General features: G+C 44.2%; 5 protein-coding genes across 6 annotated transcripts; 2 read left to right on the forward strand and 3 right to left on the reverse strand.

Annotated features, from left to right (window-relative positions):
* Positions 1-40,009: 40,009 nt before the first annotated feature.
* On the forward strand, positions 40,010-46,820 carry LOC310950351 (m-AAA protease-interacting protein 1, mitochondrial). The gene is made up of 5 exons (XM_083918097.1): positions 40,010-40,530; positions 41,044-41,115; positions 41,306-41,432; positions 43,466-43,610; positions 45,172-46,820. The coding sequence occupies exons 1-5, from the start codon at positions 40,120-40,122 to the stop codon at positions 45,254-45,256; spliced, it is 840 nt and encodes a 279-aa protein (XP_083774223.1). The 5' UTR covers positions 40,010-40,119; the 3' UTR covers positions 45,257-46,820.
* Positions 46,821-49,795: 2,975 nt separating this feature from the next.
* Positions 49,796-54,325, reverse strand: efhb (EF-hand domain family, member B; the record flags this gene model as incomplete). Its single annotated transcript, XM_083917756.1, has 12 exons — positions 49,796-49,942; positions 50,100-50,281; positions 51,101-51,325; positions 51,580-51,787; positions 52,156-52,310; positions 52,422-52,489; positions 52,590-52,670; positions 52,785-52,914; positions 53,437-53,547; positions 53,666-53,843; positions 54,087-54,230; positions 54,320-54,325. The coding sequence occupies 12 exons, from the start codon at positions 54,323-54,325 to the stop codon at positions 49,796-49,798; spliced, it is 1,635 nt and encodes a 544-aa protein (XP_083773882.1).
* A 3,396-nt stretch (positions 54,326-57,721) lies between these two features.
* On the forward strand, positions 57,722-68,038 carry rab5ab (RAB5A, member RAS oncogene family, b). Of its 2 annotated transcripts, none has more exons than XM_083918633.1 (6): positions 57,722-57,876; positions 60,124-60,351; positions 61,782-61,933; positions 63,060-63,182; positions 63,427-63,520; positions 66,130-68,038. In XM_083918633.1, exons 2-6 carry the CDS (start codon positions 60,186-60,188, stop codon positions 66,243-66,245), a joined length of 651 nt encoding a protein of 216 aa, XP_083774759.1. In that variant the 5' UTR covers positions 57,722-57,876; positions 60,124-60,185; the 3' UTR covers positions 66,246-68,038. The 2 variants fall into 2 exon arrangements, with proteins under 2 accessions (XP_083774759.1, XP_083774758.1); XM_083918632.1 differs by having other exon boundaries at positions 57,722-57,872.
* A 23,417-nt stretch (positions 68,039-91,455) lies between these two features.
* Positions 91,456-199,111, reverse strand: znf385d (zinc finger protein 385D). The gene is made up of 8 exons (XM_083918564.1): positions 198,881-199,111; positions 182,136-182,278; positions 142,859-142,966; positions 122,949-123,117; positions 102,982-103,326; positions 100,263-100,444; positions 95,070-95,171; positions 91,456-92,518 (listed from the first exon to the last, which is right to left on the reverse strand). The coding sequence occupies exons 1-8, from the start codon at positions 198,900-198,902 to the stop codon at positions 92,276-92,278; spliced, it is 1,314 nt and encodes a 437-aa protein (XP_083774690.1). The 5' UTR covers positions 198,903-199,111; the 3' UTR covers positions 91,456-92,275.
* On the reverse strand, positions 132,163-132,858 carry LOC310950027 (tetraspanin-8-like; the record flags this gene model as incomplete). The annotated part of the gene is made up of 1 exon (XM_083917691.1): positions 132,163-132,858. The coding sequence occupies one exon, from the start codon at positions 132,856-132,858 to the stop codon at positions 132,163-132,165; it is 696 nt and encodes a 231-aa protein (XP_083773817.1).
* Positions 199,112-287,500: the final 88,389 nt, after the last annotated feature.

Consider the following 287,500-nt stretch of genomic DNA (forward strand, 5'->3'; position numbering starts at 1 on the left):
GTGTGTTCCTTGCACATATTTATACTCATTTGTTGTGTGTGTGTGTGTATGTGTGTGTGCGTGTGTGTGTGTGTGTGTGTGTGCTTGCGCGTGTGTGTGTGTGTGAGTGTGAAAATGATTGACAGTTTGCATCTGCACACAGGCTAACTGCTCTGCACTAGCAGGTGTGCAGGAGCCCACAGGTAATGCAGCTGTTTACTTACCATGTGAACGTGTTTCTCTTACCGGGTTTAGCATAAATAACACACTGATCCATTTACATTTACACTTAATTTACACGTCCCGTTGAAAATAGAATTAGCGTGCAAAACAAAAGAGCTAAAAGAAGCAGCCAGGAGACGAGGGAAGGCGGCTGCGCAAGAGAAGGTTTTGGTCTGAAAGAGCATGAGAAATAACTGTGATTGTCCGCAGTTTATTTATCAGAGGCGACGCAGGAGGACTGGAGTCCTTATTGTAAGCTCATGCACACACATACTTCTCCGAAAAGTTCATTTGTTGTGGTTTTGGGACTCCAAAAAAGTTTCATTATGAAGCATCCGAGATCTGCATTTGAAAAAAAGAAATCACACACCCTCACACACACACACACACACACACACACACAATCTCTGCGTATGACTCACGCCGGCTCTCTCCTGGGGGACTGAATGGGAATTGAAAAGTTCCAGTAAAGAGATTCAAATTTGCTTTCTGCATAATTATAAATCCATGCTAAGTTAGGGCTGTTTTCATCATTACGGACAACAGCTGGTGATTTCAATGCAGCCTGTGTTTGCTCCCAAACACTCATGCTGCTGCCTGCGAAAGCCCACATGTGCTGCAGTCGTCGCTTGGGCCACAAGGGGGACCGGTGAGTCTCAGCCTTTAGAGAGCAGAGTGAGAGAAGAGGCGGGGACCTTAATGATGACCCCCCCCCCCCCCCCCCTATATAAGACACTCTCACCCCCTATGTTCTGACACGTCGTCATCCTGCTGCTTGTGCTAATATTTAGGGTTGCAGGTTGAAAAGCAGCCGCACAAGGGGGACCGGTGAGTCTTACCCTTAAGAGAGCAGAGTGAAAGAAGAGGCGGGGTCCTTAATGATGACCCCCCCCCCCCTCTCTATAGTGACAGTGTGAGTGCGCCCTTATACACTCTTTTACACCCTGGGTTCTGACACGTCGTCATCCTGCTGCTCGTGCTAATATTTAGGGTTGCAGGTTGAAAAGCAGCCGCACAAGGGGGACCGGTGAGTCTCCTCCTTAAGAGAGCAGAGTGAGAGAAGAGGCGGGGACCTTAATGATGACCCCCCCCCTCTCTGTAAGACAGTCTTTTATACCCTGGGTCCTGACACGTCGTCATCCTGCTGCTCGTGCTAATATTTAGGGTCGCAGGTTGAAAAAGCAGCCGCCCCTGACCTCTGCGTTCGAACACAGAGAGGGTTATTAGTGCGGCAGCGATGTGTGGGCGCCGTGGACGCGTTCCAAAAAATGTAAATGCAAATTGATAATGTGCATCCACGCTGCTGAGGCATAAAGAGGGCACGTGTACAGCACAGCTAAAAAGAGAGCCAAATGTGTGTGAAGTGTAAACAAATCAAAGCAGACCCCGAGCTGAGTCGTTTCAAATCGTCGACACTTTTTTTTTTCTCTTTTCCCTGAAAACAATAAACAGCACTTGGAAAATTACAAGGGTTACACACCCCAGAATTAATCTTTCCAACCCATAACTAAATAGAGAGACACTGTTGCCTCGCCATCAAGTGGGTATATTTTAATTACAGGCTATTGACTACTGAAAGTGATTTGTCTCAGAGAAATGCCCGAGAGCTAAAAGACAGGCGTCTCGTCTAAATCTGGAATGCTCCGCCACTTTTCTCTTTCTGCTCTGGTTTTTGTGGTTAGCCTTTGCAACTTTCTTCAGTAGCTCCTTTATAATTGCTCACCTTTTAAAGATTAACAAGGATTCCTGAGGAGACTAAGTCTTGTCTGGGGGCTTTATCCGGGGTAAGCACTGGATTTTTGGATTATTTTCTCCTCTGATCACCTCGGCACAAATTAAAACTGCAGCCTTTTATTTCCTCCTCGCCTCTTCTACTCCTGCACCTCTGTGAGTTTTGAAACAGAAGTACTCCACCTCTCGAATGACACACTATTAATCCTCATTTGCGTGCCGCCGAGTAGGACACAGTGGAGACGAGAGCCGATGAGAACAATAAAAGCTGACCCACGGCGGCGTCTCCGAAGCGCACACACGCCTCCAAATGTTAATGGGATGTCAGTCAGCTGGGTTGAAGGAAAAAACAAAACAAAACAACAGCCCAGAAGTGTAATTACTGTCTGCTGTGAACTCTAACATCAGCTGTTGCAGCTTAATGTCACTTAGTAGCTAGCGTACGTTAGTGCACGTGGCGAGCATCAGCTGGACACGATTGGCGGCTGCCAGGATGTTAGAAGACTTTTCAGGAGATGACCTGTCAGTCAAACTCTGAAGGAAACACTCAAACGGCTCGCCGGATTCGTCTTTAGTGGAGGAGTTTTTGTTTATGTGTTAACGTGTAAAAAAGTCCTGATAGCAAAGTTAGAACCAGCACTATTTTGAGCGCCATTGCACGAAATGTGGCCATTTTTGTGAGGCCGCAACAAAAGGAGATGAACGCATGTAACCTGAAGGTAGACGCCAAAAAGTCAACTCAAACGATCTTTGGCTGCACAATGCTACAAAAAAATCTTCACCCTGGAAGGAGTTTTACAAGGGATCAGTTTAGACGAATTCACACATTGATCTTCAACCGCTTGTCCCTGTCGGGGTCACGGGGGGGCTGGAGCCGATCCCAGCTGACATCGGGCGTGAGGCGGGGTCCACCCTGGACAGGACGGCAGTCTATCACAGGACACATAGAGACGAACAGAGACAGACAAACATTCACACCTACGGGTGATTTAGAGTCATCAATGAACCGAACACCTGCACGTCTTTGGACTGTGGGAGGAAACCGGAGAACCCGGAGAAAACCCACGCAGACACGGGGAGAACATGCAAACTCCACACAGAAGGTCCCCAGCTTCATTCAAACCAGGAACCCTCTCGCTGCGAGACGACAGTACTAACCACCACTCCACCGTGTCGCCCGAATTCACATTTTATATTTATATTTCTTGTGTTCTCTCACATAACGCAGAGTAATCTCCAACAGTATATAATGGTTCCTCAGGGCCTTCAGTTTGCTTTCTGGTGTTTATGGAGCTTCGTTAAGCTCGGGGGAAAAAGTACATTTTAAAAATGCCTCTTGAAAGCTTCTTATGAACTTGAAATTGATTTTTGTCCACTGAATATCTGCTGGCGGTTTGTCCGCAGCTGTTCCGAAGATAACAACACTGTAACAGAGGTGAGTGAGGATTCAATGGGTGCATGCTTCGGTCGCGCTCATGCGCCGCTGACGTCACGCCTCTGGTGTGAATTTGCAGTTAATTTCAAACAAACTGCTTCTGATGAAACATAAAATTTCCAAGTATGAACAGGAGCGACCAGACAACAGGTGTTAAGAAGCGCTAAGCTGAAGGGTTTCATGAAGTGGCAATATGTGGAATCATTAAAACAGACATTTCTTTTATGTAAACAAAGATTATTTACTTCACGAGCGACGCCACTTGCATGCAAAGGGCATTAAACTATCACGTTTTCTGTCATGGCAGTGTCAGGAGAGAGAAGCGTGTTTGATACGTTACAAGAATCAACTGCACATCACTGCCGCCGCGAAGGAAAGTTCTTGTTAGACACTGACATCCATCCACTCTACCATCTGTGACCTTGAGTATTTAACCTCCAGCTTGTTTGTGTCAGGCTTGCAAACGCGGTTGAATGTCGGGCACGTCAACCGCTACAGAGCCATGGGAGCTGCAGCGATACCAGGCCTCTGTGTTTGACATGCATCTCAATGCAGCGCCGCCGTCACAGCGAGACACCCTATCTCCTGGAGAGTCTATTAGCTGTGCTTAATTAAACAAATGTGATTAGACTGATCCAAACTCACACAACTGAATCCCCGGTAAGGAGTCAGCCATGAGAGGCGGCTGCAGAGAGAGAAAGTCGAGTCACGCATGGCTCGGCTTTATTAATAGCGCCTATTACACACTAACGTACACCTCGGCGGGCTGCAGAGGGAGAGTGCGAGTGCAATGCGTGCGGGCAGTGACATTTCAGGTCCACTCCTGAAGTTTGTCAATCATAGTTTAGCGCGGACTGTCAAGAGGACATGAAGCTCAAAGCGTCAGGATAAAAGCGATAACAAATAACAGACTGATTGGTGGTAATTTGGCGCGAGTTACGTGGGTGGGACTTAGCTACGGCTGTCAGTTGTAACCAGGTGGAGAGCAAGAGGGAAATTTTCACTAACTAGTAAAAGATGAATCACTGACAGAGACAGAGACAGAGAAGAGACGAGAGAGAAACCAAAGTAACTCTGCGTACTTATACTTCAGGGGGACTTTAACTCTGAGTCATTTCAATTCACCATCGAGTGTAAACTCTCTCTGTCAAAAAGATATTACTTGCTACTCAGAAGTGCTTAGTCGAGGATGTAAGACACGGAAAAGATGCAGAATCCCAGAAACTCAGTTAAAGTTTGAACTTCCTCTGCCCTCTGAATGTCCTGAATTTGATTGTGCACTCGTTACTCAATCACAGGCGACCTATGGTGGACATTCAGAGCAGTGCTATTAACAACAATGGTCTGTCTATATGTCTGAGCGCACTGAGGGGGTCTGATGAGCCCCTGCAGGTAATATGGCTCTACGTCATTGGGTCAATGCCAATTCAAACTAACAAGGCCTTAAATAGTTTCTTAAAAAAGTTGTGGTTCATTTAAATGATCCATTCAAACTTCCCCTTTTGAAAATAGCTGAGTCGTGTTATTATCCGCTGGATAAAAAGGATATTCCATGACCACAGTTACACACAGACATTACTGTTTCATCATCTCTGCATTTTATTGCATTTAGTCATGACATTGTTTGGTTGTGTGTCAGGCAGTCTCAACAGAGCGCTGCAGGGATGACGTCATTTTGTAGTCCAACCCAGAAGTTTGCATTGCTCTGGGAACCTCGACAAAAGACGACAGAATTGTTCCCATTTTTGGATTATTGTAGAAAATAAGCTCTGTGGTTAAACAAGAGTTACATGTTTTGTTCAGCGAGAGGATCTTGACAAACGAACACCACTTCAATGATTTTTGAAGCTTAAATGCGATCGGCAGAAGTCAAACTCTAACGTTGCGTGACTATGACAACCGAAGTCATGTGTTTAGCGTTTGTAGTCTCATTTAGCCACTTCATAAAGAACTGCCTTTTTAAAGACACGCTTCAAAAGTCACTAGTTTTCTGACGTATTCTATATCGTAGAAATAAACATGAAAACATTCCTGCAGCATAATAAAAGGGACGGAAAGAAAGACATGAAGAAAGACAGGAAGACAGAAAGACTGAAAGACTAAAAGACAGAGAGACTCAATGAAAGAAAGAAAGACATAGAGAGAGAGACATAATGAAAGACAGAAAGAAAGAAAGACAAAATGTTTTGGATTATTGTAGAAAATAAGCTCTGTGGTTAAACAAGAGTTACATGTTTTGTTCAGCGAGAGGATCTTGACAAACGAACACCACTTCAATGATTTTTGAAGCTTAAATGCAATCGGCAGAAGTAAAAATCCATAGTTACACGACAGATGAACGACACAACAGTCGCGTGACTATGACAACTGAAGTCATGTGTTTAGCGTTTGTAGTCTCATTAAGCCACTTGTTAGAAACCGCCTTTTTTAAGACATGCTTCAAAATTCACTAGTTTTCTGACACTGTAGAAATAAACATGAAAACATTCCTGCAGCGCTCTATTTAAAAGTGGCTATTAAATCACAGCTTACACCAAATTCCCAATACAAGTTGTTGCTTTGCTGTCATCTTCAAACTAGTCGTGTTGTGTCGGCAGTCATGAAGTTGTGGTGGTTTTCCCACTACTTGCACTGAACGGTGACAAAGAGTCACCAACTATCGTTCACCAGGAAGAATCCCCGATGTGTGGAACCTCCTACTAGCGAATTTGTGGGGGAACTACCTACCCCGACTTCGCTAGTAGGAGGCTCCACTTTGACAGACCTTCTAGTGCACATTGCCGAGTCGGAGGTCCGAAACTTCCCCTGGCACTTGAATGCAGCATGAGCAGCGCAAGGGAAACGGAGCGATTGTTGACAGGCAAGAACTTCAGACAGACCCAGCTCTGTGGAGGACGGACATCTGTCTGCACCGGTTGTGGAAGATCAAAGACAAATACAGACAGAGAGACACTTCCAGAGATGCTACACTATCAGAGTTTAAGCTACCGTTAGCACCTCTGTCCAGCTCTTTATGTCGTTCAAGGAAGTTTACACTCTGGTCACAGCCAAACTCATTATCAGTTATTACGCTTTAGCATGAAATCATGTACTTAGCCATCAAGAGGATATTTAAGATCTCTTTAAATGGTTCTTGCTTTAAAACAGGTCGGCCTGTATGTGACTATGGCGCAGAATCCATACTAAGAAAAAAACATGTATGAAAGGCACCAAAAACCTGATTCATTAAGGTCCTATCCCCTGACCAATGGACTATCTGGACCATAACCACTCGAGGTCAGTGCCAATTTGACCTTGAGTGGTCAGGTTGGGAGCAAAAATGCTACAATATCAGAGTTTAAGCTACCGTTAGCAACTCTGTCCTGCTCTTTATGTCGTTCAAGGAAGTTTATATCTAGTCACAGCCAAACGCATTATCAGTTATGACGCTTTAGCATGACATCATGTACACCAAAAACCTGATTCATTAAGGTCCTACCCCCTGACCAATGGACAATCTGGACCATAACCACTGGAGGTCAGTGTCCAACCTCAACCATCTGCCCGACCACTCGCAGGGTGTGGCGGTGCAGCTTTGTAGATCGGGTGTAGCCGTACCCTGCTGCGTACAGAACATCGACGCAGCACTAATAGCTCGCAGTGGAAAGGGTGGTGTCACGTGACGGTGCAGAAGCTGTTTCCGAGGCATGTGCACCCCGATGAGAATAAATCTGTGAAGGGAAACACAGATGTCTGGTAATATTTTGGTGTTAAAATTATAACAGTCAAAGATATTAATATCAGCTGAATGTGTCAGAGAGAGACAGGAAAAAGGACAGAGAGACTGAAAGAGAGACAGACTGAAAGACAGAAAGAACGAAGGACAGAAAGAGAGATAGAAAGAAAGACAGGAAAAAGGACAGAGAGACTGAAAGAGAGACAGACTGAAAGACAGAAAGAACGAAGGACAGAAAGAGAGATAGAAAGAAAGACAGGAAAAAGGACAGAAAGACTGAGAGAGAGAGAAAAAAAAGGACAGAGAGAACGAAGGACAGAAAGAGAGATAGAAAGAAAGACAGGAAGACCGAAAGAGATTTAGAAAAAACGACAGAAAGACCGAAAGAGAGATAGAAAGAAAGACAGGAAGAAAGACAGGAAGAAAGACAGAAAGAAAGACAGAAAGAAAGACTGAAAGAGAGACAGAAAGAAAGACAGAAAGAAAGAAAGAGAGATAGAAAGAAAGACAGGAAGAAAGACAGGAAGAAAGACAGAAAGAAAGACAGAAAGAAAGACTGAAAGAGAGACAGAAAGAAAGACAGGAAGATAGAAAGAAAGACAGAAAGAAAGAAAGACAGAAAGAAAGAAAGACAGAAAGAAAGACTGAAAGAGAGACAGAAAGAAAGACAGAAAGAAAGAAAGACAGAAAGACTAAAAGACAGAAAGACTGAAAGAGAGAAAGACAGGAAGAAGGGCAGAAAGACTGAAAGATAGAAAGAAAGACTGAAAGAAAGACTGAAAAACCCTAACCCCAGACCTTTAATGAAAGAAAGACGGAAAGAAAGAAAGGCAGAAAGAAGGACAGAAAGAAAGACAGGAAGAGAGACTGAAGGAGACTGAAAAAAACATAAAAAAGAAAGACAGAAAAAAGACAAAAAGAAGGACAGAAAGAAAGAGAGACAGTAAAAAGAAAGACTGAAAAACCATAAAAGAAAGAAAAACTGAAAGACAGAAAGAGAGAAAGACAAAAAGATAGAAAGAAAGACAGGAAGAAGGACAGAAAGAAGGACAGAAAGACTGAAAGACGGACTGAAAACCCCTAAAAGAAAGAAAGATAGAAAGAAAGACTGACAGACAGAAAGAGAGATAGAAAGAAAGAAAGACAGAAAGACAGAAAGGAGGTTTGTTTAAGTTTGACAGTAAAATCTAAAACACACAGTAGAGAAGTTAAAGTGCCGCTCTTTGATCAGTAAAGAGATAAACAGTCGAGTCTTTACTGATAAAGAGACAAGAAGGAGGGACGGAGGACGTACAGCGCTAACGTTACATTGTGAAGCTGAAGCACCACATCACGGTACCCCACATAATTATATAGGGCAGGTAGGCATGATGTAACCATAGCAACACCTGTAGGCACCAGGGCACACCTATGCTGGAAGTGTGCGCGTGCAGACCGCACTACTTTGAAACCACGGTGGAAGTTTAAGCTTAATTGGAGACGTCAAAACACCGAAGCGTAGCACGGAGACTCCGATTCAATTAATGTTTTGTCCAAGTAAGAGACAATTTAAAGGAACAGCCGCGTTGAGCTGCTGCGTGGGGAATGTTAAATACACAGATGTCGTTATAGGTGCATACTGTACGTTTGCTGAAACACTACCTGGGCCCTGGCGAATGCTTCTTGCTGCCTATACGTCATCACGCCGTAACACGTCACACGCATTGATTGACGTTATCGTGATGCGTTGCTTTGTTTACAAATCTTTCCGTAGACCTCTGAGTTTTTTTGCGTCTTGTCGACTGTTTTTGAATGTATCTGTCAGGATACAGTAACGGCAGTACAAGCCACACAGTTTGCCACAGGAACTGCACTCAGCAAATTGGACCTATTAGGTGGTTTGTGTTTCTTTTTATTTATGCAGTTTTACGGCTGGTTAGAATATATTTGGGCTGGTAATTTAGTTTTTTTTAGGTTCAGTCGGCAGATAAACCACAACACTTGGATCCCGGTTCCAAATATACTTCCTCACACTAACTGCATCTAAATGAACAGATTCAGTGAAACTCTTTCTCCACTTGTTTCCATTAATATGAAACAGAGGCTGCTTGAGTCTATATCTGAACCATTATTCAGGCCTGCGATGGCATTTTGTCCTGGTGCATCCATCACATCACCATTCAGAATTGAAATGCCTTTAAGTCTCTTATGCACATTTCCCTTTTAGCTACCATGACTTTTCTGATACCACTGAAACCAGATGAATTTCTAATTCTGCATATGTTTTTTAGCAAAGCTTGGCTAACCTAATTGTGTTCTTAATGTCTGCAGCTGCACAAGTAAAGACACAGCAGGTCTGGTGAGATTATTTCATTGTGTGGTGACTAAGTTGCAATGGCACCTGTGCGGGAATTTAATACACGCTGTTGCAACTGTTTTAATTCTGTTGCCGAAGTGCGAAACAAAGCGAGCTGTAGTCTTCTTCCACTGAATGTAACTGGATAAGGTGGAACAAATGTTAAGAATTTAACCACTGGACAAATTACCAGATTAAAAAACAACAATGTAAATCAATGCATCACAGTGTTAGTTGTGTGTTCAACCGATTCAGCGACGAGCAAACAGTTTAAGGGCGCACTCACACTGTCCTTCTGCACCAGGCCAAAACCGTTTTTTCAGCTAAAGCCTAGTGCGTTTGACCAGTGTGAGTGCAACCGCTCCACGCATAACTGCGACCAGAGGGCCGTCCAGGAGAGAGGTGGGCTTTTATAGAGCCCGTTTGTACATGTACGAGCACGAGAGCGCGCATGTGTACGAGCACGAGCACAAGGCCTACGGCGGATCTGACGTCATTTCTGTGCGCCTGTTTGGACATAGAAAAAGAAGGAGGGACCATGCGCAACAACAACAATGGCGGCGAAAGGTTCACGTTGGTGTGATGCGGAGGTGGAGTGTTTACTGCAGATTTGGTCGGTGAAAAGATTCAAAAACAGTCGACAAGACGCACAAAGACTCTGAGGTCTATGGAAAGATTTGTAAACAAAGCGACGCATCGCGATAACGTCAGGCAGTGTGAGTACAAACGGGCCTGGAGGGGGGGACAAGTACCCTAAAGCCCGGGGTGCGGTGCGGAAGGACAGTGTGAGTGCGCCATAAGGGTCAGTTTGGGCAATTTACACTAATTATCAGCCTCTGAGACTTCAGCTGTCACATCAGTACTACAGAGGTAAATTATATTTGTGGTTAGCAAAGCACTAAAAAGTTAGAAATGGAAATCAAAATGGAACAGCAACATCTAACGCTGAAACAGTGTCATTGGAAAATCCACACCTCAGCGTTTTCCTTCAAACTGCTTTACTCCACTTACCTCCGTTGGGTTGAGGTGGAGGCAGAAGTCTTAGAGGCAGATATCTCAAGACCTGGGCGGATAAAACCAACGCTGTCTGTGTGGCTAACACTAAAGTTAAAGGGATACTTAAGCAATTTATTAACGCCTTAAATCGAACCAGCAAAGGTTGAATATTCTAATTTCAAGGTCTAAAAATGCAGAATTGACAGCAAAGTACAGCAAAGCTACACGCCATTAAAAACATACAAATGTACAGTAAACAATATAAAGGAGTACAAATGGTCAGGTTGCAGGAAGTATGTTATATAAATCATAAAACAGAGCACATCTAATTACATAAAAAGGGTCCATTCTGTGTTCAAAGCCTGTATGACATTGGGAATGAAATGTCACCGCATAAATGCTCCGGCTGGCCCTTGGGACCCTGAATCTACAGCCAAACAGAAGAGGCTCAAACTCTGAGGGCAGTGCATGTGAGATACCTCTAATTAGATGTTTTGCTAAAAGGCCTTAAGTCAACTGATCTTTATGTGTAAAATCGATGCAACTGTGCAAAAGTATTGTCAAACTGATCCAGTAAAGGGCCGTGTGGCTGCAGGTTTTCATTCAAACCAAGCAAGAACACACCTGACCCGACTTACTCACTCACCTGAACTGTCTTCACACAGTTGATTTGTTGGACCAGGTGTGTTTTTGATTGGTTAGAATGAAAACCTGCAGCCACACGGCCCTTTACTGGATCAGTTTGACACCCAGAAGAAGAAGAAAAGTCATCTTAAAAAAAAAAACAGCACACAGCACAGCTTCATTGTACGTGTCACTGGATCATCCGTCAACCCAAAGACATCTCCACACTGCTGCGATGCATCACTTCATTTCTAACAATCACTTACACAGTAAACCTCTAATCCAGCTCGCACTCTCAAGTTGCCTTTGACAGCAGCTTAGCCACCCTGCCATCCAGCGTAACACAGCGGGTATGGAGAAGCCCTCAGGGGTGAGATATCCTCCACCCTCCCCTCCACCTCCCTCCCAATTGCCCCCGGTGACAGTGACAGAAGTCTGTAATTGCCACCTCGTCAGACGGCTTCATTAAGATGAGCATTGTCTTCGCAGCTGAACGGCGGCGGATGGGGAAGAGAGGAGCTCGAGCCGAGGAGAGGAGAGAGCCCACAATGCAATTACTGCTTCGCTGTGACAGGTGGGGCCTCCAATGCTCTGCGTCGGTGGGGCCCTGATGCATGTTGGGGAGCTGCTGCGGGCTTGCATCATTTTTCACCCCCCCCCTGTCATTAGTTGGTAATGATTGGATTATTTTGCAGATGAATCGCAGTATATGTCTTGCTCACAAACATTTCCTGGCCGTATTAATCAAAACCATCAAGGCAGAGCAGTCAGAGCGAATTAAAAAAACAACACGTCTAGATTAAAAATTACCGTAATCCTTCATCAGTGTGCCTTTAACCCTTTGATTGGGGGTGGGATTTACTGTGTGCCATCTTTTATAAATGTATTTGACATTATGACAGTCTTATTAAGGGTAAAACCCGAATTATTGATAATGAAACTTTAGAATTCATACAGTGAAAAATTATCTTTGTGCAGCATTTCACTTCTGTAGAAGACAGTTTACATCCAGTGGTAGTGATAACACTTAGTGGCAGTGGAGGAAGTAGCAAACCTTCATGTAGCAGCTAGATCTGCAAGGTGAGGCTCACATGCTCAACACAGGTCACCGAGCTGCTATTGGGTTAATATGGAAGCATGTTTACATCACTATTTGCCGTCTGAGCTCTTACAATGTTGTTTTATCCTCCCCTTCAGGATCTGATACCTCTGAAAAGTTTCTGGAAGTCAGACTCGGGTTAAAATAATTTGAGGGGAATTTCTGCACTGACAGAACTGTAACATAGACAGTAACTTATTATAAGGGATCCTCTAATGTGGTTTTCAAAATATGCTGAGCCAGAAGTTCCCCTATACTAACCATACTACTAGTACTCCCGTTGCATGGGCATTGCCGGAATAAATATAAAAAACAATGTCACTGAACACAGAGTTTTGCAGAATCAACATCAGTGTTGCTGTGTGAGCAGTGACACCTGATTCATTTGGCCTAATCTGTGTGAAGGGAACCTTTTACATCACCGATTCTCAACCAGGTTACTTTTACTTCTGCAGTTGCCAGGGAGCAGCTCAACTCATTTTTATATATATACATATATATGTGTAAATATATATATATAGTGGCTGCTGGGAGGAGGCCTCGGGAAAGACCCAGGACCAGGTGGAGAGATTATATCTCCACACTGGCCTGGGAACGCCTCGGGATCCCCCAGTTAGAGCTGGTTAATGTGGCCCGGGAAAGGGAAGTTTGGGGTCCCCTGCTAAAGCTGCTGCCCCGGGGACCCGACCCCAGATAAGAGGTTGAAGATGAGATGAGATATATATATATATATATATATATATATACAAAAAAATGCCCATGAACAGAGTCAACTTTAACACCTAAACACCATATGAAGCAATAGAAAGATACAAAAAGTATAGCTGACTGGTTGCGATAGCAAAAAGTAACAGGTAGATGGTTGAAATATCTAACATGATAGGCTGAAACAGCTAAAGGCAAAGGCTACATAGTTGAAATAAAAGTACTGGATAAATAGTCAAATATTAGATAGCTCAAAAGTAACAGCTAGCTAAACGTAGTAGTTAATGTCTGACATTGCAGACAAAGCTATATGTGATGGATAAATGGTGGTTCAAATACCTAAAGGTGATTTGTTGAAACAGCCTAAAGCAAAGAATAGATGGTTGAAATGGCTATGGATGGGCTAAATGGTTAAATATTGGATAGCTTTATAGTAATAGCTAGCTAGATGGCTAAAATCATTCCCACGAAGGCGATGGCTAAATGTCGGACATGGCTATAAGTGATGGATGAGAGATAAATCTGTGGTTGTTATATGAATGAGAGCTTGAGCAAACTCTTAACATTGACAGTTCGATTGAGTGAAAAAGTATTGCAACCATATTCTCTTTTATGTCATTAATAGTTAATATCCAGTTTAATTATTTAAATTAGCATTAACATGATGGATAGGGTTGATGATGGGGTACTTTACTGCATTAGATGATATGCAAATCTGATTTTGTTTTAGGTTTAATTTAATTAACACAATGTCAACAGCTTCTCAGGAACTACCTTCTACTTAAGTAATAAAGTAGGTGACATAGACGCTATTGAATTTTCGTGAATGCTACATTAAATTAATTATACATAAGCAAGAAAAAAACCCAATTTATTATAAAATAGGTGGATGGACCTTTAATGTCTTTTACATCAGATATTTGTGTTTTCAATATCCTGCTGTTTTAGGTCTACATTCACTCTCATTTAAATACATATACACTCTTATTTCTGCTATGAGACGGGTTAATGTGTGAAAGCAGCCGCCTGACTTGTTCCCGTTCGGTCCACCCCCAGCAGAACACATTCCTTTCATTCATCGAAATTCCACATGATTGAAATTGCCCTCGGTGGAAACATATCATAGCCATCCACGGCTCTTGGACTGCTCCCATTGGGCGGTTCGGTCCATGCCAGGCGTCTGGGTTGGCTGAGAGCCTCCAGGGAGGCCGGGGCTTATGTCTCCATGGGCCAGTAAGCCTAGAGGCCCCGTAGCCCAGGGAAATGTAGCAAATCAGGGGAGCACCTTGGCAATGGTGCACCCCCCTCCCCTTACCCTTAGGACTGTCATCGCTAAAAGAAGGCTAATGGTGGCCAACTGTGCAGCGAGTGGGTCTGGGGTGTTGGGGAAGCGTGTCTGTAGGTTCATCTGGATTGGCGTCGATAAGGATGTGCGCTCTTCGTCCTCTGCCTATCACTGCCATGCACAGGGTGGATGCTGAGTGTGACGCGTTTATGTTTTGTGTGTGTGTGTTTGTTGTGTGTGAGCCGTGGCACAGTGATGAGAGACTGGCAGACCATCTCCAGAATGCCAGCAGTGACTGATGCCACACCAGACATTCCTTTCAGAGGAAACGGCGGCGTGGTCAGCGCCATGCCAGCTTCCACAGGCCCTCAGGACACAGCAGCCCCCCCCTCCTTTAAGCAAAGACTACAGCAGTGATGGCACGAGCTTCAGATGGATGTGTGGAACTGTGCAAACAGGAAAACAAAGTGGCAGAATGGGTTCGCTCTCCACTTTTCTGTATACATTTTATATTTGCTGCAGTTTTGGTTTTATTTGACTTTGATTATGCAAATTATATTACATGCAGACTACAAACATAAAAAAACTTAAATTATTAGATTTTCATCCACTCTATAAACTATGATAATCTGTGTAGCGCCAATCTGTTATTTTCAGCGCAATCAAAGAAAACTTTTGTGATTCATTCTTATTGACTTTTTTTTTGGGTGTTCCCAGTTTCCCTAACTTGCCTTAAATGCTTCTGTTTGAACTACGTGGTGGACTCACACTAGAAGTGGAACAATTACAGTTAAGATTTGGTGACAGAGCTTCATTGTATAGCTGCACCAAAATTAGAAAAGTGTAGATATGGACAGGAAACAGGGAAAGGGAGAGAGCGAGAGAGAGAGAGACTGATATGCAACAAAAGGCCATGCTTGGAACTGGGGACATTACGGTGCTGTGGTATGCTTGATAACTTAAACACTATGACACACATGCAATGGCTTTTAACTGCATCACAGTTTGGGTTTTATGTAGCTGTAAATGCTGTCAGTGTGACTTCCTAACAGTACAGCCCAATCTGAAATGGACGTTGGGTGTTGGCATCTTTGTTTTCTCCTTTGTTTTTTCACTGATGATCATTACTAATCTGCTTTTTGGAACAACTGCGTTTGAAGTACAATGTAAGGGCTCACTCCCACTGTCCGTCCATACCGCGCCCCGTGCTTTAGTGTACTTGTCCCCCTCCTCCCTCTCCCCTTGCGGGCCAGGCCTGTTTGTACTCACACTACCTGGGCCTCGCGCGAATGCTTCTTGCTGCCTATACGTCATCACGCCGTAACACGTCACACGCATTGATGACGTCATTGCGATGCGTGGCTTTGTTTTCAAATCTTTCCATAGACCTCTGAGTTTTTGTGCGTCTTGTCGACTGTTTTTGAATCTTTTCATCGACCAAATCTGCAGTAAACACTCCACCTCCGCATCACACCAACGTGAACCTTTCGCCGCCATTGTTTTAAATGTCCGCGCATGGTCCCTCCTTCTTTTTTCTACGTCCCAACAGGCGCACAGGAAATGACCTCAGAACCGCCGTAGGCCTCATGCTCGTACACCTGCTCACGCTCGTGCTCGTACATGTGCAAACAGGCTTTACAAAAGCCCACCTCTCCCAAACGGACCGTGGTACGGTTGCACCCACACTGGTCAAACGAACTAGACTTTACCTGTAAAACCTGTTTGGGCATGGTACGGATGGACAGTGTGAGGGCGCCCTAAGACAAAACTTATGATGGGACCATGTCGGACAGAGGGTGTTTTACTCTGGACCAGTTACTGTTGACAGTCAGGAGATAAAACCATGAACCGCTGTTTGGGATATTTTTGCCCCCTGGACGGATTTATTTTTCAAACATGCAGAATTTTTATCACTGCGGTTGGGACTATCCACAGATGCCGTTACGACTTGCAGTTTGCTCACGGGGATATAGTCGGGTCTCTGTAGTTTAAAGAATGTGGTCTAGACCTGCTCTTTATGGAAAAGTGTCTGTTTTGTTGTAAACAGAGTGAATAACTCACACTGTCACTCATAAAGATATAACAAAAAGAAAAAAGGTTGAACTCTCCAGACTCTAATGTATGTTTTCCACCCCTTTACCTCTTTTCTTTGGTCTTTTCCATGAAAATTGTCACCTCTCCGCTGTAAACCCATGTGCAAAAATATTAAACACTCAAATGCTCAGGAGCGACAAAGTTCACGTAGGGAGGAGGTCGATGTGGTGGATGGGGCAAACAAACACGGGACTTCCACTCAGAAGACCGCAGTTTCTATCCTGTGCGTCACTGTAGTTACGTTAAAAACACACCACCCACAATCTTTTCCTAAACCGAACGAAGCAGATTTGTTTCACTTCACAATTTTAACCTCGTGTTCCCCGTGTCTAAAACAGCGACCATAATGGAGCGGCACAGTTTGACGCCAGTGACACCAACGGGTCCAAAGCACCCGTAAGTGACGAGTTGGGAGGAGAACGGGTCGAATGCAAGAATTTGCAGGTGTCCGAAAATTGTACTTTGTGCCAGAACTTTAATCACACTACACCTGTTGTTCAGTGCCGTCCACTGTCATGAGTTAGGGGTTCAAATGTGCTATTTTTATGACTCAATATTAAAAGAAAAATTGGGAAATCCATTGTTGTATTTGGGGTAAAATAAATAAACTTCAGCTCTGTTGCTGGCTTTAAAGAGTCACTGAAATACTCTAATGCACATTGAAACAAGTCATAGTTAGTGCAGCAGATCCAGGTAAACATCTGGATAGGACATCATATCTCTGTGTTTAGCCCATTAATCAGATATGAAAACTCACCCACTCACTCACTCATCTTCAACCGCTTGTCCCTGTCGGGGTCGCTGGGGGCTGGAGCCGATCCCAGCTGACATCGGACTTGAGGCGGGGTACACCCTGGACAGGACACCAGTCTATCACAGGACACATAGAGACAAACATTCACACCTACGGGCAATTTTAGAGTCATCAATGAACCGAACACCTGCACGTCTTTGGACTGTGGGAGGAAACCGGAGAACCCGGAGAAAACCCACGCAGACACAGGGACAACATGCAAACTCCACACAGAAGGGCCCAAACCTGGATCCGAACCAGGATTTCTCTTGCTGTGAGGCGACAGTGCTAACCACCAACACACCACCGTGCCGCCCTGATATGAAAACCAAACCATCCAAATAATACTAATTTAAAAAGCCTAAATAAAACACAGCCTTTTCACAAGGTAGATTGTTACTTTAATATATTTGCTGGGAAAGTAAAAAAATCCCCTTTAAGATAAGAAACATTAAAAATCCACCCGGCAGAAGCTATCATGAGCCGCCTCGCTCTCTTCCTGTCAGATAAGCCTCTTGTATCTCAAATTATTTCAGAGGTTAGGGGTGTATTCAATCGCCAGAGCCCTCATGCTCCACCAGGGCTTAAGTGATGACACAGAATGATTATAGCACAGTTAAATACCTGGTCTAATGAGCCAATTAGCCCTATTGACATCTATGGCTGTCTCAGAGGTGGAGTGAGTACCACGTACATGCTCCTTAATCAGAACCGATAACACCGTTTAGCCTTCAAACGCTAATCCTGACTCCCGGGCTCTCTCTGGAATCCACTGTGATTTCTCTGCACTCACGCTGAGAAACTTCACGCCTGATTCATTTCCAATTCCACTCTTCCTGCACAGTTGTAACTTTGCTGCGGTGTTACCACCATTATGACTGGTGAGTTCTGATATGATTTGGTTTTGTTTTTTTCACGCGGGATGTTTCCCTCGCTCGATTTATTCTAAAAACGATTTCTGCGGAGAAGATGCGTTTACGACGGCGTCTAAACAATGCAGTAAACTGTGTTTTTTTATTACTGTTAAAGATGTTTTGAAGATGTAGAAGCAGACAGTAGGAAACCTTTATTCGTGGTGGATTTCCGTTTGATGTCTACAAAAAACGAAACTGAAAAAACGGCGAAGAGCGCTTCAGGTAAATTTGGGGCATTTCATTAAAAACCTGCGCCACAACAAAGGGACCGAGAGACAAACTTTAAGCCGTGGGCACTCGTTGAGTCACACTGGTGTGACTGTTTTGATATTATTCAGGCAACTGTAGAAATTATGCATCCTCAGCCTTTCAGCACCGTGAGAATATCTCAACGTGCGCACATGAAACCGTCTTTTCTCAGTGTTGCATTGTGTAAAAAAAAAAGTGTGAAAGAGAATCCGTTTGACCAGAGGCTGAAAAAAAACCTGCACTGCCTCCAAGCTCTTCTACAAAAACTTTACCTTAAGAGATTTAAATGTCATATTCTAGGAAATGGGCTGGTGTTATATCGCGCACAGACAGGATGCACACGCTGAGTTTACGTCTGTTTAACAGGGAATAAACATCTTCTGTGTCTTTGTGGTTGAAGGGAGGCGAGAAAAGAACGACGGAGGTGAAAGTCTGCTGCCTATCTGCTCATCCTCACTTCTGGGTAACAGACATCAGGGTCAGTTACACACACACACACACACACACACACACACACACACACACATGCCAATGTCCCATCACACATGGGCACGCAAGCACACAGTCAACGCACAACCCTCACTCCTTTCTAATTAAAACTCACAGTCACACACACCTGCACGCACACACACTTATGACCTTTAAATCATTCAATATACGCCCACACTTTTCTCTCTGTTTCTCTCTCTCTCTCTCTCTCTCTCACACACACACACACATACACACACACACACACACACACATACACACACACACAAAGGCACACACACACACGCAAATGACGCTTCTCATATGGGACAGTTAAGTCACTTTTTGAACATTTTCAGCACTTTTCTAAAAAAATATTCTCACTTTTCCAAAATTACTTCAATATCCAAATATGACACTTTCAAAGAATGTTATTCTTATTCACAACTTTTCTAAAATGTCTTAAAACTTTTAAAAACACCCTCCCTTTCTGGTAATGTCCTCACTTTTCGAAAATCTCCTTGTTGAATAACGTCCTCACTTTCCAGAACGATCCTCCCTAAAGTCTTTAAAATACAACCTGGTCCCCATAAAGATAGAAGACAAAGACACACATGCACACACGCACGCGCGCACGCACACACACACACACACACACACACACACACACACACACCCAGTCTGAACACACAGAGGTGTTATGTTCTAAAAATCACGTCGAGTCTCTCAGGTCTGAATCGGTTCGTCAGTAAATCTGGTGTCCAGATGGTGAAGGAGGGAGACATCAGACTGGCGTCCCTAAAGCGGCGGATCCACAGAGCCGCGTGTTCGGTGTGAATCTCTTATCCGCCGTCGTCCCTGTGGAGCAGCAGAAGTGTCTACCGGGCCACGTCTGCCTGCGTCTCCAAGTGGCCACAGGGGAGGGCCAATTAGCAGTTCCCATGGAGAAGCACCGTGGCCTTAATAAGAGACGGAGGGAGAAGGAGAATCAATTAAACCTGCGCTGACCCCCTGAAACACGGGAGGATGCGTCTCCCCAGAAGCGTCCTCGGAAATGAGACGACGGTATGGTTCCTGGATTTTAACTTGTCTTCTTGTTGAATTTGACGACAACGCCGAGAAGTCGCTGTTAAAACAGTCAGTGTGGGGGAAACGACAGAGGAGGATTGTGTTTGTTTGAAAAGTGTCCTCACTTTTGGAAAATGTCCTCGTCTTTTACAAAAGGTTCTTAGTTTTTAAGAATGTCCTTAATCTTTATCAAAATGTCCACTTTTCTAAAACGTCCTCACTTTAAAAATGTCCTCACTTTAAAAATGTCCTCACTTTTATAAAATGTCCTCACTTTAAAAATATCCTCACTTTAAAAATGTCCTCACTTTTATAAAATGTCCTCACTTTTGAAAAAAAAAAGCACAAAGTAACAAAAACAGTCCTGAGAAAATAAAGTTGTTGTGATTTTGATGCAGGTTATGTTCCAACATGAACGCGTCCTTTCTTTCTTACGCTATTCCCCGCTCATAATATCTGAGGGATTTCACAGATCTCACTGATCGCAGCACTTTTCAGACCGTAATCGGCTCCAGACGCGGCTAAAAGTCGATCTTTTGTTTGTTAAAAACAAAAAACAAAAAAGTCCGACAGAAGGAAGTCGACGTATGAGAGAAAACATGTAGATATGCAATGCATTGTGGGTAGCTTCCTGTCATTTATGCCGTGGGAGTCGTAAATGGAAATGGACTCTGACCACTCGTCTTTTACAAAAGGTTCTTAGTTTTTAAAAATGTCCTCACTTTAAAAAAATGTCCTCACTTTTCTAAAAATGTCCTCACTTTTGAAAAAAAAATGCACAAAGTAACAAAAACAAACCTGAGAAAATAAAGTTGTTGACGTGTTTTTGATGCAGGTTATGTTCCAACATGAACGCGTCTTCTCAGTCTACGCTATTCCCCGCTCATAATATCTGAGGGATTTCACAGATCTCACTGATCGCAGCACTTTTCAGACCGTAATCGGCTCCAGACGAGGCTAAAAGTCGATCTTTTGTTTGTTAAAAACAAAAAACAAAAAAGTCAGACAGAAGGAAGTTGATGTATGAGAGAAAACATGTAGATATGCAATGCATTGTGGGTAGCTTCCTGTCATTTATGCCGCGGGAGTCGTAAATGGAAATGGACTCTGACCACTCGTCTTTTACAAAAGGTTCTTAGTTTTTAAAAATGTCCTTAATCTTTTAAAAAATGTCCTCACTTTTATAAAATGTCCTCACTTTATAAAATGTCCTCACTTTATAAAAATGTCCTCACTTTTGAAAAAAAAAGCACAAAGTAACAAAAACAAACCTGAGAAAATAAAGTTGTTGACGTGTTTTTGATGCAGGTTAAGTTCCAACATGAACGCGTCCTTTCTTTCTTACGCCATTCCCCGCTCTGCTGACCTCGGGCGTACTCTTATTATCCTCATTATCAGACACCAACACTTCTCTCTTCTGGTCACGCTGCTCATAATATCTGAGGGATTTCACTGATCTCACTGATCGCAGCACTTTTCAGACCGTTATCTGCTCCAGACGCGGCTGAAAGTCGATCTTTTGTTTGTTTGCTTCTGACAGAAGGAAGTTGACGTATGAGAGAAAACATGTAGATATGCAATGCATTGTGGGTAGCTTCCTGTCATTTATGCCGTGGGAGTCGTAAATGGTAAATGGACTTGTACTTATACAGCGCCTTTCTAGTCTTCTGACTACTCAAGGTGCTTTCACAGTGTTTGTCACATTCACCCGTTCACACTGACATTCACACTGATGACAGTGGACATCTACAGACCATCTAATCCATAGGTGTCAAAGTCAAGGCCCGCGGGCTGGATCCAGCCCCCCGAATGAATTATCTTGGCCCCCGGGATGATATGTGATTAGTATTAGAACCGGCCCGCACGCCACAGCCGCCTGCTGGTGTTATTCACGCACCAAAACTACATTACCCACAATGCAACAATAGGCCTCGAACTCACTGCAGAACCGCAAGTGGGCCGCCTCGGCCTCATTATTCATCAGCATTCAGGGCAGATGTCAACGTTCAGCCCCTAATTATGAAATAAACACGGTACACTGTGTTAGGTCTTGGTTCAATAGGTTATATGCATCATTTTAATATGTTTTAATAAACACTGAACCAGTCCGGCCCTCGGCTTGTAGCAAATTTGTTTTTTTGGCCCTCTGATGTTTTTGACTTTGACATCCCTGATGTAATCTAACCATTCACACCACATTTACACACCCATGCGCAGCACAGGGAGCAATTCAGGGTTCAGTGTCTTGCCCAAGGACACTTCGACATGTGGACCGGGGGAAGGTGGGGATCGAACTGCCAATCTCTCAAATGGAGGACGACCCACTCTTCCACTAAGCTACAGTTGCCCAGTCGTCAACAAAGAACCAGCGGAGGCTCCTCAGGAGGGAGGAGGGGATAATGAAAAGTTGGATTATTGGAGTTGCACTCAACAATAATTCACACCAGAAAATTAAATTCTGCATTCACTTCTCTTAATTTGACTTTAATTAAACAATACGCCATAAAATGGTTCTTTCAATGACCAAATGTTCCCATGCAGCCGGGCAGCGGGTCCCCAGCCACGGAGACTGATATAAAGTTGGTCTCGGGGGGGCGGGCGGGAGTCTGATTTGCGGGAATGACAGCTGATGACTTGGAAAAGTTAATTAACTTTTCAATTAGGACTGAATCTGACACGGCAGTCGAGTCTGCGATGGAGCAACTCCGCTGCTGCTGCTCGGAGGGAAACACACGTGTAAAAATGGATTGATGCACTTCAGCGTCTTTGAACACTTGAATAATGGTTTGTGCACGTGGCATTAGAGTGATTGCACCGTTTATTTGTTTTAATTTTGTTATACAGTCGTTGATATTGTGTTTGGGGAGGTCGCAGATAAACAGGAGCTTGTGTTGGACTCGTGGACGTAATGGATCTTTGAGTGTTTCTGCATTTTACGCTATTTATCGATTTGTAAATATTACTTTTGCTGTGGTAGCAAAGCCCCTTAAAGGTGCATTAAAGTGCACATTTCACACACTAGTCATTTGAAAAAGGTTTGAAATGAATCTCTATTATTGTCATTTATATTTTTTTTTATATAAATCACCAATTTAATCTTTTCTTTTATTGTAAAAAGTAGAATTTAATGATATAATCCTAATCACAGCAGTTAGATAGGTGTGTAAATGAACCCCTGCACACTTTAATTAATATAAAATAACTAGTATCATTCATTCATTATGTAAAAATCTAAAAACATTGTATTTTAACTTAATTTAAACCTCTATTTAACATTTGTAAGCCCTTAATATCGTCTTGAACACACTATAACGCTGTGAGCAGGTGTAAGGATGTCAATGTTTTGAATTAGTGACCTTTAATTCTACCTCAGATATTCTCGTACCCCTGAAAGTCACGATACCTCCCGTAAGAAATTGTCCAAATTTGCTCCACCTGCCTTTGTCCGCATCGCTGCTGCTGGCGCCGTAACGTGCAACATACTTGTTTCATCAATCAACCATTTGTGCGTCCTCCAGGACATTAGAAAAGAAATCCTCGCCGTTTGCTCGGGAGCCTCTCTTCTTGAATGCAATGTTTTCAATTAGAGCGTGATTCCTCAATTTTTCGGCTAATATTAAGGCGCGTGCCGGGCTCTAATTGAAGTGGCCCGTGTGCACTGACGTGGGGACAATGCGCTAGCGTGGAGCTACTCATTAGCCCGACGGTGCCTTACACCTGGGGTTCGTTCAGAGCACGGGTCAGAGGGTACGGGAATTTGTACGATAATTATTGACAAGCAGATGTTATAAAATCATTTATGGTAATGCAATCATAATAAATGGGCTTTTGTGTCGCCGGGCAGACGAGCGGAGGGGGAGAAAGTTTACGCGAGGAGGAGGAAAAAAGGAGGGAAATTTACACCGAGCTGCTGGAGTGATTGCATTAACGCCTGTGTAGATGATGGGAAAATGTATGGAGGGTAGAGCACCTGCGTGTAACACACAAACACACACACACACACACACACACAAACACACACACACACACACACACACACAGAAACACAAACACACACTTTGAGTTGTAAAGAAGAGAAAAGAAAGCTGCTCTAATGTTGTTTAATGGTGCCGTCTTGTCTCTAAATTCATCAAAATAAAAATGTTTGTGACTTTTTAATTGATCTGTTTTTTCCTGTACAGGATTCTGGTGTGAAAACACAATTTCCTTGACGTCTCAGACCCACGGGCCGACTTTAAATGTGCGTTTACGTGTCTCGCTGCGTGTCTAGCTGCTTTTGATCACAACGCCGCCATTTAATTATAAAAATAACCTCTATCCCCAGCGTAAGGAGGCTTGTCACAAATAAAATATTAGCAACGAAAAGGACGGGTGTGTGTGTGTGTGTGTGTGTGTCGGGGGGGAGACTAGGTGTCTTTACATATATTGTCATTTGCTATAAGACACCCTATCTGTCTCTCGAAATGTGTCAGGAATTACCGCCAATTCCAAAAACATGCATTAGCCCCCACCTTAGGTGCAGTAGTTCTTTTTACGGCGGGCAAATATCGCAGTGAAACACGGCTGTGCGAGGCAGCTAACCTGGCAGCTGGCGGAGAATAACCCTGCGCAGGAAGAAAGCAACCATGTTATCATGCACACACATGTGGCCTGGGTAAAGATTAAGCCGTATTCATCCCTGGCTGCTTCGCTCTCTCCTGCCTCAGTCCATCACAAGATATGGCAGCCGTTCAGCCAGGAAGCCAGGAGAGGTGCCACGGATTTCACGGCGTTCCCAAATCAGGCCGTCTGGAGACTCGGGCGAGGTGCTCCGCAAAACTCGCCTCGGCTTTCCCACAGATCATAAGCTCTGTACTGATGCTGGGGGTTTGGTATTTTGTTGGATGGGAACAGCTAACAGAGGCTCCCCTCCACCCACCCTAACACACACACACACACACACACACACGCACACACACACCTCAGTACAATCCCCTGTTGTGTGCATGGAATTGGGAATCATCTGCTGATTCATGCTTTCTGAGGACTATTGTTCGACAGCATGTTAATATTTTCGGAGAGTTTTTTTTTTAGGGGAGTGGATTTACTTGAATGAAAGACGGAGTGTAAGAAAGAAAATGATCATTTAGCATGGAGAAGTGAGGGATCATTGCATGTCCCCGCTGACATGTACATTATCACTGAATGGGGCCGGGGGCTCAGAGTGCGGTTGGCCTTGACTTGGGAGAGGGGCTTACACCCCGAGAGCTACTTAGGGGCCTCTCGGTGCTAAGCCGCTAATAATTCCTCCAGTTCCCTTAAAAAAGGAGCAACACAAAGGGGGAAACAAAGTGATGAATGTAGGGTGTATGGTAATACGTCGGGCTGTGTTCAGCAGGAACTGGAGGCTTTCACAGCGTAGGTGTGAGTGCTGGAGCGGCCAGACGGGTCAACATTAATATTAATGAAAACCAGATTCTGCAGCAAGGAAAATAAAACAATTAATAGTAATCTCCCATCAACAACTAATGATTATTTTCTTTATCGTTTAACCTGCTGATTATTGTCTCAATTCATTAATTCATCGAAAATACAGAAAAATGCACATTGCGTCATTTCCCGGAGCCTTATTTTTTGTCTTCAAATCACTTGTTTTGTCTGATCAATGCCCCCAACACCCAAAATGAATCAATCATGACGAACAATAGCATTAAATTAGTACATTTAAGAAGCTGGAACCCACTAAAATTTCTAATTTTTCGTTTAAAAAATGACTGAAACACAAATAATTGCTGATAAATTGCCTGTTTTTCAATCAATCACTTAATTATTCCAGCACTAATTAACATTATAGTATTAACTACTGTAAATGCCCTGTTGCTATAGTTTAATATTTAATAGATGTTATTTTTTGTTTAATTCTAAATATCATCTTAAGGAGGAGCTTCAACTACATCAATAAAAATATAAAATATGACAAAATGGCACCATGAAGATATGTAGATGTTGAATAAGAAGCGTGATGCGTTTCTGTGTTACGCAGGACCGACATCAACGAGCTGTGCTCTCATAGTAACGTGCGCAGAGTGACGGCGTTGGTGTAAAACTCAGTGTATTTTTGCTGATTTGCAGCAGCTGTTAGGTGGTAAAACCATCTTTCTCTGCTGTCATTCGAGACCCTCTCCTCATCCAGGGTGTGTGTCACAAACAACGGAGACCGGTTTGCACTCTGCACAGTAATCGCAGGTCGTTGAAGCGAACAGGAAATAACATTTATTAGTCTAAAAATCCAGGGTGTGAACTTCAGTGTTGGTCTCATCGTGTGGCCTAAACTTTTAAACGGAGCTAAATGAAAACAAAAGGCTCTCTCCGCGTCGCCTTGAGAGAGCTCAGGAAGGAGCCAGGTAATCACAACGGTGTATCCGGGCATAAACAATTAGCTTACCCATCTGAATATTCAAGGTGATGCCCGAGCCATTTGTGTTGTGCTTCCTACATCCTCGCTTCAGCACACACAGATGAAGGGGGGGGGGGGGGCGTACGGTGCTGCAGCGGGCGAATCCAAAGTGGTTTCCCTGTGTCAGTAATTTTTTATTTTCCAAAAAGCCACTGGTGCAGTGTATTAGTCATAATTTATGTTTATCATCGCTTGTACCCCGGCTGACTTCAACAAACCGTTTAACGCTCCGAGCATATGTGCATACGGCTGCTTTAATAGCTATTCTGCATGGAGGAGCACTTTAAAGACTCTGAATCATTTCTTTGGACAAACACTAATGAATTATGTCACCGCCAAGTGCAAATCAAAAGTGCACGGGAACCAGTGGTAATTATTGGGAGGCTTTGGAGATTTTAATTATGAGGAGTGGGCTCCTTTAAAGTGTAAGTAACGGGATTCAGAGGGTGGGCGATGATGGGACGCGTCAGTCATTAGATCCTCGGATGGGGAGGAAGAAGATGGACGACACGGAGTGTGCAGAGAGTCTCGATCCAAGCTAAGACATTATAAAGAGCTCTTTTCCAAAACGAGATAAAAGCCAAATTTAAAAAACATGAGTGTGTCATGCCACTTTGCTGTATACAGAACCTTTTCACTGCTTCATGAGGGTTTCATGCCAAATCGCTATATTTCCTTGTTTTAAATGCTCCTCAAGATGCAGTTCCTTTCCAAAATGACACTAAACAACCAAAACCAAACAAATACCGACTAAAAATTACCACAAATAAATGCAAATCAACTACAAATTGACGTAAAAACGCCACAATAGGTGCAAAATTACCAAAAGTGGATGCAAAACCATCACAAAGGTGTGCAAAATGACTACAAATAAATGCAAATCAACTAAAAATCGACGCAAAACCATCACAAAGGTGTGCAAAATGACCACAAATAAATGCAAATCAACTAAAAATCGACGTAAAAACTCAGATAAAAGTGCAAAATAACTCAAAGTGGATGCAAAACTCTCACAAAAGTATGCAAAATGACCACAAATTGACCAAGACCGAGACCAGCGCTAAACCTTTTTTCAGCCTAAACGCGATACGTCCTCTCGACCAATCAGAATTCAGCTAGCGTTCTATGCGATCCAACATGGCGGCGCTCTGAAGCGGGAGAGTTTTTTGTGTCGTCCGTTCGTTCAAAATGTTCAGACTGAGTGAAAGTGAAAAAAACGATTAAAAACAAATGAAAAACACCACAAAATTGTGACAAAATTACTAAAAACAGATGCAAAATACCACAAAAAGTGTAAAAAACAGATGAAAAAACACAAAAACGATTAAAAACAGGTGAAAACACAAAAAAAAAGTGAAAAAATGACTGTAGACTGATGAAAACTCTCGACCAATCAGAATTCAGAGAGCGTTCAATGCGACCCAACATGGCGGCGCTCTGAGTTTTTTGTGTCGTCCGTCCGTTCAACATGTTCAGACTGAGCCATAAAAACCATTTTGACGAGATAAACTGAATATTAACCAAATGTGTGGGTCTGGGTAAAAAAATGTAATTTTCCTGAAAACTACTAAAATGGATTTATAGCGTTTAAGTGAGATTTACTCTGGAAAAATCTAGTTAAAGAAGAGATTTCCTGATTTATTGTTTGACAAAACCTTTGTTATTTTAGATCATGGGTGTCAAAGTCAAGGCCCGAGGGCCAGATCCGGCCCGCAATTGAATGATCTTGGCCCCCGGGGTGATGTTTGATTAGTATAAGAACCGGCCGCACGCCACAGCCGCCTACTGGTGTTATTCACGCACCAAAACTACATTACCCACAATGCTACGGTAGCCCACGGACTCACTGCAGCACTGCAAGTGGGCCGCCTCGGCTTCATTATTCATACCGTACAAAAATATGTGATTATTCATTTAATTATTAGATAAAACACGGTACACTGTGTTCCGTCTTGGTTCAATAGGTTATATGCATCATTTTAATATGTTTTAATAAATAAATAAAAATAAATATGTAGCTAATTTGTTTTTTTTGGCCCTCTGATGTGTTTGACTTTGACATCCCTGCTTTAGATGCATCCGCTCGTTCATGATGGGGCGTGAAATATAATATATAATAATATATATCGTTCCTCCTCAGATATAAGTGAGATTTACTCTGGAAAAATCGAGATAAAGAAGAGATTTCTTGATTTATTGTTCGACAAAACCTTTGTTATTTTAGATCTACAGTCTGAGGGGTTGAATTTTAGACTGTGACATTTTGTAAATGAGCTTTTTAAATTTTGGATTTGAGGCAAAATAATAATAATAATAAGAAGAATTACTTTATTTATCCCGCACGGGGAAATTTAATTTTTTCACTCTTATTATTAATCATGTTACACACACAGGCCCAAAATACACACACATGCACACAGACAGGACCTATATACATGCAATTAATGAGAGATGTTAGAGCGAGGGGGCTGCCAGTGACCGGCGCCTAGAGCAGTTGGGGGTTCGGTGCCTTGCTCAACAGCACCTCAGCAGTGCCCAAGAGATGAACTGGCACCTCTCCAGCCACCAGTCCACGCTCCATACATGGCCCACACAGGGACTTGAACCAGCGACCCTACAGTTCCCAGCCAAGTCACCTATGGACTGAGCTACTGCCGCCCCAACAGAAGAAATAACGAAGAATACAGAGTTGAGGGTACATTGTTTGTTGTGTTTTTTTTACCATGAATTAAAGGAATTAAAGGTTGTGTTTGTTTCCTGCAAGGCCTCGTGTCTCGGGGTGAACAATGGTTCGAGCGTCTCCTTGTCTGTCGCGCTTTCACAAAACGTTACCTTTCCCTTACAGTGTACAGCTCTCTTGTTTCAATCTGTTACACAAACAAACAATACACTTTTTGGATCTACCTAAATGTGAGAAAACCTTCCCAGAGCAAACAATATGTGAATGAGGAGACTTCTGTTATTGCACGTTGGACACATTTGTGCTGATTTGAAGCGCCTTCTCTTGGCTGTCTGGAAATAGTCACTTGTTTGTCAGGAGCGGCGCCTGATTTTCCCTTAACGCAGTAAAATTCTGCGTTAATTTCACCCCCTAATTTTTTAAGAGTATTTACAGACGTTTTATGAAGTTCGTTGGTGACGGCGGTGACAGCTCTGAGGGCTCTTCTCGCCACATGATCCGTATTTATGTCTGAATACCAAAAGCAGGACCATTATGAACGTCCTGAAATCAGATTTATTCCAGTAAAAATATCCTCTTTCCAAATCATTAAAAAATGGCAACAAGCTGTCTGTTTTTTTTCCTTTTTCACACAAAAAATAGCTGAAATATGGCGTGTGAGAAATGTGCAAGGTGGCCGTCTTACAGAAGGTGTAGAGGTGGGATAAATTTAATTACAGCTTCAAATATTCATTTGGCAAATATATCAAGGTTGGAAACACGGGCCCAGAAATGGCAAGCTAGTCTGGCAGGCGCTCACAATAGCGGATGGCAAATGACAGTAATCCATGAAAAGAGACCAGACATTTATAGAATTTATAGAGAAGGACTCGCCATCCCAGATCTCTGATGTTTGTGGGATTTGCTCGTTGGCACGTTAAACGTAGGGAAATGTATATCCAACCTGATTTTCTTTCCAACGCTTTAGCCGCTTAATGTCCAAATTAATTTGGGTTAATTATTGAGCCACATGAGAGAACAACTTACCTTTTCTTTCTTACTCAAAATGAAGTTCTCCGCATGTTGAGGTGTTGTTTTAAGTACAGTTTAACTCTCACTACTGTGAGTGTTACTTTGGGGTAAAACACAGAACCATGCTGGTACTTTCAAAGAGCTGTTTGCAATTTCAGTTGAGACAGAAGTGAGCCGTCTTCTCCGCGTCTCTTTTGTTCTGACGGTCACTCGACACAGTCGCGGTAGCAGGAAACGCAACACGTGAGCCTTCGCTGCTCTCTGATCTAAAAACGCTCGCTGTCTCGTCTCCAGCTGTGCAAAGAGTTGTAGCGAGCGGCAGCGCCAGCGAGGCACCAGGCACAGGTGAAGCTATACCAGGGCACTTCCTCTTCCTGTGACAGCGAGTGAAGGCGGCCTACTTTGCCTCAGTTATCACGCTTTGCCCTGAGTGGGGTTGATCTAATCAGCAGGCTTGGGAGGGGGAGGGGGGGTTAAATGAAGGAGCGAGCCTGCCTCACCTTCCCGAGCCTGGAACTGGAGGAGAGCACGGGGGCGGTAAGTGGTTCTCCGAAGACCACACAGACACAGAGAGTCCCGGTACTGATGCCAAACACCTCCCCAGCATACCCTCCTCCCACCGACAACCAGATTAGAGAGTAGATCAAACCTCACCCACTTCGCTTCTACCTCCAGGGGGCTCCCTCCTCTCCGACGCAGCAGCGGCTCCGAGCAGGAATCACTCTCAGGAGAACACTGGGTGTCAGCTGGTGCTCAGGTGCTGGTTTGCATGAGCTCTAATAACAAACTGGAGCAAAACAGTTGTGTCAAAGGTGGAAGCTGACACTGACCTACATTACCAAAACCACAAGCCGTCTTCAGTTCACGTGCATGCATCATTGTAATGCCTCATATTTTGGGCACATGGTGACTGTAGAGCTCAGTGCTGTGACGTCTGTTTAAAGTCAGCTTTTAAAGTTACAAATAGACATTTTGGTGAAGATAACTGTACATTACACTAGGTAAAAAACTCAACATGTGTCCCCCACTGGTGTAACTGTCAAAGTGATGTGTTAATGTATTAACAGCAACCTGTAACTGTGTTATCACGACATTGCCAACAAGGACGACGTGCCCAAAAACGACTTGTGTTTGGGTTCAAGTGACGAAGCCCTCTAGAGGTCGTCGATGACGTACCAGAAGGTCAATGTAGTTGTGTTTTAAACATGACCACGATTGTTCCCTTACTTTAACCATGTTTTTTTTATTGCTACCATGATGATAAAGGTCCCCGAAACTTAACAAAGCGGCCATTTTAACCCCTAAACCACGATCTTTCCCTGAACCTAAGGTCTAAACAAACATTAACCATATCAATCATAGCACTGCCACATCGTTCAACTGATTTATTTTTGTATAGTGATGCGTAATAGTTTGGGAAGGTGCTGACAAATGATGGCGTCCTGCTGATAGGGGTGTCCGAACAGACACTGTGATGTTCAAGGGTTGTGTCTCGATGGTAACTCAAAAATTTGCAAAACTCTTGCAAGATGATTGAAGTTAGGCATCAACCTCAAGCAGCTAAGGAGATACTTTACCCATTTTAATACAGGTTTGCGTCATGGCAATGGGTTAATAAAATGGGGAAAGTATCTCTTTAAGCTTCGATGGTTGGAGGTAGGAATGAACCTTGAGTGGTTAAAGTTAGGATGTGTTGTAGGGCCGCTAGTCTCGGGCTACCATCCAGACACTACTTTGTCCTAGAGGGCATTGACACACAGTTGACTTTGTTGTTTAATTAGGAGGACTTATCTAGGCTGTGAGCCATCAACGGACACTCGAACATCATTGACGAAACACAACAACTCTGAAGAAATTGGCGCAAAATGAGGATGTGTACCCGTATGTCACATCTGCATACATATCTCCTCACCGCATGTCTCCAATCAAAGTCACGTAACAACTGAAGGAGGAAAAAAAAAACCTCTGTAAAAACGGAGCCAAATCATCAAACGGCCTTCCACCCTCCTGCTGCATGAGAGCGGTCCGTGTGGAGGTATGGGAGACGCTGGCAGCAGGAGCGAGACGGGCGGGGTAGAGGTGGTGGTGGGGTACTAATCGGGGAGGGAAGGAGGGATGGATGGATGGATGTAGGAGGAGGAGGAGGAGGAAGAAGGGAGGATTGATAAAGCCTGATCTGTGCCATGGGGCATTTATGGCTGCTGGGGAGGCAGGGGGACGGGGATGGGGGGGGAAACGGGTGGGAGGAGGCATTGTCTGCTGTGTCCGTGCGTTTATAGGATTGAGCTCAAGTTTCCTTTGTGTTTCCATTTTGTTGAGGGATTATGTTCTTTGAGAGAGTTGTGCAAGCAGGCAGGCGCACAGAGTGGAGGCGGAGAGAGAGAGAGAGAGAGAGAGAGAGAGAGGGAGGGAGAGAGAGAGAGAGAGAAGATGGGTGAGGGGGGGCACAAGGAGGGAGAGAGGATGTCTTTGTTCAGAGCGTTGATCATGAACAAGACAGATAGCAGAGGGTGTGTGTCTTCATGAGTATGTGTGTGTATCCGTGTGTGTGTTCTTAATGCCAGGCGGTGCGTTCGTGTGTCTGAGTGTGTGTGTGTGTGTCGGAGAGCAGAGCAAGGTGTCAGGACATGTAACCAGCCATGTAACAATTTAAAATCAATTTGCCTCCCAAGAAGGAATCGCTCTGCGAGACATTTTCCCCTCCGAGCGTTCACAGGACTTTCATTCTATCTAAATAGATATCAATTACATAATCGCTTTTCTCCTCCGCGCCCGGCCGCAGACGGCAGAGTTTGTCACGCGGAGCTCAGGCGTAATTGTCCCCTCGCACATAATGTTGCGTGATTGCTTGTGACATTTGCGGTGTCATTGATAAACAGGGCACGGGTGTAATGAAGACACAAAAAGCTCCGGCTGTGTCAGGGAGGAGGTGGAGGTGGAGGTGGAGGTGGCGGCCTCACGCGCTTCTTGTGAATTGTGTCGACTGAAGCAACAGTTTCATGTCGTTAACCGCGTCCTTTCCCTTCAAACACGAGTCCCAAGCCACCTCCAAAACCAGTGTTTCTCTCATTAATTGATTGGTGACGGATGGAAAAAGTAAATGGAAGTGTTGACTGGTGATAATCCGAGCGCTGAAAGTTTTCCAACTCCTCTCATTTAAAATAAAAACACACACCCCGGTGCCTTTACCTTGTTCCAACCCCGCTGGGTAACCGCGCGCCCATTGTGTTTTCCTCTTGCTAAAACGCCACATGGTCCATTTGCATAGGATAACCAACATATAGCGAATCATTTGCATGCCTGAAAGTGCACTTGAGTAACCGTAATTACACGTGACACCAATTACTCTGTTACTTTGTATTAAATTATAATGGGAAATTCCACTAGAGAATTGGAGCCTAATTGCATCTTAATTTGCATAATTTTGCATATTAATCACATCTCCGATGAATAATAAATTTCAGCAGATTTTTTAATTTATGCGCAGATCCAAAAAAACAAGTTGAGGAAATAATTTGTGAGTGAAAAAAAAAAAAATCAGGAACTATTACTTTAGAGCATTTGTGCTAATTTCTCTCATTACGCCGCGCTCGAGTCAAAGAAATCGCTACTCTTGATCAACAAGCGGCGCAATTTGAAGCGGAGAGTTAGTAAAAATAACTCAAAGACGTACATTTTGGAAACTTTGTGGCTCTATTTAAAGCTTCTCCCCACTGCGGAGATGCCAAACGCGCTCTACGGTGATAATTCAAATCACTTTCTGCCTTTTTTGGTCAACACCTGTGCCTGTTATTGTGCGTGGCGCCCTGCCAGCGCACACACACACACACACACACACACACACACACACACACACACACACACACACACACACACACACACACACACACACACACACACACAAAGCCAATACCTGTAGCCCAGATTCAACCCAAATGTACAAAAACAACATATTTTCCACATTTCACAGGCGACCCTCTCCAGTGGAAAGTTGAGCAAGTTCTTTTTTTTTTTTTTTTTTTAGAAACCTGATAATGAAGAACGACACAAACTAAAAACCTGCTCTTTTGAGTCCACTTCTGCTTCACGGTGGCAACATTTAAGAAAATATGTCGAGTTTGAATCACAACAAACAAGTTGTGGGAGAAAAAAAAAAGACATAAGATGCATGAGCGTGTTTTATATAATGCACATTTATCAAGATTTAGTGTGTTTGCAGAGGGTTTCCCAAGCGCCCGGGGGCTTCTGTTCTGACACTTACAACAAATAAAGCACTGTCTGCTCGTGACCCTGTGACGCAGCAGGGCGCTCTGGGTCCAGACCTTAGATCCTGCAACACGAAGCCTGATAACAAAGATTAGTGGCACAGTGGGTCGTCCTGCATTCGAAGTACAAGTCCAAACAAATAGTATTCTCTAGTTCAGGACATGATACACACTAAACTGTTTCCTTTACTAGATTGGTGACATTTGCTCATGATTGACAGGTGAAGGACAGTTATTATTGTGCTTCTGTTCTGACACTTACAACAAATAAAGCACTGTGTGCTCGTGACCCTGTGACGCAGCAGGTCGCTCTGGGTCCAGACCTTAGATCCTGCAACACGAAGCCTGGTACCAGACAGACGTGTCAGCTAGTTATACACAGACCTCACAATAACTGACACGGTAAAACAAAGATTAGTGGCAGAGTGGGTCGTCCTCCATTCGAGAGATTGGAGGTTTGATCCCCACCTCCCCCGGTCCACATGTAGAAGTGTCCTTGGGCGAGACACTGAACCCCGAATTGCTCCCCGTGCTGCGCATGGGTGTGTGAATGTGGTGGTAAAGTAGGGGATTTTTAAATAAGATAGTGGTCAAAGTCAGTGCAGAAGAGGCCCAGATAATCCCACTTTCAGGCTCAAACTTAAAAAACACTGCTTGCTTCAAACTCTCCATCCCCAGGTTGAGTGACAGCTCTTGGGGTGATGATTAAGCTGATATTTCAGTGGAAGAGCACCGTCACGCATGCACCAATGTAGGCGAGTGGGGCGGCTGTGGATCAGTGGGAAAGTGGTTCGATCCCCAGCTCCCCAATACACTGAACCCCGAATTGTGCCCCGTGCTGCACATGGGTGTGTGAATGTGGTGTGAATGGTTACATTAGATGGTCTGTAGATGTCCACTGCCGTCAGTGTGAATGTCTGTGTGAACGGGTGAATGTGACAAACACTGTGAAAGCACCTTGAGTAGTCAGAAACTAGAAAGGCGCTTTATGAGTACAAGTCCAAACAAATGTTATTCTCTAGTTCAGGACATGATTCACACTAAATAGTTTTATTATGGGCAGAAAATTGAGATTGTGGACACTTGCTCCTGACTGACAGGTGAAGAACAGTTGTTATTGTGCTCCCCAGTAAATGCTAAATATTTTAAATGTTATTATTATTTTATCCTGTCAATTTTCTCTGGACCCCTCACGTTTAGTTTGCGACCCCTTACGACATTGTGGCTTTGGTGTTCATGCGGGAACATCAGGTTTAACTTCACGCCTCTCTATGTCATTATTATTCATCCTAATGCTGTGTTTTCAGGCTTCTCTAAAGCTGTGATTTTATCCCGAACATATAACCTCAGATAATCCAGAGCGGCATCTCTTATTGATGAAGTTTGTCTCATCATTATTGATAAAGCCGTCTCCGTGTTTCACCTCCGCTCCGCCACCGGTGGCCTGCCTCTAAATCACTCTGGAGGTTTGTTCCACACGACATCTTCATCGCGTCACCCACAGGAGTTCAGCCGTGGACAACAGTGCCTTTCAGTGGCACAACAGAGGAAAGAGCTCAGTGACTGAACACACACACAGGCTGTGCGGCTCACACACACACACACACACACACACACACACACACACACACACACACACACACACACACACACACACACACACACACACACACACACACACACACACACACACACACACACACACACACACACACACACACACACAGGCTGTGCGGCTCACACACACACACACCATCTCCATGACGCTCAATCAATAAGACACTCAGAGCAGGAACAGCCCGTAGCACCGACATTAGTGCACAAAAGAGAGTGTAGAAATAAAGTTGTGGATCCATTTCCCCATCAGAACATTAACGTTTTTACACATCATTGATTCAATTCAGTTGTATTTTGTGTTAATTGTGTCCCTAGATCCCTTTTTCCCACTGCCAGGAAAATATTTTAGGGTAAAAACTGTTAAAATCTTGATTATATTTGAGGTCGCAGGTTAAAACGCGTCTTTCCACTGCAACTTGGCGAAGAAGAAGATGATGTATTTGAATTAATAAAGAAATAAAAAAGGATTGGGTCACATCCTGCACTCGGAGAAAGAGCAGAACACCGTCATATAGTGTCTCGAGATCGCAGTCGCAACAACAAAACATAATTCCAGCAGTCGGGTTGCCAGGTTTGTTGCCGAGTGTGTAAAGCAATCAGCCTGCTCCATGTCTGTGATGGATCACACAGGGAAACGATTAATTTTGACTAATCAACTAAGAAATCACCCGTAGGTGTGAATGGTTGTCTGTCTCTGTTCGTCTCTATGTGTCCTGTGATAGACTGGCGTCCTGTCCAGGGTGGACCCCGCCTCACGCCCGATGTCAGCTGGGATCGGCTCCAGTCCCCCGCGACCCCGACCCCGGGATAAGCGGTTGAAGATGAATGAATGAATTAATTAATTTTACAACAGAATTTAACGTTAGCCAGTCTTCACCTGGAAGTCTTTCTTTGAGTGGTGTGTAATCGATGAGCTCTCAACTCAAAATGAGTCCTTGTTTCTGTAGCAACAACAGACAAACCTGGCAACCCACAACACCACACGCTATTGGCTGCTCCAATGGAAACAGCACGGGACAGAAATTCATTGTCAAGCCCGTCAAAACAATTTTTAAATATTAATTCAGACTAAATATATTGTTTTATGGAAAAGCAACACTTTCATCCTGTACCCCTCGAAACGCCCCCTTGTGTGTATTTATTTTCTTTTTTTAAATAAAGCTTTGAATAATTATTCTTCCTTTAACCCTCCTGTTCTCCTAAGGGTCAATTTGACCCCATTTAATGTTTAACATCTCTAAATAATGACGTCTTTTTTTGTTTTTCTGCTTTATATTTATGACTTTTCCTCATTTTATGGGGAAAAGTCATAAAAAACCTAGAATTATCATGATTATATATATTTGTACTTGTGGCATCGGTGTTCCTTTGGGTCAGTTTGATCATCTGGATGATTTAATCATTATTATTATTGTTTATTTTACAATTCAAATATTATATGAGGTCAAATTCATGCTGCTGTCCTTGATAACGGACGTTACTTTCATTCCAGATGTTACAAATAACACAAAATAGCACTTAAAATAACAGACTTACTTTAAAACACACACACAGAAATCCCTCCATGCAGTTTAACATCAGTGATATTTTTCATTCTGTTAAATAAATACATAAAGTACCCGACTTCACTTGAGTCACACATTGATTCTGATCATTTTCCAGATGTTTAAACTGCTACGGTCGAATTGACCCCAAGAATAAATGGTGTTAGTCAAATTTGAGGGCAACAGGAGGGTTAAAGGTCTGACCCCAAATACAAACTTGTGGCGTAAACACGATAAAGAAACTTTAAAGACTGCAGGTTTATGTCTCTTGCTCCTTTTCTTCCTGAATGGCAGAAGTCCAGATGAATAAGCATCCACCCTGACAGCTGATCTGATTTCATGACACAGATCACGTGTTAATTACTCAAATCACGTGCTCATGTGGTCTGGCAGCCTTTCACATGTTAAAGCCCCATTTTATGACTTTTCTAGGTGCCTCACCATCTTCTTCCCTCCTTTAAAGTCTTCCCTTCCTCTTCCTCCTCACCCTGTCCTCCTCACATGTCTTGATTATCCTTAACTCTTCTCCACGTGTGCGCGTTTTTCCTCTTTCTGCAGATTCTCCAACAACTGATCTCATCCGGTGCGTAAGGGTCGTTACGCGTAATTACTGTGATACATCCCGGGGAAGGTTTACGCGTCTGAGCGCAATTTCCAAAAGTAACCAAGAGCCGCGCTGCTAATTATTGATAAATAAAATTAGTTGGGAGAAGTTCAGGTGGGCGGGGCCGCGCGCAGGTGTCTGCGAGCGAGCGTGCGTGCGCGCTGGGGAGGGAGAGAGGAAGCCACGGGGAGACGGCGCTGACCTGTAATCACCGGGAACAGCGGGGACTTAATGATGTTTTGGTCTGCTGATCAAATTCCACATTTACGCACAATCATTTTGGGCACCTGCGCAAAAACACAGACAAGGGAAAGTGCCTGTGTGTGTGTGTGTGTGTGTGTGTGTGTGTGTGTGGTGCAGACACTTTCACTTTTGTATACTCCTCTATTGTGTTAATAATAGGTTGCATGCACGCACAGACACACAGGAAGTTTGTTTTCTAGTTCCCTGATACTTTGTAACACACACACACACACATACACACACACACACACACACACACACATAGAGGACAGATAAATGGATATGTATCTCCCTCTGCTGGACTCTGTCAGTTAAGCCACTCTGCTGCCTTTAAGTGCTCCTTGTAAGTTTCGCCTCTCTCCCTCATGAAGAGACAGAAACACTGCATCAGTTTAAATGTTGTCATTTTTTTTAGCTTTTGTTTGGTTACATTTAGACCTCTGCAGCAGCACAATGAAGACATGAAGCGTGTAAGTGGTTTAAACTGCTGAAATGTCAAATCTGTGCACAAGAGTGAGCTTATAAAATAATATGTAAAGACAGTTTCAGGTGAAGCTCAGTGTCTGTATGGACATATATGACATTACTTTTCAAAATAAGATCACACAGAATCGCCTAAATGTGTGTGATGTGGTTAAAGAAGTGGTTCTACGTTTGATTTGGGGGGGTTTACGCTATTTCCAAAGGTCGGAAACTAATAAAAGCCAGAGGACAAGCCTTTGTTTTAAAGTATTTGGTGCAGAAATTATGTGAAACTGCAATATTAGGCTATCTTGGCACAATTGTTGAGTGTCTATGCAACCAGATAGCATAATCAGGATCTCATAGGTATTCAGGAATCGAGCAAAATGCAGATTGATTATACAAGGACTAAGAAAGCAGTGAGGGAGCGTCACTTGTCACTTTATACCATCACTACATCACTTCATTCAGTTGTACTGTAACTTAGATCAGTCAGAAATGCTGCTACACTTTAACACTGTTATCAATTATCGCTCCTTCTCACTTATTTAGTTTGTACTTATTTTATTCCAACATGCTGCTAAACTGCATATTGTTGTATATTGTATAGACCTATGCTCAACCACAATGTCCGTTGCACTCTGTCACATTTAGTTATGTTTGATTTATTTTACGTTAGCTTTATTTTGATTTGATTATGTTTTTATGCTTATTGTCACTCTGATCCTTTCACATCTTTGTATTGAAACTGTTGCACAATAATTTCCTCTGGATAAATAAATAAAGCTTCTTGAATCTTGAATTTTGAATTGAAGGGTGCCTTTTCGCATTAAGCGTTTTCTTCACCTTCGCCTGAACATTTCTACAGGTCAGTTTTCCTGTCTGCCTTTTCTGAAATCTACGCTTTAGAGTTCAAACACTGCGTCAAAGTCACCCGTCTTAAATTGCCTCCTATCCCTGAACTATGAACTATTTTATTTAAGTCATGTATTTATCGCTTAGGATTCAGAGGCTCCCATTTGCTTATTTTTCTGTCTTTGCTTTCCTTTTTACTGCTTATTTGCTTTATTTTGTTTGCATTATTATTATTTTTTAAAATAAAGGAAGTAATTGCTTTAAAAAATACACAAATGTGCCCCCCACTCTGAACATAATCTATGCTTTTACGTCAAATCGCACCCCTTAATTTCATCCACGTCAAATTGTGCAGCCTGGTGTCAAAGACATTAAAGTAGACTAATATTAAATTAATTTAAATTATGAAATATACCAATGAAGCAGCAGAAAAAGTCAAAGACACTGATCCCATCCTGAGAAGTGGGAAACAAAAATTATACAAAGTGCTGCATCTGATTGTTCCTGCATTTCCCACAGTCCCTGAACGCAGCAGTCATGTGTGTTTATGTCGTGGACACGATAAGGATTGTGGGTACAGCATGGGGTGAGTTGCGTAAGGTTACCAAAGGCAACAGTGACCATGGAGGTTGTTTCATCTCCGACCCGGGGTCCAAACGCCGCCGGTAACGCTGCGTCCTCCCCGCTCTGATGCTGCGGATCACCGGCCTCGCTGCATGCCGGGAGCTCGGCGGCCTCGCGTCGTGCTCACCCGGGATCTGCGCCTGGAAGACGGACCCGACCTGCAGCAGCAAGCGGTCGGCCGTGCACCGGCGGTGGGTGTGTGTGAGTCCGGCGCGTCCTTTCACCGGGCTGCCCGCGGCGCAGGCTCGGAGGCTGTGCCGGCGGAGGGTCGTGTTCGCCGGTCAGAAACACAGACTGTTCAGCTCAGAGCCTGGAGCCGGGGAGCCGCCGGGGAGCTCCAGCGGTCAGCCCGCCGTCTCTGTCGTCGGCATCCCGGATCCGATCACATGGCTCCGGTGCAAAGTTGTCATATATCTCATCGATCTGCACTTCGAGTTAGATTTAAGCTCCGTGGAGTTTGAAAGAGGAGTAAAGCAGGTAACCACCAATGAACAGCTGGGTGACTCACTCCACATGCTGGTTTATGTCATCAGGGGGTTGAAAGCTTCCTTTGAGTCTTCAGATTTAAATTAAACATTAATATATGAGGTTGTTTTAGCTCCAAGTTTTTCATATATTAATATAAAGAGGGTGAAAGCACCTTCAGATGAAAGGTCATACTCACAAAGCATCAGTTAAAGGTTAAATATGTGGAATCTGTATTAAAAGCTACGTATTGAGGGGTACAGCTGTCTGTGTGCAAACCTCAGTCTCTCCATCTGCCTTCAGCCTCACTGTCACTATGTGTATTTCCTCTATGGTCGACTACTCTGAATGAGGCGGGTCTATCTCGCCAAAAACGCCCCTAATATGCATGTGAGTCGCTCAGGAGGCCGTTTGACCAGGTAGACAGAGGCCCTATCGGAGAGCAGGGCCTCTTTGGGGTGACATCAGGAACTAACATCATGATGCAGGCGATTAAATCCCCTTGTTGTCCCTCATCCGTCCCAGGCTCTGGTCCACGTCTCCCACATGATGTCCGTTGGCAGATACCACCGGCTTGTGGGGCTTTTGTCCACTGAGGTAACAAATCATGAACACTGTACACGCACACACACAAAAACTGGAGATGTATTCACATGCAGTTACTGATAAACTGACTTTTTCCTCTTTGAATGACTGTCCTGTAGAAATAATAATTCATGTCTAAAGTAGTAGGTTTGTGGGGATAAGGATTAATTAACCACGTCATTTGTTTTTCTGTCATTTTTAGATGATAGAGTATGTTCAGATGAGGTGCAGGTCCCTGACCGATACTCAGAGACGGCATCTAGCTGTCACCATGGATGATATTATATTGGCGATGCCAGAGGACGTGTCTGTCGACTTTGATGAATGTGGTGAGTTCTGTGCGATCAGTCTTCACACATCACACGTACGGGCTGAGAACACTGAATGACAAAAGTGATTTGCAGTACGTATTCCATCAAGTGTCACTGCTGGTCCGTTAAAGTCTCTCACAACCGGAGCAAACGGCTCTGCTGCCCAGCTAGAGTCAAAGGTCATTAAACTGTCCGTGCTGTCCCGTCAAAGAAGACGTCGTGGGCTCATAACCTCATATTCAGAGCGCAGAGCTGGAACACCAATCTCTATTAATTTCAGGGGGTTTTCAAGCCTTTATTATACAGGACAGACAGGAAATGGGGTGAAAGAGAGGGGGAGATGAGCAGGAAATGGGGTGAAAGAAAGGGGGAGATGAGCAGGAAATGGGGTGAAATAGAGGGGGGGATGAGCAGGAAGTGGGGTGAAAGAGAGCGGGAGATGAGCAGGAAGTGGGGTGAAAGAGAGGGGGAGATGAGCAGGAAATGGGGTGAAATAGAGGGGGAGATGAGCAGGAAATGGGGTGAAATAGAGGGGGGGTGAGCAGGAAATGGGGTGAAATAGAGGGGGAGATGAGCAAGAAATGGGGTGAAAGAGGGGGAGATGAGCAGGAAATGGGGTGAAATAGAGGGGGAGATGAGCAGGAAATGGGGTGAAAGGAAGGGGGAGATGAGCAGGAAATGGGGTGAAAGCGGGGGAGATGAGCAGGAAATGGGGTGAAATGGAGGGGGAGATGAGCAGGAAATGGGGTGAAATAGAGGGGGAGATGAGCAGGAAATGGGGTGAAATAGAGGGGGAGATGAGCAGGAAATGGGGTGAAAGAGGGGGAGATGAGCAGGAAATGGGGTGAAAGAGAGGGGGAGATGAGCAGGAAATGGAGTGAGAGAGAGGGGGAGATGAGCAGGAAATGGGGTGAGAGAGGGGGAGATGAGCAGGACACAGGGTGAAATAGAGGGGGAGATGAGCAGGAAATGGGGTGAGAGAGAGGGGGAGATGAGCAGGAAATGGGGTGAAATAGAGGGGGAGATGAGCAGGAAATGGGGTGAAATAGAGGGGGAGATGAGCAGGAAATGGGGTGAAAGAGGGGGAGATGAGCAGGTAATGGGGTGAAAGAGAGGGGGAGATGAGCAGGAAATGGGGTGAAATAGAGGGGGAGACTAGGAGGAAATGGGGTGAAATGGAGGGGGAGATGAGCAGGAAATGGGGTGAGAGAGAGGGGGAGATGAGCAGGAAATGGGATGAAATGGAGGGGGAGATGAGCAGGAAATGGGGTGAAATAGAGGGGGAGACGAGCAGGAAATGGGGTGAAAGAGAGGGGGAGATGAGCAGGAAATGGGGTGAATTGGAGGGGGAGATGAGCAGGAAATGGGGTGAAATGGAGGGGGAGATGAGCAGGAAATGGGGTGAAATAGAGGGGGAGATGAGCAGGAAATGGGGTGAGAGAGAGGGGGAGATGAGCAGGAAATGGGGTGAGAGAGAGGGGGAGATGAGCAGGAAATGGGGTGAGAGGGGGAGATGAGCAGGAAATGGGGTGAGAGAGGGGGAGACGAGCAGGAAATGGGGTGAGAGAGGGGGAGACGAGCAGGAAATGGGGTGAGAGAGGGGGAGACGAGCAGGAAATGGGGTGAGAGAGGGGGAGATGAGCAGGAAATGGGGTGAGAGAGGGGGAGATGAGCAGGAAATGGGGTGAGAGAGAGGGGGAGATGAGCAGGAAATGGGGTGAGAGAGGGGGAGATGAGCAGGAAATGGGGTGAGAGAGAGGGGGAGATGAGCAGGAAATGGGGTGAAATAGAGGGTGAGACTAGGAGGAAATGGGGTGAAATGGAGGGGGAGATGAGCAGGAAATGGGGTGAGAGAGAGGGGGAGATGAGCAGGAAATGGGGTGAAATGGAGGGGGAGATGAGCAGCAAAGTCCCGCGGCCGCTGCCTCAAGGACCTTCAGCCTCTTTACCACTCAGCCACTGGCCGCCACTTGATTTTCTCCATATCTCCAGCCCTGACGATCTCTCGTAACTCGTACGCTGGACGCTCTGCGGTGTCTTTCTCCTCGCAGGTAGAAAGTTCTGCACCATCGCCATGAGATTTTGGCTCCTGTCCACATATGAAGGCCCCGATGACCCCGAGGGCACAAAGATCTTCAAAGTGGCCCCGAGTGAAGATGGCAGCCCACAGAAGAAAATAGTCACAGCGGTCTTCGAGTAAGCGTTGACATGTTCAAATCTATTGTGTGGATTATTTTCTGCTTCAAGCTCATTTTAGATCATTCATTTGCTCAGATCTCATTTGTCAAAATCTCTGTTAGCTCCACGGTTACAAAAGGCACAAATATTTACTTGGAGACTCAATTATAAGTTGGCAAAAGCTCAAAGCTACCTGCAGGATTTCCAACATATGGTCTGTTTTCATCGCGTGGGTAACAGAGCCACAAACATGTTTTTCATACATATGTGGAAACGATCATTAAGAAGAAATGTTCCAAAGTCTCGTGTGTGGGTGGATGAGAGTTCAACTTATATATAATGCCTCACTCAGGGAAACGGTGGAAGTAACGTTTAGTTCACTGGAGGACCGGCACCGATAAACTTAAGGGCGCACTCACACTGTCCTTCCGCACCGCGCCCCGTGCTTTAGGGTCCTTGTCCCCCCCTCCAGGCCCGGTTGTACTAACACCTACCCTAACACGTCACACGCATTGATGACGTCATGGCGATGAGTCACTTTGTTTCCAGATCTTTCCATAGACCTCTGAGTTTTTGTGCGTCTTGTCGACTGTTTTTTAATCTTTTCATCGACCAAATCTGCAGTAAACACTCCACCTCCGCATCACACCAACGTGAACCTTTCGCCGCCATTGTTTTAAATGTCCGCGCATGGTCCCTCCTTCTTTTTTCTACGTCCCAACAGGCGCACAGGAAATGACCTCAGAACCGCCGTAGCCCTTGTGCTCATGCTCGTAGACACGCTCGTGCTCGTACATGTGTAAACGTGCTTTAAAAAAGCCCACCTCTGCCAAACGGGAGGTCAAACTTAGACTTTAGCCGTGAAACGTTCTGGGGCACGGTACGGATGGACAGTGTGAGTGCGCCCTAAAGAAACAGTCATCTAGATGAAGCCAGCAATGTTCTTTATTTCACGTCTGATACAAACATGCTCGTCAGAAAAGCATTCAGCTACTGCTTCACTTCAGTTGTTCTGACGTGGGTCTAAAGAACCACTCTTGTGATTCACCGCTGTAACAGAAAAGGGAAATCACTTCACTCTCAGTGCATGTAACAGCCAAAGCCTCTTTCCATTCCCAATCAGTAATCCTGTTAGTTGCTGGACCACATGGAGACGCTATTCTACCTAATGCCCACCTATCTAGTTAGCCAGATTCTCTTCCCTATTGTCTCAGGTCTTGAAATCCCCTCTGAGAAAGCCTGTTACACTTGAAATGTTATCCTGGAGGCGAGCAAACAGACATGTTGGCAGGATAAGGAAGCTATTTCCAGAACCCTCACCTCATTGTTTTCAAGGTGAAACAGGAAGAACTTAGTTGAGTTGAAGCGTTTTCAGAACCGCGGTGCGTTCGCTTTACTTCAACTCAAGTTGTAAACAAATGGCATGTGTGAGCAAGCCGCTGTCTGCGAAGTCGTTAATATACCAGTGTTGTTGTCTGAATATTCATCAGATGATTGATATCAGTCTATGGAGCCGTTCGCATTAAGAGAATAAACCGTTTGTAGCTTTTGTTAAACATGTCCGCCCCTTTCCTTCCAGATTCCACCGCGAGCTGACGACCGGAGCCTCTGACGACTGGAAGGTCACTACGGTTTGGCACTGGCACTGGAAACAGTCCGAGTGATCTGACTCGATGCTGCAAGGCCATTGTTAAGTCGTACTTAAAAGTATTTAAAGATGACTGTAAACTGGAAATCTGCTGCAGCAGATTGAAGAACCGTGTATTAGGAAACGGGACCCAGAGCCATAAACACTGAAGCTGTGCTAACACCTGAAGACCTCAGGACTTTAAGGTTGACCTCTGACCCTCAGATGCCTTTAAAGCCCCACTCCAGTGATGGTACACAGATAAAAAACTGTCCTAGGCCTATTGTGCAACTCTTCTGAAACACCCGTCAGGTGTTTTTAGCTTTAGATACAGTATAAGAGCAGAGGGATGAGGTCACTGGACGAAGACTTTTAAAGTGTGTCTCGCCAAAACAAATAGAAATGTGTGTGTGTAAAATAAACATCTCCAAAAACCCTCACCCTGGGTCCGTGTACCAGCTTTTCCAGAGCTTTCAGTCACATCCCACAGCCTTGCTCTGCAAAGGGAATTGGCTCGGTTGTCTTCACTCGACCTACAGTAAGAACAGTGACAACAGATGCTTTTACACGGTCACTGTTGTCACATGACCAAAGCTTCATACTTACTGTACGCCATGTGACAACTGACAACTATTCACTGAGGAGGGCCATGAGATGCAGCTGGCTGAAAGTTCCAGAAAAAGCGGATAAGTGGACCTTGATTTTTGGTCAAACACATAGTGGTAGAATGAGAGTAGAACCGACAATGAACCGTGATCAAGACTAGTTCAATTGCATAAATCAATCAAGCCCCCACCACAGTGACTTCCTGGTTTATCAAAAAACGTCAAAAACTGCAGTTCTCCGAGTGTCCACTAGGAGGAGTTTGCACAATAGAGCAGTTTCTCATTGACCCCCATGTTAAACAGGCCGTTTACACAGCATCATTAAACCTGTTTAAGGCCTGGGACACAAAAAAAGTTTCTAGTCTATGTTTAGCTCATATCTCCATGACAACACTGAGAGGGGTAATTTTTTTGTCTTAGGCTAGTTTTTATTTTATTGGAGGTTAAAGTTTATGAATAATTAGGGGCGCGGCCTCTTGAGTGACAGCTAGCCCCTGGCCCTCACTTCTCCTCGGAGGTAAACGTCAGCCAGATGGACGTATCTCCCTCCCCCCAACATCACATACATGCCCTTTTTTGGTCAAAGGAAATGAGGCGGAGTCAAAGTCTGACAAGATGACGAGCACGTTTGGATCAAGTTAAGGGAACGGACCCCGACGGGTATGCTACGCCCATTTTATTATACAGACTATATCAATATATATATGCGGTGCCCTAGCTCTCCATGCTTCGTACCACTCCACTGCTCGTTTGTTGAAAAATTTCACCTTAAATAAGTCCGCGACTTGCTTCAAGTTGGTTTATATCGGGTTTTATGTGAAACTTAGCCTGCTACAGTCTTTGCAATGGCAACGATACACATAAGAATAGCAGCCGTTCTGCTCTCATTCTACTTCTATGGTCAAAACCTTATTTCCGAGGTGAAGAATGAACTCTGTTGAGTACTGAAACAATATGTTGTATCAATTAATTGCTTGATCATAGCACCAAACTGTACCCATGACTGTTTCATTAACACAGGAAAGTGTTACAATTAAATAAACAACACATTCAGGTGCCTCTTCCTTAATCATTTGTGTACAGTTCCTGACTTTTACACGTGTGTGACTCCATTAACAGGCTAATGTAACGACCAACTGCATTAGCATCAAAGGTGATGTCCTTGAATTCCTTAAATACATTCACCGCATGTGACACATGAAATGAAGAGGGGACCAAATGTATTAGTTATCACAAGCAGTGGGTAACAAGATAATCCATTTTTCATAGTAAGCAGGAGGGGGTGTATGTTCTCCTACATGGTTGTCAGCGATGCAGTTGACTGTTTGAGCAAGTACCTTATGTGCCGATGAGATCACCGCGTGCGTCTTATCCCAAGTGAAAATGACTGTATTGCATTGCTGCAAGCAAGAGTGACAAATTCTAGCAGAAAATTCTCCATCCGTTTAACTAACCCAAACGCAGCGTGCGTCTGAGCCCGTGGTCACTGCCAGAAACGTGTCACTTGTCAAAAGCATCACGTCTGACAGGCTGGTGAATGCTGCGTGTCATCCCATTTTGTTAAAGCTCGCTGCGATATTATTAATGTTGACATCGTATCTGACAAACAGAGCAGATTCTGTCATTAGCGGCCACTAATTCATGCATAATGAAATACGCGGAGGATTATTCTAATTCTCCTGCATGGTAATATGGGGTCCGTGGAAGTTTGCGTGGGGGTTTTTTGGTTATGGTGGAGCTTCTCGCGGAGTCATAATGGGATTAAATGAGTGCGGTTAGCTTAGCACATGTCAATATGCTCACGGATATGGTGAGAGCACATTAAATACATTTACCATGCCTGTGCATCACTCAGTTTAATGGAAATTAACAGGAAAACAAAAACAAGTGGTGAATATACAAAAAGCTAATGGTTTTTTTTATTAGGTTTTTTCCTGTTTTGTAATCTTCCGACGTGCATCAGTCGAGGCTGCGCGCCAACGTTTCATTAATCTGGTTAGCGAAACAGATTGCAAACAATTCCTGGCACCTCTTTTTAAAAAGTCTGCACGTGTCTGAGCTCCAAAGAGCCATAAATTAATTCTGCTATCTCTGTCAGACTTCAAGGTGGATTAATAGAATTACAAGATAAATATGCTTGGAAATCAAATCTAATACTTTGACAGAACACATGATAAAGGTGCGGAGAACGTAGCTCCCAGTATTTACTCAGGTCTTTAACCAGTATAGAAAAAGTCACAGCGGCTGTTATTAATTATTACGGGAAAATTAACGCAATCAATTAAAGGTTTAACACTGTTTCACAGCGGCTTAGGTGTACAAACAAAGATGACATGTTGCTTCCAACAAAAGACAGATGAGATGTTTCTGTGCATGGAGACATTGATTCTCTGTAAACACGGACATGTAATAGGAAAAACACTTAGCTTGTCATGTTTATCTTTGGCATTATTAATATTTTGCATGGTGACTAAAAAACACTTAGACTGGACATGAACACAGACGCCTTAGAGCTCATTGTTTTCAGTGCAGGTAGATAAAATCAATTAGCACTTTAGCTGCACTTTAAGGGCTAAAGATATTTTATTAGTACTTTTATCTCGGCTTTTATTCCTGTAATTATTATTTTTTAAGCGAATCAGGGTCATATGCAGCATATTCCCCTCTGTGTGTTTGTAATTATAGAATTTGGTTTGACAAGAAACTGGTATTAACCGTCCCGTTGCCCTCAAATCTGACTAACACCATTTATTCTAGGGGTCAATTTGACCGCAGCAGTTTAAACATCTGTAAAATGATCATCTGGAATGAAAGTAACGTCCGTTATCAAGGACAGCAGCATGAATCTGACCTCATATAATATTTGAATTGTAAAATAGACGATAATAATAATGATTAAATCATCCAGATTATCAAACTGACCCAAAGGAACACTGATGAGACAAGTACATGTACGATAAGAACAATAAAAAATATATATAATCATGACAATTTTAGGTTTTTAATGAGTCGTCCCCATAAAATGAGGAAAAGTCATAAATATAAAGCAAAATACAAAAAAAAAATGACATTATTTAGAGATGTTAAACATTAAATGGGGTCAAATTGACCCTTAGGAGAACAGGAGGGTTAAAATTCAGGCCAGAACAAAGACACTTCAAGACTGAGGCTACTGAAACACAGTCTGTGTTTTCCAAACCAAGAGCCGACTCCAACTTGAATCAACCAGGTAAAAATGAGTGATAATGACAAACACATCCTGCTTTGTTCCACCGACACGTGCTTTTGTCATCTCCCTGCCTGCTGATGGTCCCCACGGTTGGTATCAGAAGAGGGTTGGTTTGTATTTAAGATGACACCCACCCATAAAGGTGACAGTGTGTTTACTTATTAGCGTGTAATGTGCTCCATGACGTTATCGGCTACTTCAAACACTGCATGTGATACCACATCAAACGCGTTGTTTGTTAGCGCCTGAAGGAGCAGTCTGGGTCTTCAGCGTGTCATCGCAGGAGAGCAACTTGAAGCTCACTAAGAAATAAAGTTCATATATTGAAAAGTGTGTATCAGGTACAGTATGTCTCTTTACATAACGCTCTTGGGTCGTTGCTCTGCCAGGAACTGGTAACTTTCTTGCCGCTTATTCATGAAAGCCAGCTGGCCGCAGTTATGCGCGGCGCGGTTGCACTCACACTGGTCAAACGCACTAGGCTTTACCCGAAAAACCTGTTTTGGCGCGTGAGTGCGCCCTTAATGTACGAATGCTCGGCTGAATATTGTTTTTGTTCATTCAGAGCCCCGGCGGCTGACACCTACTGTATGTTCATATAAATAATGTAATAAGAAAGTGTTCCACTCGCAAATACCACAAACTCCAAACCGTACTCCCATCAAACTAAACGATTTGAGCGATATGAAACACGTTTTTAGAAAAGAAAAAAAGGTTGACTGTGGTGAGGCCACCTTGAGTATTACATTGCTTTTATTTCCTGGAGTACGTTACGGAAAACCTCAACACAAACCTCCCCGGCCGGATGCTTCATGGACGCCAGCTTCCAGGCCTCCTCGAACGTCTCCTCGGAAACATTTACACCCACGTTCCTGAAGATCTCTGCGATCTGTGAAGAGGGGGACGAGAGTGTCGGTGTCAAAAACCAATTCACTTAAACACAGTCAGTGAGAACGGTCTGCCTTTATATCCCTGTATTTACGAATAATAAATCTTATTCTGTTATCTCGGTAAACCGTACTGCTGGTCTTGTGTGCGGTGCGTACCTCCTTCTTGGTGCGAGGACAGAAGAAGTGTTGCTCATGAACACCCTGAAGGGCGTGAACGGATGGATGCAGAAGATCGGCAGCCGTGGACGTGTCGCCATAGTTGTTAGTGTCACTGACTCTCTTTATGCGTGGAGCTGGAAGGTCAGAGCGCACAGACGGGATCCCATAGGTGCGTCTGCCTGTAAAGAGCGAGACGCCATGATGATTAAGGGTTTTTAGAAGATGGAAGTGAATAAAGTAGCGCTTTTTAAACTATTGCATATCAAGATAAATGTCCTCAGACCAACCTTTAATGCAAATACAATGTACGAATGGTGCTCCAGAAGTAATTTAAGCTGTTTAAGTTAAAGTGCGGTCTTTTTTCAGCACTTACCTACATCAAATAAGTCATGGAGACAGTTTTTTTCATGTATAAACAATAAACTGAGAAATCCGGTGGAGTCGCTAACAGCTGGACGTGGCTAACACTGATTAGCTCGAACGCATTCAAACGTCTTTTTTAACCACTAATACCGCTCAAAATAACAGCAAACCTCTGCAGCAGCATGAGAAGAGTCCCTACACATTAACTGAAGCATCAGTGGGCTTTGTCCTTTTGGATTGTATTTGGTAATTGAGTGAATGGACTTTACTATGAGAGGAGCTGGTACAGGGGCCAGTTGGGAAGTCTTTGAAACACTCTTTTAATAAACTCCAGGTTCACTAACTACGTTGTTGGTGCTTTGTTTAATGTGTAGGGACTCTTCTCATGTTTTATTTGCAGTTTAGTTGGTTGTGTTTGTTGTTGTTACTCCTTCGTTAAAGGCCTGTTCAGTTTGTTAACTAAGCATAGCCTGACAAATACAAATCCCACCTGTTGGGTTTCAAACTGGCAAACCAAAAGTCCAACAGTGACACTACAATCCTTTTGTCTTATATTTCCTTCAATCTACAGCACACACATAGAACTGTGTAATAACGTGTGTTCTTGTCACCGTACATTTCTATTTCTGACTTACTTGATGTGGACGGATCGCTGACCGACCCGATAAGGGTGGAGGAGGTCACAAAGTGGTCTGGGGCTGCCCTGGGTCGCCTCAGGGTCCTGAGGGTCTTCAGTGAGCTGCCTGGTTTAATGGGCTCCAGGTCCTCAGGCTTAATCAAGGCCTGAGAGGCTGGAAGCTGGGCTGATTCTGAGGAATCCTTCCTCTCCGCGTCGGCTGGAGGGGGGCTGCTCTGATGCTCTGCGGGAGAGAATAAACAGACAACATCTTTTAAGTCTTTTATTGCCAAATTCTGATGTTAGTGTTGTTGTAGTCCGATATACCACGGACATTAACATTGCCTAACTGCATTTGTAATTCAGCACCTGAGACAGAAGCAGGGGAGGGAATGCATATAAATATGAATGTGAAGCAGAGTTGCTTTTAAGGAAAGGAAGCCCACTTTGTTACCATCTTTGTAAATAAACATATACATCACATTGTATTTAACTGACCATTTGTGATAATGCACTGCTCTCGACTGTTGATGGGCATCTTGTCCTTCCAGTTGAGGAAGTTCGCAAACTCCAGGAAGTTGATCAGTCCGTCATTGTCTGTATCACAGTAGTTCATCAGGTCGTCCAGAACCGACTTGCTCACGTCCAGCTGGAACTGGCAGCACACAGCCTGCAGGTCCTCTTTGTCAATCATCCCCTTGCCGGCCTAGGGATTTACATAAAACAGACATGCATGAAAAAGGCTCAATGAGCATCGTGTCTTTATCAAACACCTTAATACCAGGGTCACATCCTTGTTCTCATCTCAAACGTGCCAATGGCCTTCTCACAGCAAACACAGGTTTAACCAAGGACTTCACTAATGAGGTCAACGATGGCTGCCAGTGTTCATTAATGTTATTCATTACACCTGTGCTTAATATGACAAGTAAAAATGTCCATTGTGAGAAAGGACTGTGCTCCTTTTTCCTTGATTACTCTTCAATGTTAAAGAGACATTGACTTTGCTTTCTCAGATTACTTTTAACAGGGTTACCTGAATAGTCAGCAGAGAAGTATTCATTGCAAACGTACCTTGTCATAATGTCTGAACGCCTGCAGCAGAGAGGGGAAGTTGTGGAAGTTGACCTTCTTGAGGTGGTGTTGCACCGCGTTGACCAGGCTGTGCTGCCGGTCTCGGCCTCTCACATACTGTCCTGGCTCCGCGGGGTGGATTACACCTTCAACACCTGTGCAGGAAGCAGGCAAAATGTCATTTAATGACTTTAACATAATAAGGTCCAGTGTGTGACGCTGATGTTGCGATATGTAACACAGGAGAGTGTTTTTTCTCTCTCTACCAAACTCATCCGGTGGCATGAGAATCCCAAAGGTGTGATCTGGTGGAAGATTCAAGGTGTTTCCTCTCCTGAGGGAGGAAGATGGGATTAATGAGAGTTAAACAAGAGTTTGTAAAGTACAGTTAGAGGTCACAAAATGTGGACAAAAGACGTGTGACAGACACATACACATTGTTCCTCTTGACAAGTTGTGGCAACGTCTCCTCTCTGTTCCCAGATCTCTTCCAAAAAGGCTCTGGATTGTAAAACCTACAACACAATCATATGAACGCAAGGTCAGGTATGATTTATTTCCCTTCAAGTGAGAATGAATACACAGTGTTATAGAAACGAACATTTGTGCCCACCTATTTCTGCACTTACTTCTTAGTCTCCCCCAGCCAGTGGAGAGTTTTGCCGAGACTGCGTCCGTCGTTGAAGTGAGGTGTGAGGATCCCAAACCTGCCGTCTTCACTGTGCTGACTCCAGTCGTACTTCCTATCGATCCGCTCACCTGGAGTAGAGCAAAGGGATTTATTGTGATGAAAGGGCATCACACACATCACACTTCACGTTTATCAAATCAATGCAACACATAGGTTGTTGCTAGTAACAGTAAAGGCCTTCTGCATAAAACACAGGGTTCGTACACCTTCTCCGATGTCAAATCCAAGCACTTTTCGAGCACTTTCAAGGTCAATATTCAAGCTTTTCCAGCACTTTGCAGTTGTTGTTAATTACATATTTCTACGAATACGTATAGATATTGAAAATGATTATGTCACCTTTATTTTTTCCATTAAAATCACGTTAAAAGAGATGATTTTATGTTATAAACACCAAAAATGTTTGGTAATACCAGAGGGATAAGAAATGTAATGATATTTCTATTCTATCGCTATTTGTTGAGAAAGAAATGTGGATACAATTTAAAGCATTTTCAAGTACTTACTCTAAAATTCAAGCACTTTTTAAATTTTCAAGGGTTTCAAGCACCTGCACAAACCCTGACAATATATCTTCCCGTTCTTCTTACCAACAAAATAGGCGTTGTGGCTACGGATGTAAGTCTCGTGTCCCTCCTGAGCTTCCCTCTCCACCTCCTCTGCTGTTTTTGAAGGGTTAACAACCTCACGCACATCCAACCCTGGATAAAAAGGAATGTGTGTTTCATGTTACAGAATTTGTGTCATACCAGGCTTAACTCCATGTTCTTCTATCTTATAAATTGAATCAGCCATTACCTAATTAGATCAGACACAAACCTTTAACTGTTTTCACACCATACGTAGTTTTGTCGTTGCACCAGGTGGGAAGTCCAACGTGCTGGTCATGGGACCGACCCACTGGTGCCTTTTGACTGGAGGTGTAAACTGCTTCACTTAGCTCTTGTAACTTATGCTGGAACAAAGTCTTTTGGGGAGGATTCAGCAAACTTCCGCCCTGTGGGAACCATGCAGGGATGGAGAACTTACATCCGAATAAACTTCAACCTGAGCCAAGTCAAGTACTGAACACTACAGTAAAACTGATATTTCTCTTAAATCAACCCATTAACTACATCACCACCGAGCAGACATTAACCATTGGCATCTAAAAATGTAATAGTACAGAATAGTAGTAAAAACCCTCCTTGCTGCCCCGGTAACACACAAGGAAGTGTGTGTGCTTATGTGTGGTACTCACAGTGAGGGAAGATTTGGTGCTGATGCCATGAACAAGGGCACTGGCAACATCTGGATCATTTGCTTTCCCTTGGTGCACTCTGATGGATCCTGGTTCTGGTTGGTTGCTGTTGCGGAATTTCCTTACCCCCGGTGGGGTCGGGGGCTGGACATTAAAAATATAGATATGGCGTATTAGACAGAGGGAGCAGACACTTTTAAAAACGTACATTGCTATCTGCAACTTCATGTTACAGTCATACCTTAAACCAGGGAAGCAGGATAACATCGGTATCAGCCCATATTGACTTTAAAATAAACAGATATCTGATAACAAAACGATTTAATGAAGCGATAAATAAATAGTCTGCTGCTGCGTTGATTAAATGCAGATTAAATGCAGATGGCACGAGGATTATCTGCGCAGTGCAACGTGACACCAGTGTCAAAAAAGCAATCGTCGTTAATAAATATGGCGTTCTCATTTTGAACAAGGAATGCATTTTTCATTATTTTAAGCTTTGTATTTTATGTCTGCATTTGCCCGTGGGCCAACACGATAAGAGTATGCATTTGTGGGATTTCCTTACCAGCGGGGGGTGGAGGCCTGGTAAACGGATATCGGATAACAACGATCAAATAATGTTTGATATTTTTACCCCCCTCCCCCCCATTATCATCTGTTCTGTTGTGTCATTGGATCAGCTGGGCACTCGTTTTTTGCACAGTTATATATATATATATGTATGTATGTATGTGTGTGTGTGTGTGTGTGTGTGTGTGTGTGTGTGTATATATGTATGTATGTATGTGTGTGTGTGTGTGTGTGTGTGTATATATGTATGTGTGTGTGTGTGTGTGTGTGTGTGTGTGTGTGTATATATGTATGTATGTATGTGTGTGTGTATATATGTGTGTGTATATATATATATATATATATATATATACACACACACACATATATATATGTGTGTGTATATGTGTATATATATATATATATACACACACATATATATATATATGTATGTATTTGTGTGTGTGTGTATATATATATATACACACACACACACACATATATATATATATGTATGTGTGTGTATGTGTATATATATATATATAGATCTATATATATATATAGATACATATATATGTATGTGTGTGTATATATATATATATATATATAGATCTATATATATAGATACATATATATATACAGATATATCTATATATATATATCCATATATATCTATATATATCTATATATATATCGGTATCGATATCGGTTATTGTCCAGATGAGTTGTAAAATATCAGATATGTGTAAAAAAAACTAATATTGAGCATCCTTCCTTCAGCTGTGCTGTGATATAACACTGTGTATAGGAATGCACCGCATTGGCTAACGTCATTAGCGTTAACTTTAATGTTAGCTGCTAAAGCTAGGTGCCGAGTGTTACACACTGCGTTACACACTGTGTTACACACTAATACACACATAAAAATGCACTTACCGCCGCTTCTTGTAAACAGGATTTAGTAGTGTCTCCTACAGGTTTAACTTTCCCAGCCTGGAGTTAAAGAAAAAGTGTTTAAAGTTCATTAAAAGGCTCCACAGTGACGTTTAACGTCGTGTGAGTAAGCTAACGTTGACTTACCGTCGGTATGTTCGGACATATATCTCTAACTTTATATTTCAGTTGTTCAGTCATGTTCCACTTTCACTCACATTAAACAGCAACAGCAGAGGCAACCAGGATACTTTATACTTTAGTCTTAATATTAAATCATTCACGTTACCTGGGAAACGCTTTAAACCGTTTTAAACCTGCGCTACCGTTAGTTGTAGGCAGCGCACCTGTTTTGAGTTCCGTTGCCTAGCAACTAAGTTTAACCGTAGACTGAGCGTTCAACTCAAAATACTTTTACAGAATATTTTATTTATTTTTGTTTTTTATCGTCAATCACAAATATAACCATTAATAGTTTCGGTATTTTAAGATTACATTTTTTTCAAGTAAATTATAGTAGTTAAATATTATATAGCCTACCTTTCAATTCATTCATTCATTCATTCATTCATTCATTCATCTTCAACCGCTTATCCCCCCCCACGACCCCTTTCAATTCAATGTTTTTGTATTTATTTATTCATTCACTATGTAGTTTTTAATTTATTTGGTATATATATGTATTTATTTGTTTAGTTAGTATTATTAATTATTTAATTATTTAATTAATATTATTATTTTAATTATTATTATTATATTTTTTTTTTATCGTCAATCACAAATTTGATCAGTAATAGTTTCGGTATTTTAAGATTATATTTTTTCAAGTAAATTATAGTAGTTAATTATTATATAGCCTACCTTTCAATTCAATGTTTTTGTATTTATATATTATTATTATTATTATTTAATTATTATTATTTAACTATTTAATAATAATAATAATAATAATAATAATAATAATAATAATAATTATTATTATTATTATTATTATTTTTTTTTTTTATCGTCAATCACAAATATGACCAGTAATAGTTTCGGTATTTTAAGATTTAAGATATTTTTTTCAAGGAAATGTGATTATATAGCCTACCTTTCAATTCAATGCTTTTGTATTTATTTATTTATTTATTTATTTATTCACTTTGTATTTTTTATTTTATGATGTGTATGTATTTATTGATTTGTTTATAATTTATTATTATTATTATTATTATTATTAGTAGTAGTAGTAGAAGTAGTAGTAGTATTTTTATTAATAATAATAAAGTATGATTCTGAACTGTTTGTGAGAATTTGCAAATAAAGTTGTAAAAGAAAAACACTAGGGGTTCGCTTAAATTAATTAATCTTTCGGCCTAACCCTAACCCTCTGAAAGTCTTTTAATTTGCTGTTTTTTCTTGTCATTTTTTGTAAAATAAACACGCCAGTAAATTGTGAATAAAATCCTGACAGCTGATTGGTCCGTGGCGCAGGTGACGTAGGCGGATTGTCAGCTCCAGTCATACGATCTGTCATCATCCTTCCTACAATCAGGGCTGATGGAAGGAGGCTGGGACACAAAAAACACATTCTGATCGCTGTATGATGGTATTTACCCTTTACACCTGAACCTGCAGCACCCGCCCCAGCAGCCTTATCACGTTCAATGTTCCTCGAACCAACACTGTGTTTGGAGAAAGTGCTTTTTAAATATTTAACACCTTTATCTGTGAATAAACTCCAGGATCATTTCAAACTGGAATCCCTCATCAGCACGGATCATTTCAAAAGCAGGATTAAGGACTTTCTCAATACAATTTGCACATGGACTGTCTCTGAGCACTGATCTGCTTTTCTATGTTTAACGCTGTTTTATTTTGTTGATTTATCATGTTTAGTTGTGTGTTGTTTTGGTTTTAAATGTGAAACTTATGTGTTTACGCTGCTGTCTCAGCCAGGACACCCTTGGAAAAGAGATTTTAAATCCCAAGGGGAATATTCCTGGTTAAATAAAGGGTAATGAAAATGAAAATTAGATTCCTACAGCCTTTTATTAGCTCCTTCAATCCAATGCTAGCTATACATCTATATTCCAGGGGTTCGACATTTTTATTGTGTGTGTCCCAGCCTTCTTCCGTTAGCCTTGCGTACAATGCGAAAAGGGAAGTTGAAAGAAGTGAGAGAGAGAGGGACATCGCGGAGCCTTATGAAAAAGCTAGCGTTACGGTAGCTGGGCTGGGTAATCGAGACACCGGACAGACAATAAACATATTATCCTGAAGACACCATTCACGATAACTAAGCTTCCTCTTTCTTTGGTAGGTGAGTAGCCGCCGTATCTACCCAGAGGGCTCCTCCCGATGCTAACGTTAGCTAGCCGACACTGAAGGGCCAAGCTAGCTAGCATGGTAACTTAACGTTTGTACAGTACGGCTGGGGAATCCGGGTCCGTCGGCATATTTTTTAGATTACCTAGTTTAACTTTAATATAACTAACAAGTGCGACTCTATTCAGTCCACCGATTGATGAGACGGTTCACTAAATTAGCGTCATGTAGCTAAAGGTGAGCTAGCTGTCATTAGCCGTACACACCCAAAACTGCATCATCTGTGGTTTGTTATTCTCACACGTTACGTGGAGTTAGATGTCAGATCTAGTGTGTACGTTACACCACCCACATTGAAACTCATAGGAGGAATTATGCTTTCTTAAAAGGCAAAAGATTTGTTGTTTTGTTTTGGATAGACATTTTTAACTTAGGTGGCTAATGTTGCTAACGCTAGCAATCGTTGCTCTGCTAATTCGAGCCAGTCAACAACAACATAACAGGTTATTTGTGGTTAACTGTGTGTCGTAACCCGGTTTCGACAGCGGGTTCGTTGTTTTTGGAGCCGTGCTTTGTGTTTTATTGCTTGGTGGTGATGAGACATGGTCTAAGTTACACAGATGATGCGTTGTTGTCTTGTTAACGTGGTTGTTGATGTTGTTATTTAGCTCAAATCTACAGACAGGTGTTGTGCCGTATTCAGCACCCCTGCCGTGAAACGTACCCCCTCACATTAAAGGTGATATTCTGGATCAGAAGGCTGTTGTTTCCACCTGTAGGAGAAGTTTATATACAGGTAACCCACGGTAACAGTCAGAAAATTGGTTACGTACAGTCTTTAAACAGGTAATACACAGGTAAGCACATTAAAAACACACACTTTTAAACCTATGAACTGCAAGAAAAGCTGGGATTATATTCGGGAAACGCTGAGTCAAATACATTCAACTTACTCAAAAGATCCATTTAGTTCATTTTGTAATTATGGCTGCAGTTTATTTCCACAGAAACTACAAATAGGTGATTTTAAACTCTTTAAAATAGTTTAACGACTGTAAGTACCCAATGTTATGACTGTTACCGTGGGTTACCTGTATATAAACTACTCCTATAGGTGGAAACAACAGCCCTCTGATCCAGAACATCACCTTTAATGCCAGGGGGTGCATTTCACGGTAGGGGTGCTGAATACGGCACCGGTACAGGAAAAATATCTGTAACTCCACCTTGAAACATTTCCCCACGTACGTACAGTGTGTGTGCAGACCCGTGCGATACTAATCCCCTTTATGACAGCCTCAGTCTCGCATACCTTAAAGCCACAAGCAGGAGTTGCTGTCACACTAACAGCAGTTGGTCAACGTTTTGGCATTTCTAGTTGCCCATGTCGTTGGTACAGGTGAGAAACTTTGCAGAAGCAGAAGTCCAGATGTCAAAATGTTGGCAAAAATGGCCTCTCACTCCGGGCCAAACCCTAGCAGCCATACCTGTTACACCTATTTGCTCAGCTAGTTATGATGAGCAATTGTTTGGAGAGGGTAAAACGTGGTTCTGGTGATGTGAAACTCTTGTTGACGCTGTGAACTTCAGTAAGTTTCCGTCCATGTTGGTCATTTTGGTCATCTGGTACGTTTGGCCCCTTGGTTTGGACCGCTTGTTTCATGACAGCAGTGTGAAACTATGACATTTCCCCCACTCTACAAACAGAGTGTGTGGTTTCTAACGTACAGATTTGCTTTCTAGTCAACAGTTTCAAGTCTACAGTTGTTTTACATAAAATCTCGTTGTTAAATCTGATGTTCTTGTTCAGTTATTTTGTTGTTTTTTTTGCTTTGGCCACTGTTTTAGGGTCATTTACCTACAGAGAAAATACTTTTTCTTAAATATGCCCATTCCTGTATCCTACCAAAAGCTTCAAACATATAAAGGGATACTAAAGGGATTTTAATCCGGCTCTGTGTCACGACATTGTGAGCAGATTAACCGCGTCTTGCTTCCCTCCGATGGCAGAAATCACTGGAGAGGAGCATTGGCGGTCTGTCAAAATCACTTGAATCGACGCGTTTCGTTTCATCCACGAGACCCCCGGCAGATGTCGAAATATCCCTTTAGGAAGAATCGTCAAATAGGGCTTCGCTTGTTGTAACCAAGATTTACAGCTGCAGCAAATAAAATGTTTATTGTCTAAAAATAGACCCGATGTGACGGTGACATTTTGCTCCCTTTTCTCTCTCCTGCTCAGGTGTTTTCTGCAGTTTTTCCCCAGAACGTCAGTGTGCAGAGGAAGACACCAGGCAGCGTGACATGGCAAGTAGAGGCGGAGCCACTCGACCCAATGGGCCGAACGCAGGCAACAAGATCTGCCAGTTCAAACTCGTGCTTTTAGGAGAGTCAGCTGTCGGGAAGTCGAGTCTCGTACTTCGTTTCGTCAAGGGACAGTTTCATGAATTCCAAGAGAGCACGATCGGAGGTATGTATTTTCAGAAGGCAGCGGTGTGGTGTGTTTTCTTTCTGTGAACAGGCCGGCACATTTGTGTGCAAGGACCGATGTTGGTGAAGTACCTTTATTCACCTTCTTGTTACAGAGAAACGTGTCCGTGTCACACAGTGGAATGAGCATTGACTATCTAGCTCGTCTTCATGCGCTACAAACAAATAGGTGTCACACAGAGTCACAGTGATCGCCGGTCACTAAATGGATTCACACAAAATGTTGGGCTGGAGGATATGGCCAAACACTTCTATCCCGATTTACTTCATATCTGGATAATAATTTAGGTATAAAGTATGTTTTCTGGTAATTGAATGAACGTCCTATATGAAATAACCACATGGTAAAGCCTATTTTTGTGTCCTCCTGTGTGGATTAAATCCATGACGAATGAAAAGTACTGAGTATTTTCTGTATCACAATATCTTTATATATGATGTAATCATAATGTGATTCTATTGAAAGACAATAAATCATCATATTGAATTATTGCCCAGCCCTTGCATCGATAAAAGCAGCACTTGTGGTGTCGCAGAATCGGAAATCTTATTTAGAGCAGAGGACATTAAATGAAAATCGACTCTACGACACTTCACAGCAACGCTCAGGGAACACACTCGCATCATTCAAGTGACTTATTACTTAAATCCTACCGCTGTAATTAAAAATGCACCTTTCTCTCTTCATCTTGCAACTTAAAATCCACTTAGTATGTTGTAATATAGGGTTTAAAATTTGCGATACCGTACTATTATTGTAGTTTATATTTTTTGTATTTTCAAATTTTTTATTTCAGATTGCTCTGTACCGCTGCTACGATGACCTAATTTCCCCTCGGGGATAAATAAAGTTATCTATCTGTCCATCTATCTATCTATCTAAATTAGTAGAGGAGTTGAGAAGCACGGTGGTAGGAGAGTGTGAAAATGGCCGATAGGACGGAGGAACTGTGGGAATAATTAGGGGGATTTCTGGACCTCCGTGTCTAGTTCCTGGTACATCCAGCAGTTCATGCGAGATACTTATTTCCCTTTGGCAAACATTCTGCCTCCTGGAAATCACGGTTGAATCAAATTCTAGGTTTGTGAACAGAAGGCTCCTGGAACGATCCTCACAACGGCAAAGGTGAAGTTGTGCCGGCCAGTTTCCAGGTGTGAGAGTGTGTAACAGTGAATCCCACCCTGCTTAATGCTTCAGCGCCCATCCAGATTTGGGATTATCAGTGTAAAACATGTTTGATATCACTCGGGGCCCCATTTTCAAAATGTGGACTAAGTCAACCACATAATCCTCCTGTGTGTGTGTGTGTGTGTGCCTCCAGCGCCGGTCTTAAATGATTACCTTCACAGGGACACTCGGTAGCTCCATGCCCATTTGTCACTGGTTGCCTCTGCTTTGTGCCCCTGCAGCTGCCTTCCTGACTCAGACAGTATGTTTGGACGACACAACAGTCAAGTTTGAAATCTGGGACACAGCTGGTCAGGAGCGCTACCACAGTCTGGCTCCCATGTACTACAGAGGTGCCCAGGCAGCCATTGTGGTGTATGATATAACAAATGAGGTGAGTCGGGCGCCAGGTTTTCTGTCACGGACTTGGAATCGTTAACCTCCACATACATATAGTCTATATATTGAACAGAGAGAGTCCATTTTTCACTTTGAGCTGTAGAAATGTTGATTGTTGCGTTGAAAACAGCCTTAAAGAGATAGTTCTCATATTTAAGAGGGGTTATATGAGGTACTTTTCCATAGTCAGTGTGTTTCCTACAGATGATGTGGTCGACACACAGACAGCAGTACCAACACGGGGGGCTGGTACTACTGCGGGGGCTAAGCAACATTCTGCGTTCAGATTAAAATGAAGGCAGCCATGTTCAAGTGTCAAAGTCAAAGTCACCTGGCTACATTAATAAAAACAGTCATTTTCCTCAATCTGTTAGTGAATTTGCGTGACTTTGGTGTTATATAGAGTTAGGAACTATCAAACTAACCGATGGAGGCGGTGGTAAACCAGCAACTTCTGCGTTATTCTTTCATCCATTCATCTTCAACCGCTTGTCCCTGTCGGGGTCGCCAACTTCTGTGTTATGCAAGGGATAATCACTTTTTTTGTTAAGCGTCTGGTGCCATCTACTGCAGGTGATACACTGACTGTGGATCAGTGCCTCGTACAACACCGCCACCGAGGCCGCAGCTGATTTAGTTTCAGTCTATTTGTATATTTCACTTGAAAGACGGTCACAAAAATAGGACGAGGAGAGTTTAATGTGAACGCTCCTGACAGCGACGAGTGTTCCTGGAGAACAAAGCCAGCAGCAGTTCTGTTTGTCACTTCTACTCAACTTTCTGAGAGATTCATTGTTCGACAGCGTCTTAAAAAAAAGGAGTCTTTTCTCTTCAGATCTCAAAGTCAGGGCCGCGCTTTTGTCTTGTCTGTCACACTGCATAACTTATGTGTGGCAGTGTCGCATAAACATGCCTCCACTGTTCTATAAAATACTGCTTTTATTGCACCTGAGGACATTTGAATCATAGTTCATCAAAAGAGTATTTCTATCGTGTCTCTATCGTGGGCCTTGGTCGTGGCAGGGCTCCCTTTGTCCTCCTCTTTCCATCACGTGGGTCTCACTGTTATTTTCACTAACTGAGTCACCCTCCACCCCCCACCCCCATGTTTTGTTTGCCAGGAGTCATTTGTACGGGCGAAGAACTGGGTTAAAGAGCTCCAGAGACAAGCCAGTCCAAATATTGTAATAGCTCTGGCCGGGAACAAGGCGGACCTCGCAAACAAGAGAGCACTGGACTTCCAGGTTTGTGTTCTTTAAATCCTCATTAGTTGATCATACAAACAGAACTGGACGAATCATCACACACGTCTGTTGGAGCGAACATAAAAGAGCTTGGACTGATTATTATTTATGAAGCATGTTGACAGGAGCTCTGTCTGAGTCTGTCCTGTTCCTACTTTGCTCCCACAGCGTTCGTTCTTTTGACTATGCAAACCATGAGGTCACTTGTATTAATGATTTCCTCCTGTTGGTTTCACTTTCCTAGGACGCACAGTCATACGCAGATGACAACAGCTTGCTTTTTATGGAGACGTCAGCAAAGACTTCTATGAACGTGAACGAGATATTCATGGCCATTGGTAAGTGTCTCTTATATGGAAGATGAACATTTTTAACAGGTATAGTTACAGAACTACCGGCCACACCGAGCTCCCGACCAGCTGCGTGCAGACGGCGGTGCATTCAGGCGGTTCTCTGCAACCCATAAAGTCAGGAAATATCATGTGTCCACGTATTTGCATTCAGGTGATCTCTGTCACTGATGAAGTGGACCAATATGGATAACGGAGGGCTGGTTGAAACTGAAATTGAATGCTTGTAATGCTCGCTGAGGTGAACTGGTGCACTCTTTTTGGAGACCTCCGGGTCCGTGAGACCATCTCATTCTGGGGAAAAGATGCAAGGTTGTCAGGACACTGTGGCCTTTGAGGAATGCAGCCCTGAAGCTGGGATGCAGTGTCTGAAAGCTGCTCCATTAGCATTTGAAGAACACACCGTCACAATGAGTCCTGTCAGTGTACAAAGTAAAGAAGTTTTAGTTTATCTAGTACAGGGGTGTCAAACTGATCCAGTAAAGAGTCGCTGTGGCTGCAAGTTTTCATTCCAACCAAGCAAGAACACACCTGACTCGACTTAGGGCGTACTCACATTGTCCTTCCGTACCGCGACCCGGACTTTAGGGTACTTGTCCCCCCTCCCTCTCCCCCCCACGCCCCAGCCCCGTTTGTACTCACACTGCCAGGGCCGGCCAATGCTTCTTGCTGTCCATACGCCATCACGCCGTAACACGTCACACGCATTGATCGCTTGTGTGTGGCTTTGTTTACAAATCTTTCCACAGACCTCTGAGTTTTTGTGCGTCTTGTCGACTGTTTTTGAATATTTTCATCCGACCAAATCTGCAGTAAACACTCCACCTCCGCACCACACCAACGTGAACCTTTCATCGCCATTGTTGTTGTTGTTAAATGTCCGCGCATGGTCCGTCCTTCTATTTTCTATGTCTGAACAGGTGGACATAACGCTACTGCCGTAGGGCTCGTGCTCGTGCTTGCACACGTGCGCACGCTCGTGTTCGTAAATGTGCAAACGGCTCCGCTACAGCCCACCTCTTTCAAGGCCGCAGTTGTGCGCGGAGCGGGTGCACTCACACTGCTTAAAGGTACTAGGCTTTAGCTGAAAAACCGGTTTTGGCCCCGGCCAGAAGGACAGTGTGAGTAGGCTCTTACTCACTCACCTGAACTGTCTTCACACAGTTGATTTGTTGGACCAGGTGTGTTTTTGATTGGTTAGAATGAAAACCTGCAGCCACACGGCCCTTTGCTGGATCACTTTGACACCCATGATCTAGTAGAGAGTGGCCTCCACACACACAGGTGTTTCCACTTCTGTCGCCTGATTAGACTTCTTCTCAAGCAGACGGCTTGATTGACGGCTCCTCGCTCTCCTGTCAGGGCAGGACGAATGACACAGTTATTATTTTTGATACGTTGAGTTTGGTGGCATCATGTAATTCTAAAATACCTGTGTATGCGTGTGTGTGCGCAGGGCCTTTAAGTTACCTTATCTAAAATGCTCTATGTTGTGTGTTTGTCTAGTAGTAGTAGCAGTTTGATTTGATTCATTGTCATAAACTATATAATATATAAAAATGATGATCCACAAAGTATATTTCAAGAGCAACTTAACACCGTGCATGTTTAAGACATGCTCTCAAAGCCAGACCTCCATACCAAGCCCGAACAGGTCTCTAAGCTTAAAGAGACAATGGAGAGCGTCAGTCTTAACCGGTCTTTGCAAGTTACAGCTCCATATTGTTATTAAAATAACTTCTGTTGTAATGAATAAAGCAGACCTGGGACCAGGATCAGTTAAAAGTGTAATGACGTGACCGTACATGTCATTGACTCCCTGAAACAGGGCGGCATGTTTGAATCATCAGTCGGAGACCCCCCCACTCGACTGAGGGTCTTAGAGTTGAGCAGGGGTTTTTGTTAGTTTTGTCAGTCAGTGTGCAGCTACTTCAGGGGACGTTACAGTTGTCAGAAGTAGCTGAGGTGTGAGTGCTCCTCGCGTTCACACTTCTCTCTGTGGTTAAATCATTTCACTACGTCGAGCCGCCCCCTCTGCTCGGTGAAGATGTCCGACAGTGCAGCCAACCCGGAGCGAAGGAGGCTTCAATTGAATTTCCCCGTGTGGGATAAAAATAAAGTAATTCTTCTTCTTCAGGCACCAAGAGACCGTTACCTTCTGTCTTCTGCTGAAAAGTGGTGAATTTAGAGCTCACGGCAACTTAACATGTTATAATCTCTGGCTTTTATCTGATATCAAGTGTCGGAAACGTCGTCTCTGCAGTTGGTACGCATTAGCTCGGAAGGCTACCTTGGCTTTATAACTAAATTAATCGCCCTCAATGTCCCGTCACCTTAAGAAATCTGCCGGTTCAATAAGGAGTTCCTTGATATATGTAAATAAAGGCAAGAATCATTGAATATTGGTGTTGAACAGTCGAATCCAGAGTGGAGCACAGCCCCGAACTCATGAGGTTTTAGTGTGAAGCTGCTCTTAAGAAGTCATTTTTGGTGTCATCATAGGTGGGGTTATCTGAGACCAATCCCATTCTTCATGTTCATATGGCAATAACGTATTGAATCTTGATTCTTAACCATCTGCGGTGATGTCCTTGCAGCAAAGAAGCTACCCAAGAATGAGCCCCAAGCATCCGGCGCCAGCAGCGGGCGGAACCGAGGAGTGGACCTGACGGAGACGGCTCAGCCTACCAGCCGTTCCTGCTGCAGTAACTAACCCGGCTCTTCCTGCTCATCCTCCCAACACACACTCACACCCACCCCCCTCTCTCCGCTCCCCACCCCTCCCATCTGGACATCGGGCTCCTTGGCTTCTCGACGTCAGAACTGACGGTCCCACCTCACTCCCCTGGAATAGCTAAAAGACTCTGTATAGCTGCATTTCTAATACCTTTTTTTTTGTTGATGTTCTCTTTTTCTTTTTTTTAAAACTTTTTTTAAGAAGTGTATATCAGTATAATGGATGCATGTATCACTACAACGCCTAAAAACACATTTTTATCTCTTATTCAGTCAGAAGACGAACCCCCACTTAAGAAAAGACGAGCGAGCGAGGAACCCGTGAATGTGTGATTGTGTCGCGTGTGAGTTTCCAGATGTGATTTGCAGATGAGAAGGCGTAGCCTCATTTGTCACTTCACAGGGTCGACTGGACGCGAATGGTGTTGCCTGTGATACTCTTTTGTGTGCAGGGTTTAAGTTATGCTCACAATCAGAAGGAAACCAAACCGCCCCCGTCTCGAGGCGCCCGGCTTCTCTGTTGTGTGGCATCGACGTGTTGAGACAGTGCCAGGAAAGGACTGTTACCAGGATTCCCTCCCTCCTCACTTGTGTTACGCAAGAAGACACCGTCATCCAAGGCTCCTAACGGAAAGTGCGGAAAATAAATTTGGTCCAGTTTTTGACAAAGTTGGAAAACACACACTCTCTTTTGAGAGTATTGAAAAGCTTCAATACACATCTGGCTTCTTATTCTGTGCAGCCATCCGTAGAGCGATATGGGCCTGTCACATTGCCGTACATCATATTAAACAACAAAGTCCCGCGGTGTGGAGAACATGGAGTTCTGGGAAGCGCGGGAACATCAGGAACCGGCTCGTTCAGGCCCACACGAGGCCGGTATGACAGGATTTATTTAATTGCGGCTTTGCTATCTAACAAATGTTTTCACGTTTGTGGCATCGAGTCCATCGCAGAAGTCCCATTTCGACGCTCGTAAGGCTTCACGTGGGAAATCAAACCAACGGGACACTTGAAGACTGTTGAGCATCCCGCTCTGTGAGTTGCAAAGACTTGAACGTATGACTTGTTCCATGTTAAACTCATGTCTTCGTTAACCCGCTCTGTCTCTGTCCAGGCCAGATGTAGACAACTGGGTGATCTCAATCAAAAGGGGGGAGGGGGGGTTGTTTTTAGACTAGAGGTCAGACGGCACACAAACAGGAAATTGGACTGCTACCCGTTGTCACAAGTCTGTGGAAAAAAATATACTCTAATGTTGTTATAGGGTGCAATGTTGTCTTCTTTAGCACAGCTCGTGGAGCTCGTGAGCTCGCCAGGAAATGATCTAGAGACTCCGAACAACTGTACAGTTCAATAGGTCTGCTTTGTTTCTTTTTCTCCATCCTAGACCCGGTCACACAAACTGTTCCAATGTCAAGCAGTAGTGGTCTTTTTTAGATATACGTAGTGTTATTAACAAAGTCCCTCTCTGGTGTCTTGTTACTTTTCTCCGAATGGGTCCACGGTCATGTTTGAAAGGAACTGTTATTGCATTGCACAGTGTTGATGATGTTTTTAGTTAACGACTGCCCTTCGATTTTATACGACGGACTGTATTGGACTTTGCTAACCTACAGCTATAAGCAGGTAGCGTAATTAACCTCACCGGTGGTCTCTCTCTCTCTCTCTTACAGCTCAATGAATTTTAATGATGTAAAACAGCATTACTAGTGATGGGCTGATCAGTTTTGAGTGTCTGAATACAACTTAATAAATTCAATAAAGAGGTCTCTCGTGCGCCTTTTTCTTCTGGATGTGTCGGTGGCGTCACATGTAGGTCTCATCTCATCTTCAGCCTCTTATCCGGGGTCGGGTCGCGGGGGCAGCAGCTTTAGCAGGGGACCCCAAACTTCCCTTTCCCGGGCCACATTAACCAGCTCTAACTGGGGGATCCTGAGGCGTTCCCAGGCCAGTGTGGAGATCTAATCTCTCCACCTGGTCCTGGGTCTTCCCCGAGGCCTCCTCCCAGCTGGACGTGCCTGGAACACCTCCCTAGGGAGGCGCCCAGGGTTCATCCTTACCAGATGATCCTGAACCACCTCAACTGGCTCCTTTCAACGCAAAGGAGCAGCGGCTCTACTCCGAGTTCCTCACGGATGCTGAACTTCTCATAATGTGAAACTAAATTTCGTTTTGCTCATTGAAAGTCTTTGATTATGAAAAATACGTCACCACAGAGTCCGCACAGATCCGTAAGCCCTCGAGAGGATTGTGAGGATTTCTCTCTAGAGCTGCAGCGGTGAACAGATTAAAAGACAATTAATCAACATTGTCATGCATCACCTGGTTTACCGTCTCAGTTCATCACGTTAACGTGCTACATTTGTTGCTGTCGGGTGGAAACCTTGTATGTCCACAACAATACTTTTTCAGGACTGTGAGGTTTTGCTGACAGTCGATCCAATGATGTCACAAGATTCAGTCACAAGCTCTGTTTTTAAATACTACCACTACCACGCACAGATGTGAAGATCGACCAATAGCACTGATTTATGTATGAATATGAAAAAAGGTTTTAGAGGTTTCTGACGATTTACTCATTAAAATCCCCCAAAGCAATTTCAGTCAAGAGCAACGGGACTTGGTTATTTGTTAATTGACTGTGCAAAACACTGTGAAAGCACCTTGAGTAGTAAGAAGACCAGAAAGGCGCTTTATAAATACAAGTCCATTTACCAAGTCCAAGTGACCATCGCCTGCGGAGGTGATACTGGTGCTGGATGTGGGCAGTGCAGGACGTGATGTGGTTGGAGACGGGAAAATATTTACCGAAGAGCAGAGAAAGATAAGCAGGCAGCGTCTCTCTGTGGGTCAGTTTGTAAAATTTACGACCAACAATCAATGTCTGCTCCATCTCTCCACTCTCTAGGTTGAGCTCTGCTGTCAATGGCAGGTCGGGTGTTTCTCATGTACTGTATTTACACCATCTGCCTCCTTTCTCATCACTCAGCTTCGCTCCATCCCGACAACTCACCCACTCCACACCCTCAAAGTGGACCTCACTATCCTCTGAACCCTCCAACAGCCTGATCACATGTATGGCCAAGACTCAATTCCCTGTGCAGAAACGACCTCCTGCTCCTGTCAATTATAGTCCTTACAAGCTCATTAACAGCCTCTTCATCCAGCACCGCCCTCACACGGCGAAGAGAGGCAAGAGTCCGGAGATAGAGAGAGGAGTCGTGAGGCTACACGGCACAAGGATCAATAACCGATTAAACTCGTGGTCTCCCTCTCATAGCCTTGATGATGTCCCCCACAAACAGACAGACAGTGCTGTGTATCAAAGGGTCATCTCATCAGCATGATGGAGAGTGGGATTTTGCGTTAGGGGCCCGCAGCATTGACCCGTCGTTCTGAATAATTCAACAGAAATTCACAAGCACTTCACTATTGCTTCAGTAGAAGGGCTGACATTGAGGTTTATCTTGGGTAACAGGGACTCTGTTTCTGAAAGGAGATCATTGTCTTACATTTAAAAGAGAAAGTAATTTGATTTTAATCCCGTGAGCCCTTAAAGAAAACCTCATTCGCCTCCACTGAACTGTAATCTTGACCTGGAAAAATGGGACCAAAACTTCGGCAGCTTCCGATCGTATCACGGCGCCATCAGCAGACGGAAAGTGTCAGAAAAAGATGTAATTCAATACCATGAAACTCCATCTGCGGATCATTTTAAATGATCAAAATCCACAGAAAAGATACTAAATGGACACAAATTAACATTGAACCCTTAAAACCAAGACTGTCTGCATCGATAATACCACTATAGCAGTAATACGTTAGAAGATGTTAAAGCATTTAATCATTATTCATACACTTTATATTCTTTAAAAATACAATAACATACATATACATATATGTAAATAGTATTGTATTACAGGAAAATGGAAACATGGAAATGATTATTTTACAAATCTATAGGATGATAAATGAACAGATAAATGTATTTAATGACATAAACAGACATTTCTTTCTTCTTTTAAGTTTATTTCAAACATAAAATATCAGACAGCAAACAAAACAAAAGGCAGTCAAAATAAAACAACAATAATAATAATAATTTGCATGTTCTCCCCTTGTATGCGTGGGTTTTCTCCGACTTCCTCCCACAATCCAAAACACATGTTTGCGTGGTTAATCGATGACTCTAAGGGCGCACTCACACTGTCCTTCAGCACCGCGACCCGGGCTTTAGGGTACTTGTCCCCCCTCCCTCTCCCCGCGCCCCAGCCCCGTTTGTACTCACACTGCCTGGGCCTCGGCCAATACTTTTTGCTTGTCCGTACGTCATCACGTCATCACATATGCGTGTGATGTGTCACGTCGTAACACATCACACGCATTGATAGACGTCATCGCGATGCGTCGCTTTAAATCACCCCTAGGTGTGAATGTTTGTCTGTCTCTGTTTGTCTCTATGTGTCCTGTGATAGACTGGCGTCCTGTCCAGGGTGGACCCCGCCTCACACTCGATGTCAGCTGGGATCGGCTCCAGCCCCCCGCGACCCCGGCATGGATAAGAGGTTAAAGATGAATGAATGAGTGAATAACATACAACAACAAAACACAAAATAAACAATAAAATGAACTGGACAATAAACCTACACACAGATATTCTACAGTTCATAAATGATGTGGTACTCTGCCCTTTTCTACTTTCATAAACTGCGTGGTCGTTTCCCACGATGTGCCCTTTTCACGTCGACAACCACCGCAAACCACAAAGATGCACAAGGAAACCTTTCGCACGAGCTCGATGGCATTTTCTTTTCCTTCACAGAGGAGCTTTGTGTTGCCAGAGGCTTCAAACAAATGCTGGACCCTATGAGTCACTGTGTCGCGTGCTGCTTCACTGGAAGAGCTGGAGCATCCATCGACTCTGTCCAGAGAGTTAAATCACAACCCTTTGATGAACAGTTCAAACATTAACTGAGTACCAACCACAGAGTCTGATTACAATCTTTCCAGTAGGAAATCCTGACCCCTGATCTTTCCCCACTGTCACTAAGGCAGAGCGGCTCGGTACAACCACGCAGACAGATCCTGGAAATGTGATTTCTGCCCAAAGGAAGAACGTAGTTCATCCTGTGGCAGGCTTCAGAAAAGACTTCTCCCGCTATGAACTATCAAGAAACATTGTTTGGTATCTGTTCTTGTCCTTTGAAAGAGCCGATTAAGCAACAACAATCAATCATTTATATTAACAATGGATCAGATATTCATTCATTCATTCATCTTCAACCTCTTGTCCTGTCATGGTCGCGGGAGGGCTGGAGCCGATCCCAGCTGACATTGCGCGTGAGGCGGGGTACACCCTGGACAGGGCGCCAGTCTATCACAGGACACATAGAGACGAACAGACAGACAACCATTCACACCTACGGGTGATTTAGAGTCATCAATGAACCGAACACCTGCACGTCTTTGGACTGTGGGAGGAAACCGGAGAACCCGGAGAAAACCCACGCAGACACGGGGACAGGATGCAAACTCCACACAGAAGGGCCCCAGCCGGGATGCGAACCTGGAACCTTCTCGCTGTGAGGCGACAGCGCTAACCTATGAAGAAAGTATCTGAGCGATATAGCCAAAATCCTTTATCCTTATCTAGGTAATTTCGATAACGATAGATTAGATAGCCACTGTCCTGTAACCCTCCAGGACCTGGATTGCCCACCCCTGACATAGGCAGTTGTTTGCTATGTAAACAGCTTTCTTTCAATGCCTGCAACTCTTCTCCATCTTCCCCAGCACTGAGCTGTGGGTGTCGGGTGTGTTGTCAACACGTCTGACGGCAGATCAGACCCCGAAGAGACGTCGCAGGGTGCAGGTGCTTTTGGACCATCTGACTAACACTTCATGTGAATCATGCTGAAGTCATTTGCATCAAAGCCTTGCAGCGGTAAAGAATAAAGGTTCGCTGGCAGACAGATGGATTTTTCGGATAGACAGGCCCACTCCTCAGACTCTATCACGAAGCAGTGATGGTAGAGTCCGTCTCTGTTTGTCTGGAGATATCAACGTCTTTTAAACCAAATTCAGATGTTTGCCAGCCTTTTCAACAGTTTCCTTGGCATCAAAATCAATTTCTGAAAAGTGCAGGGTGTGACTGTGTGCCGCATGCCAGAGAAGAGAGTACAGTGGGAACAAAATGGGTTGTGGGTGTTTTGATATTTTGGCCAACAGCCTGTAAACAAGGTGTATCAAATCAGGAGGTTCCAGTCCAAGCCTGGTCCTGGTCCTGGTCCTAGTCCTGGTCCTGGTCCTGGTCCAGTCCCAGCCTGGCCAGATGCGTACATGAACTGATGAAGCCTCTTGGATGAGAGGTGAAACGTCTTCCTAGACAAAGGGTTCAGTGACATCATCGGCCTTGTGAGAGGTTAAATACCTGGATCTCACACCAGTTAGTTGGTCCAGTCCCAGCCTGGTCCTGGTCCAGGTCTTGGTCCAGTCCCAGCCTGGTCCTGGTCCTGGTCCAGCCTGGTCCTGGTCCTGGTCCAGTCCCAGCCTGGTCCTGGTCCAGCCTGGTCCTGGTCCTGGTCCAGTCCCAGCCTGGTCCTGGTCCAGTCCCAGGCTGGTCAGATGCGTACATGAACTGATGAAGCCTCTTGGATGAGAGGTGAAACGTCTTCCTGACAAATAACCAAGTCCAGTTGCTTTTGACGGAAATTGCTTTGAGGATCTGGACACATGAGAACATCCACAGGCTTAAGGTGTATCAGAGTTTCCACGTGTACAGTGTGAAAAGCTTTGATGCATTAAAGGATTTCATAATTCAAACTGGACTCTCTCTGTGGCGGAGGCTGATCGCATTCGTCCTCAGTGATGTCCGTCATAGCTAAAATTGATGGTGATTGTTTAAATTCTCAGTCTGGCTCTTTGGCAGAGCTCCTGACGTTGAGGTGGAAAATGCTGCGTTTTGAAATATGTGACAGCCACTGAAAATCCGTACAAACTTTTCCTTCAACAGTCTTTAAAATGCCTGAACAACACTGAATATCTGGTCTTAATTTGTCTTTTGTGGATTTGAAGCGTCTTAGCATTTAGCTGTCCAAATGGAAATCCAGAGTAAAACTGAATTTCTGAAGACAGCATTGCATTTGACAGTCACAGTGATTCATCACTACGATAAAACTTTGTTCAAATAAATGTCTGATCAGCACTTTAATTATTGTCACTGGATCAGCTCCACCTTACACTCGAGATAGTCTCCAGGGCAGTGACGTGCAGTCAGGGGAGGCAGGTGAGACTGTGCCCCCCCTGACATCATGAGAGGAAAGTATTGATGTTTGTCCTCTGGACTATGATTTTGGTGTGGTTCTTAATGTATTTTGACCGTTTTTATAGTAAAAATCGCAGAAAATTCTGTATTTCCTGCTTAAATTAACGGAGTCTCTTCGGAGAAACTAAGACATTTTCAAAGCTGGACTTTCAGTCAAAGCAAGAAGTCATTTACAAGTAAAGGTAAGATACACTGCAATATACAGTCATTTACAAGTAAAGGTGAGATATACTGCAATATACAGCTGCACTGGTGTTTTAAAATGGTTTTTAGAACCCTGTTCTCTCCTATTGGCATCCTACTGTATGTAACTGTTTGTAAATCTGACCTGTGAGTCAGTGCCTCCCCAACCCCAACCCCCACTGCACGTAACTGCTCCGTGCCCGCACACGTCAGAGAAACAGCGTGTTGAGGGACAGAGGCTTTTCAGAAGAAGCCTGTTTTTGGATCATATTTCAAAAAACACTGCAAAATTGTGGCAAATCTCAAGTTGGCGTTTGTTATCAAGTCCATCCGCTGTAAAATTGGTGTCAACTGTGACAAGAATTTCCAAATTGAGTATTTTTGGATGGATTTTTAAGTTTTCCTGCACAACTAAAATGTCCATAAATAAACCCAGCAGCAATAAATCCATTTAAATGTGTTTGGATTTTGATTATTTCATGTAAATCTCCTCCTTCTTCGTAGGCTCTAACAGCACTCTTTAAGTTAGTACTTTTATTCTCTTAGTCTGTGTTGCTCAAACTATGGACTGTAAATTAAATTAAGTTTTTAGGAATAATATTGCAAAATAAGCGAAGTTGGAAAAATCACAAATTATATCAAGGCAAAAATTTGAATGATCAAACATTAGATGTATTGTACTGTTCCTTGGTGCTCCGCTACATGACCTTTGGTCTGGAGGTGAGGGGGAAACACAAAACGAGTCAGTTTGATCCAATAAAGGGCGCATGGACTTAAATATAATTAATTAAATAAAGCTGGATATAGGGAACACACGAATACACTTTTCATCCCAAAAAAAGCCTTGAAGTTCAAGGACTTGGTTTACTTTCAAACGGCACAATTTATGTTTAAAATAAAGAATAACCAGTTCCCTGTTCTGATCCAGAACCTGTTTCAGGAAAGGGAAAGTACCTGTCTGCTGAGACGTGCTAAAAAAGCCCGCTGTTAGAACAAATGCAAACATGTGTTTCTGTTGTTGGAGTGAATGTTTGGATGATTTGGCCGTAGATTTAAAAGACTGCAGAACATTCATTTACCTTAAAACTGTTCTCAAGAGGAACATGATTCACACATATGTTGATTGTGTTTCGCTGATAGCAGCAATAAATTAATTATCAGACATTTTCTCTTTGACCTGTGAAGCAGCTACCTACGTTTATGTATTTTAAAGGGACGGCGTTATAACTTTAGCTTCTGCCAATTCCCTTTTTTCAGACCTTATAATCTTTTTGTGTTTGTCTGAAATGTCTGAAAATAAACTGAACTGAACTGGTGCATGCAGTATGCACACAGTTGACACGTACTACTTCTGCATAACATCGCGACCCACTGACTCATATGTGCACAAAGGATTGTGGGTCAGAATAGCCAGAAAAGCATGCTGGCTTACAAATTGCCAAATCTGACCATGTGCAGTAGTACATCCTAGTATTCTTGACATACTGCAGTTGAGATACTATGAATTGGGACGTACTAAATACTTTTCTGATATACTGTTAGTGTGCTTACTGGGACATAAAGAGGTTAATGTGGTCAAAGCTCCGGTGCTTTACCTCCTACGTTCTGCTCTGAGAAAAATAAAACATGCCAGGGTCAATCAACGGACAACTGAGACACTTGGGAGGAAATTTGCTTTTGTCATGTACTTAAAAACACTTCCATGTAGGTGCATGTTGACAGGCACGCTGCCATTCACTGCTGCATGTTCGGACTTGATTCATTCAGCCTGGTGCTCAAATATCACTTCATGTGACAGACTCCACCCGTGAGGTTAGACAAACACTTTTACCAAAATCTAAGTAAACTACATTTCCAGTCACTCTTTGAACCATGTGAGTGCTGTACTCCTCACACACTGGGCCCAATACTTTGAGATGCATTTCACCGCGGTTGCCATGTGGGGGCAGCAGTGCACTGTGCCTACACGGTACTCACATCAGTCCGACCGTTTCTGCTTGCAAGAAATACCAGCCCAGAAAATAACATCCCTCACTCACCCTCTTACAAAACTGATGCATTTGCACTGAAAATGTTGACCTGCTGGATTGATATTCACCTGTCACATCACATCAGTTTCATCACAGGCTGCATAAAATGTTGAGCAACATTAGAGAGTTAAGAGATAACTGCAAGATAATTATGCATTTGAATTAGCATTGCTCAATTGAAACAAAGAAATAATTGAGTTATGAAGTAATGAGTCATAGAGCATGTTAATATTAAGTCCTAGCACTAAAGATGACCACTGCATTGCACCAGTGCGTTCCCTGCACTGATGAAGCAACACTCGCACACACTGACAGGAAAAGGAAACACGGAGCGAGGTGAGTGCACTTGGTAGCACGTCACCAGGGATATCAGTCATTAAATGAGTCGCTGACCTGGCACAGGCAATAAAATGGTGCGTTTTCATTCATTTCTGCTACAACTTTGCTTCTAAGTGATCATTGCTGTGGTGTGTTGACACTGCACTTATCAAATATCACTTATCCCTAACGCAGGGCTGTTGGTGCTGCCAGGAATATAAAGACGCATGACATGGTTGTGTTTGGAAAGATCTGAGAACTATCTGAGTCTATATTTTCATTGTAGCGATCATTAAAGAGAACAGCACACTGTGGAAATGTTATAAATGAATAATTGAATGTAACCTTTTCCACTTTTAGTCGACCGGTTAAACAAAGTGCTGTTTGGCTGCCTGCATTTGATATGTGGAGGCAAAACCCAAGGTCAGACCTCCTGAAAGTCACGGCTGTTGCCCACTATGATCTCTGTAGCCGACGGCATGCGTCACCTGTCCTGGCTGTCATCGGTAACCCTGGGACGACACCATGGTGACAGCCTCATTACAGTCAAAATTCAACCTTCTGATCGTGATGTAATGATGTGCAGTGTTCCAGTGATGACCGGAGGGAGGGAGGGGGGAGACTTCTGCAATACTTTTAACTCCTGAGGTACGGGCCGTGAAATATTTCATCCACGTACCTGCGGGCTAAAGACGAGGGCAGAGGGAACGGTTACCACAGCGACAAACCACAGCAGCCCCGACTTCATAAGCTCCTGTGGTTTATCACTATGTGGCTGATGCTTATCTAATCCACCCAGCTCTCCGGTGGCGCACACCTTGACAGCAGACGGGTCATATGGCGTTGCATGTGCATATAAAAATAACATTTTAAAACAAGGCTTTGATATTGCACTTTAGAATATGTTCCTTTGATATTTGATACCATGATATTGCACAAGCACTGCCCCGGACCCCCACTGACACAGAGTGTGTCAGTGTCCCGCCCCATGAACACTACATGCAGGGATGTCAGACTGTGGGGCAAAGGGGGACGTGGTCTCGAATAACCAGGGTTGTGGAAGGGCCCATAGAGAACGCCTCCGTACAGAGTCAAGGATTCGGTGCTGTGCTCCTGACTGCATGTTTCAGGGTTACAACGTGTTACGGCCTCCAAACAAGTGAATAAATTGACTTGTGGCTCAAACTGGAGACCGAAACATAAAAGAAGGACACCGAAGAAGATAGAACTTTTAACGCTTTTTATCAAACAACTTTATCCCAACAGGAAACAAACATTCCTGAAGGAAAACTAGCGAAACACAAACGAGGATCTGACCAAAATAAGAAATCGGCAAACCCAAAAAGGGACCTGGAGATGCCGGCCAAACTCAGCAATCCAGTCCATCCATGATCGCGGTTCAAGCTCAGCGAGGTCTTTCTTACCTTTGTGAACGGTCTCCTGTGTGGATCGACAAACCTTGATTGACAGCCGAAGCGTCCTGCGGTGAAAGATCTGCGACAGGTTCAACTGAACCAATAAGAAGAGCCGTCCAAGAACGTGTGATTTGTGTATAACCGTGCTAAAAATAGTATAAATGATGATTGATGTTGACTTCTTTAATGTGAAAAGTTGACTCACTGTGTACGTTTATTTTTAAACAGATAAAAAATGGGGTTTCACAACTATAACGTTGCTGCCCTTTAGTCGAATAACACGGATGCATTCCCTCAAGTTCATCTAACGTACGCCGATATGTTCTATTTCCAGTCCATCCATGATCGCGGTTCGAGCTCAGCGAGGTGTTTCTTACCTTTGTGAACGGTCTCATGTGTTGATCGACAAACCTTGATTGACAGCCGAAGCGTCCTGCGATGAAACATCAGCGACAGGTTCAACTGAACCAATTAAAAAGAGCCGTCCAAAAATGTGAGATTTTCGTAAAACCGTTTTATCAATTGCTAAAAATAGTAAAATGATGATTCGTTAATGTGATAAGTTGACATACGCCGTTATGTTCTACTTCCAGTCCATCCATGATCGCGGTTCGAGCTCAGCGGTGTGTTTCTTACCTTTGTGAACAGTCTCCTGTGTTGATCGACAAACCTTGATTGACAGCCGACGCGTCCTGCGGTGAAGCATCAGCGACAGGTTCAACTGAACAAATTAGAAGAGCCGTCCAAGAATGTGTGATTTGCTAAAAAAATCGCAAAATGATGATTGATGTTGACTTCTTTAATGTGATAAGTTGAATCACTGTGTACGTTTTAAACAGATAAAAAATGGGGTTTCACAACTATAACGTTGCTGCCCTTTAGTTGAATAACAGGGATGCATTCGCTCCACTTTCTCTTCTGCTCAAGTGCCTACGGTAACATCCATTAATTGAGCATATCTACCTTACGTAAGTACTTTCATCCAAAGCACCACGAGTATGATAAATGAACCTACACAGGCAGCGTCGTTGCTCCTGGAGGGAATAAAAGCCTGAACTCTGAGAGCGTTAATGCATCTCTCGACCGACTGAACTGACTGAAATAAGTTCGATAAGCCCGAGCACAAGATAAAATCACTCCCTAAGCTGAGCTTTCCCTCTGAAGGGCTCCACGAAGGTTATATTAAGAGATTGGGATCTCCCAGCCACTACCTCGCATAGTACCCGTGAATCTTTCATCCATTATTTGAACTCTCTTACAGATTCTTTCCCGTCCCGGCCCAAATTATACGCGTTAATGTATCTTACTGGGATGTTTATTTGGTTCCTTGAAGTGAAATGGAGCAGTGTAAGTATTTACCCCGTCATGCAGGCTGATATATGAGCCGGTCGCTGTCGTGGAAGCTCTCCTTTTACTAGTTTCCTGTCCTTGAAAATTTATAGCACCTCTCAAATGTGTCCACACACGAGTGCTCACGGCCGGACTGTCGGACACACTGTCTGTGCGTTTATAGCTCCGTGTTATTCATCGGGGTCAAAGTGCCCGTCTCACTCGACTGACATCTGTTTGAACCAATAATTAATGGCTGGATAATTAACGCGCCCATCACACGGGCGAGGAGATCACGGAGAGGTTAGGTCAGTCTGTAACGCACGCTAATGGGAGGTCACCAAACGACCTCTGCGACACTGGCTACTGTTGATGGACTGGGGCTTCCACGAAGGGACTGTAATGGTAAATTTGAATATTCCTTTTTCCTTGAGAAGCCTCCTCACCCCCAAGATATCAGATCTCTATTTCTTTGCTACCCATTTGTGTATTTTAATGTCTAGACCTTGTAATTGTATTTCAAGTTTCGGAGACAGCCAACGGCTCACTGTCTCATGATGTATTCAAACCCTTTTGCATTGTGAACTGTGTTGATCAGACCTCTTACTTATACGGCAGGATGTCTGTGAAAAGACAAGAGTGTGAACTGTGTTGACTAGACCTGTTGATCATACTACAGGATGTCTGGGCTGATCAACCTCCACTTTTCCTTACCTGACCGGGGGGAGATGAATTTTACCACCATAATTATTATCATATTCATAATCTATCACCTTAGCTGTGCTTGTTTCTACTATTCTGCTGTTTTAACTGCCATAACATATGAGTCATATTCACATTACTATAGATATTATTATAGTTACTGTTACTCTTTGGGTGCTTGCATCTCTGGAAGTGTGTCCGTCTCTCTGTCCGTCTTTTCTCTCTTCCTCTCTCCGGTGCAGACAGATGTGCGTCCTCCACAGAGCTGGGTCTGTCTGACGTTCCTGTCTGTTATAGGGAAGGTTTTCAACGCCACCGTACTCTACGGGGGAATTGTTGGGTCTGTGTAAATCATAAATAAGTCATAGAGTGTGGTCTTTACCTACTCTGTAAAGTGTCCTGAGATAACTTCTGTTATGATTTGACACTATAAATAAAATTGAATTGAATTGACCTACCCCCTTTAAAATATTTTCTTTCAGCCAAGTAGCCCTGACCAACACAAGAACATGAGTCAAAACATGAGAATCTGTTTTTTTTCATCACTAAATTCATGGCAAACCCGATTTTTGTCATCATGCAACAACATTAAGACGACATAGTTACAAGTGATTTTTTTGAAAACGGAGCTTTTCATTATCTGGATTTTGTTGTTTTTACCTGTTAAATTGTACATAATTTGTTATATATGTTATAATATCTTTTGCATATTTTTGTGGATCCAATCCACGTTCTTAACTGCAACACTTTGCTTTATTGTTTATTTAATTTTTCATTTTTACCACAATGAATCGTGTCAAAGGCAAATGTATTTCAAGTTTCGGAGACAGCCAACCGCTCACTGTCTCATGATGTATTCAAACCCTTTTGCATTGTGAACTGTGTTGATCAGACCTCTTAGGGCGTACTCACACTGTCCTTCCGCACCGCGCCCCGGGCTTTAGGGTACATGTCCCCCCTCCCTCTCCCCCCGCGCCCAGCCCCATTTGTACTCACACTGCCTGGGCCTCACGCAAATGCTTCCTGCTGTCCATACGTCATCACGCCGTAACGCGTCACACGCATTGATCGCGTGTGTGTGTGGCTTTGTTTACAAATCTTTCCGTAGACCTCTGAGTTTTTGTGCGTCTTGTCGACTGTTTTTGAATCTTTTCATCGACCAAATCTGCAGTAAACACTCCACCTCCGCATCACACCAACGTGAACCTTTCACCGCCATTGTTGTTGTTAAAGGCATTCATTTTATTTTCAATGTTTTACTTCTAGTCACTGTGTAAACCACTTGGCTTTAATACCTTTAATTTGAGTTCTGACTGAGATGTTTTAATATTTTGTATTTCATTCATTTAAAATCTAAACCAATAATAACTTGCAGTCTTTGTCTAAGTTAGCGGACTACAAACCACATCAGAGTCTGAGGGAGAGGAACAGTTAAATAGTGAGAGTGAATTCCTGTGTCAGCTGCTTAGTGTGAGTCACAATAACAGGAGAAGGCAATGCTGTCTATATTCATGAGCACTGTGATAGCACAGCTGTCAGACGAGTCCTTGAAATGTTCAGGATTGCACTCATACTGTTCATGTAGCCCTGTTCTTAGCACAGTCCCAGGATTTCCAAGAGCCAGATGACAGTGAGACACTCCACAAGCGTGGTTATTAAACTCAATCACACTGAGGCAGAAAGAAATCAGCTCTGGTTCTTTGGTCTAGTTACAGAAAACAAAAAGGTTTGGATATAGCGACACATGGAGCATCCATTCAGTTTGCATTAAGAGGAAGTCTATGGAGTGAATGCTTGGTCTATACTGACTCTGGCTTTTGCCCGTCTCCGCTCACTCAGCTGCTGGGACAAATAACGCAGCTGCAGGATTGGCAAACTCCATTTCACCCAGTGCCAGCCTACAGTAGCTGCACCCAACAACAGGCAACCCTGTCAACCAGCAACGCCAGAAGATAGAGATAACTATCTTCAAATATATATATATATATATATATATATATATATATATATATTTCTATTATGGAAAAGCAATACTTTCATTCTGTACCCCTCAAAACGCCCAGTGGGTGTTTTATATTTAAAAATATTAAGCTTTTAATAAAGATTCTTCCTTTAAGGCTTAAAATGATGCATAATTAAGGGCTGGCTGCTTTGAGTGATAGGTGCGTTCAGTCACAGGTGGGGAACTGAGACTGTAGGCTTCATTCGGCTTTCCTCAGCTCCATCCATGCTCCGACTGGTCAGTCTCCAAGACAACGATGGCTGGAGCCGCTCACTTCAGTTTTGCTCTTAAGACACTTTTGTTAGCCTCGTGAGCCCCTCCCGATCTTGTGAGCGCCATTGTATTTTACTTACAGATCAGTCTGGTAACGTGCGATTGAGGAAATTTGGTTTCCCCAAGTTTGCCCAAGTGAACGAACCAATCAGCGTTGGTTTTGAGGCAGGTCGAAGTGTGACGCAATGAGAAGCAACTGTTCAGTGTAAACAACATGGCGGCTTCCACGGATGAGATGAGCGCAGCTATCGAGCCGCTCGCTAACGCTTCTTTCTCTGGATCCTTCTGTTGGATATAGACCGACCGATCACCTGAGATTGTCCCTTTGATCTGTAAATTTGCGTTACACACACAGGAAATATACTTTGCCTCAACGCTGTTATCACGTGATGCGCATCGTTGATCTGATTGGTTGATTTGGCCCGTGTGTTGGTGATAGACAGATGGGTTATCCAATCAGTAACCAGTGTTTTCGCCCATTCCCAAAAGATCTCCAAACGAGAGTTCCCAGATGGATCTGCTGAGCAAATGAGAATCAATCCATCTGACAGAGTCCAGTTACTCTTTTGCGTCTTCTGCCTTTAATTAGAAACTTTAAAAGTAACTTTGACATTTTTTGAAACATCAGCATATCTCATCTCATCTCATCTTCAGCCTCTTATCCGGGGTCGGGTCGTGGGGGCAGCAGCTTTAGCAGGGGACCCCAAACTTCCCTTTCCCGGGCCACATTTCTCTTTCAACTTTTGCAAATTTCCACTTAAAAAGTTGAGAAAATCCTCATTCTTACATTCAAATGGACTCTTCTTGTTAACATAGTTCGAGGCGCCGTCTGTCTCGCTTATTGTTTACTGGATATCGTATTAGAGATGTTTGTCGACAATTTTTTAAAGTGTTAACAGTTTTGTTTTTGTGATTTCGAGGCTTCAACAATGCTGCAGAGTTTGGTAAACCCCTGGTGTGTGTGTGTGTGTGTGTGTGAGGGGGGGGGGGGGGGGGGGGACTGTGTACGGCTTCAGATGCACGTTTTGAATTAGTGAAGGGGGCTGAGTTAAAACAGAGTTGATCTTTAAAGCAAACTTGATAAATCATGTGAAAGGAACAAAGTCCTGGAACTTGCTGCCGGATCACTTGACATTTGCTGCAAACGTCAGCACTTTTAAAAGAGCTGCCATGTGGTTAATTCAGAAGCAAATCAAAACATTTAAATGTAATGTATTCAGTGTGTTTTATTGCATTTTGCTGTACTCATTACTTTTCTAACCTTAGTTTCATAAAATACCTTATAGGTACAGGTGTTTGCAAACTAGCATCTGCCATTGGATAACTGCTTTTACTCTATGTATAATGTATTTGTCCCTATCGAATCAACCATAAAGGCATAAATTAAGTAAACACATTAAGCTTCTTGCTCTCCATCCCTCTTAATCCCCTCTGCAGCCTTTTGGCCCTAGCCCTGTATGTTCGACACCCCTGCACCCAAACACAGGTTCAGTAGATGACCTGCTCCTCTGATTTAGTGTTCATGGAACAACATGAAGAGTACATATATACATTGCACTGCACCGTTCATTCATTCATTCATCTTCAACCGCTTGTCCCTGTCGGGGTCGCGGGGGGGCTGGAGCCGCACATAGAGATGAACAGAGACAGACTACGGGCAATTTTAGAGTCATCAATGAACCTAACATGCGCATGTCGTTGGACTGTGGGAGGAAACCGGAGAACCCGGAGAAAACCCACGCAGACACGGGGAGAACATGCAAACTCCACACAGAAGGGCCCGTGCCAGGATTCGAACCCTCTTACTGTATGGCGACAGTGCTGTCCACCACACCACCGTGTAGCCTGCACTGCACCATGACTACTAAAAAAGATTCCTCTGTGTGTGTGTGTGTGTGTGTGTGTGTGTGTGTGTGTGTGTGTGTGTGTGTGTGTGTGTGTGTGTGTGTGTGTGTGTCACCTTTAAGTAAGTCTTCAACCTTTCGCTCTGAACCTATTTTGAGCTTCAGTGAGTCACTTGAAAAACATTGCCAAGGTGTTCAGAGAGCAACCGCTGAGCAAACATTTCAGTGACTCCTCTGCAAACCTCGCTCTCGTTAAACCTTCGTATTTGTGTTACTGAAGCTTAAAAGCGATCTGTGTAAAAACACACGGGGCACTAAAAGCCAGGGCCCCTTTTAATGCAGGTGTTCTGTCAAATTCACCAGCGGGACCATGTTTCAGAGAGATGCCCGCGAGCGAGGCTTTTCGTAAAGGTCCAGATAAAGTAAAAATGTCAAAGCCTTAATGGACTGGAATGTTAATTGAGGCATTTATCACAATGTTGAATCAAAGCTTTTACATAGAAAGGGTTGCCTGGACCTGCACGGTCCTGCCGGGAGTCCCGAGGGCACTGTCAGTGCAGCTCATGTTGAGTATCTGTTACAACATCCCGCTTGAGTGCTGCAGCCTTCAGGGCTTTCTCTTCTCCAGCGTCTGTAAATGAAAAATGGAAGACAACTCCAAATAACTAACGAAAAGCAATGAACTTCCTTCTTGTTACAGTGACGGAGAAGCAGGAAATGAAGGATCTAGCTGGTAGACTGCGTGTTAATCAACCCCAGTACAGTCAAATGAGCTTACACAATGAACTCCACATGGAGGTTTATCTTACGCAACGTGTAATCGTCTCTCAACTGATTCCAATAACAATCAATCTGAAGTTTTATTGCAAACTATTAATACCATTACTGTAATTGGTCCCTCAGGTGAAAGTCCCGCGTTTTGGGACCCATCCACCATCCCAACCCTCCTCCCTACGCGGAGCTTTACGGTCTTAAATCACCTCATTTCCTGCTTTGCGCTGGTCGTTTTACAGCGCATACAACGTGGATTAGAAGAAGAAGAATTCCTTTATTAGTCCCGCAATGGTGAAATTAGATTTTTTCACTCTATTATTATTTTTCACGTTACACACACACACACACACACACAGGCCCGAAATACACACACATGCACAAACAGGACCTATATACATGCAATCAATGGAGAGATGTTAGAGCGAGGGGGCTGACAGTGACCAGCGCCCCGAGCAGTTGGGGCAACTCGGCAGTGCCCAGGAGATGAACTGGCACCTCTCAAGCCACCAGTCCACGCTCCATTCATGGTCCACACAGGGACTCAAACCTGCGACCCTCCGGTTCCCAGCCAAGTCAACTATGGACTGAGCTACTGTCGCCCCAATTACATACATACAAGGGTCATATTACATACGTATTAAATACGGATTACATTACTTTTCTTTGTTATACGTACAAACCAGAAGTGAAGAAGAACAACCTGTAGTGCTTGCTGTGATTCAGTCAGATAATAAGTCGGCCGTGTGATGCTTTTGTTCTCTTTGTGCCTCTCTGTGTATAACGGGGAAAGTCAAAAGTATCTAAGACGGGACTTTTATTGATCACAGGAGCTGAAAATGTCCCGTAATTACGACCTGAGATCCATGACAGCAGACTCGCTGGCAAAGAATCCTTTTCATATTCTAGGCTCATAACGAGCTGGCGGCTGATAGCTTCATCAGGCCTGGTTATAATGACGCACAGGTTTAGCCTGTTAAAAACAAATGGAGTGATAAGAAACATGTTTTGAACCTCAGTTTTCCCAGGTTCTTAAACTATAAATGTCAAAGTAAAGATTTGTCCTCCTCCTCTCGACTGATTCTGTCAAAACCTACATCACAGCTGCTATTATCAAAGTGAGAATTAGATTTATCTCAACTCTCTGCCCATGTTGTGCTTTTAAAAACCCTATAATTTTAGCACAGTAAGACTGAATTGCCTTTTAATTCCCCGTCATCAATCAGACCCACATCATGTTCACGTTGGATGTGTGCTGCCTGGGAGAGGCTGCGTTGTTTGGCTCAAAGCAACATGACAAATTCAAACTTTTTATTTGTCAGTCAACTTGCCGCAGCCTGTACAGCTCCGTCGACCTCAGCTGAGCTTGTTGCCATTTCTGTGGCGTTTTCTTCGCCACTATTTTTCTGGCTCTGTTACAGGAAAACAGGAAGTCCACATTCTTAATCCCACAAACAAATCCGCGATAGGCGCAATTGTTTTTTTATGACTTTGGAAAACAGCCATCGACGAGCACAATAATACACCCGTGATTTGTGGGTTTTAGAAACATGAGCCGAGTTTACATTCCAACATGTGTCGGTTATTTTATTAACTGATGCTATGAACAGAATTTATTGAGTTTACTTTTAAGGCCAAATTAATACAGCATGTTATTCCTGGCCATGTGTTCAGCCCTTCATGTTAGGACATACAAACACAAACTATGATTTTTAATATTTGAATTACAGTGAGAGTGTTACTATTAGTCTCATCTCATCTTCATCCTCTTATCCGGGGTCGGGTCGCGGGGGCAGCAGCTTTAGCAGGGGACCCCAAACTTCCCTTTCCCGGGCCACATTAACCAGCTCTAACTGGGGGATCCCGAGGCGTTCCCAGGACAGTGTGGAGATCTAATCTCTCCACCTGGTCCTGGGTCTTCCCCGAGGCCTCCTCCCAGCTGGACGTGCCTGCAACACCTCCCTAGGGAGGTGCCCAGGGGGCATCCTTACTAGATGATCCTGAACCACCTCAACTGGCTCCTTTCAACGCAAAGGAGCAGCGGCTCTACTCCGAGTTCCTCACGGATGCTGAACTTCTCCCCCTCTCTCTAAGGGAGACTCCAGACCCCCTCCTGAGGAAACCCAGTTCAGCCACTTGTACCCGCGACCTGGTTCTTTGGGTCCTGACCCAGCTTTCATGATCACAGGTGAGGGTAGGAACAAAGATTGACCGGTAGATCCAGAGCTTTGTCTTCCTCAGCTCTCTTTTCGTCACAACGGTGCGGTAGAGCGACCGCAACACCGCCCCCGCTGCTCCGATTATCCGGCCAAACTCACGCTCCATCGTCCCCTCACTCGTGAACATGATCCTGAGGTACTTGAACTTGAACTACTTTGCAGATGATGTGGTCCTGATGGCATAGGTGGTCAGTGACCTTCAGCACTCACTGGATCGGTTTGCAGCCCAGTGTGAAACGACTGGGATGAGGATCAGCACCTCTAAATCTGAGGCCGTGGCTCTCAGCAGGAAACCCGTGGATTGCTTACTCCAGGTAGGGAATGAGTCCTTACCCCAAGAGAAGGAGTTCAAGTTACTATTGGTACCTTTTGTTCTCAATGTTATTGTGTGGGTCCTTAAACTATGAAAAAGTTTAATTTGACAAACTCACTTAATAAATAATATATGAAAAAACCATCATTTCAGAGCTGTGGTTGTTATGAACACAGAAGGAACAGGACACAGACAGGCTGGTAGTAGTGGTGGTGGTGAGAAAAGTGTTTGTACTGTTGAGGAGCATCTGGATGAGGGGCTGATGGCAGAAAATGGGAACCCAGTGGCAGCCGGGAAGAATAGAGATAATGGAGGACAGGGCTGGCGTGAGTGCCAGAGGGAGGAGACGCGAGGCAGCCAGGGTAACAGGCTCGGAGGTTGCTGGCAGTCTGGGAGGCGAGCATGCAGACAGGCATGCACAGAGATAATTAATTTACTCGAGCTATAACTAAGTTGGCCTGGAAGCGTTACTGCCTCTGTGGCTGAAACAACCATCTGCTGAAGAACGGTTGAAATACTGCAGGCTGACGAGCTGATGAGAGGCAGGTGAGCGCTGAGAGAGGTGATGAGCCGATGGCAGACAGGTGTGCATGATGAGCAGAGCAGGGAGCCGGCACAACGAGGAAGGGACACCACGGCAACCAAGGGGCAGATTTCCTTTTAACACCGGGGGGGGGGCATACATTTGAGAGTCAAACTTAACTTCCTGCATTCGGGTGGATCTTTATGTGTCAGTTTATGGTATAAATGTTTTTATTCATGCAAAGAAAAAACACAGGTAACAATTTAAAATCTAATAATATGACTGGAAGCAACCCACTCTGTTCTGACTTCATGCTCAAAATCTCAGATTATTTGATTTTGTTCTAACTCTGACCCTAAGGGCGCACTCACACTGTTCATTCGTCCCGTGCCCCCTGCTTTAGGGTCTTTGTCCCCCCCTCCAGGCCCGTTTGTACTCACACTACCTGGGCCTCGGTGAATGCTTCTTGCTGCCTATACGTCATCACGCCGTAACACGTCACACGCATTGATGACGTCATCGCGATGCGTGGCTTTGTTTCCAAATCTTTCCGTAGACCTCGGAGTTTTTGTGCGTCTTGTCGACTGTTTTTGAATCTTTTCATCGATCAAATCTGCAGTAAACACTCCACCTCCGCATCACACCAACGTGAACCTTTCACCGCCATTGTTTTAAATGTCTGCGCATGGTCCCTCCTTCTTTTTTCTATGTCCCAACAGGCGCACAGGAAATGACGTCAGAACCGCTGTAGGACTCGTGCTCATACATGTGCAAACGTACTTTACAAAAGCCCAACTCTCCCAAACAGGCCGTGGCCGGCAAGCATGCCACAGCTAGGCGCGGTACTGTTGCACTCACACTGGTCAAACGAAGTAGAATTTACCCGTGGAACCTGTTTGGCCAAGTTATTCGTCTTATCGAATAAAAAACAACAACTTTTCTTCTTTATTAGTATTATTTGATCTTGTTTTAGTTTTGTGGAATATATAATGCGTCCACTGTTACATTTCTTTACATTCAATATATCTCTAAGAACTAAAGTAATGTCTGTAATTGTTCATAATATCTGCTGCTGGAGTCACTTCCACAGCCTTATGATCATGAATATGAATTAATAGTATTTGTCTGTACATCATATACGTATTAATCGTCTTCAGCTAAGGTTCACTTGATTTCTGGTCGTCAGCTGAAGCTCGAAGCTGAGATTTTCTCTTCTCTGAGTCACTCTGAGGCGTAATCTACATTCCAGAGCTCGCTCGGTTTGACATCCAGCTGTTCACAGCATTTTCCCCGCTGACAGCAAAGGAGTTAGGCAGTGTTTTTCTGCTGATAGCTCTCCCGAACAGCAGATAGAGAGGCTCTGCATCCCACTTACAGATGTTTGTGATCATCGTTCCAGTGAGATTAAATGGGAGCGAGATGGTGGCCAGAGATCCTGTATTGGTTTTGGAGAGCGAGCAGGAGTTACGGGAGGAAAAGAAGCTCTCTCATCTGGCTGGACGGCCATCTTTCATGCGTCAGGGAGTTCGGGGGTAGATGTGCTACAAATGAGGGACGAGTGAATAAGCCTTAGGGTTCACAGAACAGTTCACAGACTGAACAACTGAGTTTAATATGCTCCATATGAGTTATGGTGTTGTGGTGAATTGGGGTCCCTCCAAAATGTCCAAGTTTAGGACCTCCTTTTGTTAGGGATGTTATTTCCTGGATGGAAGAAAGCCATCTGGGCTTTAGCATGTCAGACTTCATGGATGTATTTATGTTGCCTGCGTGTACATGCGTGCATCCGTGTGTGTGATTAATGTATGGGATGACGTTTGTCTGCCACGAGTACGTCTTTTATTCAAGCCTCTGCATGTAGTTACCACGATAAGGCTTCTGCGTTTGGATAGAAGCAGGTTTATGGCTGCAGAGAAATACATCCAGCATGTGTTAATCAGTGGTAGATGTGTTGCTCACTCTGTGTTTATTCTGTTTGTGCCAAAAGTATCAATGAAGTAGACGATGTTAGACACTTACAGTACAAAGATAAAGAGATGGGAGAGAGGACTGACTTCTGTTTGACTCACTGTACAGAAGTAAATACACAAACAAACAACACTGAAGTCTGTCTCTGCAGGATGTCGCCTTCACAGGGACTGTAGTTCCAGAGACTTGGATCAGTGAAGGATAAAAGTTCATGAAAAGACAAAAACAAAACCATTAATTTCCACCACAAACAAGTATTATCCTGCTGCAGAATGAGCCATTGCTGCATGTGTCCTCATTAACATGCACACACACATTTTCAATCCATCTCACATCCACAGTCCTGCCGATATAAATACTCACCAGAGCATCAAATGTGTAATAATGCACGGCTGACAGTGCCAAGCTGTTTAAGGAAATTACTTTTTTTTATGGGAAAATACATAATTGTGAGTCGGGATGTAAGAAAAAATGGGGCCAAAGAAGAAGTATGTATGTGTGGAAGTAAGGAATTTCTCCCGAAACACATCTGTCACTGCACTGATCTGAAAATGTTCAACAAATGACTTAAATCTGACATAATGTAATTGTGCCTTTAGTGTGTTTTTACTCATCTAGGATCCTTTAAGCTCTAAATATAGCCGCAATAAATAAAATGTATGAGTGGGATATAGAATAGTATGAGAGATGGGGTTCGTTGCAGGGTAATTATAGTGACGTAAAACGCAAATAAGTGCTGAAAAATATTTTTAGTAACCTGAAACCGACTGCGGACTGCATATAAAGATGTTGGAAAGATCTTCACTTCCTCCCACTGAATGAGTGGTAAGTTGATAACAATTGTAATTCATGACATTAGTTATTTGACCTTTTAAAAACATCTAATTAATTAAAATTAATGTTATCATAAAAAAAATGTACTTGAACAAACATCAGGGTGTTAAAAAACTACTTAATTGACAGAAACTAAAATGATTTAAGGTGGACTTTTTTAGTTTGGCCCAAGTCCCATTTGTTAACAAGGAGGGGGCGGGACTTATGACCTTTCCTGCAGCCAGCCACCAGGGGGCGATCAAGATGTTTTGGCTTCACTTTAGGGGAGCCGTCATGCCGTCCATCTTCATATACAGTCTGGGTTTGAGGCTAGGCGTTTACACGTTGCTGTCTATTTTCATAAACGGACATTTCGTCGTCTGTTTTCAAAAATGATATCACGCACACCTGTTCGTTTTCAGGAAACAAATTGTTCACAATAAACCGTGTATACATGCCGTCAAGAGCATGCCAAACCTGTAGGTGTTAGTGTCGAGCCCATGTAAGCCAATTGCAAGTAACATTACTACCAAAAAAACCCAGCTGTATGTTGGTGGAGCGCCACCTACTGCACCGGAGGTCGAGCTACTCCGTTATTTTCCCATTCAACCCTCTTTCATGTTTACGAGGGGAACTCAAACTATCCGATTAGTCCCTTAAACGGGCTAAGACTGATGAGCATGTAAACGCACTGAATCTGCTGCATTATTAGTCCAATAGACCATCCGTCATTCACTCACATGGCATGTTCTGTTGAATTTACTCGTGGAGACGTGACTTCTAACGTTATGATACGATATGAAACTGTGAATAATTGAACAGAATCCAACAGGAATGTTTACATCATGGTCATAGATTAGCCTCTGTATTATCATACAGTACACTGAGCCCCCACTGTGCACATCTTTTGTCAGTAGTAGTTGAACTGGAGTTGTGCTAGGAATCTTAATTATGCATTGTGAATGTATTACTCTGGATGTGTACGTGCATGAGTGAGTGTTGCTGTAAGTCTTGATACAAACACCAGGAGAGTGAACATCCTTCAGTTCATTCTGAATATTTTATGAACTGTATTTTTGGAGAACCATAAATTAAGTGTATATTTTCTTACCCAGATTCATTTGAAATATATACTGAACTACACAGAATCACCAGCATTAACAAATTAGGACTCTTTTTATTTGAAATTGTTCACCTTTTACACACTGACAGTTAATATACACAAGCGTTGGTGGTCCCTCTGGCCCGAGACATGGTCAGTGACAATGTGTGCTGGATATCAACTAGAAGGGTTTATGGTGGATGGGAAGCTCTCTCTCCCTGTCACACACACACATACACGCACACACACGCACACAGATATGCAAGGACAGATACAAAAAAACACACATCACGACACGTACTCTAACAAGCTAACACAGTCTAGCCATCTAATGTAGACATCAACAGAGGAGGGGCTTAAAGTGCGTACAGGAACAGAGGAGGGCCTCGCTCGCTCGTGATCAGTAACAGCTTTTTAAATAATGAGCGACAGTAATCCTCCACTAAAGCAATGATCTTAATGCCACGCTGTATCTTTACAAAAAGCATATCCCTACCGTATTTTTAGCTCAAACTGTGCCTTGCATCAAGACAATATCGACACTGCATAGTTCACGGGGTTAGTCTTATACATTATTGCGGTACGATGTAGGTCCAGGGTCCGGGTACGAGCCATGGGCTGCAGGGTGGCACACAAAGCATGTATACTGTAGCCCAGGTTTCAGTGGGATTAGAGAAGTAAATCCATCACGGGAAAGCGCCCAATGCTTCGCTGCAGTCCGGTTTAGCCTTAAATGTGGGAATAATCCATACAAGGAGGTGGGATGTTCCTGGATGCATAGAAGGAGTGCATGACGACCCCTTGGCCTGGTCTGGTTCAAGCACACGGTTTGGTCCTTGACAGGAGGCGCTCAAGAACCGCCCGTGTCAAACAGGTCAATAAGGGGCAAATAGGACTTGTGGGTGGGAGGTCCTGACAGGCCCGGGGGCCGGGTGGAGCAGGGAAGCGGAGAGGGTCTGTGTCTGGAAGAGGGCAGGGGTCGGGGCGTGGTTAGTGACGTGGTTCGTGCGGTGTGCGAATGTGTTGCTGAGGGCGGCTGCCACTGCGGCCAGGTGAGCAGGTATGATCTGAGCGTTCAGAGCGGGACACTGGCGCTCCTTAACCAGGGACAACTTTATCTGGTAGAGGGAGACAAAATACAGTCAGCGCAGTCTGTAAGTGCATCATCACGGTTGATTAATATGGTTTCCTAAGAGACACAGGATGGGTGGAATATAAGATGTTGAGTGAAATCATGTAAAGTTAACCTTAACCTTAAATGTCAAACAGCACCAAAGAGGAATGCGTTTTGTCACTTATTATGTTTTTATTTGTCCATGTACATGTCTATGTATGTATGCATGTATATACCTGTGTGTGTGTGTGTGTGTGTGTGTGTGTATATATATATATATTATCATGTACCCATCATGAAATAGAGCAGATCCAAATCATCATTGACAAATATACTCCAAAGCATCATATCTGATTTCCAAACAGTTCTCTGGATCGGTGGTGTCACAAACATCGGATTTATTAAAACAAACATGAACAAACAGAAAGCACGGCGACTGAGGACGCTGCTGCAGCCTGTAGGCACAGAGAGAGTTGGTGGCAGGGGATCAAACAGGTGCCGCTAAATCAGCATTTAATTGTTGAAAGTGTTCCAGGTGATTTGTGAGACGCCAGAGCTTCCACTGAAAACAGTGATTAACATGTCAGCCCTTTATAAAATGGCTTTAATTAGTTTTTCTTTTTGTCTAATTGTGTATTTTCTGATTTTTGACACTATAAGTTTATTATTATTTACATTATAAATAATTGTTCTATCAATTTACCAATATACCAGCAATTTAGACTTAAAGGCATTTAGAAAATAGGCTATTTTGTGGCAGTTTTTGCACATTAAACATGTAAGAATAGCTTTAAGAGAGTGTGGAGTGATATGGTTTTATATTGAGAAAGAATAAGAAAGAAGGAATGAAAGAAACAACAGTGACAGAAGACAAATGGGGGGAAGAAGTGCCCAACCTCCAAAAACAGCCTAATAGGGTGAAAAGGTCACCAAAGTTATCCGGCTTAATCTTCTGTATCAGTAATGGAAAATCTACGGTCTCACAGCACCGGGACGGCAGCCGTTGTCATGGGTTATCAATCACTGACTCAGGCGTCGTAACCCTATGGGAAGCATTCTTTACTCTCCGCTCATCAGAGAAGCTCCTCTCCGTTAACTCAGTCAATGATGGGTTTCAGAAAAAGTCATTTCCCCCACACTGGTAACCCCCGCGCATCGTCTCGGCAAACTGTGGGGGTGATTAATAAAGCCTTCTGAGAGCTTCTGTGAGACGGAAAGTCAGAATCTCCTTTATCTTTCCCCGCATTGAATCCTTTATGCATCCTACGGATCGACAAAACAACTTTTAAACACTTGTTTTAACTGGCCTGGAGTGCGAGAAGGCCCGAGGCTTGCCACGCAGGACGACGAGTACCAGAAAGTGAAACAATCACCTCGTGGAAAATATGTGAAAGCTCTTTAAGTTCACTTCTCCTATTCCGTCAACTTGCCTGACACTAATTCTACCTCGATGCAGAGGACCACACGCTGAGCTACTCCAAATAAGTTAAAACTGACATTTATGATTACTTTCAAACAGCGCTCGACCTCGGCCTCCATTCAGCCTCGAGCGCGTTGGCTCAGAGGAGCCTTGATATGTGCCATTTTTGTCAATAAAATATAACATTTTCAAATGAAATCCCGTTGTTCCCTGCCCGGGGTTCTGTAATAAAAGCCAGGTAACAGGTGAAGCAGTCATGAAAGTTGACATTTTATTGAATCACGTGGCGTCAAATGGGCCTTATTGAAGAGCAGACACTTTGGAAGAGAACGATCTCGCTGATAAAAAAGGGAAAATTAAACTGCCAAATTTCCACATGCAGCTTCATCCAACATCCAGAAGGGTATATATTGCTCTTGGGCGTAGACCTATGGTTTTTTCTTCGACTGCAAAGTGCGGAATAAGAAAGTGACTGGAACAGAAGAATGACAATGATCCCAGTCTCAGATACCAAACAATAACTGTCCGTCATGAGTTCATACGTCCGACCGCCATTGGGTTATTAGAACTGAGTCACCGGGAGTGTTGTGTCTCACATCAGTGAGATGTTAGTCAGGTATGAACCCAGCAGGTCTCTCAGATCTATGGATACAGGTGAGATAGTAGAGCCCAGAGTTCACAGTAAACGTGGTGATGCTGCGTTTAGTTATTATGCTGCAAAGAAGTGGAACGAACTGTGAATAGAGATGAAATCAGCATCTAATGTAAACATTTTTAAATCAAAGTTAAAGGCATTATTTTTCTCTACTGCGTTTGATTGACAGGTTGGTTTTTGTTCATGTTGATGGAGTTTAATTCAAAGGTTTCTACGGATGAATTTAAATGTTTTTATTTTTATTTTTGAATTTGAATGTTTTTATTTCTGAATCTAAATGTCTCTATTTCTGAATTTGAATGTTTTTATTCCTGAATTTTAATGTTTTGTAATGTTCTGCTGCACCTTTTGATCATGTAAAGCACATTGAGTTGCCCTGTGTATTCAATGCGCTATACAAATAAATTTGCCTTGCCTTGCCTTGTGTCGACACCAGGACTTTCGTCTCTGATAAGTGGACTGTGGTGTGCAGTGACTCACCGGCTGCTTGGTCTGGCCTTTCTGCGGTTTGCTGTAGGGGCTGTATTTAGGTTTGGCTGGTTTACCTGCTGCTCGGTCTTTATGACGCCGGCTGCTGATGTGCTGAAAGGGAGACAGAAAATACGTTTCACATGACGCAGACAGATCCTGAGTCACACGTACAGTTGGTTTCAACGTGTCACTCAAGCTGCAACGTGTTGATTTACATTGTGTTGACCATTTTCACCGATCTTCATCATTACGTTTAGAATTAATACAGTTTGCTGTCGGTATGGCCAAGGGTTACCAAGGTTGATTATGGTGTCGTTTAGGTTTTCGGCATCAGAACGGCTTTTCAGGCAAGCCAGGAAATTAAAGAAGGAAGGAAGAAACCAAACGTTTGCCATTGCTGCCTCCATTGTTTCCATTGCAAACACAAGTGTCAAGCAGAAAGAGGCCGACCGCCTACTCTCAAGAACATGCACAGGTATTTTTATTCATGACAGCTGAGATTTTTTAAATAGCCTCACCTATAATAACGCAGAACTGGCACCTGGGAGACCTACATTTTACACCTCTTCACCCAACCCGTCACCTAAACAATGACAGCACCATACACACCTATTTGAGTAGAATATTAACTGCAGTAATTTTGTGTTTTCCACGTATTTATTTTTTGTGTAATCCAGGTACTAAAAGCAGGGGATGTAGTATCACCACTTCAGGAGGCAGGTCAGGGTGATGGATGTGTCCCAACACACAGGACTTTCACCCGGGCGAGTGGGGTTTGTTTCCCATTGCCGTTCGTATCCCGGACGAAGTAAGCCGAACTGAGCCGTTTTGGTGCCGAAACCTTAACGACACCATAAGCAACCATATCGGTCCACTTCCGTTCGCCGTTTCGAAAGATGTCATGCTAATTTTTGTGCAGAACTTTTGATATGATATCCTACGATCTCATCTCTCATCTCATCTTCAGCCTCTTATCCGGGGTCAGGTCGGTTCTCGGGGGCAGCAGCTTTAGCAGGGGACCCGAAACTTCCCTTTCCCGGGCCACATTAACCAGCTCTAACTGGGGGATCCTGAGGCGTTCCCAGGCCAGTGTGGAGATCTAATCTCTCCACCTGGTCCTGGGTCTTCCCCGAGGCCTCCTCCCAGCTGTACGTCCCTTCAAACACCTCCCTAGGGAGGCGCCCAGGGTTAATCCTTACTAGATGCCCGAACCACCTCAACTAGCTCCTTTCAACGCAAAGGAGCAGCGGCTCTACTCCGAGTTCCTCACGGATGGCTGAACTTCTCAACCTATCTCTAAGGGAGACTCCAGCCCATGTCGGCCGCTTGTACCCGCGACCTCGTTCTTTTGGTCAAGATGAGAATATGTGTATGTAGCCTACATGATTTAGGTTTAAATGAATCAATGTTGACTTTTTGTTTTTCACACAACACAAGATGGGTGAAAGTCCCTGACATCCTCTCTATGTGGACAAACATAATCTGGGAGTAAATAAGGCAATTGAGAGTGCAACTAAGTTATAGGAACGTGTTTTTAGGAAGCAGTTATATTTGTTGTTATATGCTAGAGGAAAGGCCTTTGGGTCGGTTCATCCTCAGGGAAGCATCTTCTTTTGATATGTTTCATATGCAAGTGGGCTGATAGTGGGGCTGGAGGAAAGATCAGGGGGGTCGCATAACTTTAGGGTCCACCTTGTGGGGATCATGAATATCCACAGCAATCGAGCCATCAGATTTGGAGATAGCTTGTCAGACAAATGAGCTGATCGAGGGAAGGTTCGACCAGTTTCCTTGTCTGAACCTGCTGAAATACTGCTAAATGAGATATTGCATCTTTTTCTGGATATTCCACTGAAAACCTGTGAAAACTGTCCTCGTCTTTTTATTACAGAGTTGCTGTGGTGCTTCATGGATGCCTGTTACCTCAGGCTCAAAGCCATTTCAGGGTAGATAGCTTATCATGTGTTGAGGTGGGAACCTGACCAACAGAGGAGGAGGGGCCAGGACTAAAAATACATCTCAAAACGGAAAGTATTTCATCTCTAAAGAAGGCATTGTGACTGGAGCCAACCATGGGGAAAATGACTGCAGTTATGGTTATACTGTGCACAGAGAGTCTTTAACAAATTACACTTCATGCTCTCGTGTTAAATGCAAAGTTTGTGATGTTGAAAGACCAGAGACAACCAATGCATCTGAATAAACAAGTAAAATACAACTGGAACGACACGCACAGGAATCATCTGTAACCTGAAGTCGATAAATAATTCAACAGGCACACGTTGACAACATAAGACAGATTTCTGAGTGCCGCTACATGCCACAAGTCCATGCAGTGGATTTAACAATCCCACGTTTCCTCTGATTTCCAGCTGTAACTGAATTTGTCATGCTGGATTCTTTTCACTGAGAATCGTTGCTGTTTTGGAAGTGCTCGGTAAAAGCACCCTGCATGAAAAATTCATACAAAGCCTGTCTATTTTCAGTGAGAAACCTCAAGGTTAGCTCAGACAAAACTGAGTGGTTTTTCAAGTATTGTAGATGAAATTCCCTCCTGTGACAGAATGAGCAGGAGCTACAAGGAGGAAGTGCACAGAAGCAACCACCAACATCCAGATTCCTAAGAGTTTTAAGCCACAGTGCAGAAAATATCACATTATTCTCAGCTTTAGTAACCTGATTTCCAGAGCCTCATGTGAACTACAGACCCTTTTCATTATTTAAGGAGAGGAGAGATCATGTTCACGAGCGAGGGGACGATGGAGCGTGAGTTTGGCCGGAGAATCGGAGCAGCGGGGGCGGTGCTGCAGTCGCTCTACCGCACCGTTGTGACGAAAAGAGAGCTGAGCCGGAAGGCAAAGCTCTGGATCTCCCGGTCAATCTTCGTTCCTACCCTCACCTGTGGTCATGAAAGCTGGGTCAGGACCCAAAGAACCAGGTCGCGGGTACAAGCGTCTGAAATGTGTTTCCTCAGGAGGGGGGCTGGAGTCTCCCTTAGAGAGAGGGGGAGAAGTTCAGCATCCGTGAGGAACTCGGAGTAGAGCCGCTGCTCCTTTGCGTTGAAAGGAGCCAGTTGAGGTGGTGCAGGATCATCTAGTAAGGATGAACCCTGGGCGCCTCCCTAGGGAGGTGTTCCAGGCACGTCCAGCTGGGAGGAGGCCTCGAGAAGACCCAGGACTAGGTGGAGAGATTAGATCTCCACACTGGCCTGGGAATGCCTCGGGATCCCCCAGTTAGAGCTGGTTAGTGTGGCCCGGGAAAGGGAAGTTTGGGGTCCCCTGCTAAAGCTGATGCCCCCGCGACCCGACCCCAGATAAGAGGCTGAAGATGAGATGAGATGAGAGATTAGGAGAGACTCAGCTAGCTTTACTCCTACTGAAGTACCCTGATTTCCTGGCCATGTCCCGGATTTCTTGTGAGTTTTTGCAAGAGATTTCAAGCAAGGAGAGCTTTGCTGTGACAGCAGCGCAGCAGGATGAAAGGAAAGATCATTACAAGCAGCGGTGCATCTTTGTATCGCAGAAATAAATAAATAATGTTAAATCCACCAGAAAGTGAAATCTTACACTGAAGTTAATGAGTCCAAATAAGGAGGTTTTCACATTCAGACACATGCACACAGAAGACTGGGTGCTCCATGACACATAGAGGCTATGTAGTAATAAATCTAAGTGCTTCAAAAGAGCAAGAATGAGCAAATGGAAAAGGAGAATAAAAACCAAAATTTCAAGTTCTTGTGTCGATCTCTTTTTGCATGGGAAACAGTGAAACAGTGTGAAGAGAGAAAGAGGTGGAACGTATCGGCTGAAACGCAATCATGGAACCTATCTGCAATTCCCTGACGATTTCACTTTTCATTCTGAACATATATGTTTATAAAGATGCCATCTCTCAACTCAAACTCCATTCTTGCATCTCAAGTTGCTAATTGGACCGTTAACAATGGCCGCCGCTTGTGAGTGGAAGGCTTTTCCCTGAATATCCACTGGCTACACCGGAAAAGCTGGAAATATTAGCCTTTGCCCCCAGAGGCTGAGTTATCGTCAGACAGGTAGACAAAGGTTTCCAAGATCGTCTTAATGCTAGACATGCTGCAGGCTGCAGAAAGTGTGTGGCCCAACAAGCGACAGGCTTTTTTTTGTCAACATCATCCTGACGAGAAACTCAGTGGCAGTTAGGATTTTGGATTGGGCTGTAGGGGTTTTACTTATATTGGACCGTATGTGGCCCATGGACTAAGATGACTGCATTAGTCTGTACTTGCTAAGCCATGCCCATGTTTGAATGATGGCATTTTAAATGAACTTTGGCTATAATTTCTGTTTCACTCTAAAATCCGCCTGTTTTACTGTTGTTGTGGAAATAGATTCTTCAATAAAGATCAACAAACAGGATCAGCTTTTTCTCCGTGGTTTATTTTGCCAAAGCATTTTCTTCTGCAGACAAAAATACGTTCATCCCCACATCCTCACAAGTTAGAGTCTAGTAGGGAATGACCATTTGCCAAATCTCGCACAGTCTTTTAGTTAGAGGGACAGGACGCGAATAGCCTTGGTTGGGTGACGTCTTTAGACCAAACAAAAACATGCCTTAGACATTACAATCCTGAACACACTGAACCTCTCTCATCACAAGGTCTCTAACACAGGGTACAGATGCACAAATGTGCCAATATATCATCATGAGTTAGTTATTTGCATTATCCATTAAGAATGTGAGACAGAGGAGACATTGAACTGCGTCTGACCTGACAAAACTATGATTATGAATTACAAATATCCAAAATTCCCACAACACTGTGAATTTAAAGGAATATTAGGATCTTGTACTCTGGGTTATATGCTGGATGATTTCTTGACCAGCCAAAGTGACTTTAGAGGTGACAGAAGAGAATAGACTCTCTTGTAACTGCATGGCAGTCGTGCAGATAAGCTTATTTTGCCAAAGGACGGCTGTTTCTTCAAAGGCAAAATGATAAGCAGACAAAGGTGTTATGTCGTACAAGGATGAAATGTATTAAAATATTACGTTTGTACTGAAACACAATACATCTCCATGACCCTAAATACCAGTCTGTTCTGTATTTATGTATATTTCTTTCCGTCACTGACTCTCTGTTGCTTGAATTCATTTGTAAGAGCTTTAGGTGCAGGTTCAGACATGTTTTGTGTGCAAGAGGAAGAAGTTGTCCCGCTGTCTCACCTGTTTTAGCTGAGTCTCTGAGTTCACATGCACATCACACGTCTCACAGTAAAACGTTTTGTTCTGCAGGCCCGTTGATGATTTGGTGGTTGGAGCCAGTTTGCTCTTGACTCCCGGCCGGGGGAAAGACTTGATGGAGCCCACTCCAGTCCTAGCCTCGAGCATCGTCTTGTGCTTCGTTCCTGCAGGTTCAAACAGGAAGCAGCCCGGTCAGTACATTAACTTACCCTATGTATTCTGCCCTGAAGGAAAGGTGAAACCAGGGGTTAATGTCTTTTAACTCCCTGCTGCTGTGGGAAATATGAGGTTCAGGGTGAAAGGGTCGACTTGTAAATTCCCCTAAAACGTCTCTGATCAAAGCAGAGAACGCTGTTAAACGTGTTCATGCAAAATGTGACAGTTTTTGCACACATCTCTTTTCTTTGGATGTCACCGCAGGGCACTGTTTGCTTTCATGTGCAATTACCATTTTTTATCTCCGGTTCTATTCCCTGCCGATAAAGCTCGTGTCAGCGTACGCTCTTTAACAGCAGCAGCGGCGGCTGCCAGAACTCACGCATTTTCTTCAGGAAATGCAATTCAAGGTAATAATGATGATAAATGAAGATGACAGGAACAGGGCAATACAACAGCCACAATATTAGAAATAGTAATGACAAGAAAAGTCATTTTTCAACCTGGTGTGGAGTGAGCTAGCTTCCCCCCAGTACCCCAAAGAAAAACACTATTCTGGAAATTCAAGGCATTTTAAATTGATGGGTTTTTCTGTTTTGACATAATTGGCCCCCCCGTCCCCCTCTCATAATGGGAACTGTTCTATCCTGTTTATACTTTTGACATGTCCATAACTTTGGGATAGGTAGAGTAATAATCATAGACTCTATAAAATACGTACGTAATGAAGCTCAAAAATGGTGGCTCCAGCTGTCACCACCCTGGCAGTGCCTGATGTCGCCTGACTAACGGTCAATCCAAAAATGTAATTGCTGCAGGGTTGTCCGACCGTGGGAGAGACGCTCTCGGCCTATTGTGTTCTTTATGTTATCTTTATCTTTGAGCTACTGTGCTTGAGCTTGTTGAAGAAAACCATCAGCTGTTACACAAACTCCTGCGTTTTTACGCTCACTCCGCCTCAAACAGTCTGATTGCCTTTGCCACCGCAGCATGACGTCGAGTTGCGGTTTCTCCAAAAGACGAATCTGTTTCAGCTTCCCACTGCAGCCTGCTGTGTCTTTTTTTCAGCATCCCCCTACGGCTTCCACCCGCAGCAACCTAAACACACTACCCCCATTCAAAATGAATGGGAGGACTTTTGCGTTGTCACCAGGACACTTGATTTGGTCTGAATGCCTGCTAAGCTCAACAGCACACACCCGTCAGTCTAAACAGCACACCCTTCATAATGCAGAACTTTAAGCCTTAGTATAATTTACCCCCTGTACAGGAGTATTTTGCACTAGGCTGTAAACATGTAACGTTGGGAATTTTAACATGGAAGTCTTTGGAGACTGACTCGCATTTGGAGCCAGCCTCAAGCTGCCATTCGAGGAACTGCAGTTTTAGGCGTTGGCTTCATTTTGCGGCACTGGAGGTTGTCGTTTTGTGATAGCTGACATTTTATTTTCTATATACTGTATATAGTATGCTAAAGAAGCAGTTGGAAGTATCTGCAAAGCTACCTTTTGACTAAACCACTGTACCAAAAGACCTTTCCTTCATCACTGTTACAACAGCAAAAACGATACTTCAGAGAGATCGGAGGAAAAGCTGTCCACCCACCTATCAATGATGGCTTACGGAAATGGCTCCAGTTGGTTGGTTGTGAAATGGTCACATACATTCTGTTGAACAACCCTAATCGATTTTAGTTCATAGGAGCCTTTCACTGACTTTCTGTGAGTTTAGTTTCATTTGGGTAATTTAATGTTGACTACTGTGCGTCGTTGTGGAGACGATGTCAGTGTGTTGGCGCCCTCTGAAGAGACAGATGACCCAAAGAACTGTAATATCCTCACCGTGTGTGTAAATGGGCAATTAGAAATAAGCTTGACGAAGTGATTCAGGATACAATCTTTGTTTTCTAAAGCAGGGATGTCTCGCAATACCTTGACTTGGAAGTTGGATAATAGGTTTCTATGGAAACCACTGAAAAACCTCCAAAACATGTAGAAAGGTTTTGTTTGATTTAGACTTGACAATTATTGTTGAAGACAGTAACAATGACAATAACAATGACAAAGAACACTTCAACACTGACTCTGGGGGATTGTGTAGAAAAAAATGGCTGACTGACTGTCGCCAGATGAATTTCGTTCCGCCTAGCTCCACTCAACCATCTGGGATCGCTCCATAGGAAAGTGCTTTTTTAATTTCATGAACTTTGTGAATCTAAATAAAAAACATTAATGTGATTTAGGTTTAGGCAGAAAAAAACAACAGGGTTGGGTTCAGGAAAAGGTCATAGTTTGGGTTAAAATAAGTCTGTTGGACTGACCATCAACCACCTCTTTGAGCAGAGTTTGAGGCTCGTTATACTACGTCACCTGACTCCTGGAGCACTCTGAATGTAAGGTAAAGTGATTCCAGTGTGTTTTAGTGACATTTTAAGAGTTTTAAGTATATTTTGATTGTTATCGGGATAATATCTTGAATCATAATTATTTTGACCAGTCAATCCTTTCCATAAGATGTTGATACTGCCTACTTGCACGCCTCTTACCGCTGTTGTGAGCCTCCAGCTGCGACGCCGAGTTGACCGCCACTTTGCACAGCGAGCAGTACAGAAGACGTCTGGCTTTCTCTTCCTCTGTTTCCGCGTCTGTCTCGGCCTCGGGCTCGGCCTCTGCCTCGGGCTCTGGGTCTGGCTCTGAGGGTGAGTTGAGAGTAGACTCCCCTCCAGCACCCGAGGTAGTCTCTGGGGATGGGGCTGCCATGGTGTTCGGGACTATCGGTGAGGCCACAGGTGCCGGCAATGGCGTCGGGAGGGTCGTCGTCAAGGATGCCAAGGGTAGTGCTGGTCTGAGCACAGGGGATAGCGGTAGGGGCGCTGCTCCAGGAACGCCATCTGCAGAGAGAAAATAGATTATTTGTTTTGAATCATGTGGTTCCATTCCTCATTTAGAAACAACAATGTTTTATTCATGTAATGTTACACAAACAGGCTGAATGTGTTTTTTTTTCAGACTTTCAGAGAGTGAGACAGAGAAGACAGGAACCGTAACACCATGGGGTTTATTACGGAGTTGGGTTCAGATAAAGACAGGTATTGTTTTGAGATGCACACACACACACACAACCAAGTTCAAAGAGTTTGTGAAGAACACAAGATCTGGGCGATACAAGCAAAAAAAACTAAAGCAAACAAAGAAAGCATCTCCCAGATTTGACAACACCTGTGCGGCATTTAGAAAACACGTTGCATATAAAAATGCTGCAAGTCAAACAGACCACAGCGGGAGATTTGTTCCAAAACCACAAAAGTTTACAGGGAACAAAGTGTGAGCGATAACCGTCTGAAACAGCAGAGATTAGACCCGTCCAATGGAACAAGCAGCAAGACGCTGAAAAGCCCCCGCAACGCAATGTGACTACATCAGCTTGTTCCAGCGTTACAGACACATTAAACACATTAAACACCGGCTGCTGCAGAGTTTGAAACTTGGAGGTTTAACTGATGAAATGAACTCGATTCCAGCCGATCCCAGCTGACATCGGGCATGAGGTGGGGTCCACCCTGGACAGGACGCCAGTCTTTCACAGGACACATAGAGACAAACAGAGACAGACAACCATTCACACCTACGGGTGATTTTAGGAACTTTAGGAACACCTGTGCAATGGTTTATGTGCGACTGTGGCTCAGACAGGCGGTTCAATCCCCTGTCTTGGTCGTTGTGTCCTTGGACAAGACACTTCACCCACCTTGCCTCGTGTGAATGTGTGTGACTGCTGTATGTTTGAGGAGGTGGTCGGAGGGGCCGTAGGCGCTGCCACGCTTCCGTCAGTCTGCCCCAGGGCAGCTGTGACTAATGCGTAGTTAACAACCACCACGTACGTCTGTGTGAATGAATGGAACCTGGACTCTGTAAAGCGCCTTTAGCACTGAGAAAGGCGCTATATAAATATAAGCCATAATAATAATAATATATGTATTATCTGAGAAAAAGGAGAAGTGCTCACTAACATGTTTTAACAGGTTTGTGAACCGAATTTGAGGGGAAAAGGTCTTTTCCGTTAAAAGTCTTACATTTTTGTTTTTAGCTCATGAAAAACTGGAGCAAAACACAAAAGCGTTGCATTTCTATATTTCTGTGGAGTGTATGTACAGCACATATCAAACAAATACAATCTTTATTATTATAGAGAGACAGCTCTGCAACATAATCAACATTGGATCGACTGTCGTGCGTCAGGTCCCATTAACATGTTACACAGATCGCTGCTAAGTTGTGAAAGAAATGTCTGATATTTTTAGGCATGAAGACGGCAGCAGATCGATATATTTGACTCGTAACACAACACCACATGTCAGTACGGAGTACAGAGGACTCGCTCCCACATATATATGAAAATTAAATTTTGCCTTGGGAGCACCACCTGATCGATGCCAATGCCTCTCGGTTCTCTGCACTCCAGCGTCACAAAATGAAGATCAGCCATCCAGGAGAGCAAATCAATAGTGAATTATGTCACGCTATTTTTGTGAGCCATTATATATGGTTCGTTTTTATCCCAGCAGAGGCGTCTGCACTTCTGCCAAAGGTAAAAAAAATAGCATTGGAGGATTGCAGAAGCAGGTGTGTTTCTGTTATGACCTCGGGGAAAGAGGTACAGACATCCTTGTACATAAGAAGAATCGGAAAGAGCGTCGAGCGCTGAAGTTGTCTCTATTGAAAGGCATCCAAGGTCTGCAGCTTACCGCGACGACAATCTGGATAAAAGCTCCAGCTAAATGCCTTCAAATATATTTAAATGTATGCATTTTGGGGTTTTGCGTTGAGTATTTCAGTGTTTGTGAGCATCCAATCCATTAACCTTTGAAATGGGTTTCGGGCACATTTATACTTGTAATACTCTCCTCTTACAGTTGACTGACTCCCACTGTGAAATTTGCTGCGCTTTCATGAAACGTGCTTCTTTCTCTGAGTGCAGAGCTTTAAAGTAATGAACAGGAGCAGGTGGTGGATAAATGTAGTGAAATAGGACATCTGTATTGAAATGAAGGGCGGCACTATGAGAGGGGTAAAATATATAATAACAAATGCTTTCTTTTTTGCGAGGTGGGTGAACATTTTAGAGCCTAAGCAGTATGTGATGTATTGGTCCGACTCCACACTTACAATCACCAGCCACTTTATTAGGTACACCTGTCCAACTGCTCGTTAACGCAAATTAATCAGCCAATCACATGGCAGCAACCACATGCATTTAGGCATGCAGACATGGTGAAGAGGATGTGCTGCAATTCAAAGCGAGCATCAGAACGGGGAAGAAAGGTGATTTAAGTGACTTTGAATGTGGTGGGGTTGTTGGTGCCAGACGGGCTCTGAGTGTTTCACAAACTGCTGATCTACTGGGATTTTCACGCACAACCATCTCTAGGGTTTTTACAGAGAATGGTCCCAAAAAGAGGAAAGATCCAGTGAGCGGCAGTTCTGTGGGCGCAAATGTTGATGCCAGAGGTCAGAGGAGAATGGGCAGACTGGTGTGAGCTGATAGAAAGGCAACAGGAACTCAAACATCCACTGGTTCCAACAGAGGAATGCAGGAGAGCGTCTGTGAACACACAACACCACCAACTTTCTAGCAGAGAGGGAACAGCAACAGAAGACCACACTGACACTTAATTAAGCACCAGGTGCACCTAATAAAGTGGCCCATGAGTGTATTTTACTGGGGTGTTGGCAATATGTACGCAGCAGGCCTGCCAGCTCTAAATCAGCAACAATAATAAACCCAACAACCAAAACAGGCACCACCCTATGACTCTAAGTACATGTCTCTGCTGCCTAGACGTATAACTATGAGTGAATATCATTGTTATGATACAATTACGGCAAACAATATAACGCATTCGCCCTTCTCCCTCGATACGTCCTCCAGCTTCTCCTCAGAGATCCTGAGGTGTTCCCAGGGCAGATACACTATAATTCCCTTGGACTTCCTCCCACTTGGTCCTATCTGGAGTACCTCCACTGGGAGTTGTCCAGGAAGTATGCCTGAACCTTCTCAACTCCTCAGGCCTGGACTCTGCTTTCCACTTGCATCTCAAGGAGAAATCCCACTCCTTTGAGGACAATGTCCACATCCTGGACAGAGAGGACAGATGGTTTGAAAGAGGAGTAAAATAAGCCATTTATGTAAAAGTAGAGAAACCATCGCTAACAGAGGAGGAGGTCTGAGACACCACTTATCTCCAGTTTACAATGCTGCCCTTTCATCCCTCCATTCAACAATCTAACCTCAAAGAACAACTGTTCACAAATGTCCTCCTGTGACTCCAACGACTGTCGTTAAGACTCAATAGAGCACTAACAAAGTCCAAACTACTTCCCACCCATGACTGTCACTCCAACGACGGCCGTTAGCACTTGGAGCACAAAGGGTTCCAGTGACATCATCGGCCTTGTGCATGCCCTCACTAGAGGTTAGATACCTGGCTCTTGTCACAGACCGTTGGAGCAGTCCCAGCCTGGTCAGATGCATAAATGAACTTATGAAGGCTCTTGGATGAGAGGTGAAACGTCTTCCTAGACAAATAACCAAGTCCAGTTTCTTTTGACTTACATTTCCTTGGGAAGAACATTCACAGGCCTTCTCAACTGAGCTCTTTCAATGTGTGGGAGCAGCAGTTCTATTTCGAGCTCCTTAACTTAACTCTTTACATCATACATTAAAAACAAAAGTGCCAGAGCAAGGCCTTTACTTCCAATTGGCTCTCTCTTTTCTGGGGTTATCCTTATGAGCCCATTGTAAGGGATTGGTAAGAGCTATTTCCGCAGATGAAACTGCAAAAAGAAAGATGGGAGATAGACATTTAGGCTACGTTTACACGTGGCCAGCTATTTCCCTAAACGGACAGTTCGCTGTCTCCAATTTCAAAAATAATATTGTGCACACCTATCTGTTTTCAGAAAACCTTTCGTTTGCACTAATCCGTGTATATATGGTGTCAAGAGCATGCCAGACCTGTAGGTGGCCGTGAGCCAATGATCCATGATCACCACAGCCAATGAAAATGTAAACATAGGTCGCACCTATGATGCAGGTGCAAGTTATGGCGCATACTGTGATGTCGAACGCTGGAAACTCTAATTCTCTGTTTAAGTGTAAACAAAGGGCACAAACGCAGGGAAATGTCTCTGTTTTTTTAAATACCCATGTACGTATAAACAGGCCCTTAAATGCAGTTTGAATGGTACAAATCCATCAAGCCACTGTGGAGATATAAATGTGAAGTCAAGAAAGCTGCTGCAGATTTGAGGCCGTGGGGTTCAAGCACTATAACGTCAGTAGGCTGTAAACTGTGATTTCAACATATTGACCTAGGGGGAAAACATTGCTTAGAACATAAACCCTTCCTAATGGTATAGGTAATGTGTATATTGACCTGCACACATAGATTCTCTCCTGATTTTCCACCATGTTGAGAAGAAACATGCGTCCCATGGGGTTTAGGCATTGACAGAAGGAGGATGTTACGACAGTGGTCTCTCTGGACTGTCCGATCCTACTGGGACTGCTGCAGTAAATCTCAAGTTGGCTGAAAATAATAGAGTGGAGGCAGATACCAGGTTATCAAAGTGATGCTATGATGATTTTAATTCCACATGCAGCCGCTCGCAAACCTTCCTTCTCTTGCGTTTAGTCTGAAAGTATCATAAGGTGAGCCCATCCACTCATTTTGGTTCGCTTCCATTCTTTTCGTTTCTGAGGGCGCAATCCCACTGTCCTTCTGCACCGGGCCAAAACAGGTTTTTCAGCTAAAGCCTAGTGCGTTTGACCAGTGTGAGTGCAACCACTCCGCACATAACTGCGGCCAGCTGGCCGTCCACAGCCCGTCTGAGAGAGGTGGGATTTTGTCGAGCGCGTTTGCACATGTACGTCATTTATGTGCGACTGTTCAGACATAGAAAATAGAAGGACGGACCATGCGCGGATATTTAACAACAACAACAATGGCGGCGAAAGGTTCACGTTGGTGTGATGCGGAGGTGGAGTGTTTACTGCAGATTTGGTCGATGAAAATATTTAAAAACAGTCGACAAGACGCACAAAAACTCTGAGGTCTACGGAAAGATTTGTAAACAAAGCCACGCATCGCCATGACGTCAATCAATGCGTGTGACGTGTTACGGCGTGATGACGTATGGACAGGCAAGAAGCATTTGCGCGAGGCCCAGGTAGTGTGAGTACAAATGGGCCTGGGGCGCAGGGCGAGAGGGAGGGGGGGACAAGTACCCTAAAGCCGGGGGCACGGTGCAGAAGGACAGTGTGAGTGTGCCCTGAGTGTCACAGTGTCAGGATCCAGGTTCTGTCGGCCCCTCCTCTCTTCCTTTTGTATGAGTTTGTCTCCCTCTGTCTGTTTTTCCCTGCATGTGTCTCCCCTGTGTGTTTTGTTGGTCCAGAGCTGGTAGGCGTGGTTCCACCCCAGTTGTATCCAGTTAAGCTGATCACCTCCCTGAGTATAAGAAGTCGGAGGTGACACACATTCGGCGCTGGACCGCTGTTCTCGTTTACGTTGTAACTTCTCGTCAGTCGGCTCCCGTTTCTCGTCGTATTGCATTCTCGCTCTGTGTTATTTGTTATTAATTATTGTTTCTTTGTTCTTTCCCTCCGTAGTTTCCCAAGATCCCGTTCCCCTGTCCAGATCCCCGACTGTCCGTCTGTTACCCGCTTCTGTTAACCTCGACCGTGTTGTAATTGGTTCCCTTTGGTTTTTGTTATTAAATATTTGTTTAGTTCTTTATCCTGTGTCCTTGTCTGAATTTGGGTCCGGTTCCTTTGTGTTATTTCCCTGCACAGTTCATGACACAAAGGCCTTTATGGTACTTTTATGGCCTCCTGCTAAAATAAGATTCCCGGCCACACCAACGGTGTGATGAAAAACATCAAAATTGCGGTTTCCTGTCCACACATGACTGCTGAAACCAGACTTTTTGAAGAAGTTCACCCTGGACTCTGGTTTCAGGAGCCCAAGAGTGCTGTTAGGTGTGGATGAAAGGCCGAACCTTGCAGAGAGACACACGGTTTCCAAAATACCTGCGTTTGTATGGACGGCCCCACAGTCTGGCTCTGTGTCCAGATGCCATGAGACTGCTGCGAAGACTGGACTCATATTTTTATTTTTCTGTTTTTTCCTCTTGTGCTGCCTTTCCCTCCTTCGCCCATCCACACACCTGCTCTGAATCAGCCTCGTTAGGTCTTCCGGCTCTCTCTCTCTCTCTTCATCAGCTCTCTGCCTGTTTTCCAGCCTAATCACCTCATTCCCATCACCTGCGCTTATTTGCCTTATTATCTCTCCACCTGCACTTCATCCCCTCGTCAGATTAGTTTGTATTTAAGTCGTGTTTTTCACTTGAGTCTTTGTTGGCTCCTTGGTCGTGATTAATCTTGTCTTGCCTTCACAAACCTTGTGTTATTTCCTTAAGACTCCTGCGTTTGGGTCCACCTCCGCCACTCTTCTTGACAGTGGGGGGTTGAAAAAATAAATAAATCAAGAGCTTTACCACAATCTGACCTCCCTCTTCACCATAACGATCCAGTCCATGTTACTGCAGACAAAGCACCAACCCCCCTGTCGATCTCCCATCTTACCCTCACTCGTGAAAAAGACCCAGAGGTGCTGATATTCCTCCACTTGTTATACAAAACGCCACAAAGAAAGCCATGTAGACAATCGAGACTGAAGTTGCTGCTTTGGATGCACAAAGTAAATTAACTGGATTGCGTGGTGTGGTCGATGACGCTACATTCAGCACCGTCTCTTTTCACTCTGTCCTTGTTGCCGCAGAAGTTCTTTTATGCTATTTAGACGGCCCCTGACAGGATCTGTCCATCAGATGACCTTAAGCAAGGACATCTACAGATTACTGTTGCCAGCAGAGGATCAAGCGTCGGTGATGCAATTTGGTGCAGCAAGGAGTAATTGACCTCTGCCTGTATATCCGTGTGTTTTCAGGGTTAGTTTCAGTATAGATGCTGCCTGCGGATTGATCTGAACAACTGGCATGAAAAGGCCATTATTCCAGACTGTTACACGCAACGCCATGACTGCAACATTCATTTAAAGGCTCTAGAGTCTGAAAATGGGACCAGTGACTTCACTTATGAGTTGTGCACAATTTATGTTCTTTTTAATTTAATTTGAAGCTGAATACGCTAAAGGCAAGAGCCAAGTAATGTATGGAGTTCTTCCAGTCTACGTTATATTAAAAAACGGCCATGCTTACGTTAAACACGATCACAGTAATCTTATATAAGCACTTCAGCTAAAGCAATACACATTAACTATCCATGAGTTGTGATCAAACCCTAATGTGGAAAAGCCACGAACGACCTGAGTGTAACTTTACACGACAACGTCCCATCAAGCTCAAGCCATTACCACAAGAACAATGATTAATCTGTGAACTGTTTATGATGTGGCTGACCTTGTCACTCTTGATAAATAATGTTTATGCCACGAGCAGAGCGTCAGCGACCTCTGTGCCCTCCTGCAATTAGCAACCACCTACCACCAGTCAGCTCCGGTGTGCCAGGAATCAAAACAACCTGAAATCACAGCGATTAACTGACTGGATCTCACCAGCGAGCAAAATGCTGCCATCACACCTGCTTCTCTGGGCAGCTTTTCAATGGCACGGTCACCTCGCCGAGCGCGCTTCCAGAAAAGTGCAAGTAAAGTTTTGGGTGCGTCTGAGCCAGGGAGTTTTTGCCTGTGAGTCATCACTGAGCTGCTTTTGGCAGATATTCTTAACATGAACGAGGTTAAATAAATGCACCATCAGAATGATCTTAAAGTGGTAATGTGGTGATTGTTAGAAAGTATTTTTCTGTCACGTTTCACATGTTCACAGATTGCTTTCTTTATCTCTGGGGATGGCACTCATTTGTCCTACAGTTATCCGCAGTTGGGAGGTATAATTTACATTCTTTTCTCACCAAAAGAGTGTTTTCTGCCTCTAAATTGACGCAGTGTTTTGAAAAGCAAACACCAGTTGGGGAGAGAAAATCGTCCGAGTGCTATTATTAAGGAATACTCCAGCATTTTGGCATGTGTGCTTGTTTGCTGTGATACATGGAGTATGAAGATCAATATCAATTTCATTTTCATGAATTCTGCAGTGAGACCATGACTGGTTTAGCCAACTTGGCACAAAGACTGGAAGAGGGGGGAAAATATTCTCCAAAAATGGAAAAACGCACCTTCCAACACTTCTAATATTGAGCATGAATGTTTGTTCTTCACCCTGGAAACATAAGTTTGACTACTTATCATAATCTTACCTCAAGGTGAACTTGCAAGCTTTGTCCTGCACTTTTAAACTGCACCTCACAGCCTTTATCATTGGATGCTTGTTTAGTGTCAGTGATCAGCAGTTTGATCCCCGGCTCCTCCAGTTTGCATGTCGAAGTGTCCTTGAGCAAGATACTGAACCCCAAAGAGCTCCTAAAGGTGTGTGAATGTGCGTTGAGTGATTGGATTAGATCCTGATGAGCAGGTGGCTCATTGTGGCAAGTCGTGTAAAAGTCTTGAGTAGTCTGAAGCCGAGAAAGGTGCTATATAAGGGCGCACTCACACTGTCCTTCCTCACCGTGCCCCGGGCTTTAGGGTACTTGTCCCCCCCTCCCTCTCCCCCCGCGCCCGTTTGTACTCACACTGCCTGGGCCTCGCGCAAATGCTTCTTGCTGCCTATACGTCATCACGCCGTAACACGTCACACGCATTGATGACGTCATGGCGATGCGTGGCTTTGTTTCCAAATCTTTCCGTAGACCTCAGAGTTTTTGTGCGTCTTGTCGACTGTTTTTGAATCTTTTCATCGACCAAATCTGCAGTAAACACTCCACCTCCGCATCACACCAACGTGAACCTTTTGCCGCCATTGTTGATGTTGTTGTTAAATGTCCGCGCATGGTCCCTGCTTCTATTTTCTATGTCCGAACAGGCGCACAGGACATGACCTCAGAACCGCCGTAGGCCTCGTGCTCGTACACGTGCGCACGCTCGTACTCGTACATGTGCAAACACGCTTTACAAAAGCCCACCTCTCTCAGACGGACTGTGGACGGCCAGCTGGCCGCAGTTATGCGCGGAGCGGTTGCACTCACACTGGTCAAACGAACTAGGCTTGACCCGAAAAACCTGTTTTGGCCCGGCGGAAGGACAGTGTGAGTGCGCCCTAAGTACATTTACCATTTTTTTTTAAACCAGTCAATACATCAAAGAATCACCCATGGTTAAAAGTTTGCAAAGCCAGCAGCAATGAAGTCAGGACACGGTCACGAGAAAATGGACATATTTGCTGTGTCAGAAGTTTTGCAAAAGCTGTGTTTACATATTTTTTCAAAGGAATAGCTTTGTGACTCATTTTCTTGCTGAAAAGTAAAGTTGGGAAGATTGATATCATTGTCGTGCCAGTGTGGTGAGTCTGATGCTGGAGCCTGGGGGATATTAGCTTAGTTTAGCATAAAGACTGCAAGAGAGTGTCAAACGTCTCATCTAACTCTCAGCAATAAAGTGATTCATTGTATTTAAACTGCTCCTTTTTGAATAAAGCTTTTGAAACGGCAAAGATGGCAATTTTATAGTTGCTAAGCTGCTGTTGCTAAGGCGCTCCACTTATATCTTTTCTGCACTACAGTTCTGTTTATACCTGTTTCAACAGTCTACTGCATGTTTACATTGTTTACATCATACACACCCGTTCACATGTCTGCTTACATCTGATACACGCATGTCTCTCTACATCTCACGCCGACGATGTTCTCCGTATCTAACTCTGTGACTGGCTTCTAACCTGTACTAACACACTAACATCCTGACACTTATTCTTCTTTTATACTTTATTCCTGTTGAAAGTTAAAATGTTTTTGTATAGTTGCACTGACGTTATTTGCTGCACTGTGTGCCCTGAATTGCCCCCCGGGGACAAATAAAGTTTTTTGAATTTGAACATGACGGGGACCAGCCCCTGTAAAAGTGCCTTCATGTGCAAGCATATCGTCCAACATGGCAGAGGAGGACTATACGTGCAGAGGAAATTCTAGGGACAGTAATGACTTCACAAGTCACAGCTGTTTGCTCTGTTGTAAAGATAAGATAAGAAAAACTTTATTGTCAGTCGCAAGTGACAGAAATTCATCTTTGACAGGGCGGGTTCAATTTACACAAAATAAATAAAAACATACAAAAGAGACAGTCCCAAACAATGACAATACATTAATGCAAAAAGATGCAAGCAGTGCAAAGGGGCGACTGAGTGGAGTGAGCTATGTCGCCTATTTGTGACTGTTCAGTGTGGTGATGGCAGTGTTGGGACTGTTCAGTGTGGTGATGGCAGTGTTGTAACTGTTCAGTGTGGTGATGGCAGTGGCGATAAAATATGTTTTATAGATGTTTTTTCGTGCCAATGGGACCTTGTAGCGTCGACCTGATGGCAGTAAGTCTAAGGATTGGTTGAGGGGGTGGGGTGGGGTCCTGTGTGAGGGTACTGACGGGGGCACAGTTGTGCTAGGGGGGTTTGGGGAGAGCCAATCATTTTGCTGGCCTGATGAACGATACGTGCAGGTTTTGTTGTGTGCTTGATGGTGAGGGTCAGGGTGTTGTACCAGGCTGAGATGTTTAAAGTGAGTACGGATTCAATGAGTCCTTGCTAACATTTAAAGCTCTGAGCTGATACGGTGAAGAAAATGAATAATAATTACCAAGAATAAGAAATGTTGTGTTTTTCTGCCTACTTATTACAAGCCTGGTTGATGAAGCCATCCCATGGTAAGACCTGCATGTCTTTGCCTTTGTGTCGGGTGAACCCATCCACCACATTGTCATTAAAGAGCCATTTGCTTTTGGAGGGGCAGGTGATTAGAGTGTACTTTGGCCGGCATAGGACGCCGTGCTCTCTGGGAAGCCTCCAGCAATCCATATCCCTAGTCAGTGTGACCTAACTGGCCGTGCGAGGCCCAGTTAAGAACTCAATCCCCTCTCATTAATGGAGGTAATGACTGTGATCAATCTAAAGTTGGTATGGGCGAGCGAGGGCCTGACAGCGAAGTAGGAGGAGAATGAAAGAGATAAAGAGGGCCAGGTAAAAGAAAGGAGACGACGGGAAACAACAGAGGGTGGATTTGGGAGACAGAGAAAGATGGAGCTGGGAAAAGACAAAAGTTAAATGAAAGTGAAACTGTAAAAGTAAGCAAAGTTTGTGGCAAAGCAACAGCGGCACATCCAGCGTGTGAAATACGGAGAAAGAAAAGAGGAAAGGACGTTTGAAGGTGAGAGGAAAGAGATAGCATTGAGGGAGAGTAACGGAGTACGGGGCACAATTAAAGAGAGAGAAATGGAGAGGGGGGGAGTGGTGAAGACAACAAAGAGAGAATCAGGAGACGGGCAGACCAAGACAGGTGCTGCGACCCTTTCGAGACATGACACCCCCTCTTCTCTGTCCTCCGTCAGTACCTCAGCCTGTCCTGACTCGCCCCTGAGATTTGCTTTAGCGACAGACAAGAAGAAACGCCACTCTGAAATCCTTCCACTCCACTTAGGCTTTCAGGCAATCACAGGACTCCCCGGAGATCTGATTACCTTCCTCAATGAAGCTGGATTAAGCGCTTTAATTAAAACGATCGGGCCCTTTATGATATGCTGTCACAACTTAAAGGACAGAAATCCCTCATGGCTCTTGAGTTCTGTCAAATTTCATTAGACGACTGATTTTTTCCCCCCCTCTCGTCAGTATTCAAAGTGGGTAAATGAGAAAAGAGTCACGGTCGGATGTTTTCTGGCATAAAAGACTGATAAGGTGAAAAATTTGCATTCCCAAATAAGTGTGCATCGGCGCTTGCGCTCATTTTTCTTTTTATCGATGGAGGAACAAAGCGACGTTATCTCAGATATTTAACAGCGATGGGAGTTATTGAATTGAATTCGCACCCGTTTATCTCTTTCCAGTTTCATCGGAAAGCAAATGATCCGCGCCTAATTTCCGTTGTGAAGTTTCCGCGGTTTGCACGCGGGCATCCAAAAAATCCCCACAAATGAGAACATTTGCAGCACGGCGCAGGTACGGAGCCAATCTAATCACACACTCGTCGGGTTTGCTGCTGTCTCTGACATCTGCCTGTAAGCGCTTTTTCCAGCCCAGCGCGCATCTACGGAGACTTAGACACAAAGGCCGCTTTTTTTAAATTTTATGGGTGGGGTAGGGAGGGCGCCGTCGACTGATGGAGACTCGAGGAAGAGGGCTGTGGAGGGAAAAGAGCCTTAGCTAGCCTCCTACCTCGCTGCAGCCTGCTCCATTGTGCAGCTGCTGTCAGTGCTGGCATGGCTCCCCTGACAATCTGCTCTTTAATAGCTAATATCAGGGTACATTTCCTCAGGCACTGGACTGGAACTGAGAGATGGCGGGCTGTGCTGTGGGCATTTCTCTCTCTCTCTCTCTCTTTGCCTCTCTCGCTCTCTGTCTACTCTCTCTGGCGCTGGTCTCAGGACACACAAACACACACACACACACAAACTTGACAGGCGGCCGCTGAGTCACCGTGCTAATCTATACCGTCTCCCTGCGTCCAGCTGTCCGTCCACGTCAGAACACGCGTGTAACTTTAACGATGAATACGGACGCTCAGTGCATTTCACGAAATCTACTCTGTGATTACACCCTTTCACTCAGACTCATTATTCCTCGACGATGCGTTCACGTTCGCCGCACATTAACTCAGACGGGTGAGCAGATGGACTTCTCTGACATCTAAATGAACAGTTTCATCCCACAATGAACTTCTTCCATTACGTTGTGTTCGGAGTTTGTCTGTCTGCTTTCCATCATTTCACTCAAGCTTGTTTTTCTTTCTTGCATCTGTTGTTACATAGACTTTCCTAAGATAAAATATTGGGAAAAAACTGGAAAATATGATGATTACACTTCAAAACATCACATGGAGAGTTAGTGAAATAAAGCTTTACCCCCCAAAAAACAACTGTATTGTTCTATTTTACAAACAGCGTATTATTATTTATGTAGTAGTAATTATTAAAGGAGCAAATTATAAGAAAGATGACCAATGACAAGAGCCCCAAACTCTGCATTTAAGGATGGAAGGTGGATGGGTCAAACAAACACAGGACTTTCCACCCAGGGGACCAGAGTTTGCGTCCCTTGTGTTTTTGTAAACTGCTTGAAACTTAATTTCCTTGCGGGAGTTCATCCCAAAGGGAGCATAAAGAGAAGTCTAAGTCTACGCAACTGACCAGGCTTAGTACTTGAACTGATGAAGCCTCTTGGTTTAGAGGTGAAACGTCTTCCTAGACCAGGGATCTGCAACCCACGGCTCCTGGGCCTCATGTGGCTCTTCAGCCCCCTTTTCAGTGTCTCTCTGAAGCTTTGCCAGAAAATAACATTGAAATAAAAAACGTATTTTTTTGCACAGGGGAGAATCGAAGGGAAGGCCTGTTAACTTGGAGTTCAAGGTGATTTAAAAAAAAAATATTAAGTGAAACTAAAATATGGGGTTACGTTCTAGGTCTACGGCCCAGCGCCTTTCCCTGCAGCGGGCTAATCTTGTATGTCTGACCCGCTCTGTCGGTACGCTAACCTTGGACGACTACGCCCCAAAACACAGGTAATAATAGAAGAAGAAGAAGAAGAATTACTTTATTGATCCCACAACGGGGAAATTTAATTTTTCACTCATGTTACACACACAGGCCCGAAATAAACACACACACATGCACAAACAGGACCTATATACATGCAAATAATGGAGAGATGTCAGAGCGAAGGGGCTGCCAGTGACCGGCGCCCCGAGCAGTTGGGGGTTCGGTGCCTTGCTCAACAGCACCTCGGCAGTGCCCAGGAGATGAACTGGCACCTCTCCAGCCTCCAGTCCACGCTCCATACATGGTCCAAACAGTGACTTGATGGACTGAGCTACTGCCGCCAGCTACAATATTTTCTTTACTGTCGTTCTATAACTTAATAAATGCAACAAACTATAGTGTTTGTATATATTATATAACTATAGATAAAACTTTATAAGCTGTGACATCATATATGTTTTGTGGCTGCAGATACATGTTATTGGGTGGTAGAGGGGGCAAAATGGCTCTTTAGGTAGTAAAGGTTGCAGACCCCTGTCCCAGACAAATAACCAAGTCCAGTTGCTTTTGACTGAAGCTGCTTTGGGGAGACTGATTAATAAAGCAATTAGACCTCTTGTTACAAAACCGCTCTTGAATGCCACAAGAAATAAGCACTCCCCTACGCTGGTCTGGCATTGTGACGTGTTGTGCTTTAAAATAAAGCGATCACAAAGCAAATATGTTTCTCACTGGTCATTTAAAAGCAAAACAAACCCTTTGAAAGCCCACTCCGCGAAATCTAACAGAGCTCTGCCTCCCTGTTGTTTCTGCCTACTCTCACTACGCCCATTACTCTTCCCTGAACTCTGCTTTTCATTACAGCGAGTTTGGTGCCACTGATATACCGTCAAATATTTCAGCCTCGCAGATAATGCAGCATTTATCCGCCTCGACAATTAATTCATCTGACATCTGCGCACATTAATATTCATTACCCATCGCCACTCGTGACACACCGCCACCCCCGCGCTGTAGATATGATAGTGAGATGGTGCAGAAATGTGCCGTGAGTGTGTTTTTAAGGGCACTCCAGTGATTAATAACCATTTGTCTGTTTGGTTTTGCAGGCTTGTTGTTTAATGCCTCGACAGGTCTCTGCCTGTGTGTAATGGGCTGACAATTTGGTATGTTTTCCAAGTGTATGTTTCATGTCGGGGCCGTGAAGAGTTCAATACAGATGGATATCTCAGAGCAGGTCAGTGGGAGGAGGTGTACGAATCCCATCTTTACTGCTCAGCACTCATGCACGGCCATGAATAAAGAAGGCTGCACACACCAATGCTCACCCACTATGGATGCAAGCACCTAAATAGAAAGAAATAGGGTCATATGTCCCCTTTTAAAACAGCTTTAACATGAAAAACACATCATTCTAACATCATCTCACATCACACATTCTCTGTCGACATGTTCAGCCACATGTTTATGATGTTTACAGTCAAATATTCAAACTAAAGACTTTACACATCTTACTAAAGATCTATTTGAGATCTACTCTAGATTTTTAAACATATATGGGTTTGGTTTGTTGTTGTTTAGCTGTAAAGTGTGAGTCTGTGTCGAGTGAGACTGAAGATGTGTGCTGTGTGTCCAGTGTGCTGGAGTTCTCAGACAGAACTGTCAACTAGTCGCATGGTTGCTTTTTATCTTCAGTATGACATTCATCCATCCATTCATTCATTTATTGCAGGCAGCATTCATTACAGCAGCATTTGCACAGAAAACAGCAACATTTGAATGCAATTTGTGCCTGAAAAGGAGCGGGAAGAAGAAAAACTCTTATCTATCCCCCACCCCCTTTTTCTCATCAAGTGTCTTAAACAGAGTGTGTGTCGTCACTTCCTGAATTTATGCCAATAAATGTAAAAAAAACAACACCTTACATAAGGTTTAGGCAGCTGATCTACTTGAAGAAAATTAGAGTTATTATTATACTTTTATATTGGATCATAATGGTGTTTAGCAAAGCAAGAGAATGTCAGGACAAGTCTAAGATGGTAATGAATGCAATTATTGATTTAAGATAACCCTCCGTCTACATATTGTGACCAAATAAAACGACATTGGCTGCACTCAACTTATATACATATATATAACTTATACAGGGAAAAGGTAACTGAGTTGTGCAGCTTTTCTAGCCTTTTAAAAAGTGTCATCGGACCAAATCAATCTGACTCTGCACTTATGGACTCTGTGGTAGCAGCTACACATGGTTTTATGTCCCACTCAACTTATTTACATATATATATATAACTTATATAGTGATATAACTTATACAGGGAAAAGGTAACTGAGTTGTGCAGCTTTTCTAGCCTTTTAAAAAGTGTTAATGGACCAAATCAATCTGACTCTGCACCCATGGACTCTGTGGTAGCAGCTACACGTAGCGGCAGTTTTATGTCACGATGCCAGACGAAACAGTCAACTCTGTGGAGTTGGCGAATTCAGACTTCAACTTAACAACTAAGCAACTAAAGTACAGATGCAAGACAACAGATATGTGTCACTACACTACTTTATGGCGGCTGTGATTCATTCGAACCTTTACAATTGTAAGAAAAACTAAATTTCTTCAATATTTGCTGCACATGAATCACTACTATGCTTCTTTCATTGAAAACCTGAATGTTTAATTATCGAGTGGCTGCTCAACGTTCCCACGGCCCTTGAACACCCCACAGTTCACGTCCTTTATGTAGCGGTAAGAAGACGTGTGAAGAAGAGTCGCCAGTGAATAGAAGAGTGGATCCTTTTGAAAGCAGTGATACTTTTAGAAATGCATTCAAGACTACACAACCACTGTTACTTGAGACCTCCAATGTGGCAGCCAAAGGGTGCATTACAGTACAGTAGATGTCGGGGTTGCTCAAGAGCAAATTGCTCAACTTAACGGTCGGAGATTTGTAGCTAAGTAACTCTGGGGTGACGCACGGGATGTAAAGAAATCTTAAAATAACATAAAGACTAGCATGTATGTGAGATTAACTACGTAGAAGTCGTTGTTAATAATGTTTTTCACCTACGTTTGAACTCAGCAGAGGAGCATTATTAATATTTGTCGCACGTATGAGTCAGAAATCACCTGAACACTCCCTCTGAACGTGATATGAGCACGTGGTCGGCATCTCAACCGTTTTAATGGTTGTGTTTTCACCTCAAGCAACTTTTAAGACTCAAGTATGAATAGGTCACACTTGACACATGGGTCCTGGTACATGATGAGAACCATAATGTGCTCCTTAGGCAGAGGTCAACTTAATCACAGAGCGCACAACTCAATGTGTTTCCAATTCCTTTAAAAGCTTCTATCGTTGCAGCCATAGGGAAGATTTCATCGGGCCAATTTCATGACACACTGTTATAAGAGGCAGCTTAAAGACTATTACGGTGCAGGAGACGGAGAGAGCAAGGCTCCGCGGCAGCTAAAGACGTAATCCTCCACAGAACCGATATGAAACACAACAGATAGAATAATTAAAAATAATCCACATCTGGTTCCTGTCGGGTGCTGGAAGTTGCAGTTAGTGTTTGTTTACTTTTTCAACAGGTTTTGAAGCAGGAGCTCCCCGGAGAGAGTAGGAATGTTTTTCGGCAGACACCTGGCCGAGATAACCGGATTTAAGCGGCCACCTGGCTGCAACGTGATGAATATAAAGTCACACACAGTCAGCACACAACAATGTGCACCGGCCAAAATGTAATTAAAAAGGGGATAATAGGCAAACACAGAGTACAAATCCAATACAGCAGGCGTGAGTTCATGAGCACTCGGTTTTATAAGTTTGAACGTTCATGCCAACAAACCAAAGAATTCAGTAAGCTTAAGACAAACTATTTCATACAACAAGTTACCGTATTTTCCGCACTATAAGTTGCACCTAAAAACCTTCAAATGTCTCAAAACCCGACAGTGCGCCTTATAATCCGGTGCTCCTTATATATGGACCAATATTGAGCCACAACAGGTCTCCAACTACGGTGAGCAGCCGCCGACTCTATTTTCCCCCGTAGAAGAAGTAACGCGCGGTGCATGTTGAGATATACGACTGCGTGAAGCGTGCCGTTTCATTTCCATGTGTGTGTTTGTGTAAAGAGCCCAAAATGGCTCCTGTTAAGAGACACGCTTACGACGTAGAGTTTCAACTCAAGGCCATTAGTCACGCAGTAGAACACGGGAATAGAGCAGCAGCCAGAGAGTTGAACATGAACCAATCAATGGTGCCGAAGTGGAGGAAGCAACAAGACGACCTCCCCTGACTGTTTTGTTGACGTTCCCTTTAGCACAGCTTCATCTAATGGATGCATAACGTAACCCCAGCCTCCACTGTAGCGTCTGTTCTATGCACCTTATAATGTGGTGCGCCTTATTTATGAAAAAAGTTTCAAAATAAGACGTTCATTGAAGGTGCGCCTTATAATGTGGTGCGCCTTATAGTGCGGAAAATACGGTACATCTCAAGTAAACCTGTACTGGCCACACTTAAAGCCGACTGTCATAGCCTCCCCATGGCTCTCTCCAATAATTCTGTGGTTTTCTTTGTTGTGTCAATAAATCAATGTCCAAACGGTGATAATGACACACCCTCTCAGACAGTCTCTCCTCAAAGGCAGTCTTGGTTTTTACAAACAAAAAAGTGACAAAAGTAGTTGTGCAAAGAATGGAAACTGGTTTTGAGTAAGAGAGAAGTTGAATTCTCTCTCTCGCTCTCCAAGTCCTGTAACATTTGTGGTACAAAGAACAAGCTCAGTGTGAGACCAACACACTTCAGCTTGTGGCTTTCATCAGTGTTATGTATTGTGATGGCCCTGATGAAGACCACAACATTAAATCGATCACATTCAGAAGTTGTTCTTTATACTGCCAGTTGGAGTTTTTACCTCTCCATGAAAGTCAAAGACCCTTTACGTCTACTGTCAGAGAGAGAGAGTTGGGCCCTTCTGTGTGGAGTTTGCATGTTGTCCCCGTGTCTGCGTGGGTTTTCTCCGGGTTCTCCGGTTTCCTCCCACAGTCCAAAGACGTGCAGGTGTTCGGTTCATTGATGACTCTAAATCGCCCGTAGGTGTGAATGGTTGTCTGTCTATGTGTCCTGTGATAGACTGGCGTCCTGTCCAGGGCGTACCCCGCCTCACGCCCGATGTCAGCTGGGCTCGGCTCCAGCCCACCCACGACCCCGTTATGAACAAGCGGTTGAAGACGGAAGGACGGGCTTTCTATAATGCTGACTCAAACCATGCTGCTCTTAGCGGGTTGTGGCGACGTCTCGCCGACCGCAGCCAACCCGTGATGACCCCCTTTCTCCCCGTCAAACAAAAACATTTGTGCTAAAGGCCAGAAAGACGTTTTTTTTTAAAGTCTCTGTGTTCAGCTCTCAGTACCTTTGTAGCTGAATCTGCGTGGTATGAAGTTTAGTTTGTATTTTCAGATATCTGCTTAATTTTAACTGTTAGGTTACGCGTCTGCGCGTGCTCCGTAGGTCATAACTGCCCCTCCCCGCTCTGCGGCAGACTGAGGCCCTACCTCATTCTTCTTATGTCTGACTAGCCTGTGTGTCCTGCAGGGATCTCTGAACTATAAAAATTCAATATGTGAGCACCGAGTCCGTAGCCAACCATCGGCACACCGGCCAACTGGGGGTTGATTTAATCAACAGTGAGTCCATCCAACTCCTAAAGTGATTGCATGTTGTGCGCAGCGAATGTAAAATACCAGAGAGGTGGTGCTTCTGAGTCCAACATTCATTCTCGACAGAAGGGCAGCAGCTACAAAAAGAAAACAACAAAGAACCCGAGTTTGGGGAATGTGCAGCAAGCAGGAAAACACAAACCTTTCCTGTCGGTGCCGTTGGGAACCTGCGAGGTGTTGATGCCCTTGGCGATCTCCTGGTTGGTGGTTTCCTTGGTGACCGCTGAGCCTTTGAGCTTACTCTTCGGAGCATCCAGGGCTTTTAGCTTCTTGGCATGTTTGGTCCCCTTGTAGTGGGCCAGGGCTTGGCTCTGTGAGGGGAACAAATAACAGGCTCTATTTAACGCTGGGAAAGCAGCAAAACACAGAGCCAGGACGAAATGGAATATGAAAACTCGAGGAACCCCGAGTCAATGAAGCACACTAAACACAATTAACAGGGGACAGTTGATATGTCAGGCTGTCCAGCAACATGTGCAAAGTGGTCTGTCAAAGTCATTTTTTTGGTTTTAGTATTATGTGTTTTATTTTTTGGATGCATCGCAGGGAAAACAAGAGCACTCAAGAGCATTCAAGAGCATTTTTAGATTGAATTCAAAAGGCTTCAGGCTATATTAGTAAAAACAGCATTTTGCGATTGCAGTCAACTTCTTCTCTTGAACTTCCTCTTGATTTTTCCTGCCCCTGTGTAGCTGAATTCACATTGGTCCAGCCATTCAAACTATAAAAGGGTGTTAATGAAACGACCATTCAGTGTGAATATGACGCTAATTTCTTTATTCATAAAAATAACAGCGGGCTGTCACTGATGTCTGTCTGTGTGTGTGAGTGTGTGTGTGTGTGTGTGTGTGACCCATGATGTTTAATTTATGGAGTGGCTGTTTGCTTTTAAAGTCTAAACACGTAGCGCCACGGAGATTCACCTTCACAAAGTCTTCGCCCAGACACACAGAAGTGGGACACATGCAAAGACTTTGAGCTGTCCTTGTTTACCTCTGCACACATCCCTGCATCCTTGGCTGTGGCAGAAATGAAGGTATCCAGAGAGATGCTATTGCCTCTTGGAATAAATAAGTGTGCCAACCGTGCCCCACAGGACATTTGTAAGCATCTTTATTTACGGGCCACACGGGGGATATTAAGTAAAGACTGCTGGGACAAAGGCTCCGTTCCAGGGAGTATTCTCTGTATTATCATGTAAGCAAATCATTGCTTTTGTTCTTCTTCAGCAATTAGTGTCAAGTGTTGGTTACATCAACATCACTGAACTCAAAATGTTACTAAAGAAAAGTGTAGACCTGTATCAGCAAAATGTATTTAAAGACTCAAGTCAATCAGACCAATCAGAGCAGACTTAGCCTTTGGAGGAGGAGGGGCTTAAAGAGACAGTACAATTTGAAGGTAACAGGAGGGTTAAGTGCCTAACGATGTTTATCCTTGGGGTTAATTTGACCCCAGCAATTTAAACATCCAGAAAATGATCAGAATCAAAGTTGTTGCTCATGTTCTTATGTCAGGTACTCTGTGTGTATTTGTTGACGGCCTAAATAGCATTTTAAATTAAACACAGCACCCCAAACACCTTCTTATACATGTATTTGGAAATATACAAGGAAAAAAACCCAAATATCTCACTAATTTACCTAAAACTGTATTGAAGGATATTAATGTGGTTTTATAGTAAGTTTATTATGAATTTAAAAAGTACAATTTTGTGTTATTTATAATATTTGGAATGAAAGCAATTTCCATTATCAAGGACAGTAGCGTGTATTTATAAATATTTTTATTGTTAAATACATAATAATAATAATAATAATGATTATATCGTCCAAATGATCAACACGACCCAAAGGAACAACGATGCGACAAGTTTGTGTTCACGACATGAAAAGATATAATCATTCAATCAATTTGATCAATTTTCCCAGTTGTCCCTGTTAAATAAGGAAAAGTCATTGAATATAAAGCAAAAACAAATGATGTTAAGCATTTAGTTAGAGATGTTAAACATTGAATTGGGTCAAATTGACCCCAAGGATAACAGGAGGGTTGAACAGGACGAATACAGGTATAGTCAGACAGACTGAATGAGAGATATAATCTGTTTATTTTTAACATTAAAGTTGTTGTTTAAGTAGATTTTTTCATGTAGAAAATGACCAGTAACTATTGAAGGCTTTCAGAACATTAAAATAGCAGCAAACAGTTATCTGCTATGTCAGGATACAGTGGAGTAATGGCGTCCTGAGCAGAGAAAGAAGTCACTCTCCCTCTGTGTGTTTGTGTTGTAGTCAGAGTTCCTGTTGTTTGTTTTGATAAATGGTCTTGACATATGTGCAGCTTCACATATTCTCATCAACAGGTTGGTAGAATATCTTACGAAAGACTGTATGACTTTCTATTTAAGGCTGAAAACAGCGACCAGAAGTGGATTGCAGCAGTTTCCAATAAGGAAGTGCCAAAAATTGCAGTTCTCAAAGTGTCCACTAGGAGCCGGTTTCATTATAGAGCAGTTTCTCATTGACCCCCATGTTAAACAGGCTGTTTTCTTTTTTTTTTTTACAGCGTAATTAAACCTTTTTAAGGTCAAATTTTTTTTTTATTGGAGGTTAAATTTATATATATAATTAAGGCCTTAAGGCGTGGCCTCTTGAGTGACAGCTAGCCTCTGGCCCTCACTTCTCCTCGGAGGTAAACATCAGCCAGATGGGCGTATCTCCCTCCCCCCAACGTCACATACATGCCCTTTTTTGGTCTGACAAGATGGCGACTCCCAGAGGCGAGGACGACTGGATCAAGTTACGAAAAAAGACCCACGTCCCAATCTGCGGCGATAGATCAGCGATCTTATACTACGGTTACTCATTTTAACATGAGAAATTCACACAGAATAAATACCTGGAATACACACATTTTACGTGTGTATTGCTTTTTACACGATATCATGCACACCGTGAATGAGAACAGTCTGTCATGTTAGTGCGTGTAAAAAAACGTTGGTATTTCACGTATTGCGGTGAGAGCTGTGTGGAGGCATTCACAGCTGACTTTATTCCCCAGTATTTTGAGTACAGCCCCTTTTAAGTATATATTGTGGAATAAAAAGTACAATATTTCCCTCTGAAATGCAGTGGAGTGAGAGTATAAAGGTGCAAATATGTCAAAATTGTAGTACTTTTAATGTATCTAGTGTTATTTCACGGCTGGCAGTGGTCAGACTTTTTGACTTGTGAGAAAAAGAGCCCCGTTTGCCGAGGCTGTGAAATTACTGAGGTGTCTTAAATGTTTTCCCTCCGTTCTGGAAATCCTCTCTGGATCAGGCGTCCCTTTTTCAAACTAAGTGAAAGTCTTGTTCTGGCGTGAAACTATTCATTTCGACCCACATCCATCACTCTGCAGGTACGCGGAGACATAAGTTATTTTTCTTTGTCGTGAGACTCAGGTGATACCATGGATGAGTGTTTAACGTCACTGGGCCAATAATTCATCTTTCATTAGAGCGATGAAGCGGCAGAATCGCCTGAATTCCACGTCTGACACGTGCATGATTAAAACTGGGAAGGACATCATTTGTTTCCCTTCCAGGTGCTCTGCGAAGGGGAAAAGACATCAAACAAATCACAGTCTGTGGGTTGTTCTAGGAATTTAGAGAGGCTGTCTGGAAACCAAAAGGTCACGGTTTAAATCCTGTGTATCCATCAGCAGACGTGCGCCAATGAGCCCGTTTTGGCACTGTAAGAAAACTGAAGGTGACTGTCGGCTCAAATGTAGATTATACTTCGTCCTTCCTCAGTCCTGAAAGGCATGACTTTGGGCACACTCACACTGTCCTTCCGCACCGGGCCAAAACCGTTTTTTCAGCTAAAGCCTAGTGCGTTTGACCAGTGTGAGTGCACCCGCTCCGCGCATAACTGCGACCAGAGGGCCGTCCACGGCCCGTCTGAGAGAGGTGGGCTTTTGTAGAGCGTGTTTGCACATGTACGAGCATGAGCGTGCGCACGTGTACGAGCAGGAGCACGATGCCTATGGCGCTTCTGACGTAATTTATGTGCGCCTGTTCAGACATAGAAAATAGAAGGAGGGACCATACGCGGACATTTAACAACAACAACAATGGCAGCGAAAGGTTCACGTTGGTGTGATGCGGAGGTGGAGTGTTTACTGCAGATTTGGTCGATGAAAAGATTCAAAAACAGTCGACAAGACGCACAAAAACTCTGAGGTCTATGGAAAGATTTGGAAACAAAGCGACGCATCGCGATGACATCATCAACGCGTGTGACGTGTTACGGCGTGATGACGTATGGACAGCAGGAAGCATTTGCACGAGGCCCAGGCAGTGTGAGTACAAACGGGTCTGGGGCGCGGGGGGAGAGGGAGGGGGGGACAAGTACCCTAAAGCCCGGGGCGCGGTGCGGAAGGACAGTGTGAGTGCGCCCTTTGTGACGGGGTCCTACCTGAACACAATGTTCTGTGGAAATATAACTGTGTTTTCTTATTTGGTTCTAATATTTCGTGTTGCAGAGAGTGCAAAACAAATCAGCAGCTGACAAATTACTGGAAGTACACTTGAATGATTGCACAGTTGTGTCTGTTTATAGCCCTTTTCACACATGCACTTCAAACCTGAAATTATCCAGACATTACCCGCTGGAGCTGTGAAAGAAAGAAAGTGTAATCTGCGATTGAGCCCATGTGTGAATAAAGCGACTCAATGCCCAGAGTACTCAAGGCGAGGGTGATGAATAAGGGTGATTAACACTAAGATGGCACCAAAAAATGTGTAACCGCAGGGACGACGAGGTTTGAGAAGTTCTGTCTGTGAGGGCCGACGCTGAAACCATCAGTCCTGCCTCCTGCACGCTCCTCTCAGGCGCCACCGTCGCCTAAACCCAAGAGTATTTTCAGTATGTGAGAATCCCCTGCTACAGGTGACACAGTGGTGGTTAGCACTGTCGCCTCACAGCGAGAGGGTTTCTGGTTCGAATCCCGGCTGGGGCTCTTCTGTGTGGAGTTTGCATGTTCTCCCCGTGTCTGCGTGGGTTTTCTCCGGGTTCTCCGGTTTCCTCCCACAGTCCAAAGACGTGCAGGTGTTCGGTTCATTGATGACTCTAAATCACCCGTAGGTGTGAATGGTCGTCGGTCTCTGTTCGTCTCTATGTGTCCTGTGATAGACTGCCGTCCTGTCCAAGGTGGACCCCGCCTCACGCTCGATGTCAGCTGGGATCAGCTCAAGCGACCTTAACAGGGACAAGCGGTTGAAGATGAATGAATGAATGACAGACTCCTGCTGTGTACGACATATGTAAACGAGGAACTCTTGACATTGTCCAGAGTCCTTTAGTGCACATCAGTAACCCCAAATCGGCCTAACCCCGGTTAAGGGAATAACCAGATAATTGAAGTTCCCCACGTATACAAGAAAGGGGGTTGACTGGGAAAATTACGAGAGTAACTCGACCTCCGGTGCAGTAGGTGGCGCTACGCTAACACACAGCTGGTTGGAATGTGGCTTTTTTCCCGGTTCCCTTTTGTCAAAATAACAAACGTAATAAACTGATCTTTGGACAGAATTACGACAGAAACAGGTCTTTTTGGTACTGATCTTTCTTGCCATGGCGAAGTCCTCCCTCGGTTTAAAGGTAACGCTCTATTGTTGATGTTTCCTGGCTTCTTCTATATCAGGGTCAAAAGCCACTGCAGCAGAGTGAGGAGGGGGAGCAATAACCCACGGAGCATACGCAGAAGCGAAACCCGATAGTAGCACGGGAACGCTGTTTACATGCACGAATAATCTGCAGGAGTTATCTGAGTCTGTTAACTGGGGTTTGATGTTTACATGGTGTTTGAGAAACAAGAGTAAGCCCTTAACCCGAATATAATCAGGTTTTTAAACTGCATGTAAACGCACTGATTGTGTCTTTTGGATTTGGATTTCACTCTGTACTGGTTAAATGTTTGAATACACCCCAGTAAGCCTCTGCTGGATGTGCAAATAAGCAACCTCGCTCATTAACATCTTTATAAGGTGATAAAAGGTCAGTCGTTGTGTAAATAACCAGGCAACAAAAAAAGCTATGTACTGTAATTAATGCATCATTAAACTAACATTTCACACATAAGGAAATAAAACCTCCTTGTTTATTATATGCTGTGAATGTAGCAGTGTTGCTCTTCTCGTGTGGGGTAAGACACACACACACACACACACACACACACACACACACACTATCTAAACGTTCATTTGTGTTAGCTCTAACATAGATAGATACTTGAGGCGTGAAGCTTCAAATGCTTGCTGTTACATCACAGCAGCTCAGTTTATCAAATAGCGGATCCGTATTTATAGTTTCTTGATCTACATGTGTGCACAAGATGGTCCTCTTTTGTTTTGTTTAAAGTCGCGTGGTTCATCAAACATCCTCCCTTTTGTATTGAAGTGATTATATTTTCATTTCCTACCTCCTGATCAAAATGGATACGGTCTATTAAACAACACATTCAATTAAACTTTAAATAACTCTGTGGTTTGAGTCACGGCAGAAATCTGATTAAGAGCGTCGAGGCACGGAAGATAGACTCAAAATATTCAGTTCAAATGAAAGTAACATTCATCCAGATATATGGAAAAAATCCCGTTTGACAATTTAATTACAACATCAAAGTGTCTGGAACGTGTTGTTCTGGCTTCATAATTCAATTAACTCAATGTGATTTCAACAAGACGATTAAACATGTATATTCAGGACGCAACAGACAGACAGTACAAACAGAAACCTCCTATAACGAACAGTACCGGAGGTCGGCACAGAGGAAAGTTTACCATTGTTCCAGCTGTGTATGATTTCAGTTGACTCCCGCTCGCATAAAGAATCAATTGCCAATTTAATGTTCAAATAAAAGCATCTCCAAAGCTAACATCTATGTAATGGAGGGTAAACCCACTTCAATCATTTTTATTTGTGGAATAGTTTACTCCGGTTATTCTTCATCGTCATCGTTTAGACCATTTCTTATGGAGTTGGAGTTGTCTCCTACTATTTATGTGTGGTACAGAGTTTATGCACCGTTTTTAGCCAGTCGTAAATCTTTATGACCTAGATTCACAGAGAATGGGCCAAGTTGTGAAGCCAGTATACAGATGGAGGGACAGTGCGTTCAAGGGCGATAGGGGATGTAAATTAAAGCCTGTAGTGATGCAGATTTTGGGGGTTTTCTCCCTTGCATGTCCTCATCACTGTACTCTATCTACTGTGTTCTCTAGTCAACACATGCAGAACCCCCTTCAGCCACATTCATGCAAATCACTTAACACCCCAGCAAACGATCCCACAACAAACAGTGGTCACCTCCAGTGTGGGCCTCAGTCACTGTCACAGTGTGCGGGGGGTGGTCAGGTATCATGGGAGACGGACACACCTCAGGGCCGAGTCACACGAGAACGAGTTGTCCTATAAACGCACATTTTTAATACCGGTGAGGCCGACCATCCACGCGCAGCCGGCGTTATCGGAGCCTGAAAACAGTCTTTGCTGTAACCAGGTCCCAGAGTGGGAATATTTGAGTACGCCCCCCGTGGCGTTGTCATCTTGACAGCAAGACCACATACTTTGTTAACGATGCCGTCATCTCCACACCTCCGACCTCTAACCCCCACGGTGTCACATAACAACAACAACAGTGCTGCTGCCTCGGGAGACAGACACGGACCCACAGACTAACCTGGAATCTGAGGCACATGCATGGGAATGAATTAGACCGACCACTTATTCTCCCTTTTCCCTGATGCTCTGAATAAGACGCTAAATTGGTCGCTAGTGGCTGTTTATAAATAAAGTTGCCAAGAAGGTCGCAAAAAGTAGCGAGACAGTGCCCGCCTGTGAGTGCCTTGGGACGGGGAACGGCTCACAGCAGCACCCTCTAGGTGAGTCATTTGTGGTGTGACGGACGTCTAAACCCAACAGAAATGAAGTCATTTTTGAAATAGTTTAAACCAGGATGCAACCAGAACCTGGCTGTTGCTGCACATATATAATAAAATAAGGATTAATATACGTTTAATTCTTACTGTACTCTATCTACTGTGTTCTCTAGTCAACCTGCCAACATCATCCATGTGCAGAGTTTTGCACTCGTATAACTTAATTTACATTTGCATCCTCGGTCTGCAGCGCTCTTATTTACCCACTTACACGTCACATAAACAGTATTGCCGTATAGTCTATGCTCCCACGGATCCTTGACTCTCTCTGTCCCCTCAGACACAATTTAGGAACAAACTACAGCAGGAAATGAAGCTTTCCAGCATGATTCCTCGAGGGGATTTTAAACTTATATTTATGAAATCTAGAGAAAGCGTCCGTGGGGGTCTGCTCTTGTTTTTCTCGATCGCTATAAACCACTGCCTCGACACTTCACATTTATCAATTTAATGACTTGTCGTGTTCTATTGTGTCTTCATAAATGCCCTGTTCCTCTGCACCTTTGTGTTGTTTTGCTGTTGTGTGTTAAGACACGATGAGAAACCTTTATTGTTAATGTACCTGGATTACAAAGAAGTTGTCTCCCTTGAGAATGAGTGTTTCAATTAGATTACCTGTATGAATAAAGGTTAAACAAAGTTATTGTTTGATGATGTTTAGCACACGTATTCCATTAAATTGAAAAATACTCCATTACAAGTAAAAGTCCTGTGTTAAAAACCCTACTTCAATAAAAGGAGTATCAAATGTATTATGGAGAGTTTAAGTACTTTGAAAAATGGAAGCTGTGACTTTTATTAGGGTTCTGATGCATCAATGTGCAGGCAACATTTGGCTGTTTTAAGCTGGTTATAGAAGAGTTAGTTTGAATTTCTTTGGTTGACAGTTTAACCGCAGTGGTTTCCAACCTGGGAGACCAGCCCCCTCCAAAGGGTCACCTGAGGAGGTCATGAGATGATTAATGGAAGGGGAACAAACGATATATAATAGATAATTGTGTTAAAGCTGTCCGATAAATGCAGTGAAATAAACACTACGGTATTTTCCCTCCAGAATTGTAGTGGGCTAGAAGTAAAATGTGGTAAAGAAGGTAAATATCCACAGTACAGCAGTTGAGTAAATACTTTCCACCACTGATCAGGGGTCAGACTCAATAATTATCCATTTATTTCCCACAAAAGTACAACAGACTGAGCATTTCATTGTCAAAATGTCTAATGTGAAATTCAAAATATAAAAGCAAAGAGGTAAAAAGCGTATTTAAGAAAATCACAGTGAGGCAGAGCCCAGTAAAGATGCAATGAACGCTAACATGATGATGATCTGTCCTTCAATCACCTTCATGAACCTCAGGCTTCGCGGTAAAACACTTTAAAGGATGCTGCCCTTCCTCTTTCCTATCTTACAGCACAGGACCATCGACAGAATCATGCCCAGCATCATCAAGATGCCAAATCCAAATGCCGTCCCCATGAGTGTGTTTGATACATTGTCCAGCCACGTCATGATGTACGTCATACACGGTGTTGCATATATCTCACGCCCGTCCACAAAAGTGCAGTTTCTGGAGGTGTCTGTGCAGTTACAGGAGTCTGGCACCACTGTTGCGTTGCCCCAGTCAAGATGGCCGACGAAGAAACCACAACAGAACCCGGACCTTTCAACAGTCTGAAATGACACCTGAACTTTTCTGGGCTGTTCGCTCAGTGGAAGCAGCTGCTTCATGTTTTCCCTCACATGCTCCTGGGCAGCTGCAGTTCTTGATATCGCTCCCAGCAATCCAACAGCCAACAGCATGAGGAACATTACGAGCAGGCCCGTGAAGAACAGGACCAGCAGGCGGCGGTTCTCTCCGATCGCTCCGCAGAAGCCCAGGAAGCCAAAAATCAGAGTCACGCCACCGATGAATATCAGGATGTTAATGGCCGGGAGAAGCTCATCGGAGACCTGGTATTCCGCGTGGTTTCTCTTGATGTGCACGGAGAAAGCGAAAACGATGGTTCCAAACACAAAAAACAAGAAGTTGAAGGTGAAAAGCAGGTATTTCATGCCCTTGCAGACGGTCATTGTGCGACCTCAGGAGCAACTCCAGGGGCCAAATGAGAGTGTCTCTACCACAGGGTGCTCCTGCTTACATATGCTTAAATGTGGGCGGGAACTTTTTACCCATGTTTGGGGCATATTCAGTGGGGGAGGCAGGGAACAATGAAGACTAATGGGGGTGTTACAAAGGAGTATGTGTTTTTGTTGTGTGTGTGTGTGTGTGTGTGTGTGACTGCTCCCTGTCTTTCTCCAGGTTGCTGACATATGCACATGTGATTGATTGAGTGGGCACACCTGTGCTGTGTGAAGCCTGAGTAGCTTGGTAGGTTTTTACAGCCTTTTCCTCAAAAGCAGGGTGATGATCGTGGACTCGGAAGTGATTTGGACTTCGTCTTATCATCATCTAACACTGTTGTCTTCTCTCATGATAGATCGGCCTCTGCATGTTTGTGGCAAACTCGTTTTTTGTTCGAAATTGTGCAGAGCAGCGACTCGCCTTGTTTTTTTGTTGTTTTCTTTATTGATAAATTGTACAGATCATATTTTCAACAAGTGTCTCCCATCTTTCCTTCTGTCATTCAACATCAATTGTTACTCCCTAATAATGGGACTCAACAGGTGGTTAAAAAAACGTTTTGTCATTTGTTGGAGCAGGCGCCCTATATACAGAGGCTGAAAGTCTTCGCAACAGCACCCAGGTTCGACTCTGACCTGTGGCCCTTTTGCAGTATGTCGCCCCCCCCCCCTCTCTCCCCATTTTCTTTGAATCCTTCAGTCGCACTTTAATGAAGGCGAAAGAGCCATAAAAGTTGTTCAACCTATCAAATGGCAGCACCTCTGGATGCTGTCTCTCAGAGCATCTGGTGTTACTCCAATAAAGGGATGGCACGGAGGGGAAGACAGTAAACCACATTCATCAGAATATTTCAAATGATGTGTCTATTTTCAGGAATGAATCCACTACAACAAAAACTAGTGAGGGGTGCCATGGCTCAGGGGGTAGAGTGAGTGGGGCGTCCACTTGTGGGAAGAACGGCGGTTCGATCGGTCGTTGAAGTATCCGTGGGCTAGGTAGTGAACCCCAAATTGCTCTTGACGGGTGCGCCAGAGGTGTATGAGTGGTTCAATCAGATCCTGATGAGCAGATGGTACCTTGCATGGCAGTAATTGCAAGCCCATTTAACATTTACCGTACTAGGGAGCCACATCAGAAACTAAACGGAGCTTTTGCACATTGCATTTTCATCACATTTGAAGAACAGGGAAAATGAGGCAACTTAGTCTGATAACAGATTAACTTTGAGGGTTTAGGGGTCACACAAACCCTACTAATGTATAATTATGGTGTCAATCTGTTGTTTTCCTTTAAAAAGTATTTGATTTTCTTGTGTGAAATCCAATAAGTTTCTCTTATCGTTGCTACATGCATTTTTTTGCAATGTAATTAAACACAGAAATGACCATAAATCATTGACAGTAACCTACATTTTTAAATATTTTATATGTTACATGGGCTATGCATGAATAAAAATCTAATACTACCAAATGACAATACTTATGTTTGGAAGAACTCCCTGTCATGTAATGTTGCATAAAAAGTTCTGTCAACACCTATTAGAGGTGTAGAGCAGATAAACCTTATATATGCCTACCTTAGGAAATATTATAAGGAAGAACTCCGTACATTTTTATGCTGATGATACACAATTGTATTAGTCAAACCAGTAGAAACTGATCAGTTAGCCAAGTTATTGTACTTGGCCCCAAAGGCCACCGAAACTCAATAACTAAAGATATTGTTACTCTGGATGATGTTGTGTTGTCCTCCAGCACCACAGTAAGGAATCTGGGTGTTATTTTTGATCAGGATATGTCCTTCTACTCTCACATAAAACTAACAACAAGGACTGCATATTTTCACCTGCGTAATATCGCGTAAATTAGGAACATTGTGTCTCAGAAAGATGCAGAGAAACTTGTTCATGCATTTGTTATTTCTAGGCTGGACTACTGCAACTCCTTATTATCAGGCTGCTCCAATAAGTCTGTTAAGAGTCTCCAGTTGGTCCAAAATGCTGCAGCTCGTGTACTAACTAAAACAAATCGAAGAGAACATATTTCTCCTGTTTTAGCCTCTTTGCACTGGCTACCTGTAAAATCCAGGAGGCCGAGTCATTGTGTTTGTTGTGTTTATGTCTGCTATAGAAACTTCATGACCGTAAACAATGAAACAATGTAATCACCAGTGTGATCTGTGATTCACCGTGTGCATTTATTAGCATTTTAATCTGTTTTTAAATCCCTTATCTTAGATTGCGTCGCTGTTATTCTGTTGCTTTTAAACGTAGCCTGCTGATGTCTTGTTTGATCTTATTCCTGTGACGCTCTCTCCTGGTTAGATAAAGGTTTAAATTAACTTTCATTCACACACACACACACACACACACACACACACACACACACACACGTGCGCGCACACAAACACAAACTCTGTGTCTCTGTATCTTTTAAAGTGTTCTCGGGAAGTCAAACTCCATGTAACTTTGTTTCTAACGTCAGCAAACATTACAAGAAACGTCCTCTCCTGGTCCAATTATTGATACTAGTGTCACCCAGTGTTTGTTTAAACTGCCGGGACGGTTCCTCAGAGCTGCTTATCAGACGGTTGAATAGCTTTGAAAACCTCCTCCTCCCACACCTTTTCAAAGTCAGATTAGGAGGAGGGGGCCGTGTCAGATTGTTTTGTTTACTTCATGTAACAAAGGATCCAGCATTCATTCACACCCGAATCATGCCATGATCGAAAGCCAGGGTTTGAACGTTTCCCTTAAGCTCTTTTTAACAACAATTTATGTGACTTTTGCATCACTATAAATGCATTGTTCCGTTATCATTCATTCATTAATTCATCTTCAACCGCTTATCCGGGGGTCGGGGTCGTGGGGGGGTGGCTGGAGCCGAGCCCAGCTGACATCGGGCGTGAGGCGGGGTCCACCCTGGACAGGACGCCAGTCTATCGCAGGACACATTGAGATGAACAGAGACAGACAACCATTCACACCTACGGGCAATTCTTAGAGTCATCAATTAACCTAACATGCGCACGTCTTTGGACTGTGGGAGGAAACCGGAGAACCCGGAGAAAACCCACGCAGACACGGGGAGAACATGCAAACTCCACACAGAAGGGCCCCAGCTGGGATGCGAACCTGAGACCTTCTCGCTGTGTCAGGCGACAGTGTTAACCACTACACCACCGTGTAGCCGTGTCGTTCCGTTATCCCCATATTAAAATGATATTGCATCCCTCCCTCTCTATGATACCTTGCTTTTTAATCCGCCTTCCAGTGTGACTGAACAACTATACCTACTGTGAATGTTGTAGTTATTCCACCGTGATGTGTGCAGTTCATGTCTATTTCAAGAGAGAAATCCCCTCTAGATCATTAGCTTGTAAAAACTGCAGGTCTGCAAAGTAAACAAGTTACATTAACAGAAACCCATGAGTCAGGGTAGAAGAGAGAGAGCAATGTAAACAGGTAATTAAGCGTTCCCCGTTAAGGGAATACATCCGACTGTCTGGTGACTCACTTGCCGTCAACAAATTACAGACTTGAGTCCGGTTTATGACCTTGACTCATAAACATGACTGCATCTAAAGCAGCAACATCTTAAAATCTTTAAAAAACAACAACAGAGAAGCTCTTTTCTCTTTATGATCTCAGGTCATTAACTGGCTAACAAACAGATGGATCAGTATTTAGCAGAACACCACAGGCTTCCCGCTCTGCATCATCTCTCAGTCTGGGCTGCAGTTTTCACTTTATGATAAACTGTCACCGGAGAGATGCTCTTCTGCTGCTGCTGTGGTTTAAATACAAAACAAAAAACAACCTCAGGGTATTTACGCTCCCCCCAACAGCTCAACACAGCATTACCTGTTGATTGACAGGTAAACACAGAGTCTATTCGGCTGATGAACAGCTGACGGACGGTAAATATATACTGAGATAGATTCCCCCATGTACAACCTAATTACCTCATCCTGAGTAATCACAGACATGTTCAGTTAGAGATAGATTGATTACTCCTTTAATGAAAGAATGGTGACATTGCTATTTAGGGATGCTACGGAGTTAACAGCATGCAGCAGCAGCAGCAGCAGTGATTTTCCTTTAAAATATTTTGATTACTTTCGAAATGGTATGGAAATTAGATGCGAAGGAAATCGAAACCCATCTGCTGGTCCATCGGTTAGATTTAGCCAGCTTATATTAATGCAATGCATTTCATTATTGTATTTTAGAGTGCACATGTGAACTAATGACTGTGGAGTTTGTAATCCGAGCTCCTTCCTGTAATGTGTTTTGCTGATATGATGCGTCATGTCGACACCAAAGAGAGAGACAGGAGATCTAATGATAATCATGAGTCAGGGTTAGGAGAAATGCAAAGAGAGCAGGAAGTGCATACCTCTGAACACTCATGTGGTGCGCTGAGAAGAGGCTTTCACGTGAACATTAACCCTATGAATGTTCTCATTTGTCCAGGTCATCGCTGTCCCCAAAGCAATTTCAGTCAAAAGCAACTGGACTTGGTTATTTGTCTAGGAAGACGTTTCACCTCTCATCCAAGAGGCTTCATCAGTTCATGTACGCATCTGACCAGGCTGGGACTGGACCAGGACCAGGCTGGGACTGGACCAGGACCAGGCTGGGACTGGTCCAACTAACTGGTGTGAGATCCAGGTATTTAACCTCTCACGAGGCCGATGATGTCACTGGAACCCTTTGTGCTCCAAGTGCCAACGGCCGTTGTTAGAGTGACAGTCGTTGGTCCAGTCCCAGCCTGGTCCTGGTCCTGGTTCAGTCCCAGCCTGGTCAGATGCGTACATGAACTGATGAAGCGTCTTGGTGGTGTGGAGATCCAGGTATTTAACGGTGCATTATTTCAATGTGAATGGGTTTCTTCAGGCAGGTCACTGATGTTTTGTTAATAGAGCGAACGATCATTTAACGCATCCGTACGACTACAGACGGGTTTAACCGCTGGAAACTCAGGAATTCATTGCATTGGATCCAGGCCAATATATATCTGTTGATAACTTATTGCATATGGAGTATGGAAGCAGAAAAGTAACAGTAAATTGCAGAACAGAAATGTCAGAGGTGTGTTTGAGGTGTAATTCAAACATAGTCCCCGTTACTGAAGCCCCTTTCCCACAGCCTGTTCAAGGCGGCGTTATTCCGCCTCACTGCGTACAACGTACAAACCAAGCCCTGGTTGAGTAGTTTGTTTAAGGCCTGGTACAAAAAAAATACATTCTAGTCTGTAGTTTTAGGTCATATCTTCCTGAAAACACTGTGGGAATTATTTTGTACCAGGTTAGTTTGTATTTAATTGGAGGTTAAAGTTTGTGAATCATTAGGGGGCGCGGCCTCTTGAGTGACAGCTAGCTGCTGGCGCTCACTTCTCCTCGGAGGCTAGTTGTCAGGTTTAGCATGCTAACTCCGACGCCTCGACCTGGACTGCGGTCATTCATGTGGTGGTGTGGCAAGATGGTTTGCTCTTCGATCAACCGCACCAACAGATGGTTTAGGAACACACCGTGTTAGCTCTGTTATGCTAATTAAATAGCTGCACTTGCACAATGACTTACAGTACAGTCTACTATTGATGGCACATACACTAGATGCTAATCTGGAGCACCGGGAGGATTCGGGCCGTGAGGGTCGGTGTTTTACAGTCTCTTGGCATGGTACTGTGTTGAATATCAGTTTAAATCATAGATCATAAATTCTGGCTGCCTGCACTTGACTCCCAAAGCCGGTGTAGAGACACGTGGAAAAAAAAAAAAATACTCCCGTTCCCTCCCGGTCCCAGAAAAAAATCTCAACATTGACTCCCACACCTGTTTAACTAGTAATGGTTTCTGTTAGCCTAGCTCCCTGGTTGTGGTGCCAATGTTTCTAATTCAGTTTACCTCAACCAGGCAGACGTATCCCCCCCCCAGTGTCACATACATGCCCTTTTTTGGTAAGAGGAAATGAGGTGGAGTCAAATCTGACAAGATGGCCGCTCCCGGAGGCGAGGACGATTGGATCAAGTAGAGAGATCGGACCTCGACTGTTTTTATACGGTCTATGTTACAAACATGAATGGGTTGTTCTGTAATTAAGCCTGTTGCAGATGTAGTCAAAGAGCCAAATCAATGTCTGTGTGAAAGGGACAGTCGGTACGGCAGGACTACATGCACTTCTGTTTATACGTTACTCCTATTTTGCTTCCAGACTAGAGTGCTGAATCAACAGTACTTAAAACTGTAGTAATACCCTTTTTATTATAAATTATGTCGGATTTGTGCCTCATTAGATAATCGTGCACACTGGCCTGTCCATATTTCATGTTTCTTACGTGTTTGTAGGAACAAAATACAAAATAATGCATTATTATCTGATATTGCTAACAATGGCTGTCTAGACTAGACTAGACTAGACTAGAACGCACAGATGAACACCACTTTAATGAGCTTTGAGGCGACAATGCACTCTGCAAAAGTAAAAAGCTAACGTTAAACTATAAAACTAATAGAACTACACCACCCACCAGCTTCCAACTGCAGCATGATGAGGTTTGTAGTCTCCTTAGCCAGGTTTTTGAATCCTTGAAAATTCACAAGTGGGGTGCTGATTGACGTATTTTATGCCTTAGAAACGTTAGAATCTATTCATCTTGTGTTAACCACTGACCTTATTTCAGACAAAAACATTGACTTTGAGAGGCAGTGCAAAAATACTAATTCCAGGACTCATTCCTGCAGCACTGTATGAAGACATGCTATCTAAAACACAACATTATGCAGGCTTTGTTTTGTTCATTGGGAAAGAACAAAAGAACAAAAGCAACGCTGGATCCTCTTTACGGCTGTACATTTCCCGTATTTCCCCATATGGTTGACATCTAAACAGTTATGCAGCCAACTTCACGAACAGTGTGAAAAGAAAGAGGATGTGAGGCCAAACATGAAAACTGAATCTGAAGGTGAATGCAGAAAAATAACCACAATAAAACACGCCACAGATGTTTTTTTCCTCTTTTTCCACCTGCGCACCCGTTCTTTACAATTCAAGCATCACTCACTGCTGCTTTTCCATCACCTTATGTAGTGTAACACAAACTCAGGGACATTACATCTGAGGATCCATCTGACCAATCAAAGCCACACAGTAATGGCAAAATAGAAGCAAACAATGTGTGATTTTCTAAAAACCTTTTGTCTGTGTCAACACCTACAAAAGACCGGATCCAAGGACCGTATTTCAGCTCTTTACTGGAGTTTCATATTTCAGTGACTCACCTGTTTTCTGTCTCCTTTCAGCTACAGAACAAAGCAATGAAGAAAATCATTTCAAGACTCTTGTCATTAAACTTTATGTATCCTGTCATACATTGTACTTTCACAAAAGCTTATTTTAATGTTTTGTCACTCGTGTAGTTTTACTTTAATAATCTACAGCATGTCAATGACAGTTGGTCTGAAACAAAAACGTTGGAAATACTGGTGTCATGATCTGGTTCTGTCAGTCCCCTCCTCTCTTCCGTTATGTCTGAGTTTGTCTCCCCCTGTCTGTGTTTCCCTGCAAGTGTCTCTCCCTCGTCTCTGTGTAGGTCCGGTAGGCGTTCCCCCCAAAGCTGCAGCCTGTTATGCTGATTACCCCAACACCTTAAATAGCTGAAGCTGACAGGCATGCAGCGCCGGACCGTCGTCGACACTGTATTGGTAAAACTATTCACCCCGGACTGGCGTCCCCTTACTCGTAGTGATTTTCACGCTCCCCGTAGTAAGTTGATTAATCGTGTTTGTTTTCTGTTTTTCTCCGTAGTTTCCCTTGTTCCCATTTCCCGTCCGTCTCCCAGATCTTCCGTCGTCTTCCTGTTCCTGTAATTCCCGTGTTCGTTTAGTTAGTCTTGTGTTTGTATTCTCTGTAGTGTTTTTGCGTTTGTCCGTTTATTATATTAAACGTTTGTTTTGTTACTTTACTTTTTGTCTGTGTCTGCATCGGGTCCACTTTTTGTGTTATACCTGAACCGTTCATGACAACTGGTTTGGTATTTTTCATTCACTACTTGATGAATGGTGTTTGCTGCTGCCTACACATTGTTAGAAACTATTAAATTAACTGCAAACCATTTTGAAAAATGATTTATCTGTTTGAGTAATTTTCTTTGAGGGTCAGAATGCTTTAATTTCATCTTCTGAAATGGGAATATTTTCTGGTTTCTGTCTCTCTGACAGTAAAACCTAATCATCCAACTCATCGATTACTCGAGAAACTCATCGACAATGTAAATAGTTACAGCCCTATGTTATTCAAATGCTGTTCAGTGCTGCTTAAGTCCAAATACTATGTTGCTGGATGACAGCAGTTCGGACTAAAGCTGTGTCCACATGCATCTTAAGTGACCACTTGTGATCAAATCCAACTTTCCTGCTCTATATGCAAACAAACATGACTAATACAGCAGATGTTACGATGTGGGATTACAGGAATGTCTGCAGTGATATCCTTTATATTCCTGAATTTGGTACATTTTATGAACCCAAAAATATAATCTTATTGTCTACCAGCAGTCCCGAGGGACTTCCAAGCTTCAGAGAGCCGGGGATGAGAGCGGGCGTCAGATCTGTGCAGCGCACCGACCAACACTGTCAATATGATAATTACTTCCAAAACACAAGTTTGACAGAGATTTCTGTGACATGAGAAACACTTTCAAAATGCTAATCTCGGTCAAAATACACAGAGCTATAGGGCCCCATCTAGCGGAAAAGTCGCCTTTGCCACAAAACAAGACAGTGTTTATTCACTGACATGTTCAAGGAAACCAATCACCCAAGATGTTTGACACTGGTGTCCTTTCCAGGGGGTACCCCGCCTCACGCCCAATGTCAGCCGGGATCGGCTCCAGCCCCCCTGTGAGTTGATGCAGATGATGGATCTTTTTTGTGATGGGCCAAAACGAATCTGGGTGGAGGGCCATGGGCCAAAACGTTTGTCCACTCTTAGCAATCAACGCTGATATCTGTTAGCCTGCTCGTGTCGCATTCTCTTGAGCCAATTGCGGCTGAAAAAGCACAGTTTGCTGAGAATTTAGTTTTACTGGCTGGTCATTTGCCTTTAAGGGCGCACTCCCACTGTCCGTCCGTCCCGTGCCCCGTGCTTTAGGGTCCTTGTCCCCCCTCCAGGCCCGTTTGTACTCACACTACCTGGGCCTCGGTGAATGCTTCTTGCTGCCTATACGTCATCACGCCGTAACACGTCACACGCATTGATTGACGTCATCGCGATGCATGGCTTAGTTTACAAAAGATGATGGGAGAACAGATGGTCACGGATCTTTCCATAGACCTCGAAGTTTTTGTGCGTGGCCGGTAACTGTGGACAGTGTGAGTGCGCCCTTAATTTCCTTGCCGCTGTACTTTAAAAAGACGAGGGAATGTTTGGTGTCGTAGTGACGACAGATCTTATATTCCTTCAAAACAGCCACTCTCTGTCTGCAAATGAGCAAACTGCTGTGGAATTGAAAAAGTAGTTTTTCTTGATCACTACATCTTGACTTTCTGACTCGTGAGTCGTCGTGGAGTGTAAGTTGTTGTGTCCTGACAGAAACTCCACACTCCCCATTTCCCTGATGCCAGCTGTGGTCAGATAGGGAACTGCAGCCGGCCATAACAGACAGCCTTACGGACAAAAAATATCTGCCTTTCTTCCTATTAAAACCTAACTGGTTCCAACGGTTGGTGGGCAAAAACATAGGGAGCATGGGCCGAATGTGGCCCGTGGCTTTGCTCTCATCTTCTGTTAGTTTTTTACTAAAATGCTCATACTCTTGTTTATTATTATGCACCCACATCATCACCAGGTTCCTGTATTTGCAAACTGATGCTGATTTCTATATACCTCTGGCTGGGGTACTTGTGACTTTTGAACTTTCATTCATCTTCAGAAGAAAACTTACTCACCTGCGAGTTGAACCTCAGCTGGCAAACGCTGCAGGAGACGTGCTTCCTCTTTACGGTGGGAGGGAGGCCGAGGGTGTGATGGAGGACGGCTTTCTGCACGGGGTCCATCTGGAGGACGGAGGGAGACGCAGAGAGAGGCTAATTAAAACAGTGCTGCTGCTGATGTGTAAATCACCTTCAGTCCTCCATCACTCACTGCACTGGAAGAAGAAAACAGGCTGCCTGGAGCTTTTTTAGAAAGCTGGCCATTCATCTTCGGCTCCAACAGGTGCTTTCTGGCTCAGGCATTAACGCAGACACATCAAGAATTACTACCCCACTGGGTTACTCAAGACACACTATCAGTATTTGACTGGGGGGAACCTTACTGTAACAGCCATAGCCAAAACCTCTCTAGTGAACAAGGACTCCACTATCTCTTTGTTCTCATTTACGATTCCCCAGAAGAGCATACAACCAAGCTTAGACTTAAAATACTAACACGTATCGTCTGTGCACCCACAGTTTCTGTATGCCACAAAGTATTTGATTGTTGTCCTGAAATATGACAACCACATAAAAGACCTCTTTCTTTGGGGTGGTCTCTGTGGCGGTGGTCTCTGCTACCTTGGACTGGGATCTCTCCCGGTGTGGTTAGCCCCCCAAAGGTAGCTTCCTCTAGCCTCCTCTGTACCTCAGGTCTCGCTGCCCGGCCATGTCTCTGTAGTGAGTTTTTGCGTAGGTGTGAGTGTGTGTGTCTGTGTCAGCGTGGCTGTGTGTGTATGAATGTATACATATTTGTGTATGTCTCTGTGCATGACTGTGGGACATCTCTTTGAGGCACTTTGCGATACCTTTCTGTATGAAAAGCCATATGAATAAAGGTTGATCTGATTTGATTTGATTTGAGTGAAATATTCCTCCATTGTGATCCGCGTGGCCCGATGAGTTCCTTGCTTGCAGCTCATTAAAGCAGTGTAAAATCAGAGCCACTGGCACAAAGCTGACGTCTTTGTCTTTGTCTTTGGCAGAAGCTTTTCTCCAAAGCGACGTACAAATGAGGTACAATCCGAGCCGCAGTGGATCAAGAAGAAGCCGTCAAGAATAAGTGTCTCAACGCTCCAGTTCAAACTGACACAAGTGCCACGGAGCTTGAAGTAACATAAGTGTCTAAATGACGCTCAAGGGAGAAAGACCTCACATAACAAGCTGTAGTCGCTGAGTAGAATTCATTGCTTGGATTGCAGTGAAGGGATACTGAATGTTATTAGCTGATGCTGTTTTATCAATGGCGTGGAGGCACAAGCGATATCAAGCTGTGGCTTCAAAGATAATAACTGTTGTCAGGATGAATTCATTGGGCTTCATGCATGAAACAAATATGCATCTTTAATTTGAGAAGATCTCCAAACTGATGCTAAAAACAAATGCTTGATTGTGAATTTGTAGTCAGAGTTGTCCTTGCTTAAAACGTTAATGATACAGGTTAATAAGATGTTCATTTGTTAAATATAATCCGACTTAAGTGTTTGAATATTTAGTCAGGCATCTCTTAGTTAGCCCGTTATTGGGTCAGGCTGTATATGGGACAGCTATGTTTCGATGGTTGGGTCTTTACAGTGAGCGTGTTTACATGTGTGTACAAGACTAGCGCCTAAAGGTTTTCGCTCTATATAAAATAAGTGAAACTCCGACGGTGTCCCTCGTATTCTCTTACCGGAATAAGCACACGGGTGAAGAGTTCCCACTATAATAGTGTCAAACACTCAAAGATATTCAATATCAGGGATTTCTAAATTTGTAGGGGACACAAGTTTTCTATTATTCCTTTAAATCCAATCGAATTAGTCTTATTTCCATACATGTATTTTGTATATCCTCCGTGTTAACACTTTATTTTAAGGTGTGCGCTCCAACTTTAGCTAGTTTGACCACTGTCAAATATACTTGTAAGGGAAACACTGTCACGTGACCAATGCAATGCTTAGTTAGTATCTTCATTAATTTATCTTCAACCGCTTGTCCCTGTCGGGGTCGCGGGGGGCTGGAGCCGATCCCAGCTGACATCAGGCGTGAGGCGGGGTCCACCCTGGACAGGACGCCAGTCTGTCACAGGGCACATAGAGACGAACAGAGACAGACAACCATTCACACCTACGGGTGATTTAGAGTCATCAATGAACCGAACACCTGCACGTCTTTGGACTGTGGGAGGAAACCGGAGAACCCGGAGAAAACCCACGCAGACACGGGGAGAACATGCACACTCCACACAGAAGGGCCCCAGCCGGGATTCGAACCTGGAACCTTCTCGCTGTGAGGCGACAGTGCTACCCCCTAAGTTGGTTTCTTGGTCTATTTTTTTCCTACAGCAGGACAGCAAGCTCTATAGTTTCATTCTTCTTCTCACGCGTGGGTAACTTTTATGGGAATTAAACTTGCCCACAAATGAGGAAAACGCCATTTACGAGTTTGTTACTCTTCTAAAGTCGTATGCTGCACATTTACACATGCACACATCACACATTAACTAAATGGTTCTACATCTTTTAACATTTTTATCAAGATCTTCATCATGACTGTTGCATTTCATTTATGTCTCATTGCTTATTGCTGCTCTGCATGTTTGCATGTGTGAAATAAAAGGCTGCAATCAGTCTCGCTTGGCTGTGTTTAGCTGCTTCTGTTGTTTACTTGCATGGCTACATGTACTGAATGTGTTTCCTGTTCCTCTGGTCTCAAAACATATCGCCCAAAGGACTACGGCTGAAGATCAGCCAGCTGGCTGCACTGGCTAATTTACAGGAGTGTGGATTAATGTTGTCCTTATGAATAAAAGGAAATGAAGAATGTGAACACTTGTATGAACGAGCCTCTTGCTTGCGTGAGAAAATATGAAGAAAAAAAGGAATTCGATTATTGTAAATTTACCTGGGATGATTCACAAAGAACACACACACACACACATACACACATATTTTTATGTTTAGGATGAAGTGAGTGGGCATGCTGTTGAGTCGCTGCACGCTGCTTGTCTCATGTATCTGCCTCCCCCTGTGTGGTGACAGGGCTTTGGGGAATGAACAAACACATCTGCCTCACAGAGAAAACGTCTCAATAGGCACCACTTGGCTGCAGAAGGAGGAAAGGTGCCGGCAGTGTGTGGGAGGATTAATGCACCTTGACAATTGTGCTGCAGAAAGTAGGCACAATGATGTTATGCTGCCATTGTCTGTGGACGCTGTTTGGCTGAACTGAGGCTGTTTTCATTATTCGGGGGTTTCAAAAGAGTTTGCGTGCATGAGCAGAAAAAGTATCCTGAAGGATTCAACTTTGGAACAAAAGTAGAAAACTAACCGCAGAGTAATCATCTGTCACGGTTTCATATAAACAGATGTCTTTTCCTATTCTCCATTGATTCATGTCTAGTTGACGGAAATAACATGTTCATGATAATCCTGATGATTTGACTCTTTAAAATTGCTTAACATTCATGCTCGCTTTATATTTGTTCAACGAGGCAATTTAATAAACCTTTAAATCTATAAAAATCCATGTAATATACAGATTATACGTTCATTAGACACACCTGAACAGTTTAATGCAATGTGATGCAGCGGCTCAAACACTAGTTAGTGTTGACACTGTGTTGGAGAGGAAGTGATTCAACTCTTCAATTCAATTAAATTTTATTTATAGTGCCAAATTATAATAAAAGTTATCTCAGGACACTTTACAGAGTAGGTAAAGACCCAACAATTCCCCCGTAGAGTACGGTGGCAACGAAAACCTTCACTATAACAGACAGGAATGTCAGACAGACCCAGCTCTGTGGAGGACGCACATCTGTCTGCACCGGAGAGAGGAAGAGAAGGAGAGAGAGAGAGAGACATGACAAAGATAGACAGATGGACAGAGAGACAGACACACATCCTGAGATGCAAGCAGCCAGCAAGTAACAGTAACTATAACAATATCTATAGTAATGTGAACATGACCCACATGTTATGGCGGTCTACACAGCAGAACAGCAGGAAACCGCACATCCAAGGTGACAGGTCATTCTTAAGGTTGTATTTGGAGTCGTTGTTGGTACTTGTCTATACCACAGACTGTATATAAAGATGGACTGCTTGAAGGATCCTCAGTGGTGAAGCCAAAACATCTGGATCACTCCCTGGAGGCTGGCTGCGATATAAGTTATGAATCCTGCGTCCTCCATGTTAGCGGAGGGGAAATTGGCCAAAGAAGAAAGTCTAAACCTTAGAAACCATCTTTGGGTAAAATGTATTTGTCATTTCAATTCAAATGTTCATTTTTCTTGGTGTTAATTAGTTTATTGATGCAGGGTGAAATGTCATGACAGCTGTGATTGGCCTATTAATACAGTCTGTGGTCTATACTGAAATGTTTTGCAGATATTTTAACTGTCACCCACATTGGCAGAAACACAAACCGAACAACAAAGCAGGAAGGAGAGTAATCAGGTTCCGGTGGCAGCAGTGGCTGGAGAGCTACAGCAGCTCGGAAACAGACAATCTGGCATAGATTGGTCTTTGTATTTACACTGTGACGGACTGAACGAGGAGCAGCTGGGTAGGAAGGTGGGGGGGTTAGACGAAATCTAGAGATAAACTCGCTGGGGGCGACGAGAGGGCCCGTGACGCAAGAAAACATGGGATGGAAAATTCCAGAAACACAATTGGAGAAGGAGGAGAACAAGGCTGAATAGAGGGAAGTGGGAGGCAGTGCAGACAGGGACTGGACGGTGGAGGACTGGATCTAAAGGGGAGTGAAGAGTAACTGACTGAGACAGAAAGCAGGGACGAGCTGATTTGGGACGAGGCCTGATGGAGACAAACTGAACTGAAGCTCAGAGAAGGCAGACTGAACCGATACATTATTATTATTGCTTAGATTTCTATAGCGTCTTTCTCAGTGCTTAAGGTGCTTTACAGAGTCCAGGTTCCCTTCATTCACACAGATACACATGGTGGTGGTAAACTATGCAGTAGTCACAGCTGCCCTGGGGCAGACTGACGTAAGCGTGGCAGCCAATCAGCGCCTACGGCCCCTCCGACCACCTCCTCAAACATACAGCAGTCATACACATTCACACGAGGCAAGGTGGGTGAAGTGTCTTGCCCAAGGACACAACGACCATGACACAAGTCGGGCAGGGCGGGGATGGAACTGTCCGACCCATCGGACATTGGCCGACTCGCTCTACCAACTGAGCCACAGTCGCCCCTACAGACTCCTAGACTCCCAGAGTAATAGAAGCAGGTTCTGGTAAGAAACCATGACATGGGTGTGAAGAGGATGCAGACTCTGTATTTTCTCAAGAGTCCGAAACTGTCCCTCTTTCACAGACTGTGAAGCAGCTTTAAGCTCAGGCTGAGAGAAAGAAAGAGGCACTGAATGAAAAGCAAAAAGTGGTTCCAACTGAGGAGACACATTCAGGATCAGACAGAAGCAGTCTGTCCGAGACCAGCTGAGAAGCAAAAAACCTATTCAGGTTTAAAACAGACTCAAATACAGGCGTATAAAGAATGGACTCATCGACTGCCGCTGAGCGGGTGACGTCAGCGTTTGTAGTACTACCCGGCTTTTGTGTGTAGTTATCTGCACTTTGAGTTGCGAGATTGTGGACCTATGGTTTCATCGAGTGAGATGTGTGGTAAGCTAGCCATCATATAGAGGGACAGGGTGCATAATAGTTTAAATATGGGGACATCGGCATTCATAGTGTCTTCCAGAAAACATACAGCATTAGGTGATATACAGCACACTATCCCTCACTGCAATCCGGACCCTGAAAAGTGATGCATAAGGTTCATTTTTATAAATTATGGTCCCATTTAGAAATAGACGATAAAGCAGGTTGTGCTTTAGGGCGGGACCACAGGAGTTCATACCTGCACACAGCTGCTTAATTGCACACCCTTCTGTGTGGAGTTTGCATGTTCTCCCCGTGTCTGCGCGGGTTTTCTCCGGGTTCTCCGGTTTCCTCCCACAGTCCAAAGACGTGCACGTGTTCGGTTCATTGATGACTCTAAATCACCCGTAGGTGTGAATGGTTGTCTGTCTCTGTTCGTCTCTATGTGTCCTGTGATAGACTGGCGTCCTGTCCAGGGTGGACCCCGCCTCACGCCCGATGTCAGCTGGGATCGGCTCCAGCCCCCCTGACCCCGACAGGGACAAGCAGCTGTTTGATGAGTGAATGAATGAATGAATAAAAAATGTGTTCATTACTGATGCTCTTTAAATGAGCAGAGCAAATATTTCTCTTCCTGTTTTTAAATCCCTTGTACTTTCCCTTTCATGTACCATATCTCTCACATCAAGTTGTAACTTTTATATTTTTTGAGTGGCTCCACTTTCACAGATTGGATGCGGTCAATCATTTCTGGCATAATGAATGCATTCGATTTGATCAAAATCATGCAACAGTAAAAAAAAAAAAATGCTCCTCTCACAGCAAAACAATTACTGCAGTTGAGCTGTCAGGGAAGGGAGGGAGTCTCACATGAATCACTTACAGCGCTTATGTTCACAAACAATATTCAGTATCACAAAGTAGTCCTTGGTGGGTGTTTTCAGACACTTATGATCCACTGTGGCACTCAGCATAAAAGGTTTTCTGAGGAATGGTATTGTGTTTCGGCGCTGCAGCACATTTATATTCCTGATAGAAAAAGTCTCCATAGAATGTGCTGACACACAATAACAAGGTGTTATTCTACAGGGAGACTACGCTGTATGTGCTTTTCACCAGCAGTTGGCTGCGTGTCCCAGGATCAGACCCACAAATAACCAGAACCAGCACAGATGTGACATATTCATGCTTTGAGACCACAGACTGTATAAAAATGGACGTAGTCTCTACGTCAAGGTCCCTTCTCTCAACTTGATCCAATCGTACTTGCCTACGAGTTGACTGTTTTTTACCAAAAAAGGGCATGTATGTGACGTTGGGGGGAGGGAGATACGTCCATCTGATTGATGTTTACCTCCGAGACGAACTGAGGGTCATAGGCTAGCTGTCACTCAAGAGGCCACACACCTAATTATTCATAAACTTTAACCTCCAATAAAATTAAAACTAGCCTGGGACCAAAAAATTCACCCCCCTCAGTGTTGTCATGGAGATATGACCTAAACATACAGACTAGAATGGTTGTTTTTTTTGTACCAGGCCTTAAACAGGTTTAATGATGCTGTGAAAACGGCCTGTTCAACATGGGGGCCAATGAGAAACTGCTCTATTATGAAACCTTCACCTAGTGGCCACTTGGTAAACTGCAGTTTTTGGCGCTTCCTCATTGGATAAACCAGAAAAATTGCTGTGGTGGGGGTTTGTTTGAGAGAATCTATTCTTAAAGTAGTCGACAGCAAAACACACACATACAGGATGTCAGCATCAGTTTTCATCCAAAAAGCGAAATTTCAGGCTCCCAGAAAAAAAAGAGCGATTAAGGCAACAATGGGAGGAGGATGATGGTGGATGGATTAAACAAACATCCATCCAATGAACAGCCACTGTTCATTTCTCCATACATAACATCATTAACATATACGTACTTAAGTCAATTTAACCCAAACCATGATCTTTCCTACACCTAACCAATTAGTATCTTAATTCTATATTCTAAAGTAAGCTCTGATAAACTCATTGTACCTGACCTGCTCCTCAATAAACGGCAAAAAGACAAAGTTAGCGACTAGCTGGTGAACGTCGTTGAGCATTAAGCAGCTAAAGAGACGGATACTTCCCTCAGGAGTTGGTGGAGAAGAAGAAGAGGAAGAATTACTTTATTAATCCCGCAACAGGAAATACGATTTTTTCACTCACAGGCCCAACATACACACAAAGGGTCTATATACATGCAATTAATGTAGAGATGTCAGAGCAAAAGGGCTGACAGTGGACCGGCGCCCCAAGCAGTTGGGGGTTCTGTGCCTTGCTCGAGCCGGCGACCCTCTGGTTCCCAGCCGAGTCACCTATGGACTGAGCTACTGCCGCCGCAAAATAGTCGGGCATCACCAGACTACTTGCAGATACCACGGGACATTATCAACGGAAATGCTTCTCGATGCAACTGGAAAACCCTAACCCTACAACCAGAACCATGAAATGTGACCTATGACCAAACACAGCAATGAAACTACGGTGCTTGCTGAGTGGGAAGAAGAGAAAGAAAGAACATTTCTCAAATTTGAGCTAAAAGGTGCACTAAAATACATTCCTGAAAACATTAACACAATAACCCTCAAAGCAATTTCAGTCAAAAGCAACTGGACTTTGTTATTTGTGTAGGAAGACGTTTTCACCTCTCATCCAAGAGGCTTCATCAGTTCATGTACGCATCTGACCAGGCTGGGACTGGACCAGGACCAGGACCAGGCTGGGACTGGACCAGGACCACGACCAGGCTGGGACTGGTCCGAGCTAGTCCCAACCTGGTCAGAGGGTAACGATGACCTGGACAAGTGAGAATACTCACAGGCCGATTAACACAATAACAGCATATTGAGTCATGTTTGATCAGCGCTCTCTTGTTCGACAGTTTGATCCGAGTTTCGTGAGCCTGACAAAACTGCACTGAATGGACGCTGAATATTCCATTACTGACAGTACGCCCCCCTGGATCCTACACATTGGACCTTTAAACCTTCATCAGATCACTAGACACACAAGTCCAGATGAATGCTAATGTTACACCATGTCTGCTGGGTGTGTAAAACCAGCTATTGTTTGCCAACACATTCATCACATCAGCTTTATGAGGTGATAATGCGTCGAGTTTACAACATGTTCCACAGCCTGTAAGTGGCCAAAAACTCAATTAACGAAGCTTTAAGGCCTAAACAAGTCCTTGGTTTTGCTCCTCAGCAACATTCGGATACAACAGAAAAAGAAATAAATAATTCAGAGTCTGAAAAGACGCAGGCGGAGCGAACCTTGGCAAGGTCATGTCCTCTTATGACACTTTTGAAAATGTGCAGATATTCTGAATTTGCTATTGCTCAAGAATTCCCAGAAACAATAAAGGGATTTTTACAGCTTTAGCAGTATTCAAAAGTCGAATGAGCGTACACACCTACTTAACAGCTGCAAATAGAAAGTGGGGTACATCGTCAGCGTATAATTGAGAATACATTTACTGGAAATGTCCCAGAAAAATACATTAAAGTAGCTCATGTCAGGGAAGGAACCTCTATAATATCAGAGGTGCCCAGCTGCTATAAGACACCACAGATCATGTCATGTTCATATCAGTGACATGTGTTCTTTGGTTCAATTGATATGCTATGCACAAGTATTATGAAACATGCAGCAAAGTCAAAGAAGGAACCATAGGTAAAAAAAAGCTAATAACGCCCACTTCCTCAGTTGAAATGCATGTGATAATATAGAGTTAACTGTGCAGCTTTTCACCCTGAAAACACTGATAACTTAGTAACAAGAGCAGGGACTCTCCTCTGCGTATGCCCTGACACACTTTGTTGCTAAATTGGAGAGAAAGAAAGTGTGTCTTCTACCTTTGTACTGTAAATTTCACCCAAGTTTTTTGGTAAGGGAGAAGAGGATGACACATGGAGTTGGCGAAGCTCTCTGGCAAAGGGAGAACAGTACAGCAGAGAAGCGAACGCACTGCAGCCTGCTGGGAAACTGGGAAACCGGGGCCTGGAAAGCTGTGGAAAGCTAACGCCAGTTAAAAACATCTGGGCCACGAGAGAATGGATGACCTCTTACTAGAAACACGCACTGGGCTAGAAACATGTTATTTCTCCTTCACTCTGGTGCAGATGCTGTGAAATGAATCCGCGGTGATGAGGCCACAAGAAACGGCGCAATCCCGCAAAATGATCAGGAGAGATTTAAGTACGTGGCAATGCCGTTAATCACTGGGTATACAGCGGTGAAACAGGGATTAAGAGTTCTCTGTCTGAATTTATTCCACTCTGCTGTTCCTGGCAGCTAATTAACCCACAATTCAGCGCTGAAATTCCACCACCTCCTGCATTTCTTTATATCTTATAAAGAAAGATGTCATGTCGCTTTTCATTCCCTCCCTGCACCATAACATGATGCGTTCAGACCCTCATCTGCAGAGAGCAGCTGCGGTGCCAGGGACACGTTATTCCCAGAGCTCCTACTCCCATCAGCCACCCACTGAGCCACACACTCCACAGGGCCACGCCTGCCAGGGACGGAAATGTCACCGGAGCAAATGTACCGCGACACGCCTGTAACACAGTACAAAACACCCACACACGCCAAAGCATATCACACACGCCCGTTTTCAGGCCTGCGGCTCGCAGTGTACAGTGCACGGTAAATTCAGTGTCATCTTTCAGATCACTTCCCGAAGCTCTGATATGCAATTTTCAGTCAGTTGGTTGAGCTCCAGCACTAACACTTGTCAATCATCCTGATGAGCTGTCTGCCTTGAAACAGCCTCTCGCCTGAGGCTGAGGTAACCGTAAAGCCGCCGCAGACGATCAGAGAGCAGATGGCGAACGCAGCCAATCTGCAATTAAAGGAGGCAGAAATGTCTGCAGTGTCTGTGAACAGGTCTTGTTCTTACGAAAACATCCTTAACACTGTTGAAAGAGCTTTGTCAGGTAAACACAGAGGGTTTAGGATCTTACACACAAAGTCAAACAGAACTACGGATGTGTGGTTTACTTTATTTTACTGTAAAAATGTTGCATTATGCAGATTTGTAGAGCTGTTTTGTTTTTTGTATTTATTTTTGATCTTGTGCTTTTTAATCAACCAATTTCCTTTTTTACCATTTTTCTAATTTTATGTTTTCATTCATTCATCTTCAACCTCTTGTCCCTGTCGGGGTTCGCAGGGAGGCTGGAGCCGATCCCAGCTGACATCGGGCATTAGGCGGGGTCCACCCTGGACAGGACGCCAGTCTATCGCAGGGCACATAGAGACAAACAGAGACAGACAACCATTCACACTCACATTCACACCTACGGGCATTTAGAGTCATCAATGAACCCAATGCATGCACGTCTTTGGACTGTGGGAGGAAACCAGAGAGCCAGCAGAAAACCCACACAGACACAGGGAGAACATGCAAACTCCACACAGAAGGGGTTCGAACCAGGAACCCTCTTGCTGTGATGTGACAGTGCTGAACACCACCCCACCGTGTCGCCTTCACTTCTTGTTTTCCACATTTTAATTTACTAGCTTGCAGAGAAAATGTATCAAGGTTAGGGGGATAGTTTGTGTGTTGTATGATGTAATCAGTTTGTATCTGCCTGCTTCTCCAAACCGGGGCGTGCCTGAGTATGGATAAGTACCTCACACAACCCCACTTCAGTAAATCTGAACTGTCCCTTTAAGGTATTGTACCAATATGAGTAAATCTATTTTCTCTGTGAATGTCTCCTTTCATTCTTCCGTCTGTCTGATTCGCACTGACGTGTCTCCGTCAGAGGAGACGCCGTCATTGTGTCGACAGCGGGGGGAAATAAGCAGGTCCCTTGCTGAATGCTATCTGACAGCCCACAGAAGGCCTGTCCGTCTCAAAGTTCAGCACAGCGGCCGCCACTGCCGCTCCCCCGCCCTGCCGCTGCCGCCGCTGGATAATGTGACAGGACAAGACTGTGATGAGGCGAGATGGCGGTCGAGACGGGCTGACTTTTACGACTGACGACTGATAAAAGGGACGAAAACACACACTGAGTGCTATCTGTTTGGGTTGCACAAGACTTTGCACGCCAACCGCCTCTGATAACGGCTTGTGTGTGACAGAAGGAGTTAGTGTCACACAAACAAGGTGGCATTAAAATACACAGCGGAGGATCAAATAATCAATTATGTGGCATTTTGGTTTAATTCTGCTGTCTGAATGCTTTCGGAGGAGATTGTAATCACTGTAAAGGAGAACCAAGTCACATTTTTACTGCATGAACTAGCATCGTGCATGAGGTTTGTTTCTATTACGTAATGTGTTTTCAAAAGCATATTTGCCTTTTAGAGAAAGACCCAAGCCTCAGACCGAACATGAGTCTCTACTACCAAGAAGCCACATGTGATATGAGCCTGCTGTTCACGAGGCAATAACCATCACTTATTAATTATTGACGCTATTATGGTTTGTTTACATCTGTAAAGCAGCAAACCCTGGGTGTATTCAGTGACTCATCTAACACACAAAATAGCGGTTTTCCATCAACAGTAAAAGTCAGACATTTCCATAATGCATATGGATGTATACATAATTTATGTGCTCAAGCAGATTAGAAGATCTTGGAGGTGTAAAGCGGCCGGACTCATCTTTTGGATAGAAATAGAAAAGTTCTCACACTTTCACGTTCATCTCATCTCATCTCATCTTATCTTCATCCGCTTATCCGGGGTCGGGTCGCGGGGGCAGCAGCTCCAGCAGGGGACCCCAAACTTCCCTTTCCCGGGCCACATTAACCAGCTCTAACTGGGGGATCCTGAGGCATTCTCAGGCCAGCGTGGCCTCTCTCCACCTTGTCCTGGGTCTTCCCCGAGGCCTCCTCCCAGCTGGACGTGCCTCGAACACCTCCCTAGGGAGGCGCCCAGGGTTCATCCTTACTAGATGCCCGAACCACCTCAACTGGCTCCTTTCAACGCTAAGGAGCAGCGGCTCTACTCCGAGTTCCTCACGGATGCTGAACTTCTCCCCCTCTCTCTAATGGAGACTCCAGCCCCCCTCCTGAGGAAACACATGTCGGCCGCTTGTACCCGCGACCTGGTTCTTTGGGTCCTGACCCAGCTTTCATGACCACAGGTGAGGGTAGGAACCAAGATTGACCGGTAGATCGAGAGCTTTGCCTTCCGGCTCAGCTCACGGTGCTGTAGAGCAACTGCAACACCGCCCCCACTGCTCCGATTCTCCAGCCAAACTCACGCTCCATCCTCCCCTCACTCGTGAACATGATCCCGAGGTACTTGAACTCCTTCACTTGGGGTAAGGACTCATTCCCTACCTGGAGTAAGCAATCCACCGGTTTCCTGCTGAGAGCCACGGCCTCAGATTTAGAGGTTCATGTTATTTAGAAAATGACTTTACTTGTTTGTTGAATCTGTTGCCTCTCTCTTTAAATGGGCTTTGGTCGATATTCAGAACATGAATATAGCAGATAATATTTTCCATATGAAGATAAAGGGGAGTCATGACGTCCTGAGCAGAGAAAGAAGCCACTCCCCCTTTTGTGTGTTCCCCTGTTTGTTTGTTGATAGGTGGTGTGCATGTGTGTGCACGTGTGTGCCTTGTGTGTTGTATCAGAAGACGAGGGCTGTGAAAAATCTTTGGTATTTGATGAGTAAGGAACCATCTGTAAGAGGTTTTTTCTGGGTATTTCGAGCAGAGCACCTTAAAAAGTAAGATGCTTTCTCACCTAAAAAACAAACCCTGGTTTGGTTTGCCTGCTTAGTTTGGTCTGTTTGGGCTGGCTGTCGACTGAGCTCTGGTGTGGACCCATCACTGGATATTTTCTTATATTAGATTTGGGATTTTAGGCTAATTTCAGTACAGCTCAGTCTGTAAGGGACTTGGCTTGGCAACCGGGGCCAGTTCAAGTCTGGATTGGATCATGTTAAGCAGTGTGGACTGGTAGCTGAAGAGATGCCAGTTCACCTCCTGAGCACTGCTGAGATGCCCATGAGTGCCGTCTATGTGGCATCGCTGTCACTCTGGCATCTCTCCAATGCATGCACGGGCATTTCCTGTGTGTGTGTGTGTGTGTGTGTGTGTGTGTGTGTGTGTGATAAAATAAACAGTGAAAAAACACAGCTATTAATAAAGTACTACTTCAGTTCAGGAAGCAGCCTCATGAGCCATGTTTGTGTTTATGTAAATGATTTGGTAACTATGGTAACGGTGCAGAGATTTTTCCCAATCAATCGGTCAAAAGAAGTCAAAGCTGCATTCTGCTGTGCTTGTATCCTACTCTGTGTAATTCAGTTCATTAAGTCCATTAAAAGCTGTGCGACATAGCGATCCCTCAGTAATACCCTGCAGATTATCGCTCGACAAGACGCCTCTTTTTCATTATTCGCGACGTGCGCTCCATTTCCAGTCTAATAGGACTAATGTTCTCATAATAAGTTGTTTATTCATCAGCTCTTTGTGACACCAGAGAACAAAAGAAGAATTGAGGTGCTGCATGACTTTGCTGTCAGTCAACAGATGTTGAGTCCTGATGATGATTATGATGCAGGGTGACAGTTTCCAAAACCACCTGATCAATGAGAGTCGGTCCAACACGTCCTCAAACCTAAATGACAGAATATTCCAAAAATGAAATATAAGACTGTTTCTTTTTAAGCCTGTGAATGTTCTCATTTGTCCAGGTCATCGTTATCCCCACTGACCAGGCTGGGACTGGTCGGTTGTGTACATGAACTGATGACGCCTCTTGGGTGAGAGGTGAAACGTCTGCCTAGACCAGGGGTGGGCCATTCCGGTCCTGGAGGGCCACTGTCCTGTATGTTTTAGGTTTCTCTCTGCTCTAACACACCTGAGTCTAATGATTTGCTCGTTATCAAGCAGCTGATGCTAGTCACAGTTTGATTATTGTTAGACTCAGGTGTGTTAGGGCAGGGAGAAACCTAAAACATGCAGGGCAGTGGCTCTCCAGGACCGGAATTGCCCACCCCTGAACTAGACCATGGGTGTCAAACTGATCCAGTAAAGGGCCGTGTGGCTGCAGGTTTTCATTCCAACCAAGCAAGAACACACCTGACTCGACTTACTCAATCACCTGAACTGTCTTCACACAGTTGATGTGTTGGACCAGGTGTGTTTTTGATTGGTTGGAATGAAAACCTGCAGCCACACGGCTCTTTACTGGATCACTTTGACTCCCCTGACCAAGACAAATAACCAAGTCCACTTGCTTTTGATTTAGTTTAGCCAAAAAAAACACTTGGGTAGGGTAAGAAAAAGATCATGGACTGGCTTAAAATGAGTCATGGACAGTTGGTTAACTTTAAAAAAACACACGGGACACAAACTGCGGTCTGTAGAGGTCACGGCCTAACAACAAACTGATGGGTCGTTGTAATCTGCTTGCACAATGAACCCATACACCCGTGTTTTTATTGGGTGAGGATGATCTGGTCCACCTGTACGACTTCATGTGTGCTCCTTTGGGTTCACTTGTAAAAAAGTAGGTGTGAAAACGAACCATAGCAGACGTGAACGGCATCCTGTGGTGTCAAATTCTCATGCTTCACAGCCCGATTACCCACCCCGACCTCAGAAGAGACGACAGCCTGTGTTCATTCGACCACAAATTGAAATATAAACAGTTTTTTTGTGGGTACAGCGACATTGTTTTCTCACAACATCTGACGAATCAAGTCTGAAGTCAGAAATCTCTCCATCAATTGCATGTATAGGTCCTGTTTGTGCATGTATGTGTATTTCGGGCCTGTGTGTGTGTAACATGAATAATAACAGAGTGAAAAATTAAATTTCCCCGTTGCGGGATTAATAAAGTTATTCTCCTTCTTCTTCTTCCTATTACACATGTAGCGCACATCAGGTTGTCTGGCTCAGACGCGTTCACACTTACAGTAAATGCTGATGTTTAGTTGAGGCGATGGGTGGCGCCCGGGTAGAGCATGCAGGAAGCAGGACACGCTGCAGATTAAACCCTGGTCATGGAGACAAATGTGGCATTTGGTCATAAACAACAAAGTCTCTTGGCGCTTTTTTTAATTTCTCTGACAAAAGAATCTCGTCGTCTATCCAGTTTGACATTTCTGTTGGCCTCTTTATGTAAATTCATCGTTCTTGCTCATCCTGCTCGACGTGAATTCTCCAGGCAGTGACCAGCTCTATTCACACACTGGATAATGTCTAGATATTTTACGTTTACAGTGCATGTTTGGAAGGGACATATAGTATTTTGCAGAGAAACTGTGGTCAGCTTCAGCCTGTTTGAGAGGCCGGACTTTAGAGCAGATGGGGTTTAACTGACTCTTTACCTGGTTTTTGTCCACACGTCCAAAATATGTTGTTTTGAGTGCAATGTGAATGCAAAGTAGCTGCTGATTTATCATTAGAAATCTAAAATAAGCACTTGAGAAAATGAGACCAAACAAAAGCCAAACCAACTGCACCTCACACTCCATCTGAGTCTGTTTGTTCAGCCACTGGATACCTGTTCAACATGTGCCAGTGTTTTGATCTATTATATACAATATACTGTATATATTTTAAATATTTGCATGACATGCATGTCCTGTTTATACTGGGTGTTCCCTTCACATGCTCCAGAGGTTCAGAGGAATCTATTCTGTAATAGCAAAAAGGTATATAAAATATACATTCATATCTACTTGAATACAAATAGAAAGTAAGAATGATGGTCAACGAGGGCTCCACTGGTGGGGTCTTAATACTCTTTCCACAGCCGCCAGCCTAACTATTCACTAAAGTGGGATGAATGACCTGTCAAATTTAATCCTCTGCCCTATGTGTCTCCCAATTACCGCCGTCGCCTGACCCAGTCCGTTAGTTCATCATGAGCCGACGTCGTAGATTGTTGCCACACAGGACGGACTTTGGGAATTAGCAAGTCAAATCCGAGAGGGGGGGGATTTCATTGGCTTATAATGAGCAAGAACAGACTTCTAGGATAACACTGGACATTATGATACAGAGGAAAGTTGAGCAGGTACTGACCACTAAAATATTCAGCCAGTGAAATAATCCGTTTATCATCAGTAAAGCACTAAAGCCAGCGCCTAATATGTTTACATTATATTGACTTTACTGTCCATTTCAGTGGAAATGAGTCCCCCAAGCACAGCGAGGTACACAAACACAAGCATATACATATGCAACTGTGCAAATGGGCAGGGAGCAGCAAATAATTTATACAAATAATACAAATCTTATAAATAATACTTATTCCCCGTTGCATTCATTCTGTGTTCAATGCCTGTTTGGCATAGCGAATAAAATGTGGTAAAAGGAAGTCAAACATATGAATGAATAATACAATTATTAGAGAGTTACTACAGATCTATTTGATCCTCAAACTTTGGGGAGAAAGTGTGTTTCCACTTGCTAATTATACTTATTTATCTGTTTACTCCTACTGTTGTATCGAGACTCAAAGACCTGTCTTGTACATTACACTCAGAGGTATACGTGTACACAGTTTTTGTTCAAATGTATAATTTCTGTCCAATTAGTTATCACAGAATACTGAAGACAATGTAACATCAGTAGAACATGTCTCATTAGTTATTATACGGACAAGTAGAGATGGAAATTCAAGGAACAGAGATGCCAAATAAAGGTAAAGCGACCGTAATGAAAAGAAAAGGTGCTGCATGAAGCCAAATGGATGTTTTATTGTGAGAGAGGTTGAACGTTGCACTCTATCTGCTTTCACTAGCTTTCTTTCATCTTCATGAATGTGTGCAAACGCTCTCTTCCCACTCCAGACACCACTTCTTCCTCGCCTCCTCCTAACCCTGACCCTTTTTGTCTTCGCTCCCCTCCCTCCTTCCTTTTGCCTCTTTGCACTTCTATCTCTCACCCAGACACGATGTTTTTCACCAGGTATGCATGTTCCCTCTGGATCTTCCCATTGCTCTTCACTGCTGACCCCTCTCACACCAGTGGGCCCTATCAAGATGAAATATTGAACTTGTGGAGCTCCCTCAAGGCATTTGGCAGCCTCACAGTCTGTCCCCTGTCCAGCTGAGATGAAAGATAACACTGTAACACCAATGTGCTCCACGTCCTCCCATAACTTAAAAGCATCCTGCTCTATTCAGCACCAGCATTATGTTACAACGGTCAGCTGCACGGTGGTAGAACTGTCTGCAAAGCCACGTAGACTATTTAAAGTAATTAGTCATTATATTTAGATCTAATCAAAGGTCTAAAGGGACGCCCTCTGTGGCTAACTGATATAGAAAAATCTGTCTTGACTCCAGTGAATCAAAACCTTTGCATGTGGAACCAGGTAAAATTCGAGCACACAGGATGTGCACAGGATCAGCTGTGCTGTGTTTAGTAGATGCAAATGTCCAACACATGGTAAACACGTTAAACCTATACCTGTTAAACATCAGCGTGCAAGCAGATTGTCATTGTGAGCATATTAGCATGACTCTAAACTGTAGTCTATCCTCTACTTAGTTTTACGTTTCAGTCAGATGGTGACCTTCATGGTGAGGTAGCCAAACCCGTCATGCTGCAGTCGAGGAAAAATATGTCCATGTCCCCAGGGTCCTATGTTCCCAAGCTCAATATCTTCTTAATATGACACATTAAGGAGACCTTTTCAAATGGTTTTATGTTCTCAGCGATGCCTTTTCCCTATTAGCAAATGTTCAGTGTTGTCTACCCTTGGTATAAATGTTGAAAGTCACTCACCTACAGCTTATAGCCTACTGATGTTATACTCTATGTTATACTTAGAACATTGGAAAGACCTAGACTAAAATTAATACTACATATAGCCTGTACCGGCTCAGAGCACACTGGACCAAAACCCAACAATGCCTAAAAGTTTGCCCATCAGTCTCCATATCCAAAATGCATCAACATGCATGACTTCATGACTTCTAACTGTGACTTGTGTGTGTTTAACCTGTACTAACATCTAGACACTTTCCTCTCTGCTGTTCTTCGTTTCTAACTCTGTGACTGGATTCTAACCTGTACTAACACACTAACATCCTGACACTTATTCTTCTTTTACACTTTATTCTTGTTGATAGGTTAAAATGTTTTTGTATAGTTGCACTGTCGTTATTGCTGCTCTGTGTGCCCTGAATTGCCCCCCAGGGACAGATAAAGTTTTTTGAATTGAATTGAATTAATTTAAATAATGGGCTTTTAAATAAAACTCTTTCCACGGCCACAAGCAGCCTATTAAAAACAAACACACGTGCATCATCTGCAAATGTGGAGATTCAGTAGTGATGATGATGCAGAGAGCCAATTGGAGGATCCTTTGTAAATGTTTAGTACACAGACTCTGAGACTGTAGCTTTGCAAAAAAAGGAAAGAAACCCAAACATCAACAGTAAAAAGTTGTTACAGATATTAATATCTCAGACATCCACTGATAAAAAAATTAGTTCTCAGCAAAACAAACTTTATGGAGACAAAATTATAGAAAAATGGAAAACATTTTGGAAATATTGGCTTTTTGAAAAGACATGTGCTTAATACAAGCATGCATTCAGCTTTTAGCATCTACTGTAATAAGCTCTGGAATAGTGCACAGTCAGGCATGTTAAGTCTTTTTTGCATATAAACCGTGCAGTGAAACTCAAACGGATGGAGTTCGATCGTGCTTTTGCTAAATTCCCTCACAGGCTAATTTCTAATTCATCATTCTATCAAAGTTCTTCGGCTACACCCGCAGGATGGAGGAGAGTGTCTCTCTCATGACAGGGTTCAATAAAAACTTAGATTAAACGATTTATCTTCTCATAATATTCAACCATGAATATCAAACCAGGCTGATGCTGTGGTAATGAGAGAGGAGCCAGAGGAGTGTGGCCATCTATTGGATTTCCAAAATCAATGCCCTCTGATAGAAAAATGCATGAGCCACCTGCAAACACTGGATCTTAACCATGCAACGTACTCGCTGTGTTCCCTATTACTCTTCTCACAGGCGCTGCGAGGCATCAAGTATCTAATCCTGCTTTCACTGACGCTCGTATCCTTTAGCTTCACGTAGCGCAGGAAAAGTCTGCTGAGCAAGCATTCTCTATCTACTCGCCCTGCTTCTCATCCATTCAGTTATACATATGTACACATATCTGCAACAGTAAAGCCTTGCACTGTTAAATAACTGCATCATTGGGTGCATTTTAGGGGCTTCCATTTTGTTGCAACACAATGAAAGGTTTGCGTGGGTTTTCTCCGGGTTCTCCGGTTTCCTCCCACAGTGCAAAGACGTGCACGTCTTAGGTTAATTGATGACTCTAAAATTGCCCGTAGGTGTGAATGGTCGTCAGTCTCTGTCTGTCTCTATGTGTCCTTTGATAGACTGGCGTCCTGTCAAGGGTGTACCCCGCCTCACGCCCGATGTCAGCTGGGATCGGCTCCAGCCCCCCCGCGACCCCGACAGGGACAAGCGGTTGAAGATGGATGAATGATGATGACAATTATAGTTGCATTTTCTCTCCATAGATTTTCCCAAGGCAAAGATAGGAATTCAAACCATTGACTCTCAGCCAGGTTTCTGCAACTCCAGGGTGGCTGCCACCTTCTTATGGGGCTTTGCACCACGAATGATTTACGGTTGAACCTTGTTTGAGTTCTCGGAGCACTCAGGGGACATATTTATGTGAGCTCATGAAGAGAAAAATGCTGCTCATGAGAAAAAATACATATGAGAGAGCTTTACTGAGGGGGAAGTATCACTGGAGACAAACAGGGTGTGTCTGAAGACCTCATACGACTGTCAGCCCCAGACTGCCTCATCAAAACCATGATTTAGTCCCAAGAGACCGTCACTCTCGTAAATCACCCGGTTCAACCTCTGTGCAAAAAAAAACACCGTAGAGGTCTTCCTCAGAGACTGGTGTGCTTTTCATTATGGGAACAATGGCGTTGCAGGTGCAAATTGCTCGCACTCGCACCAGCTGGTTGCGTTTAGACGGTGAAACACAGTACAGTGCAAGGCCAAGTCTAACGCACGCACGCACAGTGGAGGAGATTACTGAGGGACGGATGTCAGAGACGGAGCATGTTAATTTCTGGGAAACAGAACAGCTGTCTTTAAGGATAATAGTACTTAGTTTTCAGTGGATATAAACACTTCTTGGAGGCAGAAACCATCTCTGGTTGAGTTAAACCTCAGAGATAAACCACAACTTCTCTGGCTAAGTAGTGTCAGACTTGTGAGAGAGAGAAGACAATACCATGAAGCCACAGCTCTTCTTGTAAACTTATGAAATTCAATCCGGATGCATGATTGAACACATTCAACCCATCCATGCTATCCCGTAGTGATGTATTGCAATAGTTTCCAACCTTTTTGGCTTGTGAAAGTAATACTGGTGTCATGATCTGGTTCTGTCAGTACCCTCCTCTCTTCCGTTATGTCTGAGTTTGTCTCCCCCTGTCTGTGTTTCCCTGCATGTTTCTCTCCCTCGTCTCTGTGTAGGTCCGGTAGGCGTTCCCCCAAGCTGCAGCCTGTTATGCTGATTAATCCACCACCTTAAATATCTGAAGCTGACAGGCATGCAGCACTAGACCGTAGTCGACCCTGTATTGGTAAAACTATTCCCCCCGGACTGGCGTCCCCTATCTCGTTGTGGTTTTCACGCTCCCCGTAGTAAGTTGATTAATCGTTTTCGTTTTCTGTTTTTCTCCGTAGTTTCCCGTGTTCCCGTCCGTCTCCTGATCTTCCGTCGTCTTCCTGTTCCTGTAATTCCCGTGTTAGTTTAGTTAGTCTTTGTGTTTGTACATCTGTAGTGTTTTTGCATTTGTCCGTTTATTATATTAAACGTTTATTTTGTAACATTACCTTTTTGTCTGTGTCTGCATTGGGTCCACCTGTTTGTGTTTTACCTGAACCGTTCATGACAGCTGACTCATGAGCCTTTCTCATAGGTTGTATCTAAAAGGGATGTAACCACTTCAGATCGTTTAGAATTTTAAGATGCCTGAAGAGGTCAAAATTATTCCATATTTCACTTTAAAGAGATTCTTCTGTAAAGGTCAACCACACATATTGATATGCTACAATTGGCCTCTGAACTGTGACCATCGCCGTCCCAACCAAGCGTTGTCAGCATCACGACGATGTGTTAAACATTAGTGGTCATACATGCAACAACTGGAAAGACAGTATTTCTAACTAACTTTTTCCGACACTTGTTTGCCAGCAGATGAGATTTAAATGACAGTTCTGATGAACGTCAAACTGTAGACTTTCTTGTAGATGTGCCAGCTCCACTGCTTTTACTTGTTGTTTACAAAAATCTAGTGAAGTCACTTCCTGCGACCGCAGTTCTCTCGCAAACCAACAACTTAAATCTAAAACTGCTGTTATTAACTGCTACATAGTTTTTTGAATTGTCAAATTGAGTAGTAATCCCTGTTTTAAGATGACCAGATGGGCATTTAAAGCTGACATATTTTTGTTATCGCCTCAAAGAACCCCGAGCGCATGGCAACGTCATCAAATAAGTGAAAACAGATTGCTTCTGTCTTCCATTCCTCTCGCACATCCAAGCCTCTGATGTGCAGAGAGTGTGCACTGACACACAGGAGGGAAACAAATATACATCACTATCATTTGATCCGAACCCCTGTGCTCATCAGTTATCACGCAGTGGTTGACATTTCACAGTATTTAAACACCCAGAGGAGCTTTGAGAGTTGTTAGTCTGACTGTGGCGTACAGGGCCAGTAGGTCACTGAGACAAGGAGAAGACACTGGACTACAGCGTCGGCTCGGCTTTGCCTGGGAAGCTGGCACTGAGCACCTCCGTAAAAAATCATCTTGAGCTCCCCGCTATTATCTCTGCATTCCACCGGAGAGGAGAGCGGCGAGCTGGCAGCTATCCAGAGAGAGTGAAATATATTATCGTGGGAGAACACATCAAGACGAGCTCCGCCAACATAAAGCTTCCACTCAGTTCAGGGGGTTAAAAAGCCCCCGAGCATGAGCTAAATGATAAGGACCGCTGCGCCGCACATTAGACAGATATGCACTCCACTCTACTCCAGCAGGTGTGACTCGCTGGAGGGAATGCGGCTGACACCGTGGTGGTCCCGCTCGCTCTACAACTTTGATCGTTTCCCGCCGTTTTGTTGGCTCGCATGCTACAATTTATAGAGTCCATTAGATGTTTATGGGACATGTGTAAATCAAATGAGAGTCTGCAAAACAGGCCAGACTCACCCTTTGTTCTTTTTATTTTATCATCAGGATTTGAGTGATTATTTGAAAGTCAGTGATAAAAAAAACAGAAAAGGACGGAGCTTAAGAGACGGAGGAGCTGCTGTTTTACCATCGTAAATCTTTTTTGGAAGATTTTTCTTTCACCGACATCCAAAATGTTACAAAAGTCTCCTCGATAATGTGACAATACGTAGCTTTAGGTTAGATTCTATCATCTGTCGCTGCTCCTGTGACAGAAATGTATAATTATGACTCTGTAACTCAAAACAAAGGACAAGTCACCCTTGTGTTCTGATATGTTGCTGTAAACGTCGTGCCAGCTGGGATGTTTGGGCTATCTGTATTTAAACTCTACACAACCTGACCTTTGGGGCACTCTTTCTGACAGGAGACGTTTGTGCAGGCGTCTCGCAGACAGCCTTCCTTATATGAACTCACATGGAGAAAGCCGATCGTCTTGTCTATTCATCTTTCTTCCTTTATCCTTATTAACTGATCTCCCACGAAACTCCTGCAATTGACATTTCATGGTTGTCCTGTAACGACAATTTATACCGGCCCATCATCATCATCTCTGTGCCTGCTCTTTATATCATGTTTAATAACCACTGAGGGCACTAAAAAGTCATTATTTATGTTCTCTACAGCACATATATCTATTTATATCTGTTACCTATCCGCTCTCAGTTCCATTGCGCCACTTTTCCACACTTATTATTCAACTATTGTCATTTTATAGGTTTATAATTCAGTTCATTCATTCATCTTCAACCGCTTGTCCCTATCTGGGTCGTGGCGGGCTGGAGCCAATCCCAGCTGACATCGGGCGTGAGGCGGGGTCCACCCTGGACAGGACGCCAGTCTATCACAGGACACATAGAGACGAACAGAGACAGACAACCATTCACACCTACGGGTGATTTAGTGTCATCAATGAACCGAACACCTGCACGTCTTTGGACTGTGGGAGGAAACCGGAGAACCCGGAGAAAACCCACGCAGACACGGGGACAACATGCAAACTCCAGGGGATTCAAACTAGGAACCCTCTTGCTGTTAGACGACAGTGCTAACCAACTCACCGTGCCACCTTATAACTCAGTTGTTTGATTGATACTGACATATATCCACAATAAAAGCTACACTGGTCATAGTGCTGACCGCCAACCCTCCTCCACATTGGGAGATAATGTCCCTGTTTACTCATATTTACGTATTTTCATGTCTATGATGTTTATCACCATCAGAAAACTGTCTAACTTTATTGTTCTAATGTCTCTGAATTGATATTATTGCCAGCAGTTTTAATTACTTCAACCCCAGGTGTTACGTCTAAAATGTCAGCAACAGCCTGTTGACACATCCAGCAGGAAAACAGAAACATTAGCCTCCATTTGGAGTGGGAATATCGGGCCCTTTAGCTGCTATTTGAATGAATTACGTGGATGAGAGCAGTGAGAGTGAAACCAAACGGTGAAGTTGAGGCCAAAACAATAACCTCTCAAATGCTTCAGAGAGCGGAGAGGAGCAGCAGAGTCGAGTGGTAATTCATCACGACAAGCGACAACTATCTCATTACATGTTGTCGTTTGATCTATTCTTGATTAGTGCATGTTAAATTTCACGAGAGACTGTTGTTGGGGGGTCAGTTTTGGTATTGAGTCATCTCTAACACAAAGGCTCAAATCACATTTCATCCTGGAAATACAGTTGTTTTTCTTCTGCTGTAAAACTCACCAGCACTCACACTGTCCATCCGTACCGTGCCCAAACAGGTTTCACGGGTAAAGCCTAGTTCTATTGACCAGTGTGAGTGCAACCGCACCACGCCTAGCTGCAGCCCGCTTGCGGCCACGGACTGTTTGGGAGAGGTGGGCTTTTGTAGAGCGAGCACATGTGCACAAGCGAGCACGACGCCTACGACGGTTCTGAGGTCATTTCCTGTGCGCCTGTTGGGACATAGAAAAAAGAAGGAGGGACCATGCGCAGACATTTCAAACAATGGCGGTGAAAGGTTCACGTTGGTGTGATGCGGAGGTGGAGTGTTTACTGCAGATTTGGTCGATGAAAAGATTCAAAAACAGTCGACAAGACGCACAAAAACTCTGAGGTCTACGGAAAGATCTGGAAACAAAGCCACGCATCGCCATGACGTCATCAATGCGTGTGACGTGTTACGGCGTGATGACGTATAGGCAGCAAGAAGCATTCTCCGAGGCCCAGGTAGTGTGAGTACAAACGGGCCTGGAGGGGGGGACAAGGACCCTAAAGCACGGGGCATGGTACGGACGGACAGTGGGAGTGCGCCCTAAGACAACAGGAGGGTTGATCTCTCCTACAAAAGCTCAACTCTTTCATCAATGAGCACGACACCAGACCTACATTATGTGAATCCGATTATTGGAAGTGCTCCAACTGTCACCTGACTTTCCCTGAGCAAAAAAAATTTAAAAAACAACAAATGGGCCTTTTACTTCCAGACCCCTGATCACACAAAAGAATCCCTCTGACTTCACTGTGTTATGTGCTTTGTCAAAGAGCACATTTCCATCCCAGCCATAGACGCTAACATTGACTTAGCGAGGGTGGGCACACATCGAAATGGACTGCTGGATGCTGTCGCGGGTGCACACGGAGGCTTGTGTGTCACTGCTGCTGCTGCAGGACTACAAAGCAATTTCCCAGCGTGCAGATCTTTGTGCAGAATCAATGAATCACATTCCCGATTACTCCGCAGGGGGAAATGGAGTTTGTATTGTTTCTCCAAGACAAATGTAGGCCCCGGGCAAGATGGATCTTATTTTCCGGGCCAAAGAAAGACAACCCAAACACACGTACACGCACCTCCTTCCTCCACCCAGCTCCCCACGCTGTTAGATTTCTCTTTCACTTAAAACTCACCTGTTCCCGTTGAGCTCTCCCTCCTCTTCCCCTGTTTTCTACCTGCCTCGCGCCATTTCTTTCAAGGTAGCAATTTCAATTTCTCTTCTACCACGACCGAATCAATTGAAAGTTTCAGAGCAATCCCGAAAGTTTCTCAAAGCTCACTTTGTGTGTCTTTTACTCTGAAAAAGTCAATGCTCCTCAACACAAACAGGTCGACAGCAACATACCCTGACACATTAGCGACCCCGTCTCCCCAAACAACAATTTGAACAATTTTTTAAAACAAGGATAATGATGTGAACCAAACTACTTGGTGAGATTTATGAAAAAAGATCAAGGTTTGGGTTTAAATAAGTATATTTGTAAGTTACATTTGAGGAGCTCTCTTCCAAAACGCTGTAAATCCATTTGAATAGTTTTCAGGAAAATTACGTTTTTTACCTTTTTACCCACACATTTGGTTAATATTCAATGTATCTTGTCAAAATGGTTTTTATGGCTCAGTCTGAACATGTTGAACGGACGGACGAAACAAAAAACTCTCCTGCTTCAGAGCGCCGCCATGTTGGATCGCATAGAACGCTCACTGGATTCTGATTGGTCGAGAGTTTTCATCAGTCTATAGTAATTTTTTCACTTTTTTGTGGTGTTTTCATCTGTTTTTAATCGTTTTTGTGTTTTTTCATCCGTTTTTAATCGTTTTTGTGTTTTTTCATCCGTTTTTAATCGTTTTTGGGATGTTTTCATCTGTTTTTAGTCGTTTTTTACACTTTTTGTGGTATTTTGCATCTGTTTTTAGTAATTTTGTCGGATTTTTGTGGTGTTTTTCATGTGTTTTTAGTCGTTTTTTTCACTTTCACTCAGTCTGAACATGTTGAACGAACGGATGAAACAAAAAACTCTCCCGCTTCAGAGCGCCGCCATGTTGGATCGCATAGAACGCTCACTGAATTCTGATTGGTCGAGACGACGTATCGCATTTAGGCTAAACATAGGTTTGGCGCTGGTCGCGGTTTGGAAAGGAACTGCATCTTGAGACCATTTTAAACAGGAACTCTCTCTACTGTTAACTTTTTGAGTCGCTCTGTTTCCTTTGTGGTCGTTTTGAGTCATTTGTAGTCGCTATTTGTTTGGTTTTGGTCGTTTGTAATGACTTTGGGCCAATTTGTGGTCATTTTGCATACGTTTGTGAGAGTTTTGCATCCACTTTGAGTTATTTTGCACTTTATCTGTGTTTTTACGTCAATTTTTGGATGATTTGCATTTATTTGTGGTCGTTTTGAATAATTTTTTAGTCGCTATTTGATTGGTTTTGGTTGTTTAGTGTCATTTTGTTTCTCTTTGTAATAGCTTTAGGTCAATTTGTGGTCATTTTGCACACCTTTGTGACGGTTTTTTGTCGATTTTTAGTTGATTTGCATTTATTTGTAGTCATTTTGCACACCTTTGTGATGGTTTTGCATCCACTTTTGGTAATTTTGCACCTTTTGTGGCGTTTTTACGTCAATTTTTAGTTGATTTGCATTTGTTTGTGTCTATTCAGTCTGAACATGTTGAACGGACGGACGACACAAAAAACTCTCCCGCTTCAGAGCGCCGCCATGTTGGATCGCATAGAACGCTCACTGGATTCTGATTGGTCGAGAGGTCGTATCACATTTAGGCTAAAAAAAGGTTTGGCGCTGGTCGCGGTTTGGAAAGGAACTGCATCTTGAGACCATTTTAAACAAGGAAATACAGAGATTTGGCAGAAACACTGATGACGCGGTGAAAAGGTTCTGTTACAGCAAAGTGGCTCAAACTCATTTTTTAAAAATTTGGCTTTTATCTTGTTTTGGAAAAGAGCTCTTCGTTTGGACCAAGTGATGCTAAAGATCTATATTCTAGAAACATTAAACCTGTGATTACGCATTCACAACCACCACAAAGCTAACCATTGTATCCGTCATATGGGAGGGGACAACACTGACACAGTGAAATATCACACTTTATATGTAGGTTAAAATACAGCAGCGTTTTGAGTTTGGTCGACTTTTGGTTTCATGCTGGACATGAACAATATGTGTCCGACCTCCTCACTATGCAGACTTGAAACCTGAAAATGCTTTTTTTCTGAAAACACCTTGATTAGAAACATATTTGTGATACGTAAAAAACTATTGAGAACGCAGTCTAGTTGCATGGGAACGCAATTTCTTAGAGAGGCTGCACATTCACAGTCACCTGTGTTTAACTCAACAGGTGTGTTCTTCTGATTTCAGTTCCACAATTTCACATCAGTTGGAGGATTCGATTCTTGAATTCCTTCCCCCGACAGCGATAAGAGGACGTAATACAACGTGATGAGTTGTAGTACGTTCTAAATCCTCTAAAGACAAAATCTGGCTGCAAAGTGAAACAGTGAATCTCTTCTGTGGTGAAATGGAAACAGATGGGGAATGTTTTACTGGACAAAGCCAGAATATCCTCAATGCAAAAGATACGGTTTTATTCATTTCGTCTAGGTTCTGCCACTGATATATATATATATATTTCTCTCTCTATATATCTACAGGACAAGCTGAGGTGCTGCTAAGAATTGACATCCACTAAATATGTCTTATTTAAAATCAAATATGATTTCATTCGTGCATGCCAGTTGTCATTTCTTTGCACACAAGTTAATAAGTCAAGAGCAAAATATGTCAGTTATGTGTATAATTTGTCATTGTGTATTCTTTTAGACACACACTTTGCAAATGTATAAAAAGGACAAATAAAACATAAATATCACATTGATATACGTATTCAGACGATATGCTATGACACTTGAAATGGAGCTCCGGCACCTCTCTCGTCTACACCTTGATTGGAGTCCACTTGTGGTGCATTCACTTGATTGTAAACGATTTGGTAAGGCAGACAGCAGACAATGCAAATCAGAGTAAAAAGCCACAAGGTCGGAGGAGCTGCCTGCAGAGTTCAGAGACAGAAGCATCACTGCAGCGCTCCTAAGATCTTGGCTTCAGGTGTCCAGGCAGTCGCCTCTCCTCTGTCAAAGACACATGAAGCACCTGTGAGAAACAAGCTCTGGTCTGATGAAACTAAGGGCGCACTCACACTGTCCATCCATACCGTGCCCCGTACTTTAGGGTCCTTGTCCCCCCCTCCAGGCCCGTTTGTACTCACACTACCTGGGCCTCGGAGAATGCTTCTTGCTGCCTATACGTCATCACGCCGTAACACGTCACACGCATTGATGACGTCATGGCGCTGCGTGGCTTTGTTTCCAAATCTTTCCGTAGACCTCTGAGTTTTTGTGCGTCTTGTCGACTGTTTTTGAATCTTTTCATCGACCAAATCTGCAGTAAACACTCCACCTCCGCATCACACCAACGTGAACCTTTCACCGCCATTGTTTTAAATGTCCGCGCATGGTCCCTCCTTCTTTTTTCTACGTCCCAACAGGCGCACAGGAAATGACCTCAGAACCGCCGTAGGCCTCGTGCTCGTACATGTGCAAACGTGCTTTACAAAGTCCCACCTCTCCCAAACGGACCGTCTCCGGCAAGCTCGCCGCAGCTAGGCGTGGTACGGTTGCACTCACACTGGTCAAATGAACTAGACTTTAGCCGTACGGCACGGTACGGATGGGCAGTGTGAGTGCGCCCTAAGTGCCTGGGGGAAAGCGCTGCTCATCATGCTGTGGGTGTTGTTTTTCAGCTGCAGGGATTTGGGGGGACTGTTCAGGGTTGAAGCCAAGAGCACAGAGCAAAGTACAGAGATAACCTTAATGAAAACCTGGTCCAGGGCACTCAGGACCTCAGACTGGACCGATCAAGACCCTAAATCCAGATGTGCAAAGCTGAACGCATCATACCCAAAAAGACCCAAGGGCTCAAATCATATAAAAACGAGTTTAAAGTAGGTTAGCGTTGATGTATCATAACTGAATGTGTCAGAGGTGCAGCAGCTTGAGTGCACGGTGTGTCTATACTTAATAAAACATGACAACAATACTAAAACACACTTTGCAGAAAGATGACAAACAGACTTAACCGAATCAGTCAGCAACCTTTGAGTCGTAAGGCCAAGTGGAAATAAAGTAGCTCATAAACTGCTCCAGACCTGGAAATAAAAACATGACCACTACAAGGCAACGTGTTCCCGATCTTCCTCTCCACTCGGCTCGGGTCTACATCACCATGTTTGACTGAAAGCTCCTTTCTAACTGGAGCCCCTGTGAGACCTTTTCTACCCCTGTGGGTATCTGAGCACATGTAATAACAAGCATGAAGTCTTTTTTATGACTTGAAGCCACATTTTTCTGTTACATTTGCTTGAATTAAGAGGCCCATCCGGGACGAGAGAGAGAGGGAGAGAGAGAGAGAGAGACAGAGAGAGAGAGAGAGAGAGAGAGAGAGAGAGAGAGAGAGAAAGAAACTGCAGCGGGATAACAAACATCCTTTTCTTTCCCTCCAGCTAAAGACTCTGATTGTGTCCGTCAGTCAGCAGAGAAGCAAGACTGTACAAAAACTCCACAAGAGACTTCTGCGTTAGTGCCATTTCCTGCAGGTGTGGACACGCGCACGCCTTCACTATTCTCTATTTTCTTTTGTAGCGCATATGAGAAATACATCCAATTATGTGAGTGTTCCCGGGATGAAGTGCGTTCCCACTGCGTTAATGAAAGAGCCGCAGCATCTATAGGAAGAGTTGTGTATGTGGTGGGGCTTTTTTAATAAGAGAGTGTAAATGTTTACTGAGCCCCGGAGGCACATCAACAAATCTGACCTCATCTAGATCTAAGGAGTGTGCCGTCAGCGGGGGCTCGGATGGAAACGGCTTCATCTGTAAATCCCCCAAAATCTGCTGCACTCGCTCGAACAGCTGTTTGGTTTCTGTGCACAATTACGAGCAGAGATCTGCATCTTCTAATAAACTGCTTGACTGGAGCCGTACTGCACATGTGTGGACGCAGAGTCTCAATTTAAAAAATAAAAGAAAGAAAAGAAACGTTTATTAAACTTTATTAAAAGGCGACACCAGCAACACAGAGCTGCCTGTGGACGAACGTCTGTAGATAATGCCGGGAAAACAATCGCAGCGGCCGATACGGTACGCGTAAATAACGCAAACATCAGCCGATAGTCTTGGTCTTACACCACTAAGACTGTACAGTTTTACTAAAGTCTGCTGCCATTAAGAGGGAAATATTGTACTTTTTAAATCATATTACAATTATTATTAAATTATATCATTTCCACAAATGAAGAGGAAGAGAAATAAATAAATAAAATAAGAACAGCAACAATGAACATCATAATAATTGCAAATGAACAATTATTATGATAATTGTTTTTAAAACGTTTTCTTTTATAACGATGTACTTTTTACTCCATAGTTTTATTTATTTATTTGGTTTTCAGTGCACGGTATAATTTAATGATCGACATATTACTGAGGGGAAAATAGAAAATAAAAATCCACAATAAAAATGTTACAATAGTCAGTCATAGCCAAGAGTTACTGTAGATAAGACTAACATGATCTCATGGGGAAGCAAATATAAATAAATGCTTTCCAAACCTCTTCAAGTCACTTTTACACACCACCGCATTTAAACTACGTGGTTAAGTTATTAAAAACATTGTGGTGTTCATGTAAGTACTGTACATTACATCTCCCCTCCTGTCCACACCTAACTAACTAACCTAACACACACACACACACACACACACACACACACACACACACACACACACACACACACACACACACACACACACACACACACACTTAATGGAGAGATGTCAGAGCGAGGGGGCTGCCAATGGCTCAGCGCCCCAGGCAGTTGGGGGCTCGGTGCCTTGCTCAACAGCACCTCGGCAGTGCCCAGGGGATGAACTGGCATCTCTGCAGCCACCAATCCATTCTCCATTCATGGTCCACACAGGGACTCAAACCGGCGACCCTCCTGTTCCCAGCGGAGTCACCTATGGACTGAGCTACTGACGCCCCCTTAAAGTCTAGTGTAGTGGGCTCGTCCGGGATTTGAACCCAGGACCTCTCGCACCCAAAGTGAGAATCATACTCCTACACCAACGAGCCAAAAAAGCAAGAAAGGCATCTTGATATAACGTGAGATCATTTTTAAAAATTGTTATTCAAACGCCGTTTCGTGAGCTCGGACTGTCAGAGCTGATTTCAACAGGCGATAAATACGATCACAGCCACTTCACCAAATCTGTGCTCAAAGGCGGCCATACTTTAGATAATCTGTCATCAGAGCCGTGAACAGCAAAAGTTCAAGAATCTGAGAGTGCGTTGGGGGAGTGAGGGAGTGAAGGCTCGCTGGAAGAGTGTCCATTTTGATTGGCTGTTGTGGTGGAGGCTTATCTTCACACTGTAACCCAAAAACAGAGCTGTGGGGGGGGGGGAGGGGGGGTTCAGTTCGGCTTACAAATATTTCCGTAAATACTGTAAACTGAATATGAAACGTCAGAACCCAGAGAGCTCTAATCAGGTTACAAACACACACACACACACACACACACACACACACACACACACACACACACACACACAGGCCCGAAATACACACACATGCACAAACAGGACCTATACACATGCAACTAATGGAGAGATGTTAGAGCGATGGAGCTGCCAGTGACCGGCGCCCCGAGCAGTTGGGGGTTCGGCCGTGAGGGGGCTGGGTTCAGTAGGTTTCCAAACATTTCCGTAAATACTTCAAACTGAATATGAAACGTCAGAACCCAGAGAGCTTGGGACCGAACTAGAATGTGTTAACATTAAATAAACCCCAAATACGTTCGTTTTTAAATCCTTTTTTCTCTCCTTTCCTTTCTCAACCTTCGTTCTGTCCCACTGTCTCCTTATTTATTGATTTATTTCCAGCCTTCTTTTCATTTTTTACCTTTTTGAACTCATCTGAAAGCAAAAAAAAAGAAAAATCACTGAAAATTCAAGGATTTCTCTTTCTTCACCGCGGGTTCTTTTACGCACTTTAACCTTCTGCCTGTCTGTTTACTTTAGCAACTCCAATGACCCCCGACCGCCCGAAGCGCCGACTACATGTCCGCTTTTCGCTCTGTCATCTCTCCATTAATGCGTGTGTATAAATCCTGTTTGTGCCTGTGTGTGTGTGTGTGTGTGTTGACCTTTGTGCGTCACAAAAAACGAATCCCCCCACTGAGGGATTAATAAAGTGCTTCATTCTTTTCATGTATTTCTGACTGACTGACTTTTCTCCGTGACACAGATTTGACATTTCGACTCTTCCGGCACTACGTATAAGTGAAAAACGTATTTTCTCACGTCTGTGTGACACATAAAGAAACCCCATCACACCTACAGGCTTCCTTTTTTTTGTTGCACCCTTGAAAAACCAAATCTACACCGGTGTTGAAAGCGCTGAAAACAGAACGTAGGACGGTGACTCGTGTGTGAACTCGAACTCCTGCTTTTAAGGAACTCGGGAGCTCGGTGGAAAGTTTGAGAAGAAGCGACGACAAAAGGGAATCAGAAAGAGGCAGAGAGAGAGAGAGAGAGAGAGAGAGAGAGAGAGAGAGAGAGAGAGAAGCGAAGGGTTCAAAGAGCAGGAATGGTGTGTGTGTGTGTGTGTGTGTGTGTGTGTGTGTGAGAGAGAGAGTGAGAGGTGATTACTTTGCGTTAATCTCGTATCAGCTTTCCAGCACTTGGAGGCTTCCCAGTGAATTACTCATTATCTGCAGACAAGTCTGTTGAATAGAGATTAGACAGGGCGAGCGAAGAGACGCCGTATTCCTGAACTTTCTCATGAAACGATCCGTCTTCTCGTGGGTTATCTGGGCTTTTCTCCACGACGTCCCCACGCTTTTTAATTCCTCCGTGCGTTTGTTTTTCTCACTCTCGTCCAGCTGTGCTCCATATTTCAACCACTCCTTCGAGAGCAGGTTTAAAACTGTGCTATCCTTGTTGTTCAAAAGCAGCCTTTTAGACTTTTATCCGTCCGGTTTTTCCTTTTTTTTTTTTACACGAGTCATCACGTTTTTTGATGACCTGGCTGATTTTGAGCTGCGCGAGGCCACATATTTCCTTATAACTACTTTCTGCTTTTAAATAGAGAATCAATAGATCCATACGGGTGTACACACGAGTCCTGGTACAGTGAGTGTACGTCGGTTGAGTGCTCCATTTAAAAGGTAGCGCCTCGACGATTGCAAATCCAATAAGGTCTATGCAGCCTCGTACTACCGTTGCATTTCAGCCAGCTGTTTACACCCGTTCTCCATATCAGAGAGATTAAAGAGCTCATCTCTGAAAAACGACCAGATCTAAAGGAATCACTTCAAATCATATACTTAGACTGCTGTTTTCCTGCCATGCACCACTATCACTTTATTATTCACTTTATTATTTAGCTTATAGTTATATATTATATTTATACTCTATTACTGCACTATAGTTCTGTTACATCTGCTCATTACACACATGTATCATGTCTGACCTCATCTGAATCCGATCACTGTCCACTTATATCTTCTCTGCACTACATTTCTGTCGATACCTGTTTCAACAGTCTACTGCATGTTTACATCATATACACCCGCTCACATGTCTGCTTACATCTGATACACGCATGTCTTTCTACATCTCACGCTGACGATGTTCTCCGTATCTAACCTGTACTAACACACTAACATCCTGACACTAACTCTTCTTTTACACTTTATTCTTGTGTTAGGTGTAAATGTTTTTGTATAGTTGCACTGTCGTTATTTGCTGCTCTGTGTGCCCTGAATTGCCCCCCGGGGACAAATAAAGTTTTTTGAATTGAATTGAATTGAATCTTAACACATGATGGGACCTTTTCCACATCTACATAACCGATAAATAGTATATTGTTATAATATACAGCCGACAGTCAACCGTCTCAAAAACTAATTGCAGCAAAGAGCAGGAAGGGATCATTATTGTGTTCATGGCTGCGGCTAATGACTATTTTCTTCAATGCTTAATCAATCATTTGGTCTAAAATGTCAAAAGAAATACAGAAGAATGGCCACCGTGACTCCCAAGAGTCCAGACACACCTCTTAAAATGGCGTCTTTTGTCCAACTAATCGTCCGAAACCCAAAGAGAATTGGTTTAAGACCGCACTGTGCAACGAAATGTAGCAAATCTTCAAGTTTGAGGGGCTGGAGCTCGGAAACATTTGTCATGTTTGCTCGAAAAACAACAATGAATCAATAATCAAAATATGTTCTGATTAATTTCTGCCACATTACTTCAGCTCTACTTGTTTTATGGATAGTGTAGGAGAACAATTAAAACACATTCAGCTTTTTGAAACTTGCCAGATTATACATTGTACATAATTATGTTATTAGATGAATAAATAAATGTTCCCTGTGATGCATTATAAGGGTTGATACAGTACCAGCGATCATCCTTGGACAGAAACCGGGATTAAGATCTATGACCTCCTATTATCACGTAACCAAATGTGGTTTTCGATCCCGTATCAAGTACCAGGTTTTTCTGTAATGTGGCTAACTCTTTGGAAAGTTGTCGCAAGTTTGTCGAGCACCGATCGAAGGATGTGACAGGCTTCAGAAAAGATGCAAATACAAAGAAAACGTAATCGCAGAGCTGAGAAGAAATGCAAAGCTGCAGTTTATTAAATGAAATAAAGACTCTAAAGACTTTACGAATATTGTTCAAGGATGTTTTTTCATCAAAAAATGACATAATTTGGTGCTAGATGTGAAGAAAATATGAATATCATGTCATGAATGTCAGCAGCTGAATGTAAAGTAAGTATTGAGGGGATTTTTAAACATGAAATGTTTATTTTTGTCATAATATAATTGAAGTTTTGTCATTATTCACTGTGCACGTATAGAAGTTAAATAAAAATTATTTAGCATGCATTCACATTATTATCAATTTAACACAAACGGATGTTGCAGATCAGCTTCAGGTCAAAACTGGGATCCGCCCCAGGAAGTGGAAGTTACAGAGTAAGGAAGTGTGACCAGGGGGTGGAGGATCCTGAACGAATGAGAGGCTGTCAGGGAGTGATCGACAGTCCAAAGCCTGAACCAGAAACCGCCTCAGCAACATTCACCAATCACAACAACCCAATGAACTTTATTGCTGTATAAATGATGTGTGAAGGGACGGCTATGCATTCTTTCTGGCTCATTGGTTGGAGCAACATCTTGGCTGAAAACCAGGATGACTGCGATTGCTGACCCCAGAGAGACCCCTGAGACCAAGCAGAATATTCTTTGCTATCCTTAAAGCAATTTCAGTCAAAAGCAACTGGACTTAGTTATTTGTCTAGGAAGACGTTTCACCTCTCATCCAAGAGGCTTCATCAGTTCATGTACGCATCTGACCAGGCTGGGACTGGACCAGGACCAGGACCAGGCTGGGACTGGACCAGGACCAGGACCAGGCTGGGACTGGTCCAACTAACTGGTGTGGAGATCCAGGTATTTAACCTCTCACAAGGCCGATGATGTCACTGAAACCCTTTGTGCTCCAAGTGCGACGACCGTCTTTAGAGTGACAGTTGTTGATGGGAAGTTGGTTTGGACTTGTTTAGTGCTCTATTGAGTCTGAACGACAGTCGTTGGAGTCACAGGAGGCCATTTGTGAACAGTTGTGGGGTTAGACTGTTGAATCTCCTGAAGGGATGAAAGGGCAGCATTGTTAACTGGAGATAAGTCGTGTCTCAGACCTCCTCCTCTGTTTAGCGATGGTTTCTCTACTTTTACATAGATGCGTACATGAACTGATGAAGCCTCTTGGATGAGAGGTGAAACGTCTTCCTAGACAAATAACCAAGTCCAGTTGCTTTTGACAGAAATTGCTTTGAGGATAACGACGACCTGGACGGATGAGAACATTCACAGGAATATTCTTTGCTGTTTTCATAAAACAAATTTTAAACTTTAAGAAGTAGTCTGGTTTTCCTTGAGTAAAGAACACGACAGTATTCACTTCAGAAACTCTATATATGTTGAATTGTCTGAGATACTGTTTACAGCCAGGCAATGTCAGAGGTAAACACTGTCGTTATTTGCCCGATTGCACCAAATTACAAAAAAACTTTCAAAACAACTTTGTTGCTTTGCCTCACTTATGCAGTATGATTCCTCCAGATGTTGCATAACATATTGCAGTCTCAGGAGGGAACACTTTAACTCTATAGGATCCAAAACAAGCAACGAGAATCAGTTTTTCTCACAAAAGATCCACTCAAAGCCATTCTTATCCGTTACTGTGAGGGATGGAGGTTTTCAAAAAGACATTAGACATGCAGGCTCTTATTACACACTTAATATAAACATTTGTCGTTCTTTGGATGCCTCAGATGCCATCTGGCCTTAAACATTTTCTATGGTAAAGTATGTTGCTCTGTTGGAATTTAAAATAAAAACAGATGTCAGTGTTAATAAGGAGATGAGTTGTACTCGGAAGCCAAATTCCTCAAAGAGAAATAAACCTGCTCTCAGTTAATGAGTTTATGTCTGAGAGCCTAAAGACAGAGCTGTCGATAAATCACAGAGATAGTTAAATATGCAAACCGTCTGGAGAGTAAGTGCACGGCAGAGTAATCTCACAGTTCCCACGAACACTTATCTGCTTTTCTGCATTAAACAAAAAGAAAAATGATATGGTTTTAAAAATAGAAATACAGCGAAAAGGTCAGAGACTTTCTACACGTTGGATAAATGTTTGCGTAACAAAGCATACGAAGATATGTGTCAGCACCGTAAACCATATTCCTGCGCTGTTTTCAAAGGCATTAAAGCTTCAAAAGCATCATTTCAATGAAGTGTTTCATGGGTAACTGAGAGAGAGAATTTTATATGTATCTAAAAAGAGACAGATGCTTGAACTTGACCAATGAGGTTGGGAAGATTGGACCTCAATGCCTCAAAGCTCCAAGCTGCTTACTGTCTCCAGCTCTGGGTCAGTGAGAACAGCTTTAAAGAAAGACATCTCCAAAAATGAATATTTTAAGGATATTAAAGATTAAATAGAATCACTGTTTGTAGTTTTTTTAGGTGGCCATTGTTCTAATTTTATTTTGCTAATTCAAAGGTCATCTTTGCACACCAAGTCCTATTTTTCATCTCATCTCATCTTCATCCTCTTATCCGGGGTCGGGTCTCGGGGGCAGCAGCTTTAGCAGGGGACCCCAAACTTCCCTTTCCCGGGCCACATTAACCAGCTCTAACTGGGGGATCCTGAGGCGTTCCCAGGCCAGTGTGGAGATCTAATCTCTCCACCTGGTCCTGGGTCTTCCCCGAGGCCTCCTCCCAGCTGGACGTGCCTGGAACACCTCCCTAGGGAGGCGCCCAGGGTTCATCCTTACCAGATGATCCTGAACCACCTCAACTGGCTCCTTTTAATGCAAAGGAGCAGCGGCTCTACTCCGAGTTCCTCACGGATGCTGAACTTCTCCCCCTCTCTCTAAGGGAGACTCCAGACCCCCTCCTGAGGAAACACATTTCGGCCGCGGTAAAGCGACTGCAGCACCGCCCCCGCTGCTTCGATTCTCCAGCCAAACTCATGCTCCATCATCCCCTCACTCGTGAACATGATCCCGAGGTACTTGAACTCCTTCACTTGGGGTCAGGACTCATTCTCTACCTGGAGTAAGCAATCCACCGGTTTCCTGCTGAGAGCCACGGCCTCAGATTTGAAAGTGCTAATACTACCTCTCATTTTGTCAGTCACATTTACATTAAGACTCTGAAACATTCATCCGTCGTTAACGTTTTCGTAGCAGGTTTGATGTTCTGTGTTTTGTCGGATCAAAAGCCCCTTTGACGACTCAGATCCACGGGATATGCAAATGTCATCATCCAAACATCTGATAAACTGATTGAATCACTTGTGTATCTCAGCACAAAGCACTTTACAACAAAGAGATGCAGAATTTAAACGATCGTACAGTAACTATAATCCTACATTCAACAGGTCAGACAGTAATACTCAGGTGGGTGATGAATAGAGGATGAGGACAGCGCACAGACAGACAGGGAAGGACAGCTCAACCCCTTCAGGAAGCCGCGGTGCAAAACGCAAGCCGCAGGCAGAGAGTGGAGACGGACAGGTTCCTCCAGCAGAGAGAGAGGAAGAGAAGGGGAAGGAGAATTTCCCCAACAAATGTGTTAATAAAACGCATCTATTGGATTAGAGAAAACAGACTTAATGTGCAAATACCTTTTCAATTCATCGGGTAAAGGCATTTTCACATTGAGTCAGATTTATTTCAACCAAACCAGAGTTGGTGTTTGTCGAAACAGTGGAAAGACTATTGATGCGTCTTCGGTGAAAGAGAGAAACTTGAATGCAGGTGTGCCACCGCTCACACACCTGGGTGAATATATCAGCACTCGCCACTTACTGGGCTGACAACAGAATCCATCACATCTCAAAACAACAGAACAACGTGAGCAGCCTGAAAACCTGCGAGCAGATCAAACACGAGACTCACCGCGTTGAATCCTGGGAAGAGGCTCACCGCTGTGGCCGTATCCAATGGAAACGGGAGAAACTGCTTCATGCCCAGTGAGGTCTGGACAGCAGGCAGGGCGGGACGCAGCAGGGTGGGCATGAGGCCATTTTGACATGTGTTACCTGTAGGAGACGGAGCAAAGGCAACATGTTGAACAGACAGCAGCAGGGACAGAAGCCTGAGCCAAAATCTTTAGGTTTAGATCCAAGTGAACCCTCTGCATGTTTGTTTAGTGTATAACAATGTGTCTGTGCAATGTGTAACATCTCATTTATTTAAGTATTTAGCACCTGCGCTAACAAGGCGGCCACTGTTCAAGTGCAGGATGATTTGTTTTAGATTAATGCCAGAAGTAAAAACAACTTTTCTAATCCTCCACAGTGGGTTGGACCTCAGCTGACAGCGTGGAAATCCCCCAAATCTCCAATTTGGATGGTTTCAGTGCTTCAACCCTTAAGGTCACTTTTAAACACTTTATAACAAGGTTTTTCATAACTTCATTTTCCATCTGAAATGTTGGGGATTTCCAGACTTTACGACCAGATTTACATTTGTGACAAAATCGTTTCAACTCGAGGTTCTTCTGAGCTTCAGAGGCTCCAAAGCTGCAAAGAGCTGCTTGGAAGCTGCATAATAACTAGTAAGTCGACCTTGAGTTGCGACCAGATGAGGTTGAGAGTAGAATTTTATACCTGAATAAATATATGAGAGATTCTTTATTCATGCAATTTTTTTCATTGTTTCATTACATAAATGTTGCAGTTGCATTACAAAACTCTCATAACTTCATCCTAAGTTCATCTCCAATTTTGAGGACTTCCATGCTTTCACACTGAATCTACAATTCATTCATTCATTCATTCATCTTCAACCGCTTGTCCATGTCGGGGTCGCGGGGGGGCTGGAGCCGATCATGACATGACATTCAACCACAGGGCACATAAAGACGAACAGAGACAGACAATCGGAGAACCCGGAGAAAACCCACGCAGACACGGGGAGAACATGCAAACTCCACACAGAAGGGCCCCAGCTGGGATTCAAACCAGGAATCCTCTCGCTGTAAGGCGACAGTGCTAACCACTATACAACCATGTCGACAAAATGACAACTCAACTAGTAAGTCGACCTTGAGTTGCGACCAGATGAGGTTGAGAGTAAATTCTTTAGACCAGAATAATTTTATTTTTTTTATTCGTGCAATTTTTGTCTCACGTCACTTGATTACAAATTTTTCATTGCTTCATTACATAAATGTTCCACTTTCATTACAAAACTCTCATAACTTCATTCTAAGTTCTTTCTTCTTCATGCTTTCACACTCAATCTACAATGCATTCATTCATTCATCTTCAACCGCTTGTCACTGTCAGGGTCGTGGGGGGCATTGACATGACATTGGGCGTGAGGCGGGGTACACCCTGGACAGGACGCCAGTCTATCACAGGACACATAGAGACGAACAGAGACAGACAACCATTCACACCTACGGGCAATTTAAGAGTCATCAATGAACCGAACACATGCATGTCTTTCGAACCAGGAACCCTCTCGCTGTGAGGCGCAAGTATCAACCACCACAGCACCATGTCAACAAAATTACAACTCAAGGTCCACCTGTACGCTTTTCAGCCTCATCTCATCTGATGAAGGCTGCAGATATTGATCAAAGAAACATTCATTCATTACCAAATGTTATTTACTGTATTTCATGATGAGTGTATCAAGTTTCTTTTTCAACATATCCAGTTTGAAGGATTTAAGTCTGCCCTTCACAGTAAGTCTCGAAGTATAAGTACAAGGGGTGTCGCAATTTTCCAAATCCACATTTCGATTTAACTTTTGATATTTAAGGTTCAGTTTTGATTTAAACTTTTGATTCAGCACTGAGCAGCTTTGTCATCGTTACACTATCGTGTCTGGATTCGTATTGATCAACAGATCGACAGTTGTTACTTAGGCCATATAGTCATGTTTAAATAATTTATTCAAAATGTAATAACAATAACTTTTTTAACCAGTCAATTAGGAACAAACTGTCTAACAACCAAAAGAAGGGTACTTTGCTACAACAGTTGGAGTTTCTCAGCGTTTAGGAGATGCACCTGCACGCACCACGACATCCTGTTGATGCTCAGAGGCTTTACTGTTTGTTGTTTGTTTACAAAACTCACATGGAAAGCAAAATGCTGCCATGCTGGTGATTTCAAGTACACGGGAGGACTTTCCAGTTCTGCTGTTTCTTCGTCATTTCCATCTCTCGTCATGAAAAGTGACGGTGAAGGGAAAAAAGGAAATACTGGGAAAATCGGTGATCATGCTTTTGATTCTGATGATCAAAAAGCAAAACCCGTTTTTGATTACGCCACCCCTGATGTGTTTATTTACTCTATTCCTGGATGGATTACTGAACGGGCCTACTGTGCACAGGCCCAGGGGCCGTGACTCATAAATGTTGCTGAAACAAACCCACAAAATAATCACAAAGAGACAAAAAGTGACTGTAGGGATGCAAAACAACCACACAGAGATGCTAAATGGCTGAAAATAGACATAAAACGACCACAGAGACGAATAATTATGACAAAGACACAGAAAATGATTAAAAATAGATAGAATCGAATTCACCAGAGAAACAAAACGACGACATAGAAAATGCAAAATGACTAAAAATAGATGTAAAACAATCACAGAAACGCAAAACAACTAAAAATGGACGTAAAATGACCAAAAAGAGAAACAAAATGACCACAAAGAAAACCATCAGAGAGACCGAAAATGACTAAAAAAATCGCTAAAGGTAGACTCTTTAAATGTCCTTGGATCTGTTTTAAGATTCAATATTTTAATTTTAATTCTAATTTAGCTTTATTTTTAGTCTGTTCATTATTTTTCTCAACATAAATTTTATTGTAGCCTTTTTAGAATTAGATTTCTGACACTGTTTAGTTAAATATGTATTCATTCATTTTCAACCGCTTATCCCGGGGGTGCTGGAGCCGATCCCAGCTGACATCAGGCGGGGTCCACCCTGGACAGGACGCCAGTCTATCACAGGACACATAGAGACGAACAGAGACAGACAACCATTCACACCTACGGGTGATTTAGAGTCATCAATGAACCGAACACCTGCACGTCTTTGGACTGTGGGAGGAAACCGGAGAACCCGGAGAAAACCCACGCAGACACGGGGAGAACATGCAAACTCCACACAGAAGGGCCCAGGCCGGGATGAGAACCTATAGCCTTCTTGCTGTGAGGCGACAGTGCTAACCACTACACCACCGTGTAATTTTTACGGGAAATGTGCAAAGTAAGAATTTCATTGTGCAGTCAGTCTTAATTGAACATATGACAATAAACATCTTGAATCTCTTGAATCTTGAATCTTGAGTTTGGGTGTCTTGTTCCAACGAGGCAGATTGGGGACCTCCTTCATGTCTGTTCCCAGGGGCCCGTGGTCTCATAATCCGCCCATGGCTCGATTCACTTACACTGACACATTTTGATTGCAGAGTTTTAACCTAATGGAGCATGTTTACATTCTGGGGGTTGCCAGTTGTACTAGAAAAGCCTTTCAACACTTCAACCACAGCCACGGTCGGTTCAAAGATCATATCTGGGAAAGATTTGGTGCAGGCTGACGACTTCTCTGAATTCACTTTCTTCATATAATCACAATCAGAAACCAAATCATGGACCGAGGAGAGAGTTGTACACGCAGATAACCGCTGCGTGATGCTGCAATGATGTTCATCTCTCCCAAACAGATGTTCTCATTCTCAACTGATCTCCATAAATAGCTGATGTGGAACAACTGCAACAGGCACAGTGTGTCTTCTGAGACGAGTCAATGGCAAGAGCGCCCTGGCCCTCACATCTCTAGGAAAAACAAAGAGTAAATACTTCACTTTTATTGTCATGTGAGAGCGCCACGCCAGCGGAGCTCTTTATAAACCACCAATTGGAAACAGCACTGGACTGATTTCAACACTACGGGATCAGGAAAGGCAGAGCGGACCGTCACAGCCCTGCAAAACATTAGGAATTAAAGAAGCCATTTCACAAAGCTGTAATGAGAACCAGAGGGATGATTTTTTTTTTTTTTTTTATCGCTGCACGTTTAACAACAGTAGAAGCCCGGGCTAGCGCGGCTCTAAAGTGCTGGCAGATACAGTATCAAACTGCTGTCTGGAGACAAATAAAAGCAAGGTTTGCCACGTTTCGGTCCCCAGGCAGCGGTAAGGGGTAAATAAAAAGCACAAGTCATAAAGCCGAGAGGAGAAAAGGGAAAAACCACAGACTGTCCCCCCTTCTCTCACTCTGTCTTCTCCCTCCAGTCGCCGGAGAGCTGCCATCTGTTGGAAAAAGAACACATGCCGTCTCATGTGGAGGCACGTCTTAGTCCCAACTTCAGCAAAGCATGTCCTTCTGTAGGGATCAACCAACCGTGCCATCTCTCGGCATGCCGCCCTGACGTCAGCCCGCAGGCACGTCTCACCTCGAGCCTGGCCAAATACACCACTCACAGCTCTCCGACAGTCAACACAGGCCGTTCAAACAAACCGGGGCTGATGTGTGGGATCAGTCTGCGCCGTCTGCAGCCAGACGAAGGCTGACAAAGTGAAATGTGAATTAGTTTGATAGGGTCGTGTTTGGTTTGCTGAGTGATAGGAGATGGACTCTGATGTGTCACCACGGATGAGGGCTGTGAGTTTTCTACTCTGTAACATCACACAGCGAGGATTAGCTCCACAGTCAAGTCTTAAAGGGGTTCACTAGTGGGAGAAGTATTCAGTCAAAAATAATAATTCAATAATCCAAAAACGCTCCATTTCAAGTATCCGCCATCCAAACGATTAAGTGCTGTAGTACAGTACATTTAGTGTTTTGGCTACACCCGTGGGCTACATCCATTACCAACTCCACTCACAGTCATGCTATGTTCTGGTTATTGAACCAAACTATAAAACAAAACATGGATAAAACAAAATAATATGAATTTTAGTAAAACGCACCAGGTGAGAATTTAAGAGTACCTCACCTGGTAATAGCCAATATAAATTAATAACAGATCAACAATGCAGAACTGACCTGAACTAGCCTTTAGAATAATAACATACATAAGCTCAAATAAAAAATGCAGCAGGAAATGGGACTTTTAAAAATGTATAATGTAAAAATAAATGATCTGTACTACAGTACTGTGCAACAGGTAAAAGCAGCAACTGAAGGACCAGAACAGGGGTGTCCAATCCTGCTCCTGGAGGGCTGCCGTCCTGCATGTTTTAGGTTTCTCCCTGCTCTAACACACCTGAATCTGAAGATTATTAAACCCCTGACAAGCTTCAGCTGCCTGATAACGAGCAGAGCATTAGACTCAGGTGTGTTAGAGCAGAGAGGAACCTAAAACATGCAGGACTGCGACCCTCCAGGAGCAGTGTTCCCCACCCCTGGACTAGAAGGCACCTTTAGGTTGTTGTCAGAAGCTCAATGTAGTCACTTGAACATTAATGGCAGATTGTTTTTTTTACAAACAGAAGCATCTCTGTCAAACTGACGGGCGGCTCTTATTCTCATCGACCTGATTCTGTTCATCGTTGTTGTGGAATACGCTCGTCGCAGGTCAAAAGGTGCACCTGAATGCACCATGAGGGCCCGTCAGCGCACTGCCGTTTCTTTGTTTGTAACCCGCGGAGAAGGAGAACATGTTTCCACACCGGTGACTTTAGAGCAGCACGAGGATTTCAAAGTTATGTTGTTTCTCCATCATCTCAGACCACGCCGGTGGCCATGGTGTCTACAAAAGCGCAGGTTCAGGCTAATGCTAAGCTAACGTTAGCCCCCACGTTTCCGCTACCCCTGGTAGGTGTGTACGGTTCCTCCGCAGCTTATTTCTTCCTCTCTGTCTTCCTCTTATTCAACTACTTCTCATATTGTGCGTAGTTTCTAACAATGCATCAGATTTTATTTGCTGATCATGTGTTTTAAATAAACAAGAGTGGACGCCAGTGATTCTCAAAGTCTGGCGCTCTTTCAAAGGGTGTGTGAAAGCTTTTTATACTCATTTTAATTATTATAATAAATCTTTTTTAGTTTTTTTTAACAAAAGGCTTCATAACTCAACAAACAGTTCATAGATCCCGTTGTAATCTAACAAGTCGTACATTATTTTAAATAACAACATGATCAGTGACACACGGACAACACGGACAACGCGGTTCGTGTTCGCAAATATTTGTCTATGTACAGTATTACTTGCATCTAACTGTAGATGAGTTGCATTTTTTAATTGTTATTCTGTGTTGTGATGTTCAAAAATACCTTTAATACATGTAATATCTTCGTAATACATTTCTCTTGTGTTGTTCTTTCACATAACTGAAACTGTCCCCGTTATAATCTCGACCTTGTAAGAGGGCGTTGGCTGAACAACTATTGAGAAGTGTGCCAGAAGTACTAAACCAGCCACAAAATGGTTTCTAACCCTAACGCTGAAAACACACCAGACATAGACTCTATTACTGACTTCACTGCTAAAACGCGGAGTGGCCACCGCAGCTTTTCATAGACACTGCATGGCAGCTTCACCACCGGCCGCGCTTTGCTGCTGCTTGGTGTGTTTTCAGCATAACCGTCACCTTACGCGGTCCACTTCTGGGCGCCGTTTCACAGCCTTAAATGATATCATAGGAACCTGTCGGTGAGAATATGTTGCACGCATAGACACAAATGTTCCGACACACCGAAGCTGCTGCATGCTAACATCTGCAAATCAGAAGTAAACACACACAAGTGCAGCTGAAGCTGATGGGAATGTCATTAGTTTTGCAGGTTTTTGGTCATAAACCAAAGAACTGGACGAATTAAAACCTGATGACGGCGCTAAATGAAACGTTAAGGGATGAAACACATTGTTAGAATTAATTAACTCTGTGTTAAAAAAGTTCTGATCAAAGAAGAACTTTTAAAAACTTTGTGTGCACCAAAAAAAACAAAAAGGCAGTCAGTGCCATCCAGAGAAGCATGTCTGTACTATGGCTCAAATCCCAAATTTCTAAAGGAAGATACAGTAGATGTCAAATGAAATGAGTACAAAGTACACGAATATGTTGAAGCAGAATAGTTGCGTAATTTCCAGAGAGAGAGAGAGACAATATCTAGTGGATTTGACCTCTTCTAACCTCACATACCTTCCTAATCCTAACCCCTTTAGAAGTTTAAATCAGGCAAATAGATTCTCTCCAGGCTCCTGTTGTGAAAGGTAACATGTAACAATCGCAATCCAGCAAACATGCCCGAACAGAAAGGCGCATTCCAGCCTCCAGCAGCAGATAGTGTTTCAACTCTCTTAAGCCTGATCGTCTGTCTGCACCAGTAAAAGTATAAAATATGTATGAGCGAGTGCTGCTAATCTGAACTTTAACCCCCCGGTCTTTGAGCGCCACTTTTGGCTCCGAGATGCTCCGGCACCAAAGCAGAAAAAGCCTGTCTCAACAGGAGCACACATCTCATCTCGTCTTATCTCATGTTCAAGATTAGATGAGATGCACAGAGAAGCACACATTCGTTCATTCATCTTCATACGCCTGTCCCTGTCGGGGTCGCGGGGGGCTGGAGCCAATCCCAGCTGACATCGGGCGTGAGGCGGTGTCCACCCTGGACAGGACGCCAGTCTATCACAGGACACATAGAGACGAACAGAGACGGACAACCATTCACACCTACGGGTGATTTAGAGTCATCAATGAACCGAACACCTGCACGTCTTTGGACTGTGGGAGGAAACCGGAGAACCCGGAGAGAACCCACGCAGACACGGGGAGAACATGCAAACTCCACACAGAAGGGCCCCAGACGGGATTCGAACTAGGTACCCTCTCGCTGTGAGGCAACAGTGCTAACCACCACACGCCCATGGCGCAGAGAAGCCAACATGGCCTCTTTAATTAACACTTTAGTTTGGCTACAAATGTTCATATTTTACTTTTGCGGGTAGCTTCTATATATTGACACCACCAGCAGAGTGCAGGGCCCAGGTGGGACGAGTCTGTCCGGCAGTCATCTACTTTGAATGGAGAGTCACTTGAGAGTTGCTCAAAACCGTGGAAGGTCAGAAGGTGACGGTCATTAAAATAACTAGAAGAAGACTGTCTCAGCAGCCTGGGAGTTAGGCAGCAATAAAACTGTGACAAAATAGAAGAATTCAGTTTAGTCAGCCTGCAGTCATTTGTTCTGTTTTTCTGTCCGGAGCATTTGTTACGATAATTAAAACAATTCAAAACCAAACAAATGAAAAGCCCAGTTCTATTTCAGCAGTGCCTCCTCTGTGTGATCTATCCCCAGCACCAGCGGGTAAGTTGGGATTTGTTATGTTGAAGGGCGATGGGTGCACATGTGTGTGTGTGTGTACTGTTTTTACAAATAACTAGGAAAAGTAATGCACTGTAATTTCTATGTATTCCACATTTTTGATCACAGTGTGGAGAGAAGAAGGAAGGTTCAGGTCACCTCTATTGTCCCAATAGGGGATATTTGTGATGCAGCCGCAATCACATAAGAGCAGAAGTGAAAGAGTGAAAGACAACATCGATGACACAAAAACGTGATAAATCAAAGAGCTCAGGCAGGGAAAAGGAATCCAGAATCTCTGACAAGCATGTACAAGAGTGCAAATGTGCAGATGTGTAAATAAGCAAGGAATGCAGCCAGTGTGCTCTTTGCTCTCGAGCGTATCAATGGCTTAAGCTCCTTTAGGAGGGGTTGGTCCTGGCGGTCTAACACAGCATGAGGCTCGCTAAGGACCTGCCTGTCCTAGATGTCCTGGAGCTTGCCCCCTTTTCACCCTGATATCGTACTGGCTGCTATAAAAGGACTTCACAGTCTATTCTTGTTGGACAGATTTAGATTTTCCAAACCAAACAATAATACAACCCATGAGGAGGCGGGTCAGGGCCAGGGCCGGAGCCGTGGATGTGTCCAAAACACAGGACTGTCACCCAGAGGGCCTGTGCCTGTGTCTTCGAAGTCCTGAGACAGACACCATTATAACCTTAACCAAGTTCTTTTGTTGCCCAGACTTAACCGTCACAGTTTGTTGCTTAAACTTAACTGTCACCTTTGATGCCTAAACTTAACCATCACCTTTGTTGCCTAAACTTAACCGTCACCTTTTGATGCTTAAACTTAACCGTCACCTTTTGTTGTCTACACTTAACTTAATTTACATTCCTTTATGATCTTTCTCTCTACCTTACCGTCCACCTATCACTCTCTGCCATCTGTGCTGTCACTGCATCTTTTTTTTTTCATTTTGCAGCGGGTGGCATCCAACGTAAGATTAGACTGAGGTCGCCTATCCGCTCGGTAGCTTTGAAGGAAACTATTGGACAGAAAACAAGGAACTACCGTATTTTCCGCACTATAGGCGCACCTAAAAACCTTCAAATGTCTCAAAAGCCGACGGTGCGCCTTATAATCCGGTGCTCCTTATATATTGACCAATATTGAGCCACAACAGGTCTCGCAACTACAGTGAGCAGCCGCCGACTCTATTTTCCCCCGTAGAAGAAGTAACGCGCGGTGCATGTTGAGATATACGACTGCGTGAAGCGTGCCGTTTCATTTCCATGTGTGTGTTTGTGTAAAGAGCCCAAAATGGCTCCTGTTAAGAGACACGCTTACGACGCAGAGTTTACACTCAAGGCCATTAGTCACGCAGTAGAACACGGGAATAGAGCAGCAGCCAGAGAGTTTAACATGAACCAATCAATGGTGCCGAAGTGGAGGAAGCAACCAGACGACCTGCGCCAAGTAAAGAAGACTAAACAGAGTTTAGAGGGAACAGAGCGAGACGGCTGCAGCTGGAGGACAAACTCCAACAGTGGGTTGTTGAACAGAGAGCAGCAAGTAGAAGAGTCCGTACAATCACTGTTCCACTGAAGGCAACAGCGCTAGCACGCCAACTTAACATCAATGAATTTAGAGGCGGTCCTTAACGTAACCCCAGCCTCGACTGTAGCGTCTGTTCTATGCGCCTTATAATGCGGTGCGCCTTATATATGACAAAAGTTTCAAAATAAGACATTCATTGGAGGTGCGCCTAATAATGCGAAAATTACGGTACTGTGAAAGTACTTACATCACCTCATTTAGGAAAATGTTTTCTACAGCTGTGAAGAAAACATGTTTTAGTCATTGTTGGAATTATTCAGAAAAAGAAAAGTGCAATAATATTTACATTGTTGAAGCTGTGCTAAGTTGAGCGTCCCCTGGTGACACAGAAGAGGCCTGTGTGGACGGCCTCGGCCCAATTTAACCTCTGCTGAACACTGAGTTGTTTACACGGTAAACGAAATCCTGTAGCAGCGTGAAGACGTCTCACTGTGAGCTTCTCACGCAGCCACCGACCAACAAGTATGTGACGCTTAAACATGAGATTTGAGGTCGTAAAGATGTTTGTCTATGTAAAATCGAGCCGCAGATGTTGCATTTAAGGCCACACAGAAAGCTGCGAAGAGACGACTTTCTGTCCGCGGCTGTCAAACAGCAATCCTGACACCAACAAACACCAGACACCCAAATAAAATATTAACCTAATAAAACGGGATGTGATCACGGCCTGATTTACCTGCAAGTAGGCCTCAGACAGAGTCAGCTGCTGGGTGCCTGTTAACCCCCCCCCCCCTTCACTCTCTGTGGGCTGTGTTTGTGCACCATTTCAATGATGGATTGCCGGATTTTCTGCACGATCATTTAATTACACATGAATTGATTTTAATATGCAACACATAAGCTCATTACTGAAATGATGAAAGTCTTGAAACTAGACTTTGAAAACAAAGCAGAGAAGTTGTGGGCACTCACTGCTCTCATCTGCATCATTTCCAGATGTAACAGGCAGCTGTTGACAGAGCTCTAAAAGCCCGCTCTCTGCCACCTGCCCGGCACCACATGTGAAAGTTAGCAAATATGTGGATATTTAGCAGCTAAAGAGCTAAAGATATATAGCGGACTCTCTCTCTACGTCATCCTCAGACGAGCCAACCATCGTGGTCTCCAGTCATCTCGGTTCTCCGTACATCTGGCTCGTTTGGGCTGTTTGCGCTAGCGTCTTTCTTTAGTACGTCCACAAAGGTCGGTGTGGGACGTCCTCTTGATCGACGCCCGTGTGTTGGTTCCCACAGAACAAGCTTTTTGGCTGGAAGATCTTGGTGTCTGTGGCAGTGGCCAGCAAGTCTCATTCTCCTCACTGCTATCTTTCCTGATACACTTGGGAACGCCCTGTACAGACACCCTCGTTGTTGGTGATATGTTCTGCTCCATCTCATCTCATCTTCAGCCTCTTATCTGGGGTCGGGTCGTTGGGGCAGCAGCTTTAGCAGGGGACCCCAAACTTCCCTTTCCCGGGCCACATTAACCAGCTCTAACTGGGGGATCCTGAGGCGTTCTCAGGCCAGTGTGGAGATCTAATCTCTCCACCTGGTCCTGGGTCTTCTCCGAGTCCTCCTCCCAGCTGGACGTGCCTGGAACACCTCCCTAGGGAGGCGCCCAGGGTTCATCCTTACTAGATGATCCCGAACCACCTCAACTGGCTCCTTTCAACGCAAAGGAGCAGCGGCTCTACTCCGAGTTCCTCGCAGATGCTGAACTTCTCCCCCTCTCTCTAAGGGAGACTCCAGACCCCCTCCTGAGGAAACACATTTTGGCCGCTTGCACCTGCGACCTGGTTCTTTGGGTCCTGACCTGGACCTGGTTCTTTGGGTCCTGACCCAGCTTTCATGACCACAGGTGAGGGTAGGAACCAAGATTGACCGGTAGATCCAGAGCTTTGCCTTCCTCAGCTCTCTTTTCGTCACAACGGTGCAGTAGAGCGACTGCAGCACCGCCCCCGCTGCTCCGATTCTCCAGCCAAACTCACGCTCCATCGTCCCCTCACTCGTGAACATGATCCCGAGGTACTTGAACTCCTTCTCTTAGGGTCAGGACTCATTCCCTACCTGGAGTAAGCAATCCACCGGTTTCGTTTTCAAATGCATGAAATACAGTCTATTTGAAATGTGTTGTGTTGATAACACCACAATAGAGGGAGTGCAACACTATCAGCGTAATTTAGAAGAGGTCTTTGACGTGTTGTTATCAATGCTGAGATTTATATTGGGGCTTTCTCTTTTAGAAAATAAATCTTGCTTTTCATTATTCGCGGGAAAAAAGGATTGTTGAAGAAGCAGTTTTCCTCTCTGTGTGTTGGACGACGGCGCTGTTGTTTACGGGCGGGCGGCCAGCTCCACTCTAAAACCTTTAGATCACTCAGCCTCGAGATTCATCACTGGAGAAAGTTATGGGACACATCATTGCCTGCTCTTTCAGTGAGGAGGGATCCACATGTGTTTCTTTTTATTTATAGGGCTATTTTACAAATGCTTTTTGTTACCGTGCCCACATACTTGGAATATGCTTCAACAGCACTTTAAGTTGGCTCCATTAATACCACGACTCCAGGGTTTGATTGCTGATATTGATTCCAACTGTCATTGCTTTTCATTTCTTTCTTTTTTGTTGTTTTTATTGACATAGCAATGATTTCATCTTTTATTGCTGTTATGATTTTAGTTGTGTCTGCATTAAATTCTCTCCATTGAATGTGTGTTATCAGCGGTAATCGGCCTCAAAGGAACAGGCTGATAAGAAGAAGAATTACTTTATTTATCCAGCAACAGGGAAATTACATTTTTTCACTCTTATTATTAATCATGTTACACACACAGGCCCGAAATACACACACATGCACAGACAGGACCTATATACATGCAATTGATGGAGAGATGTTAGAGCGAGGGGGCTGCCCGTGACCGGTGCCCCGAGCAGTTTGGGGGGCACCTCGACAGTGCACAGGAGATGAACTGGCACCTCTCCAGCCACCAGTCCACGCTCCATACATGGTCCACACAGGGACTTGAACCAGCAACCCTACGGTTCCCAGCCAAGTCACCGATGGACTGAGCTACTGCCGCCCCTTATAAGAGGGAACGCCTACCAGACGGTTCATTCATCCATTAGCTTAAGCAACAAAACAATGTGGTTAGGTTTTTTAATTTTTCTAAGTTTCCATATCTTTAAAACATTTAGATTTGCGTGTTGTGTATATAAAAGTCTCCATGGTCTCGCTCCACCACCACTGACTGACTGAACTCATACAGAAAAGGACTCTGGAGGGTCTGAGCACCAGGGCTCGTGTCAGAGGAGACTGTGAGATCCCCCACAGGCGCACTGCATTTGGGACTAATGTGTCGTCTGTTGTAGGGGTAACCTGGAATAGTCCATCCCTCCACAATAAGGGAACGCCCCACATATTCATCTTTTAAAGGTCGACTCAAAAAGTGGTTTAAATCAAATCAAAAGTGCGACCACATGACTTTTTATTTCATTGCTTTATCCTGTGTGGGTCTGGTGTCCTCCTGAGTGTGTCATGTGTTGTGCGGTGTGTCTTGTCTCTTCTATTTGTATTTTATTTATTTATTTAGTAGTGTTTGTATTTTTCTATTTTTCTTTATCAGGGACTACGGATGCAAATTAGCATCTTTGCTATAATCCGGCACTTTTACAGTGATATGTTGTTATCGTTGTTCATTAGCGTCTATTCTATGCGTCTTATAATGCGGTGCGCCTTATATATGACAATAGTTTAAAAATAAGACATTCATTGAAGGTGCGCCTTATAATGTGGTGCGCCTTATAGTGCGAAAATACAGTACATACAATACTGATGGTGTCTGCTGGATGTGTAAACAGCTTGCTAACATGTTACCCATTTCAAATGTATAATAATATATTAAACATGTGTTTTCTAGCTTCTGTCGGAGCGGCCAAACAAAACTAATTAACACAGCTTTCAGGGCCGTATCGTGTCAGTTGGTATTATGCTTCAGGGGTGCATAATCTTTAACATAATGTGAATGAAATCACCACAAACCAGTTGACACACACTGAACCTGGGGCTTTCGGCGATGCCTTTTTCGCCTGCTGCGCCCATTAGTGAAATGATCTTGAACTGAGATGAGATCTGACTTCTGGAAATATTTGAAACGGATCAGAATTGATGAAAGTTTTTTACCCACTGGCCTTTGTTTATCCAATCTTTTTGAGCCTGCGTCTAATGATGCAGCACATTCAGTACAGGACATTAAGATCAGCTCATTGGACAGGATGTGAATGGCTACTGTACTGTGGCGTGTTTCAGACTCTGGCTGTCCTCTGCACTGCCCTTCCTGAAAGATTCACTTATCTGGGCCGAAGCGTTTTTTACTCCTGCGGCAGTATGTCGAGAGAGGGAGAGAGTAAAAATGATGTCTGGAGAACGCCGACTGGCATTAATAATTAATCATCTTGTGCCGCTCTCCTCCACCGTGTGCCTTCTGTTAGTGTCCTGAACCTGCTCCTCTGATAAGATCTGTCCAGAGAGGCTGAGAGTCCACACCGCCGCCGAACCTCCAAAATAAAAAGGCTTCATCTTGCAAAACCTTCCTTTTTTCCACCTCAGCAAACACAAATCCAATTATTAGATAAATCTGAATTTCACTGAAACTCATTTGTATGCCGATGACGTTCCAGATGTGATTAACACCTGTGTGTTTTCATGGAGTGTGCAGATTGTATTCTGGGGCCCTTAACATGCTCTGGGATCAGTATTTCCCTTGAAGCGGGGAGGATAAAATCATTTCACCCCTATTAAATTGAACAAAGTGCGCGCAAGGGGTAGATTTAAAGCATTCTTTCTCTTTTTTTTAAAGCCACACGTTCACTGATTTTCCAATTAACCTTTACAGGATAAGCTCTGTATCCTTATGAAATGCCATAAGTCTCATAAAGGATGCATTTAGCTCCGAGCTACGAAACACACGGCCTCCATCCCCTTCAGATTAGCATACTGTAGCTCTTGCTGCTGTCATGAGTGCAGTTCACTAATAAACACAGCTGTCTCTGAATCGGATCCAACAATCACTTCCCGTGCGCTCTGTAATCTGAGGTTAACCAAAAATACGTTCATGTGCCGCTAAACGCCGACCGCAAAGCCAGACGCACCAGATAGATTTCCTCCGGGCCTCCGACTCAACAACACTAATCGCTCGTATGATTGCGGCGCACACTCAGGACCTATTAGCCTGCTGTTACGGTTATTTTACTGCCTGCTTTTGATGTATACGGACAGCTTTTAATGCACGAGGGACGTTTCCTTTTGATCTGTTTATTCCTTTTTGCATTTTGGCGTCTTGTTTCCAAAGGGGTCACGAGTCTCATGATGTGGCACCTGATATTAATCACTTCAACAGAAAACACGTTCCAGTTAAATAGCAGCAATGCACAGCTGCTGAACAAGCGGCGTTATCAATCTTTGAGGAGATACCATCTATTTTCTGTGCAGTGCGTTTGTGTACGGATTTTTAAGGATGCACATCGTGAGCACAACAGGTGACCTTTACTCCCTCTTGTTGTTCTGTTTTGCACTGAGCGCTGGACATAAGATGGTGCTTTGTCCAACTAACCAAAAACAAAAAAAAGGTAGTGAAAACACACACCACAAACCACAGCAACCTGCACGAGCCGTTCTCTCTGCCTTCACCTGTCATGGTTCCGGACCCATCCATCCAATCAGACCTGCGTCACCGCTTTGCTTTCCAAAAGCTGCACACCTGACCGACATCCACGGTGGATCTCGAAGAGCCGAGGCTGTCTCTGAACCTGACAGCTTATTCATTTATAAGCTCCCAGCACTACCCCACCAACCCACCATCCCACGTCTACCCCCACCCCCACCCCCCTTCCTCTGTGTATGGCATAACAAGAGAAAATCCTTCTCGCTCTTACGAGCCACGGTCTGTAACTTCAGATCGCTTTAATCCCCCGAATAAAAAAAAAGAAAGTCTTTTATTTAACAAATCACCCCCCTCAGAACTCAGTGTAATTATTCCTCCTATGTGACTGTAAGCCATCCGTGAGAAGAGCACTTGACGAGGACCCGCTCGTGCATTAAGTCTTCCTAAGCCTCGTCTACCCTCTTCCACAAAAAACTAATGGAAAGGACCTTTCCCTTTCGATCTCTCTAAATATCCTACACAGAATATAAAGTGGCTCCTGACACTGGCATCGGGGTTTCCTGCGGACAGTCAGCTGGTCAAACAACCACAGTGAAATCCAAAGCCTGTATCCTCCACAGCACAGCCACCTGGGATTTAGTCCCATAAAGCAGAACATGAGGAAAGGGGGCGGGGGGGTTATCTGGTGAGCAGGTTCATTCAACAGTTTTAGGAGCCCTCAGTGTGCTACTTCACGCTTTTTCTCTTTTTATTTTCTGCTGTAACAGCAACCGGCTCCCCTATCCATCTCTTTTAGTTTCCAGAACAAGTAACAGGCAGACTGGAACCCATTTATATTTAGGAGAGGGGGGAGTGTGCACTTATACGCTGAATTTGACTGTGATAAAGCACACACACTTAACGCGCATAAAAAAACACAACCCAGGTCTCCTAAGGTGTGTAACTTCACACTCTTTTTCCTTTAATAGAAACCAGCATGTCTTCTGTCCGTGCTCCCAGAACAAGTAAGAACACACACATTGAGATGATGAAATCTGCACCGACACACACACACACACACACACACACACACACACACACGAGGATGAAATTATGCATGTAAACATATGTTTATAAATACAAACTCACCAAAAAACATGCTGCTCTCCATAGCTCCTCACGCTCGGGGGTCTGATGTATTTCCTCTCTGGTGCCCTGCCAGTGTGTGTGTGTCCATGGACAGCAGCCTGTGCATGTCTCATACACTCCTCAGGGGTGTGTGTGTCTGTACATGTGTGTTCAATCCAACTGCAGCGTCAGTGACCGGTCTGCATGCTGCACTCTGCACGCCGCTGCTGTCTGTGGACCTCCGTATCTGCCTCTCTCTCTCTCTCTCTCTCTCTCTCCTCGCACTGGTCCTCCCTTGCTTGTCTCGTCCCCTCCCCTCCTCTTTAGCTCCCCTCCTCCTCCGTCTTCCTCCTCCTCCTCCTCCTTCTCCTCCTCCTCTCTGGCCCCTCCACACACTGGATCCCTTCGCTTCTTTCTTTTCTCTCTCCGAGGTGTCTATCTACATTTTCCAGCAACAGCCTCTTCTCCACCAGTGCCTCTGTCTGTCTCTATCTCTATCTCTCTCCCTCTCTCTCTAGGTGTCTCATCTTTGTTTTATGTGTCAACCGAGCCTCTCTCACTCTCACTCCTTTCTTCCCCCCACTTTCTCTCATTTATTTGATCGTATTCCCCTTTCCCTGCTTCCATCTGCAGCTCGCTCCCTTTCCTTTATGCTTTATTTTGACTGTTGCCTCGCTCTCCCCTGGTTCTTTCTCTTCCTTATCTATCGCTCTGTGTCCCACCTCAGTAAATATTTTGCAGTGTTTCGCTCTCGCTGGTTTTCTTTTTTGTCTTATCATTTTCTCTCTTTCACTCACACACACACACACACACACACAAACAAACAAAAACAGATTGCTGGGAGAAATCAGGTTATGTTGGAAACTGGAGGGGAATGATCACCTGACCCTACACCTCCACTGAGGGATTTAGCTTCTTTCAGCTCATTGTTTTGTTTTTTCAGACCCTCAACTTCATTGTTTGGGTTCAGGAGGTAGGAGCGGTGGTGGATGTGTCAAACAAACGCAGGACTTTGACTCAGAAGACCGAGGTGCATGCCCCCTTAAGTCCAGTGTTACTTTACAAACCCACTTATTTAATACCGACCCATTATCTGTGTTTCCCGTGTTTAAAACACAGGAGTACTGGGAGCATCATGCTTTTGATGCAAATGGCTACCCAGGGCACGGACAAGTGATGCCAAAGGATCCTGACCAAATGGCAGTACATGACGAGCTAGGATGAGAACAGATTGAATGTGCAGGAGGGAGGACATGATGCATATAACTGGTTCAGGAGCTGCTTTATAATTTGGCGTTCTTAGAATTTGTCTGATTATTTTTGCATCGGTTCTTACCGACTTATTGTGTCTCCAGAGAGACATTTAATGGCCGTCTTTGTGTTAATCACCCTTCTTCTTCACCCTCGAGCTTTGCTTTCTTTCGTGTTGCATGATAGAAACACCATGGACATGCCCGACTCGCTCGCTGTGAATTCCCCTGAGAATGAGTGGGATAAACACATGGGCTCACTCAGACATTAAGGGCGCACTCACACACTCCATCCGTCCCGTGCCCCGTGCTTTAGGGTCCTTGTCCCCCCCAGGCCTGTTTGTACTCACACTACCTGGGCCTCGCGCAAATGCTTCTTGCTGCCTTTACGTCATCACGCCGTAACACGTCACACGCATTGATGACGTCATGGCGATGCGTGGCTTTGTTTCCAGATCTTTCCGTAGACCTCAGAGTTTTTGTGCGTCTTGTCGACTGTTTTTGAATATTTTCATCGACCAAATCTGCAGTAAACACTCCACCTCCGCATCACACCAACGTGAACCTTTCACCGCCATTGTTTTAAATGTCCGCGCATGGTCCCTCCTTCTTTTTTCTATGTCCCAACAGGCGCACATAAAATGACGTCAGAACCACCGTAGGCCTCATGCTCGTACACGTGCGCACGCTCATGCTGGTACATGTGCAAACGTGCTTTACAAAAGCCCACCTCTCCCAAACGGGCTGTGACCGGCAAGTGTAGGGCTCCTAGGCGTGGTACAGTTGCACTCACACTGGTCAAACGAACTAGACATTAGCCGTAAAACGTGCTTGGGCACGGTACAGATGGACAGTGTGAGTGCGCCTTAAATGATCTTTGTACTAAAGAGCTGGGAGGTAGACAAGGAGCATTTTGCAGCTAAAGAGTCAGATATTTCTTCCTGCAGTTGGTGGAGACCAAAGACAGAGCTAAAGGGAGAGTGAATATCATATAATTAAGCCGGATTAAAGTGGAGGAAAACGTCCCGCAGGTGTATGTAAACAATTCAGACGGACAGAATTATCTTCCTTTAACATCAATTCAAACCTCTTCAAATCAAATATGGTCCCAGATTTCAATCTCGTTCACCAGCTGTGTGTTTAATGCTGCCACTGGTGGCTGAAATGGTTTAGTCTCTAACTGTAATGTATCTTCTGCACCGAGCACTGCTGCTCCAGTAAAAGCTCTGGCGCCACCTTTGATTTGAGCTGATCTGCATTGAGGTTAATGGGAGAGAGCTTTTTCTTTCTTTCGTGTCACTTTTTTGCACTTTGCGTTATCTTTTGGTAGCAGAACTAATTTAGAGTTCGGGTGATGCAAAGATATTGTTCTGTGATGTTTAATTCATTCTTTTCTTTGTGTGTGTGTCTGAACATTTGGACGGATGGTGCAGCGAGAGGAGAGGCTAAGTAGTGAGCGAGCACTCTGCTTTCCCTCTTTAACCTGGTTTATTTATACTGTGTTAGTTGGAATTTTTAGACTTTGAATTAAATTATTTTGAAACACTTTTCTACGCGTACAGACCGTCCTATTCATCTCCCGGCTCTGCTGTAGGACTGATACTTTCCCAGGCTGAAGCATCTTCTCCAGGAGACTCCTAGCGTAATCAGGTTTGCCTAATCGCCTGCCCCAATTATAGAACCCAGGTTTGTTGTTTACATGTGGTTAAGTAAATCTGATCACTGCAGAAGGCAGACAGTAATACAGTTACTTAAGTGCATGTAAGTGCACGGATTGATTCTGTTTTTTTGTCCTTCTCCCCTTCCTCTTTTACACCTCGCATTCACCCTTTGTTGGTGCCACACTCTTTTGTTTTCTCTCTGACGCTCGCACACTAATTCCCTCACTGTCTTCTTGTTGCATATCGCTCCCTTCTGTCTTGTTTTGCTCTCTCTCTGTCTCGTTCCTCTCTTTCCTTTCATGATTCGTTTTTTCCCTCTCTAGCTGGTTGTAATCAGACTCAACAGGAGCTGATATCAGACTGCTGCTGCTCTGCTTCTGTAGCCATGAGACACTGCTGCTGCTGCTGCTGCTGCTACTGCACTATCTGTGCTCTTCACATGCACACACACACACACACACACACACACACACACACACACACACACACACACACACACACACACACACACACACAGGCACAACACACTCCCAGATGCACACATGAAGACAAGCTCAGCAGCAGATATATCTACAGCCTGTTCTGGAGCACATTCACAGACTTACAAAAACGAATAAACAACCTCACTCTTGCATACTGATGACAGGCAGAAAACACATGTACACTGAACAAACTCCCAACCAAAAGATGCTCCAAACATTGGAAGATACACACACATAGACCAGGAAACATAAACAATATGCGAACAAACTCTCGCACAACCAGAAAGACATACTGTATATGCACCCACTCGTATGAAAACATATAAACAAGGCTACATGGGGAGACTGTGCTAAACAGTAACAGCTGCAGAGCAAATGTACACAATTGCATTCACACGTGCAGTAGGAGTTATATGAAAATAAAGAATAGTTCTGATGATTGCATATTCATTCATTTTCAACCGCTTGTCCCTGTCGGGGTCGCGGGAGGCTGGAGCCGATCCCAGCTGACATCGGGCGTGAGGCGGGGTCCACCCTGGACAGGACGCCAGTCACTGTCTTTTGGACTGTGGGAGGAAACCGGAGAACCCGGAGAAAACCCACGCAGACACGGGGAGAACATGCAAACTCATCTCATCTCATCTTCAGCCGCTTATCTGGGGTCGGGTCACGGGGGCAGCAGCTTTAGCAGGGGACCCCAAACTTCCCTTTCCCGGGCCACATTAACCAGCTCTAACTGGGGGATCCCGAGGCGTTCCCAGGCCAGTGTGGAGATCTAATCTCTCCACCTGGTCCTGGGTCTTCCCCGAGAACTCCTCCCAGCTGGACGTGCCTGGAAAACCTCCCTAGGGAGGCGCCCAGGGTTCATCCTTACCAGATGATCCTGAACCACCTCAACTGGCTCCTTTCAACGCAAAGGACACCTGACACATGCAACCTCCTGATAATAAATTATCATTATTAAAAATCTGTCAGTTTTGGTGATGATTCAAAGCAGCAAGATGAACATGACATGTCCAGATCCATTACCAGCTGCCATCTTTGTTTGGTTGAAAGAAAAAAAGCATGTGTGAACCTGCAAACCTCCTTAACTGTGACATGTTTTGTTTTCCCTACCAGCGGCACACAAAGGAGTCTTTTAGGTGATGAGAAATGTCTTCTAACAGCGCCGAGAAGTGCCATTTTTTCCCTCTCCCATTTGGCCTCGTATTTATCTTGTGGCTTATATTGTGACTCAAATGTAATCCTCGATGCAAAACAACGATTACACAACAGCCGAAAACTGAGGGCTGACATGTAATCACTGCTTCCCACCTGATGTGATGTTTACCGCACGAAATTGTAAAGAATTGATTTCTCTGCTTTGTCCACACAATCTGTGTGGAGGCGTTTTGTCAGCAGCCGTTCGCATTAGTCCTTTTTCGTTTGGTCTCTCTCCGGTGGAGCCGAGGCAGCACACTGGATCTCTCTGTTCACACGTACGGACGGTTACAGCTACTTTCAGCTGCTGATCTCAATGTGAAAATTAGTTTAATGTGGAAGACAGACCTGTCGACAAACATGGTCGACTCGGCTCAGGGGGGAAAATGACCTTTTGTGTGTGTGCCAATGCTAGGCCAGCTACTTTTGTTTTCTAGGTTTGTGTGAAGGCACTGTGCTCGATATTCAGACTTTAATGTAGCAGTAAACACATATTAGGAGCTGCACGGTGGTGTAGTGGTTAGCACTGTCGCCTCACAGCGAGCAGGTTCCTGGGGCCTTTCTGTGTGGAGTTTGCATGTTCTCCCCGTGTCTGCGTGGGTTTTCTCCGGTTTCCTCCCACGGTCCAAAGACATGCACTTGTTAGGTTAATTGATGACTCTAAATTGCCCGTAGGTGTGAATGGTTGTCTGTCTCTGTTCGTCTCTATGTGTCCTGTGATAGACTGGCGTCCTGTCCATGGTGTACCCCGCCTCACGCCCGATGTCAGCTGGGATCGGCTCCAGCCCCCCCGCGACCCTGACCCCGGGATAAGCGGTTGAAGATGAATGAAGATGAATGTAAACACATATTTGGTATGTGAAGCTATAGTGGAGTAATGCTGCCCTTGTGTGTTGTAGTGCATATCACTTATTAGGGTTGAGAGCCATGTGGAGGCAGTCACAGCCCACTTTTTCCCCGATTACTCAAGTAGAGCACCTTTAAACAGGCGGGAGTGATGTTAGGTGACCTTTGCACTTGTTGGACGAATGTCTGTCTGAAAGCAACGTTAATAAACTGTCATTTCATGTTGATTGTGGCGCCCCTGTGGACGACCGCACCATCACCTCATGTTGTAAAAATCTCGATCAGGCTAATGAATTTTTCTTTTTTAAACAGCTGTTTGCAGGATTCATAGCGATGAGGTGATGCATCTGTTTGTGTCCATGTAAGATGAATAACTCTGATATGACAATGTTCAAGCAAAATAAACTTTGTTTAAGCTTCCATCCTAAGACCTTATATTCAATCTATTTCATAAATAAAATGGAAATATTACAAACAGGAGGAAAAGGGCCAACTCAGGGTAGGTTTTAAATCATTTCAAATCCCTCATTTCTGCACTAGTATCATGTCAAAAGTTCAATTCTTTAGAGAAAAATGTCTTTCTACTCACTGCCAAACTTGAAAAGGCCTGTGAAGAGGTATACAATGTTTCCTCTGGTCTGTGTGCTGTAAATCAGAAAAACTAAGGCGACCAGATTCCTGAAAAACAGGAATATTCACAGTTCAATGGTCAATATATCATTAAAATATGGTAAATGGACTTGTACTTATATCGTGCCTTTCTAGTCTTCTGACTACTCAAGGCGCTTTCACAGTGTTTGTCACATTCACACTGATGGCAGTGGACATCTACAGACCATCTAATCCAACCAGTCACACCACATTTACACACCCATGAGCAGCACAAGGAGCAACTCGGGGTTCAGTGTCTTGCCCAAGGAAACTTCAGGCAAGACACTGTGGAAAGGGGAAGGTGGGGATCGAACTGCCGATCTCTCGAATGTAGGACGACCCACTCCCACACTTAGCCACAGTCGCCCCATATCCTAAAATATCCAATATTATGAAATAAAAAAGTGGATAATTCCCTTTTTCTTGTATTTCGATCATTAAAATGCCCAAAACAAGCAGAATGCAATTGGGACATCAACCAGTAGGCTCTGCTGCGCCGTCTGTCTTGTCTCCAGTAAGACGTTTTATGGCCGTCCCCCCACACACTGTGAGGGGGCAGGACACCAACAACGGGGAGTGCCTCAAGAAAACTGTGGAGAAACAGTCAGTCTTCTCACTTAAGGTCTCATTTGATTATGTGGGTCATGCAGAGACATCAGTGGAAGTAGTAACATCACAATGCATGCATTTACACCTTGCATTAACATGATTTTTATCCTTATTCAGAATTCAAAAATTATTATTGTTTCAGTTATAAGATCTGATCCATTTTGTTTTAATGAGTCTACTGAGCTGAGTCTGAGTAGGAAGCAGCTGCTTCTGTGCAGAGGGAACCGTCAAAATGGCTTGTCTCCCGATTGTGCGAGTCGCGCCGCGGGGCAACTTCTACATCAGGAAGCGCAGTAGATGCCAGGTTGTTATTTGAGGTTCAATTCACATGACGGCATTTTATCACACCTCTGGTGTTTGAGTCCTGGGTGTGAATGTGATGCTGAAGCGAGTCCTAAAATGTCATTACGTGTCCTTAAAAAAACATCTGACAGATGCATGAGTGTATGAGTGTTTGGTTCACGTGTTGAAACACGAGCGTAGACGGATCTTCACCCTGTTTCCCTACAGAGGTATTGTGTTTGTACAGCGCTGATAACAGAAGTTCAAATGATCCCGAGGGGCTCGGTCTGAGATGCTGCTCCCGCACGTGTTCAACCTCTGCCTGGGTTTTGGCTCGATCTCACACACACACACACACACACACACACACACACACACACACACACACACACACACACACACCTTCTGTCTGATTGGCCCACTGTTACACTGCTGCTGAAGGTCAGACAGAATTGACCGCTCCTAAGCTCTGGCCACTGATATCGACTGTGAATGAGACGCTTCTTGATCAAAGCGATGTCTGCCTGACACACACACACACACACACACACACACACACACACACACAGAGACACTCGCACACACACACTCACGCTGAGATATCCAGCCAGACAGCTGGTGACATCATCAGCTCCTCAAGAGTGAAAAAATAAATCCAGAATCAAATATAATAAACGTTCTCAAGTTGTGTGTGTGAGTCCTCTCTGCTTTAATCCCCTTCAGGCTCCTCTGCAGCCATTTTGCACAGATGTTTTCAATTAATCCTGAATTCCCATCCTCCCTGTCCACCCCCCACCATCTCCCTCGACTCCCCCAGCTCCAGTAAATAAGTTTATTCTATATCTGAAATAGCCCCTCTGCCTTTTCTCTCCTCTCTGTCCTCCCTCCTCCCTTCTTCCATCTTCCATTCCTTTATCCCCGTTCTCCCATCCTGCCGTCCTCCACCTTGCAGCGGCTGTGGTGAATATGTTTTTTAACCTTGACTCGCAGGTGTCGTGGCAGAACGGGGCATTATTTGTCACCATAAATAGCGGTTAACCAGCAGCAGCAGCCCTGTAAGAAAAAAGCCCCAGTGCGCTGCATGCGAGTGCAGCCCGGGATACTTCATTAATCTTGCTGTCACTTCCATGACGCTTTTCATTAGTTATAGGGCTATCTGATCAACAGGCAGACTCTCCACTTTTCAAAGCCGTTCAGCAGCAGCCGGGGAGAGAGAGAGTGAGAGAGAGAGAGAAGGAGCTGGAGGTTTGCAGAGAGACGGAGAAATGAGACTCCAAGAGAATCAAAGGAGGATTTCTGATTGTCTCGGCCTGTAACAAATCAAAGTCTTGTGTGAAGTGGACTCATGTGGCGCCACCGGGAAACCATCTGACCCTCTAACAGAAACATTGTGCGATACGCAGATTTAATAAATGTGTCTTTTATAACTCGCTTGTTGGGAACGTTCAATCTAAAGGTCTTTATTTAATCTGTCCCCAATCAGCTTCGTTTAAAAAGCTATTTAAGAAAAATGTCAGTGGATTGAAATAATTACTTTGAATGGAAATGACTTAGTGCTGTGCTCAGGACCAGGACGAGGCTGGGACTGGTCCAACTAACTGGTGTGATGATGTCACTGAAACCTTTCGTGCTCCTTTTGTGCTCCAAGTGCCAACGACCGTTGTTAGAGTGGCAGTCGTTGGTGGGAAGTTGGTTTGGACTTCGTTAGTGCTGGTCCTGGTCCTGGTCCAGTCGTTGGTGGGAAGTAGGTCTGGACTTCGTTAGTTCTCTATTGAGTCTTAACGACAGTCGTTGGAGTCACAGGAGGACATTTGTGAACAGTTCTTCTTTGAGGTTAGATTGTCGAATGAAGGGATGAAAGGGCAGCATTGTAAATTGGAGATAAGTGGTTTCTCAGACCTCCTCCTCTGTTTAGCGATGGTTTCTCTACTTTTAAAAGTAGTCCCAGTCCCAGCCTGGTCCAGTCCCAGCCTGGTCCTGGTCCTGGTCCTGGTCCAGCCCCAGCCTGGTCAGATGCGTACATGAACTGATGAAGCCTCTTGGATGAGAGGTGAAACGTCTTCCTAGACAAATAACCAAGTCCAGTTGCTTTTGACTGAAATTGCTTTGAGGGTAACGACGACCTGGACACATGAGAACATTCACAGGCTTATAGTCGAGTAATGGCGTCCTGAGACTGAAGTCATTCTCCCTCTGTGTGTGTCATAATCACACTTTCTTTTTGTCTTTTCGCGCACGTGGTCGTGAACCAAAACTGAGAAACAGTCTGTGAGAGCTGTGTGAAGGACACTATTTTGCAGTATTTAAAGTATAGTTCATAATAACAAGAACGTAATTCTAATTATATTATATCTATTCACATGCTGTGATTATTTATTCTCCTGGCCGATGGATTCAAAATTATACGATGATGATTCACAGGAAACAACACATGCTTGTAATTCTTCCTGTTTCACTTAATGAGTGTTTGCTGTAGTAGAAGAAGAAGAAGAAGAATTACTTTATTAATCGCGCAACGGGGAATTTTAATTTTTTCACTCTTATTATTAATAATGTTACACACACAGGCCTGAAATACACACATATGCACAGACAGGACCTATACGTGCAACTAATGGAGAGATGTCAGAGCGAGGGGGCTGCCAGTGACCGGCGCCCCGAGCAGTTGGGGGTTCGGTGCTTTGCTCAACAGCACCTCGGCAGTGCCCAGGAGATGAACTGGCATCTCTGCATCTACCAGTCCACGCTCCATACATGGTCCACACAGGGACTTGAACCAGCAACCTTACGATTCCCAACCAAGTCACCTTCGGACTGAGCAATTCTACTCTTCTTTTACTTCTTCTTCTTATACTGCAACGCCCCTTTTAGTATTACACCACAGTTGCTGTTACCAAGGAAACCACGGGCGTAACCAAATCTTTACTCCTCAGTAATTAGCTGCTTTATTTAGTTTTATTTTACCTGCCTTACTTAGTTTTATTGTAACTGCCTTACTTAGTTTTATTGTAACTGTCTTATTAAGTTTTATTTAACCTACCTTATTTAGCTTTATTGTACAAGTCTTATTTAATTTATTTTATTTGCCTTATTTATTTTTATTTTATTTCTTACTCGGCTAAAAAAAAGAAAGAAGTACTTTGAGAACAGGAGAAGAATCTGAAACTTTGTGCATTTGCATCCAGATGCAGCTCTTATTCTCATGCAGCAGTTGTTGACATGAATATTTAACATATTGAATATTTAACTCGTGCACACTGAGGAGTCGATGTAATGCGTGATGTTGTAATACCGTTGTAACATCTACCGCCACACCTCTCTGGAGTGCACAACTGAAATGTCACGACAACAAAGAGACGAGAGAAGAAAAAAAAAGGTAATAAGCCGAAGCGTTTCATTTTTATTTGCACAGGATGGAGGAGTGATGGTGAGTCATTCACGGGGAGAAATATCCTAACCTCGCTGGAGGAAACTCGACACCAGATGAGAACACTCCGGCCACACAGCTCGACCGCAAGCTTTTTCTAAGTAGACCGAGCATTACGCTGATGACTGATGACTGTGATGGAGGGTTTATGAACTGCACTGCTGCATAAAAACTGCGTAAAGTTGAATGTGGCTTGTGTGTAACCCACCTACATGTGTGCCGACGGCACTGCGGCCTGCTTCCCTCCCACTAAGCCTTCTGGGATTGAATCTGGTTTCCCACCATTTCCTCTCCATGTGTTTTACATCATTGGGCGAATAGCGAACAGAAGGGAGATAACCGCTCATACCTGTAGGGCAGAACACTGGCTAAACAAAGTAGTTGGAACAGCTTTTATTCTGAAATTCAATATACACCAAGTGAAACAAGTGGCAGTATTTCGAAACAAAGCTGGCATGCGAGTAGAGCTCATGACTGTTTCCAGTTACAGCGATGAGTCATCCAAAGACCCTGTGCCGAGCATAGTTTTATTTTTTAAGGATGTCATCAATGTTATGGAGAGAGAGAGAGATATTGACTGAAGGCTTGCTTCTCTGTGAGTTTGAGGTCAGGTTAGATTAGAAATAATATGACACGTAACACCACAGCAGGAACTTCCAGTTGCTGTTAGATTGAAAACGAAGTAGAAATGGGTTTGAAACTCTGCAACGCTCGACCGTCTCTCATCCTGGGTTTTTTCCTCAGAGTTTCTCGGCAGAGAGGATCAAAGCATCCTCGCAGCGCTTTTCAACATCCACCATCACCACAACCCCCCGTTTTTACCCAATGAGGTAATTGGAAACAGATAGCGCACAGCACCCTGGATGGTACTGTGATCGTTAGCAGGGAGGTTTCAGAGCTAGAACAAGAATCCAAAGGAACAATGATTTCAAAGCAGTTTAAAGGAGTTTGACTGCTGAATAGTTGGTCTGTGGGACTTGATTATAACATCCAAGTCAGAACAGAGAAGCAAAAGGTACGTTTACTTTACTAGTTCAGAAGGAACTGTTGTTTGTCTTCACTTCATTTGATCAGACAGTGGAAGATACAAGTTTTTAGATTAAGATTTGAACCTTAACATGAGATAAATATCAATGTCGCCTCCAAAATGTGGACTTTTTCAGTATCACTCGTTCATTAAAGATCCTTTTCTTCCCTTCCTCCTGGCTTGTTTACCTCCTCCTTCTCTCCTTTCCCCCCCGCGTTGCATCCTCTGCTTCGTCAACTAATCTAAAAACATGAAGAAATGTAAAAATGTAGGGGAAAATCACCAGATACATCAGCCCAAGCGGAGGGCTCGGACGCCTGAGACCAGGGGTGTGTATACCAAGAGTGGCGTGTCTACAAAAATACTGTGGTCACTGTTTGGGAACGATGGTGGTTTTAAAGTGAACGCTTCCTCTCTCGTGTCTCCATTGACTCTGAGCAACTCCCTTACCTTAAACATGTGCTTTGAGTTGCATTAAAATGTTACATTTTTGTCACAACTTCAGTCCGACTTTACTTTTTCAGCTCTTTGGCCTTCTGTTATTCTGACCTTGATTCTGCCTGTTCGTGTTTTAACCTGCCGTTTTTGGACTTTCCCTCTTGCCTGCCCTTAACTGGATTTGTTTGCCAGGCTGCTTGACCACCTGGCTTGCTTATTAAACTCAGTTTTTGCAACTAAACTGTCTTTTGTGTCATGTTTTTCCATTATGTGGAACCTGATACTTCAGTTGCCACAAGAAGATACTAATAAATTAAATATGTCAGTCGATGGTCGATGTCCAGAAATGCTGAAAGCTTTGGGTTTGGAGGGGCTGTCCTGGTTGACACGTCTCTTCAACATTGCGTGGAAGTCCTGGACAGTGCCAAGAGAGTTTTAAAATTTAAAAAGGGGGACCAGAGGGTGTGTGCCAATTACAGGGGTATCACAATACTCAGCCTCCCTGGTAAAGTCTACTCCAAGGTGCTGGAAAGGAGGTTCGTCCTAAAGTCGAACCTCAGATTGAAGAGGAACAATGCGGATTCCGTCCTGGACGTGGAACAACGGACCAGCTCTTCACTCTCGCAAGGATCCTGGAGGGGGCCTGGGAGTATGCCCATCCAGTCTACATGTGTTTTGTGGATCTGGAGAAGGCATATGACCGGGTTCCTCGGGAGATACTGTGGGAGGTGTTGTGGGAGTATCTTATGTGGGCCATCCAATGTGTGTACACCCAAGGCGAGAGCTGTGTCAGTAAGTCGGATTTGTTCCCGGTGGGGGTTGGCCTCCGCCAGGGGTGCGCTTTGTCACCAATCCTGTTTCTTATTTTCATGGACAGGATAGGCGTAGTCGTGGTGGGGAGGGGTTGCAGTTTGGTGGGCTGACGATCTCGTCTCTGCTTTTTGCAGATGATGTGGTCCTGATGGCATCGTCCGTCAGTGACCTTCAGCCCTCACTGGATCTCCACACTGGCCTGGGAACGCCTCGGGATCCCCCAGTTAGAGCTGGTTAATGTGGCCCGGGAAAAAGGGAAGGTGGGGTCCCCTGCTAGAGCTGCTGCCCCCGCGACCTGACCCAGGATAAGCGGTTGAAGATGAGATGAGATGAGTCGATGGTATGCAGATAACTCACTTAAAATAATACCTTCCTGTATGTTGATAAAAATTAACGAAAGATTTGTCTGGAGGTACAAGATGTTCAAGTAAACTTTACAAAAAGAAAGTGTGCTGGAAAATGAAGTCGAAGCCGAAGCAGAAGTGCCAAAAACTGCAGGTCCTTGAATGGCCACTTTAGCCTGTCTCCAAAACAGAGTCCTACCTCACAGACCCATGTTCAGCTTTACAGCACAAATAAACATGTTCACAGTCTGGTTCAAAAAACATTTTTGGTCTTTATAGCTAATTTTCCGGTTCATGAGAACTGTACGGTGGGTGCATCTTTATACAACTCATCCTTTTACATTATATGAAGGCTTAAAGTTCTGCATAATTAAGGCTGTGGCTGCTTTGACCAGACCAGGAGCTACCTTCATTGAGCTTTTTTTATTCTCCAGAAACCTATGGGTGACGTCACAGGCACTACGTCTACACTACACTACACTACACTACACTACACTACACTACATATTTTATAGTCTAGGGTCAGTTTCAGCCTTTTAATATGATGGAGGTGCCTGTAAATGTCCAATAAAATCACATTTTCTGCACACATTTCATTTGTTCGTGTAATTATTCTATTATATGGGGAAGAATGACGCGGCCACTGCAGCGATGAGACAGTTTAAAATGGAGTGGAAAAGAAGAAGCAGAAGATGCTCTGAATACATAAATGAAGAGGGAGGAACTGAGACACTCTTCAGTCTGTTGAACAGCTGAATGCCTTTTATCAGACTGTGGGAGAATTCAATTATACTGAATGTTTTGTAAGTGAATACTTAATTTAAAGGCACAATCACTCCTCACCATACAATATATGGGTCGCCCTGCCTTGACAAGCTGCTAAAGGAATTCAATTAGCCTGACTTTCAGTCGAGCTTCAGGGATGGTTTTGCCCTCTAACACTGAAGATTTCAGGTGCTTTGTAATCAAAGGGGTTCAATTCAAAGCAGCCATTAAGCTTTGGGAATCCCTACTAGTCGGAAACATTTGTTGGTAACATTTAATTTAACGATTTACAATAGTGCAAAAGGCCCCGTGACCTTGATCTGAAAACAAGCCACTGGCCGAGCAGGAAACATCAGGGAAGTCATGCTCGAGCAATAAAGCCAATTCCAGATTTACTCTGCAGCCTGGCTGTTGTGATTCCCTCCACCTTCACTTCCCTCTTTCTTTTTCAATCTCACTTTCCCCTCTTTCTCTCCACTTTATCTGTCTTTACAGCTTGTAAAGCTGAACAGGCAGAAAGAGACGAGCCGTGGTATTGATCTCAGGGGGAGGGAGAATTGCTGCAGTCTGACGAACACAAATTGGTGTCAAAAGCTCATCACTCGGCTAAGTTTGCTTCAGATAAAAGTTCACCGCCGCTCAAAAGGATCTGACGGAAAACAGAGACGAGATTAACCAAAGTGCTCAGACAAAAGAGGCATCAAAGATTAAAGATTATTAAAAGGGAAAAGCTTTGTGAGCGGAGTTCTAAATGTCAGCTCGGGTGTTTTGATCTTATCTTGCACCACTTTGCTCCTTCCCAATGTGTTTGGACATAATACAGACATGCAGGTCTGTAATAAAGCATCGACTCATTGCAGGCCTTTGGCGATGAAGTCACTCCGTGTCCAGCGAGGAAAGTCAAAACAAGAGTGCTGCGATTTCTGTAAAAACACGGGGAAGTCTGGTGGATGCTGGGATGATGTGATCTAAGAGAACAGGCGTCCAAAATGGATTTTGTTCATCTGCACTTTGACCGCCAGCGGCTGTCACTCCCCGATCTACGGCGGGAATTATTCACTCTCCACGCCCCCTTCTGACACGAGAGCAATGCTTCAACCTCTACCTCTGCCAAACTCTACACACAAAGGTTCCCATTTTAAGAGTGTCTAATTGGATACTTATGTGTTCCTGTCGACCTCCTCCTCCTCCTCCTCCATGCGGTCTCTTTTATAAACCATTGCCGGCACTAAATCAGTAGAAGCAGCAACGTGTGCAAGACGAGGCAAATATCTAAACATCTGTTTTTACAAGGAACCGAAAGAGTAAACTGTTGTTTTTGCAGCACGGCCTCTGCCGTCCGTAACCCCTGGAGACGCAAACGTAAAATTATAACAAACAACGGCAATGACACATACCGTTAACATTAATTAAGACAAAGCGCAGACGTAAAGATTTATCGAATTTGAGGTGATCTGTGCTGCGGCTGTACACGTTGAAATATAACTGGCCAGCTGCGTGACCAATCATCTGACTCTTGTTATCTTGAAAGCAGAGGAGGGATTAGCGCAGGAATGTCATTAGCTGCACACCGGAGACAGCTTTATGAGCGCCCGAGACAAACTCTGTAGTTGTGGTGACATTGTCAAGTCAAGTCTAATGACTAAAACTTCAAAGTAGTGTCCAAGAGGCTGCACTTTATCCTGCTTGATGTCTGAGTGGGGACTCTTTCCCCTGTTGTTATTGGCCGTCTCAGAGCTTAATTAAACCTGCCAGGAAAGGAGCGTTTCTCTGGGAATAAATCAGAGAGTACACTGAGTAAGACACAGACTCGTGGCCCTCAAGCCGATCCGGTGCGGTCGTATCGATTTCAGCTGGAGCGGCTCAACTGAGCCTGCAGGATGTCGGGTCAATGCGGATCTTATTTGCATCACCATCTCAGAAACTGAGTTGGAAGTTTCCCCCCGAAATCTGCAGAAGCACGCTCGGTGCGGCTGCCGAGTGTGTATCGAGGCCCATTATGGAGGCCAGAGCAAATGACAGCTGAGACAAAGCAAGACTTACCTTTACTGCACTTACTGTTTGATTGTGTTTCCACCCAGATCAAAACGCTTTGCCAAAGCAGCAGCAGCCAAAAAGCCTGAAATTCAGCAGTTTGTTTGGTTGCTTGGTGAGTGTGTTGTCAGCAGACGTGTGGAAAAGTGCTTCATAACGACCTACCCAATGAACTTGACATAATCTTTGACACTCACACTATAAACACACACTACAAACTTAATTATTATGTAAATACTAAATTAAGGTTCAAACCTCAAAGGAAATATGAGCCTGATGGTAAAACTATAATTAACAGCCAAGGAGTGAAAACTTCACATCACATCCCTCGCAGCGTGAGTCTGATTGACTTGAAATTTGGCCTGCACCTACAACTCAATGTGCTCTACGAAAAAGCCTCTTGGACAATAAACGCCAACATTATGGATTTTTGACGGCATTGGTGGACAAAGATACACGATTTAATTATACATATACAAGACAAAAAGGTCAAAATGGCCGACATCAAAGTGTCTTCACACTCGCTGACCGGCCATGGTTCTGCAGTGACAGCTAGTGTTTGTGTAGGTGTGAGTGTGTGTGTCTGTGTGTCAACGTGGCTGTGTGTGTGTGTGTGAATGTGTGAATGAGCGTATGGATGTGTGTAAGTCTGGGGGTTCTTTTAACTCTCTTCTCCTGATTTTATTTGATGTTTCTCTTCTTCTGTACATCTCTGTAACTTGGCACTTTGCGATACTTTTCTGTATGAAAGCGCCGTATAAATAAATAAAGGTTGATTTGATTTGATTTGATTCACACATGAAATGAACTGAACGTGCACGATGAATTTAGTTTGTATCCGAGTTTCTTCAGTTTTTTCTTAACAAAAGGGCACAAAAATAAATCTTAGCGCCGACTTTATCTGTAGAGTTTAAGTAGAAAAGGTTCTCGAGTTTGAGTGTGCAACTGTTGAATCATTTTAATGATAAAACAAGTGTGTGTTGGTGTCACTCCTTCTTTGGCGAGCTAAAATAGCTGATGTGACTTTGCTTGGTGAAACCTGCTCGCTGTTGCTTGTGGATTTGATTCGGCGACTGAGCTGCTTCCTTCTGTTGAACGAGAAAGGGTTTGAAGCAGGAAGGACAGCTGTATTTATTATTACATTGATGCTACTGTATTGTATTGATGGTACTTTGGTGGAAACTACCACAGAGGAGGTTTAGAGTTTGTCAATGTACAGAACGTTACAGGGGTTATTGCCCTACCGTTTTATCCCTCTGGCCTGATTTGGCGTTGCGGCTGCTGTGATCCTATCGCTAAACATACATACTGAAGAGACATAGCAGCTCATTATTGGCACAAATATCAGCAACGCAATGAGAACGTCCTTTATTCATAATAGGTGGTTGAAGCTCTTGTTATTCCTATAAATTAATGTTGGACAAAGACTTAATTTTTCTAAGTAAGTGTCCAATTTATCAAACTGAAATCTTCATAAACCTTTGGATGTTTTCCTCACAACTCACGCAGATCCAGGGCCTTAAAGGATCCATTTTCCTATCAAATCTGTCTTCATTAGCTATTTCCCCCCCGACATCAGGAATGCTCAGGCCTGAGTAAGCACTTCACTGCCTATACAAGCATGTCACACATCCACTTGCCGTGCTTAAAATGCATTTGTGATGCGATCCAAAATTTTCTTGGCTGGTCAACAAAGGCTGCCTTTGTAAACCATCAGAGAAAATGTTTGCTGTATTTTCCAGCATCAGTGGATTAGCGAGCTGAGAGAGGAGAGAAGAGAAGAGGAGCTGCAGGAAATGAATGCAGCAGGTCGGCACTACAGCTGACGGATCAACGAGGCCTCTGCTGAGTGACTCGTTCATTTCACGACACAAGGACTCGTGGAACAGATCTCATCAGTGCGTTGTCCTGAATGGACACGGATCTCATTGTCCAGGATGTGTCATACGTATATTTGGGATATTTTAGCACAGACATGAGCGGCTAATGTGCACAGATTAATCCCTGAAAGTACAAGTTATTAACCAATTATTTATACGAATTAGGATTTGGCCTGTGATAAGAGCATGTATCCTTTAACACATATGTTTCTGTTACGCCGATCTGTGCAAATATATTTACATTCAATCATTCATTCATCTTCATCTACTTGTCCGTGTCGGGGTCGCGGGGGGCCACAGCTGATCCCAGCTGACATTGGGCGTGAGGCGGGGTCCACCCTGGACAGGACGCCAGTCTATCACAGGGCTGTTTTTGACATGAGCGGCTAATGTGCACAGATTAATCCCTGAAAGTACAAGTTATTAACCAATTAGTCATCGATACGATTTAGGATTTGGCCTGTGATAAGTGTATGTACTCTAAGTTTTGGGAATATTTGACTTCCTTTAACACATATGTTTCTGTTACTCCAATCTGTGCTAATATATTTACATTCATTCATCTTCAACCTCTTGTCCCTGTCGGGGTTGCGGGGGGCTGGAGCCGATCCCAGCTAACATCGGGCGTGAGGTGGGGTACACCCTGGACAGGACGCCAGTTGATCCTAGGGCACATAGAGACAAACAGACACAGACAGCCATTCACACCTACGGGTGATTTAGAGTCATCAATGAACCGAACACCTGCACGTCTTTGGACTGTGGGAGGAAACCGGAGAACCCGGAGAAAACCCACGCAGACACGGGCAGAACATGCAAACTCCACACAAAAAGGCCCCAGCCATGATTCGAACCAGGAACCCACTCGCTGTGAGGCGACAGTTTTTGTGTATAGAATTATAAGAGGATCGTACAGGTCCGTACGTTTGTTTTGTTTTGTGTAGTTGTTGGTGACTTACATCTGCTGCAGCATCATTGTTTTCACATTATCACCCGTAAAGCTGGGCAAATTCATTTTCTCCATCTCCGTTCACGCTCCACTGGGAATTCTACTCGTATTCTTTTATGTTTTCCTCCACGGGCCTTCAATCATAAATCCAACACTATGTATAATTCAATAAAAGACATAACCTCGGGGTTATTTACAGGGAGCTTCCAACCACTATCATCCGGGCCCATAATGCACGGAAAGAATGTGCACCTTGTCACAGGACGACACACAAAGCTCAATAAATCCCCACGCTGCCATCGCATCCACAAGACGAATGGAAACCTCCTCCACCCGAACTACCTACACCCCCACCATCCACCAGCAGTCACTGTCAAGGTTACCAAGAGCGATGCACTTTTGGATGGATCAGCACTCTTTTATTTTCCATCATGGCAATCCTGAACCCCATACAGCTGGAGTGGAAGACGTCCCGCCTGCAGAAGTGGGGGATCAACACACGATGCCTGACTGACAGCTGAGCAAAAGGACTCGGTTGCCCTGCAGGAGTCGCAGATAAGGGAAAAGCATTTATTTTTTTGCATGTTTCGGTTTAATTAATATCATGCCAGAGGTGAAACAGTGAATTATTATTACTTTTTAGTTTGAATGCTTCCCATCTCCCGCTGCAGTCATGATGTGACCAAACTTCCATGGTCATTTCATCTCCGTCCGTTCCGTAGTTTCATTTCAATGTGAACTAATTAAAACCACGGGGGTTGACAATAAATCCCCATTCTTTCTTTCATTCATTTGTTTTTCATTTCCTCGTCACACACGATATCTCCGACACAGATTGGAGTTTTGGTTACACAAACACAGCTGCATTGGGAGCAGAAGTAATCATGTTGGTTGGTTAAACCTAAACAAATCATATTTTCTCTCAGAGCCAGAGAAAACTTAATCTTTAACTGATGGGAAAAGGAACTGATTCAACTTTAAATACAAATCTGAATAGTAAGCACTGTGTTTGGGCCAAATGACGATATTAGATGATAGACATCCAAATGTTTTTGAGGGAGCTAGATCCCTTTGTGCCTCTATGTCGGTGTATATGATTAATGTGTGCAGTCCGAAAGAACGAGGTCTCGGGTACAAGCGGCCGAAATGTGTTTCCTCAGGAGGGGGGCTGGAGTCTCCCTTAGAGAGAGGGTGAGAAGTTCAGCATCCGTGAGGAACTCGGAGTAGAGCCGCTGCTCCTTTGCGTTGAAAGGAGCCAGTTGAGGTGGTTCGGGCATCTAGTAAGGATGCCCCCTGGGCGCCTCCCTAGGGAGGTGTTCCAGGCACGTCCAGCTGGGAAGTGGTCTCAGGGAAGACCAAGGACCAGGTGAAGAGATTAGATCTCCACACTGGCCTGGGAACGCCTCAGGATCCCCCAGTTAGAGCTGGTTAATGTGGCCCGGGAAAGGGAAGTTTGGGGTCCCCTGCTAAAGCTGCTGCCCCCACGACCCAGATAAGCAGATGAAGATGAGATGAGACCCTCATGGCCACATGGATGCAGGAAGTATCATTTAATGTATTACAACCCATATTTACATCTGTTTAAAGGTGGCAAACTCTAACTCTTGTGGTCGTAGTAATTATGGCAGGAGGCGAGAATCACTGCACTAAAAATCCCCCTGTGGCCCAAAACGCATTTTCCCACAGGCCACCACTGTAAAGGAGATGTCTGTAAAACTGTTGACAGGACACTTCGAACTGCATAGGGGCTATTTTGGGACATTCAGGCTGTTATCATTCACTTTTCGATATAACAACGAAAAGAGACACATATTAAACGCAGGCGTCGTAGTACAGTATATGATGGCTGATCTCCGCCTAAGGAGGCAGGTTGGGGTGGTAGATAGTTCCCAAAACTAGACTCTGGCAACCGGGTTTCGTCTCCTGTTGGTGTTTAGGTCCTGTAAACTAAGCGTAACCACAACCTTTTTTCTAATATTTACAAAGTCGTTTCGATGCCTAACCTTAAACTGAACTGGTCACAAAATGGTTCTGGTGACTAAAGCCAACCGACAGCAAACGCTACCATCTAGTTGTAAGATATCATATACACCCGTTGATGAGAATACGTTGATATACAGGTGTATATATTTATATATGAGTGTGTGTGTGTGTGTGTGTGTGTGTGTGTACGTATAGCAATCTGCCATAAAACGGAAAGATGTACCCTTAAAGCAATTGAAGCATGAAGTACCATCACATTTCCACCGAAAGTTGATTTAAAAAGGCAGAAATTGGTTCATATAAATATCCAGAATGCATTAAAGGACGTGTTTGACGCTCACCCTTACATGTGCGTGATCTTATACTTCTGTGATCAATCGTGCCGGGCAAAAGTGACTGCGTGCAGGTAGGTTTTTCATCTCCCTCCCTTGTGGCCTGTAGCACTTCACCCACACAAATGCAAATGTTGTGTTGTTTCGCTGCGGCGCTTTCATCCCTTCAATGTGTCAAAAGATGTTTATGTATTTGTTTCTGCACGTCTGAGATGGTGGCTGCATCAGCCGTGGTCGAATACGTTTACATATTTTATTACGAGAGTTTTAATTAAAACATTAAAGCCAAGTATAATAAATTAGAATACAACAAAGGGCAGTGCTGACATGTGAGAGCACACAAAGGCTTCTTTACTTGTTACGTATGTATAGTGTGGATTTACATAAGAGAGAGAGAGAGAGAGAGAGAGAGAGAGAAAGAACTGGGGGGCTTGAGTCAGATTTTAGGAAAATGGCTGCCATGTGGATCTTATTAAGCGAACAAAATCAACCTTGTGTATTCAGCCGAGATCCTAAGCTCTGAATCGTACGATGGGAGGCTGGGAGATGAGAATAATAACATAATGATGATTGGATGTTTCATTATTGTTAACTTACAGAAATATTACAAAGCTCTCGCCACATTCGGCTTCAGTGGAGGGAAAGTTGTTTGCCGTTGGCTCCGTCAGCGCCGCAACCTGCCAAGGCTGACTCAGCACAATTCAGAAAACCACACCACACTCAACAGGCAAATTACCAACGAAACAACCTAATCAAGAAGAGAACGAATTAGCAGCGAGTTCATTAAAATGTTCAGTTGTTCAGTAAACACTGAAGTTTGTGGTTAGGAACAAACATGTCACACTGATCGGAGAAAGTATTCAACACTACATTTAAGAAAGTAAGTAATCCCTGTCAATCATAACTTATTATTATTTTCTTTTCACTTTGCTGTGTTCGAGACATTTATGAGGGTCAGTGTGAGGTCAGCACTTTATAATACAGTACCTGTACCATCCATAGCGACCGGGTGCCACATCATAAGCATGGATCCAAGAGGAAGATACGAAAATGGTCAACACAGCATTGGAAAAAAACATTAATATAGCAACGTATTCTCATAAACAGGTTCAAATGATATCTTACGAAAAGTTCCGCACAAATATTTGTATGATATCTCACAAAGCTGTGACTGGAAGTGGACCACAGCGGTTCTGTTTTGTGTTGGTTTGTTTTAGGCACCAAAAATACTCTTAGGTGACCAGTTGAGTTTAGGCAACAAAAGGTGACAGTTAGGGTTGGACATCAAAAAACTTGGCGCTCCTAGGCGCGGTACGGTTGCCGGCCACTGCCCGTTTGGGAGAGGTGGGCTTTTGTAGAGCACGTTTGCACATGTACAAGCACGAGGGCTACGCCGGTTCTGTCATTTCCTGTGCGCCTGTTGGGACATAGAAAAGAGAAGGAGGGACCATGAGCGGACATTTAAAACAATGGCGGTGAAAGGTTCACGTTGGTGTGATGTGGAGGTGGAGTGTTTACTGCAGATTTGGTCGATGAAAAGATTCAAAAACAGTCGACAAGACGCACAAAAACTCAGAGGTCTATGGAAAGATTTGTAAACAAAGCCACGCATCGCCATGACGTCATCAATGCGTGTGACGTGTTACGGCGTGATGACGTATAGGCAGCAAGAAGCATTCGCCGAGGCCCAGGTAGTGTGAGTACAAACGGGCCTGGAGGGGGGGACAAGGACCCTAAAGCACAGGGCACGGTACAGACGGACAGTGTGAGTGCGCCCTAAGTTGAATTGAACAGAGAGCCTGATCGAGCTGAGACAAAGCGAAGAGCTGACACGAGCACAGCAGCAACACTTTCTTTAACCACCTTTTTTTTTTTTGCAGTGATGAGATCTGCACTTGCCGGCAGGGCGACAGCGACACACCACCTTATTTCACTCCTCCTGTAAAGTGATGAAAACTGCCTTTCCCTGAAGCCTTATCTGCAGCAACACGGTTACATGCAGCGTGCCGCTCCACTTCCATATCTGCGAACACATAAGCAGAGAAATGTGACAGCCGGAGCCGACTGCGTCTCAGCCGTTATCACACAAACAGGAGCTAATGTGTTTAAACACTGCCGCAGCTTCTCCCTTGAATCCTTCCTGCTCCATCAGATGAGTATGTCATCAGACACCCAACAGAAGAGTTAAACTTCCGTATGAATCATGCAAATCGTGCACAAATGTGCTCCATTTTTACATACATGGGGCCTGGTAACCCCCTCACCTGACAAATAGGAGCTGACAACAGAGAGGGTTGTTCATTTATCAACTGAGGGGAAAAAAAGATATCCTTTTGCATACAGATTGCAAAGCCTTATGGGAAAGTCACTCAGCGAAGATGCACATCTGCGATAGTCTAAATCCAAACTGAGCGCTGCTGTCAACAACTTTGATTTATTTTTACATCACAGCGCGCAGATGTAGAACTTTCAGCTCTTAGCAGATTTGAAATACTTTTTATCTTTAAACGACAATCTGACGAACCGCCGTCGGGCATCGACCGAGAGGAGGAAAGATCTGTTTCACATCAGCAACGTTTTCGGTAGAACGGCACTCGACGCTATAGTAGACAGTACATGTTCCACTCTGGGAGCTGCATTACATTATCCTGATAGGTGTTACGTAATCTCAGAGAACATCTTAAGTTTGTTCGGAGCATTGATTTATCCGGGGGAGCGGTGGCTGAGCCCAGCGTCGCCCCCTCTCCACTCATTCAACCCACTTCCACTGTTTCCCAGCACGACCGCAGTCTGCCTTCTGCTGCTCACTGAACAGCCCTGATGGAGCTCTCAGATGAGCATGCTGCTTGTCGAGGGAGCAGGAAGCATTATTAATTTATTTTACCCTAACCACATTTTCCCAGTCAGTCCGGGAACTGGTGACTCCCCGAGCTCAAACGTGATCTCTAACCTCTGCAGACAGGCTGTTCGCTCTCATACGTGCACTGAATTCCCATTTAGCATAGAATAGCTTGTGAATGTTTTTAGCTCAGTGAATAATTTCCTTTGGTGCAACTTCAGCTTATATAACTATTCATTTTTGTAATAATATTTATTGTAGGTGAAATTTGCAAAAGCTGGGAAGCACTCGTCTCCATTTGCTCCAATATATTTAGCTGTTAGAGCGTTGTAGACTGTTGTTTCACATCAGCAGCACTGCGGAGAGATAAAGGTTTGATTAAGCAAAAGGAGATTCCTCTGTGCAGCTTCAGGGCACCGGAGCAGAGCGATGCCTTCCTGATCCAGATTTTAGGGAAGACCGAAGCGGTCAACAGCAGGCTTATTTCACTGCATCGCTTCTGCACCGGCTCTCTGCGTAGACGGGCTGTTTTTGCCCGCTGAGGTGGATATCGAATACAGAAAAGTAGACAGCCCAATCCATTACAAGGCCTCTAGAATTACATTTTCCTCAGATACAGTGGAGCCCGGTGAGACCCAATACACTCTGTTCCTGGAGATGGAAACAATTTGGCCGAGGTTGGTTAATTCTCTGAGACTATGTACTCGCTGAGAGCAAAGATGGTGTAACACTAAAAAAAAGAGAGAGAGAGAGAGAGAAAAAAGACGTGTCTCACAGAAGGAATTTGCGACTGAAATTTATTGGACATAACTCAAGAGCGATGTGCTCTCCCTTAACAGTGCAGGCTTTAAAACATCTGGCTGCATAACCTCCACCACGGATCACGAGTGACCTTTAACCTCAAGCTTTTTTCCTAATCTGACATAGAGCTGCAATGTGTCAGTGGTCAGAGCAACACGAGCGGTGCGCCTTTTGTTCAGCATTTGAGTTACACAGAGAAAATTAAGGAGAGAGGAAAGAATTAATTTGTGCACAGATGGCTCCCCTTGAGAATGGCTGCAGGGTGCGATTCAAATTAAAAGAAAATGAATTATATGAGGATTTTATGATTTTATGATGTGCCCTGGTGACTAGAACCAACAGACAGAAGTAAAGAAATGTAAGTGTAGTGAAATTAAAAGATGTGTTGTCCACAGCCATGTGGAAATGATTAAATGCATTACATTACATTCAGCTGACTTACAGCATATATCCAGGGTTCAGAACCAGAGGGGCCTAAGGGCGCCCTCACACTGTCCATTTGCACCGTGCCCAAGCACGCTTCACGGCTAAAGTCTAGTTTGTTTGACCAGTATGAGTACAACTGTTCCGCGCCCAGGCAGGGCACAGTTGCCGGCCGTGGCTGGTGGTTGAGAGAGGTGGGCATGGATGCACATGTACGGGCACGAGCGTGCACATGTGTACTAGCACGAGCATTGGCGGCGGTCCTGATGTCTATTTATATACGTCTATATACGAGCGGTTCACGGTGGTCTCATACAGAGGTGGAGTGTTAACTGCAGATTTGGTCAGATGAAATGTTCAAAAACATGATGACGTACAAGCAAGAAGCAATGGAGGCGCGGCACAGATCATTTCAAGTAGTGTGAGTACAAGTTGGGGAAGAGGGAGGGGGGGACAATCACCCTAAAGCACGGGCACTGTACGAATGGACAGTGTGAGTGCGCCCTAAGTGACATTTGGACCAGTCCCAGCCTGGTCCTGGTCCTGGTCCAGTCTCAGTCTGGTCAGATGTGTACATGAACTGATGAAGCCTCTTTGATGAGAGGTGAAACGTCTTCCTAGACAAATAACCAAGTCCAGTTGCTTTTGACTGAAATTGCTTTGAGGATAACGACGACCTGGACACATGAGAACATTCACAGGCCTAGAATATCAGGCGTGTTTTCAGTTGTTTTACACATAAGAACATATTTCCACATGTGCTAATTCATAGTTTTGATGCCTTCAGTGTGAATCTACAACGTCAATAGTCCTGAAAAGAAAGGAAACTAATTTAATGAGGAGGTGTGTCCAAACTTTGGGTCTGTTCTGTACATGCTAACATCACAAATTGAACCAATTTAAAAGGCTCACTGAGCTCGTTACAAGACTTCAGCGCACTTACGACTCTAAATCCACACACTAAGTCACTCAGCAAACCTCTGTCATCCTTTGTCCCGGCCACCGTTTATTGGTGTTGTTTTACAGCCTTTAATTGGTTGCTGCTGTTTCTGGTTTCCTAAATGGTTTTGGGGAACGTAACCGCAGGTGCCCCCGGTTGTCATGGAGTGCTCAAACAACAAGAAGCAGCAGTTGTTATTTACAGAGTCGGAGCATAACAAATGAATATGATGCTTAAAAATATATACTCCATGCACTATAAGAAGGTTTTCCCACCGGGGGAGGATTATGTGTCAGAGGCACGCCGAGTGGAGGTTCCCCATTCCTAGAATAATGTTTTCTGCTGCTAGTTTTCAGCGTTTGGCTGGTTCCATATTTGTTTCCTCACTGATCTTCGACCACAAGAGGACAGAGAGAGGCTTCGAAAACAAATGTGTTTAGTTTTGTTGAAGTTCACACTTAACAAGATCTAGCTCAGAATGCACAATTGCATAAAAATGTGAGATTGTCTACGTTTGAACCTGCACTGATTTGTTGATAAAACTTGTTAGTTAGATAGTAGTACCGGGAGCTGCGTCTGAGTTGTCAGTTGCACTAGCATCCCAGAAGTATTTTCCCCCTTCAAATACAGTGTTCTCCTCCTGTTAAAGTGCATAGTGCCCTGCTCAATGGTCAGGTTATGGATCAGCCTTGGTTTAGTTTATATAGGGGGGAAACACATATCGATATACAGTATAACAGTCTTTGACACAACACCGGTATGCTGGGTGCTGTAAGGGCGCACTCACACTGTCCATTTGTACCGTGCCCAATGCTTTATGGTGATTGCCCCCCCTGCGGCGCAGGCCAGTTTGTACTCCCATTACTTGAAATGATCTGGGCTACGGCTCCAATGCGTCTTGCTTATACGTCATCACCCTCTGAGATTTAGTATCTGACCAAATCTGCAGCAAACACTTCACCTCTGCATCAGACCACCGTGAACCGTTCCCGAGGAACAGACGTATATAAATACTCTCAGGACCACCATCAATTCTCGCGCTCGTACATGTGCACATGCACACGCTCATGCCTGGCAAGTGTGCCCACCTCTCTCAACCTGGCAAGTGTGCCGTGCCTGGGCTCGGTACAGTTGAACTCACACTGGTCAAACGAACTAGACTTTAGCTGTGAAACGTGCTTGGACACGGTACGGATGGACATAAAATCCAGTGCGTGAGCAACGTTAACTGCTGCAAACAGATACATTCAGTTCACTGTTGGCACTCTTTTAACAGTGCAGAGCAACATGAGCATCCCATTGGACTCTTCTTTCTCGTTCTTTCCACCTGTTAAACATTCGCCCAGTGTTCACTGGTATTGCCTTTGCTGTGGTTTGGCCCTCCAACTTAGGAGAAAAGTATCCGTGTCAGGGTTTCCACCACTCTCGTATCACACTGGGAACACATCTGTGGTTTTACAGCGAAGGAGGGAACAATGAGCTGGAAGCTAAAAGATGCACAAAGCTGTTGATTATAACACAGGGCGCCATTTGATTCAGTGTTATGGAAAGTTTCACAAAATGGAGATTTTTGCAGCATCAGAAGCCATTTTCCTAAATAAGCTGTTAGCTAATAAACACAAGGAAAGCGCAGGTCCAAATGCTGTTATTATCCAGTTCACAGAGAAGTCCAGCGTTTTCATTATCCTAACACTGTTCAGTCACTTCTGTATCTCCCCTACAACCCTCCTGACATCTGAGAAGGAGAAAATAAGTGATAGATGAATGCAATTTCCTGTGGACCTCGTGAAAGATGCATGACTTAATTTCAGCATTCCTCTTAAAATTGGAGATTCCAACCACTTAACCATGTCGGACCCGTGAAGCCGCTCAACAAGACAAATACTGTATGATCCAAATAATTCAATCATCCTGTACTCTGCTTCTGAAATTATGTAGAACTGAGAGCAGCAGGGAGAAATTCAGCTGGAATTAAATCTTGGGTGTGACACTGTGACTAGTCAGAGAAACAGGATAAAGGATTTCCAGGGCTTGTTACAACACTGGCAGTTTTCTTTATTTCGCTCATTTTTGTTGTTTTTTGAACAGCCTGCACATTAATAGCTTTGTTCCTGTTATGAGATATCTAAGATATCGTTGTAACAACAGGAAAAAATCATTTTAGGTCTCTGCAAAGGATAGGAATTAAATCTTAATTTAAAGCTGCAGACGGCAAGTCTGGCAGATCGATTCGACTCAGGGCGCACTCACACTGTCCATCCGTACCATGCCCGTGCTTTAGGGTACTTGTCCCCCCCTCCAGGCGCGTTTGTACTCACACTACCTGGGCCTCACGCAAATGCTTCTTGCTGCCTATACGTCATCACGCCGTAACACGCATTGATGACGTCATCGCGATGCGTCGCTTTGTTTCCAAATCTTTCCGTAGACCTCGGAGTTTTTGTGCGTCTTGTCGACTGTTTTTGAATCTTTTCATCGACCAAATCTGCAGTAAACACTCCACCTCCGCATCACACCAACGTGAACCTTTCACCGCCATTGTTGTCTTTTGGCGCAGAGTGGTTGCACTCGTACGGAAGGACAGTGTGAGTGCCCCTCACTCAAATTTCAAATGTTTACAACTCTCTCGCCCCTCCCCCACCACCACCGAGCTCCTCCGCTCCCTCCCATCGAATGCTCGTCAGTGCATGTGCACCTGAATCCTGTCAACGCGCCCGTCACTTCTCTCATTGATACGAGGCATGGAGTACACGCTACATGGAGGTAGACGGGCTAACTTACTCATAGATAGCAATTGCTAACGTCATTTAGCGTATGCCTAGCTTGAGACATGTGCATATGATATTGTAACATGCGTGTGGGGGGAGGTGGTATCTGTGGCGTGTGCACAAACTGTGACTGGCAGTCAGCTCTCACACAGCCTTGCCCGGGGTGGACAGGATGATCCGGGCGCGGTCGTTTTTTCCTAAACAGACAACAGGCTCTAGGTGCACGTAGAGGCGCCGTTTTTCCTTAAACCGGATGATTTATGTCCATTTATCATAGCATAGTGTCGGTTTCAGTTAATATAATCCATCAAATGTTGCAGACTGCAACTTAAATTAATTTAACTTAAACCTCACCTACTTCCACGGAGCATGGAGAGGGAAATGAATTCAAAACACTTGCGACACTGCATTGCTGGAGTTCTGAACTCTTTAGACTCTTAAAGTTTATACTGTTTTTGATCCAATGTTTTTATTGCAGAATAAGATAAATCAAAACTTTCTTAAAAGATAAATAATAAAACACATCCCCCGCTGTGCTTGTGGTTTAAAGTGTGTAAATGGTGGTCGGGGCATCACGCTGTGTCTGGAGCTGGGAAAGCTCCCAAAGCCAGCAAAGATCACATATTCACAAATGAAGTCGTGGTAGGGGAGGGGAAGCGGAGGGTGGGGGGGTGTTGTGTGGAGACACTATTTCCTGTGTTTCTAACCAGCACTCCATTCTCAAAATAAAAACCACAATCTTGCCAAAGTGACAGCTCCATTGACAGCCCAAGTGACACACTGGAACGGGGCGAATAATAACAGAGTCAAACTGAGAGATACTGTGGGCTGCCCCGGCTCTCCTATGTCGGCACTGCCATTAAAATTCAGAGGGGAATGACTAGATGGGAGACTTGTGAGCAATTACTCCAGGGGAGGCTGTGCAGAAACCGCGAGAGGAATGTTAACCCGATCGAAATCGCACTTCCATTCATTTGTGTCATTTTTCTTTTAAATAAGAAGTTCATGTCAGAATGCAGATGATGGATCAAACCAATATAGATATGTCTAAAAAATCCCTCTCTATGAATCTTTCTGTACATTTATCTTTCCTGTGTGTGTTATGTACATTTTTCCTCCCTCTCTCATGGTCTTATCCTCTCACGACTTGAATTCCTGGAGACTTGGGGCTGCAGGTTATTTGTCATCCCTCATTTCGTCTTTGATCCCACTGCTTTCCGAGGCTCAGGCGTTTCAAGCCATCCCCATCACCCCTTTGTAATTAATAACAGGCTTCTTTCTGGGGAATTCTTCTCATTTGTTTTCTTTTTTCCTCCCCCTGAACCATCCAGCTGCGTCTGACCCGCTATAATCGTTTTTTGGCCATTGTTGGTGCAGACTAGCAAGGAAATACACTTAATCTCAGTTTGAGAGAGAAAGACGGGAGGTGGAGCGGTGTGTGCGTGCCAGCGGGCAGGGGAGGATTGTTCTGTTGCTTTACTGGCCCACCTCGGACCCCAGATGATGTCATTTCCTATTAAAATAACAGGTCTTGATAGGAAACAGGAGAACTTTGATATTTGCTTCATCCAAAAAATATGATTATTATTTAGGAATAAAGTCATCGCCTGTTGAAAGAGGCAAAAGAATATCGCTTTCTTCGGGGATACATTATCTGTTTTTGTTTGTTCACTTATCTCCTGTGGTGGTTAATCAGGAACAAGGTTTTAATCAGGAAGAGGCCGAATTAATCACAGAATAAACAGAGCTCAAAGAACACCGGGAGCAAGAAAACATTAGCAGCAAAAAGGCTGTGTTTTGCCTGGGAAGCGTGCCAGAGTGTGCAAACTAAGACTTTAGTTCTCCGTGCAGCATGTGGGGTTTAGTCGCGTCCGAGCCTCTTACCAGCTTCGGCTCCACATGAGAGGATATAGGAAAACGGGAGAATTAAGCTGTAGCATACTTGAGTTAATCACTCATCAGTTAATATAGACGAGGTCACAGTAAATGATTGTAAACCCACCCTGACTGCGCCAAGATGATCTCAACGTGTGAATGGGTTAAACACCGGAGACCTCAAATCAGACAGGGCTGCACCAGGCCTGCACTGAAACTATCATGCTCTGATTTAGACCCGACTCTGGAGGCGACTGTAAGTCCTTCCTCCTAACTGTTTTAGATGCTGAAGGTATTTTCCCTGCAGTGATTCAGGGTGGCTCAAAAGCCCTGAATGCGATACTATTGCAACTACACATGGTTTGTAGATTGATGCACGTAATGCGGAAACAGCCAACCAACCAAAATTCACAAGCGCTAGTTCCACTCGGAAACGCTTAGGTATCAGCCGTTAGCAACAGGTACTGAGGTTGGCACAGCAACCAGATTCAGTGACCCGTCTCTGGCTTCCTGGTCAGCAACAACGACAACAGAGCCGTCGCCATTCATCCACCGTTGTAGGAGATATGAGTGGAAATACATTAAACATGCTAACACACATTCATCAGTGTCAATCTCCTTATCCCCATTGAGTGATTCATTTGTTTGTTAAATGCTCCATTTGCTACCTGCCGCTGTGGCTGGCAAATTACACTCTTAACTTTTGTTTTCATTATACATTTAACATTCAATACACACATGCTGCAGTGTAAAACAAGAAGGCCCTATAGCCTTATTAAAAAAATGGGAACATAGCTGTTAGGGCGATTGCTTAACATCCCCTGTGGTTGGCTTGTTATTATTGCAGTGTTGCAATATTGTGCTTATTGCAACAGCCCTAGTTTGAGCTCACACATTCAATGAGTATAAATAGTCATAACCACAGATTTGATCAGGTTTTAATCACTAACCTTCTTGAGTCTTGGGTTGTTCTGAGGAGGTAACTGCTAAAGTGACAGGAGGTGTACGTCAGGAAACAGATTAAGCAGTTTTGACCAATGGAAGAAAATGAAGTTGAGAGGGATTTATAGTTGTGCATTAAGGGCTTGGAGCCACTGTAGCTACGCCAGAGACTGCGTCAAAACCTCCGATGCCTTTGGACTTTTTTGCTCGGAGAGATGATTTTGCAAGCAAGTTAAAGAGACGCTCAGTACTCTCCTTTCAAAGCAATTCTTACCTTTCTTGTATGTGTCAGTTAGAGCACTCCCCCCAAAGTCCCACCTTCTTCCCCCTGCCCGACCTCTGACGCCCCCTCCTTCCCTGACATGTGCGTTGAGAGAGAAATGCTTCATTCAAGTGCCATGGGAAGTCCGATGTTTTGGACCTCCGAATTGGCAAAATGCACCTGAATGCCTGTCAAAGTTGAATCTCCTAGTATCGAACTCGAGGGAGATCCTCCTACATCCACCTGCGCACCTGTTCACCATTCTCCAACTACTCCCCACTGTATTCATATCAGCATATCTCCACCTGCTCCTTCCCAGATCAGTGTCAATGTTATGTTGCTCAGATGAATCCAGCCACCTGTTTTAGTTGTTTGACCTGCCGTCTGTCCCTGGCCTGCTACAAAGACCTTTCCTGCCATTCTGTTTCCAACCTGTAAGCCTGTTACTGACTATTTCCTCTAGTAACCTTCCTTTCAGCCCATCTACATTTCAGTCTTCATAGCTCTCTTCTCCGAATTCATCAACCCTGACACTGCCGTCGTTAGGAAGAGAGAGAATTGTACAAATGGGATTAGCTGCACCCAACGTTCCCCAGCTTCAGTTCAAACCCTTCTCAACTCCCCACATCTGGCCAATCGCTGCATGAAGCGGACTCGCATGTTGGATTAATGATTTTGGGAATTTCCGTAAATTTGTCGGACGCAGACCCCCAAATTCTGATGATGTAAAAGTGTCGGGAAAAGGAATCTGATAAGACCTCACTTACTGATGCCAATTTGGTTAAATTTAATTAAAAAATATGGCTGATGAGTCTGTCCTGGAGTTCAAATTGAGGATTGAGACAGAAGGAGACTATTTAGCCTTTTTTGGGTGGAAACATGAGGAGCATACAGATGGACTGGACGATAATAATGCTGCAGAAGGAGTTTGGTAAGCTTTAATTGATATAGTAAAAGTAAAAACTGTTGTGTAGTGTTTGAATCCAATATATTTTCCCCACAATGAACATATTTTTTATGTTTTAAGCCTACAGGGGATTCTTGTTTTTATATTCAAAAGATGTATTTTGGGCTGACTTTCAGTTTCAGTCCTGGCTAGTGAACAACATTTGCAAGCTTTGAAATAAAACGAAGCCCAGAAGTCAAACAATAACCAACAAAACAACATGAAAAAGAATACATGCATTCAGTCCTTTCTTCCAATAAAAAGGCAGCTGATCATCAGTGTCGAGAGGTTGGAGGTTCCCACAGCTCTGAACGCACCACAGCACAAAAACAAATGTCAGCAGTAACACAATCACGGAGCAGCCTGCAGCAGACTTTTCAAATCAAACAAACGAGCAAGAGCATTGGGGGGAAACCCTGTTCGAGTTCTTGAACATCATTATAAAAGATGCATAAGCAAAAGGGGGGAAACAGTGAGTTCTTCATTCTTCAGCCTGGATGATTAGCAGTACAGTGTTTGAGGGGGGAGTTAGCAACAAAAATAAGACAAATGTGATGTGACAAATATTCACTCCGGCTTATCCAAGTGTTTCTCAAACTGCAATATTGGCTTGTAATATTTGGACTGCAGTAATTGTGTCTGCACAAATCTTAGTATCACATCACTGAGCCTGACAACAGTTTTGTCAACATGCTGAGGGGGAGCATATGAGCGCATCTCATGTGAAGTGGTCCAAAAAATCTGAAACTTCGAGCGCATTCACACTGTCCATCCGTACCGTGTCCAAACAGGTTTCATAGGTAAAGTCTAGTTCGTTTGACCAGTGTGAGTGCAACCGTACCGCGCCTAGCTGTGGCACGCTTGCCGGCGACGGACCGTTTGGGAGAGGTGGGCTTTTGTAAAGCACGTTTGCACGTGTACGAGCACAAGGCCTATGGCGGTTCTGAGGTAATTTCCTGTGCGCCTGTTGGGACATAGAAAAAAGAAGGAGGGACCATGCGCAGACATTTAAAACAATGGCAGTGAAAGGTTCACGTTGGTGTGATGCGGAGGTGGAGTGTTTACTGCAGATTTGGTCGATGAAAATATTCAAAAACAGTCGACAAGACGCACAAAAACTCTGAGGTCTACGGAAAGATTTGGAAACAAAGCGACGCATCGCCATGACGTCATCAATGCGTGTGACGTGTTACGGCGTGATGACATATAGGCAGCAAGAAGCATTCGCCGAGGCCCAGGTAGTGTGAGTACAAACGGGCCTGGAGGGGGGGACAAGGACCCTAAAGCACGGGGCACGGGACGGACGCACAGTGTGAGTGCGCCCTTAAGGTGGATCAAGAGAAAGATTCCCACCTCTTCTCAGCGTCCTATAAATTGTTGTATATTCGGACATACAGACCCTACACATGTTGGCCTTCACTGAGTGTGTATGGCCTTGGTTTTTGTGGCGTGTCCCACACCGTCGGCACTGCAATTGGCTGAATCGTCAGTTGGGCCTTTCAGGTGGGAGAAATCCCTCTGATTGGCTGCTTAGCTCAATGGAATCAGTACACAAGAACAGAAATGGTTGTGACATTGAAAACAAACCTGTTATATCGGGTAAGACTTTCTTTTTAGCAGAAATGGAATTGTTCAGTGTTACGGCTGCCGCTGGCCCGATTTCAAATCCCAAGTCTTTCCAAACCAGTGAGTTTGGAGTGGAAGTGGATTATAAAGCTCTCAGACAGCGAGTCTGATGAACCACACTCCTCTCACATGCAGGACTTATTTTATGTCCAGAAGAAACGCCACACACTGTACCTAACATACAAACATCAGTTCTGAGCGGTTATTTCCAAAGGGTAAGTAAGTTACCTTACCTCAAACAAACATTTGATAGATCACTTTCATACAGACATGACAGCATTAGCGCAGCTCACATTGCATTTAGGATCTAATGAACCCTTGTTTGGGCAAGAATATTGTTCATTTGATTGTAAAGTGTATGTTTGGACTGTTCAGCAGCTCAAACCACAGAGTGAAAAGATGGTAATGGCTTGGAAATAAGTTTTATTTTTCATTTTAGTTTCTCTGTGCATTGCATGTTCTTGTTATTTTTAATCTGACAGTTATTTAAATAAAGGGAAGGACGTTCATCCTGAAGCTTGCTGCTGTATTTCTACTCCATCTCATGAAAGGTGGAAGTGTGTAGAGACTGGATCAGTTTAGGGCCTTTGAGTGTTGAGTGATTGTGTTTTGTATATGCCAAGCAGGCTGTGTGGATTGGTCCAGCCAGGCCCTGCCCCTCCCACCATCCACTCCCACAGGAGCAGTTAAGCTCAGCTGTGAGTTTATACAGTCGGTCAAATTGTGTCACTCGTACACTTCATCAGCTCGCCGGCGTGTCTCTGGTTGTTTTGTAGCGCTGTTGTTCTCTTAACAGTTAATTGCTGAGAAATTGAGGTATTTGTGAAAGCTACCTGGGGACTGGGCCTCCAGTATTTCATTTACTGATCCAGATAAACTGTGTGTTCAAGTGCAACGTTCTGGCTCAGACACAGGCGACGTTAGCTGATGTAACCTTTGACGCCGCTAGTTGGGTGTGTCTTAGGCCTGTAGCTTTATTGCTTTATTGTTACTAACTGTGACCATGCTATTTCCCTAATCTTAACTAAGTGTTTTAAGCACTTAACCCTCACAATCATCACATTTTATTTGCTGCAGCCATGAACTTTCTCCTACTGAGTCGAACCCTCACATCACACCCATCACAACCCATAAACACATCACTGGTGCAAATAACAGGCGTGCTTCTAATCTGAATTTAGTGTTTTCTTCCTGTAAAGCCATCTGTGTGTTTTTACTCCTAAGCCACATCACACACTTTTCCACTTCCTTGTGATGGAAAACAAATTTTGAGTTTGACTGGCAAACATTTGCCGGTTCCAGCTTCTCAAATATGAGGATTTGCTGCTTGTATGTCTTTTTTTTTTTATTGAATATCTTTGGATGTTGGACTGGTTGGTCATAACAAACCATTTGAAGACATCACTTTATGCTTTGAGATATTCTGAAGCAGCCGTAGTCCTACACTGTAAAATAGTTTTGAATGGCATCGTGGTTGCATCAAACCACAAGTATTAAAATAGTGAAATGAGCCTCTTCTGTCCCTCTTAAAACTCTAATTATAACGTGCAGTAAATGTTGTATTTGTAGGATACACCTTTTTGTAACCAACAGGAAAAAGACATGACTGGAAACACCGCAGTCTGACGTTGAGGCGAATGTGGTGGAAAATCAGCATGTGGAGTTTTTTTTGTGGGTGTGTGCATTTACCGTCAACTCTGATGACTCCCGTATGTCTCATGCCTCTCCTGCTGCAAGTTCTTATTCAACCACCACAACCTTTAGATTAGTTTCTCGGAGACTACGCGCTGCCAGATTGGAACAGTGTGACCTTGTCTTGGGCAGAAGTGGAGTGCGCGTGATGGAGTATATGGCAGTGAATCAGAAAACTAAACGTGATGAGCTATTATCACTCTCCCCGGTGTCGTCCTATTTCATTACCACCTTACCACTGACCTTCATTGAACAACGGATCCCGCTGACTTAAAGGTTCCTCTGTCCTTTCTGCAAGGATGATGGACACCCCACCTGTCCTCTTTCACCCAGCATGAGCGCCGCAACGAGGCAGATGTCTGAGTCGGGGGTGGAGACAAACAGCGATAAGGATAGTCCCCGCCACGGTCCTTCCTCTTCTTTTCCGGAAATCGACTGCGGGCTGTTCAATTATTCACACTAATGTCGTTCTCCACCTTTATCTGAGCTCATCCTGACCAGTGATCCTTATCTGAGGGTTGAGTGATGGTAGATTCAATAGTAGGCGGCAGGGTTTCAATAGACGGCTGTGGATGTTATTGAGTGTCTTAGATGAATAACGGCGCAATTTTGAAAAAATCACAATTAGAAGTTCATGTGTCATGTAATGAGCTTGGTGAGATTACATCAATCATCTAAAACATATTTGTGCTGGACTGGACAGCTCAAAACTCCACTCATCAAATGATTGTGTATAACACAAGCCCTAACCACAGCGACTTCCTGGTTGATCCAATAAGGAAGTGCCAAAAATTGTTAACCAGCCTGTTTTCACAGCATCATTAAACCTGTTTAAGGCCTGGGACAGAAAAACATTCTAGTCTGTATGTTTAGGTCATATCTCCATGACAACACTAAGGCTAGTTTTATTTTATTGGAGGTTAAAGTTTATGAATAATTGGGGGTGTGGCCTCTTGGGTGACAGCTAGCCACTGACCCTCACGTCTCCTTGGAGGTAAACGTCAGCCAGATGGATGTATCTCCCTCCCCCCAACGTCACATCGATGGTAAAGGGAAATAAGGGAGAATAAAAGTCTGACAAGACGTCAACTCCCGCTGGCGAGTCACTTGGATCAAGTTGAAAGAACCGTCCTCGAAGTAGAGGGGATGTGCCTTTTTTCTTACAGTCTAAACCTGTAACTTGAAAACTGTTGGTTGCAGTGACGAAGCTGCAGAGAAGAAATCAGATACCACAAATACATCCCCCTTTTCAATGCCAAGGAGCAGCTCGTTTTCAGTATCTGTAATCTCATTGTTTTTATCATTACCCAAAGATCGAAGCATAGGGATGGATCATAAATCACCGGGCTAATAGAGATTTTTGTCTGCAGGGTGAGCTCCATCTTCGCCAGACCCAAACAAGATCCTGAGAGAGTTACAGGCCTGAAACCCTTATCACCCCCTTTAATATACAGTATAAATCTCAATGATTAATCTTTTTATATATATATATATGGAAGCGCTGGAGGTCTGTGTATGAGTGAAGCTCAAGCAGCTGAAAAATGAAGCCAACATGGAAGTGCCAAAAACTGCAATTCCTCAAACAGCCCCTTGAGGCTGGCTCCGAACGTGAGTCGATCCCCATAGACCTCCATGTTAAAATGTCCAACTTTGTGTTTACAGCCTCATGACAACTGAACAGGGGAGCATTTTAGTTCATCTGTTATTCAAATTATATCGAGGAGCCGTCCACATTGAGCTTTATTTAGTCTCTTCACAAACCTATAGGGACGCCACAACAGCGTCCATGTTATTTCGTACAGTCTTAGGTGGTGCTGTTGCGTTTTGTTGTAGCTGTAATTCAATTCAACTAGGGAAACATCAAAATTCCAAGTATATGGACTTGTACTTATGAAGCACCTTTCTAGCCTTCTGACTACTCAAGGCGCTTTCACAGTGTTTGTCACATTCACCCATTCACACAGACGTTCACACTGATGGCAGTGGACATCTACAGACCATCTTATCTAACCATTCACACCACATTCACACACCCATGTGCAGCACGGGGAGCAATTCGGGGTTCAGTGTCTTGCCCAAGGACAATTCGACATGTCGACCAGGGAAGGTGGGGATCGAACTGCCAATCTCTCGAATGGAGGACGACCCACTCTTTCACACGCCACAAGCCACATGACCCCAAGTATATTAATTATAATTTTTACTTCTTCTCCACCAGTTCCCGTCTTACCGTTTACAGTTTTAAACAGGAGAATTATAATAAGACTCAAACTTATTTGCAAGAAGTTAACTTGGACCCAAACTAACTACTTGGCAGACGATGGCAGTGGCAGTTCTCATGTTTTATATACAGTAAAGAGCGAGCCGCCATCAGCTCTGGGTCTGTCTCTCTAGCAGCTTGTGTTTGCCTGCGCGGAGCACAGTCCTTTTCTGCAGAAGATGCTCGGAGAATACAAACCACGCGGGGAAAGCCAAAACTTGATTGGTTTCCAGTCTTTGTTGACCGACTTTGCCCATAACATTACAAGACCCTGACCTCTATTCTGAGATACAGATTATATTTTATTTCATTTACTGTTGGAGGCTGATGTGCTTCCATAATCAGTCTACAGGTCTAATGCAACTACTGATGAGCTGCCTCACCTGTTTGCATTTTAAACACAACACTGGGGTGTACTTCACATCAGCGAGATTAATCATTGAGATGATCAAGAAAAGACGGTCCCATGATCGTCTTCGGTGTTAATCGGGCTAACGTTATTTAGAAAAAGGAGGTCTGGAAATAATTTATGCGTGTATCCGCTCAGCTCGACAGTGTAGAACTCAGTTTCACATAAAGCAGACCTACTTGACTCCACTGAAAGGTGAAAACTCAGTGATTCACAAGGATTTGGAGGCTGGAATATCAACCGAATAGACAACGAGAGCCGTTCTTCAATATGACGAGAAAGTACTCTCCTTTTTCGCCCTGTTCAGAAAGGATGTTGACAAGAAAGATCAACGCCTGTGTCTCATAACAGACATAACATTCCCGAGCTGTCAGTGCACCACAAGCACGGACGCACACATAAACAAATCATTATGCTGCAGGGAAGGGAAAGATGCTCGAGTACACACTTCTGTACCAAATCGAATATATTTATTGTCTGCTTACATATTTCCCCGACAAGTCCGTCATGGAAACTTGTTTTCATTTCTTTCTCAGGATTAGATTATGGATAAAATCAAACTGTAAACACATTTAATTAAACTACAGCTATAATAAATAAAGCCCGACTCTCTTGCACAAACGGAGGGATAGCGATCAGGCAACAGTAGCTTGCCCAAATGGGTGGAATGACTCATAGCACCATAATTGAATTCTGAACGGGCATTTACAAGGACGAAAACAATGGGAGACACGGAGACTTCCCAGAAGCTGAAGCAAGCATCCATTAGATTCAGTTAGATTCTGCTCGTTGATACTGGCAGTGCCCCGAGACAGAGAGAGAGACGGAGGCAGAGCCCCGGCGATTCCATCAGAGGCCTCGTGACTAATCCCCGACAAAGATCTGTTCTTTATAAGGATTACATAACGTGCCATCATTAGTCATGTTCCATGAAGCATATGTTGAGCTAATTGACAACAATTTCAAGAATCAACATGAAGTGGAAAACCTGTGGAAAGTAGCACACTGACCAGACCAGATGGTTTTTGTTCTTGGTATCTTTTCCCCCCCTCTTAAGAAACATTCTCTGTAACTTTTTCATTTCAAACAGACGTTCACTGCACCTCTGGACGCAGCATCCGGGCTTTTTCAGGAAGTCCTTCCTCCTAAGCCTGACAACGCCATAACCAACCGCAAGTTAGTCTGGAAAGTCTCAGTTCATGTCGGATTTCTAAGTCTGTGTATTTAACGGGCGTAGACCAAAATACCTCTGGACGCAAAGCTGCAGACAATCAGAGCAACGGAACATGTGACCTATCTTTGAGCTACGGACAAACAGGCGACAGCGTGAGGAGGCGAGCCGTGACGTGTAGCATCGACATGTTTACGAACATCAGAATTAGAAAACCGTACTTGAACAGAAAGTTCCACATCAGCTGCAGCCGTCTTGATTGGTTTTGAAAAGGCCAAACCGTTTTTCCTCCCAACTCGTCACATGCTGCCGTTTCGTCAGGACCCTTTGGCATCAAACGCACGGCACTCCCCGTCGCTGTTTTAAACACGGAGAACAGGTTTACGTTGTGAACTCGCATCAAACTATGTGGTTAGGTTTGGTTTAACAAACCCTTCGGTTAGGGTTAGGAGAATATCGTAGGTGGGGGTTCAAATAAGTGTGTTTGCAATGTAACTATGATGCACAGGAATCGACTGGACACAAACCGTAATTGCCGTGGGGAAAATTTGGTTTAATTTTGGTTTGATGGATCCACTCCCAAGCAATCCTCCTTGCACAGAGTTGAGCACTCCTGATTTGTCCGCTTCCCAGGCTACTTTCATCTCATTCAACATCATGCGCAATCAAAATAAGCAGAAAAGTGTAAAGGGTGCGATAATAAAGGGAAAAATTAGCCCCAGTAGAAACAGTACACAAGTAATTAGTACTACTCTAAAACAACACATTGAAGAAGAAGAAGAAGAAGAAGAATTTACTTTTATTAATCCCGCAAGGGAAATTACATTTTTTCACTCATTATCCATGTTACACACACACACACACACACACACACACACACACACACACACACACAGGCCCAAATACACACATGCACAAACAGGACCTATATACATGCAATTAACGGAGAGATGTCAGAGTGAGGGGGCTGCCAGTGACCAGCGCCCCGAGCAGTTGGGGGTTCAGTGCCTTCCTCAACAGCATCTCGGCAGTGCTCAGGAGATGAACTGGCACCTCTCCAGCCACCAGTCCACACTCCATACATGGTCCACACATGGATTGCTTCTAGTTCATACAGCTAGGATCATACTGGCAGATAACTCTAAATCTTATATTGTTATTATCCATATTAAAAACCCTCAAAACCCTGAAAATGTTTGGGGATTTTTGTCTTTAGTGACAGGATTATAATCCTCTCTGTCCGTCCAGGATCATCTGAAGGAACGGAGAACCAGACGATCCAAAATGGAGGACGCTATCCAAGCTGATCAGCTGTGAACCACCCACTTTTATTTAATCTCCTGTGGAGTATTAACTGCTCCATAAAAGAGGCACGAGCTGCAGGAGTCAACCCAGTCGCCAGAATAAAATGTTGGCATTGAACGTTAAAGATCAGCGTTAACCTCTGCAACACGTTATCATTCATACCAGCATTTACTGACGCTCCATGGTTTAAAAAATGATTAACGTAACTTAGGTTTAAGCAATGAAACTACGTGGTTAGGTAGAGATTAGGGTTTGGGTCTGTTATACTATGTACCTGACCGGTGGAGCGCTTGCTCTGAACATTGGAATAATTGCACATTGGAAAATAGGAATCAAACACTGGAGTCGTTGAAAGTCTGGTACACACGGTACAGTACGTATATGTACATTCAAGGGTGTCAAAAATGTTAAATATCAATGTTTCTGTGGTTTTCAGACACGTACAAAGCCAACATTTTTCCTGGCAACCAGGCTGCAATGGTTACAAATGCGTGTTTTGCATAAACTGTGTTAACTGTTTAGCTACCAACGTTATGAGCGAGCTCGCTTTAAGGCTCAGCTCATCTGTGATTCTGTACACAACACACAACCCCACACTCGACGAGTTCATCCAAAACAGACCCACAAGCTGAAAGTCAAACAGATTTAGGGTCCAAATTGTCTTGTTTATTTTGAAATAATTAAGAGATGAGGTTTGATTTCTTTCCTGGGAACGTCTCCTGCAGGGTTTCCGATGATCTAGTAGGAAAATATACTTCATCATTGTTTTTTGGAGAATATCTCAGATCTGAGCTCTGAACATGAGGCATGAAAGTGAAGAAGAAGCGTGAATGATGGAGGTAAAAGCTAATCGGGGCAGATGTGCCATCCCCTGAGGAAAAATGCCTCCCATCCCTCACCATCCACAGGCGGATATTTCCGAGGCTGCTGGTTGGAAAGCACTCAGCATCCTATCTGTTTTGATCATCAGATTTCTGACAGCACTACTGATTGTAGATCACACAGCATGTTTGCAGCTCGAGTACCTCCTCCTCCTCCTCCTCCTCCACCACTCTTGATTTGCCTTGCTTGCAGATTTTTCTCCATATGCAGCACTTTGTTGGATGGCATACATCTCCTGATGAATAGGGGGGACCTTTGGCCCCTGTAGCGGCGTTTGAAAACGAGCGAAAGCCATGAAAGTCGAGTCAAGCTGCAGGCTAAAACCGGCACGCACTAACTCCCCGCTGATACCCCATACACTCAGGAATAATAGTGCCTTACAAAAACACAATAAATGTGATAATTATCGGCATATCTACAACATCAGCTTCTTTTTCACTTCAAAATAAAAGCACAAAACATCACAAACGCAAAAGCCTGCAGTCACTCAGCCCACTTTCCCAGGTTTTCGCCTCGAGGCTATGAAAATCAATCTTGGACCATTTTCTCTTTTGTATTATTCCAACTTCAAAACACTGTGCCAGATTTGCTCAACCCGAACAATTAGAGGTGACCCATAGTCAGAGCATTACTGGTGGTTTGGCTCCGTGTTTCAGCCTGGCTTTGTCACAGCAGGTCAGAGACGGAGAGTGCTGCTACAGTAAGGCTTTCCATCATCTCAGCTAGTTACTGCCTGGGAGAATGACCCATATGGAATCCACATGCGTGGCCAGCGTTACCCTGAACGGGTTAATGTTGGTCACGGCCAGGTTGTCATGCTTCAGGGGCACAAAGGCTTTGATGAACCACCTCTTGGTGTGACGCCAGAGACGCAGAGGAAAACCGCGAGGCGAACGCTTCCTTGAAACATCTGCGCTAAGTCGATGTGACTCATTCAAAGCATTGTGTTCATGTTGTGTTCCTGGCTTTATGAGAAAACTCTCCATGTAGCCGACAGCCAAACATTAAGGTAGTAGGTTTTACATTTCAGTGTGTTACACTTTCAGATTCAGATTTATACTGAGGTAATGCTCCTCTGCGACCGTCATTTGGCACAGACAGCACAGTTTGCTTTCCACCTTGTAACTCTTCAAAAGAGCTCGTGTGCAGCCGAACGGGCTAATTGGGTGGAAATGTGTTGACATTTCACCAACACGTCTCTCTAGAAGTAGCATGAGACGTATCCAATCAATTATTCAGATGATCTAAGCATGAATAAGACAAGCATGCTCTGGGTCACCGCTGGTCACACACACGGGACCCTTCAAGCGCTAATGGTTCATTTGGAGAACGTCCGCCTGGTGTGTTGCATGAAAACTAATCCTGCTCACTCGGGCGTTTCTCACCTGGAGTTTGGTTTCAGTGACCTGCTGCTTCATATTCAAAACATCCGTGCAGCTGGGTGCACTCCACAGTGCAGAAGAAGAGTTTTCCTTATCCCTTTTGGAAGCAATTTCAATGAATGATGGCAAAATTAACACTTATACTTACTTATATAATTATATATATGTGCATATATTGATTACAAAGCACAGCCGAATGTTATGTGAGGCCTCAGCAGAGTAAGACAAATCAATCAGATATCTTCCAAAATTAGCATCTCCTCCTTTGTCTAACTATCTCTCTACTGCAGCTGGGAAAGAAAGAGCAAATGTTTGGAAGTTCCCCACTCGATATAACTAAGTCAGCTTAAAGTGAACTTTCCAATGGATCCTTGCAGAGTGAGGACATTGAAATCGCCTTTGAAAGGAATGTCATTACAGCCAGAATGGACAGAAGGGACAATTACAATGATCAATCATGCTTATGGGCACGTCGGTGTTGTTTAAAAGCAGGCTTGAAAGATGTAGAACTGAACAGGAAGACTTCATTCATAGTGAGCAGCAAGTCCCACAGTTACTGATGGCCCCGTACCAGTGATGTTTTGACTGCGGCGGCCCGAGTGGGGCACTGACTTATACGGGCATGTCGTGAAGTATGTGCATGCACACAAACACACGTCGGAGTCACATTAATTTACCATTTCTGTGTCCACTACTCATATCTACTTTAGCCCTTCGAGACCCACCGTAGACTCATTTTAGGGTTTTTAGTAGGTGCAAAATTGACCTCCCTGCAAACTACCACATTAGGACCCCCACACCACAAACACCACAGAAAAATACATGCTAACATCCATGTTTTTGACATCTGGGGATTTCTGTAAGACTTCCATTGTTCGTCGATTGGATGGCGAGCACTTCTGTTCTGTAAACTACTCAGAAACCCCCTTAACGTCAATACACCTATGGACGTCATCCATCCTCTGAATGCCTGAAGTCTCTAGTCTGTGGTTGTAAATTTCCGTGAGGCCGTGATGATCCTAGAGGTCACAACAGCTCATTTCTACAGTGAGCTCAAGTTTTTTTTAGAAATGCTCTCACTCTATAAAAGGCTACTATGGCGACTAACATCACCACACATGAAGACAACTGGGCCCATTAAGTCCACAAGAGACTGAGCATTAAAGTCAGATACAATTTATGCAATCAAAGACTGTTTATAGACCCCAGTATGCAGAAATATTCAAACACAACATTTAAAATTAGGCCAGCATGACACATTTGTAGTGCAAGAGAAAAACTGCATGTTATCCCCACATTGTGTGTCTGTTTCGTTCAGATGTCTTGAGGTCAGAGGTCAAGGGACCCCTTAAAAAGGCCATTTTTTTAACCAAATTTAGCCTAACTTTGGAGCGTTATTTAGCCCCGTTCCTGACAAGCTAGCATGATATGGTTATACCGGTAGCTAGTTTCATATGATACCTACGTCTTCACTTGAAATTCGAACCTGCTACAACCTCTTACAGCTGAGATTTTGCGTTATCCCATTCACATATTTCATGCGTATTTTTAAGCTTCGCAAAGCTGTAAGGGGAATAACAACATTCGATAAAACTTCCCGAGCTGTGCAAGAAAACTTTCACTCTTTAAGCGTTTTTTAGCCTTTTTCTGAAAAGAGTTGAATTAGCTGAATTAGTTCTTACATAGGGCGACATGGTGATGTGGTGGTTAGTACTGTCGCCTCACAGCGAGAGGGTTCCTGGTTGGAATCCCGGCTGGGGCCCTTCTGTGTGGAGTTTGCATGTTGTCCCCGTGTCTGCGTGGGTTTCCTCCGGGTTCTCCGGTTTCCTCCCACAGTCCAAAGACGTGCAGGTGTTCGGTTCATTGATGACTCTAAATCACCCGTAGGTGTGAATGGTTGTCTGTCTCTGTGCATCTCTATGTGTCCTGTGATAGACTGGCGTCCTGTCCAGGATGGACCCCACCTCACGCCCAATGTCAGCTGGGATCGGCTCCAGCCCCCCGCGACCCCGACAGGGACAAGCGGTTGAAGATGAATGAATGAATGAATGGATGAGTTCTTATATAGCGAATATTTATCTCACATGATCTGCTGACCGCTGTATATATTATGAAACATGGCTAACACTAGCTGACATGAAGAACAAGTAACACCTGCACAATTGAAACAACTTCCTGAAGAGCTCTCTCCATTTTTCTCTTGTACAGTAAATGTGTTAGAGGGTCGTGACTTGTTTCCTTTCCGGTTAGCAACCTCTACTGTGCGCTAACTTCTGCCCAAACTACATTGTAGCTAGTTTATAAGCTTCAAGCAAGCTGACGTAAACTTGCCTAATTCGCATCTCTTTCTTTGAGAGAGTTTCGCTCAAAATTTGTCTGGCAATCGATCGGAAACATGGCTGTTGTTACTGTCTGATGACCCCGAGGAGGCAGACACGAGGCCGCTCATATTTATGATATGATCAGTACGATACGACATGAAAAGCAACGACAGAGACAAGAAAAAACACTTTCTTTTAAGTCATCCACTGATTTAACGGCACAAATCTGTCTTCCTCTCATAAAAGTCCCTCCACACCACAGACTCCGTCCCCTCTCTGCACCTAAAAGCGTCTCTGATTTCAAAGCTACATCTCTGCACACATTTATCCCTCCGGCAGCGGTTGCATTGCCCGACATCTGTTCCTGCCCCTTCCTCTCTTTGCAGTTCACTGTCCTTGGATAGTCTGACAGGTCCTTAAAATCCACTTCATCATTATAATGTGTCATTTTATGTGAACGGCCTCCAGCCATTAGTCAAATGGCTTTGGGTTCACACCGGAGAAAGCAGAACTGATCTCAGCGAACGTGATCATGATCAGGAGTAAATACTGTATACAGCTAATGTATGTGTGTGTGTGTGTGTGTGTGTGTGTGTATCTGTGTGTGTGTGTGTGTGTGTGTGTGTGTGTGTGTGCATGTGTGTGTTACAGATAGTAGTGGTCATGTACAGGATGCAGTGTGTGACAGGCTGGGGGATTGGGGGAAGGAAAAGCTGGGAGTCGGGCGGTGTCGTTCATTACACGCACCGGTGCACACGCATAACCCCGGCTCAGACACACAGCTATCACTCACACACACACACACACACACACACACACACACACACACACACACACTCTCACACACACACACACCTGCCATGCACACACACTTCTCCACAGGCAGAGAGGACAAACCTCCCTGCCTGTCCCACGCCTCACACAGACGAACACAAAGACAGTTACCTTTTATTCCTCCTCATGCATCAGTCCTCTTCTCTCATTACATCCTCATCGGTCCTGAGTTCAGACCTCAGCTCGATCCAAACACACAGTTTCTCATGTTTCCACTAAAACACCATTAATTCCATCGGTTGCTTTTAGCAGCTTGTAAAAACGTTAAAACACACAAACTTCTATATATATATAAACGAGAGGGCTCTGGTGCTTTTAACTTATACTTGTTAAAGTGTCTGAATAACAAACAACCAGAGGAGAAAATGCATTTAAGTGCTTTTATGTGAGCTCATCGCACAAACGAAAAAATAAGTCTTAAATATCTAAAACTCAAATGCTTTTAATAAATGTCTCACATGTTTTATGATTGTAAAAGAAAAGATGAGACGGGCTAATGCTTTGTTAGTTACACATATTAGAAGAAGATGTTTGAAAAATGTGTTGTGTTTTTTTGTTTTTATAAAACAGTTAAAATGGAAAATCCATTGAAAATAAACAGCAATGATACAAAAATCCCAGTGAAAAACACCGTTCTCTGTTCTAAAATGTGCTTTTCACTACAGATATAAAGGAAATAAAATTAATTAATTCATTTTTTTGAGTTATCATTAATCAAATTAGATAGATCCAGCAGTTGTCAGAGTTTGTTTGAATTATTATTATTAGTTTTCAAGGAGTAATAATAAAGAAATCCAAGTAAATTTGATATTGAAAATAAGATTTGCACCAAATAAACTGTATATTATTGTGATGCTTTTTTTATTAAGTTGACTACGGCGTAAAAATCAGCAGCTCAACTACATTTTCCCCACTTTTTAACAGCAATTCATGTCACAAGAAACTTCATTTATGTAGAATTTAATGAGAAAAGTTTAATCTGAGTCGTATTTTAGCAGGAAACATGAACATTCACAGAAACTTAAAATCCAGGTTAAAAAAAAAGAATATTCTGTAAGAAAAAAAAAAAAGGGTAATTCACGAATGATCTGTCCTGTGAAGGCCACCGGAGCCTGCCGCCATCTTGAAACTATTGACCCGGGACCTTCGTTGGTCTCCGTCTCTGCCCCGTCCCATCACGGCCGATTCAGGTCAGAGGACTTGACAAACGATTGGCTGTCTCAGTGAGCGAGCGGTCCAATCAGCACAGGGCGCGTGGATGAAATTGCGGGCCAGATAGTGTTGCTGGCAGACTCCTCATTAATTACTGCGCTTCTATCAATATCTAATTACACCGGCTGTCTGGCTGAGCGCGGAGGAAGATGAACCTCATACTGGAAGTCTTTATATTGGTAATAGAGCCACCAAGCTGTGATGCCGTCTCCCTCTCCCCAGCCGGGTCATCGCTGCCCTGAGACCTGAGGGATTACACTTCAGCTGCTGTTTCATTAGAGGCATTTTTACTTTACAGATGCAGAGGGAATGCAGTTAATTCCCATTACAGCAGAGAACGGCTGCCTCTCACTCACACCTCACGTGATATGTCCATGTTAAGTCAAATATTGGTGGATTTGGGGCGACTGTGGCTCAGTTGGTAGAGTGAGTCGGCCAGTGTCAGAAGGGTCGGGCAGTTCGATCCCCGCCCTGCCCTACTTGTGTCATGGTCGTCGTGTCCTTGGGCAAGACGCTTCACCCACCTTACCTCGTGTGTATGTGTGTGACTGCTGTATGTGTGACGAGGTGGTCGGAGGGGCTGCAGGCGCTGATTGGCTGCCACGCATCCGTCAGTCTGCCCCAGGGCAGCTGTGACTACTGCGGTACCACCACCATATACGTCTGTGTGAATGAACCAGGACTCTGTAAAGCGCCTTGAACACTGAGAAAGACGCTATATGACTCAAATCCATAATAATAATCATTTATTTCCATATTTTCTACTGGTTTTAGATTCTAACTGGAAATTGTATGTTCACTTTTTGTGTTTTCTGTTTTTACCTCATCGATTTGTGTCGTTTGGTTTGTTGTAAAGCATTTAATGTTGTGATAGGTGTTATATAAATAAATAAAGTTTTGACTATAGCCTCCGACCAAACTGTCCAATCTTCTGAAGAAAATTACAAAATTCCACATTTATTGAACTGTTCGATGATTATTTTCTGTAAACATTATTTCCCTACATTATAGTTTGGTGCATTGTGTTTAATTCTGGTATTCATTTTAATTTAAATAGGTTTCTGCTGAGTAAGAGTTTAATTTTGTCTAAAAGAAAATATAACGAGTCTTCAAAAACTCAAATGTGTGTAATATTTGAATGTTAACTCCCTCTAATGTCAAAACAGTAAACCCCCAAAATGTAAAGAGAAGAGCTATAAAGTTACGTCTCTGTCAGGAACTCAAACAAACAAACTAAAGTTACTGCATTGCAATTTTGTTTCTTCCTTTTACTGATACTTTAAGACACTTTAATGCCGTTTACTGACAGAAATAAATATAAATTCCTGAACCTTTGAACATAAAAGGCAAAAAGTAAAAGTCAGCCATAGACACATATTTAACAGACGTTGTGTTTAGTTTATTTAGACTCAAAAGGAAAGTGTTCAAAGACAAACTTAAATAAAGAAATGCAGAAAGCTGATTTCCATCTGTAGATTACACACTACACGATGCTACAGTGCAAAATTACGATACATACACACAAATACACGACATAACGTTACCCTCAATTTTTAGCAATTTCAGTCAAAAGCAACTGGACTTGGTTATTTGTCTAGGAAGACGTTTCACCTCTCATCCAAGAGACTTCATCAGTTCATGTACGCATCTGACCAGGCTGGGACTGGACCAGGACCAGGACCAGGACCAGGACCAGGCTGGGACTGGTCCAACTAGCTGGTGTGAGATCCAGGTATTTAACCTCTCACAAGGCCGATGATGTCACTGGAACCCTTTGTGCTCCAAGTGCCAACGGCCGTCGTTAGAGTGGCAGCCGTTGGTGGGCAGTTGGTTTGGACTTCGTTAGTGCTCTATTGAGTCTTAACGACAGTTGTTGGAGTCAGCCTGGTCCTGGTCCTGGTCCAGCCCCAGCCTGGTCCTGGTCCTGGTCCTGGTCCAGTCCCAGTCTGGTCAGATGCGTACATGAACTGATGAAGCCTCTTGGATGAGAGGTGAAACGTCTTCCTAGACAAATAATCAAGTCCAGTTGCTTTTGACTGAAATTGCTTTGAGGATAACGACGACCTGGACACATGAGAACATTCACAGGCCCCTTAATAAACAGTTAACATCAGGTCAGGACCAAGACCAGGACCAGGCTGGGACTGGACCAGGACCAGGACCAGGCTGGGACTGGACCAGGACCAGGCTGGGACTGGTCTGGCTGGGACATAACGTTACAACACAAGTCACAGTGTGAAGAACGGTACAAAAATACAATAAATACAACGTTTTTTACTGTTGCAGGAAGTGTTACTCATTCAGGAGTTCATAATAATGAGCTGCAGAGTTTCCATCGATCCATCGTTCTAAAAAAAAAAAGCCTCTGTCACTTTAAGAAAACAAACGGCGCCATGGAGTCTAAAAAAAAGATGAACGTCAGGTACTCACTTTCATCAAAAGGGATATTTATGGGGTATATGACGCGACCGAAATAAATACAAATAACTCTTTGTGTACCACATCAATAAAACAGCTGAGAAGAAGAAAGGCTCCGCGGATAAAAGTTTGGACGTGCAACAAAAACACCATTAAGGTTTTAATCAGCGTGCAGCGGGAAGAGACACAGTGCATTAGCGGAGGTACGCAGTGGAGTGCAGGCTGGTTATTTTGGCAGTCAGATCATTGTTGCATTAATGTGTTTCCCTCAAGAGGACGATGCAGCTGTCCTTGAGTAAAGCACTTAAATGCTATTGCCTCAGTAAACACTCGGAAGCCGAGCGGTCGAACAACGGAGGGGACCGCGGAGGGAACGGCCTGCTCTCGTGTAGCGGAGGTGAAAGTCAGCTGCGTTTTAATAAAACAGATTGCAAACAGAGGGAAGAACTCGTACCACTTTCTCCGGAATAAGGAAAATAAGCTTATGAGCTTTAGTAAACAACAACACACAGGAGTTTACCGTCAGCACAAACTTATTTTCACAACAGGATGTAAAGTCACGGTTTCAAATCATATTAACAGAGGCTTTGAAAATGTGAACGTAAGATTTTTTGGTCTCAGCTTCATAAAACTGAGGAAAACATTTCATTTTAGTGCATTTTCTCTAAAGGATTTCAGTCTAAAGCCCTGTTCAGACGGCGTTAGGGCGCACTCACACTGTCCTTCGGCTCCGCGCCCCGGGCTTTAGGGTACTTGTCCGGAGTGGGTGCACTCACACTGCTCAAACGCACTAGGCTTTAGCTGAAAAAAATGGTTTTGGCCCGGTGCGGAAGAACAGTGTGAGTAAGCCCTTAGTTTAATGTGGGGACATGCGGTAAAACAGTCTTACCTCAGGACATCGGAAATATAAATCGCCAATTCGCACAGGTTTAAGAAATCCCTGTACTCTACCAGAGGTGGGAGGGGTTACTCGATTTACGCACTGCTGTCACCTCCCTGTCTCCATGTGCGTGCTACGTTGCCTCATGATTTTACAAAACGAACTAAACAGGAAACTAAAGGACAGAATCAGAACACCTGAGGGTTTTTTTCCGGACCATTATACAGAAGGACAGAAACATCGCCGTATCTTTTACTGACATTCTCCGAAATAATGACTGGAACTCGGCATTCGGCCGAAATGTGTTTCCTCAGGAGGGGGGCTGGAGTCTCCCTTAGAGAGAGGGGGAGAAGTTTAGCATCCGTGAGGAACTCGGAGCAGAGCCGCTGCTCCTTTGCGTTGAAAGGAGCCAGTTGAGGTGGTTCAGGATCATCTAGTAAGGATGAACCCTGGGCGCCTCCCTAGGGAGGTGTTCCAGGCACGTCCAGCTGGGAGGAGGCCTCGGGGAAGACCCAGGACCAGGTGGAGAGATTAGATCTCCACACTGGCCTGGGAACGCCTCAGGATCCCCCAGTTAGAGCTGGTTAATGTGGCCCGGGAAAGGGAAGTTTGGGGTCCCCAGCTGGAGCTGCTGTCCCCGCGACCCGACCCCGGATAAGAGGCTGAAGATGAGATGAAATACTGCTTTCGGATGGGACAAAAACCTCTGTTAAAAATGACCTTACCCCACATAAAACTAATCCTGTCTGACCAGGGCGGGGTGGTCTTCACGTATTCCATATAAAAGAGACGAATGTTTATTTAAGTCGCACTGGTAACCGGCCAAACGTCAGTACCGGAGAACGGGGCAAATATATCGTCATTCACGGTTGCTTATTACACTAGGAAAGGCAAGGCAACTTTATTTGTATAGCACTTTTCATACACAAGGCAGACTCAAAGTGTCACAGTTCATCTCTGCCTCACACTCTGCACCTGCTTCAATCTGCCAATCAGACACACCCCTCTCATCAAGCCAACTCAACTCACCTGTGCTCTCTGCTCTGGCTGTATTTAAGCCCCAACTCACCACTCACTCATTGCCAGATTGTTCTCGATGCTTGCACCAGACTCTCCAGCGTTATTCTGCCTGATCTCCCGGTTTCGACCCAGCCTGCCTCTGATTATCCTGCCTGACCGATCTCCTGGAAACCACCTCAGCCTTCCGTCCCTGACCACGATCCTCGCCTGTCCCCTTCTGGATTCTGCCTGTCGGCTCCTGTGGCTAACTGGCGGGTACCTGGTTCAGCTCTTCAGAGTGAGTGTAACTCCAGTCTCCTCTGTGGCTACCTGCAGCGCTGTGACTCTGATTATTCCCTGCACCAAAGCCAATAAAATTTGTTACCAACGATACCTGCCTGTATTTGTGCTGCTATTGGGTCCTAACCAAACCCGTTACACAAAGTGCGTCACAGCACAACATGTCATGAATTAAAATGCATTACAGAGAGACAAAGATAATAAAAACAGTGCGGACGTTAAAAGTGCAAAGATTTAGCAGAAAGCTGAGGTGAACATAAGTTTTCAGTCTAGTTTTAGTCACTAGGAAAACTGTATTCTGTATTTTGCACCACCATTCAACCATCATCAAGACAGAAATCCACTCTATATTGTCCTGTTTCAATTTAAAAAGCAGCAAAACCTCAGGCACCTGCAGGTCAATTATCATCAGTGAGCCCCTGAGTGCAAATTACTTCACAGACGACTTCTGGGAATGAGAATCGATGCTGTGGGCCGTCAGCAGGAGCTACCTCAAATTATTAAAAAGGACCAGAATAAAACTTCATAGGGAAAAAGGATTTTTTTTTTTGTCATTTACTTCATTGTTCAAACGCTTTTTGCCACATCACATTTCCCCCCTCCTGCTAACCACATCTTCCAGGGAGGTTAATAGAGAAGAATACTTTGTCATTATGGCTTTTATTTCCTTCTACGGATGAGTTCATGTGGTCTTCCTATAAGGACACATTTGCGCGGACCTGTAAAAACAATCTTAATCTTTCAACGCAAAGGAGCAGCGGCTCTACTCCGAGTTCCTCACAGATGGCTGAACTTCTCCCCCTCTCTCTAAGGGAGACTCCAGCCCCCCTCCTGAGGAAACACATTTCGGCCGCTTGTACCCGCGACCTGGAAGAACACACTGGACATAGTTCTGGCTGCGGTTATGTTTACCTGGAAACGTGAGTAGTATGTTCTTGCAACAGAGGAAGCTGCAGTTTCAGGACCATATTTCTAGGACCGTTCTCATTCCCAACATGTCAAATACAGCAGCTTGACCAGCGGCCCGCAGCATCTGATACTGATGCACGATGCACTTTTTAGCATCTGAGCGAACGCACCAGGCTTTCAGCTCGACCGCTGCTCTGTAGGATGTAAGATGACGTAGCATGGAGAATGACAAATTCTGCGTTAGGAGGAAGGTTTACGTGATGGATGGGTCAAATGAACACTGGGCTCTCACCAGGGAGACCATGTCATGTGAAACCAAAAGTCAATGTTACGTTTGTTAGTAGTGGTGGAGACAGTAGAAGCGTAAAGAGGGCACCAAATGTCAGGCTTTATCCCAGCACCAGCGTGAGTGTTCCAGGGAGGTTAATAGAGAAGAATACTTTGTCAATATGGCTTTTATTTCCTTCTACGGGCGAGTTCACGTGGTCTTCCTATAAGGACACATTTGCGCGGACCTGTAAAAACAATGTTAATCTTTCAACGCAAAGGAGCAGCGGCTCTACTCCGAGTTCCTCACGGATGCTGAACTTCTCCCCCTCTCTCTAAGGGAGACTCCAGCCCCCCTCCTGAGGAAACACATTTCGGCCGCTTGTACCCGCGACCTGGAGGAACACACTGAACATAGTTCTGGCTGCGGTTATGTTTCCCTCGAAACGTGAGTAGCATGTTCCTGCAACAGAGGAAGCTGCAGTTTCAGGACCATATTTCTAGGACGGTTCTCATTCCCAACATGTCAAATACAGCAGCTTGGCCAGTGGCTCTCAGCATCTGATACTGATGCACGATGCACCTTTTAGCATCTGACTGAACGCACCAGGCTTTCAGCTCGACCGCTGCTCTGTAGGATTTAAGATGACGTAGCATGGAGAATGACAAATTCTGCGTTAGGAGGAAGGCTAACGTGATGGATGGGTCAAACGAACACAGGGCTCTCACCAGGGAGACCATGTCATGTCATGTGAAACCAAAAGTCAATGTTACGTTTGTTATTAGTGGTGGAGACGGTAGAAGCGTAAAGAGGGCACCAAATGTCAGGCTTTATCCCAGCACCAGCGTGAGTGTTCCAGGGAGGTTAATAGAGAAGAATACTTTGTCAATATAGCTTTTATTTCCTTCTACGGACGAGTTCATGTGGTCTTCCTATAAGGACACATTTGCGCGGACCTGTAAAAACAATGTTAATCTTTCAACGCAAAGGAGCAGCGGCTCTACTCCGAGTTCCTCACGGATGCTGAACTTCTCCCCCTCTCTCTAAGGGAGACTCCAGCCACCCTCCTGAGGAAACACATTTCGGCCGCTTGTACCCGCGACCTGGAAGAACACACTGAACATAATTCTGGCTGCAGTTATGTTTGCCTCGAAACGTGAGTAGCATGTTCCTGCAACAGAGGAAGCTGCAGTTTCAGGACCACATTCCTAAGACCGTTCTCATTCCCAACATGTCAAATACAGCAGCTTGACCAGTGGCTCTCAGCATCTGATACTGATGCACGAGGCACCTTTTAGCATCTGAGCGAACGCACCAGGCTTTCAGCTCGACTGCTGATGTCAGATGACGTAGCATGGAGAATGACAAATTCTGCGTTAGGAGGAAGGTTACCGTGATGGATGGGTCAAACGAAAACAGGGCTCTCACCAGAGAGACCATGTCATGTCATGTGAAACCAAAAGTCAATGTTACGTTTGTTATTGTGGTGGAGACGGTAGAAGCGTAAAGAGGCCACCAGATGTCAGGCTTTATCCCAGCACCAGCTTGAGTGTTACAGGGAGGTTAATAGAGAAGAATACTTTGTCAATACGGCTTTTATTTCCTTCTACGGGCGAGTTCACGTGGTCTTCCTATAAGGACACATTTGCACGGACCTGTAAAAACAATGTTAAGGTAAAACACACTATAATAAGATTCTCTTAATTGACTCCCTTGAGGGAAACTGGGTCATTGTGGCGACAAAGAGCAGCCAGCTAAAGAAAATGAATGAAAAGGCAATTGCAGATATGAATATTTATAAGCCTGTGTGATGAATAAAAAAGTTCCCATTTGAAAGAAAGCCCCACAATAATGGCTTGTGACAGACTGCCGTTTAAACATTTACATAAAATGAAAAGAGCAGGAAACTTTAAAGGGTGTCGTTATGAAGAGGAAAATCCGTGCAGACTGTTTCCGTATAGAAAACCTTTATTAATATAAGATGAACAGGTTTACTGTGCACGGAGCTGCGTAGATCTCTGCACTTACAGAGTAGAGACGATTAGAGGACTGACACAGACCTCTGCTGGTGTTATTGTAATTTCATGGTTATTAAAGATATGCATCTGTATTAATGTTCCTCACTAGCAGGAAGAAGGCACAGCGGTGAAGTGAAACCCAACCGTTTTTAATTTCTGTAATATCTGCACATGGCCTACCCTACTATTTGGGTTTGTACTTTCAATTTAGCACTTCACACACTGGAAGAACACCTCATCAAAATAAGTACAAACTCACTTATCTAGTTTGTACTTATTTTATTTCAATCTGCTGCTAAACTGCACGCTGCGTATTGTTGTATATTGTATATACCTACGCTTAACCACGACGTCTGTTGCACTCTGTCACACTTGGTTCATTGCTTGATTTATCTGACGTTAGCTTTATTTTGATTTGATTTATGTTTATGCTTATTGTCACTCTGATCCTTTTCCGCCTTTGTATCGAAACTGTTGCACAATAATATCCCTCGGGATAAATAAAGCTTCTTGAATCTTGAATCTTATCTCATCTTCAGCCTCTTATCCGGGGTCGGGTCGCGGGGGCAGCAGCTTTAGCAGGGGACCCCAAACTTCCCTTTCCCGGGCCACATTAACCAGCTCTAACTGGGGGATCCCGAGGCGTTCCCAGGCCAGTGTGGAGATCTAATCTCTCCACCTGGTCCTGGGTCTTCCCCGAGAACTCCTCCCAGCTGGACGTGCCTGGAACACCTCCCTAAGGAGGCGCCCAGGGTTCATCCTTACCAGATGATCCTGAACCACCTCAACTGGCTCCTTTTCAACGCAAAGGGCTCTACTCCGAGTTCCTAACAGATAATGAACTTCTCACCCTATCTCTAAGGGAGACTCCAGCCCCCCTCCTGAGAAAACCCATTTTGGCTGCTTGTACCCGCGACCTGGAAGAACACACGCTCATTCGTACGCTGAGATTGGTCGGATACGAATGTTTCATGAATCACACGTGGGTCCTGTAGTACAACCAATTCTGCACTCAGATCTGAGCCATGAGCCAGACTAACCTGACGCTGACTCGTTTCATTCTACTTACTAGGATTGTAGAAATGCAGTCCTGAAACTGTAGCTTCTTCTTCTGTTGCAGGAACAGCAAAACAAAACTGCCACAACAATTAGGTAGTATACACCTACATGTAATTTCTAGAAAACAATCACTGCTCCCCTGTTAGAGGTCCTTGAAGGGTAAAAGAAGCTCTGCTCGCTGGGATCGCGTCCACAAGGCTCTCACAGACCAATCATCCATCCATCATCTTTGATCACTTGTCCCTGATGGGGTGGCTGGAGCTGATCCCAGCTGACATTGGGCGTGAACAGGACGCCAGTCTATCGCGTGGCAGATAGAGACAAACAGAGACAGACAACCGTTCACACTCACATTCACACCTACGGGCAATTTAGAGTCATCAATCAACCTAACACGTGCATGTCTTTGGACTGTGGGAGGAAGCCGGAGAAAACCCACACAGACACGGGGAGAACATGTAAACTCCACACAGAAGGGCCCCAGCCCTAACTAGTGAAAACCATCACACCACCGTGCCGCCCTCTCACAGACCATTGGCCTATAAGTGAAATACCAACGTTTTTCCACGACCGCATGCACTGACATGCACCTACGGACCGCCCTTTAAAACACACAGAGGGAGAGGGACTTCATTCTCTGTTCAGGACGCCATAGCTCCAATTTGTCTTTACATAGAAAATGTTTGTTTACTGCTATAGTAATGTTCTGAATGTTGAGTACAGCTCCTTTAAAATAAGATTCAAGATTCAAGAAGCTTTATTTATTTATCCCGAGGGAAATTATTGTGCAACAGTTTCAATACAAAGATGGGAAAGGATCAGAGTGACAATAAGCATAAAAACATAAATCAAATCAAAATAAAGCTAACGTCAAATAAATCAAACAATAACTAAACTCGTCGCCATGGAAATGGGTATTGTACGTTTTTAAAAATACAGAAATGTTTCCGACACTCTCGTGCAGTGGTTCTCAAACTTCTTTCAGCGACCTGTAACATTTGCAGCTATAAAAACACCATCAGTGGTGCGTCTCGCTGTACCATAGCTGCTGTTGCCGCCACTCATCATTGATCATGTTTCAAGATTCAAGATTCAAGAAGCTTTATTTATTTATCCCGAGGGAAATGATTGCGCAACAGTTTCAATACAAAGATGGGAAAGGATCAGAGAGACAATAAGCATAAAAACATAAATCAAATCAAAGTAAAGCTAACGTAAATTAAATCAAACAATAACTAAATGTGACAGAGTGAAACAGACATTGTGGTTAAACGTAGGTTTATAGAATATACAACAACACGCAGCGTGCAGTTTAACAGCATGTTGGAATAAAATAAGTACAAACTAAATAAGTGATAAAGAGCGATAAGTGATAACAGTGTTAAAGTGTAGCAGCATTTCCTACAGAACTAAGTTACAGTAAAGTACAGTACATAACATATAAAGTGTGAGGCATTCAAGCAAACTTAGACAAGATGTCATTTCTTGTGAGCACGCTTTCAAATGTCATTTTTGCAGTGATAAACAACGTTTTTGGTTGTTTCGTTTGGAGGACTTGAGAGGCAAGAACTAGCTAACGTTCGTTATTCTTGCTGGATGTATAAAAGAATCACTCATCAGAACTTCCTATTCATTGATTGCACTCATGCGGACGGCTTAAGCGACTCTTTTCTTGAGCACAAACCGGATGTATTGAAGTCTCTTTCTGAAGACGATTAGCTGGATAAGCTAAATAAACTCTTTGAAGGTTTTTGAAAGTGCTGGTGGTGATGCTGAGTGATGCGGGGGGGAGGTGGAGAATCTGTGACGTGCAACAGCATGCTTTTAATTCAACCACAATCCTCTACATCCACACTTACCAGTAATCAATGCTGGCTGTTTTTTTTCCCTCCACATATCAAAATGGCAAAAAATGTGAAGGAGGGGAAATCGAAAGCTGTAGCTGCCGGCGCCAGAGCCGAGGATTAACGTTCATTGTATTCCACTCACTGTACTGAAGGAAATATGAGAAATAGGCAGAAGGGCGGCGTTTCCTCGTCTGCAGGATTATCTCAGCCGGCCGTGTTATATAAGGCACTCAGACGTGGTTTTCCTTCATGTTCCTGCACTTGACCTTAGGGAGGAAGACACACTTGACACCTCCAAATCCACGTCTTTGAATCTGAGAGGAATTAAACGAGTAAGCACACGTACAGCGTATCCGTGTCACTGTAATTAGTGCTTGAGAGAATTGAATACAATAAGGATTCAGAGGGCTGAGACACAACTTCAAGAAAGATTAACTGCATTGAAGGAAATGGAGTAAAAACAGAAGTAATTGTACACCGCAGGTCATATAAAATCTGCCGTAAGTAACAATTACTTTTATAATTACTTGTTTATATATTTGTAGTCTTAATTAAGTTATTACAAGATTTCAGTCCAAACCTTTTTGGAAGAAAACACAAATTGCTGCCACGTCACAACAAATACCAGGTTTACTTAATCTTTACTCAGGCCGTTCCCATTACAAAAAGTAATGCACTATAATTAGCATTTAACCACATTATCGTGAGCCAGGACGTGCAGGTAGTGAGACGTAGTATAAAGGCAACAGGTCGGGGTGGATGGGTGCAGAGATAACACACAAAAACCGGTGGACCCAATGCGTGGTCTTTACCTACTCTGTAAAGTGTCCTGAGATATCTTTTGTTAAGATTTGGCACTATAAATAAAATTGAACTGAATTGAATTTAATTAAAAGCGACTGTGCATTACTTTTTTTGACGCTATATGTACAAAAATGACATGAGAACAGCCTGATTAATTATCTTTAAGTGAAACCGATGGGGCACAAACTAGAGTTAGTCTCAGGCTACAAAAGAAAACGCACTAAGTTTCTTTGAGTTTCCCTAAAAAAACAAACCTTTAATCATGCTTTAGTTGCTACAATTGGATAAAAAACATAATGTGAGTGGCTTTACATATCTTAGTAATATATAAACACTGGGGGTTAGCACTGTCGCCTCACAGCGAGAAGGTTCCAGGTTTGCATCCCGGCTGGGGCCCTTCTGTGTGGCGTTTGCATGTTCTCCCCGTGTCTGCGTGGGTTTTCTCCGGGTTCTCCGGTTTCCTCCCACAGTCCAAAGACGTGCAGGTGTTCGGTTCATTGATGACTCTAAATCACCCGTAGGTGTGAATGGTTGCCTGTCTCTGTTCGTCTCTATGTGTCCTGTGATAGACTGGCGTCCTGTCCAGGGTGGACCCCGCCTCACGCCCGATGTCAGCTGGGATCGGCTCCAGCCTCCCGCGACCCTGACAGGGACAAGCGGTTGAAGATGAAAAAAAAGGAAGTTTAAAACTCTATGTGATTGTGCAGCCACTCCAATATCTTAAAAACATAAAGCATTAGATATTGTTGGATAAATTACAGGTGATTCTAGTGCCGAGATCAACACGTATGTACTTCCAGGTGTTCACAGAGCACCTGCTGGGCGAGACGTCCTCCTTTCTGCAAGGCCAGAGACAGAAACAGCCACGGTGTGATTGATCTTGTCAAACTACTAACCGATGTAGGCAAAGACATCCTGCTTGACGTTCAGAGCATCAATATAGCAGCAAACGTCTGTTATATAAGATATAGTGGAGTAATGGCATCCTGCAGAGAATGAAGTCGCTCTCCCTGCGTGTGTGTCGTAATCTGAGGTTCTCTGTTGCGTGCATGTCAGTGCGTGTGCGTCGGTATTTCATGCATCACGTACGCCGTGTGGAGGCAACCTCAGCTCACTTCTTTTTTTTTCAGTATTTCGTGTTCAGCTCCTTTTAAGGTCACAGCTTCACGGGGCGTCCTGGATACAAAATCATCTGTTCACAAAACATTCTTCTCACCACATTTTGTGGAATAGAGTCAGAAAACTGTCACTTAATTTTACACTCAACCTTCATCGCCATATATGTGTATAATCTCAGCTTACCTCTCCATCTTAGTTGCCCCTACTTTGTTATATTTATTGCTGAGGTGAGAGCTGAGGCGTTCTCTTATCCAACATATTTCATTGTGCTGGTGACCCTGAGTTAACCTACAGATGAGCAATAAAACTGAAACCTGAACTTGAATGAATAAAATGAGAAATGATTGTGCCTGAAGCTCGTTTTTGGTGCCAGGCACTGTCGGATCAGACCATTTTTAGGATGGTATCACGAAGTTATTAACCTGAGACCAAGACAAACTTAATACTATGAGTTTAAATCATGGGTGTCAAAGTCAAGGCCCGCGAATGAATGATCTTGGCGCCCAGGATGATATTTGATTAGTATTAGAACCAGCCGCACGCCACAGCCGCCTGCTGGTGTTATTCACGCACCAAAACTACATTAACCACAATGCAGCGGTAGCCTGCACACTCACTGCAGCGCCCCAAGTGGGCCGCCTCGGCTTTATTATCCATCAGCATTCAGGGCAGATGTCAACGTTCAGCACCCCCGTCGTTAAATAAACACGGTACACTGTGTTAGGTATTGGTTCAATAGGTTATATGCATCATTTTAATATGTTTTAATAAACATTGAACCAGTCCGGCCCTCGGCTTGTAGCAAATTAGTTTTTTTGGCCCTCTGATGTGTTTGACTTTGACATCCCTGGTTTAAATGCATCCGCTCGTTCATGATGGGGCATGTAATATAAAAAGGATGCAAGTCCAAAATATCTATTCTTCTAGTGTGGAGGGTCCCTTGCTTGCTAATCTGGTATCATCTTTTTCATCATCATTCCCTGTGAAAGTGAAACCAGGACTGTGCTTCAAATAACCAGTTCAATATGTGCAGTTACTGTATCATCACATGCGTAATGACTTATTTACTGTCACATTCACACACTCATTACTTTCGTCTCCGCATCACTTCACCAGTTACTCACAGTCTCGGCGGCAGCTTTTAATACGCTTATTTATTTCCTTCGGTCCACTCAGACATCCTCTGCATGCAAAGCTCTGGAGGTCTGATGTACGTCAGCCAGCATCACCAGGCGGCCTCGCCACTAACCTGGACTCCCGGCGCTCCGAGTCAACAAGCCCCAAGGACGAACCAGAAAGACACATAAAGCCTGGAGCATTAATTATTCAGAGTGGAGACGGTTGTCTGAGACAGATAAATGTGTTTTACAATTCTACTCTTGCTTTTCACTGCAATTTAAGCTGCAGGGAGGGGAAAAGCAGCGCAGTTGCCCATTATCGTGCACTTTATCCCTCCCAATGAACAAACCCCCCAAAACAAATGCAATTCGGTAAATTGAATGCCAACAAATGAAAAGAGGAGAGAGAGAGAGAGACAGAGAGAGAGAGAAAGAGAGAGAGAGAGAGACAGAGACAGAGAGAGAGAGAGATTTTTTGATTTTTAAAAATCTACTTTATTTGGCATTCATTTTTTAACTGTAAACAATGTACAAGTTAAAAAATTAAAATGCAACCTTGATAAATAAATAAATAAATAAATAAAACATTTAAATGAGGAAATCTGCAAACAATAGTTCTCCAGCTGTGACTGAACACAACACATTTTGGAAACACCATATATCTTTAAAAGAGTCTAGGTCCCCTGCGGTTTTATAAAAACTAAAATCCACCAGCAGTCTGGCTTTAATCATGTTCACACAAACAGGGACCGACTCCACCTGCAGGTTTTCCTCCACCATTCTCTTCCTGGTCACATACACTGCCATCTTAGCCTGCCCTAAAACAAAGTTTAAAAGCTGGCTCTTGTGTTTTTGCTGGCGAGTGTATTTAAAACCACAAATAAAAACCTGCTTACTAAAACTCTCTTTAAAACTGGTAAAAACAATTTGTAAAAACAGAAACAGTGCTGACAGACGGTGACACTCATAAAAACAGTGGAAAATTGTCTCTCTTAAGCCACAGAACGGGCATTTGTCCTCCACAGCATCATTTATCATGGACACAAAGGCATTTACCGCTATGATGCCATGGAGCAGCCTCCACTGTAAGTCTCCATGTTTTTTGCACAGTGGAGGCTTATAGAGAGACCTCCACTGAGGCCTGGATCCCAGGTCCAGCTCTAAAAAAGTCCTCCAAGGAGTGTCTGTTCGTCCATCCAGTTTATTCCTGTTAAGTGTCTTCACCAATAGTTTATAAAGAGTTTTTCCCGGTGCTCCCTCCAGGGAAACCGGGTGTGCTGCCTGCAACAGAGGCCCAGAGCAGTCTTTTAAGTCCAAAGCCAGAAAGGTGGCAGGAAAAGGGTCCTCCATGCTGGGGGGGGGGGATCTGTGTGTGATATTTTTTAAAAGCAGGGTGTCTTGACTGGTCAGTTTGTTTCTCCAGTGGTCAAGAACTTTTTGTATTACCCTGGTGGATCTCAGGCCCAGCTTAACAGCCAGCCCAGTAGGGTCCTCCAGCTGGGGCCCAGCTAGCTCCACCACCTGACCCAACGTGGAGACGCCTGCAGTCTGCAGCAGCCTGGTCAGGGAGGGTCCTGCCCAGCTTGGGTGGTCCAGCACCGCCCCATACAGGACGGGCTCCTGCAGTAGCCAATGAAGGGAGTCCCCCTGCTGCTGCCTCTCTTTTTTAAGCAGGTTCCAAACACTAAAAACACTTTTATAAAAACCAGGAAGAGATGGTGAAAGGACCTTTCCATCATTCATTAAAAACAAATTAAAATCAAGACCCAGGCTGTTAAAATGTCTCAGGATGCACCGGGATAAAGGTCTCCACAGAGTATCCTCTGGCCCAGTCAGTAACCTTTGTATGAACTGTAGTCTGAAGGCAGCGCCTCTGCTGGCCAGATGGACCAGGCCCTGGCCACCCTCCTCTTTTGGAAGGAAGAGGACACTCTGTGGGACCCAGTGCATCCTGTCCCAAAAGAAATCAACTAAAACCCGTTGTACCTCTGCCAGGAGAGAAACTGGGGGATCGACACAGGACAGCCGGTGCCACAGGGCAGACGAGACCAGGTTGTTCAGGATCAGGGTGCGACCTCTGTATGACATTTTTGGTAAAAGCCATTTCCACTTGTTGAGGCGCCCCTTCACCTTCATGACAACGTTCTCCCAGTTTTTCTTTTTATGGGTCTCGTCTCCCAGAAAGACCCCAAGATACTTGAGTCCTCCTCTTTTCCAGTGTAGGCCCCCGGGCAGCCTGAGCCGACCCCCCAGCTCCTCCCCAACCATCAGAGCCTCGCTCTTCCCCCAGTTCACCTTTGCAGAAGAAATAAAACCAAAATCATTCACAGTATCAGTTAAAACATCAATGTCTCTTTGTGTATTGACCAACACAATAAGGTCATCAGCATAAACAGACAGTTTAAAAGACACATCACACTGGGGGAAACACACACCGTTTAAATTATTCCTAAGTTTATGGAGCAGAGGCTCGATGGCCAGAGAGTACAACATCCCAGAGAGAGAGCAGCCCTGCCTCACCCCTCTCTGGACGCCAAACGGAGCACTCAACCCGCCATTTATCTTCAGGACACTCGCAATGTCATTATAGAGAACCCGGATCATGGCTATAAAGCCTTGGTTGAACCCAAAAGCAGCCAGAGTCTGCCATAAATACTGGTGTTCAACCCGGTCAAAAGCCTTTTCCTGGTCTATGGAAATAAGACCAGTTTCTACAGCCAATGAACTGGAGAGGTCCAAAACATCCCGAATTAAAGTGACATTATCACTTATGAGCCTGCTTGGCACACAGTAAGTCTGGTCAGGGTGGATGACGGACGCCATCACCTCCCTCAGTCTCAGGGCCAGAGCTTTGGACAGGATTTTATAATCCGTGCACAGCAGCGAGACCGGCCTCCAGTTTTTCAGGTCCTGTAGGTCTCCCTTCTTCGGCAGTAGGGTGATGACGGCCCTCCTGCAGCTCAGAGGGAGTCTTCCAGTCAGGAGACTTTTGTTTATAACCTCCAGCAGGTCCTGTCCTATAATGGACCAAAAAGACTTATAAAAGTCAACAGGAAGGCCGTCCATCCCCGGAGCTCTGCCATTTTGTAAGCTGGTCAGCGCAGTGAGGAGCTCCTGCAGAGTCATCTCTGCTGCCAGCTGGGAGTTTGTGTCAGCACTGACCTGAGGGAGACCACTGAGGAAGCTGCTGTGCACATCTGGATTATTTGTCCACTCACTCTTAAAGAGGTCTCTGTAGAAACCGGCAGCAAACTTCCTGATCTCAGAAGAGTCTGAGACTTCAGAGCTGCCACCCGTGCGTAAAGAATGAATGGTCTTCCTTTGTCCGTTTTTTTGCTCCAGCCCAAAGAAAAACTGGGAGGGCGCGTCCATCTGTGAGATGTTCATGAAGCGAGACCTGACCAGAGCTCCCTGTGCTGAGACACCCAGCAGGTTGGCTATGGCCGATTTTTTTAACTTGAGGGAGTCTAAATGCCCTCGATCTCCTGTAGAAGCTGCTAAAGACTGCAGTTCTCCGACCTGTCTCTCTAGATCCTTCATTGACCGGGTTAAATCTCTCGTGACATTGCGAGTGAACTGCTGGCAAAGTTGTTTGATTTGGGTTTTCCCAAAGTCCCACCACTGTTGTATGTTAGCGAAGGCAGGCCTGCTCTCTCTGTGGGAAAACCAGAACAACTTAAAAGCAGTTCTAAAAGCCTGGTCTTTTAAAAGGTTCGTGTTAAAATGCCAATAGGCGCTTTTTAAACGAACATTTTTAATAAGAACAGAGCAGGAGACAAGACAGTGATCAGTAAAACCCACAGGCTGAATAAAACACCTTTTAAAAATATTAAAATGGTGTTTAAAATAATAGAGGTGGTCCAGTCTGGCCAGAGATAAAAGGTTTCCCCTTGTGTGACTCCAGGTATACTGTCTGTGATTACTGTTAAAAACCCTCCACAGGTCAGACAGCTCGTGCTCTTCTATCAGCTGTCTGAACCTGTGGGATGAAGCAGGGTGTGGTTCCGGATGATTCCTGTCTAAGGTTGGATTAACCGTACAATTAAAATCCCCCCCTAAAAACATAAAATCATCACTACCACCAGCTCTAACAGTATCGCTTAAAATGTTTAAAAATGCCACCCTATCCACCCCACTGGTGGGCGCGTAGACATTTAAAAACACAAGCTTCACACTATCAAAAACAGCAGTGACCTTTAATAAAACACCTGGGATGATTTCCTCAGTCACACACGAAACAGGTAAAAAACTTCTGGCAAATAAAATCCCCACCCCTCCACTAAGACTGGACTTATGACTTAAAATCACCTCCCCATTAAAAGCCATCCTCCAGTCACTCTCGTTATCTGCTGTGCTGTGGGTTTCCTGTACAAGCATCACATCAATTCTCCTCATCTCCATCAGTTTAAAAAGAGCAGCTCTTTTAAAATCAGCCCTGGCTCCGTTCAGGTTTAAAATGCTGATGTTAAAATCACACATTGGTGGAGAAAAGCTTAAAAAGAACAAAACTGTGATAAAAAACGTCAAGTAAAAGCACCTATGTTTAAAAATCATCTTCATCATCAATGATTTTTGCTTTCACTCTGACTAATAATTTTCTTAAACGATAGATTTCCTTGTCTGTGAGCACTTCTTCCGACTTTCCAGACTTCCTGGTGAGAGGCCGAGCTGACTGAATGAACAGTCTCAGGTCATCAAAGTGATCCTCCACTGCAGGAAGTCTGGCACCTTTTGTAATCTCTAAAAACTTTTTTATATTGTCAGGAGTGTAAAGGTGAGTGTGCTCCTCCTCCTGAGTGAGGCAGAAGTCACTCTCTGCCTCTGCTGCAGCCTTCACCTCCTTCCCCACTCTCCTGTTCTTTGATGCAGAGGCTACACACTCAAGACTTTTTCTTTTTTGTGAGATTTTAAAAATCTCCTCATCAGACATTTCCTCATCATTAAATTCCATAACTGTTGTGTCATTATCACTGTTTTCAATACAACTATCAGTTTGTTTGTTTTCTTCACTTGTTGTTTGTTTTTCACTTTCGGACTTTTCATTTGAAGCAAGATCAGCGCTCATGGAGTCCACCTCGACCCCCGAAGGCTCAGCAGCCTCCGCGGGCGTCGGGGCAGCCTCCGCTGCCGCCGCGGGCAGCGGAGCGCCCCCCGGCTCCCCGGTAGCCACCGCGGCCGGCGCCGCCGTCTCAGACGGCGGAGCACTCGGCGCGGCAGCCCCGGGTGCCGGCCGGCGCTCCGCTCCCGCAGCGGCAGCCGCAGGCCGCCGCCCCGCCCCTCCAGCCGGGCAAGAGCGGACTAAATGCCCCTCCGCTCCACAACCAAAACATTTCATGGTCTCCGACGAAGCGAAGACCATGTAGTTAAAACCCTCCACTTTAAAAGAAAAGCTCAGGTTGAGATCACTTGTCGTGTCTTTGAGGATCATGTACACCTGTCTCCGGTGACACACGACATGCTTCAGCTGCGGTGACTTGCAGCCCAAAGACACCATTTTTATCGGGGAGACGAGCTGGCCATAGCGAGACAACTCTTTAGCCAGCACTTCATTCTTAATGAACGGCGGAGCATTGGAGATTGTTATCTTCGTGGCCGGACTAACGAGGGGGAGAACGGGAGTGAAGGTGTCGTGTAACACTACACCGTTCTCCACCACTTCGCTAACCTTAGCGGTGCTATCCAGGAAGATTACAATGGCTCCGTTCATGCGGGAGGCAGACTTAATGCTACTATATCCCACCACTTCTCCCACTGCAAGCCCAGCTTCCTCCACAGAACATTGCACAGCCGGGATGAGTTTGACGGCATGACTACGTGTCAGCCGTTCAAACTCTGAGGCAGCCGTAGCTACCACCGGCATTCTATCAAACAAAAATACACCACCACCAAACCACCAAACACCACAAAAAACACCTCTAACTAAAGACAAACTGTGAACACATAAACACACCAAACAAAAAGAAGGAATAAAGTTAGAAAAACTCACTCACACCGCTGAAAAAGTTCAGCACGCACCACGCTCTCAGCACTCACCACGCTCCCAGCACTCCGTCCTCCATTCACACAGAGAGAGAGAGAGAGAGAGAGAGAGAGAGAGAGAGAGAGAGAGAGAGAAAGAGAGAGACAGAGAGAGAGACAGACAGAGAGAGAGAGAGAGACACACACAGAGAGACAAAGACAGAGAGAGACAGAGGGAGAGAGATACAAAGAGAGACGGATAGAGAGAGAGAGAGACAGAGAGATAGAGAGAGAGAGAGATACAAAGAGAGACAGAGAGAGAGAGAGAGAGAGAGAGAGAGACACACACACAGAGAGAGACAAAGACAGAGAGAGACAGAGGGAGAGAGATAGAGACAGAGAGAGACAGAGACAGAGAGAGAGAGACAGAGAGAGAGAGAGAGAGAGAGACAGAGAGAGAGAGAGAGAGAGAGAGAAAGAGAGAGACAGAGAGAGAGACAGAGAGAGAGAGAGAGAGCCAGAGAGAGACAGAGACAGAGAGAGAGAGATTTGTGAACATTACATCGTCAGGAGAAAAGCTTGTAACCCTTAGTTTGGTTACGATTTTAACTTCTTTTCAAAGTTGGATTGTGATTGAAAAGAAGTTGAGCTCTGAACTGTCCTGTTTAGGCTTTTGTTATGGGCAGCATCGGGAGTTTGATGAGAGTTGACGTCAGTTCGGTCTCTGTGTGTTGAGCCGACAGACTGCTGCAGAGTCTGCTGTTAGGCAGCTAGCCTCTACCTAGTCTGGTACAACAGACGTTGAGTGCGGGGATTAAACTGCCGTGTCTCTCACGCGCCGTATGCGTCAGGCATTCTCCTCCTCTTCAGCTATTTCTGCTCTGTAACTGTAACGGTACCATCGCTGCATCCGGGGCCTAGCACCACCCGAGATGATAGTGATCGGTTTAAAGAAATAAAAACACGTCAGAGCATTTTTTCCCCCTCATAGAAACGTGACTTCCCGACTCCAAAGTGTTTAAAAATCCAAACACAAGCACTGAACTGCTCAGGAGTCTGTGTGACAGCTGACTGCTTCAGTACAGTGGCTCACTCCCTCCATCTTTTCTTTCTTTCTCTTACACTTCTCTCTTTCTCTGTGAAATCACGCTGCCTTCCAGTGACAGTGACGCTCTGACGATAAGCAATGAGCCCGAAATATGGAGTCTACTTGTGCTTCATTAAAGGGGTTAAAGAGTACAACAGGATGTCACGCAAACAGGCCATAAGAAACACTTCCCCAACATGTCACGGCAGCCTTAGGTCCCGTCACTGGTCCTGGTGAGGAAATTAAAAACGAGGCATGTTTCTGCTTCATCTGTTGTTGGAGATCCAAGGTTTTTCCCCTCTGCAAGAAATTATGTGTAAATTATGCAAGTGTGCGTCTGAATATGTATGCAAGCATGTGTATACCCCTGAGTGCCTGATGGCCTATGTGCGTGTGTGCGTTGTGCGTGTGTGTGTGTGTGTGCATGTGTGTATGTGTGTGTGTGTGCGTGTGTGTGCGCGCGTGCGTGTGCGTGCGTTTGTGTGTTTGCATGTGTGCGTGCGTATGTGCGTGTGTGCATGTGTGTGTGTGCGTGTGTTTGTGTGTGCGTGCGCGTGTGTGTTCGTTCGTGTGTGTGCGTGTTCGTGTGCGTGTGTGTGTGTGCATGTGTGTGTTTGCGTGTGTGTGTGTGTGCATGTGCATTTGTGTGTGTGTGCGTGCATGTTTGTGTGCGTGTGAGTATTTGTGTGTGCGTGTGTGCGTGTGCGTTTGTTTGTGTGCCTGTGTTTGTGTGTGTGTGCTTGGTGCGTGCATGTGTGTGTGCGTGTGCATGCGTGTGTGTGTGCGTGTTCGTGTGTGCGTGCGTGTTTGTTTGTGTGCCTGTGTGTGTGTGTGAGTATTTGTGTGTGCATGTGTGCATGTGCGTGTGCGTTTGTTTGTGTGCCTGTGCCTGTGCGTGTTCGTGTGTGTGTGCGTGTGTGTGTGTGTGTTTGTGTGTGCGTGCGTGTGTGTGCATGTGCGTTTGTGTGTGTGTGTGTGTGCATGCCTGTGCGTGTGTGTGTTCGTGTGAGTGTGCGTGTGTGTGTGCGTGTGTGTGTTTGTGTGTGCGTGCGTGTGTGTGCATGTGCGTTTGTGTGTGTGTGTGTGTGCATGTGTGTGTGCGTGTGTGTGCCTGTGCGTGTGTGTGCATTTGCGTGTGCGTGCATTTGTTTTCCGGTGTGTGCGTGTGTGTGCATATGTGTGTGTGTTTGTGTGTGTGTGTGTGCGTTGGCCATCAGTGTTGCATCTGCGAGCTGCTCCTGTTCTTGCGTGGGCAGTAGGATCACAGCATCGCTGCACGCTCTGTCACAAAATTCTCCCCTTAAACGCCTCCACTGCTTATCTTCCTCTGGGGATTACAAAGCATCGCAAACAAATGCGGAGCGGCGTAACCGACAACAGTCACATTATTGTAGCACGAGTGGCGATAAGGCGCCGTGTGCACCGCGGGGTACTCTGTGTGGCCTTTCTGCAGCTATCTGAAGGAAGTGGAACACACACAGAGAAATGAGAGTCTTTGCTGTGTGAAATCTCTGTGATCTGACTTTTACGGCTCCTCTCCGAACAAACTCACAGAGAGCTTCTTTACCACAATATCACTGGAGCTCCTCATCTTTCTGCCCGAGGAACAGTTCAAACTGGGGTTTTTTCGGGCAGCTGCTCCTCTCTTCATTTCATTTCTTCACTCTCGTCTCTCCCTCTTAATTCCAACACCATCACCCCCTCCTCATTTTCTCCCGTATCACAAGAGGCCGCCGACCCCCTTTCGCCTCCTCGCTGCCCAGAAGGAGGATGCCCTTACTAAAGGTTAAACATTACGGCGCTTCTTCTGTCATCCAGCAGAAATCAAACCTACACTCTGATCTTTAGCAGCAGGGAATGTATTCACTGAGGATTTTACATGAGGTTAAAGCTAGCACGCCAACGTGTGCTCAGTCGGTGATTAGCATACTTCACAGTGGAGGGCCCTTTGTTCTCTCCGGGAGGCTGAGGTTTCCAGCCAAATCTAGACCTCTTCTCTTTGTCTCGAGTACTTTCAAGTCACATAAAATGTCTTTACGAGATGGTTCCTACGTCCAAGAGCGCCCAATAAAAAGGTAAACTAGAGCAGGGGATGCATGTGGCCTTTGGCTTTTCATAGGATCTTCGACAGCTCTTGAAAAGTGAACTGCTTTTCAGAAATCTCTTTGGCTCCTGAGTAACCTCGTGTGGCCGCTGCTGTTGCTGCGGATAGAGGCAAATAACAGTCAGCTGCTCCAGAGGTGGAGCTGGGCCTCTTCCAGCTGAGAATGTGAGCAATTGCACGAATGCGAAGCAGGAGAAGAAAGACAGAAGAAAAAAGAAACACACAACAGCGTGCATGCTCAGTGAAAGTCCTGGCTGGATGAATTAAGGTTGATATAACCTCGCAGCTTCATGAAGGTAACCTCCTTCTGTGCTGCAGCTTCCTACCAATTATATCAGATTATCTGCCCTCGAATTCTGCGCTCTGTGAAAAAACCACTGTCCCAAATGTCACAGTTCTGCCTCGGAGCAGTTACCACGGTATCCTAGTTAACTCAATGCAAACCTTTAGACCTGATTTTCTTTCCTTTTTTATCTTTGTATTTTGTGTGTTTGTTTTTGAACCAATGAACCTCTCATGAAGAAGGGCAGAACGAGTGCACACAGCACAAGGAAAAGCTCATTTTATTTGTCAAAGCCTTAAAGCCGAGGGGGAAAGCAGCAAGTCCACTGCTCTCCTTTAGTGGGCAAAGTGGCAAAAACACAGCTGGAGTGTGGTGAGAACAGCAGCAGTCAGGGTTTCAGTCGCACCCCTCAGCACTTCAAATATCAAAAGACTTTATTGGAACGGCGCACGACTGTGAGAGACATGTCCCCTTCTTTGATTGGAATTGATTTTCGCCCTCCGTGCTTTATTATTTCCACACACACAAGTAGATCTGCTGATATGTAGTGTGTTTTCCTGTGATGACGCTGGTTCTGCACGTCAGAGCAAAAGGGCACAGACAGACGTGAGCCGGCTGGAGCTGGTTGTTGGCTGATTAATCTCAGGACAAGCTGATCAAAGATGTGTTTGTATAAATGAACTTAAACTGGAATATTTTAAAGAAAATGTCAAAAATAATGAGCATTTGATTGACTTCTTTGTGTTCTCGTGTGTTCACGCTGTAGACCCTATACGTGTGTATGCCTGTGTGCACATTTTGCATTTAAAATATGCTTCTGCTGTCACCTGCAGGACAAACTCAGCACTGCACGCCGTCTTCCCTGTGTCCTGGTTTGTTTTCCTCCGCCATAAAAAAGTCTACATCATTAAATATAGATGTGGCTGAAATGGAGCGAACAGCTTCTCCTCTGTCGTGAATTTTGTTTGCATGGATCCCCTGCAAACAACATCCGGTGGGGTTGTTAATGACAACTCAGCAGAAAGCTAAGCAAAGTGTGACAGGCTTCCAGGAAACAAATTAGGAGCAGATCACAGAAGGCACACTTTGTAGTTAAGATACGAAAATACAAGAAAAAAGAAGGAACTGTAAACAAATGAATAATAAACAAAGATCCAGATCCAGAATCGATCGATATGATGGGAAAAGAAGAAACTAGAGTCCAGATGAAATGTGGAAAGAGTTATCTGCTTGTTTTCCTGAGCAGCTCCGACGTTTAAACATTCGTAACTGACTGGATTTGAAGCTGCTCCTGCTGCAGATGGTGATGAATGCACAACATTGTTAAGTTCAGCATCCGTGAGGAACTCGGAGTAGAGCCGCTGCTCCTTAGCGTTGAAAGGAGCCAGTTGAGGTGGTTCAGGATCATCTGGTAAGGATGAACCCTGGGCGCCTGCCTAGGGAGGTGTTCCAGGCACGTCCAGCTGGGAGGAGGCCTCGGGGAAGACCCAGGACCAGGTGGAGAGATTAGATCTCCACACTGGCCTGGGAACGCCTCAGGATCCCCCAGTTAGAGCTGGTTAATGTGGCCCGGGAAAGGGAAGTTTGGGGTCCCCTGCTAAAGCTGCTGCCCCCAACGACCCGACCCCGGATAAGAGGCTGAAGATGAGATGAGATGAGAGCTTTAATAAAGTCTGCTCTCATTGCACTCGATTGTATCAGAAAGTTTAATTCCAAACTTTTGTTTTATCCGCCGTTCAAAACAAGTTTCGGCTCCGCTTCGGTTTAAAGCAGGTTATGAATATAACGGTTTATCGTCTTCTTCAGAACTTCGCCTCCAATTAAATCCTGTTCTGACGAAAAAATAATTATTTCCTTTTGAAATGCTGATCATTTTCAGATTGCAGGAATGAAACCTTTCACTCTTTCAAACGCATTTATTCAGCCGTCCGCTGTCTCATCACACAGATAAGCCGAATAATTAACATGTAAAGCAACACGGAGACCTGTTTTTCAGTGGTTCTCTCATTCACAGCCTTCTCCCAGCGACTGATACCAATTATGTTTGAGTTCAAAAGGGGATTATGATCACGCTGTCGGACTTCAAAGGCTGACGTCAGTCTCTCCTCAAGGTATTAATGTCAGACCCCACCAGCTTTCGGAGATGAGAAAACAAACATATTCTACATTTTCTCCTGCCTTACGTCCTTCTTAGTCACAGAAATACGGTCATACTGTCGCTCAAACAGCTTCTGCTTACCTTCCAAGGCCTGAACAAGCCACGCAAACACAAATCTGCAATAGCATGTCATGATTGATTATCTATAGAGACCCAAACTGTTTTTGTACCAGGTTTGTACCAAAACATGTTTATTTCTGCTGTAAAGTTGGGCATTTAACATGAGGGATTGACTCGCTTTGGGAACCAGCCTCAAGTGGTGTTCGAGGAACTGCTGTTCTTGGCACTTCCATGTTGGCTTTGATTCTTCAGCTCCGGAGGTTTTGCCGCTTGGTTACAACCCAGAATCCAGGTACGCCCGGTGTACAAGGTCAATCGCAGCATAGTTAGGGCATGACTTGACACTGAGCTGGTACGTTACACTTTCCTATAATGTCAGCAAAATCATCTTTCTTCTAAAGGAAGGCTTTAAGTGCAGTTGATTGTTCCGGATCGTTCAATACTGACGTGATAGCGGCTGCAGTTTAAGAAAATGCCTCAACGGCCCTCCTCTTTATGGTCATCAAACTGTGTACAAAACTGTTGTGATTGGTCTTTAAATCTGTCAGAAGCAGAGGGGGACCAGACGCATGCATCTGCCAAAGCTCGCCAATTGGTCAGATTTCACATGCAAGCTCACTTACACACTGAATTCAAAAACACTGAACACTGAATGAACAAGCTGTCATTGCTGCTGGTGCAGGAGTCCCACCCCCTGCAGGTCACTCTCACAGCACTGGGCAGCTCCTTCAGCAACACACTGATGCACCCTAAGTGTGTGAAGGAGAGGTACCGCAGCTCCTTCCTTCCTGCTGCTGTCAGACTTTACAATCAGCACTGCTCCCAATAGACTATTGACCTCATCCTGTACCTTGCACTGCGCAATGCGTCTGTACTAAGGTCACTTCTGTTTTTGCACTATTTGGTAATATGTACTCATATTTACTCATATTTATTTACTCACTACTTTATTATTACAAAACAAACAAAAGAACAACTGCTCTCTATCATGTGAACATGTACATATGTCGATTTCTATTTCTTCCCTTTTTAAATTTAACTTTATTGCTTATTTTTGCTATTTTTTTACCTTATTTTGTAATATTCTGTTGCTGCTGTGACAAACGAATTTCCCCGTCTGCGAGACATTAAAGCTTTTCTGATTCTGATTCTGACAAAAGGAGAACGGAGGAATCGGCTGAAGGCCATGTGTGTATACGCCAACACCAACTACGGTTCTTACAGATATCTGGCAGAGTGATGCAATATCATTTAAATATGCATATGTGTGAAACAGTGAGCAGAAAGCATGTTTATCTGATCAGGCACATTAGACGTTAGGGTACGTCACCTACATCCATCCCACATCCATCAAGTGGTCCGTTGAGTGGAGCTGAGCGTCCCCTAGCGTCCTTTGAAGCCTCGGGTGCAAATGCCCCGTAACATGAACATAAACATTATCTCAACAGTAAATTCCTCGTCCTATCTGCACAGCACTCCCCAGGGAAAAGTAGCCCCCCCACCCTACCCCACCCCGCCCTCCTGCCACATCTATCTGCCATTATGTCCTGTATATATATATATACACAGCCGTATGTTGCTTGGGACAGCACAGCCATCGGCAGCACGCAGGGAATGCAAAGAAACCGTTAATCTCCTCCTGCCGAGCAGAAAAACAACCCACACTGCAAACATTTCTTAAATACCTTCCCCTGCTTATTTTTAGACCACGTTGTTAAGCCTGTGTGTGTGTGGGCGATGCAAATGATAAGACCTCGGTGTATTTGCTTTAAAAAAAAGGAAGTGAAAACAAAACAGTTTACTATTTTACAGTTGGGAGCGCAGAGAGACGGAGAGGCCGTCTGGAGTCAGCGTGTGCGTATTAACACCGGCCCTGTGTTTGCGTGAAATATGAATAAATAACTGGAAATAGCAGCAGCTCTTCGTCTCTCTCGCTCCCAATTACAGTCACAGTTGCAGGGTTTATTATTGGCCTGTGAACGCATCTGTGCTGCCAAAGTGTAAAGCAGGAAAATCATAACTACACGAAGGATAAAGAGAAACACATGTTAGTAACTTAGGATTATGCTTAAAGAAAGCACACGCAATATGGCACAGCGTAGAGACATGAGCTCTCTTTCTGATTCATGAAGTCGAAATCAGGATCCTTCTGGAAACTGACCAACACACACACACGATGAGCAATCAGATGTGATTGTGTGGGTAATTGAGGAGGAGTTTCGCGGGGCTCCGTGGCACAACACGGTTGATTGTGTTTGAATAGCCGCTGATTGATCGTAGCCTCGCTGCAGCCAAGCTGTGCACGCCGTGTGTCCCGTCAGGAAAAAAACAACACCTAGAGATTGGTTTCCCAGAAATACAAAGTTCTACATTCGACACAGCGCTCTTTAGTCCCTAAGTCGAGCCCGACCGCAGGGCCTGAAGGCACTTGAAGAGTCACTGTTGGAAGCACTTTCCGAGGGTGGTGTTTGTAATGGAAAAAGAACACGCTGGGTAAAAGCAAAGCATCACACTGTGTCAGAAATAACACCGCCTCCGTTTCTACCTTCACCATTTCAGTTTGGTTTTCGCTAAACACGTAGAGGAAATTCAGAGGTGTGTATCTGTCCCTGACACAAACGAGTTTCAAGTATTCTCGAGAAATGTGTCGTTTTTTCTTGATTCAGCTTCTTTATTTAAAATACAAATTTCCAGAAACTTTGTGAAACGTGAGGAACCGTTGCGTAACATTTAATAATCTCACTTCAATGGCCGCTCGTTCTCCAGAGACAATATTAAAGACTGAGGAAGAGTAGAAGTAGTTTTGGGCTTTGATTGTTGTTTCACGTTATGGAAATGACCCTACAGAGAAATAAAACGCTCTTTACCTTTCGCTGAATCCAGGTTTTTTTGTTTTTTATTGTGTCTCAGTCTCACTCACAGAGAAGTCTCCTTCTGAACGCCTCTGTGGCCTCTTTCACTTTGTCCAAATCAGCTAAATCTTCAGCCGTGACATTGAAAATCTTTAGTTTTCTCTCTCTGCGCTCCGACACAACAAGCAACGGGCAATCTAGAACTAGATACTTGTTGAGTGAGACTTTGTTAGACGAGACACAAGAACATACGGGCGGGATCAAACGACATCTCATTCTCCTCAAAGCAATTTCAGTCAAAAGCAACTGGTCCTGGTCCTGGTCCAGTCCCAGCCTGGTCCTGGTCCAGTCCCAGCCTGGTCCTGGTCCTGGTCCAGTCCCAGCCTGGTCAGATGCGTACATGAACTGATGAAGCCTCTTGGATGAGAGGTGAAACGTCTTCCTAGACAAATAACCAAGTCCAGTTGCTTTTGACTGAAATTGTTTTGCGGATAACGACGACCTGGACACATGAGAACATCCACAGGCTGACATCTCATTGTGAAAGCTGGGGGCGGCAGTAGCTCAGCCCATAGTCCCTGTGTGGCCCATGAATGTGAGTGAGTGTGGACTGGTGGCTGGAGAGGTGCCAGTTCATCTCCTGGGCACTCCCGAGGTGCTGTTGAGCAAAGCACCGAACCCCCATCGCTCTGACATCTCTCCATTAGTTGCATGTATACAGGACCTGTTTGTGCATGTGTGTGTATTTTTGGCCTGTGTGTGTGTGTATTAATAAAGTAATAATTCAAATTCTCCTGTGGCCTCTTTCACTTTGTCCGAATCAGCTAAATATTCAGCCGTGACATTGAAAATCTTTAGCTTTCGCTCTCTGCGCTCAGACACAACAAGCAACGGACGATCTAGACGATACTAGATACTTGTTGAGTGAGTGAGACTTTTTTAGATGAGACACAATAACATACGGGCGGGGTCAAACGAAAGGGAAAGAATGCTGTCAGACACTTTTAATCAACAAGAATTACTTATAGTGGACGGACATTGACGGTTTTCCCCGAATGATCACATTGCAGCAGCTGCCGACTGCAACGATCACTCTGGACTGGACCAAATTGTCCCCATTACTCGATTAGACGCAAAAACATGGGAAAAGACCACAGTCAGCAAAAAAAGATCTCTCGTGGCGGTAGTAATTACCTTGGGAGCAAACAAGGAAGCAAGGTGACTCAGTCAAAGAGCCCCAAAGTCCCGTAAAGGGAGGAAGGTCGGGCTGGTGGATACAAACACGGGACTTTCACACAGCCTTAAAACTGCAACCGATGCATAACAGAGCTGTCATGTACGGTCACATGTGTGAAACTGCGGTCACATATGTTGTTTTGGGAGTCATTATCAATCAACCTAGTCTATCGTTACGGTATGAGGACGTGTTTGACAATAGGGTCCAGGCTGACAAATAAGGGCGCACTCACACTGTCCTTCCGCACCGCGCCCTGGGCTTTAGGGTACTTGTCCCCCCTCCCTCTCTCTCTCTCTAAGTGTCCCTTTAATGCAGAAAACCAATGACAATTGAGTATTTTAGAAATATCAGTAGGCTTTGCCCCCAATGAGACAGTGGTGAAGGCGTTTTTTTGATGGAAAAACAGAAGACCTCTCTCTGAAGTTTTACGCATGAATGCGTGCCGGAGCAGGATTCCTCCGAGCTGACTGGACAGCACTTTGAGCTGAGTCACATTTTGGGCCCTGCTCTGGAGAAAACAGGCATCAGAGACGTGGAGTGTGTCAAGGAAGCAGTGAAATGACAGCTGGAAACAGTAAAGAGCCGTTTTAACGGCTGACAGCGACGATATAATGGTTAAATCAGATGGGTCAGAGTAGTGGGAACACCAAAAGTCCATCCTGAGATGACATTACAGGAAATACGCATAACTATGTTAAGAGCACGCATATGAAAAGTATTTTTCTGGATGAACTCTCACTGAGCTCTTCAACTTTAACTTGTTTGAAGTAAAATCCATTTTGACATTAATTGCAGTGATGTGACACTACAGATGTTTTCACTGGACTCAGACACGGAGGACAGGGTCGCTGGTTTGAGTCCAACACTCAGCTGCTCCGCTAGAGATACTGACTGGCCACTGGTGCCGGGGAACTCCCGGTCGAGGTTGTGTGTTAGCCCGTGAATAAAAAAAAAAGAGGTCGCTGATGCAAAAACAGCATGCATGCTCTGTACCCCTGCTCCCTTGATGCATAAAGGTGAAGAATAACAGGAAAAAGCGTCATTTATTCTGCAAACACAGCTGCAGGGAAGAGAAGAGAAGTTCAAACCCACGTGTCTCGGTTGCCATGATGGCAACAGAAACCCCCTTAATTCCAATAAAGGAAGTATTTTCTCATGTTTGCACTGCAGCAAAGTCTTCAGCTCTGACTCAGAGCGGACTGGCGCGCGTCCAGCTCCACTCCAAAAGGGAGTCTCACATGATTGACCCTGAAATAGAACAAGACAGCCATAAAGAGCCCCGCTGCAGCCTTGGATGAGTTCTGTCGTGGAAAAAAAACTCGTGTCTCCAGTTCTGTTGAGCTGAATGTTTTAATCTGAAGGGACGAATCAACATTTCTGTCCATTGGGGACACAGAAATGGTCGAATAGGGGATAAAAAAAAGTGAAACAGGGAAACTTGCTGGTATGGAAGTCCCCCCCAGCCAAAAATATCACTCTCATGCCAGTATATATATGATTTTAAGGTCTCAATGCTATCAAAGAAAAGCTATAAAAGTCCCTTAAGCCTCTCTGTGACATTTCAGGAGGGCGATTACACCTGGTAAAACAATTTAAAGCTTCGAAGGATCATTGAACATCAAATGATTCTGGGCCAGGAGTTCTTTTTTCCATGCTTAAAGGGACTTTGAGAGAAGCTTTCAAAGACTCCGTCCTCCCCCGCGCTTCACTGCAGAGCTCGTCCCACTTTGAATAGAGAGATGATGCGTTCGAGTGATCTTGGCTTGCTGCGGTTTGTCTCGCCACAGAGCGGCAGTCCTGTCCAAATCAATGTCTCCAGGACTCGAGTGCAGCCATCCCTGAGCTGGAGAGGGAAGAGTAGACCCCCAGGAATACATACACACACAAACACACACACACACACACACACACACACACACATACACACACAAACAAACACACACACACACACACACACACACACACACACACACAAACACACACACACATACACACAAACAAACACACACACACACACACACACACACACACACACACACAGACACACACACACATACACAATCTCACCCCCCGCCACGCCTTCTTCACTCCACCGCTTTGACATCATGATGACAGCAGCATCAACACCAACACAGAGGAGAGGAAAGTACAGAGAACATGAGAAAGGAAGGTCTGGTGATTAGCACAGGTCTCACAGCCCCCCCTTGTGTTCGAAGGCAGGAAGTGACACACACACACACACACACACACACACACACACACACACACACACACACACACACACACACACACACACACACACACAAGAGAAAGGGTGAGCTGTCCCAATAGAGTCAGAAAAACTTATTGGTTTACTTACAAGCCAGTAAATCAGACTCCTACACACATTTGCTGACATGAACACAGACGCATGCTCATAAAACTGGAGCAGATGCTTATTATTGAGTAGGTTATTATACAATTTGGGTTTTGTGGGGGGATCTTTCATCATTCACGCCAGTAAAACAGTAAATTGAGTGTGTGTAAAGTAATAATCATGCCTTTTTGTCACTCTGAGACACAATTACACCCTTTTGTATACTTATATATTTCTACGGATGATGATGTCAGTCAGTCCACTCTTAAAACAAATATATTAAACAAATAATTGATAAGTCGACATTGAGTGCAGGCGGTCGGCTAAATCCTACACACGCTGATGATCCCTTGACTTTACCTGTGGCACAACAATGATGTTTACAGTTGGCCATGACATTTGATTCAGACGTCTGTGTTTGACTGTAATCCGTTTGCTAATTCTTGCTAAATCTTTAATTTCTTCATCAAATAGAAAGTTTTCCCTACTTTGTGTTAGTTACCAAATACCTGCAAAACAATGACATCCTCGTGTTAGCATGCTACCAGACACTAGATCAAAATGGTGACGAGGTGATTACTACCTGCTACACATCACCTTGTAAAAATAGTACTTCACCAACTTAGCATTGCTCTCAGAACTGGACTTTTTTTTTGTTTTGTTTTGTCCGAACCAAACATATTATATTTTTTTATTTCACACATTTACCCACAATGCAACTGGACAACTCAGTTGGAGATTCAGTTTTATGCTAGTAGCGGCTAATGTAGCCTCTAGCTGCTAGTCTCAAGCACAGGAGCTAGCGAAAACCCATATCTCCTACTCCAATTTTGCTCTGTACCGTTCACACCATGTCTGCGGACAGCTGTTTTTCTTTTTTAAGAGCGAGCAGTGAACCATTTGAGTGGAACGGGGTGAAATCTGAGCTGAGCACGGTGGGATATTAGGCAAAGCGGCGACGAGCGACTTTGAATGTAGGAGCGTAAACTCTTTGAGGGCGCACTCACACTGTCCATCCGTACCGTGCCCAAACAGGTTTTTCGGGTAAAGTCTAGTTCGTTTGACCAGTGTGAGTGAAACCGTACCATGTCAAGCTGCGGCAATCGTGCCGGCCACAGCCCGTTTGGGAGAGGTGGGCTTTTGTAAAGCACGTTTGCACATGTACGAGCACGAGCACAAGGCCTATGGCGGTCATGACGTCATTTTATGTGCATCTGTTCAGACATAGAAAAAAGAAGGACGGACCATGCACAAAAACTGGGGCAGGGGGGGGGGGGGGGGTACCCTAAAGCACGGGGCACGGTACGACGGACAGTGTGAGTGCGCCCTAAGACTTGTAGTCTTCAGCCTCAGTTTAACAGACGACTCACAGCTCTCTCTGGAGCCACAAAAGGCCATATAAACCTTTTTCACATATGCAGTACTCAAGAGTTCCCCTTTAAGATTGTTACTGTTAATATGTTAGCATTTTGCTCACAGAGCCGCTACCATGGCTGTAGATGTTTTCCACCTCCTGCTCCTAAAACAGAAGATATCCCCAGTGATTAAATGTGCCATTAAACGGTAAAACAGACAGATTTACAGATCCCAGCCTGTAAAGTCTGACGTGTAGAACAAAGAAGGAGTTCATGGTGAATCCCCATAACAGTAAACCAGAAGAACTGGCATGAAGAAGTCAGCCAGCTGACGTGGAACGGATTTACTTTTATATAAATAGCAAGTATGTTTTGAGTGTGTGCAGTGGTATATTTGGTGTCTATGCTAATTTTACTCTGCCTGCGAGCAGTAAACAAGCTGAGCTCAGAGAAGATTGGGGGAGTGAGGGTATTTAACTTTTCCCTCGCGGGGTGGTCCCGAGGTTGTTAAAACTTTCTGTGCTTGTGCCACAGAGGGACAGTGTGAGTCTGGTTTTAGCCGGTTTCTGATCTCCTCTCTTGAGTGAGTCATCCTGACACTAACAAGATGTCATCTTATCTCAAATTAGATGCTTGTTTCTGGTCATTGTCGGTTGTATATCGGCACAAAAGTCAACTGCACATGAATCGATCATTCATGCACATCATTACAGATGGATTTCATTCCCGCTGTTCCTCCCTTCCACCCCCCGTCTCTTTCCCTGCAACATCTGTGTCGAATCTAAAGGATACAATGTCACCCCACTCAAGCATACTTAACACTTATCCATCCAATCTGCGGGCAGGTCCCATGACAAGGATCTGCCACGGGACTCACAGCCCATATTGCTTCTGGATTGGAGCAGGGGTGACCACGGAGGGGGCCTCAGTGAACACGGAGGGCCAGGTTTTGGATTGTTCGAGGGGTTAAACTTTATCCACAGGATTTCCATCACAAAAGCCTCCTCGGCAGCGAGCAGACGTGACCTTGGGGCCTGCCAGGGACAAACTGAGGAAGTGAATTCACTGAAGCATCCCCCATTCACGTGTAGGCCTTATAGGTCGCTGTCTATCACACCGCGTACCCGACCCTCACCCCACATCCTCCTCCTCCTGGCCAGAGTGCCTTTATTATGCTGATCTAATGACTGTTGAGGGTAATCCAAAAGACCTTCATTAGAATGAGGGTGGCGTGTCACACACTCAACCAGATCTGAACTGACACTGGGCACCATACCTGCCAACTTGGGTGAGCTTCAAAGGCAGCAAAGGCAGCAGAACCTTCCCTGCTTTCTGTATTTTATCAATTATCAAGTGGGACATTCCTTTAGCACTGATGAAACACCTCCAGAGATGCAAAGAGCGATCAATACAATGCCCAAACAGACAGAGAGCAGCAGGGCCACACAGAGATAAGGTGCTGGAAGATCCTTTAGCAGAGGATGTCGATTGTGATAAGTATGTATACGTCGGGTAATAATGCAGAGGAGATAAATATCCCAGGGGGAACAGGGTTGAGGTTGCACAGATATTGGATTGTAAATAAAGACGCTTCCGGTATAGTATCTTTAGAACCGGACATATCCCATACAGACATGGACCTTGACACTTCTGTTCAGCTGCAGACGGTACTTTTTACAGTAGAAGAAGAAGAAGAATTCCTTTATTTGTCCCGAAATGGGGAAATTCAATTTTCACTCTATTATTATTTTTTTCATGTTACACACACACACAGGCCCGAAATACACACACATGCACAGACAGGACCTATACATGCAATTAATAGAGAGATGTTAGAGCGAGGGGGCTGCCAGTGACCGGCTCCCCGAGCAGTTGGGGGTTCGGTGCCTTGCTCAACAGCACCTCGGCAGTGCCCAGGAGATGAACTGGCACCTGCCGCCCCAATGTAATGTAGCCGGGGGTATTGACATGTAATAATATTATTAACATCTGTTGATTATCACCATTATTAACGGATAGTAAGAGACGTGAACAACAGAAACGAACTGAAAAAGCCCCAAAGCAATTTAGGTCAAAAGCAACTGGACTTGGTTATTTGTCTAGCAAGACGTTTCACCTCTCATCCAAGAGGCTTCATCAGTTCATGTACGCATCTGACCAGGCTGGGACTGGACCAGGACCAGGACCAGGCTGGGACTGGACCAGGACCAGGACCAGGACCAGGACCAGGCTGGGACTGGACCAACTGGTCCGTTGTGACCTAGACAAATAACCAAGTCCAATTGCTTTTGACTGAAATTGCTTTGGGGATAACGATGACCTGGACACATGAGAACATCCACAGGAGCTGAAAAAACGTTTCATTCCTCACAGCTCCATCAAGCTCTCTGCGCCAATTGCGGACTACAGTGTTTCTGGCTCCACCTGACAATAGAAATGATAAAAAGAGCCGTTCTAATGTGTAACAAACTGAACTGAAGTGCTTGGTGGAAACAAGGCTTTAGACACTTGAATGCCAAAAAGTTCGTCATGGTCTTGGATGCTGTGCTGATGGGCCAAGGGGCTTCAAAGCAGACTTTAAAGGCATTCATATCTCACTTTAAGACCGGAGTATGCTCGAAAAACATACAATTTGTACAATTTAATGCAAAAGTGATCCGAACGACTACACTCAAAGTCAAAAACGCTTTTGTTGCACAAACACAAAAAGGAAAGTAATTTTGTGTAGAACGAAAAAGAGAGCTGGAGAGAGAAGTTAAAACCCTGCCTTCACTTTCACGCCTCCACACACCTGGACAATCATCGCGTGAAGTGGCCGTGATTATCGACAAGAATAACAAGCACTTTGGTTAAAGCACACTGATCCCCTTATGCAATTATTGAACAACCGAGTGCAACGCCATGAAAGCTGTATTATCCCTGTTTGTCCAATTAATTGAATCAAGACACATAAAAGACACAGGGCTCTTGAAGAGACGGGACTATGACAGCAGTCCTTTTTGGTGCCGCCTTCAAGTTTGGCCTTTTGGAAAAGGTATAAACCCTTTTGTCTCAGACCTGATCCGATTGCATGTCGTACAATTTTGTTTCAGGAAATTACATTTCAGGGCGCACTCACACTGTCCATCCGTACCGTGCCCAAGCACGTTTCACGGGTAAAGTGTAGTTCGTTTGACCAGTGTGAGTGCAACTGTACCGCGCCTAGCTGCGGCACGCTTGCCGGCCACGGCCCGTTTGGGGGAGGTGGGCTTTTGTAAAGCGCGTTTGCACATGTACGAGCACGAGCATGCGCACGTGTACGAGTACGAGCATGAGGTCTACGGCGGTTCTGAGGTCATTTCCTGTGCTCCTGTTGTGACATAGAAAAAAGAAGGAGGGACCATGCGCGGACATTTAAAACAATGGTGGCGAAAGGTTCACGTTGGTGTGATGCGGAGGTGGAGTGTTTACTGCAGATTTGGTCGATGAAAAGATAAAAAACAGTCGACAAGACGCACAAAAACTCCGAAGTCTATGGAAAGATTTGGAAACAAAGCCACGCATCGCGATTACGTCATCAATGCATGTGACGTGTTACGGCGTGGTGAAGTATGGACAGCAAGAAGCATTCTCCGAGGCCCAGGTAGTGTGAGTACAAACGGACCTGGAGGGGGGGACAAGTACCCTAAAGCAGGGGGCACGGGACGGATGGACAGTGTGAGTGCGCCCTTAGTCAGTCCACCACTTTTGCTCCAGGCCATTTACGTTCCCCTGAGGATGAACCCTAATGGACTTGGTGAGCCTCTTAAATTCTCTCTAGCCCGGCTAAAAAAAATCAAAGTCTACTCAGTATCTCAACATCTACTGGATGGACTGGCAAAGAGTTTTGTACAGAAGGTCCCCAGATGATGTATCCTAACAAATCTGGTGATGCTTTGACATTTTTCTTTGGTTTATTGAATGGATTGCTGTGACACTTATGGTCCTCAGAGGATGAACTGGATAACTTTGATCACTTTTCCTGTCATCAAAAGTCCACATTTTAATTCATCCAACACTTTAGTTTACGACCAAATACCTGCAACACTTATATATCACCATCAACCTCAGTTGTACTTTGTTTTTAGTTCTAATGAGTGAATGTTCGTATGTACTGCAAACCTGAAATCATCTCGGCGTTACTCAGAGGAGCTGTATGTGAGAGCGTAAACGGCTGAATCAATGGGATCAGATATCAAACGGTCTTTGCCCAGCCAGCTCCCTAAACAACTTCTGTGAAATGTCTGATTGAGCACATGTGTGAGAATTCACAGTGAATGAGTGTTGTGTGCGTTTGAGCTCAAAGTACAGTTGTGCTTCAGTACAGCCTCACAGAGCTGTTAGCATGGCGCTGGACTCTCCGTCTTGTTTAATCAACTTAGTGGTCTCTCAGTGTTGTCCTCTTCAGCCCATTTGGTGGGTCCATTATTACAAACTCACGTTGTGCCGACTCAAACCCAGAGCATAATTGTTAATTGTAGTCTAGAGCTAAGTTTCCCAGAATACCAAATATGTTAGTCTGAATTAGAGGGAATGTGCTCATAATGATGCAGTAGACATCTCAAAGATTGCTGCACCCGTAAAATTAACAGTCATTTTAATCATAAGCATCATTAAAGGATGGGAACATCCAAATACAGAATTTGCATATATTACATATGTTTTTTTTTTTCTAATATTGGGGAGAAACATTTATATATTTGTTTTATTTTATTCATAGAAACATCATCATCATTCATCTTCAACCGCTTGTCCCTGTCGGGGTCGCGGGGGGGCTGGAGCTGAACCCAGCTGACATCGGGGCAGCTGAGGCGGGGTTCACCCTGGACAGGACGCCAGAATATCACAGGACACACAGAGACGAACAGAGACAGACAACCATTCACACCTACGGGTGATTTAGAGTCATCCATGAACCGAACACCTGCACGTCTTTGGACTGTGGGAGGAAACCGGAGAACCCGGAGAAAACCCACGCAGACACGGGGAGAACATGCAAACTCCACACAGAAAGGCTCGAGCCGGGATTCATAGAAACATTCATGTGAATAAATAAATAAACATTAAAGAGCATTTCCTGGCATTTATCAGCCTCTGACTGATAAAGATACAACAAACAGCTCCAGGCTCCGGCTCCCAAAGAACCAAATTTCATTGTGTGTCACTCGGTTTTGATGAATTGCCAATTTGTTTAGGATTATGCACCACTAAATCATAATATCATCTCAAATCATTACGGGTCTCAAAGCAGATCCTGCATTACTACTTGCCCTGTTTACTTCTGCAGGAATATTCCTGCATACTCCTGAACAAATTACACCAGGGTCAGTGGGGGCCCACAGCAAAAGTCTGCCCCGGGGCTCTTTGAGAGCCACGTTTATGGGTCATGCAAAATGAGTCAAGCTCATGATCGAGAGAGAAGTCACAGTTTAGCAAAAAAACATTAACTCAGACTAAGGCTAGAAAGCTATCTACATGATGCTGTTTCTCTTCTACTCGAGTGACTAAGGGCGCACTCACACTGTCCATCCGTACCTGCCCAAGCACGCTTCACGGCTAAAGTCTAGTTCCTTTGACCAGTGTGAGTGCAACCGTACCGCGCTTAGGAGCGGTACGCTTGCCGTCAACGGTCCGTTTGAGAGAGGTGGGCTTTTGTAAAGCAGGTTTGCACATGTGTACGAGCACGAGGCCTACGGCGGTTCTTACGTCATTTCCTGTGCGTCCGTTGGGACATAGAAAAAAGAAGGAGGGACCACGCGCGGACATTTAAAACAATGGCGGCGAAAGGTTCACGGTGGTGTGATGTGGAGGTGGAGTGTTTACTGCAGATTTGGTCGATGAAAAGATTCAAAAACAGGAGCCGATCCCAACTGACATCGGGCGTGAGGCGGGGTCCACCCTGGACAGGACGCCAGTCTATCACAGGACACATAGAGACGAACAGAGACAGACAACCATTCACACCTACGGGTGATTTAGAGTCATCAATGAAAAGAACACGTGCACGTCTTTGGACTGTGGGAGGAAACCGGAGAACCCGGAGAAAACCCACGCAGACACAGGGAGAACATGCAAACTCCACACAGAAGGGCCCCAGCCGGGATTCAAACCAGGAACCCTCTTGTTGTGAGGCGACAGTGCTAACCACAGTGTTGCCCAAATCATATCATAATACTGAAATTCAGTTATGACTTTTGGTTTTGGAGTGCCAGCCCAAGAGTTTCAGTGTCTTCATGGCCACCCATGTGAAAGATTTCTGGGGGCTTTAACAGCGTCCAAATATGGTCCTGAGATCCTGCCGTTGCCGCACACAGTCGGGCTTTGTGACAAATTCTCCAGCTCTAAGCTCTAAGTTTCAGGGTGAAAATGAACCTCCTCAGTCCAATAAATCGAAATAATCTGTAAACAAAACTAGAAAAGCACGCTTCAGTCACACTCTGAGCCCGCATGTGTTTTATTGATCCTTAAACAATCATCCCTCTGGGCGCTGACGCTGCTAACCCTATTGTATAATCATTTATTCGTTTTTCTGCCCAAAAAATATGCACAGCTGTAATTAACTGATATGTCGCACTGGAGGAGTGAGTTTGTCATCGAGCGCTGGTTCGGAGCCAGCTCTTCAACAATTTATTCCTCATAGTTTACGACTGAGCGTCCCCTCGGGCGCTCCTGTAGATCTCACAGGATTGACTCTTAAGGAGGCAGAAGAGAAGAACAGTGCTTCCAGTACGCCATTACCTCTGACTATAGGGTTATTAATCCACACAATAAAGGCTTTAGCTCTCAGCAGCCCAAGTGTTTTACATTTACAGTGTGGGCTTTTAGAGGGAGTTACAACGAGTGTGCAGAAAAAATTCTTTAGTGTTTTACTCGAGGACTATTTGAGTCACAGAAGGGGGGGTTGCGGTGGTAGCCGTAAATCTTGTTAACCAGAAGCGGAGGAGGTACTCACGTCCTTTATTTAAGCAAAAGTGGCAAAGATAAGGTGAGATAAAAGTTGATTTATCCCGAGGGAAATTACCGTGCAGCGTTTGCAATACAAAGAGTGGGAAGAGAGCAAATATAAGAGTCTAAGATAGCAACAACAATTAAGGGCAAATCCTAAATATACACAATATACACACGATGCCAAAACCAGGTTGGATTATAAAAGTATAATATGATTAATGATAAGGGTCGGTGTAAGTGTAAGAGCTCATGGTAAATACAGAACCAGCAATAGTGCAACAAATACTCCAAATCTCAAGTAAAAGTATTATTTGAACTAAATACTTAAAGTACTAATTAGTCAGAAATATGGCTCCTGTTATGGCATTATATAATATTATACTGTAACATTATACAGATACATCAACGTGTAATGTGTATTTGCTTTACTTGTATATGCTAGTGTAGACAATTTGAGTTATTTTACATCACATTTTATAACTTCATTGTGTGTTTTGTGTGTAGAAACTAAAAATATTTAGTGTAACTTAACTAAAGTAGCTCAGTCCATAGGTGATTGGCTGGGAACCGGAGGGTTGCCGGTTCGAGTCTCTGTGTGGACTGGTGGCCAGTTCATCGCATGG

Source organism: Echiichthys vipera, assembly GCF_963691815.1.
Source record: "Echiichthys vipera genome assembly, chromosome: 8".
Classification (NCBI taxonomy): Eukaryota; Metazoa; Chordata; class Actinopteri; order Perciformes; family Trachinidae; genus Echiichthys; species Echiichthys vipera.

What these genes read in the sequence shown, in the direction of transcription:
- LOC310950351 (XM_083918097.1), top strand. Translation starts at nt 40,120, where the DNA reads ATGCTGCGGATCACCGGCCTCGCTGCATGCCGGGAGCTCGGCGGCCTC. An exon ending in TTGAAAGAGGAGTAAAGCAG is followed by an intron (nt 40,531 to 41,043) that starts GTAACCACCAAT and finishes CATCCGTCCCAG; the next exon opens with GCTCTGGTCCACGTCTCCCA. An exon ending in TGGGGCTTTTGTCCACTGAG is followed by an intron (nt 41,116 to 41,305) that starts GTAACAAATCAT and finishes TGTCATTTTTAG; the next exon opens with ATGATAGAGTATGTTCAGAT.
- znf385d (XM_083918564.1), bottom strand. Translation starts at nt 198,902, where the DNA reads ATGGAGAGCAGCATGTTTTTTG. An exon ending in GGAGAGCAGCATGTTTTTTG is followed by an intron (nt 182,279 to 198,880) that starts GTGAGTTTGTAT and finishes CGTCTCCTACAG; the next exon opens with GTAACACATGTCAAAATGGC. An exon ending in TCTTCCCAGGATTCAACGCG is followed by an intron (nt 142,967 to 182,135) that starts GTGAGTCTCGTG and finishes TCCGTCCTCCAG; the next exon opens with ATGGACCCCGTGCAGAAAGC.
- rab5ab (XM_083918633.1), top strand. Translation starts at nt 60,186, where the DNA reads ATGGCAAGTAGAGGCGGAGCCACTCGACCCAATGGGCCGAACGCAGGC. An exon ending in CCAAGAGAGCACGATCGGAG is followed by an intron (nt 60,352 to 61,781) that starts GTATGTATTTTC and finishes GTGCCCCTGCAG; the next exon opens with CTGCCTTCCTGACTCAGACA. An exon ending in TGTATGATATAACAAATGAG is followed by an intron (nt 61,934 to 63,059) that starts GTGAGTCGGGCG and finishes TTTGTTTGCCAG; the next exon opens with GAGTCATTTGTACGGGCGAA.